Source organism: Aegilops tauschii, chromosome 4 (assembly GCF_002575655.3).
Source record: "Aegilops tauschii subsp. strangulata cultivar AL8/78 chromosome 4, Aet v6.0, whole genome shotgun sequence".
Taxonomy (NCBI): domain Eukaryota; kingdom Viridiplantae; phylum Streptophyta; class Magnoliopsida; order Poales; family Poaceae; genus Aegilops; species Aegilops tauschii.
Window position 1 is genome coordinate 93,653,311 of NC_053038.3, and position 288,358 is coordinate 93,941,668.

Sequence of the window (288,358 nt, forward strand, 5' to 3'; positions counted from 1 at the left end):
CTTGGGCGGAGGTTTCATCAGTTTACCGTACGAAGGATGAACCATGGCTCCTGCCAAGGTCAGCATTGAAGGCTGATCACGGGAGGGCACCAGCCCATTCTTCTGGAGGTCAAATGGGTTGCCTACAACGAGGCCTATCCGACCCAGGGATGTTTTTCGTTCATAAAGTCTATAGTAATGAATTTGACTAGGCCGCCCTTGAGGAAGTTCTTAAATTCCTCACACTCAACGTCGGCATGGCATATATGGTAGACCAAGCATAAGTCATGCACGCAAACCTGGATCACGGCGGGCTTCACCTTCTCTTCCTCCTTTAGATTCTTCTCTTTGTCCATGCTTGTGGTGTACTCAACATCTAGCCCAGCGACCCACTCATCGTTTGATTTTTCGAACATGCGTCTGAAGCGAGCAAGGCATCCTTTCACCGTCGTGGAACAACGGGTGTAGATGACGTCGAACTCATCGCCGGTGATGGTTCTTACCTTGCACTCACCGCTGATCATGGAGATTTGGGACGCCATGCATTTGGGAGGAGGGTTAGGATTAGTGGAACTGCCGTAATGTGGAAGGACGGGACGACTAGGAGCGAACTGATGTAATGTTAAAGGACGTTCGGGGACGAGTAGGAGCGAACTGCCAATGGTTTTTCGATTGTAAAAATGCTGAGTGGGGCATGCGAACGGCAGGGTAGTGGCTTGCCTGGTGGATAAATGGATTCATGCACAGTACTAGGGGACCCAATTAGATGTCATGTCTAATCGACGCCCAATTAAATGGCTTTCGATGTCATGTCAAGTGTCGGGAAAATTACAGGTGATACGAAGCTTTCCATTCTCCCATGATACGGGCTTCCGAGAGCCCTTGGATATGAGATCGAACGGTTTCATGGCGTGATTCCAGACCTCTGGGTGAATATCCTATCCTAGAGGGTTATTCTGCAAATTTTCAGCAACTTAGCATGCGACCGTTCGATCTGAGATCCAAGGGCTGCGAGCAACCCGTATCATGGTCGCACCCTTGGAGATTTAACACGGTGTGTTAGGCTATCTGATGTTGGCATGTCATACATAGTCATCACTTAGTCACTCATACAACAAGGTTAGCTATAAGGTTGGCTATAAGAGTATTTTTTTACTTCTCTCTATCTCTTTCTTCGTAGTATTTATTACATTTGACAAGGAGTGACCTCTTCCAATGAAATGGTGCTTAGATGAGGTGCTAACGGCATTAAATGGCTTAGCAACTCAAGTCCCCAATGCATAGGTGCTTAGTTTTTTGTTGCTAAGTTTGCTTCATTTAATTAGCTATAGACTCAAAATTGTCTTTTCACCTAGGTAAACGCGCTTAGCACCGTTTCTTCCAGGGGTCACCAAACTAGTCTCTCTCTTCTTACTCCCTCTGTCTAGGTGAATAAGTCATCTTAGGTTGTGCACCGTGATCAAGGAGGAGGGGAAAACGAGAGAAACGTTTATTTGCTAATTAATAGCATTGCATGCAATGAACTAACCACTGCATGTTATGTTTGGTAGTCTCAAGTCATTAAAAGCATGCACACCCCACATCTCTTATTGGTTGATATGTCAAGAAATAAGAAATGATGTAGAAGTTAATGCACCCCGCCTAAGTGTTTTGGGATTATTTGGTTTTCGTAAGATGACTTGCACACCTAGACGGAGGGAGTAATTAACTTGCCACACCAGACTTTATGCCTATGTGGCAGGCTTAGCACCTGTACGAGCAAGTACAATAGTGGGCTATAAGCCCGCTTACATGGCATTTTTGCATATGTGGAGGAAAGAGGCAAGGAAAAAGTGGAGGAGTGGGCTCTCATGCAAGAGCCAGCCTCTACATGGTGGAGCATTGGGAGAGGCACCTGTATACCATGGAGGTGGTCAGGAATCGGGAGACTCACGCCGGTTGTTGCGCCGCGGTTAAAATGATAATGGCAAGTCAAATCACGGGGCCCCACCTGTCCAGCAGTAATTCGCTGTTAAATCACACAGCCCTACGTTTGCAGCAGCCTACTCCCTCATCTTCTCGCGTCTCTGTCAAACTGACTCGGCGGAACTGCCCCGCCTACCGCGCGGGAAAAGCCCCGCCCTCGACTTTTAAATAGTATAGTATACTAATTTTGTATCCGTGGATTCCACCATGGATCAAAGCCTCAAGAAAACGGCGATACACATGTACGGAGTATACAGCACGCCCGTCGCGTTCGTGTTGCACCCTAGACGGTCGGTCGGTCTGGCACGCCGCTCTCTGAATGGAACACGCGTCACATTGCATTTGCACACACATGTGGGACCGCAATCGAGAACTAACCATAGGCACACTCCCCGGCCCCACAAGTTGGGTGAGTTAATAGAAGAGAGAGACGAGCGATAGTACTAGAGAAGTGTTGTACAGATGTTGGTGCCTGGACGATCCCTACATGACACGGAAGATCAGTTCGTCCATGCGTGTGACCAGACTCCAGCAGACACGCCTGGATTGGCTATCGTCTACATATCGTGCAGGCTGTGTTGTACAGGGCTGTAGTTTTGATGAGAAATCTAAAAAAGGTTTCTTGTCATCTCGCAATATTAGGTGTCATGTGCTTCGGATCACTGCGAGGGTTAAGCAGCGACAACTGAGTTCCTCCAAGGCGCTGGTCATTGGGGGCACATGCACGAAGACTACTCGACTGCCATCTAGGTCAAGCCGGCTATGTTAATTAGGACATCTATCGATGGACCCCTTTTCTACGAGTTTATCTTTAATTTGAGCTTTGATCCTCGTCTAGTTTGTCTGTCGGGATTCATGTTGTCTCCTTTGGGCAGTGAGGTTATGGTTTCTTGTCATGTGGCATTTTTTCGTGTTATATGTTATAATCCGGTGCTTCAGATCAAAATGACGACAACTGCGCCTCCAGGGCACGTGCATGAAGACTTCTCGACAGTTATTGACGAGGTCAAGCGGGCTCCGGTAGACAAAAGAAAACTATTACTCCACTATATAGGCAGGAGCCTCCGCGCTTGCTTGCTAGTGTTGCTCTCTTCACACTGTCTCGTCCTCTCCAGATCTAAACAAGACAGCAGTGGCCACACACACTCTCTCTCTACTCACCGCTGGTCACAGATCCAGCCGGACCCTCTCCGCGCGGGGAAGGTGAGAAGGTGCAATGTTCACGCGGTCGTCCTCGGCAATGGCTCTTACCCACTGCCGGCGCGTCCTGATCAGCGTGCCTTGCCGTTCTCTCCCAAGCACCACTGGCTAGGGAGGGCCTCCGACCCTTTCTTCCTCGCTGCCGTAGTGTGGGAAGATCCAGCCTCCCGCCGCCCACCTAGCGACATCCCGGCGACCCTCAGGTATAACTTCCTTCGAAACCGGCCTTGCTCTACTTCCCGAGCTCCTGACGTTGCTGCATTTGTATCTTTTACTATTTCTCAGGCCCCCTTGTAGATAGGATCGATCGGCTGTTCGAAAGGCACCTAATTTTTTACTGTTAAGAGGTAAAACTAGTTCATGCACTCGAATCTAGTACTACTTGGTTCAAACAAGGAAGAAAGTGGGGTGGGGGTGGGGGAAGATCTGTTACCTGAATCTAGGACTTGGTCGAAAGAGGAAATAATGGGGGCGAAAAGTATCAGAGACTGGCTATCCAACTGGTCTCTTGGTCTAATAGGGAAATAAAGGGAAACGTAGTACAAACTCAATATAAACCCGATCTATTGGTTGAAAAAGGAAAGAAAGTGGGGACTGGGGGACAAGTCAACAGAGTAAGTCCAGCACTAGATTTGCTAGCCTCACACAATATAAGGTGGCTATACCGATGTAACAGCCTGGTTTTTGGCCCTTTTCTTTTTCTTTTGATTTATTTTGTTTTTGCTCTGTTTTTCTTTTTGGAGTGGTTTTGTGGTCTTGCCATCTGGGAAATCATCCTCATTCCCCCTCCCAAGTGGCTCATCATCCCCAAAACCTTGCTAATATCATGTCACTTCACTCCTTGACCAAACCCTAAAATCTTTTTCTAGGGAATATTCCTTTTTCTATTAAAGGAATAACCCTGTCTGCCCCAGGTTGTGAAGCAACCTATATTTCTGTCCATCCAAAAATTCCCAAATATTTCTCATAATTCCTTTGGGTCATATGTTGCTCAAATATGCCCAAATTTTCCTGTCCTATCCCAAGAATAATTCTCCAAAAATTATTCTTCATTTCTGTCTAGTGTGGCTTTCTGTGAAGGAATTGCCACCTATCCTATCTTGTTTGATCCCAAACCCTTTGGGAATTCTCTTATGTCCAAATCATTGCCTCATGCCAAAATTCAACTTTATTTGCCTAGCCAATCTTCCTCAGCAATTTTTCAAACTTTCTGTCAGACAGAAGGCATTGTGAAGGAAGTACTAGCTAGGGTTATCCAAATGAGTTGAAATTTGGCACACTCCTTCATGTGCTCATATTATGACACTCCTACAAATTGCAGCTCCATCCTTTGATCTATGTGAGCACATGACCAAATCTTTGCTTCTGTCAATATTTTCAGATTGTGAAGCAAGTACATTTTATATTGCTTCATTTTGCCTGAAAATTTACCAGAGCATTCTCATACCCAAATAACTTCTCTCCACCAAATTTGGGATCAATTCATCAAGCAAATATTCCTCTAGAATTTTTGCAAGTTTCTGGATAGAGAGAATAGCTGTGAAGGAAGTACCATTTTGGTGAATCCAATTGGTATGGAACTTCTACAGCGTCTTTATATGATCAAATCATCAAGCCTTGCCAAATTTCAGCCCAAATGGAATCATCATTTGAGTGCATCATATTAATCTATTTTCTGACCAGATTTGGCAGTTGCATAGCAACTATATTAAATCTTGATCCAAATCTTCTCAAAGTTAACAGGATTATAGTCCTTCCTATTTCCTAAGCTAATCACCCTAGACAAATCCATTTGGCCCAATCACTTTCCTGTAGATCACCAGTGCACGTTCAAGTTTACTGCAGTAAACTTCAGACGTTGATTACCATTTAACATAGAGTTGTTCACCGAGCTACCACCTCAGTTGCAACCTCCCCTGGAAGGACTAACCCCTAGACATAATTTTACAGCCTTTGGCACCTTCTCCTCTCCATCTCACGCGGAGACCACCCCTTTTGCATGCCATGGACGCGAGCTGGATGGTTTCTTGCTCGGGCCCCTCCCCCTCTTGTCGTCTTCGCGTGCGTGAGTGTGTCCAGTAGCTAGCCTGCATCGTCGCCATTCCCCTGGACCCCTCTCCCCCTCAGCCCGCTTCCTCACCGATGCAAGCCGCCACGCGCCCACGGACGAGCAGTGGCAGTTTTGGCTCGAAGCTCGCCGTCTTCTTCCTCCCTGCGCTCCCTTGGCCGCCTCTTCCCCATGAGCTCTCCCTCCTGTTCCCTCTCGTCGCCTACCTCCAAGCTCTCGAGCACGCACACGCATCCGTGGCGCCGGACACGTATCCACGACGATGCCAGCTCGGCCTCCTTGCCTTCCACCTATTTTAGCCCTCCCCCGAGACCCACGAGCTCACCAACCCCCTCTTCTCACTCCCAGAAGCCTCCCCGATCTCTCCTCCGAGCTCGACATGGTCCAGAGCCCTCCCATGGCCGCCTCAGTCATCGCCGGTCGCCGGCTAAATTGGCACAAGCCCGAGCCCATCCCTCTCTTCCTCCACCACCTCGGCCTTCCCTAGTACTCTAGAGCCACTCCAGCGCTTCCCTTCCTTCCCCGGTGGCTCTGTTCTTCGAGTTCGCCGGAGCTCGAAGGCCTCGTCCGTCGGCGCCCGTGTTGCCATCGCCCTGGTCCACCCCGTTGTCCTTGGATGGGCCCTGGAGATGCGCCGGAGTCCGCTGAGCTCGTCCATGTGTGGAGCCTCACCGGAGATGCCCTATAGCTCCAGCAGGCCTCGTCAGGGCCGGCTCTACCGCGGCCAGGCACGGGCGAGAGGAAGGAGACGAAGGCCCCGACCCCCTCCCTGCCAGCTAGCATGTGGACCCTGCGGTCCCACCCGTCAGCCACACGCGTTGACCCCCGCCGTCCACGTCAGATAAGTGGAAACGCGTTTCGCTGAAATACGTTTTCGTTTAGTGAAAGCGTACTTTGGTCTTAGTTCGGTTGGAAATACGCTTTCTTTAAGAGAAGGCGTATTCCGATTTAACTATGGCTAGAAATACGTTTTCCCTGCTGAGAAGGCGTATTCAACTAAATGCGCTTTCTGTTTTTCAGCTCAGGGCCCTGTTTGGAGAGTTATTTTTACAGATTGGTCCCTGAACTTCGTCGGTCTTTTACTTTTTGCTCAAAACTTCGATTGAGGTGAATCCAACACCCACATCTTCGTTTCGTCGAGCCCGTTTTGTTGGTATCATTTTCGCCATGTGTTAACATTCTGAAAATGACTATTTTGCCCTTGCACTAAATCAGCCCCCTCCGAGAGAGAACGTTTTCCGGCGATTCTTTCTGCGAGCTTCTCGCACTTCTTCCCGGTGAATCCTTCCACCCCAGGCAAGCCACAACAACCACTTGCACGATAGTCATGCAGTAGCCATGGTTTTCAACTTGAATGTTTAATAAATGTTTGCTTGTCGTGATATGGTTATCGTTGTTTCGGTGATGCTTAGGGATCTGTGTTCACTGTCATGCTATGCTCTTCTGCATCTTGTTATCTTGCACTTATTACTAGTATTATTGTTATATGTCATGCTTGGTAGTAGTAGCAGTGTGTTATTTCGGATGCATGTTTAAGATGTATTATCTGGTGCCGTTGTTATGCATGTTACTTTGTATCCAGTCGGTTATATGCTTACTTAGTAGTATTCCGGATGAGTTCTTGCATGGTATTTATTTATGATGCTAGTGATCATAGCATGCTCATGTGTAATGTTATGCTCGTCAGTTTGCCATGCTCATTGGGTATATGTTTCACTATGGTTATGCTTGATCATTATGTTGCACTTCCCTGCTTATGTTGATCCGTGCTCATGCATTGAAGTTGCATCATGTTATTTTAATATGGCTCAGCTTATTGCATTCAAGTTTAACCAGACTTAATTGAACTTGAACAACTGTTGGCTGAGTCATAGTGCCACCATATCGAGCTGACCAGTGCAACCACACTTGCCTTATGGGAGGGTCCTAACTGGGTCTATTGTCGTGCCTCTCGCCGGTGCCTCCCACGAGGGAAGGTTATGGGCGCGCGCTACCCTGATCAGGTAGGCGGACATAAGCCTTGTGTGACCGTAGTTGTTGTAGCCGGCTTGTCCCCGTTTGGGACCATTTTTGTTTTGCCACGACGGTGGCCATTGGTGCCTTTGGTAGGCACGGGGCCACCCAGGACTTAGCCCAGTGGGGAGTGAGTCAGAGTGGCCGGGAGAGTGTCATGGCAGTAGGACGGTTTTGTCGGAACGCCGTTGGTCCACCCGAATGGGAGTGCGAGGCCATGGGTTCCGTGGTGTGGGTACAGTGTGCTAACCTCTGCAGAGTGTATACTAAATCTATCGATAGCCGTGCCCGCGGATAAGGGCCCAGTTCGTGTCGGTCACACTATGGGTCAACAGTAATAATAATGATGTGCTTAATAACAACCCCGGTTCGATAATTAGATAAGTTGGTTATGTGATCTGTGAATGATCACCGTTTGGTTATGAGGTAACCCATTGAGCCAAGAGTGGTTCCGTTTGTGATCCGTGAATGATCACCGTGGTATCGAGGATACTGAGTTGTTGGATATTCGTGATGTTGTGCGAGAATCGTGGGTAAAGATCAAGCTCCTTGTGGTCATTTAATGATTACTACGGTATTGTTTATACCAAGCTTGATTGGATCCTGAGATGATCGTGTGATGTCCGAGGTTGGTAAGTGATGCATGTGTTGGTTACGAGGTAACCCGAGCAGAATAAGTGGTGCATATAGTGTCATCATGTTGCATGCTAGTATCGTTAGATTTATATGTTCATGACATGTTCATATTGTTCTAGCTGTATCATGTTCATGTTGTTCATGCCATGTTATCCTGATGATCTCATGATAATTCCTGCTTAACCTGTAATTGCCATGTTGTTGTTTGTCTTGAATGCTTCTGGTTATTGTGAGCTTGCAAGTACATTCAATGTACTGACCTGGTGTGTCATGCCAGTTTGCAGGTCATGTCGGATTTGATTGCTTGTTTGCCGTGGATTCCTTGTTTGCGAGCTAGGATAAGCGTTCCAATCAGAGTCCCTGCGGAGTGGAGTTCACCACCGTCATCGTTGTTCCGCTGCTAGAGTTATTCCGCTGCATGTTGTTCTGCTGCTTGCATGGAGCAACCGTGGCAGGCGTAGTGTCGCTGTGCCGATGTAATCGCCTTGTATCATTATAGCTTGTAATAAAGAGCTGAGTTGTTCTATGCTAAGTAGTGTCGTATTCCAGAAGACTTCCCCTCGATCTCTGTGCTGGAATACGGGGCGTTCCAGTTTCTCTGAGCCGGGGTGCCACAACCAAACAAAAATGGGACCAACCCAGATAACCTGTTCTGATGTTTGTTGCCCCGAGCCACTCTTACGTAATGCCACTGGTAAAATGTAGCAGTCGCGCTGTTAAAAGTAAGGACACGTTAAACCAATGTTGTTTTCAATGTAATGCCTCCAGTAATATGAATCAATGGCACTTTTTTCATGTCCTGCTAAATTTACCATTAAGATAAGTTGCTTCTTTTCGTTAGAAATGCAACTGTCCTGGTCCGTCTACTCTCCTTGCCCAAATACCAACTATGTAGCAGCTGTTAATGTAATGTTGCTGGTAAAATGAAGCAATGGCACCACTAAAGTAATGTCATATTTAATGGTTGTCATAGTTAATCCTAATGCCCACACTAATATCTAGCAATGTTGCTGCTTTAGAAATTGCTACTGTCCTTGTAGGATTGCCATTCAGATAAGGAACATTCTTCTTTTCATTTGATGTATGTTTCATCACTTGTTAGTCAGCCTCCTTTCCACCTTTTTTGTGCAAACATAGATATACTTTTCACGCTTGATCTTAGTTGAACTACACAAATGATATCCAAATTATAGTTGAACATTCCAGGAGCTTCACAACCAACCTTGATGTTGCTCAATTTTATTGAAACTAATGAAGAAGAAGCTCCGTGGGTTTCGTTTTCTGATGGAAATGGAAATGGAAATGGGGCTGGAGCCCTTTTCTTAAAAAAATGAAGAAGCTGCTAGTTCATGGGACATTGCTTCATTTTAGGTGAACCGCACCAAAAGGTCCCATGAATTGAATCATCCATGTTGGTGCCTGGTGTCATCCCTTCTATGATGGTGTTGACTGCAGATATGGTTCCCATCACGAGGTATGTTCCTTTTTGGTCTGACCGTTTTCCAAAGATCCTGCATGTTGATTATTCTCTTGTGCTATTGTTTTGGCACTGCCATGATAAAGCACTAATGTTATTATTTTGCAGCTTAATCTAGTGGCACTTTTAATTTGAGGCAATGTTTTGGCACCGCTAGTGCCACTGATTTTTATATATATCGAAAGAGGTGGTTTCCTCCGATTTCATTAAAGAAACCCTACCATAGAGAACCATTATCCGACAACATCTTAGTGTAAATGGGCAGTTATGCAACTACTACTAGAACGGACTGAGTACTAGCAGGAGACAAGTTCGCCACATAAGCTAGGCAGGTAGGGGGACGCAGCACCAGCTCGACCAAGTTTGGATTACAACCCAAATGCTACCACAGAAACATAAGGGGGGAGATAGAGCCAGCTTCAACATCCTAGTCTAAGCACCCCCGGCCTCCATCCTTGCGATGCACGGTACACCTCATTTGCCACCTGCTCGACCCTAGTGCCACTGATAAAATGAAGTAATAATATAGTTAAAATAGAGCGAGTGTCCTCTCTATCATTTCATTTCCAATGTAGATAAAGAAAGTGCTTCTCTTTGTTAGTATATGTTTCGTCAACTAGTCCCATTGTTAATGTTTAAGCGTTTCTGCAAACTGGGGTGCTTAATTTTAGTTGATCTGCACAAAAATAGAGATTGGAATGTCTCAAGGCCCCTCCTTGTACTACCGTTGTACACTGATGTTCATCACTGGCAGAAGGTGTATCGGGGAGACTTGGGTTGATTTCCAGTATGGGGCGTACCCGTATGAGGCGTCGCAGGGCCCATCTCGCCCTCGTAGCATGGCATACTATGATACTATCACAATATTTTCTTCTATTTATTAGTGTATGTTTCATCAACTAGTGCCACTATAATGTAATCACGCTTTTTCATTATCTGTGCAAACAGGGTTATTCAGCTGCATTTTGGTGGAACTGCACAAATGTACGGATGTAACCGGCATATATACAGAGTGCGAGGTGTACCAAGTAAAAATTACCGACACCAACCATTCTCCATGCACGCATTGGCATCCACCACCACCAGTGGGATGTGTGGCACTCTCTGTCGACGGATCTTTCTCGGCAGCAAATCCTCTAACCAAATACTAGTAGCTTATATTGGGAGTTTTCTAGGGAGTACTCTTTTCTGAAAGAAGCACCAATCTATTTTTCTTTATTTGTACACAGTGTCACAACTTTGACCCAAAGGTCTAGAGGTATTTTAGGGTGATTGGCGTAGTACTCCGTGACTGATTGTAAGCATGATTTTCATTAGTTGTCAAATTATTGTAAGCATGAGCAGATGGAAGATTATGTTAGTGCGAAGCTTACCTTAAACTCTGCCGCCCTCGTTGAAACAAGGCGAGCGTCGAGGGAACCGTGGAGAACGGTGGGGAAGCGATGTCGCGCCATCCGGCCTCCTCTTGCGGTGGGAGAACGAATACTCCTGTGGCCCCGGCTGGCTCTGCACCCTCATGAACGGCACACAGTACTCGATTGATTCGCTATCCTCTGGGTGCTCGACCTTCGACCTGTACGCCCACCACCTCCACTTGACTTTCACCTCGGGCGAATCTGTCTGGTCCATCGCCCAGAGGAGATACTCAAGGAACTCGAAGGACTACGGCGTGACTGCCGCCGAGGAGTACATCGCCGCCCTCATCACCGTCGTCTCGCTCTTTCGCATACATTGGCACATGGCCCTCACCATCCTCGAAATCCCCCACTCATTGTCAAACCAAGTAAGGATCTCCCACTCATCTGCCTAATTCGCTGCTACATCTTCTCCATAGATGTCCTTCTGAGTGGTCCGGTGCTAGCTTTGGAAGATGGGAGGAGAGACGGTGGTCTTGCACTAGAGAAGAGGGAGAGGTGATACGGTGGTTTTGGAATGGAGATGATGGAGAGGAGAGGGGGTGGTTTTGCATTTGAGAAGAGGGAGAGGCAAGACGATGGTTTTGGAATGGAGATGAAGGAGAGGAGGTGGTTTTGCAATGGACAAGAGGGAGAGGCGACACGGTGGTTCTGGAATGGAGATGATGGAGAGGAGAGGAGGTGGTTTTGCAATGGAGAAGAGGGAGAGGAGCTTGCGGCAGTGATTTAAGATTGGACGAGAGGGCCGGCGCGCTGTGACTGGATCAAAATCAAAATCAATTTACCCTTCAATTGAGAAAGCGACCCCACATTAACTAGTCTCCCTTTTATTCTGGGTCATAATTGACCATGATTTTCACAAATAAAATATATGTTATACGTTGCAAACATAATATAATTTGAAAGTACATTCAGATACGAACCAAACGATACAATTTTTGGTGACATGCATTCACATTTTGCTTGTCAAATACAGTACGTGGTCAAACTTTGACCCAAAATATGCAAAACAAAAAAATACTTCCAAGACCAGCGCCGCTCCTGTCCTTTTAAACCACCGCCGCTCCTCTCCTGTTCCAATCTAAATCCAGCGCCGCTCCTCTCCTCTTCCATTTCAAAACAAACGCCCCTCCTCTCCTGTTCCAATCCAAAACCAGCGTCGCTCCTCTCCCGTTCTAATCCAAAACCAGCGCTGCTCCTCTCCTCTTCCATTCAAAAACTACTGCCGGCGAGTGAAGGTGCTATGGAGAAGTAGATCGATGGAGGAGTACAACCGATACGTGAGGATCGCAGACGGCAACCCTGTGAAGCTAGCTAGGATGTTGGAGATACAGTCTTGGTTTGACAACAAGGACCAACTAGCGGCGACGGCGACATCCATGGCCAAATATCTGCAACAGAGCGAAAAGGCGGCGATACTCCCGAAGGGAGTCGCACGGGAGTAGATAGAGCTTCCTCTGGGCCATGGAGCAAACAGATTCACCGAATCCGATCGTGAGGGAGCGGTGGTGGGAGTATCGATCCCAGATGGAGCATCCACCAGAGATTGAAGGATCGAGCATCTACAGGGTGCCGTTTGTGAGGGTGTCGTGCCAGAGCGAGCCGGTGGAGTCTTCGTCGATCGAACCCAACTGCAAGAGAAGAAAAGCAGTTGGCCCGACGACGCTTCCCCGCCATCCTCTCCCTCGCCATTCACATTGTCTCACGGAGTGGCTGTCTGCCGCCGAGGAATAGGAGGGGACTGTCCCCCCAGCCCAATAGTCGGGCAGGTTGTGAATTGTCAGGAGGAGCTTAGGGTTGTCAGTATTTGCAGGTTGCGAATTGTGTTTTGTGTTGTGTATTTTGAGAGTACTTTCAGATATGAATGTCTTTTGAATTTCAGATTTGCAGTATTGAGAATATGAAGTATTTTATGAATTCTAGAGATCTACTTTTAGCACTTAAAAAATGTAGTTTCATAGGAGTATAAAAGTGCAGACAATGTGATTCTCAGAGAAGGAACTACAAGTTTCAGTTTCAGATAAGAAACTGCAACTTTTAGAGGCAGAGCGTTTATATTAACACCGCGTTTTCAAACAGGGATAACATCATGTTGGAAGTTTTATTCATGGTCGAAAATGGAACTACCAGCCAGTTAACATCATGCTGATCAACATTCATGCATAGCACATCTTCATATGATGCACATTCAAAAAGATATGCTATTTTCAAAATGCCCACACAATGTCGAGTTTGCAAAAAATAGAGAAAACGAGGGACGCAGTTTTGGCAAGTGTTGGACGTGGTGTGCGTAGATGATAATGGGGACCCACATGTCAATAATGGCAGAGGCAAAAAATTTGGAGATATTTTCCCTGCATCTGGTGAAATCGAACCCGGGCGGAACAGGTGTCGGTAGTGTCACTTGGCCACTGGGCTAGTTCAGTACTTTCGTTACAAATAAGGCACTGCCTCAGGTGGTCCGATCTCCTCCTGCGCCTTTGTGCGCTCGCCGCGGCGCCGCTGTCTGCCTTTGTGAACATGCTGAACAAACGAGAGGAACCTAGAGAGGACTGTACGTGGAGAGGCGGACCGTCGGGACCCACCAGGTCTATGGCCGTACGCAAGCAAGTGCCTCATTGAAAAAATACTTCCTCCTAATGCTATATTGACGTTGGGGCCCACGGGTTTGTCAACATAGTTACATTTTTTAGGTGCTTCAACGTAGTTACTAAAGGAGATAAATTCACAACGAAGCTGGGGAGCTGGCAGGTATCATTTATTATCACTAGGCTAGCAAGTATCAGCTGGGTTGTGGGCTGCCCCGTCTAGGCTTTCTTTTTTAACATCCGTAGCCCACGACATGCCGATTTGTATTTTCTTGAGGGCCGTCATGTATCGACCGGCGTATGGACCTCCCATCCGAGGTTTTATTTTTCCTGAAACATCGGCAGCCCAATTTATGTATTTTTTTGAAGAAAACGTAGAGGTCTGTTCTATTTTTCTATATAAGAATAGGAATGTCTGGTCCAACTTATGTTTCCCTTCTAACTATATTATATATATATTTAAATTATTTTATATGTTATGATATATTATTGTTATTGTCATCATATATTTAACAAATACTTACATATGTAAGAAAACAATATCCCACACATTATTAACTTATAAAAACAATTTCTTAACAATAAAATCCTTGATTTTTTTGGCAACGAAAACCCTGGTGATTGTGTACAAAAGCTTGGTAAGATTTAAGGACCAATGTAATAATAAATCACTTATTATTTAAATATATTTATAACAAAATGCTCAGCCCCTGTTTATTTTTTGATAACATTGTCACGCCCAACCCAACATTATAATTAGAATCAGCCCAGCAAAATCGTGTATTTCAAGAAAGTGCAAATGGCCTGTAATTTTTTAGGAAAAAAATAAATGGAAAGCATGGACGCTACATTATTTGTTCATCCAGCCTAGCAAATGGACTGTAATTCTAAAAAAAGATCAAATTGACTGTAAATTCTGAAAAATGGGTTGAATACGTGCCACATTTTTGGAGGCTGAAATGTGGGCCAATAGGTCGAAGCCAACGTAAGTCGTTGTCAACTTAGTCAACAAATGATTCTGACATCGTTAGCCATTGGATTTACATCCAACGACCGGCATCCATCTTCAATCTCTCGTCTTCCTCCTCTAGCGCCGCCGACCCACCTGCTCCCGCCTCCTGCTGCTAGCAGCTCTGCTTAGAACGCTTCGCTGTGAAGCGCTACCCCACCACCGGCCAGGCCATTCCTCCACCCCTCCACACCTCTTGTTCTTCTCCACCGACTGCCGAACCACACCGCACCAGAACCAGTTAACCCTCGTACACCTCTCCGTCTTCGACTCCACTCCCGCGTCTTCCCATCTCTGGCTCGTTGATGTCCGGGGCGTCGCCATCATCCACCACCTTGGATGCGCTCAGCGCGGAGTGGTCAACGTGGTCAATGAACGACATCCATCGGAAGTGGACTGTACGTGGAGAGGCTGACAGCTAGGTCCACGGCCGCACATAAGGAAATGCCTCCTTATTACGCGCAAAATAATGATTCCTCAACCTGACATCTGGGACCCACCGGAAGGGCCTCTGTATTTCACAAAAAAATGTTCCCGCCACTGAGAGCTCGGACCCACCAACTATATATTCGCACGCAAGGAAGTGCTTCCTTATTACGCACGAAAAAATGAATACTCCCCCTGCTAGCTGGGACCCACCATATGGGAGGCTGACTTGTGGGCCTACTAAGTTGACGCGGACGGAGGGCTTTGTAAACTTAATCAATACGAATGATTCTAGCTCTAGTGACCGTACGATGTCCATCCAACGGTCGTAGTGCTTCTTCAACCTCTGGTCTTCTTGCTCCAGCCGCCCAAAGCAGCGCCGGTCGTGCCGCTTCTCCTGCCTCCCATGGCCGGCTGTGCTGCCACGGAGGCCTCACCGCCCCCTACTACTCCCACCACTGGCCAGACCATCCCTCTACTCACCCACACCCCCTGTTATTCTGCGGCGACGGCAGCCTCACACCGCAGCCGAACTAGTGAACCCTCATACTCCTCTCCACGTGGGCATCCACTGCCGCGTCTTCCCTGGCTCCGCGTCGTCCCCTTCCTAGGCCTCACCGTCGTCCACCGCCCTGGTGCTCTCGGCGCGGCGTGGTCAACGCGGTCAAGGAACAACTTCCATCGGAAGAGTACTGTACGTGGAGAGTGAAGGAAATATGCCCTAGAGGCAATAATAAAGTTATTATTTATTTCCTTATATCACGATAAATGTTTATTATTCATGCTATAATTGTATTAACCGGAAACATGATACATGTGTGAATACATAGACAAACAGAGTGTCACTAGTATGCCTCTACTTGACTAGCTCATTGATCAAAGATGGTTAAGTTTCCTAACCATAGACATGAGTTGTCATTTGATTAATGGGATCACATCATTAGGAGAATGATGTGATTGACTTGACCCATTCCGTTAGCTTAGCACTCGATCGTTTAGTATGTTGCTATTGCTTTCTCCATGACTTATACATGTTCCTATGACTATGAGATTATGCAACTCCCGTTTACCGGAGGAACACTTTGTGTGCTACCAAACGTCACAACGTAACTGGGTGATTATAAAGGTGATGTACAGGTGTCTCCGAAGGTACTTGTTGGGTTGGCGTATTTCGAGATTAGGATTTTTCACTCCGATTGTCGGAGAGGTATCTCTGGGCCCACTCGGTAATGCACATCACTTAAGCCTTGCAAGCATTGCAACTAATGAGTTAGTTGCGGGATGATGTATTACGGAACGAGTAAAGAGACTTGCCGGTAACGAGATTGAACTAGGTATTGAGATACCGACGATCGAATCTCGGGCATGTAACATACCGATGACAAAGGGAACAACGTATGTTGTTATGCGGTCTGACCGATAAAGATCTTCGTAGAATATGTGGGAGCCAATATGAGCATCCAGGTTCCGCTATTGGTTATTGACCGGAGACGTTTCTCGGTCATGTCTACATAGTACTCGAACCTGTAGGGTCCGCACGCTTAAAGTTTCGATGGCAGTTATATTATGAGTTTATGAGTTTTGATGTACCGAAGGTTGTTCAGAGTCCCGGATGTGATCACGGACATAACGAGGAGTCTCGAAATGGTCGAGACATGAAGATTGATATATTGGATGACTATATTCGGACACCGGAATGGTTCCGGGGGTTATCGGATATATACCGGAGTACCGGAGGGTTACCGGAACCCCCCCGGAGGCTATTGGGCCTCATGGGCCCAATTGGTGGAAGAGGACAGGCGGCCAAGGGGCAGCCGCGCGCCCCTCCCCCCCAGTCCGTATTGGATAAGGAGGGGGCGGCGCCCCCCCTTTCCTTTCCCCCTCTCTCCTTCCCTCTCCTCTCCTACTCCAACAAGGAAAAGGGAGGGAGTCCTGGCGTGCCTCCTCCTGGCCGGCCGCACCTCCCCCCTTGCTCCTTTATATACGGGGGCAGGGGACACCCTAGAGACACAACAATTGATTTGATCTTTTAGCCATGTGCGGTGCCCCCCTCCACCATAGTCCACCTCGATAATAATGTAGCGGTGCTTAGGCGAAGCCCTGCGTCAGTAGAACATCATCATCGTCACCATGCCGTCGTGCTGACGAAACTCTCCCTCAACACTCGGCTGGATCGAAGTTCGAGGGACGTCATCGGGCTGAACGTGTGCTGAACTCGGAGGTGTCGTGCATTCGGTACTTGATCGGTCGGATCGTGAAGACGTACGATTACATCAACCGCGTTGTGCTAATGCTTCCGCTTTCGGTCTACGAGGGTACATGGACAACACTCTCCCCTCTCGTTGCTATGCATCACCATGATATTGCGTGTGCGTAGGAATTTTTTTGAAATTACTACGTTCCCCAACAGAGGTATCAGAGCCAGGTTTTATGCGTAGATGTCATATGCACGAGTAGAACACAAGTGAGTTGTGGGCGATATAAGTCATACTGCTTACCAGCATGTCATACTTTGGTTCGGCGGTATTGTTGGATGAAGCGGCCCGGACCGACATTACGCGTACGCTTACGCGAGACTGGTTCTACCGACGTGCTTTGCACACATGTGGCTGGCGGGTGTCAGTTTCTAAAAGTTTAGTTAAACCGAGTGTGGCTACGCCCGGTCCTTGCGAAGGTTAAAATAGCACCAACTTGACAAACTATCGTTGTGGTTTTGATGCGTAGGTAAGAACGGTTCTTGCTAAGCCCGTAGCAGCCACGTAAAATTTGCAACAACAAAGTAGAGGACGTCTAACTTGTTTTTGCAGGGCATGTTGTGATGTGATATGGTCAAGACATGATGCTAAATTTTATTGGATGAGATGATCATGTTTTGTAACCGAGTTATCGGCAACTGGCAGGAGCCATATGGTTGTCGCTTTATTGTATGCAATGCAATCGCCCTGTAATGCTTTACTTTATCACTAAGCGGTAGCGATAGTCATAGAAGCATAAGATTGGCGAGACGACAACGATGCTACGATGGAGATCAAGGTGTCGCACCAGTGACGATGGTGATCATGACGGTGCTTCAGAGATGGAGATCACAAGCACAAGATGATGATGGCCATATCATATCACTTATATTTTGATTGCGTGTGATGTTTCTTTTTTTGCATCTTATTTTGCTTTGAATGACAGTAGCATTATAAGATGATCTCTCACTAAATTTCAGGATAGAAGTGTTCTCCCTAAGTATGCACCGTTGCCAAAGTTCGTCGTGCCCAGACACCACATGATGATCGGGTGTGATAAGCTCTACGTCCATCTACAACGGGTGCAAGCCAGTTTTGCACACGCAGAATACTCGGGTTAAACTTGACGAGCCTAGCATATGCAGATATGGCCTCGGAACACTAAGACCGAAAGGTCGAGCATGAATCATATAGTAGATATGATCAACATAGTGATGTTCACCATTGAAAACTACTCCATTTCACGTGATGATCGATTATGGTTTAGTTGATTTGGATCACGTGATCACTTAAATGATTAGAGAGATGTCTATCTAAGTGGGAGTTCTTAAGTAATATGATTAATTGAACTTTAATTTATCATGAACTTAGTCCTGGTAGTATTAGCATACCTATGTTGTAGATCAATAGCTCGCGTTTAGCTCCTCTGTTTTATTTTGATATGTTCCTAGAGAAAACTAAGTTGAAAGATGTTAGTAGCAATGATGAGGATTGGATTAGTGATCTGAGGATTTTCCTCATTGGTGCACAGAAGAATTATGTCCTTGATGCACCGCTAGGTGACAGAACTATTGCAGGAGCAGATGCAAACGTTATGAACGTTTTGACAAAAGCTCTATATGATGACTACTTGATAGTTTATTGCACCATGCTTTACAGCTTAGAACCGGGACTTCAAAGACGTTTTGAATGTCATGGACCATATGAGATGTTCCAGGAGTTGAAGTTAATATTTCAAGCAAATACCCGAGTTGAGAGATATGAAGTCTCCAACAAGTTCTATAGCTAAAAGATGGAGGAGAATAGCTCAAGCTGTGAGCATGTGCTCAGATTGTCTGGGTACTACAATCGCTTGAATCAAGTGGGAGTTAATCTTACAAATAAAATAGTGATTGACAGAATTCTCTAGTCACCATCACCAAGTTAGTAGAACTTTGTGATGAACTATAGTATGCAAGGGATGACGAAAACGATTCCCAAGTTTTTCATGATGATGAAATCGATGAAGGTAGAATTCAAGAAAGAGCATCAAGTGTTGATGGTTGACAAGACCACTAGTTTCAAGGAAAAGGCCAAAGGGAAGAAGGGGAACTTCAAGAAGAACGGCAAGCAAGTTGTTGCTCAAGTGAAGATGCCCAAGTCTGGACCTAAGCCTGAAACTGTGTGCTTCTACTGCAAAGGACTGGTCACTGGAAGCGGAACCGCCCCAAGTATTTGGTGGATAAGAAGGATGGCAAAGTGAACAAAGCTATATTTGATATACATGTTATTGATGTGTACTTTACTAGTGTTTATAGCAACCCCTCGGTATTTGATACTGGTTCAGTTGCTAAGAGTAGTAACTCGAAACGGGAGTTGCAGAATGAACAGAGACGAGTTAAGGGTGAAGTGACAATGTGTATTGGAAGTGGTTCCAAGATTGATATGATCATCATCACTCCCTATACTTTTGGTATTAGTGTTGAAATAAGTGTTATTTGGTGTTTGCGTTGAGCATGAATATGATTTGATCATGTTTATTGCAATACTGTTATTCATTTAAGTTAAAGAACAATTGTTGTTCTGTTTACATGAATAAGACCTTCTATGGTCATACACACCAACGAAAATGGTTTGTTGGATCTCGATCGTAGTGATACACATATTCATAATATTGAAACCAAAAGATGCAAAGTTAATAATGATAGTGCAACTTATTATTGGCACTGCCGTTTAGGTCATATTGGTGTAAAGCGCATGAAGAAACTCCATGCTGATGGGCTTTTGGAATCACTTGATGCTTGCGAACCATGCCTCTTGGGCAAGATGACTAAAACGCCGTTCTCCGGAACAATGGAGCGAGCAACAGATTTGTTGGAAATCATACATACTGATGTATGTGGTCCGATGAATATTGAGGCTCGCGGCGGGTATCGTTATTTTCTAACCTTCACAGATGATTTGAGCAGATATGGGTATATCTACTTGATGAAACATAAGTCTGAAACATTTGAAAAGTTCATAGAATTTCAGAGTGAAGTGGAGAATCATCGTAACAAGAAAATAAAAGTTTCTACGATATGATCGCAGAGGTAAAATATTTGAGTTACAAGTTTGGCTTTCAGTTAAAACAATGTGAAATAGTTTCACTACTCACGCCACCTGGAACACCACAGTGTAATGGTGTGTCCGAACGTTGTAACCGTACTTTATTAGATATGGTGCGATCTATGATGTCTCTTACCGATCTACCACTATCGTTTTGGGGTTATGCATTAGAGACAGCTACATTCACGTTAAATAGGGCACCATCTAAATCCGTGGAGATGACACCGTATGAACTTTGGTTTGGCAAGAAACCAAAAGTTGTCGTTTCTTAAAATTTGGGGTTGTGATGCTTATGTGAAAAAGTTTCATCCTAATAAGCTCAAAACCCAAATCGGAGAAATGTGTCTTCATAGGATACCCAAAGGAGACGGTTGGGTACACCTTCTATCACAGATCCGAAGGCAAGATATTCGTTGCTTATAATGGATCCTTTCTAGAGAAGGAGTTTCTCGCGAAAGAAGTGAGTGGGAGGAAAGTAGAACTTGATGAGGTAACCGTACCTGCTCCCTTAATGGAAAGTAGTTCATCACAGAAATTTGTTCATGTGACTCCTACACCAATTAGTGAGGAAGCTAATGATGATGATCATATAACTTCAGATCAAGTTACTACCGAACCTCGTAGGTCAACCAGAGTGAGATCCGCACCAGAGTGGTACGGTAATCCTGTTCTGGAGGTCATCTTACTTGACCATGACGAACCTACGAACTATGAGGAAGCGATGATGAGCCCAGATTCAGCGAAATGGTTTGAGGCCATGAAATCTGAGATGGGATCCATGTATGAGAACAAAGTATGGACTTTGATTGACTTGCCCAATGATCGGCGAGCCATTGAGATTAAATGGATCTTCAAGAGGAAGACGGACGCTGATAATAGTGTTACTATCTACAAAGCTAGAATTGTCGCAAAAGGTTTTCGACAAGTTCTAGGTGTTGACTACGATGAGAGTTTCTCACTCGTATCTATGCTTAAGTCTGTCCGAATCATGTTAGCAATTGCCGCATTTTATGAAATTTGGCAAATGGATAAACAAAACTGCATTCCTTAATGGATTTATTAAAGATGAGTTGTATATGATGCAACCAGAAGGTTTTGTCAATCCTAAAGGTGCTAACAAAATATGCAAGCTCCAGGGATCCATCTATGGGCTGGTGCAAGCATCTCGGAGTTGGAATATACGTTTTGATAAGTTGATCAAAGCATATTGTTTTATACAGACTTGCGGTAAAGCCTGTATTGACAAGAAAGTGAGTGGGAGCACTACAACATTTCTGATAAGTATATGTGAATGACATATTGTTGATCGGAAATAATGTAGAATTATTCTGCAAAGCATAAAGGAGTGTTTGAAAGGAGTTTTTCAAAGAAAGACCTCGGTGAAGCTGCTTACATATTGAGCATCAAGATCTATAGACATAGATCAAGACGCTTGATAAGTTTTTTTCAATAAGTACATACCTTGACAAGATTTTGAAGTAGTTCAAAATGGAACAGTCAAAGAAAGAGTTCTTTCCTGTGTTACAAGGTGTGAAATTGAGTAAGACTCAAAGCCCGACCACGGCAGAAGATAGAAAGAGAATGAAAGTCATTCCCTATGCCTCAGCCATAGGTTCTATAAAGTATGCCATGTTGTGTACCAGATCTATTGTATACCCTACACTAAGTTTGGCAAGGGAGTACAATAGTGATCTAGGAGTAGATCGCTGAACATCGGTCAAAATTATCCTTAGTGGAATAAGGATATGTTTCTCGATTATGGAGGTGACAAAAGGTTCGTCGTAAATGGTTACGTTGATGCAAGCTTTGACACCGATCTGGATGACTCCAAGTCTCGATCTAGATACATATTGAAAGAGGGAGCTATTAGCTAGAGTAGCTCCGTGCAGAGCATTGTAAACATAGAAATTTGCAAAATACTTACGGATCTGAATGTGACAGACCCGTTGACTAAAATTATCTCACAAGCAAAACGTGATCACACCTTAGTACTCTTTGGGTGTTAATCACATAGCGATGTGAACTAGATTACTGACTCTAGTAAACCCTTTGGGTGTTGGTCACATGTCGATGAGAACTATGGGTGTTAACCACATAAAGATGTGAACCATTGATGTTAAATCACATGGCGATGTGAACTAGATTATTGACTCTAGTGCAAGTGGGGGACTGAAGGAAATATGCCCTAGAGGAAATAATAAAGTTATTATTTATTTACTTATATCATGATAAATGTTTATTATTCATGCTAGAATTGTATTAACCGGAAACATGATACATGTGTGAATACATAGACAAACATAGTCACTAGTATGCCTCTACTTGACTAGCTCGTTGATCAAAGATGGTTAAGTTTCCTAACCATAGACATGAGTTTTCATTTGATTAATGGGATCACATCATTAGGAGAATGATGTGATTGACTTGACCCATTCCGTTAGCTTAGCACTCGATCGTTTAGTATGTTGCTATTGCTTTCTTCATGACTTATACATGTTCCTATGACTATGAGATTATGCAACTCCCGTTTACCGGAAGAACACTTTGTGTGCTACCAAACGTCACAACGTAACTGGGTGATTATAAAGGTGCTCTACAGGTGTCTCCGAAGGTACTTGTTGGGTTGGCGTATTTCGAGATTAGGATTTGTCACTCTGATTGTCGGAGAGGTATCTCTGGGCCCACTCGGTAATGCACATCACTTAAGCCTTGCAAGCATTGCAACTAATGAGTTAGTTGCGAGATGATGTATTATGGAACGAGTAAAGAGACTTGCCGGTAACGAGATTGAACTAGGTATTGAGATACCGACGATCGAATCTCGGGCAAGTAACATACCGATGACAAAGGGAACAACGTATGTTGTTATGTGGTCTAACCGATAAAGATCTTCGTAGAATATGTGGGAGCCAATATGAGCATCCAGGTTCCGCTATTGGTTATTGACCGGAGACGTGTCTCGGTCATGTCTACATAGTTCTCGAACCCGTAGGGTCCGCACGCTTAAAGTTTCGATGACAGTTATATTATGAGTTTATGAGTATTGATGTACCGAAGGTTGTTCGGAGTCCCGGATGTGATCACGGACATAACGAGGAGTCTCGAAATGGTCAAGACATGAAGATTGATATATTGGATGACTATATTCGGACACCGGAATGGTTCCGGGGGTTATCCGATATATACCGGAGTACCGGAGGGTTACCGGACCCCCCCCCCCGGAGGCTATTGGGCCTCATGGGCCTGATTGGTGGAAGAGGAGAGGCGGCCAAGGGGCAGCCGCGCGCCCCTCCCCCCAAGTCCGTATTGGACAAGGAGGGGGGTCGGCGCCCCCCTTTCCTTTCCCCCTCTCTCCTTCCCTCTCCTCTCCTACTCCAACAAGGAAAAGGGAGGGAGTCCTACTCCCGGTGGGAGTAGGACTCCTCCTGGCGCGCCTCCTCCTGGCCGGTCGCACTTCCCCCCTTGCTCCTTTATATACGGGGGCAGGGGGGCACCCTAGAGACACAACAATTGATTTGATCTTTTAGCCGTGTGCGGTGCCCCCTCCACCATAGTCCACCTCGATAACACTGTAGCAGTGCTTAGGCGAAGCCCTGTGTCGGTAGAACATCATCATCGTCACCACGCCGTCGTGCTGACGAAACTCTCCCTCAACACTCGGCTGGATCGGAGTTCGAGGGACGTCATCGGGCTGAACGTGTGCTGAACTCGGAGGTGCCGTGCGTTCGGTACTTGATCGGTCGGATCGTGAAGACGTACGACTACATTAACCGCGTTGTGCTAACGCTTCCGCTTTAGGTCTACGAGGGTACGTTGACAACACTCTCCCCTCTCGTTGCTATGCATCACCATGATCTTGCGTGTGCATACGAATTTTTTTGAAATTACTACGTTCCCCAACAGAGAGGCTGACAGCTGGGTCCATGGCCGCAGCAAGGAAGTGCCTCCTTATTACGCGGAAAATAATGATTCCTCCACCTGACAGCAGGGACCCACGGGACGGGCCACCGTATTTCGCAAAAAAACATTTCCCCCTGACTGCTGGGACCCACCAGCTACATCTTCGCACGCAAGGAAGTACGTCCATATTACGGGCAAAAAAAATGATTCGCCCCCTGACTGCTAGGACCCACTAGCTACATCTTCGCACGCAAGGAAGTGCCTGACAGTCGGGACCCACCTGGTCGAAGTATACGTAGCATTGTCATTCTGGTCGCGAACGTGTACGTACATAGATCGGTCTGTCTACAGGCTGCAGCGATGAACCCTGGCCGTGTAAGGAAAGGCACGTGTCGTAGTAGAGGCGCGCACGTAGCATGTACACGTACATGCAGCCAGGGTGCAAGAAAGTAAATACGACCACGTACGTACATACGGGTGGGGTCTCGAATGCCTACTTGCGCATACGTACGGCCAGGGCTCGTGTACATGGCTTGGTCGGAACGGTGAAACTGCATCGTCGTCGTGTTCATGGGGAGGCAACGGAATGCGTCGTGTTCATCGGGAGGCAACGGAATACGTCGTGTTCATCGGGAGCCAACCGTCTTGGATGGAACAGCCGATCGAAATGAGGTCTGGCGTACCGCAGAACGAAGGAAACGGCCTTGTTCGACCGGTCGCGATCGAAACGGGATCCTGTTCATTGGGAGGGGTCTGGCGTACCGCAAAACGGAGGAAACGGACTTCTCTTGGACCTCCTACAGTCGAAACGGGGTCCTGTTGATCGGGAGGGGTGTGGCGTACCGCAAAACGGAGGAAACGGACTTGTGTTGGAGCGCTACGGTCGAAACGGGGGTCCTGTTCATCGAGAGATGTGTGGTGTACCGCAAAACGGGACTCCACGGGATACTGTTCATCTCCACCATCGACCTCCTCCAGCCTCCACGGGCTACTATTCATCCACCGTCGACCTCCTCCAGCCTCCACCTGCGACTATTCATCCAGCCTCCACCGCTCCTCCACCAGCTACTGTTCAACCAGCCCTCTCCACGGGGTCCTATTCAACCACCCCTCCATGGGCTACTGTTCATCCAGCCCTCCACCAGCTACTGTTGAACCAGCCCTCCATGGGGTCGTCCTGTTCATCCAGCCCTCCACGGGGTCCTGTTCATCCACCCCCAACCGGCTTGATCGATCGGGGTCCTGTTGATCCAACGGCAACGGCCTCTACTACCACGGGGTCCTGTTCATCCAACCCCCACCGGGAACTATTCATCCAACCCCCCAACAATGCTCACTATTCATCAAGGGAAGGAGGCAGCAGGGTTCGATCGGCTTCAGTTAGCAACAGTAGCGAAGGAATCACTCGGGTTCAGTTAACAACAAGGGATCGATTGCTCGGGTTCAGTAACATAGCTAGTGCAATCGCTCGGGTTCAGTTAGAGCCCAACGCCTCGCTCGGGTTCAGTTAGAGCGCAACGCCTCACACACACGCGCGTACATGTACGAGAGAAACGCGCATCGCTCGGCCCCCGACCACCCACCGTAACCGGGAACTCCCCGATATTTTCCTCGCCCTCGCTTCTACCACGGTTTTTCCGTCATGCACGGCCCAAAGAATGTCATGCAGCTGCGTCTCCGGCACGCCCAGGACGAAAAGCCCATTTTCTGTCATGATTTTTTGTCATAGAGGTAGGAGCCCACCACATCTATGATGATACTGGGTTTTGTCACAATTATCATCATAGAAGTGTCATAAGCATGACATAATTTTTTTCGTTCAGCCCAAAATGTCACGGATGTGTCTTTTTTTTGTAGTGATATGATCCAACTATATTAACAAAGCCTACGATAAATCAAGATCATGACATCAAGAACACGAGAGAGAGAGAGAGGGAGAGAGAGATTAAACACATAGCTACTGGTACAAACCCTCAGCCCCGAGGGTGGACTACTCCCAGCTCATCATGGTGGCTGCCGGGATGATGAAGATGGCCACCGAAGATGATTCCCCCTCCAGCAGGGTGCCGAAACAGGGTCTAGATTGGTTTTCGGTGGCTACAGAGGCCTGCGACGGTGGAACTTCTGATCTAGGGTTATTTCTGATGGTTTCTCTATTTATAGGATTTTTTGGCGTCGGTTTCACGCGAAGATGGGCCTCGAGGTGAGCACAACCCACCGGGATGTGCCTGGGCCCCCGGCGTGCCTCGGCGTCTTGTGCCCTACTCCTTCACCTTCTGGTCCTTCCACGAAGCTTCGGGGGTCTCTTTTGTTCCAAAAAAATCATCAAAAAGTTTCAAATCATTTGGAGAACTTTCATTTTTGGACAAAAAACAACACCACGGTAGTTCTGCTGAAACCAGCATCAGTCCCGGTTAGTTCCATGCAAATCATACCAAAACCATATAAAATTATTGTAAACATGGCATGAATACTTCATAAATTATAGATACGTTGGAGATGTATCAGCATCCCCAAGCTTAATTCCTACTCGTCCTCGAGTAGGTAAATGATATAAGAAATAATTTATGAAGTGTGAATGCTAGCAAAGTGCGTAAGTTTGATCAATGATAATTTCAATCACTTTCCCTAGCATCACAACATCAATTCTTTCTCATAAAACTCATCATGGTAAAGTAGCAACCAATTCACATGTAAGGTTCAAACAACGAATTCTCTTGAAACTCAACAACCTATATTCTTAGTCCCCAAACAATTATGATTCAACTTATTCAACAGAGTCTAAGTAAGAGCTCCACATACTCAATCATCGTATCGTCTTCCATGATTGCTACTACTCAAATCATATTCTTAGAACAAATGGCATCCATTGAACATAGAGAAATATAGGGCTTAATGTTTCGCCTCCCAACTCATTTATCATAGAGATAATTGTCAAGAATAATAAATCATGATCAAATATATTTGACTGGTCATATGTCCCCAGATCTTTCCCCACCACATGATGCTTGCCAACTAGAGAATAATTGAGTTTGAGATGAGAATTCATACTATTGACTCTTTGCATAAAAGTAAATACTGAAAAGTAAAAGATAGGCCCTTCGCAGAGGGAAGCAGAGGTTGCCATGCGCTTTTTATTTGGATGCCCAAGCTCTTAATGCAAAGGAACATCATGTTATATTGCCCCTTATGATAGAAACCTTTATTATGCAATCTGTTGCTTTTATTACTTTGCCATCACAAGTTCGTACAACGCACAATTTTCCCTTACAATAAAAGATCAAACATATTTAGGAGCAATTTTTATTGCTTTATGCACCGATGACAACTTACTTGAAGGATCTTATTCAATCCATAGGTAGGTATGGTGGAAACTATGGCAAGAAACTGGGTTTAAGGGTTTTTGGATGCACAAGTAGTGTCTCTACGTAGTACGAATATTTGGCTAGCAAAAGATCCTAAGCAAATACCACTTGTTGGAGGATCCATGACAATATAACTTCTATGCAAATATACACAACCATAACTCATTACATTGTCTTCCTTGTCCAACTTAAACAAATTTTCTCGAGTTTGAAAATAATTAATGGGTATTCACAATCATAGAAGATGTCCAAGATAATATATTTGTATGTGAAAGTTCTCTTCCTTATACTAATCATTCATGAATTGCTTGTATAACCAATATTGTGATTGTCAAGCTTCAAAAGATTTCACTTTCTAAACCCAATGTGAAGCTACCACTAGGCAAGATATAATTTCAACTTCATGATATTCAATTCATTCAACATTTTACTCATAGGATATAAGTGAAGCACAAGAGTAAATGACAAGCTACTCCAAACAGATATAAGTGAACATCAAGCAAGTAGTTAAGTAAATGGGTAGCTCTTGAGGACTCTCTCTTATTTAAAACTTTCAGATCTAAGTATTTTATTAAAACAGCAAGCAAAACAAAACAAAACAAAATGACCTTCCAAGAATACCACAACTCATGTGAAGAAGCAAAAAACTTAGGCTCAACCAATACTAACCGATAATTGTTGATGAAGAAAGGTGGGATGCCTACCGGGGCATCCCCAAGCTTAGATGCATGAGACCTCTTGAAATATTATCTTGGGATGCCTTGGGCATCCCCAAGCTTGAGCTTTTGTGTCTCCTTAATTCCTTTGATATCACGGTTTCCCTAAATCTTAAAAAACTTCATCCACACAAAACTCAACAAGAGCTCATGAGATAAGTTAGTATAAATCAATGCAATAACCTTATCATTATATACTGTAGAAAATCACTAAAATTATTATTTAACATTGCATACTAAATGCCTCTGCATATTTAATACTCCTATCCTCAAATAGAATCATTAAACAAGCAAACATATGTAAACAATGCAAACATAACAGCAACCTGTCAAAACAGTACAGTCTGTAAAGAATGCAAGAATATCAATACTTATTTAACTCCAAAAATTCTAAAAATTTAGCACAATGTAGAAATTTCTCAGAGCTTATTTTGCAAAAAGTTTCAACATTTTATCATATTCTGACTTTTCTAGAGAATTTTTTCGACAGCAATAAACTTTCTGTTTTGAAACAGCAACATGTAGACTTGGAAAATAAGCATGGCGAAGGCTATCATTGCCACTTTAATTAAAATAAAATATGCAAAACATTATTCTAAATAACATAAAGCAAATCCTAACAAAATAAATTGATGCTCCAAGTAAAACACATATCATGTGACGAATGCAAATATAGCTCCAAGTGAGGTTACCGATAATGTTGGAGACGAAAGAGGGGATGCCTTCCGGGGCATCCCCAAGCTTAGTTGCTTGGATCTTACTTGAATATTACCTTGGGGTGCCTTGGGCATCCCCAAGCTTAGGGTCTTGTCACACCTTATTCTCCTCATATCGACATCTCACCCAAAACTCGAAAACTTCAATCACACAAAACTTAACAGATTTTGTAGGATCGAAAGTATGTCTAGAGGGGGGTGATTAGACTACTTGACCAAATAAAAATGTAGCCTTTTCCCAATTTTAAGTCTTGGCATATTTTAGCAACATATCACAAGTCAAGCAATCAACCTACACATGCAAATCTAAGAGTATAGTAGCGGAAATGTAAATCATTGCATATGAAGGTAAAGGGGAGGAGTTTGGAGGGAGGAAACACAATGTAGACACGGAGATTTTTGGCGTGGTTCCGATAGGTGGTGCTATCGTACATCCACGTTGATGGAGACTTCAACCCACGAAGGGTAAGGGTAGCGCGAGTCCACGGAGGGCTCCACTCACGAAGGGTCCACGAAGAAGCAACCTTGTCTATCCCACCATGGTCGTCGCCCACAAAGGACTTGCCTCACTTGGGTAGATCTTCACGAAGTAGGCGATCTCCTTGCCCTTACAAATTCCTCTGTTCAACTCCACAATCTTGACGGAGGCTCCCAAGTGACACCTAACCAATCTAAGAGACACCAGTCTCCAAAAGGTAATAGATGGTGTGTTGATGATGAACTCCTTGCTCTTGTGCTTCAAATGATAGTCTTCCCAACACTCAACTCTCTCTCACAGATTTGGATTTGGTGGAAAGATGATTTGAGTGTAAAGCAACTTGGGGAAGGCTAGACATCAAGATTCTTGTGGTTGGATTGGAATATCTTGGTCTCAACACATGAGTAGGTGGTTCTCTCTCAGAAAATGAATGCTGGAAGTGTAGGCATGTTCTGATGGCTCTCCCACGAATGGAGGAAGGGTGGAGGGACATATATAGCCTCCACACAAAATCTAACCGTTACACACAATTAACCAAAATCTGTGAGGCCGAATAGTCAAACTCGGTCAGACCGATTTAATGCAAAATGTGAACATTAGGATTTTCGGTGGGACCGACATGTCAACTCGGTGGGACCGATTTCATTAGGGTTAGGGCAGAGCGTTATCTTGGTGAGACCGATCACATGAATCGGTGAGACCGATTTCTGTAATAGGCAAACAAAGAGTTGGTCAGGAAAACTTGGTGGGATCGATCGCTCATTTCGGTGAGACCGAAACGCTACGTAAAGGAAACAGAGAGTTTGCATTGCGAACTCGGTGGGACCGATCGCTCATCTCGGTTTGACCGGAATGTTACGAAGGGAACCAGCGAGTTTGCAATCTCATCTCGGTGAGACCGAGATCCCTATCAGTGAGACCGAACTGATTAGGCTTTCTGGCTATGGCTATGTCAAATGAACTCGGTGGCGCTGGATAGATCAAATCGGTGGGGCCAAGTTTGACTTTTGGTTTGGGACTTATGTGGATATGAGAAAGTGGTTGAGGGATTTTAGAGCATATCACTAAGCATTTTGAGCAAGCAAGCCATTAAGCAACACCTCATCCCCTTTTAATAGTATTGGCTTTTCCTATGGACTCAATGTGATCTTGGATCACTAAAATTAAAAAGTAGAGTCTTGAGCTTGAGCCTATATGTGTCCTTAGTATTTTGAGGGGTCCACATCTCTAGTCCATGCCATGCCAATCATTGAACTTTCTGAAATGATCATCTTGAAAGAGTATTAGTTCGATGAGCTATATGTTGTTAAGAATTACCAAAACCACCCAGGGATTAATTGCATTTTCAATCTCCCCCTTTTTGGTAATTGATGACAACATATAGATAAAAAGCTTTGAAAAATGATAATAAGAATGAAATACATCGTCGCTTTGTGAAGTATGTGATAAGCAAGAGCTCCCCCTAAATTTGTGCATTATTTAAAATTTGCTTTTGAATGCAAATGCACAGTCGATTAGGATCATGGGTTACTCTTCCATGTCACATACATCTTGGTGGAGCGCTCAAAATGATAGAATATGAAATATGCACTCATTACCAAGGCAAAGTGAATGATCATACATGAGAGATAGATAATATCATCATTCAAGCATAAGCATTAAAGTATGGTATGATCAAACACATGACCATACAAGTATCTCTCACACACATAAAGTATCATCCAAGCAAGCAAACAAATAAGTATTAAACAAGTAGCAAAAGAGATAGCAAAAATAAGCAAATCTCTCTCTCTCTCTTCCTCTACCTCTCTCGAAGCCTATGATCTATACACTTTCTCCCCCTTTGGCAACAAGCTACCAAAAAGATCGAAAATGCATAGTGTTATGCGCTCTCTAGGCTTGATCTTCGGGAGGTGGTGTGGAGAGGACTCCTAGAATGAATGCATCTGTTGAGGTTGTTGGAGCTGGTGGAGTTGCAACCAGAGGGGCTATGATGTCTACTACACAACCTTCTTCTTGTAGACGTTGTTGGGCCTCCAAGTGCAGAGGTTTGTAGGACAGTAGCAAATTTCCCTCAAGTGGATGACCTAAGGTTTATCAATCCGTGGGAGGCGTAGGATGAAGATGGTCTATCTCAAGCAACCCTGCAACCAAATAACAAAGAGTCTCTTGTGTCCCCAACACACCCAATACAACGGTAAATTGTATAGGTGCACTAGTTCGGCAAAGAGATGGTGATACAAGTGCAATATGGATGGTAGATATAGGTTTTTGTAATCTGAAAATATAAAAACAGCAAGGTAACTAATGATAAAAGTGAGCGTAAACGGTATTGCAATGCTAGGAAACAAGGCCTAGGGTTCATACTTTCACTAGTGCAAGTTCTCTCAACAATAATAACATACTTGGATCATATAACTATCCCTCAAGATGCAACAAAGATTCACTCCAAAGCCACTAATAGCGGACAACAAACGAAGAGATTATGGTAGGGTACGAAACCACCTCAAAGTTATTCTTTCGGATCGATCTATTCAAGAGTTCGTACTAGAATAACACCTTAAGACACATATCAACCAAAACCCTAATGTCACCTAGATACTCCAATGTCACCTCAAGTATCCGTGGGTATGATTATACGATATGCATCACACAATCTCAGATTCATCTATTCAAACCAACACAAAGTACTTCAAAGAGTGCCCCAAAGTTTCTACCGGAGAGTCAAGACGAAAACGTGTGCCAACCCCTATGCATAGGTTCATGGGCGGAACCCGCAAGTTGATCACCAAAACATACATCAAGTGGATCACGTGATATCCCATTGTCACCACAGATACGCACATGCAAGACATACATCAAGTGTTCTCAAATCCTTAAAGACTCAATCCGATAAGATAACTTCAAAGGGAAAACTCAATCCATTACAAGAGAGTAGAGGGGGAGAAACATCATAAGATCCAACTATAATAGCAAAGCTCGTGATACATCAAGATCGTACCACCTCAAGAACACGAGAGAGTGAGAGATCAAACACATAGCTACTGGTACATACCCTCAGCCCCGAGGGTGAACTACTACCTCCTCATCATGGAGAGCGCCGGGATGATGAAGATGACCACCGGTGAGGAATCCCCGGGCTTAATTCCTGCTCGTCCTCGAGTAGGTAAATGATAAAAGAAATAATTTATGAAGTGTGAATGCTAGCAGGTGCACAAGTTTGATCAATGATAATTTCAATCACCTTTTCTAGCATCATTATATGTCATAACAGTAGCTCAACTCATAGAACTTTGCATGATCAAGTAACAAACTATTCACATGTTAAAGTATAGATCATAAACTTTCTTGAAAACTAACAAACCATGTTATTAGTCATCAAACAATTACAATTCATCTTATTTTCAGGAAGAGTCTATGTCAGAGCTTTGATTCAGCAAACTTCACATACTCAACTATCTTCCATGATTGCTACCACTCAAAGCATATTTTTAAAACAAATAGTATTCATCGAACACAGAGAAAGATAGGGGCTTAATGTTTCGCCTCCCAACCTTTTACCTCAAGGGTAATGTCAACAGTAATAATTCATGCTCAAATATATTTGAATGGCCATATATGCTTAGACCTTTCCATCACATGATGCTTGCCAACTAAAGAGTGGGTTGGAATGAGAAGGAATACTACTGACTCTTGCATAAAAGTAAAAGATAGGCCCTTCGCAGAGGGAAGCAGGGATTTGCAGAGGTGCGAGAGCTCGAAGCTAAAACAGAGATGAAAATAATTTTGAGAGGTATGCTTTCATTGTCAACATAACGACCAAGAGTTCCCAATATCTTCCATACTAAATACATCATAGGCGGTTCCCACGCGGAAAGGTAAAATTTTTACTCCCCCTCCACCAACATTCACACTCCACGGCTTGCCCGAAACAACGGGTGCCATCCAACTATCAACCTTCCTGGGGGAGTTTTGTTTAAATTATTTGCGATTTTTTTTTGATCTTTTGATCATAGGACTGGGCATCCCAGTTACCAGCTATTTTCTCGTGAATGATGAGCGGAGTCCACTCATCGTGAGAATAACCCACCTAGCATGGAAGATACTGACAGCCCCTAGTCGCTACATGAGCGATTCGGGCATACAAAACAGATTATTATTTGAAGGTTTAGAGTTTGGCACATGCATATTTACTTGGAACGGCAGGTAAATACCGCATATAGGTAGATATGGTGGACACTCATGGAATAAACTTGGTTCAAGGAATTTGAATGCACAAGCAGTATTCCCGCTTAGTACAGATATTTTGGCTAGCAAAGGATTCTAAATAGCAAGCACCACATGTTAGAGGATCCATAACAATATAACTTCTATACAAATATACCCAAGCATAACTCATTATGTTGTCTTCCTTGTCCAACTTCAACTAATTTGCTCAGGTTTGAAAATAATTAATGGGGCTCACAATCATAGAAGATGTCAAAGATAGTATATTTATATGTGAAATCTCTCTTCCTTCAATATTCTTTCATGAATTGTTCAAGTGACCAATACAATGTTTCCTAACCTTCAAAAAAATTGCCACCTCTACTTCTTATATGTAAAGTCATTACTCCCCATGGGATAAGCATATGAAACATATATAATTTCAGATTTATGATATTCAATTCATTCAACCATTTACTCATAGGATATAAGTGAAGAACACGAGTAAATGACAAACTACTCCAAAAAGATATAAGTGAAGATTAATGAGTAGCTAAATAATTATGTAGCTATGTGAAGACTCTCTCTCATCTAAGAATTTAAGATCTTGGTATTTTATTCAAACAGCAAGCAAAGCTAAAGAAAATAAAATGACGCTCCAAGCAAAACACATATCATGTGGTGAATAAAAATATAGCTCCAAGTAAAGTTACCGATGAATGAAGACGAAAGAGGGGATGCCTTCCGGGGCATCCCCAAGCTTAGACGCTTGGTTATCCTTGAATATTACCTTGGGGTGCCTTGGGCATCCCCAAGCTTCGGCTCTTTCCACTCCTTATTCCATAGTCCATCGAATCTTTACCCAAAACTTGAAAACTTCACAACACAAAACTTAACAGAAAACTCATAAGCTCCGTTAGTATAAGAAAATAAATCACCACTTAGGTACTGTTGTGAACTCATTCTAAATTAATATTGGTGTTAAACCTACTGTATCCCAACTTCTCTATGGTTTATAAACTATTTTACTAGCCATAGATTCATCAAAATATGCAAACAACACATAGAAAACAGAATCTGTCAAAAACAGAACAGTCAGTAGTAATCTGTATCAAACGCAAACTTCTGGAACTCAAAAAATTCTACCAAAATAGGAAGACCTAGATAATTTGATTATTGATCTGATGCAATTGGAATCAGTATTTTATACTTGTGATTTTAAACAATTTTTTTTGTGAGCAGAAAGTTTCTGTCTTCTTCAGCAAGATCAAATAATTATCATCCAAGAAGATCCTATAGGTCTTACTTGGCACAAACACTAATTAAAACATAAAACCACATCTAACCAGAGGCTATATGATTTATTTATTACTAAACAGGAACAAAAAGCAAGGAACAAAAATAAAATTGGGTTGCCTCCCAACAAGCGCTAATGTTTAACGCCCCTAGCTAGGCATGATGATTTCAACGATGCTCGTATAAAAGATAAGAATTGAAACACAAAGAAAGCATCATGAAGAATATGACTAGCACATTTAAGTCTAACCCACTTCCTATGTATAGGGATTTTGTGAGCAAACAACTTATGGGAACAATAATCAACTAGCATAGGAAGGCAAAACAAGCATAACTTTAAAACTTTAAGCACATAGAGAGGAAACTTGATATTATTGAAATTCCTACAAGCATATATTCCTCCCTCATAATAATTTTCAGTAGCATAATGAATGAATTCAACAATATAACCAGCACCTAAAGCATTCTTTTCAGGATCTACAAGCATAGAATTTTTACTACTCTCCACATAAGCAAATTTCTTCTCATGAATAGTATAGTAGGAGCAAACTTAACAAAATAACTATCATGTGAAGCATAATCCAATTGAAAATTAAAATCATGATGACAATTTTCATGGTTATCTTTATTCTTTATAGCATACGTGTCATCACAATAATCATCATAAATAGGAGGCATGCTTTATAATAAATTTGCTCATCAAAACTTGGGGGACAAAAAATATCATCTTCATCAAACATAGCTTCCCCAAGCTTGTGGCTTTGCATATTATTAGCACAATGGGTATTCAAGGAATTCATACTAACAACATTGCAATCATGCTCATCATTCAAAAATTTAGTGCCAAACATTTTAATGCATTCTTCCTCTAGCAATTGAGCACAATTATCGGAATCCTTATTTTCACGGAAGACATTAAAAAGATGAAGCATATGAGGCACCCTCAATTCCATTTTTTTAGTTTTCTTTTATAAACTAAACTAGTGATAAAACAAGAAACTAAAAGATTCGATTGCAAGATCTAAAGATATACCTTCAAGCACTCACCTCCCCGGCAACGATGCCAAAAGAGCTTAGTTGACGGGGTGTGAGTGCCGCTTACCTAGCCTCCCCGACAACGGCGCCAGAAAAGAGCTTGATGTCTACTACACAACCTTCTTCTTGTATACATTGTTGGGCCTCCAAGTGCGAGGTTTGTAGGACAGTAGCAAATTTCCCTCAAGTGGATGACCTAAGGTTTATCAATTCGTGGGAGGCGTAGGATGAAGATGGTCTCTCTCAAGCAACCCTGCAACCAAATAACAAAGAGTCTCTTGTGTCCCCAACACACCCAATACAACGGTAAATTGTATAGGTGCACTAGTTCGGCAAAGAGATGGTGATACAAGTGCAATATGGATGGTAGATATAGGTTTTTGTAATCTGAAAATATAAAAACAGCAAGGTAATTAATGATAAAAGTGAGCATAAATGGTATTGCAATGCTAGGAACCAAGGCCTAGGGTTCATACTTTCACTAGTGCAAGTTCTCTCAACAATAATAACATACTTGGATCATATAACTATCCCTCAACATGCAACAAAGAGTCACTCAGCCACTAATAGTGGAGAACAAACGAAGAGATTATGGTAGGGTACGAAACCACCTCAAAGTTATTCTTTCGGATCGATCTATTCAAGAGTTCGTTCTAGAATAACACCTTAAGACACATATCAACCAAAACCCTAATGTCACCTAGATACTCCAATGTCACCTCAAGTATCCGTGGGTATGATTATACGATATGCATCACACAATCTCAGATTCATCTATTCAAACCAACACAAAGTACTTCAAAGAGTGCCCCAAAGTTTCTACCGGAGAGTCAAGACGAAAACGTGTGCCAACCCCTATGCATAGGTTCATGGGTGGAACCCGCAAGTTGATCACCAAAACATACATCAAGTGGATCATGTGATATCCCATTGTCACCACAGATACGCACATGCAAGACATACATCAAGTGTTCTCAAATCCTTAAAGACTCAATCCGATAAGATAACTTCAAAGGGAAAACTCAATCCATTACAAGAGAGTAGAGGGGGAGAAACATCATAAGATCCAACTATAATAGCAAAGCTCACGATACATCAAGATCGTACCACCTCAAGAACACGAGAGAGAGAGAGAGAGAGATCAAACACATAGCTACCTGTACATACCCTCAGCCCCGAGGGTGAACTACTCCCTCCTCGTCATGGAGAGCGCCAGGATGATGAAGATGGCCACCGGTGAGGGATCCCCCCTCCGGCAGGGTGCCGGAACAGGGTCCCGATTGGTTTTTGGTGGCTACAGAGGCTTGCGACGGCGGAACTCCCGATCTATTCTGTTTTTCGATGGTTTTAGGGTATATTGATATATATATAGGCGAAAGAAGTCGGTCAGGGGAGCCACGAGGGGCCCACGAGGGTGGAGGGCGCGCCCGGGGGGTAGGCACGCCCCCTACCTCGTGCCTTCCTTGTTGCTTCCCATACATGCACTCCAAGTCCCCTGGATTGCTTCCGTTCCAAAAATAACTCTCCCGAAGGTTTCATTCCGTTTGGACTCCGTTTGATATTCCTTTTCTGCGAAACACTGAAACAAGGGAAAAAACAGAAACTGGCACTGGGCTCTGGGTTAATAAGTTAGTCCCAAAAATAATATAAAAGTGCATAGTAAAGCCCATTAAACATCCAAGATGAATAATATAATAGCATGAATACTTCATAAATTATAGATACGTTGGAGACGTATCAGGCTACTGAAGCTGTGGCTGCAGGTGCTGACGTAGTAGCTCTTGTGTCTGTCACAGGCACTGCTGTAGATCTCTGTGCCCTAGGCACTCTGTGAAAAGCGTCAGTGGTAGCTTTCCGTTTCCTCTCTTCAGCTTCTTCCTGGAGTGCTCAACAGCTGTTTGCATTTCTGTCACCTTCAAGTCTATATCATAGAACTTTGTCTCAATGATCCTTTCAAGACTCTCTTGATTCTGAGTCAGGGTGGCCAATCCTTTCTCAATCCTCAAAGTGGCTTGAATAAGATATCCAAGTTTATCTTTCTTTGACTTGAGAAAACTTGTGAAGCCTCTTCAACACTTGGCATCTTGGCTGCCTTCTCTGCCTTTGCTTTTCTCCCTCTTCTCTTGAGCCTCTACTGATGTAGGATCTTCATCATCCATGACAACTGTGTTTTCCTCAAAGTCAGGCCTCAAGGTAAGGTGTTCTTTATCCAACAAGTATGTGCCTGTGCCCATCTTGGAGTTGATGAGCATCTGGATGTGTGCAGCATGCCCACATGATCTCTTTCGGTCAGCAGCTGTTCTCTTGATGGTCTCAACAATCAAACTCATCACCTTGAATTTCTGGGGCACATCAAACAACTGAAGCAAATTGATTGAGCGGCCTCTGATCATCCTGTGATCTCCTGATTTGGGCAACAAGGTGTGCCTCAAAATGGTGTTAATAGTGGACAGTCTAGACAACAGATAGTATACAGAGCCTAGCTTGTGTGTCTCCAAGGCTTTGTCAGGAATTTCCTTGTACATGTTGGACATGGAGTTGTGATCTTTCTTTCTCTTGGCATAGGCATCTATGTCATCCTCAAGCTCTGCATGGGCATTGATCAGCTTGGCCCACTTAGCAACTGTTGACTGGTACCTTGTACCTTCAGACATCCAAACAATCCTTCCATCTGGATAGAAATGAGCTATAGAATAGAATTGCATAATGAGATCATCATTCCACTTGGTTAATTTCTGACCCACAAAAGTGTCTACTCCATTCAATCTGAAACTTTCATGCACTCCAGGGAAGTGGTCTTCATTGTTGTCGATGTACTTCCAATCAACACACTTCATGTCACACACTATGGGCTTATTATCCAAAAGAATTGTCTCATAGAAGTCCTGCTGCTCCTTGGTGTGAAATCTATAGTCCACATCAGTCCTTCTCCTCACAGCATAAGGATCTGATTGTCTCCACAATCTGAGACTTGCATCCTTTCTGACTTTCATGTTTTCAGCCACTGGGTGATTGTCATCATGATCAGGGATCTTGGGCTTTAATTTTCCGAGCACTTGGGCTTCATCATCTTCTTTTTCTTCTTCAATTTCAGGCACACTTCAATTTCAGGCACTGGGGCCTTGTTCTTCTCAGCAGCTGGTATGTTTCTTGTGCTTCTATTTGGTGCAAACTTGGAGGCTGGAGCAGTAGCTTTGGGGGCAGTCTTGGGATTTGAAGGAGCAGCCCCAGACTTGATGGCATCCCCCATCAGCTTTTGAGCTTTAGGTGCTGGTGCAACATCCTCTTCTTCATCTTCTTCCTCATCTTCGGCTGGGTCTCTCATCATAGAGGATCTGCCAATTACTTTGGCCATGGTCTTCTTGACCCTTTCCTTTCTCTTCTTGCCCTCACCAGCCTCTTTTAGTTCAAGAGTGAACTCAATGGTTTCCTGTGTTGAGGCTTTGGCCTTAGACATGGGCACTCTCTTTGCAGGAGCCTTCCTGTTCAAACCAGGCTTTGTTGAAGCACCTGTGCCAAATTACTTCTTGACAACCTTCTTCTTGGAGCTGACCTCCTCCTCAGTAGCAACATAGTCTTCATCCTCAGAATCAGAATTTCTCTTTCTCCTCTGCCTAGTAGAAGCCTTAGGCAGGTTGCTAGGAGTACTTCTGCTGCCTTCATCATAACTGCCAGAGGTACTAGTGCCCTCACTCAGGTTAACTTGCTCCTCAGACCTGTTCTGGCTATCACTTTGATCAGATATGGTTGTCACTACAAACTGAAAGCTGACCCTGTGAATAGTTATAGATGAGATAGAGTGGATGAGCATCACAAAGTGCAGAGATTTTGCAAAACAATTGAGTCAAAAACTTAGTTTTAGTTTTCCACAGAAAGCATTTCGGAGCTACCAATTTGTTAAACTCGGCGACACTGAAGCAACTTTGGAATCTAAACTAGTGAAATCGGTCAGACCGAGACACAGTTCGGTGACTCCGAGATTGCTAGGGTTTCACTGAGAGTTGAACTCGGTCACACCGATTTGCAGGTTTCGGTCAGACCGAAAGTTACAAGTGCAATGGCCTAAGCCAAATCGGTGAGACCGATTTCCACAACTCGGTCTGTCTGAGATGAGTTCGGCGGAAACCTAACCCTTAATTTTCGAATCAAAACTAATCTAAAGGAAGTTTTTGCTCGATAGGATGATCTCATACGTGGTAAGAATCATGGCATTGACTTTGTGCTAAGAATCGGAGGTAAAGACTGCACAAAGGATCGAACTCATACCCTAACTTGGCGATGAGCTCGCTACGGCGGCAACGGCGGTGAAGATTTCCGTTGATAGCGGCAGAGACTAGCAGCAGGAAGTCGCTGGCAATGAGAGGACGATCCGGAGACCCGAGTTGGCAGAGCAGGACACGCGCGGGTGAAAAGGTTTCGGAGAAATTTCCAAAATTTGACCCATCGGTATATATATCCTGACCCTGTCGGTGTGACCGAGTGGAACAACTCGGTGGCGCCGAGATGCAAAATCGCAAGCGGTTACTGCAGCTCGGTGTGACCGAACGGTTCTAATCGGTTGCACTGAGATTGAAAACCTAGATCAACTCAGTGAACTCGGAATCGGTCAGACCGAAATGCACAGAGAGGTTTTGGAAGTTTAAGTCTATGACGAATTGGTGACTCCGAGTGCTCCTCACCCAGAGGGTTCGAATATGACTTGATCAAAATTTGTGATGTAGCATGAATAGAGTTTGAGACGAGAAAAGCATAGATAGCTAGAGGAAGTTCTTGGGCATTCTTGTCCATCCATTTGGCAAAATAAGAAGAACCAAACAATCAGAGCAACAAATGGATCTCCTCGAATGAGAAAAAATATGCAATCAACATGCTCACACAATAAAATGGCAAATGAAATATGTGGAGAAGCATGCACAAACACTCTAGCATCTATCAAGCAATTGGCGATGACTAGGTCATCTATATATGAGTATATTGACTTAGGAGTCAAATGAGAACATTTGATCATAGGTCATACTCATCGTTTAAGCACAAGTGGGGTTACCACTTTTACATAAAGCATTGTTGTGTTCACACTATTAGAGTTGCTTTAGCTCAATTCTTAGAGTAAAGCCCCCCCTAGATGTGATATCCCCCCTAAGAGGGATGAACTAACTTTTGGTTTTGTCAATGATGACTTCATGTAGATGTTGAAGATGTGGATGCTCAATGTTGATGTAGATCATTTGGAGAAATCCATTGGAGTGATTTGCACTTTCAATACCTACACGGTTTAGTCCCACAAGGAACAAACAAGGATATCCATAGACATAGAGTGAAGTACACACAAGATGATGTCCATGAAAGCATTAGGTTACCTTGTCCCTTGTCTTACCAACAAGAGGGTTTGTGACTCCTTCAACTAGTGCAAGATGTGGGAGTTGTCTGCACTTTTTCTCGCCAAAATGATATGAGTGAAGTACGTTGGCGGAGTCACCCTCAAGAACTCTCTAGTTCTTCTTCTTCGGGATCCACATCAACTTGATGGGAATCCTTGGAGTTGTAGTCGTACTTGATGTAGTCTTGGGAACCAACTTGACCAAGGCCTTGGGAGCTTCTTCAAATGCATCAACATCCTCTTGAAGCTTGTCCTTGCCTTTTTGCTTATGGTCTTGTGGTGAAAGATCATCTTGAGCTTGTGTTCCCTTGAAAGAAGTAGGATCATACTTCTCTTGTTGAGGAACAAACTTCGTCTTGGGGTATTGATCTTCTTCCCACTCAACTCCATTGGCATTGAACTTTCGTTCAAAACCAACACCTTGATTCTTCCGGTGCCTTCCTTGCTTGCGTACAATTTCCTCAAATTGCTTACTTCCGGCAAGGCTCTTGTAAACACCTTTCTCTATAATTCCCTTCAATAAGCTATTTTCTTGCTCAAGTGTAACTTGGCTAAGAGAATCATTAGTGGAATCAAGAGAACTACTAGAAGCAGCAACACTGGATTTAGCATGATTATTGTTACTACTAGAAGAAGAATCTTTCTTACTCTTGTTGCTAGATTCTACTTGTGGCATGTAAGTAGACAAGAGTAAGCGCTTGGCAATGTAAGAAGAACTTTTCTTACGAAGATCATCATTGATTGCCTTTAAGAACCCATGCTCTTGCTCTAGGTTGAGCTTTTCAAAGCGTAGCTTCTCATGGGTATTTAAAAGCTCTCGATGATCTTCTAAGGTAGTTTCATGAGCTAACTTAAGAGTGTTTAGTTCTTTAGTTAGACGCTCAATCTCCTTCTTATCATGGTCATTCGTTTTATCTTGATTAGCATGATTAATAGCAAGTTCATCATAGTTTTCAACACTAGAGTTGTCAACAAGTAAATCATCATCGCCTAGCAAATCATCTTCATCACTATTGAAATCAACATACTCAGGGTTTGATACCTTTGGGCCTTTAGGCATGAAGCATCTTCCAATTCCTTCATTTGGTGAGTCAAATATGTCATAGGAGTTGGTTGACACAAGTGCTAGACCGGCAACACCTTCATCTTGAGTATATTCTGAGTCGGAGTGATGTTTGGATTCAGAGCCGGAAACCCATTCACCAACGTGTGCTTGGTGTCTTCTTTTTGTGTAGTTCCTTGATGACTTGTCCTTCCTTTCCGGATCCTTGCTTCTGCGAGAGGTTCTTCGTTCATAACAATCATCTCTACTCCTTCTCTCGCTTGGAGGTGATTCTTCTCTTCTAATACTTCTCCTTTTACGTGAGTCTTCTCTTCTTTTGTAGGGAGCCGTACACTCATTGGAGTAGTGTCCGGGTCTTCCACAATTGTAGAAATTATGCTCACGACTAGAAGATCTTTATCATTGTAGGACCTTGACTTGGAACTTCTTTTCTTGCTTCTTCTCTTGTAGAACTTGTTGAAGTTCTTCACCATTAGGCTCAATTCCTCATTGAAGGCTTGTTTATCACTTCATGATGTAGGAGCATCACATGAAGCTTTGTAAGCAACACTAGACTTGTTGTGAAGCTCTTCTTTATCCTTGAGTGACATCTCATGAGCAACAATTCTACCAATGACTTCCGTTGGCTTGAGATCTTTGTAGTTGGGCATCATTTGGATCAATGTGCACACGGTATCATATTTTCCATCCAAGGCTCTTAGGATCTTCTTCATGATGAATCTTTCGGTCATCTCTTCACTTCCTAACCGGCAATCTCATTTGTGATGAGAGCAAGCCTAGAGTGCATTTCAGCGACACTTTCACCATCCTTCATTTTGAACTTGTCAAGCTGACTTTGAAACACATCCAATTTGGATTCCTTGACGGAGTCGGTACCTTCGTGCATATCAGTCAAAGTATCCCAAATTTCATTTGCATGCTCAAGACGGCTGATTTTGTTGAATTCTTTGGGGCACAATCCGTTGAAGAGGATATCACAAGCTCGAGCATTGTATTGCAACATCTACAATTCTTCCGCGGTAGCTTCACGATTCGGTTCTCTCCCATCAAAGAATTCACCTTGCAAGCCAATACACACAATAGCCCAAACGGCAGGGTTATATCCAAGAATATGCATTTTCATCTTATGCTTCCAACTAGCAAAATTAATACCATCAAAGTACGGACCTCTACGGTGGTAATTTCCCTCGCTAGACGCCATACTCTCCTAGGTTGTGAAACCAAGGCTATGATCACCAAAGCTATGGAAATCAAGCCAAATGGAGACCAAAGCTCTGATACCACTTGTAGGATCGAAAGTATGTCTAGAGGGGGTGATTAGACTATTTAACCAAATAAAAACGTAGCCTTTTCCCAATTTTAAGTCTTGGCAGATTTTAGCAACATATCACAAGTCAAGCAATCAACCTACACATGCAAATCTAAGAGTATAGTAGCGGAAATGTAAATCATTGCATATGAAGGTAAAGGGGAGGAGTTTGGAGGGAGCAAACACAATGTAGACACGGAGATTTTTGGCGTGGTTCCGATAGGTGGTGCTATCGTACATCCACGTTGATGGAGACTTCAACCCACGAAGGGTAACGGTTACGCGAGTCCACGGAGGGCTCCACCCATGAAGGGTCCACGAAGAAGCAACCTTGTCTATCCCACCATGGCCGTCACCCATGAAGGACTTGCCTCACTTGGGTAGATCTTCACAAAGTAGGTGATCTCCTTTTCCTTAAAAACTCCTTGGTTCAACCCCACAATCTTGACGGAGGCTCCAAAGTAATAGATGGTGTGTTGATGATAAACTCCTTGCTCTTGTGCTTCAAATGATGGTCTTCCCAACACTCAACTCTCTCTCACAGATTTGGATTTGGTGGAAAGATGATTTGAGTGGAAAGCAACTTGGGGAAGGCTAGAGATCAAGATTCTTGTGGTTCGATTGGAATATCTTGGTCTCAACATATGAGTAGGTGGTTCTCTCTCAGAAAATGAATGCTGGAAGTGTAGGCACGTTCTGATGGCCCTCTCCACGAATGGAGGAAGGGTGGAGGGGTATATATAGCCTCCACACAAAATCTAACCATTACACACAATTTATCAAACTCGGTGAGACCGAATGGTCAAACTCGGTCAGACCGATTTAGTTCAAAATGTGAACGTTAGGATTTTTGATGGGACTGACATGTCAACTCGGTGGGACCGATTTTATTAGGGTTAGGGCATAACGTAATCTCGGTGAGACCGATCACATAAACTCGGCGAGACCGATTTCTGTAATAGGCAAACAGAGAGTTGGTCAGGCAAACTCGTGGGACTAATCGCTCATTTCGGTGAGACCGAAACATTACGAAAAGGAAACAGAGAGTTTGCATTGCGAACTCGGTGGGACCGATCGCTCATCTCGGTTTGACCAAAATGTTACAAAGGGAACCAGAGAGTTTGCAATCCCATCTCGGTGAGATCGAGATCCCTATCGGTGAGACCGAACTGATTAGGGTTTCTGGCTATGGCTATGTCAAATGAACTCGGTGGCGCCGGATAGATCAAATCGGTGGGGCCGAGTTTGACTTTTGGTTTGGGACATATGTGGATATGAGAAAGTGGTTGAGGGCTTTTGGAGCATATCACTAAGCATTTTGAGCAAGCAAGCCATTAAGCAACACCTCATCCCCTTTTAATAGTATTGGCTTTTCCTATGGACTCAATGTGATCTTGCGTCACTAAAAAGAAAAAGTAGAGTCTTGAGCTTGAGCCAATATGTGTCCTTAGCATTTTTAGGGGTCCACATATCTAGTCCATGCTATGCCAATCATTGAACTTTCTGAAACGATCATCTTGAAAGAGTATTAGTTCAATGAGCTATATGTTGTTAAGAATTACCAAAACCACCCAGGGATTAGTTGCACTTTCAGAATTTCGTGAGATAGGTTAGTATGATAAAGAGTAAACCATTTCACTTTGGTACTGTCAAAGACAAAATTCATAATTGTTTTCACACAATTCCTACTGTAGCATATCATTTCCACAATTTATATTGAGAAATATAAGTCACAGACACTAGAAAACAAGCAAACTATGCATCGAAAACAGAATCTGTCAAAAACAGAACAGTCTGTAGTAATCTGTACTCCTACCATACTTATGCTACTCCTAAAATTCTGAAAAATTAGGAGAACGTAGGGAATTTGTATATCTATCACCTGTAAAAAAATTCAGATCCAAATCACATTCCAGTGAATTTTAGAAATTCCTGGATTGGGCACAAAACTTTCTATTTTTGCACAGAATCAAGTCAACTATCACCCACACTATCCCAAAGGCTCTACTTGGCACTTTATTGAAACAAAAGCAAAAAAACATGATTACTACAGTAGCATAATCATGTGAACACACAAAAACAGTAGGTAAAAGTGTTGGGTTGTCTCCCAACAAGCACTTTTCTTTAATGCCTTTTAGCTAGGCATGAAGAGTTAAATGATGCTCGCATAAAAGATAAGATTGAAACATAACAAGAGCATCATGAATCACATGGCAAGCAATTTTAAGTATAACCCACTTCCTATGCATAGGGATTATGTGAGCAAACAATTTATGAGAGCAAGAATACACTAGCATAGGAAGGCAAAACAAGCATAACTTCAATATTTTCAACATATAGAGAGGAAACTCGATATTATTGCAATACCTACAAGCAAATGTTCCTCTCTCATAATAATTTTCAGTAGCATCATGAATGAATTCAACAATATAGATATCACATAAATCATTCCTTTTCATGATGCATAAGCATAGAAAACTTATTACTCTCCACATAAGCAAATTTCTTCTCATCAATAGTAGTGGGAGCAAACTCAACAAAATAACTATCATGAGAGTGAAAATTAAAATCATGATGACAAGTTTCATGGTTATCATTATTCTCTATAGCATACATGTCATCACCATAATCATCATAGATAGCAACTTTGTTATCATAGTCAATTGAAGCCTCATCCAAAATGGTGGATTCATCATTAAATAAAGTCATGACCTCTCCAAATCTACTTTCATCATTATAATCATCATAAATAGGAGGCATGCAATCATTATAACAAATTTGCACATCAAATATTGGGGGACTAAAAATATCATCTTCACCAAACATAGCATCCCCAAGCTTATGGCTTTGCACATCATTAGCATCATGGATATTCAAAGAATTCATATCAAAAACATTGCAATCATGCTCATCATTCAAAGATTTTTTGTCAAACATTTTATAGAATTCTTCTTCTATCAATTGAGAACAATTTTCCTTTCCATCATTTTCAAGAAAGACATGATAAAGATGAATAATATGAGACCACCTCAATTCCATTTTTTGTAATTATATATATAAACCAAACTAGTGATAAAACAAGAAACTAAAAGATTCAATTGCAAGATCTAAAGATATACCTTCAAGCACTCACCTCCCCGGCAACGGCGCCAGAAAAGAGCTTCGTTGACGGGATGTGAGTGCCGCTTACCTAACTTCCTCGGAATGGCGCCAGAAAAGAGCTTGATGTCTACTATGCAACTTTATTCTTGTAGACACGTGTTGGGCCTCCAAACGCAGAGTTTTGTAGGACAGTAGAAATTTTCCGTCAAGTGGATGACCTAAGGTTTATCAATCCGTGGGAGGCGTAGGATGAAGATGGTCTCTCTTAAACAACCCTGCAACCAAATAATAAAAAGTCTCTTGTGTCCCCAACATGCCAAATACAATGGTAATTTGTATAGGTGCACTAGTTCGGCGAAGAGAGGGTGATACAAGTGTAGTAATGATAGTAGATATTGATTTTTGTAATAGGAACAATAAAAACAGCAAGGTAGCAATTGATAAAATGGAGCAAAAATGGTATTACAATGCTTGAAAATGAGGCCTAGGGTCCGTACTTTCGCTAGTGCAATCTCTCAGCAATGCTAATATAATTGGATCATATAACCATCCCTCAACTTGCATGAAGAATCACTCCAAAGTTCCTATCTAGCGGAGAACATAAGATGAAATCATTTGTAGGGTACGAGGCCACCTCGAAGCTATTCTTTCCGATTGACCTATCCAAGAGTTCGTACTAAAATAACACCAAATAATTTCAGATTCATAATACTCAATCCAACACAAAGAACCTCAAAGAGTGCCCCAAGATTTCAACCGGAGAAACAAATACAAGAACGTGCATCAACCCCTATGCATATATTACCCCAATGTCACCTCGGGAATCCGCGAGTTGAGTGCCAAAACATACATCAAGTGAATCAATATGATACCCCATTGTCACCACGAGTATTCATTTGCAAGACATATATCAAGTGCTCTCAAATCCATAAAAGTATTGAATCCAATAAAATGTAATCTGAAAGGGAAAAGTCAATTCATCACAACAAGACGGCGAGGGGAAAACACCATATGATCAAGATCGTGACATCAAGAACACGAGAGAGAGAGAGATTAAACACATAGCTACTGGTACAAACCCTCGGCCCCGAGGGTGGACTACTCCCTCCTCATCGTGGTGGCTGCCGGGATGATGAAGATGGCCACCGGAGATGATTCCCCCCTCCGGCAGGGTGCCGGAATAGGGTCTAGATTGGTTTTCGGTGGCTATAGAGGCCTGCGGTGGCAGAACTTCTGATCTAGGGTTATTTCTGATGGTTTCTCTATTTATAGGATTTTTGGCATTGGTTTAACGCGAAGACGGGCCTCGAGGTGAGCACAACCCACCGGGATGCGCCTGACCCCCCTAGTGCGCCCCGGTGTCTTGTGCCCTACTCCTTCACCTTCTGGTCCTTCCACGAATCTTCGGGGGTCTCTTTTGTTCCAAAAAAATCGTCAAAAAGTTTCAGCTCATTTGGAGAACTTTCATTTCTGCACAAAAAACAACACCACGGTAGCTCTGCCGAAAACAGCGTCAGTCCGTGTTAGTTCCATGCAAATCATACCAAAACCATATAAAATTATTGTAAACATGGCATGAATACTTCATAAATTATAGATACGTTGGAGACGTATAAGGTTCTTTATTATTTGTTTGAGTGTCTTCATGAACTCCATCATTATCTTTTTCATTATCAGAAGGTGAGTGTTCACTACCAGATTGAGTTTCAGCATCGGAGATAGAGACTTCATTATCATTATCAGGAGGTTTTTCTACTTCAGGTTCACTAGAGGCATGCAAAGTCATATCATTTTTCTTCTTCTTTTTAGGAGGACTAGGTGCATCAGTGTTAACTCTTTGAGAGTCTTGTTCAATTCTTTTTGGGTGTCCCTTAGGATATAGTGGTTCCTGAGTCATTCTACCTCCTCTAGTCATTACTCTAACAGCATGATCATTGATATTATTGTTCATTTCATCAAGCAATTCTTTTTGAGATTTAGCAACTTGTTCTAGTTGAGTTTGAACCATAGAGGCATGTTTTCCTACACCTCTAACATCATTGGTAATTCTAAACAACAAGTCACTCAAGCGAGCAATCATATCAGAATTGTATTTCAATTGTTTCACAACATTTGCATTGAAGTGATCTTGCTTTCTGATGTAGTTATCAAACTCATAAAGGCATTGACTAGGATGTTTACTATAAGGAATATCACCTTCATCAAACTTTAGTAAAGAATTTACCTCTACTACCTTAGGTGGTGGTGGTGTTTCAAGCCCATGTATTTCTTCGATAGGTGGTAAATTTTTAACATCCTCTGCTTTAATACCTCTTTCCTTCATAAATTTCTTTGCCTCTTGCAATCTTGAGGACAGAGATATAAGATACCCGTCTTCTTCGTAGTAGGTTTGAGCGGTGGTTCGGGAAGAGTCCAATCATCATAAATTTTCAATATGTTATTCAATATTTCTTCAGCTTGTCCAATAGTTTGTTCCCTGAAAACACAACCAACACAACTATCTAGGAAATCCCTAGAAGCATCAGTTAGTCCATTATAGAAGATAGCAAGTATTTCGTTTTTCTTAAGACGATGATCAGGCAAAGCATTAAGCAATTGGAGAATCCTCCCCCAAGCTTCTGGGAGACTCTCTTCTTCAATTTGCACAAAGTTAAATATCTCCTATAAGGAAGCTTGTTTCTTATGAGCAGGAAAATATTTTTCAGAGAAGTAATAAATCATATCCTGGGGGCTACGCACACAACTAGGAGCAAGAGTATTATACCAAGTATTAGCATCACCCTTTAATGAGAACAGAAATAATTGGAGAATATAATGGTAGTGAATCTTCTCATCATGAGCAAAAAGGGTGGATATGTCATTCAACTTAGTAAGGTGTGCCACAACAGTTTTAGTTTCATAACCATGGAAAGGATCAGATTCAACCAGAGTAATCAACTTTGGATCGACAAAGAATTCATAATCCTTATCATCAACAAAGATATGTGAAGTAGCAAACTGTAACGCCCACGATGCGGCTATATCTCCCACGTGTCGAGGCACGACTTAGAGGCATAACTGCATTGTAGATTTTGTCGCAAGAAGGGTCATCTTCACACAATCCCATGTAATGAACAAGAATGGGATAAAGAGTTGGCTTACAATCGCCACTTCACACAATACATAAATAAATCATACATCAATCAGAGTACACACATAGGTCCGACTACGGAACCAAAAGAAAAGAAGAGAACCCCAAATGCTAGATCCCCGATTGTCCCAACTGGGCTCCACTACTGATCATCAGGAAACAAAACATAGTAACGACCAAGGTCCTCGTCGAACTCCCACTTGTGGGTTGCATCACCTGCACTGGTATCGTCGGCACCTGCAACTGTTTTGGAAGTATCTGTGTCATGAGGACTCAACAATCTCACACCCGCGAGATCAAGACTATTCAAGCTTATGGGTAGGAGAAGGTAGTGAGGTGGAGCTGCAGCAAGCACTAAGCATATATGGTGGCTAACATACGCAAATAAGAGCGAGAAGAGGAGCAACGGAACGGTCGTCAACTAGTAATGATCAAGAAGTGATCCTGAACTCCTACTTACGTCAAACATAACTCAAAAACCGTGTTCACTTCCCGGACTCTGCCGAAAAGAGACCATCATGGCTACACACGCGGTTGATGCGTTTTAATTAAGTCGAGTGTCAAGTTCTCTACAACCGGATATTAACAAATTCCCATCTGCCACATAACCGCAGGCACGGCTTTCGAAAGATAATACCCTGCAGGGGTGTCCCAACTAAGCCCATTATAAGCTCTCACGGTCAACGAAGGATATTCCTTCTCCCGGGAAGACCCGATCAGTCTCGGAATCCCGGTTTACAAGACATTTCGACAATGGTAAAACAAGACCAGGAAGACCACCCGCTGTGCCGACAAATCCCGTTAGGAGCTGCACATATCTCGTTCTCAGGGCGCACCGGATATGCTAAGCGTACAGGTACCGACGTAACCCAAGTTGCCAAGGGATGGTCCCGCACGGTGCTCTAGTTTGGACCAACACTCAGAGGAGCACTGGCCCGGGGGGGTTAAAATAAAGATGACCCTTGAGTCTGCAGAACCCAAGGGAAAAAGGCTTAGGTGGCAAATGTTAAAACCAAGGTTGGGCCTTGCTGGAGGAGTTTTATTCAAGGCGAACTGTCAAGGGGGTCCCATAAATCACCCAACCGCGTAAGGAACGCAAAATCAAGGAACATAACACCGGTATGACGGAAACTAGGGCGGCAAGAGTGGAACAAAACACCAGGCATAAGGCTGAGCCTTCCACCCTTTACCAAGTATATAGATGCATTAATTAAATAAGAGATATTGTGATATCCCAAAAAAATTCATGATATCCATGTTCCAACAAGGAACAAACTTAATCTTCACCTGCAACTAGCAACGCTATAAGAGGGGCTGAGCAAAGTGGGAACAAAGCCAAGCAACGGTTTGCTAGGAAGGGTGAAAAGGTTAGAGGCTGACATGGCAATAAGGGAGGCATGATATAACAAGTGGTAGGTAGCGCAACATAGCGATAGAGCGAACAACTAGCAAGCAAAGATAGAAGTGATTTCGAGGGTATGGTCATCTTGCCTGAAATCCCGCAAGGAAGAAGAACGAGTCCATGAAGAAGACAAACAGACGTAGTCGAACGAATCCTTACAATCGCAACGTTACCGGAACTAACCCGAAGAAGCAACACCGGAAAGAAGCAAACAACATGGTAAACAACCATCACATAAACATGGCATGATGCACAATCAAGTATGATGCATGTCCGGTTTAATGAGGCATGGCATGGCAAGGTGCAACAAACAATACTATAAATTAAGGGGAGCTCGATATGCAACGAGTTCCATATTGACGAAACACCACATTCAAGTTATTTAGTTTGCTCTCGTTTATGAACAAGACAAGATTAAATGTTGATTAACATGGCAACAGGTGAAGCATAATTAAACTGACTATTTAGGCAAGTTTAAATGAGGCCGGAAATAACAAACAACAATTCCAGAAAATCCCCATATGCATATTTAGCAATTTAATGGAAACAACAAATATAAACATTTTAAATGTTGTTATCATGATGAGGATGCCACTTACAAGTTTTATGCAATTTTATGAAAATGTTGACATGAGCAAGACACGAGGCATTTTTCACCGTGGCGGAAAGAAAGGGTGTCACAGCGACGAATCCGAAAATGATGCCACGGCAACATATCGGTTCCGGTAGCTCATGGAGATATCGGTTCAAAAGGAAGTGTGCGGATGTGCGGAACATGCTAGAGATGGTGGGGTGCTCCCGACTACCGGGTTCCCACGGGTCAGTGGCATGGAAACGAGTGACAAATCGGACACGGTGCAAACAGTGCATCTCATACAACACAAGCATTCGGTCCACGGCGGTCGTCTCGTCATTATACCTTTGAAGCGTGCGTTTTCGGGGCGGAACGAGTTCGATGCGGTGTAGAAGGAAGTAGACGTTCTTGCGACGGTAGTGGAAGTAGTTGTACACGGCGATGGTAGAGGTACTCGTTGGTAGTCGTACACGTTCGGAGAGGAACTTGGCTCGTCCAAAATGAGCAAGGCAAAAGCCCTCGTTCAGCGGTGCTCGAACTTGACGAAATCCACGAACGGGTCTTGGCGTATCCTGGTCTTGGAGAGGTCTCCGAAAAGAACTTGGCGATCCAGGTCCTCTCAACGTAGTTGTACAGTGCGGTGACCTTGGGTCCACGGCAACAGGAGGTCGACGGCGAGGTGGATGTGCTGCTGGCATGCGGCGGAGGCAGCGAGGCCAGGGAGGCGCAACAACGAAGCAGGGCTCGCGAGCAGAGGAGGAAGTCGTGGCGCTGGTGCAAGGGACCTGGCGAGCTGGTCAACACGGAGCGGGCGAGGAGGTAGGGGCTCGGCGACTCGCGTGATGCAGGGGAGCTTGGCGCGACTCCGACGAGGGGCCGGCGGCGCGGATCTGGCGGCGGAGGCGATGAACGGGCGGTGGCCATGGCAGGGCTTGAGCTCCTGGTTTCCTGCTGCTGGTCGGGACGGCGAGGGGTGGTGAGGGAGCAGCTTGGGGCGGCGACGATGGGTGCAGGCGCGACGCTGAAGGAGGAAGGCCATGGTAGAGGAAGAGCAGCGCGGAGCAGAGGCGAGCTGGAGCAGCGGCGAAGATGGAAGGGCAAGGAGAGGTGGCCGCGGCAGGGTCAGGGCGGAGGCGAGGCGAGGATGACGACGAACTGGAGAAGGAGTTGCAGCGCCGGCGAGCGTCGAGGGCCACGGGCGCGGGGAACAGGGGCGCCATGGGGATCGGGCGCGTGCGCTCCTCTCCTGTGCGATGCGTGTGTGTGGCGGCGGTGTGGGAGGACGAGAGGGAGAGATCGAGAGGAGGGGTCTGGGCTAGGGTTAAGAGTTGGAGCGCGGCTGGGCCTAGGGATCGTTGGGCTAGGGAGGCCAGCCCAGGGAGAGCGAAACGACCAGAGGCCTGGTCGCCTGGTGAAAAGAAAAGAAAAAAAGGTTTTCTCATTGGAAAAGAAAAGAGGGGCCAAAGGATTTATTTGGAGGTCTAAATAAATCCCAATTTAAGTGAATTTGGCAAGCGACCTCACTGGAATATATCAAGGCTCGACAGGAAGAATTGGAGTCAAAAGGGGAATAGAGCAAGGATGTGAATATTCGGAAACAAAAGGAACTTTAAAATGCAAGTGGGTTGTGGTTAATTCCAAATTAATGGAATAATTATTTTATAGCTCCCTAATAATATTGGGAGGATATATGTTATAAAGAGAAATCACCATGTGCATTTCCCTCGATTTAAATAGATCAAAAGATCTATGCAATTTATTTAGTTGAGTTTTAAAAAAAATGACATGCTGGCATGATGACATGATGCAATGCAAAAATAAATAAATAACAGAGCTGACACGCAAAACATGGAAGGCATCTGGAGCGCCGGTCTTGGGGCTTCACAACACTCCTCCACTTACAAGAGATCTCGTCCCGAGATCTAGGATGGCACCGGAAGGAAGCGAAAGAGGAAGATAAGAGGTAAAAGTAAGTTGCTTCTTCGACAAAAGAGTGAAACCAAAGAACCTTGAGAGGTTGAAAACTTGAAAGAAGAATACGACAGAGTTGAACAAAATTGAGAAGACTCCGGTTGAAAAGAGAAACAAGGAACACCATGTGAACCTTGGAGCTTGCAAAACTATGAATGACGAGCAAAATGGACAAGAAGGAATTGAAACCACTCTGGTTGAAATGAGATAAACAAGGAGCAAGGGAGAACAAATTCAAACAACACTTCGGTTGAAAAGATGCAAGACTTGATAAGATGAAAGAACTTGAATGAGAGCACAACACTCCGGTTAAATGGATAAGCACAAAAAGAACACGATCCTCACAATTCGATATGATGAGTGAAGAGAGCAACATCACCATGCCTCCGGAAGAAAAAATAGAAGGTAGATCATTGGAATAAAGGAATGGAGAAGAAAATGCCAACTTCTGCCACCAATGATCTTGGAAAGCACCCTTCCAAGAAGGTTAGAACGGAGTTGTTGGAAAAACCAACAACGAAACGAATAAGCTTGTAGAGGGCTTATGGAAAAACTTCTCAAAATAGAAGCGAAATTCTGCCACTACGGAAACAGTTGATTGGATTGAGATCAACAAGGAGAAGAAAACTTCTTCACCAAGATGAGAAGGAGAAAATTTGATCATTGATAAACACCACAAATAGCTACATTCCTTAGGGAAGGCTATAGGTGAAATCTATACCAAGATAACATCAACAAAGAAATTGTTGGGTTGAAAAGATACCATGAACGAAGAAAAAATGATGGGTTTAAATATCTCATTCTTGACAACTTGTGAATCATGAAACATGAAGAAAATTATCAAGAATGACATAACCCCACCTCAAAAGATAAGGTAGGAAGAATTGCACTTTGGAATGCAAGATGAAGAATGGTTGAACTCCTCAGGACAAAACATGTGTTGAACACCATCTTTATTTTAGAGTATAGCTTGGCGGATCATAACTTCGAGAGAATTCTTGAAGAACAATTGAAGAATGAAAGGAATCCTTGATGAGCCACCATGTTGATCCTCCATGAAGAACTCCGATAATAAAAGAATGATCAAACGAAAGGGAAAGTTGAAAAGAACTCCGGGAGAAGCCTTGCAATGATATAATTGAAATAACTTGGAGCTCCGGAAAGAAAAATGAACAAATGAGATCAAGAATTTTGATGAATCTCCGGAATAAGGAATTAATCACTTGGATGAAACAAGAATAAGAATTACATTATGCTTAGCCTTCACCAATTTAGATTGATGACAAGAAACGGATTTGGCATACTACTTATTCTCGTAGAAAGGATTAAGAGAGATATAGCGCAAACTTGAGAAAATTCTTCAACGATCCGCCGTTAGGATTGGAAAGAACGAATGAATTCATATGATAACCAAGGAAGAGAACTCTTGAACGAACCACCGTAAGAATTGAAAATGAAAGTAGCAAAGGCACAATTCACCGGGAAGAATTGGAAAACGAAAGAAGATGCTTGAGGGGATTTATATACATGAGAACGAAGAGATCGTTAACTGATTAGAGGATATTTGAACGATGCACCGGAAGAATTCGAGAACGAGAGCTGAAAGCTGAGAATGAATAATTCTGAGATGATGGGCTACGGAGAATCAAACTGAAAATACTCCTGCATTGCTCCGGATGGGTGAAAAGAATTCTCACAATCGCAAACAATTATGAGAGGATGGCATGAAGCTAGAACCATGAATCTTGAGAGAACGGATAAGATTTGGAGGAAAAACTCTTCTTCGGTCTTCAAATGTTGAGAATGATGACAAGAAACACCACCATAAATTGTTGAGATACTCCGGGGTGAAAATTAGAAAGGTTGAACCAAAGATGAAAAGAATGTGAAAAATCTTGGAGAAGGCATTTGACTGATGATACTTCATTCTTACGTCAAACTTCGAAAAGAATTTGGGAATAGCTCCGGGAAAATTAGAAGAGTTAGGTAAGATCCTGGGGAAAGACCTGTGGGTTAGGGCCCACTCAAAAGATACACCGTTGAATGATTAAAAGAAAGATTGCGCCGGTCGAATGAAATGGCTCAACAGAGATAACAACCTCGAGATAGCTTGAATGGATTGGGAATGGAAATGCGAATCTTCTGAGATATGTTCAACACTCCGGAACAAATGAATAGCGAGAAGTGGATGATTAAGAGGTACACCGTCATACAAAAGCACTTGAAACGGGGAAGGGGAGAAGATCAACACCCGCAACTTGAATTGAATCCACCGAAAAAGAATACGAGAATGAAGAATGATACACTTGAAGCTTCGTTAGTATCTTCTTGAGAATCACCGGATAAGAACATTGACGGAAAAGAATGGAGAGACTTCCCATCAATAAAATGATACTTGATTAAGAAATATGAGTCCTTGAAGAAAAGGGTGGGAGGGCGGGAAAACAAAGGCAACTTGGGATGAATGAAACAGACATCATTGAGAGAACTTAGAATTGATCTAGCGGATGGGGAGAATGATGGGATCATCTTGAAGAGAAGCGCACCGGTTAGAAATAGAATTGGGATGGCACTCTTGATGACCAAGAAGGATTAACACTCCCATACACTACTGGAATCAGCTACTTTGCCATCTGCCAGCTCTTTGCCGTCAGCTAGCAGACGGCAAAGAAGCTCTTTGCCATCAGCTACCCAAAAGCTGATGGCAAAGAACTGGCTGATGGCAAAGACTTTCTTTGCCATCAGCCAGTTCTTTGCCGTCGGCTAGCCGATGGCAAAGATTCTTTGCCGTCGGCTAGCTGACGGCAAAGAGGGAGGGGGCCCCACTGACGAGCTGCTTAAAAAAAACTTAACGGCCCCCCTCTTTGCCGTCTGCTAGCAGACGGCAAAGAGCAAAAAAGCGGACGGCAAAGATTTAACATATCTAATGGCCGCGCCTCACCCCGCCCTGTTTCTCTCCCTGCTCTTCACACGCGCGCCGCCGCCCCCACCACTCGCCGCCGCCCGGTCGCCCCACCACCCCGCCGCCCCACCGGCCCCCCGCCCCGTCGCCACTGCCGCCCGGCGCCGTCGCCCCACCACCCGGCGCCCCACCGGCCCCCCGCCCCGTCGCCCCCGCCGCCCTACCGTCTGGGCGCCGCCGCGCCCCGCCCCCCCCCCCCCCCCGCGCCCCACCGCCCCGGGCCCGGCGCCGCAGCCCCAGGCCGCCCCGCCCCCCTCCTCCACCGGCCACCTCCCCCACCGCCCCCCCGCCCCGTCGCCCCCGCCACACTACCGTCTCGGCGCCGCCGCGCCCCACCGCCCCGGGCCCGGCGCCGCCGCCCCAGGCCGCCCCGCCCCCCTCCTCCACCGGCCACCTCCTCCCCCGGCCCTGCCCCAGGTGAGCTCTACCTCCTCTTTTTTTCCTTTTTTCTGTTTTTTTAGTTTTAGGTTTATGTTTAGTTTAGATTTAGTTTTAGTTTTATTTTTAGGTTTAGTTTTAGGTTTAGATTTAGTTTTTTCCTTTTTTTCTGTTTTTTTAGTTTTAGGTTTATGTTTAGTTTAGATTTAGTTTTAGTTTTAGATTTAGTTTTAGGTTTAGTTTTAGGTTTAGTTTAGTTTGAGGAAAGAAGAAGAAGAAGAAAAAAGGAGGAGAGGAGGAGAAGAAGAAGAGGAAAAAGGAAAGGAAGAAGAAGAAGAGGAGGAGGAGAAGAAAAAAGAAGAAGAGGAAGAAGAAGAAGAAGAAAAAAGAGGAGAGGAGGAGAAGAAGAAGAGGAAAAAGGAAAGGAGGAAGAAGAAGAAGAAGAAGAAGAAGGAAAAAAGGAAGAAAAGGATGAAGAGGAAGAAGAGGAAGAAGAGGAAGAAGAAGAAAAGGAAAAAAAGAGAAGAAAAAACCCCGACCCGACACGGCACCCCGACCCTGACCCGGCACCCCGACACGACACCCCGACCCCTAGACCCCGACCCCGACACCCCGACCCCGACCCCGACCCCGAGCCTGACCCGACACCCCGACCCCGACACCGACACGGCACCCCGACCCCGACCCGGCACCCCGACCCGACACCCCGACCCCGAGACCCCGACCCCGACCCCGACACGACACCCCGACCCCCGACACCTCCCGAAAAGGTGTTCTTTGGCCTTCCAGAGGTCGACGGGGTCATATATTTGTGAATTATTAGTTAGGTCATATATTTTTCGATTTTGTTATGAAAAACATCATATATAATTGTGTTGATCGGGTAGTTTTAAATATGCAGTTGTTTCATCGCTGCGAGGTTTGGTGTTCGACGACCTCGCCGTGCGTTTGACGAGCTCTGCCCCTTTGTTCGTGGGTGAGCACAAATGACATGTCCTCCTCCCCCATTAATTATTTGATCTATTCCGATGAAACTTGATAGCTAGCTATATATGTGTCTTGAATCATCAGTATGCGTAACCAATATGTGTCTCCCGTTCGAAAGTGTCATAGTTATAAATATGCATGCATTTGCATATTTATAACCTTGATTCTTTCGAATTGTCCAACGCTATCCATGGACAGCCCGAGTATGTTTAGATTGGGTCCGTTTTCCCATATGCTTTGCTCCGGATCCGACGCATAAATTTCGTCAGTGCCTCCCCTGTTGTTCTCCGGGTACACATCCTCTCTGTTTATTGCAGAGACGTGTATCAGGAGAACAGCGGGGAGGTGCTGCCGAAATTTTGCGTAGGATCCGGAGCATAGCATGGGAAAATGAACCCAATCTAAACATACTCGGGTGGGATTAGGACCTATCATTACCTATTAGAGTGTAGGTTGCATGGACGTAATAAAATTGACAAAGTAGATCAACTGATGAATATATACATGGTGAATTATATATATATATATATATATATATATATTTGTTGTGTGTCTAGTAGCTCTGAAAGTCAAGATGAGTGATCGTGCATGGATGTACACCGGTCACACTGGTCAGAACAAATGGAGCACTGAATGGTTCACAAAAACCAAGGGGTTTGTGCGAGCCGCATTTGCAAATGGCCAGAGGAAAACCTGGTGCCCCTGTTTACGGTGCGGCAATTGGGAAAAGAGGACAGAGGCTGAAATGGGCAAACACCTGCAGAAGAGTGGTTTTACGCCCGATTATACGGTGTGGACATTTCATGGTGAGTCTGCCCAACGTGACCGAGCTGAGGTGGATCGTCGTCGCACCGACGAGCATGGTACTGGGATGGAAAACATGGTGCAAGACTTCGATGATGCTTGGGATTCGAACGAGGAGATGGAGGAATCTGCAAAGGCCTTCAATGAAATGTTGGAGTCTTCAAAACGTCCGCTCCATGAGCACACTGAGCTTTGTCAGTTGGATGCCATCTCACAAGTAATGGCTCTGAAGGCTCAGTTCAACTTGGGCAGAGAATGCTATGATGCAATGATGACAGTATTGGGACGCTTTCTACCCAAAGGCCATGTAATGCCTGCAAACCTGTACCAGTCGGACAAAATCCTCCATGCACTGAAGATGCCCTATGATAAGATACATGCCTGTGAGAAAGGATGTGTCTTGTTTAGGCTTGACTATGCGGACTTGAACTATTGTCCCATTTGCAAGTCTTCCAGGTATGTTGTGGTAGACAACGGTATGGGTGAGAAGACACAGACCAAAATCCCCGTTAGTGTTCTTCGGTATATGCCAATCGTACCAAGACTTCAACGTCTTTTCATGGTTGAAGAGACGGCTAGACAGATGACATGGCACAAAACAGGCAAAAGAACCGAACTAGATGCAGATGGGAATCTGATGATTGTACACACATCAGATGGTGTTGCGTGGAAAAAGTTTGATGAATTACATGGTGACAAAGCGCCAGATCCGAGGCATCCTCGAGTCGGCATCAGCACGGATGCGTTCAGTGTGTTTGGTATGACGGCAGCCCAATACAGTTGTTGGCCCGTATTTGTCTTTCCACTCATTCTCCCCCCCGGACAGATTATGCAAAGAAAGAACATTTTCCTGACGTTGATAATTCCAGGGCCCAACTATCCGGGGAAAAATATGAATGTGTACATGCAGCCGCTTAAGGACGAATTGCAAGAAGCCTGGGATAATGGGTTCAAGACATACGACGCCTATAGCAAACGGAACTTCATAATGCGTGTCTGGTACATGTACTCGACGCATGACTTGCCGGCGTATGCGCTATTCGTTGGCTGGTGTGTGCATGGAAGGTTCCCGTGCCCCACATGCAAGGGATCTCTTGAGTTTTGTTGGCTTTAGGCCGGTCGCAAGTTTTCTTGCTTCGACATGCATAGACAGTTCCTGAATCCTCGCCATAAGTTCAGGAAAGACAAGAAGAACTTCATCAGAGGTAGAGTTGTCAAAAACTCTGCACCACCTGCATTGACAGGCCAACAGACCCTGGATCAGTTAAACGCTCTCGAGCCAGATCCAGAGCGTACAGGGTACTTCAAGTGGTATATTTCTAAGCACGCCTGGACTCACAAAACATGCTTATGGGATCTGCCTTACTTCAAAGACCTCCTTTGCCCACACAACATCGACGTGATGCACACTGAGAAGAATATCGCCGAGGCACTTTTTGGTACATTGTTCGGCATAGATGGGAAGTCAAAGGATAATAATAAGGCTAGAGTCGATCTGGAGGCGCTATGTGATAGGCCGTTACAAAACATGAAAGAACCGAAAGGAAAGCAGAATTGGACGAAGCAAAAGGCATGGTTCAATCTTGGAAGGCCAGCTATGAGGGAAATTATCTTGTGGGTGAAAATGCAGTTGATGTTCCCCGATGGGTATGCAGCGAATCTAAAGAGGGGAGCCAGTCTTGATAAATTGAAGATATTTGGTCTCAAGAGTCATGATTGGCACATATGGATTGAGCGGGTAATGCCGGTGATGTTGCGTGGCTTCATCCCTGAGGATGAATGGCTAGTACTGGCAGAACTCAGCTATTTCTTCCGTGTTCTTTGTGCGAAAGAACTATCGCCTGGCGTGCTAGAAGAAATGGAAGAGTTGGCGCCGGAGTTGATCTGCAAGTTAGAGAAGATCTTTCCACCGGGCTTCTTTAATCCAATGCAACATTTGATTTTGCATCTCCCGACCGAGGCAAGATTGGGGGGCCCATGCAAAATCGTTGGTGCTACCCAACTGAGAGGATGCAGAAGACGCTTCGACAAAAATGTAAAAATAAACGTAGAATTGAAGCATCGATGGCTGAGGCATTCATCACTGAGGAGGCGGCAAACTTCGTGACAGCACACTACGAAGCCAAAAATCGTCATTTGCATAATCCGAAGCCTCGGTACAATGCTGACGACCCTAAAAAGGATGGATCCAACCTCAGCCTATTCAAAGGGAATCTCGCACCAGCCAGTGTTTCAAATCCAGTATCTTTGGATAACGAACAATGGCGGACCATTTCGTTGTATATCTTCAACAACCTGATAGAAGTGCGGCCGTACATCGAGTAAGTTCTCGGTACATAGTTTCGCAACTTCTATTTCCTTTGAACTGCTCTTATTCCTGGATATTTCATACAGTCGATACGTCGCCTTATTCTCGTATGGAGCGGTGATCCAAAAGGATTCTGTCGAAGAGTATGAGCTTCTCGCAAAGCAAGGAGGTGGCTATCCCGGTTTCATCTCTTGGTTCAAACAAACAGTAATTTCTATTAGACAATTTCATTTCATTCGCTAATTTGTGTGTAATGCAACTATCCTTTCATATTAAACTTGTAGGCTAATTCAGAGTCTATGGACGCCGAATTGAGACAAGTCGCTAATGGTTTTGACTATAAGGTCCGTTCATTTGACAAATACGACATCAACGGGTATCGCTTTCGTACCTATGGCAAAGAGCTATCTATGGCCGACCGAAAGTCTACAAATTGTTGTGTATCTGCTATCGGCGAAGGAGGTACCGAGTATTATGGGAGAGTTGAAGCAATTTATGCACTTCTATTCTATGGTGAAAACCCATCGAATGTCGTAGTCTTCAAATATTATTGGTTTCAGCCGAAGGAGACTAGAAGGACTCATGAACATATAGGGCTAGTTGAAATCAACCAAAGCACCCATTTAGATGTTCCTGATGTCTATATTACGGCTCAATAGCCACTTAACAGACTGACAGCGCAATTATTGCCGTCCGCTCTCTTTGCCGTCCGCGGCAGACGGCAAAGGGCCTTTGCCGTCAGCCGCCAGGAAGCAGACGGCAAAGTAGCTCTTTACCGTAGCCTACTTTGCCGGAGCCTTTTGCCGTCCGCGGCTGACGGCAAAGGTCTTTGCCGTCCACCGTTCATGCCTTTGCCGTCCGCCGTGGCAGACGGCAAAATAGCTGATTCCTGTAGTGATAGAAATATGAGAACACCGCTTAGAATAAGGTATGGAATCAACACTTGGCATTGAAGCAACTCGAATACCACAAAACAAAACAAAAACAAAGGATTTGGCTTGCAGAATAAGCTGGAAACAAACATATGATAGATCCCATATCGTATCATGTGTGTGTTGGAAAGATATCCTACGAGATACTTGAATTCCCACTTATAAACTCCCGAAACTTTCTGGTTATGCAATCTGGTGTTGGGGATACAGGGGACACAATATATCTCACCCAAACTAACAATACCTAGATCCAGCTGTATCCATCCGTCAACACATAACCAAGAAATCTTCAGAAATCGTTTACCTCAACCTTCGAAAAGCATCCATTCTACGAGTTATGGCAATACTCCCGAACTCCCGCCCCAGTACTGGGTGGCGTCGAGGTGATCTCACCAACAACTGCATAAAAGAGATTTTCGATGTCGGCGAAACTCAGGTATTCCAAAACTGCAATGATAAAATTGTGACAACAACACCTCGGAGCTCAACTCCCCGGGACACTGCCACAACCCCTAAATGTCAGGAGGCACCAAGAACAATGTTCTCGTCACAAAACCATCGGAACGATTCCAAGATACCCGCGTGATCCTAAAATTTTTTTAGTGAAATTTGAGGAGAGAAAAGTCAAAACTTCTACATCAGGAGGCCTCACCAGAGCGACGAAGGGACTGAGGAGTAAAAAGAATCCTACTCTCCGATATATATAATCCTAAGACTCAAAACATTTTTGTTCTAGACTCAACAACGTCAGCGATTCGATCAAGCAGGCGGCTCCTAAGTCGGGGATGGCTCTGATTACCAACTTGTAACGCCCATGATGCGGCTATATCTCCCACGTGTCGAGGCACGACTTATAGGCATAACCGCATTGTAGGTTTTGTCGCAAGAAGGGTCATCTTCACACAATCCCATGTAATGAACAAGAATGGGATAAAGAGTTGGCTTACAATCGCCACTTCACACAATACATAAATAAATCATACATCAATCATAGTACACACATAGGTCCGACTACGGAACCAAAAGAAAAGAAGACAACCCCAAATGCTAGATCCCCGATCGTCCCAACTGGGCTCCACTACTGATCATCAGGAAACGAAACATAGTAACGACCAAGGTCCTCGCCGAACTCCCACTTGAGCTCGGTTGCATCACCTGCACTGGTATCGTCGGCACCTGCAATTGTTTTGGAAGTATCTATGAGTCACGAGGACTCAGCAATCTCACACCCGCGAGATCAAGACTATTCAAGCTTATGGGTAGGAGAAGGTAGTGAGGTGGAGCTGCAGCAAGCACTAAGCATATATGGTGGCTAACATACGCAAATAAGAGCGAGAAGAGGAGCAACGGAACGGTCGTCAACTAGTAATGATCAAGAAGTGATCCTGAACTCCTACTTACGTCAAACATAACTCAAAAACCGTGTTCACTTCCCGGACTCCGCCGAAAAGAGACCATCATGGCTACACACGGGGTTGATGCATTTTAATTAAGTCGAGTGTCAAGTTCTCTACAACCGGATATTAACAAATTCCCATCTGCCACATAACCGCGGGCACGGCTTTCAAAAGATAATACCCTGCAGGGGTGTCCCAACTTAGCCCATTATAAGCTCTCACGGTCAACGAAGGATATTCCTTCTCCCGGGAAGACCCGATCAGTCTCGGAATCCCGGTTTACAAGACATTTCGACAATGGTAAAACAAGACCAGCAAGACCACCCGCTGTGCCGACAAATCCCGTTAGGAGCTGCACATATCTCGTTCTCAGGGCGCACTGGATAAGCTAAGCGTACAGGTACCGACGTAACCCAAGTTGCCAAGGGATGGTCCCGCACGGTGCTCTAGTTTGGACCAACACTCAGAGGAGCACTGTCCTGGGGGGGTTAAAATAAAGATGACCCTTGAGTCTGCAGAACCCAAGGGAAAAAGGCTTAGGTGGCAAATGTTAAAACCAAGGTTGGGCCTTGCTGGAGGAGTTTTATTCAAGGCGAACTGTCAAGGGGGTCCCATAAATCACCCAACCGCGTAAGGAACGCAAAATCAAGGAACATAACACCGGTATGACGGAAACTGGGCGGCAAGAGTGGAAAAAAATACCAGGCATAAGGCCGAGCCTTCCACCCTTTACCAAGTATATAGATGCATTAATTAAATAAGAGATATTGTGATATCCCAACAAAATTCATGATATCCATGTTCCAACAAGGAACAAACTTAATCTTCACCTGCAACTAGCAACGCTATAAGAGGGGCTAAGCAAAGCGGTAACAAAGCCAAGCAACGGTTTGCTAGGAAGGGTGAAAAGGTTAGAGGCTGACATGGCAATAAGGGAGGCATGATATAACAAGTGGTAGGTAGCGCAACATAGAGATAGAGCGAACAACTAGCAAGCAAAGATAGAAGTGATTTCGAGGGTATGGTCATCTTGCCTGAAATCCCGCAAGGAAGAAGAACGAGTCCATGAAGAAGACAAACGGACGTAGTCGAACGAATCCTTACAATCGCAACGTTACCGGAACTAACCCGAAGAAGCAACACCGGAAAGAAGCAAACAACATGGTAAACAACCATCACATAAACATGGCATGATGCACAATCAAGTATGATGCATGTCCGATTTAATGAGGCATGGCATGGCAAGGTGCCACAAACAATACTACACATTAAGTGGAGCTCGATATGCAACGAGTTGCATATTGACGAAACACCACATTCAAGTTATTTAGTTTGCTCTCGTTTATGAACAAGACAAGATTAAATGTTGATTAACATGGCAAGAGGTGAAGCATAATTAAACTGACTAGTTAGGCAAGTTTAAATGAGGCCGGAAATAACAAACAACAATTCCGGAAAATCCCCATATGCATATTTAGCCATTTAATGGAAACAACAAATATAAACATTTTAAATGTTGTTATCATGATGAGGATGACATTTACCAGTTTTATGCAATTTTATGAAAATGTTGACATGTTCAAGACACGAGGCATTTGTCACCGTGGCGGAAAGAAAGGGTGTCACGGCGACAAATCCGAAAATGATGCCACAGCAACATATCGGTTCCGGTAGCTCATGGAGATACCAGTTTAAAAGGAGGTGTGCGGATGTGCGGAACATGCTAGAGATGGTGGGGTGCTCCCGACTACCGGGTTCCCACGGGTCAGTGGCATGGAAACGAGTGACAAATCGGACACGGTGCAAACAATGCATCTCATACAACACATGCATTCGGTCCACGGCGGTCGTCTCGTCATTATACCTTTGAAGCGTGCGTTTTCGGGGCGGAACGAGTTCGATGCGGTGTAGAAGGAAGTAGACGTTCTTGCGACTGTAGTGGAAGTAGTTCTACACGGTGACGGTAGAGGTACTCGTTGGTAGTCGTACACGTTCGGAGAGGAACTTGGCTCTGCCAAAATGAGCAAGGCAAATGCCCTCGTTTAGCGGTGCTCGAACTTGACGAAATCCACGAACGGGTCTTGGCGTATCCTGGTCTTGGAGAGGTCTCCGAAAAGAACTTGGTGATCCGGGTCCTCTCAACGTAGTTGTACAGTGTGGTGACCTTGGGTCCACGGCAACAGGAGGTCGACGGCGAGGTGGATGTGCTGCTGGCATGCGGCGGAGGCAGCGAGGCCAGGGAGGTGCAACAGCGAAGCAGCGCTCGCGAGCAGAGGAGGAAGTCGCGGCGCTGGTGCAAGGGACCTGGCGAGCTGGTCAACACGGAGCGGGCGAGGAGGTAGGGGCTCAGCGACTCGCGCGATGCAGGGGAGCTTGGCGCGACTCCGACGAGGGGCCGGCGGCGCGGATCTGGCGGCGGAGGCGACGAACGGGCGGCGGCCATGGCAGGGCTTGAGCTCCTGGTTTCCTGCTGCTGGTCGGGACGGCGAGGGGTGGTGAGGGAGCGGCTTGGGGCGGCGACGATGGGTGCAGGCGCGACACTGAAGGAGGAAGGCCATGGTAGAGGAGGAGCGGCGCGGAGCAGAGGCGAGATGGAGTAGCGGCGAAGATGGAAGGGCAAGGAGAGGTGGCCGCGGCAGGGTAAGGGCAGAGGCGAGGCGAGGACGATGACGAACTGGAGAAGGAGCTGCAGCGCCGGCGAGCGTCGAGGGCCACGGGCGCGGGGAACAGGGGCGCCATGGGGATCAAGCGCTTGTGCTCCTCTCCTGTGTGATGCGTGTGTGTGGCGGCGGTGTGGGAGACGAGAGGGAGAGATCGAGAGGAGGGGTCTGGGCTAGGGTTAAGAGTTGGAGGGCGGCTGGGCCTAGGGATCATTGGGCCAGGGAGGCCAGCCCAGCGGAGAGGGAAACGAACAGAGGCCTGGTCGCCTGGTGAAAAGAAAAGAAAAAAAAGGTTTTCTCATTGGAAAAGAAAAGAGGGGCCAAAGGATTTATTTGGAGGTCTAAATAAATCCCAATTTAAGTGAAATTTGGCAAGCGACCTCACTGGAATATATCAAGGCTCGACAGGAAGAATTGGAGTCAAAAGGGGAATAGAGCAAGGATGTGAATATTCGGAAACAAAAGGAACTTTAAAATGCAAGTGGGTTGTGGTTAATTCCAAATTAATGGAATAATTATTTTATAGCTCCCTAATAATATTGGGAGGATATATGTTATAAAGAGAAATCACCATGTGCATTTCCCTCGATTTAAATAGATAAAAAGATCTATGCAATTTATTTAGTTGAGTTTAAAAAAAATTAAATTACATGCTGGCATGATGACATGATGCAATGCAAAAATAAATAAATAACAGAGCTGACACGTAAAACATGGAAGGCATCTGGAGCGTCGGTCTTGGGGCGTCACACAAACTTAGGATCACAATTCAATCTAGCATTCAAAGATTTTTCTTTCAGTTTGCATAATAATCTCTTAAGATCATCTCTATCATTGTAAGCAAGAAAGTCTCTAGTTGTCTCCTCATCCATAATATAACCTTCTGGTACCTTTGGCAATTCATATCTAGGAGAACTAGTTCTAATAGGTGTTTCAAGATTTTCAGTTTCAAGCTCTTCATCAGTTTCAGCATTCTCAAAAGCTTTAGTTTTAGCTAGTTGTTCATCAAGAAATTCACCTAGTGGCACATTATCATCAAGAAAGGTACTGGCATCATCATAAATATCATTCATAGTAGAAGTAGCATCATCAATAACTTGCGACATATTAGGATTAATAGCATGTGGTGGCGTTGCAAGTTTACTTCTAACAGAAGGTGTATCAAGTGCAGAGCTAGATGGCAAGTCCTTACCTCCCCTCGTCTTGGAGGGAAAAATCTTAGTCTTAGCGTCCTTCAGATTCTTCATAGTGACACTTTGATAATAATCCCAAGTGACTCAACAAATATAGCTATGCTCCCCGGTAACGGCACCGGAAAAAGGTCTTGATAACCCACAAGTATAGGGGATCGCAACAGTTTTCGAGGGTAGAGTATTCAACCCAAATTTATTGATTCGACACAAGGGGAGCCAAAGAATATTTGCAAGTATTAGCAGCTGAGTTGTCAATTCAACCACACCTGGAGATTAATTATCTGCAGCAAGGTGATCAGTAGCAAAGTAATATGATAGTTTTGATTGTAGTAGCAACAGTAATAAAACGGTAACAATGATAGCAATGATTTTGTAGCAAGTGCAATAGTAACAGTAGTAGTAGTAACTTAGCAGAAGCAATATAAGAGAAATTCATAGGCATTGGATCGGTGAATTCGTTGGATGATATTCATCATATAACAGTCATAACCCAGGGCGATACGGCACTAGCTCTAGTTCATAAATATAATGTAGGCATGTATTCCGTAAATAGTCATACGGGCTTATGGAAATAACTTGCATGACATCTTTTGTCCTACCCCTCCCGTGGCAGCGGGGTCCTATTGGAAACTATGGGATATTAAGGCCTCCTTTTAATAGAGAGCCGGAATAAAGCATTAACACATAGTGAATACATGAACTCCTCAAACTACGGTCATCAACGGGAAGTGTCCAGAATTTTGTCACTCCGGGGTTGCCGGATCATAACACGTAGTAGGTGACTATAACTTGCACGATCAGATCTGGAACATAGATATAATGGTGATAACATAAACGGTTCAGATCTAAAATCATGGCACCTGGGCCCAAAGTGACAAGCATTAAGCATGGCAAAGTCATAGCAACATCAATCTCGAACATAATGGATACTAGGGATCAAGCCCTAACAAAACTAACTCGATTACATGATGAATCTCATCCAACTCCTCACCGACCAGCGAGGCTATGAAGGAATTACTCACTCTCAGTGGGGAGCATCATGGAATTGGAGATGGAGAAGGGTTGGTGATGACGAAGATCGAAGATCCCCCTCTCCGGAGCCCTAAACGGACTCCAGATCTGGCCTCCCGATGAAGAAAAGGAGGTGGCGGCGGCTCCGTCCCGTGAAACATGATAATTCCTCTCTGATTTTTCTCTCCAAATATGTGATTTTATAGTGTCAGAGTTGAGGTCTGCGGGGCCACCAGGTGTGGACAACCCACCTGGGCGCACCTAGAGGGGGGAGGCGCCCTGGTGGGTTGTGCCCACCCAGGTGCCCCCCTCCGGTGGTTATTGGCTCCAGAAATTATTATTTATTGAATAAAAAATCCTTGCAAAGTTTCGTTCCAATCCGAGATCTTTTATTTCTGCACAAAAACAACACCATGGTAGTTCTGCTGAAAACAGTGCCAGTCCGGGTTAGTTTCATTCAAATCATGCAAATTAGAGTCCAAAACAAGAGGAAAAGTGTTAGGAAAAGTAGATATGACGGAGACGTATCAAGAGTATTCAATCCGAATTTATTGATTCAACACAAGGGGAGCCAAAGAATATTCTCAAGTATTAGCAGCTGAGTTGTCAATCAACTACACCTGAAAGACTTAATATCTGCAGGAAAGTTTTTAGTAGCAAAGTAGTATGGAAGTGACGATATCGGTGGCAAAAGTAACAGTAGCAGTTTTGTAGTGATTGTAACAGTGGCAACGGAAAAGTAACTTAGCAAAGATCAATATGTGAAAAGCTCGTAGGCAACGGATCAGTGATGGATAATTATGTCGGATAGCATTCATCATGCAACAGTTATAACTTATAACCTAGGGTGACACAGAACTAGCTCCAATCATCAATATAATGTAGCCATGTATTCCGAATATAGTCATATGTGCTTATGGAAAAGAACTTGCATGACATCTTTTGTCCTACCCTCCCGTGGAAGCGGGGTCCTAATGGAAACTAAGGGATATTAAGGCCTCCTTTTAATAGAGAACCGGACCAAAGCATTAGCACTTAGTGAATACATGAACTCCTCAAACTACGGTAATCACCGGAAAGAATCCCAATTATTGTCACCTTGGGGTATGCGGATCATAACTCATAATAGGTGTCTACAACTTGCAAGATAGGATCAAGAACACAAACATATTCATGAAAACATAATAGTTCAAATCTGAAATCATGGCACTCGGGCCCTAATGACAAGCATTAAGCATAGCAAAGTCATAGCAACATCAATCTCAGAACATAGTGGATACTAGGGATCAAACGCTGACAAAACTAACTCGATTACATGATAAATCTCATCCAACCCATCACCGTCCAGCACGCCTAAGATGGATTACTCACGCACGGTGGTGAGCATCATGAAATTGGTGATGGAGGAAGGTTGGTGATGATGATGGCGACGAATCCCCCTCTCCGGAGCCCCGAGCAGACTCCAGATCTGCCCTCCCTATGAAGAACAGGAGGTAGCGGCGGCTCCATATCGTAACACGTGATGAATCCTTCTCCCTGATTTTTTTCTCCCTGAATAGGGTTATATGGAGTTAGAGTTGAGGTCGTAGGGGCTCCAGGGGGCCCACAAGCCTGCAGGGCGCTCCCAGGGGGTGGACGCGCCCCCAGGGCTTGTGGCCTCTGGGTGGCCCCCTCTGGTTGATTCTTTCGCCAATATTTTTTATATATTCCAAAAATATTCTTCGTAAATTTTCTGGTCAATCCGAGAACTTTTGTTTCTGCACAAAAATAACACCAGGGAAATTCTGCTGAAAACAACGTCAGTCTAGGTTAGTTCCATTCTAATCTTGCAAATTAGAGCCCAAAACAAGGGCAAAAGAGTTTGGAAAAGTAGATACGATGGGGACGTATCAAGGGCCTCTGGCGCGCCCTAGTGGGTTGTGGTCCCCACGGACCTTCCCAGGTGCTTCCTTGGCTCTTAAGTTGTCTTCTGGTCCAAAAAAATCTCCAAAAAGTTTTGTGGCATTTGGACTTCGTTTGGTATTGATATTTTCCGAAGTAAAAAACAAGCAAAAAACAGCAACTTACACTGGGCACTATGTCAATAGATTAGTCCCAAAAAATGGTATAAAGTTGCTATAAAATGATTATAAAACATACAAGAATGATAATATAACAGCATGGAACAATCAAAAATTATAGATACGTTGGAGACGTATCACTGACCAAAGGTTTTTCCTCGAGGCTCTTCCCTGTGGCCCATAGGGTTATTGGGCCACACCAGTCGGCGTTTATCAAGAGGCATTTCATTTTGGATGGAATTCTCTATCTGCACTAGTTTGGCCATGACTTAAGGTCTAGAGGTACTAAGGCTATTGTGTTAAAATTATATTTTGAAAAGGTGTATGATTCTATTAGTTGGGCCTTTCTTTGGGACGTCCTTCTAACTAAAGGTTTTGATGGGGCGTACATGCATCGTATTATGCTGCTGGTGAGTGGGAGCCATATTGTAGTTTCTCTCAATGGAGTAGTGGGTCCCTTCTTTCAGAATAGCAGGGGACTCAAGCAGGGCGACCCTATCTCGCCTATCCTTTTAAATTTTGTGGAAGACGCTTTCTCTTGTATTCCGGAGCATGCACCTACTGCTGGTCATATTACTCATGTTATCTCCCATCTTATCCCTGCTAGGATTTCCCACCTGTAGTATGCTGACGATATGATCATTCTTGTGGAGAATAATGACTTGGGTATTACAAATCATAAGTTCCTGCTGCTCTGTTCTGAACTTCTCTCTGGGCTTAAGATCAAATTTTCCAAAAGTGAAGTTATTCTCACTGGTTGCTCTTGTTGGTAAACGTAGTAAAAAAAAGATCTACAAACACCCAGGAATAATATGAAGGTGCATTAGGGGATTGGATCATGATCGTTACCAACTCCGAGTTTGTAGCGGAAACAGATGAGTCGGTGCAGATCGTGCTTGGAGTCCCTCGAACCACCGATGAACGATTCCGCGAACCGCCCCCGAATGATCCCTCAAACCAAAGACCGAAAGCACGACCTCTCTACAGTTTGCAAGCGTACGGTCTTCACAATCCGGTAGCGCTTCGCCGTACATAACTAATCGCCACTGGACAATTAGAGGAGAAGATTAGAGACACTCAGGGCTACTAATTATGAGGATTAGAGGATCTAGAACTAGCTCCAATTATCTCAATTAGAACTAGTAGTATTGGGCTAGAGGAGGCACCTAAAACTTGTATACCGAAAAGGGCCAACACCTCATGTATATATAGGTTAGAGCGGAGAGGAGGGGCTACCACCAAGGAGGGAAAACCCCTCCTTGGTGCGTCGGCCAAGGGGGAGGAGTAGGACTCACCCCCACTCCAATTCGGCCTCCCCACTTGGAAAAGTGGGGAGCCTTCCCTATTGAGCCCGGATGGCCCAATATTCCTTCCACCACTTGGCCTTTTAAGGCCCGTTGATATTGAATTAAATATAAAATACCTCTAACAATTATTAGAGCTTATTATATATACTATAACATCTTTGAAAATATTTTCCACCTACATATTATTTATCGGTAATACCCGGTATTGCCCGATAAACTCTGAAACCCTTTCGGTGGCCCCGAAATGCTTTCGGTTCCTCTCGAAACTATTTCGAATATTAATGAAACAATTCCACAAATAAATCCTTGATACTCTTTTCCTACTAACACTCAGCATATCATGACTACCTTAAGCTTGTGACCCTGTAGGTTCGGTAAACCATAGACATGAATGAAACTTCTTCGTGCAATGACCGATAGCGGAACCGTGGACATCCATACCGATCCCTATGGTTACACGAATGAAATTCGAGTGAACCTTTGGTTACCATGTGATATTCACTTTGCTTCATGATACTTCAGAAAACCCGAGGTGAGATATATCGGTATCCTTTTGAGTCGTACACATGCTCACTATACTGGTCTCCTCGTTGTCAATTTTGTTCTTGTTTCTCGTTGTCGTGTTCTGGTATCCCCGTGATGAAGTCACCTATGTCTGGCCAGACAATGATGGATGTTGTCACACCGAGACGGCCCTAATAATATCTCTCCATCGTCGGAGGAGCAAATTCCACTCTCGAGCTACCGTGTCCCTTGTCAAACTTTCCGATGAACCTATAAGTTGTCGTTATGATCACCAAGTTACTAATGATGTTTGAGCAACCCAAAAGCTCATCTTAAGGCAATAAGTGACTATGATACTCTAATGGTCGAAGGAACTAAAATCACAAATTAACACTTCGTGTTATAACAATTGACTCATGATGATATTATCTCAAAGTATAACAAACAAGTTTGGATCGGTTCAATATGATTATTCTTCTGAGGACATACTCCTGATGTTGTTTGGACACTATCATTACACATAACGATATCTCAACATCCGAAAAACATGATCATCAACAACACTTGAGCTAGTCTTAGAGGCGGGACTAGGATGTTTACTATAAGGAATATCATCTTCATCGAACTTTAGTAATGAATTTACCTCTACTACCTTAGGTGGTGGTGGTGTTTCAAGGCCATGTATTTCTTTGATATGTGGTAAATTTTTAACATCCTCTGCTTTAATACCTCTTTCCTTCATAGATTTCTTTGCCTCTTGCATATCTTCAGGACAGAGATATAAGATACCCATCTTCTTCGTAGTAGGTTTGAGCGGTGGTTCGGGAAGAGTCCAATCATCATAAATTTTCAATATGTTATTCAATATTTCTTCAGCTTGTCCAATAGTTTGTTCCCTGAAAACACAACCAACACAACTATCTAGGAAATCCCTAGAAGCATCAGTTAGTCCATTATAGAAGATAGCAAGTATTTCGTTTTTCTTAAGAGGATGATCAGGCAAAGCATTAAGCAATTGGAGAATCCTCCCCCAAGCTTGTGGGAGACTCTCTTCTTCAATTTGCACAAAGTTAAATATGTCCTATAAGGCAGCTTGTTTCTTATGAGCAGGAAAATATTTTTCAGAGAAGTAATAAATCATATCCTGGGGGCTACGCACACAACTAGGAGCAAGAGTATTATACCAAGTATTAGCATCACCCTTTAATGAGAATAGAAATAATTGGAGAATATAATAGTAGTGAATCTTCTCATCATGAGCAAAAAGGGTGGCTATGTCATTCAACTTAGTAAGGTGTGCCACAACAGTTTTAGTTTCATAACCATGGAAATGATCAGATTCAACCAGAGTAATCAACTTTGGATCGATAGAGAATTCATAATCCTTATCATCAACAAAGATATGTGAAGTAGCAAACTTAGGATCACAATTCAATCTAGCATTCAAAGATTTTTCTTTCAGTTTGCATAATAATTTCTTAAGATCATCTCTATCATTGCAAGCAAGAAAGTCTCTAGTTGTCTCCTCATCCATAACATAAACTTCCGGTACCTTTGGCAATTCATATCTAGGAGAACTAGTTCTAATAGGTGTTTCAAGATTTTCAGTTTCAAGCTCTTCATCAGTTTCAGCATTCTCAAAAGCTTTAGTTTTAGCAAGTTGTTCATCAAGAAATTCACCTAGTGGCACATTATCATCAAGAAAGGTACTGGCATCATCATAAATATCATTCATAGCAGAAGTAGCATCATCAATAACTTGCGACATATCAGGATTAATAGCATGTGGTGGCGTTGCAAGTTTACTTATAATAGAAGGTGTATCAAGTGCAGAGCTAGATGGCAAGTCCTTACCTCCCCTCGTCTTGGAGGGAAAAATCTTAGTCTTAGCATCCTTTAGATTCTTCATAGTGACACTTTGATAATAATCCCAAGTGACTCAACAAATATAGCTATGCTCCCCGGTAACGGCACCGGAAAAAGGTCTTGATAACCCACAAGTATAGGGGATCGCAACAGTTTTCGAGGGTAGAGTATTCAACCCAAATTTATTGATTCGACACAAGGGGAGCCAAAGAATATTTGCAAGTATTAGCAGCTGAGTTGTCAATTCAACCACACCTGGAGATTAATTATCTGCAGCAAGGTGATCAGTAGCAAAGTAATATGATAGTTTTGATTGTAGTAGCAACAGTAATGAAACGGTAACAATGATAGCAATGATTTTGTAGCAAGTGCAATAGTAACAGTAGTAGTAGTAACTTAGCAGAAGCAATATAAGAGAAATTCATAGGCATTGGACCGGTGAATTCGTTGGATGATATTCATCATATAACAGTCATAACCCAGGGAGATACGGCACTAGCTCTAGTTCATAAATATAATGTAGGCATGTATTCCGTAAATAGTCATACGTGTTTATGGAAATAACTTGCATGACATCTTTTGTCCTACCCCTCCCGTGGCAGCGGGGTCCTATTGGAAACTATGGGATATTAAGGCCTCCTTTTAATACAGAACCGGAATAAAGCATTAACACATAGTGAATACATGAACTCCTCAAACTACGGTCATCAACGGGAAGTGTCCAGAATTTTGTCACTCCGGGGTTGCCGGATCATAACACGTAGTAGGTGACTATAACTTGCAAGATCGGATATAGAACATAGATATAATGGTGATAACGTAAATGGTTCAGATCTGAAATCATGGCACCTGGGCCCAAAGTGACAAGCATTAAGCATGGCAAAGTCATAGCAACATCAATCTCGAACATAATGGATACTAGGGATCAAGCCCTAACAAAACTAACTCGATTACATGATGAATCTCATCCAACTCCTCACCGACCAGCGAGGCTACGAAGGAATTACTCATTCTCGGTGGGGAGCATCATGGAATTGGAGATGGAGAAGGGTTGGTGATGACGAAGATCGAAGATCCCCCTCTCCGGAGCCCCAAACGGACTCCAGATCTGGCCTCCCGATGAAGAACAGGAGGTGGCGGCGGCTCCGTCCCGTGAAACACGATAATTCTTCCTCTGTGATTTTTCTCTCCAAATATGTGATTTTATAGTGTCAGAGTTGAGGTCTGCGGGGCCACCAGGTGGGGACAACCCACCTGGGCGCGCCTAGAGGGGGAGGCGCCCTGGTGGGTTGTGCCCACCCAGGTGCCCCCCTCCGGTGGTTATTGGCTCCAGAAATTATTATTTATTGAATAAAAAATCCTCGCAAAGTTTTGTTCCAATCTGAGAACTTTTATTTCAGCACAAAAACAACACCATGGTAGTTCTGCTGAAAACAGCGCCAGTCCGGGTTAGTTTCATTCAAATCATGCAAATTAGAGTCCAAAACAAGAGGAAAAGCGTTAGGAAAAGTAGATACCACGGAGACGTATCAAGAGTATTCAATCCAAATTTATTGATTTGACACAAGGGGAGCCAAAGAATATTCTCAAGTATTAGCAGCTGAGTTGTCAATTCAACTACACCTGAAAGACTTAATATCTGCAGGAAATTTTTTAGTAGCAAAGTATTATGGAAGTGACGATAACGGTGGCAAAAGTAAGAGTAGCAGTTTTGTAGTGATTGTAACAGTGGCAACGGAAAAGTAACTTAGCAAAGATCAATATGTGAAAAGCTCGTAGGCAACAGATCAGTGATGGATAATTATGTTGGATAGCATTCATCATGCAACACTTATAACTTATAACCTAGGGTGGCACAGAACTAGCTCCAATCATTAATATAATGTAGGCATGTATTCCGAATATAGCCATACGTGCTTATGGAAAAGAACTTGCATGACATCTTTTGTCCTACCCTCCCGTGGAAGCGGGGTCCTAATGGAAACTAAAGGATATTAAGGCCTCCTTTTAATAGAGAACCGGACCAAAGCATTAGCACTTAGTGAATACATGAACTCCTCAAACTACGGTAATCACCGGAAAGAATCCCAATTATTGTCACCTTGGGGTATGCGGATCATAACTCATAATAGGTGTCTACAACTTGCAAGATAGGATCAAGAACACAAATATATTCATGAAAACATAATAGGTTCAGATCTGAAATCATGGCACTCGGGCCCTAATGACAAGCATTAAGCATAGCAAAGTCATAGCAACATCAATCTTAGAACATAGTGGATACTAGGTATCAAACCCTAACAAAACTAACTCGATTACATGATAAATCCCATCCAACCCATCACCGTCCAGCACGCCTAAGATGGAATTACTCACGCACGGAGGTGAGCATCATGAAATTGGTGATGGAGGAAGGTTGGTGATGATGATGGCGATGAATCCCCCTCTCCGGAGCCCCGAGCGGACTCCAGATCTGCCCTCCCTATGAAGAACAGGAAGTGGCGGCGGCTCCGTATCGTAAAACGCGACGAATCCTTCTCCCTGAATTTTTTCTCCCCGAATAGGGTTATATGGAGTTGGAGTTGGAGTTGAGGTCGGAGGGGCTCCAGGGGGGCCACAAGCCTGCAGGGCGCTCCCAGGGGGTGGGCGCGCCCCAAGGGCTTGTGGCCTCTGGGTAGTCCCCTCTGGTTGATTCTTTCGCCAATATTTTTTATATATTCCAAAAATATTCTCCGTAAATTTTCTGGTCAATCCGAGAACTTTTGTTTCTGCACAAAAATAACACCATGGAAATTCTGCTGAAAACAACGTCAGTCTAGGTTAGTTCCATTCTAATCTTGCAATTTAGAGCCCAAAACAAGGGCAAAAGAGTTTGAAAAGTAGATACGATGGGGACGTATCAAGGGCCTCTGGCGCGCCCTATTGGGTTGTGGTCCCCACGGACCTTCCCAGGTGCTTCCTTGGCTCTTAAGTTGTCTTCTGGTCCAAAAAAATCTCCAAAAAGTTTCGTGGCATTTGGACTCCGTTTGGTACTGATATTTCGCGAAGTAAAAAACAAGCAAAGAACAGCAACTGACACTGGGCACTACGTCAATAGATTAGTCCCAAAAAATGATATAAAGTTGCTATAAAATGATTATAAAACATACAAGAATGATAATATAACAGCATGGAACAATAAAAAAATTATAGATACGTTGGAGACGTATAACTGACCAATGGTTTTTCCTCGAGGCTCTTCCCTGTGGACCATAGGGTTATTGGGCCACACCAGTCGGCGTTTATCAAGAGGCATTTCATTTTGGATGGAATTCTCTATCTGCACTAGTTTGTCCATGACTTAAGGTCTAGAGGTACTAAGGCTATTGTGTTAAAATTACATTTTGAAAAGGTGTATGATTCTATTAGTTGGGCCTTTCTTTGGGACGTCCTTCTAACTAAAGGTTTTGATGGGGTGTACATGCATCGTATTATGCTGCTGGTGAGTGGGAGCCATATTGTAGTTTCTCTCAATGGAGTGGTGGGTCCCTTCTTTTAGAATAGTAGGGGACTCAAGCAGGGCGACCCTATCTCGCCTATCCTTTTCAATTTTGTGGAAGACGCTTTCTCTTGTATTCCGGAGCATGCACCTACTGCTAGTCATATTACTCATTTTATCTCCCATCTTATCCCTGCTAGGATTTCCCACCTGTAGTATGCTGACGATACGATCATTCTTGTGGAGAATAATGACTTGGGTATTACAAATCATAAGTTCCTGCTGCTCTGTTCTGAACTTCTCTCTGGGCTTACGATCAAATTTTCCAAAAGTGAAGTTATTCTCACTGGTTGCTCTTGTTGGTAAACGTAGTAGAAAAAAAAAGATCTACAAACACCCAGGAATAATATGAAGGTGCATTAGGGGATTGGGTCATGATCGTTACCAACTCCGAGTTTGTAACGGAAATAGACGAGTCGGTGCAGACCGTGCTTGGAGTCCCTCAAACCATCGATGAACGATTCCTCGAACCGCCCCCGAATGATCCCTCAAACCAAAGACCGAAAGCATCACCTCTCTACAGTTTGCAAGCGTACGGTCTTCACAATCCGGCAGCGCTTCGTCGTACATAACTAATCGCCACTGGACAATTAGAGGAGAATATTAGAGACACTCGGGGCTACTAATTACGAGGATTAGAGGAACTAGAACTAGCTCCAATTATCTCAATTAGAACTAGTAGTATTGGGCTAGAGGAGGCACCTAAAACTTGTATACCTAAAAGGGCCAACACCTCATGTATATATAGGTTAGAGCGGAGAGGAGGGGCTGCCACCAAGGAGGGAAAACCCCTCCTTGGTGCGCCGGCCAAGGGGGAGGAGTAGGACTCACCCCCACTCCAATTCGGCCTCCCCACTTGGAAAAGTGGGGAGCCTTCCCTATTGAGCCCTGATGGCCCAAGATTCCTTCCACCACTTGGCCTTTTAAGGCCCATTGATATTAAATTAAATATAAAATCCCTCTAACAATTATTAGAGCTTATTATATATACTATAACATCTCTGAAAATATTTTCCACCTATATATTATTTATCGGTAATACCCGGTATTGCCCGATAAACTCCGAAACCCTTTCGGTGGCCCCGAAATGCTTTCGGTTCCTCTCGAAACTATTTCAAATATTAATGAAACAATTCCACAAATAAATCCTTGATACTCTTGTCCTACAAACACTCAGCATATCATGACTCCTTAAGCTTGTGACCCTGTAGGTTCGGTAAACCATAGACATGAATGAAACTTCTTCGTGCAATGACCGATAGCGGAACCGTGGACATCCATACCGATCCCTATGATTACATGAATGACATTCGAGTGAACCTTTGGTTACCATGTGATATTCACTTTGCTTCGTGATACTTCAGAAAACCCGAGGTGAGATATATCGGTATCCTTTTGAGTCGTACACATGCTCACTATACTGGTCTCCTCGTTGTCAATTTTGTTCTTGTTTCTCGTTGTCATGTTCTGGTATCCCCGTGACGAAGTCACCTGTGTCTGGCCAGACAATGATGGATGTCGTCACACCGAGACGGCCCTAATAATATCTTTCCATCGTCGGAGGAGCAAATTCCACTCTCGAGCTACCGTGTCCCTTGTCAAACTTTCCGATGAACCTATAAGTTGTCGTTATGATCACCAAGTTACTATTGATGTTTGAGCAACCCAAAAGCTCATCTTACGGCAATAAGTGACTATGATACTCTAATGGTCGAAGGAACTAAAATCACAAATTAACACTTCGTGTTATAACAATTGACTCATGACGATATTATCTCAAAGTATAACAAACAAGTTTGGATCGGTTCAATATGATTATTCTTCTAAGGACATACTCTTGATGTTGTTTGGAGACTATCATTACACTTAACGATATCTCAACATCCGAAAAACATGATCATCAACAACACTTGAGCTAGTCTTAGAGGCGGGACTAGGAATCTTATTTTACCATTATCGTTCTACACTTGCATATGAGTTTTCCACTGCGTCGCATATTTCAGGATCATAACAGTTATAGTATAGAATATAAACTCTAAATTATGAATACGGAAATATAATAATACAATATTATTGCCTCTAGGGTATACTTCAAACAACTCTGCGCTGAAGGAGCGTCGTGTGGTGAATCTTTTTAATCGCAAACTTGCTTCGTTCCCTTTTGTGCACCTTGGGATCCCAAATTCTCCTTAAAAAATTTGTATGAAATACGCTGCTCCTTCGGTCCTTCAAGTTGGCAATCGGGTCACACCTAGGTGTGGGCGTTATAATTCGACGGCTGGCAGGGTCTGGCTCATGAATGCATGTCTATCCTTTCTACCTATGTTCTTGATGGGCTTCTATCGTCTTCCTGTGGGAGCCCACGCTGGGTATGACAAGAATCGTAGTGGTTTCCATTGGAATTCGACGGAGAACAAGAAGAAATACCGATTTGTTAAATGGAAGATTTCGTGCAGGGCTAAGAACCTTGGTGGTTTGGGAGATCATAGATTAAGGAGTGCGACAAGGAGCCTACTGATGCACCGATGCATTTATCTTGCGTGTGCGTACCACAACATCTTCGCTATCTCGTCAAGATCATGCGCCTACGTCTTAGGGAGGATTGTGGCTCTCCTCAGTGGCTGCCTTCGTCTCATTCTGTTTTCCTTTTGCTGGTTGTTTCCTGGGGTGCATGCCAAGTATTGAAACTTATTGCTGCGGTGGCAGTCTTCATTACTTTACTTTGTATCCTCTTTTTCTGGGCGTTTGTGGGATGTTGTAAACTTATGCGTGCTTGTTGGCTTTATTTATGAAGTCGGGACATCAGTAATGGCTGTATTTGTTATTATGCTTTTTATATGTATATTAGATAGATAGAAAGGAACATCTCCATCGTGAGATGCACGTAGCTAGGATTATTTGGCTGAATTGTATATTTGGTGTCCCATGCCGCTTCTCATGCCATGAAAATGAATTATAGAAAAGAGGAAGTCAAACGAATCATGCAGTACAGAACAACGTGAGCTCCATATGCAGCAGTCAGTGTGCTCTGCGCGCCAGCCCTCCATGATGGGATCAAGATCCCGCTATTATTATTCTCAGGAACTGCAGGATTCCTGAGACATGCATGCAACGTCGCGTATAGAAAATGCGATTAGACACAGAAGAATCAAGAATCAAGAGAGTTACTATATATAAACAGGTAATTAATTAACACGCATGAACGCTCGGATCGATCAACGGATACACACGCACACACACATCTATCTGTCCGCCGCGACCGAGGCGAGGATTGATCACTCGACGCGGTGAAAAAAAGCAGAGCAAAATCGTAAGAAGAGCAGTGGAGGTACATTTTGTCGCCGGAATCGAGAACGGAGGGCGGCCGCTGCCCGATGAATGGATTCGGTTCGTCGGTTAATTTCTTCTCCTTGACATGGACCCGGCGCTGCCCTCAAAGAGCTCCTCGATGATGCCCTCGAGGTCGTCCGCGCTCAACTTGATGTACTTCTCCGTCTGCCTCCCCGCGGTGAAGTGCTGCGCGAAGCGGCCGAGGAAGGACCGGTACGCCGGCACCACGACGGCGGTGATGGATACCCGGAGCTCCGACTGCAGCTGCTCGTCGCTCACCACCCATGCGCCCTGCGTCCGCTGGATCTCGTCCATGGCGGCGTTGAACTGCTTGAACCGCTCCTTGAGCACCGGCTTCTGCACGTGCCCCTTCACCGTGATCCCGCCGTCGTCGCGGAGCACGTTCAGCACGCGGCCCCACGTCTCGCGCTGGTAGTTCTTGTGGTACTGCCGGAGGTCCGTCGACCGCTTCCTCGCCCACGCCTCGCCGACCACCGCGTTGATCTCCGGCGAGCCCCGGATCTTCTGCAGCATGTACCGCCCGTTGTTCATCAGGAAGATGCTGCTCAGCGCCAGGTCCTTGTACAGCTTCGACTTGGCCTCCAGGCTCCCGTGGAGGAGCTCCATCACCTCCATCAGCTGCGCCGCGAACGGGTTGCTCTCGCCTTCGTGCCCGGGGGAGTCGTCGGCGTCCGGCCGGTGGAACTCCCGGAACACCTGCTCCAGCGTGTTCTTGTATTCGCACGCATACTTGAGGTAGTTCATCAGGTAGCGTGTCAGCGGGTGCACCGCTCCGCCGGGGACCGGCTGTTTCCCGGCGTCCGCACGGATGGAGCTCTCAAGGTCGCAGAAGATGGCGGCGGCCGACTCGCCTAGGCGGGACCGCACAGACGCGAGCTCGGACTTGAGGTCGGCCAGTGCTTCGGCGCCGCTGCTGTTCTCGCCGCCTTCGGCTTTGTTCGTGGAGATGAAGCCGTCGACGACGGGGGCTCCATCGCGGATAGCCTCGTACATGTCGAGCACCTTGAAGAGCTTCTCGGCGGCGCGCTTGGTCATAGCCACGGCCTCCGTGAAATTGAACATCTGGAGCATGGCGCAGCGGGCCAGGTCCGCGAAGATATCGCGGCCAAGGCCGGCGTTGCGGCCAACGAAGACACGGACGCAGAGGTCGTGCTCGGCGGAGAGGCCGGCGTTGAGGATGTGCCGGTACGCCTTAATCCACGTCCCGATCTCCGACTCGAGCCCCTCCCATGCCATCCTCACCACATCGTCAATGCTCGCCTTCTCGTACCCGAGGCTTTGCATCGTGGCGTCCAGCGCGTTCCTGCGTGCCACGAGGAACACCTGTGTGCACTCCGTCTCGTAGCCCGCGGTGATCATGACCTCGGCCATGGCGCGGAGATGGTCCACGGTCTCCGCGGGGAACGGCTGGGACTGGGAGGCGTCGTCGCCTGCACTGCCGCCCTCAGTGGGAGGAACGACGGACCGATCTGGGTCGCCACCTTGCCCGAACGACGGCGGGCGCTTCATGGACTTGGCGGTAGCGCTGCCGGACTCGCTGGCCTTGTGCGTTTTGGCGAGGCAGGGGTCCTCGAGCAGCGCGTGGAGCTCGTCCTCGAGGAACGTCATGGAGCGGTGGAGCACGCCGGTGACGCGGTGCACGCCGATGGTGTACTTGACGGCCCCCTCCGTGCCATTGCCGCCACCGGTGGCCGTGAGCGCGGATGCGAGCGTGACGATGCGCTTGATCGCGGCGAGGAGAAGCGGCTGCTCGCCGCCCTCCCCCAGCGCCCACTTACCCTCCTCTCCCTCCGACTGCGCTATCTCCACCTCCACGGCGGAGGCGAACCTGTCGAGCGTCACCTCCGAGATGCTCAGCGGGGCGTCCCCGTCCCGGCTTGCGAGGAAGGCGTCGACCTCCGCCGAGAGCTCGGCGAGGTCCGGCTCCTCATGCGGCGGCGGCTCGGGCGTCTCGCCGACCCCGGAGCCGTCCGCGGGGCCACCCTCTCCGCCACCCGCCGCCGCCTTCTTATCGCCGGCGGCTTCGGCGGCATCCTTCTTGGCGCGCTCGATGTGCTCGTTTAGCTTGATGGCGCCGAGGGAGAGGTTGCGGCCGAGCTTCTCCTCGCGGATGGTGGCCTGAGAGAAGCTGCTCGACTTCTGCGGCAGCATCGCGATTGGTATCGGTATCCTCTCCATTTCTCGCGGCTAACAGCAACGGAAGCCGAGGTCCGAGCAATGGCGGATGCCCCTGCGCGCGCAAAACGCCTCGATAGTTTGGGCGTGCAATGGCTCGTGGGGCGAGCAATGGCGGAGAGAGAGGGAGAAGAGAGAGGATAGGGAATGGAGGAGGTGTCAGGGGTGGCCCGAAGTTGAGGGATGCATGTTTTGAAAGAGTCTCCCTCTCCATCTTCTTTTAGCTTTGCACAGTTTGCTAAAGAAAGCAGAGGCGTTGGTTAATTGTTTGTCATTGCATTTTTTTTCGTTTTTAGGGCTTTTTTTGTTTGTTTTTTATTTTGTGGGGAGTTTTTTTTCTTTCCCTAGGAACGGTAGTGTTCAGATGATGGATGAAGTTGCGCGCGTCGTCGACCGCCTCCGTGGCGGTCAGATCTGTTTTTGATCGAACGGTTCGCAACCATCTTCACGGCTTTGCAACTTGGCCTCCATTATAATCCAATTTAACCACAACAAGTGGCCTGCTGCAGACCCCGAGGCGTCGCCTGTTCGCCCAAGACGAGCTGGATCATGAACGCCGCCACGTGCTCGCACCGCCGTTGTGACCCCGGGCACCCGTCTCCTCCTCCTCTTCTCTTAATGGAGAAGCAGTGCGGTCCTACATAAACAAACTAGCCATGCTGCACTGGCACGCACCGCAGCGGCCATGGCCAGCCGAACGCATTGACATAATCAAGGAGTGTGCAGACGTGGCTGGGACGCACACGCATGGTGCGGAGTGAAGCAAGAAGGGGACGACCCGACCTTGAGCTTGTCCATGTCCATGGCCATGGTGTCCGGGCTTGGATGTGCAAGTCCTTATTTGCTGCAAGGGTCTTGATGTGGCTTTTGCAGTAGCAGAGACAACCTAAGGTGGTGCTCGTCGGCGGCAATGTAGATGAGCTTTTGCAACAGCGGCAGCGAATGACAACTATGCTCAATGGCGGTGACTTCGCCTCTATTGTAAAGAATGATTTTTGCAATATCAGCTATATTGCAAAGTGGTGCTGAACGGGCGACGTTTTTGCAACATCACCTTCGTTGCAAATGTTTTTGCAGCATCATCTATGTTGCAAAGTTCTCCGCAACATCACATCCGTTGGAAATGCTTTTGCAACATCACCTATGTTGCAAAGTTCTTCGTAACATCACCTTTGTTGCGATGGTGAAGGGTGTCGTTGGATAACGTCAGGACAGCTCGCGACTCGACGGATCCGCCTAGCACGCCCCATAGACGAATAGATCACTTTGTTACTGGTTCGGTTCATTCCAGTCCAACACATGAGTGAAATTAGAGAAAATATTCCGGGTGGATAAATTAGACATAAGCAGGACATAATTTTTAGGCAACATAGTCATACTAATCAAGTACATAAATGCTACTTCAGGCATAATTTTACTAATTGTAACGTTTTTGGCAAGGCTCAATATAACATTTTACATACAGAGGGCGCACCATATAAATATGAATAACTTAAGAGTGAATTTCAAAATTTACCCACAAGTTGTACGTTTGTGACATATATTACCACATTTTCTATCTTCTATATCTAAATAGCTAGCCCCCACTAACTATTTCTCTCAAACGCAAGCATGCCACATCATCGCACAACATGCATGAGAAAAGGCCCACCCGGCCACCCCCACTACCATAGTCTCTCAACATGCAAGCATGCCACTTCATCATGACATGCATGGAAAAATACCCATGTCAATATGCAAACATACATGAGAATTTTCATTCTATTATGGTATATATGTTTAAAAAATATTTAACAACTATATACTAATCAAATACAATAAATTATATGTATTTTTCGTTTTAGCCTTTTATATTATTACTTCAAATATTCATGTTTCATACAATGAATTGCATTGAAATATGTTGTAAAATATTCCCGCAACAACGTGCGAGGTGTCATCTAGTTTAATGAAAATTCTCAATTTATATTCAATTTAGGCAACTTTGTCACTTTTTACCACATTTTAGTTTTCCCCTGGTTTTGATGCTGGCTACACATTCCACTTCCGCGGTTCTTTTTTTCCTTGGGTTTTGTTTTTATACTGTAGCGAACCGATCCACTCCAGCTGAATCGAACTGACCTAGTCGAACCTACCGTACTCATGTGGACGCGCACGAGCTTGTCCAAACCAACGCAGGCGCTCTCTCTTTGGAAATTACCAGTTCCACGTAAAGTTCAGATTTTCTGTCGGAGAGTGTTACGAGGGATCATCCTGCTAAGAGCCATCCTAACTAATATGCATGTTGGCTCAAATGACGCCTGTCCAATCTGCCACCAAGGCACGACATCTGGCACCTCTTGTTCCAGTGCGTGCATCCGAGGAACTTGTGGACCAGACTGGGTATGATGGACATCATTGACCACTCACTGTCAGTGGATAGATCCGGTTCGGTTATTTTTGAGCATTTACTTTCACTACGGGACAACCATTTGCTTATACACCAAGTATAAATTTTAAAGAAGCTCTTATAGTGGGAGGCTAATATCTTTGGTGGATTGGGAGGCAAGTGACACATAATGAACCGATGCCACCTTCATGGAGATGGCCGATCTCAGTTCTTTCTATAGCAAGAAACTTCCAGGCCGCTACAACAAGACCGCATGATATGCCTCAAACAAAATGGTGCAAGCCAGACCCAAGATTTACAAAATTAAACGTTGAAGTTGCTTTCTTTGGAGATTAAGGAAGTGGTGCGATAGATGTTGTCCTCAAAGATGATAGGGGTCAGTTTATCACCGCACAATGTAAGATCATTCCAGTTCCAGCCGGTGCAGCTACCATGGAAGCGACGGCTACGAGAGATGGCTTGGCATTTGTCAACTCTCTTGGTTTCAATCGGATTGAAGCGGAGTTAGATTCACTTCAAGTAATTAATTTTTGTTCTGGTCATACAAGATTCTGGAATGAAGATGCAGCACAATTTGCAGAATGTGTGGACATAGGTAGTGCAATTGGGAAGGTCATGTTTAAGCATTGTTTTCGTTCATGTAATCAAGCGGCTTATGTGCTAGCTAACTATACTTTTTATAATAAGTCTACTATTACTTGGTTGGACGAGCCTCTTGACTTTTTGTCGGCCAGCTCATAGACGATGTAAACGTTTTTGTGATTCAATAAAGCTAGCCATGATGGCCTTCTCTAAAAAAATACAGGCGCTCCTGCTACTTGTGAGCTGCACTGGGATTTCCTCGAAGAGGAGAGGATGATGCAGTACAATAGAGATAAGTATTCCTCTCAGTTAAGAACCAAGATTATCAATTCAGTAGGAGAACCACGCGAAACGTCGTGAACAACACCTACACACCAAAGAACAAATACTTGCACCCAACGCAAACAAGGGGGTTGTCAATCCCCTCGGCGGTTAATTGCAACGGTCAAATTTGGATGGTAGATAGATAAACAAAAAACACAAAAAGAACGTTAAATAAATTGCAGCAAGGTATTTTTGGATTTTAATATATGGTAAAGGTAGATTCGGGGGCCATAGTTTTCACTAGAGGCTTCTCTCTTGAACAAAAAGCATACGATGGGTAAACAAATTACTGTTGGGGAATTGATAGAAAAGCGCATGGTTATGACGATGTTCAAGGCAATGATCATGTATATAGGCATCATGTCCGAGACAAGTAGACCGACTCCTGCCCGCATCTACTACTATTACTCCACACATCATCTGCTATCCAACATGCATCTAGAGTAAGTTCATAAAGAACGGAATAACTGAAGGAAATATGCCGTAGAGGCAATAATAAAGTTGTTATTTATATTTCCTTATATCATGATAAATGTTTATTATTCATGCAAGGATTGTATTAACCGGAAACTTGATACATGTGTGGATACATAGACAAAACACAGTGTCCCTAGTAAGCCTCTACTAGACTAGCTCGTTAATCAAAGATGGTTAAGTTTCCTAGCCATAGACATGAGTTGTAATTTGATGAACGGGATCACATCATTAGGAGAATGATGTGATGGACAAGACCCATCCGTTAACTTAGCATAATGATCGTTAAGTTTTATTGCTATTGCTTTCTTCATGTCAAATACATATTCCTTCGACTATGAGATTATGCAACTCCCAGATACCGGAGGAATACCTTGTGTGCTATCAAACGTCACAACGTAACTGGGTGATTATAAAGATGCTCTACAGGTATCTCCGAAGGTATTTATTGGGTTGGCATAGATCGAGATTAGGATTTGTCACTCCGAGTATCAGAGAGGTATCTCTGGGCCCTCTCGGTAATGCACATCATGATAAGCCTTGCAATAAATGTGACTAATGAGTTAGTTGCATGATGATGCATTATGGAACGAGTAAAGAGATTTGCCGGTAACGAGATTGAACTAGGTATGAAGATACCGACGATCGAATCTCGGGCAAGTAACATACTGATGACAAAGGGAATAACGTATGTTGTCATTACGGTACGACCAATAAAGATCTTCGTAGAATATGTAGGAACCAATATGAGCATCCAGGTTCCGCTGTTGGTTATTGACCGGAGAGGTGTCTTGGTCATGTCTACATAGTTCTCAAACCTGTAGGGTCCGCACGCTTAACGTTTGATGACGATTTTGTATTATATGAGTTATGTGATTTGGTGACCGAATGTTGTTCGGAGTCCCGGATGAGATCGGACATGGCGAGGAGTCTCGAAATGGTTGAGAGGTAAAGATTCATATATAGGACGATAGTATTCGGACACCGGAAGTGTTCCGGGGGTACCGGGTACGTATCGGGTCACCGGAAGGGGTTCCGGGCAACTCCCGGCAAACCAGCCTAATGGCCCAAGAGAGGGACATACCAGCCCCTAAGGGGCTGGTGCGCCCCCTATAGGCCGAAATGGGAGGAATAGGAAAGGAGGAAAGGGAGAAGGAAAGGGGAGGATTCGGCCTCCCCCCTCTCTTTCCTTCCCCCTTCGATGGATATGGAAGGAGGGACGCCGACTTGGAGGAGGCGCCCAAGTAGGATCCCTCCTACTTGGGGCACTCCTTGCTGCTCCCCTCCCTCTCCCACCTATATATATGTGGGGGGGGGCACCGCTAGAACACACAACCTTGATTCCTAGCTGTGTGCGGCGCCCCCCTCCACAGTTTACGCCTCCGGCCATATTGTCATAGTGCTTAGACGAAGCCCTGCGCGGATCACTTCACCATCACCGTCACCACGCCGTCATGCTGACGAAACTCTCCCTCAACACTTTGCTGGATCAAGAGTTCGAGGGACGTCATCGAGCTGAACGTGTCCTGAACTCGGAGTTGTCGTACGTTCGGTGCTTGATCGGTTGGAACGAGAAGAAGTTCGACTACATCAACTGCGTTGTTAAACGCTTCCGCTTTAGGTCTACGAGGGTACGTGGACACACTCCAGCCCTCTCGTTGCTATGCATCTCATAGATAGATCTTGCGTGAGCGTAGATTTTTTTTTGGAAATTGCATGCTACGTTCCCCAACAGTGGCATCTGAGACAGGTCTATGTGTAGATGATATGCACGAGTAGAATACAAAGAGTTGTGGGCGGTGATCATCATACTGCTTACCACCAATGTCTTATTCTGATTCAGCAGTATTGTTGGATGAAGCGGCCCGGACCAACCTTACCTGACCACGTTCATGAGACCGGTTCCACTGACAGACATGCAACTAGTTTTGCATAAAGGTGACTGGCGGGTGTCTGTTTCTCCAACTTTAGTTGAATCAAATTTGACTGCAGCCGGTCCTTGTTGAAGGTTAAATCAGCAAACTTGATAAAATCACCGTTGTGGTTTTGATGCGTAGGTAATAACTGTTCTTGCTTGAAGCCCGTAGCAGCCACGTAAAACTTGCAACAACAAAGTAGAGGACGTCTAACTTGTTTTTGCAGGGCATGTTGTGATGTGATATGATCAAGACATGATGTGATATACGTAATTGTATGAGATGATCATCTTTTGTAAAAGTTATCGGCGTCTGGCAAGAGCCTTATGGTTGTCGCTTTATTGTATGAAATGCAAACGCCATGTATTGCTTTACTTTATCACTATGCGTTAGCGATAGTTGTAGAAGCAATAGTTGGTGAGATGACCACGACGCTATGATGGAGATCAAGGTGTCAAGCCGGTGACGATGGAAATCATGACGGTGCTTTGGAGATGGAGATCAAAGGCAGAAGATGATGATGGCCATATCATGTCACATATTTTGATTGCGTGTGATGTTTATCTTTAATGCATCTTATTTTTCTTAGTATGGCGGTAGCATTATAAGATGATCCCTTACTAAAATTTCAAGGGATAAGTGTTCTCCCCGAGTATGCACCGTTGCGACAGTTCGTCTTGCTGAGACACCATGTGATGATCGGGTGTGATAAGCTCTACATTCACATACAACAGGTGCAAGACAGTTTTGCACATGCGGAATACTCGGGTTAAACTTGACGAGCCTAGCATGTACAGACATGGCCTCGGAACACTAGAGACTGAAAGGTCGAACATGAATCATATAGTAGATGTGATGAACATAGAGATGTTCACCATTGAAAACTACACCATCTCACGTGATGATCGGACATGGTTTAGTTGATATGGATCACGTGATCATTTAGATGACTCGAGGGATGTCCATCTAAGTGGGAGTTCTTAAGTAATATGATTAATTGAACTTAATTTATCATGAACTTAGTCCTGATAGTTTTTGCATATCTATGTTGTAGATCAATGGCCCGTGCTACCGTTCCCTTGAATTTTAATGCGTTCCTAGAGAAAGCTAAGTTGAACGATGATGGTAGCAACTACACGGACTGGGTCCATAACTTGAGGATTATCCTCATTGCTGCATAGAAGAATTATGTCCTTGATGTACCGCTAGGTGACAAGCCCCCTCCCGCTAATGTAGACGCTTTGAACGTCTGGCAGACGCGGTCCGATGACTACTCTATAGTTCAGTGTGCCATGCTCTACGGCTTAGAATCGGGACTTCAAAGACTTTTTGAACGTCATGGACCATATGAGATTTTCCAGGAATTGAAGTTAATATTTCAAGCAAATCACCGAGTTGAGAGATATGAAGTCTCCAACAAGTTCTATAGCTGCAAGATGGAGGAGAATAGTTCTTTCAGTGAACACATACTCAGAATGTCTGGGTATCATAACCACTTGACTCAGCTGGGAGTTAATCTTCCGGATGATAGTGTTATTAACAGAGTTCTTCAATCACTCCCACCAAGCTACAAAGGCTTCGTGATGAACTATAATATGCAAGGGATGGATAAGACAATTCCCGAGCTCTTCGCTATGCTCAAAGCTGCGGAGGTAGAAACAAGAAAGAGCATCAAGTGTTGATGGTTAACAAGACCTCTAGTATCAAGAAAAAGTGCAAGGGAAAGAAGGGGAACTTCAAGAAGAATGGCAAGCAAGTTGTCACTCCTGGGAAGAAGCCCAAGTCTGGACCCAAGCCTGAAACTAAGTGCTTCTACTGCAAAGGGACCGGTCACTAGAAGCAGAACTGCCCCAAGTATTTGGCGGATAAGAAGGATGTCAAAGTGAACAAAGGTATATTTGATATACATGTTATTGATGTGTACCTTACTGATGCTCGTAGTAGCGCCTGGGTATTTGATATTGGTTCTGTTGTTCATATTTGCAACTCGAAATAGGGGCTACGGATTAAACAAAGATTGGCTAAGGATGAGGTCACGATGCACGTCGGGAATGGTTCCAAGGTCGATGTGATCGCCGTCGGCACGCTACCTCTACATCTACCTTCGGGATTAGTTTTAGACCTGAGTAATTGTTATTTGGTGCCAGCGTTGAGCATGAACATTATATCTGGATCTTGTTTGATGCGAGACGGTTATTAATTTAAATCAGAGAATAATGGTTGTTCTATTTATATGAGTAATATCTTTTATGGTCATGCACCCTTGAAGAGTGGTCTATTTTTGTTGAATCTCGATCGTGGTGATACACATATTCATAATATTGATGCCAAAAGATGCAAAGTTGATACAACATATTTGTGGCACTGCCATTTAGGTCATATTGTTGTAAAGCGCATGAAGAAACTCCATGCGGATGGACTTTTGGAATCACTTGATTATGAATCATTTGATGCTTGCAAACCATGCCTCATGGGCAAGATGACTAAAACTCCGTTCTCCGGAACAATGGAGCGAGCCACTGACTTATTGGAAATAATACATACCGATGTATGCGGTCCGATGAGTGTTGAGGCTCGCGGCGGGTATCATTATTTTCCGACCTTCACAGATGATTTGAGTAGATATGGGTATATCTACTTAATGAAACACAAGTCTGAAACATTTGAAAAGTTCAAAGAATTTTAGAGTGAAGTGGAGAATCATCGTAACAAGAAAATAAAGTTTCTACGATCTGATCGCGGAGGCGAATATTTGAGTTACGAGTTTGGCCTTCATTTAAAACAATGTGGAATAGTTTCACAACTCACGCCACCTGGAACACCACAGTGTAATGGTGTGTCCGAACGTCGTAACCGTACTTTATTAGATATAGTGCGATCTATGATGTCTCTTACCGATTTACCTCTATCGTTTTGGGGTTATGCATTTGAGATAGCTGCATTCACTTTAAATAGGGCACCATCTAAATCCGTTGAGACGACACCGTATGAACTGTGGTTTGGCAAGAAACCTAAGTTGTCGTTTCTTAAAGTTATGGGGTGCCATGCTTATGTGAAAAAGCTTCAACCTGATAAGCTCGAACCCAAATCGGAGAAGTGCGTCTTCATAGGATACCCAAAAGAAACTGTTGGGTACACCTTCTATCATAGATCCGAAGGAAAGATCTTTGTTGCTAAGAATGGATCCTTTCTAGAGAAGGAGTTTCTCTCGAAAGAAGTGAGTGGGAGGAAAGTAGAACTTGGTGAGGTAATTGTACCTTCTCTTGAATTCGAAAGTAGCTCATCACAGAAATCAGTTCCAGTGATGCCTACACCAACGAGAGAGGAAGCTCATGATAATGGTCATGAAACTTTAGATCAAGTTACTACTGAACCTCGTAGGTCAACCAGAGCACGTTCCACACCTGAGTGGTATGGTAATCCTGTTCTGGAAGTCATGTTACTAGACCATGACGAACCTACGAACTATGAGGAAGCGATGATAAGCCCAGATTCCGCAAAATGGCTTGAGGCCATGAAATCTGAGATAGGATCCATGTATGAGAACAAAGTATGGACTTTGGTTGACTTGCCCGATGATCCGCAAGCCATAGAGAATAAATGGATCTTCAAGAGAAAGACTAACGCTGATGGTAATGCTACTGTCTACAAAGCTCGACTTGTTGCAAAAGGTTTTTGACAAGTTCAAGGAGTTGAGTACGATGAGACTTTCTTACCTGTAGTGATGCTTAAGTCTGTCCGAATCATGTTAGCAATTGCTGCATTTTATGATTATGAAATCTGGCAAATGGACGTCAAAACTACATTTAATGGATTTCTCAAAGAAGAGTTGTATATGATGCAACCAGAAGGTTTTGTTGATCCTAAAGGTGCTAACAAATTGTGCAAGCTCCAGCGATCCATTTATGGACCGGTGCAAGCATCTCGGAGTTGGAATATACGCTTTGATAGTGTGATCAAAGCATATGGTTTTATACAGACTTTCGAAGAAGCCTGTATTTACAAGAAAGTGAGTGGGAGCTCTGTAGCATTTGTAATATTATATGTGGATGACATAATGTTGATTGGAAATGATATAGAATTTCTGGATAGCATAAAAGGATACTTGAATAAGAGTTTTTCAATGAAAGACCTCGGTGAAGCTGCTTATATATTGGACATCAAGATCTATAGAGATAGATCAAGACGCTTAATTGGACTTTCGCAAAGCACATACCTTGATAAAGTTTTTAAGAAGTTCAAAATGGATCAGTCAAAGAAAGGGTTCTTGCCTGTGTTATAAGGTGTGAAGTTGAGTCAGACTCAATGCCCAACCACTGCAGAAGATGGAGAGAAAATGGAAGTCATTCCCTATGCCTCAGCCATAGGATCTATCATGTATGCTATGCTATGTACCAGACCTGTGCCTTGCTACAAGTCTAGCAGGGAGGTACCAAAGTAATCCAGGAGTGGATCACTGGACAGCGGTCAAGAACATCCTGAAGTACCTGAAAAGGACTATGGATATGTTTCTCGTTTATGAAGGTGACAAAGAGCTCGTCGTAAATGGTTACGTCGATGCTAGCTTTGACACTGATCCGGATGACTCTAAGTCACAAACCAGATATGTATTTATATTGAATGGTGGAGCTGTCAGTTGGTGCAGTTCCAAGCAAAGCATCATGGCGGGAGCTACGTGTGAAGCGGAGTATTAGCTACTGTAGCGACCCGACCCGAATGGATCAAGTCTCTGTGCTTAAGTGCCATCCCTGGATCGGTATGCTGACACACACAGTACTCGAGGATTTATAACAGAGGTAAATCACATGTATAAAGTAACGTAAATACCATTACCTCAATCCAAATAGCGGAAGTAACAAGGTTGTGGATTCCCATCAACACCAACGGCAAAGTTGAGTGTAGAAATCGTAACCCTAACGTATCACTTACTCGTCGTAAGATATCCTGCAACATGAAACGTTGCAGCCCGAAAACGGGTCAGTACATTGAATGTACTGGCAAATTCACACCATAGAGAAATGATGAACAAAGGCTATCACTACATGCATATATGGCTGGTGGAAAAGCTCTATGGTTATAATGTTTTTGCGAAAAGCCAATTTTTCCCTACTTCAAAGGAATAAATTTTATTTAACTATCATGGTGGTTGTGAAACATTGAGATGGTTGACAGCATCTCAATCCCAATTAAGAACGTGATTAAACCCAAATCAAATTTAAATTAAGTAACATGATGAGATCAACGGGATAATCCAAGAACTAGATACTCAAGATGTCCATAACCGGGGACACGGCTAATCATGATTAGTTTGTACACTCTGCAGAGTTTTGCGCACTTTTCCCCACAAGACTCGATCGCCTCCGTTGGATTTCTCGCACTACAAGGGGTTTGAGAAACGGATGACCGAGACACAGTCTTTCCGAAGAGGTCCCCTTAACCGATAGATAGGCCGGTACACCTACAATCCCCTACATCTGCTAGCCCATCATGGAAAGGTTTCCCACAACTTACTCAACTATGCTAGAGCCCATAATAGCTTGTGGCTCCACACGGAAGTTTCTAGCATGAATAATCTTATGATCCCTTTGAGCCTGGGTGGCGGACCTTATACAAACAGACAACACTGGGTTCTCCAGGTGCCTCAATCCACCCAGATGTGAGTTTTAGTTGCCACCTTAAGTTGAACCATTAATAAACATCTCACATCTGTCATGAATATCTCTCAAACCCAATCCACGTCTACGAGCATAGCATGGCAAACAATAAAAGCAACGTAGAAGTAACTCCCAAGGGTTTGATAAAGTAAAACAGGTAATAGGTACTACCTCAACTACTTCCCAGTTCCCACAATTTAATTAGATCCTAATCATGCAAGTGTTTGACGAATCAGATCTAATGCAATAAAACTGGGTATGAACGGGGTATGATCAAAGTGTTACTTGCCTGCAATGATGATGAAGATGATTCGCACTCAAAACTCTTGATAGATCTACTCGTCACACTCCGGTCAATCTATCGAGAGCAAGCAATAGTAACCACACATAAGCAATCACTCAAAAGATTGAGAAGGACGAAGAAGACACTTCGTAAAAACATCAAAACCAAGCGAATAACTCTTGCAACATAAAACAATTTCTAACAGTACCAAAATTATGTGAATTTGGCCTTATCAGAAAGTTTAGGTCAAGAGCTTCGGTTTGCAAAAAGAATCAACTCAAACGGAGTTACGGAACTCAAGTCAAATCTGTTTGAATTGAAATTTTAAAACTTTCAAAAACATGTTTAAGTTGTTTTACTGGATAGAGGGTATCATAACGAAGACGTGGGCGTTGGTTTCGTTCGATTTGGACAAACGAGTAAAAAGTTGTGCTAGTTTGAAAAACAGGGGCTAAACTGCAATTAAAAAATACTTACAAACGGGTCCCTGGCAATAAAACAAATCTAATATATGAACGTTCGCTGCTGAGGCTTATATAGTGAAAACATCCACTGCCAACGCTAAACGAACGAACGTTCGTTAACTAAACATACTGGTTTGAAAAAAAAATGAAACCTAGATCTAATCTGAACCGTCAATCCTAGATCTAACGGATGAGGGAAAAGGCGAGGCGTACCGCGGCGACGGTGGCTGCCGGCGGCTCGGACGTCGACGGGGCGACGGCTCCGGTGGGTCTCCGGCGGCGGCGAAGGCGTCAGGGGGCTCGGCGCGGCGCGGCAGTGAGGATTGAGGGGGCGGCGTCGGTCGGGAGTGGCGGGGCGGAGCGGGCCATCGGCGACGAATCTCAGTGGCGGCGGCAACTCCGGCGAGTGCGGGGTGCGGCGGCGGCGGACGAGAAGAGAGGGGCGGGGCGGCGGTCTCGCCTTATAAAGGCCAGGGGAAGGGCGCGGCTTGGAGGAGGGGCAAGGGGAGACCGGAGGCGGCACGGCGCGGTGGCGGCGCTCGGGAGGCGTGCGGGCGGCGAACTCCTCCCGGAGTCGGAGGCGGCGGTGCGGGCGCGTGGGCCGGCTGGGCCGTGGCCTGGGTGCCTGGCTGGGCCGGCCCGGTCGGTCTAGAAGTTTTTTTGTTTTTTTGTTTTTTTTTCAGACAAACAATAAAACCAAAATAAATAATAAACTTATATAGGCATGTAATATATCAAAATTTTCAGAAAAAGATTTCCTACCGCGTGAACATTTTTGTAAAGTCAAATAAAATCCTCACAAATTTAAATAAAGCAAAAAGTGCTACTGCCTTAATAAAATCCAATAAAAATCATTTTTAAAATACCAAAATGATTTCAAATTTATTTCTCTCCAATTTTTTGATGTAGGGAATCATGTTACCCTATTTTCTGTATATTTTGTTTTTGGAGAAAAATAATTTGAATAAAACTCAAATAACTCCAATATTGAAAAACAATTTCAATGGGACTCTGAATAAATCCTTTGAAACTCCCAACTCATATTTCATTTGTTTTGAAGAAGTCATATTATCTTCTCTCGTGAAAATCATTGAGTTGCCTAAAGTTTCAGAATTGGAAAAATATTCTCGAATGAAATTCAAATACCTTCAACACCCCTTTTCATTTAAATAAATGGAAGAAGTCATGTCATCTTCTCTCGAGGGTTTTGCGATGAAAAGAATTTGAATTCATGGAGATCATAAAAGCAAAATGAAAGTTTGGGAAAGTCCTTTTATTCCCTCTCATTTAATTTTCAAAAGATTTCGAATTCCACTCACTTTCAGTCAATCAATCAAACAATCAATCCAATCTATCTGTTTATTGTAACATTCCAAAATTTAGAATTTTGGGATGTTACAAACCTACCACCCTTAAAATGAATCTCGTCCTCGAGATTCGGAGAGGCTAGAAAGAAATAGGTTAGGTTTGGGGTGTCCTCAAAATCCATCGATCATCTCAGGGTCTGGGGTGCTACCACCCTTAGAATCATTGTTACGGTTCCATCAAAACTCGTATACTCCATCCTTGTTGTTGACAGTGTCAGTCTTCTCAGATTCTCGGAAAAAAATTCCTTCTCTGGCTCTTTGGGTAGCGGCATAACCTTTTCCTCAATTCTTTTGTCCTTTCATCTTGGTAAGGTTATTCCATGACTGGGTCTTCATAGCTGACGGGTCTGGCGCCAATACTAAACAACTATCGATATCTCATGGTGGTCAGATTTATGGTTTCTCCTGCAGGAAATGGGTCTGGTTGATCCTCACCGTATAACCTACGGTTGGCAACAACTGCCGTGTACAAGGGACAATACCTATACCATTCTAAGGTTTAAACAAGGTTTAAACCGTCGTCACTCTACTATAGGTAAGTCACTCAGATTTACCATCCCATATAGCAAAGCGAATAATAAGAGTAAGTCGCTATGGTGATCAATCCATCCCGCACCCAAATCATTACCTTGTATATGGTTTAGCGAATCTCGCATTCTAACACTCGGTCAACCTCGCAAGCATTGCAGAATTTCTCTTGTCGACGAACCAAGTTCGGATAAATCCATGGATTCTGCAAGCCAAACAAACATCTATCGTTCCTTCACAACTCTCAGGTTTTTGCGTTACTCCTATAAAATCGTCTGTCGATAAAATCGTAACTTCTTCCAGGGTTTTTCCTTCAGCAAGAATGCGCTTGCTTCTTGGCAGGTCCTGGGGCCTGTGGGTTATGGCCCATCTCATCACTTGCAAACCTTGAACTCATCATCGGGCAATTGATCCTTAATCTAACATCCAACTTCCTGGTATTCTTAAATCCATCCAATTGTACTGTCTTCCTTCCTTCTATTGGAACCAAATTAAGACATGATTACTCAGACTCATCATGGAATTTCCATTGATCCATATTTCCAACATCATACCTCCTTTATTTTCAATAGTAATTTATCTCTTCATCCTCGTGGGATATCCCACATACCGGAAAAAACTTATACTTATGAAGTCCATACTCCACTTCGTGGAACATCATTATCCTTTCCAGGGTCAAGCGTCCTTACAGGGGAATATTGGCCATCTCTGCATGGCACTTCTTCAACTGGGAAAGGTGAAACACATCATGAACTCATGACAGTCCTTCGGGTGACTCCAACTTGTTGGCCACTTCTCCCATACGCTCCAAAACTCGGTATGGTCCTACAAATATCGGGGCTAACTTTCCCTTAACTCCAAATAGTTTAACTCCTCGCAGAGGGAACACATGTAGACATGCTCCATCTCCAATTTCATAGACTACCTACTTTACATCCAATAATACTCCATACCCTCATATTCTTGGGGTATCAAACATATCGAGATAAAACTCATACTTATTTTGTTCGAAATCCACTTCGTGGAATACCATTACCTTTTCCAAGGGTCAAGTTTCCTCACATGGTACTACCACCTTTAAGATGCACAATCTTCCATAGACCATATTTCTCATATCCTCGAAAATGGTCAAAATCTTTCTTCATAGAGTAACAACTCATAAAATCCAAATCAATACCAATGATGCTAACTTTATTGATTCTCAAATTATTACAATCTCCTGCATTCCATTACATGCCTCAATCTGGCACCTCACTAATAAAAGAAATGTCCACACTACTACTACTATACTTCTCGTTGCACTCAACTATTTGTCTCAAGTCTCCGTCTCCTTGGGGCATTCTCTGGCAAAGTGCCCTGCTTCATCACAACGGAAACATATTACTTCTGACATGTCTCAAGGTTTCCTTGTGATTATATAGCCTCCTGGGGTCCTCATCTTCCCTTTTGGGCAATCACTGAAGTAGTGTCCTGAATTTTTGCACCTGTAACATGTGATATGACTCAGGTCCTTTTTTGTAGAAATTGGGTTGTTCCTGGGATCCAATCTATTTCTCTTCCTGGACTTTTCCGTTCCAATCAGGGCTTCTATTTCCTGTGGGTCATACTCTACTTCCTCTGTCGGGAATTCTACTAAATCCCCATTCAGACAATTTTGGGAGATGTGTCCTTCTTCTCCACATGAATAGCATGACTTGGTGCAGGGTTTAATTGGTTCTTCTTTGGGTGTGTCCTCCACCTCTTCCTTCATCACAGATTCCTCTAAACTTTCCACGAGGGCTCTTTTCATTGCTTCTTTCTTCTGCTAGACGGTCCTTTGTACCATGGGGTAGATGTGACACTGAGCAGGGTAGTGGGTAGTCCCTTCACACAAGAAACAAGTGATCTGCCTAGTTGGGCATTCTTCAGCTGGGTGTCTTCCTTCACAATTAGGGCATTCATCCTTGTGTTCCTTATGGTTGTGTCCTATTTCTCCACAAGGCTTGTATGCACAAGGTTTCTTCATATCCTTTCCATAAAGCTTCAATTTCTGGGTCACAAGATGAGATCTTTGTAGAGTCCACTTAAATTCTTTCCAAGTGGTTACTTCTTGCCATCCATTGATGGTTTGGTACATTCTCCACCAAGTAGCAGCACCTCTTTCAAAACACTGAAGAGCATGCCAGGTCATATCCTTTCCGACCATAGGGTTATTCTTCATGTGATCCTCCATGTTCTGAATCCATCGGTCCGTCTCCAATTGACTCATCGGTCCAGAAAATACAAGCTCATCTCCATTCATCCTCTATTGGGTCCATGGGTTTGGGGTGAGATAAGAGAGATCGAGAGGGATGCACACAATACAAACAATAGTTTTGAAAAGACAGATTTTTATTGTGGCTGTCGGAAAAACAACAAACAAATGACAGCTCACAAACATCGCATCTAACGTAGGTATAACAGGGGTTTGGTCTTCTAAAGGTCAATAAGTCTTCAATGTCATCAAACTCTCCAAGTCTTGTTCATGCCTCCAATGGCTTCTTCCGATCATGCTTGTCCTTCTCAAGTTCTTTTGCCAAATCATCTCTGTTGACGCGAAGTCTCTCATGACGTCCTTTAATATTTTCTGGAGTTGCGCTCCAACTTCTGGGTCTCAACATCCTTGACATGAACCCTGATCCTACTGTCCTTCAGTTCCTGACGAGTCTCCGTTATCTCGAGGTTTTGCTTTCCCAGCTTGGCTACTTTCAACTTCTGGGTCCTGAGTCCTTCATGAAATGCTTACTTGTCGAATACTGCTTCCTGAAGGTTCATCTTAACTTCCTGATGTAATACTCTAGATCCTGGTGATACACCGGCTAAGGTTAAAACTTCATCTTGCTGATAGGTGATCCATCAGCTTTCTACCATCCAATCCTTCCATGCATCTGCATGCTTAACTCCGCACGGTGACAATAGCATAAATGGGTAATAACACCATGGTCAGCCATGTCTATGCCCATGTTACTGCCATGAGCTTTCATTCCATAACTGATATCTCCTGTCTTTGGGTTTTCTTAACAAAAACTTTGAGTTTCTAACTCTCCATGTTTCGGTCTTTCTCCGATACACCTTGCTCTCGAGCATTGACGGCTTCCATAGTCTGCCAAGTTCCATAAGGGTAACCTTCCTAGGTCATACACATCTGGCAATTCTTCAGAGCCTTCAAATTCTCCCAGTCTTCGGAATCTTCAACCGTTGTAGTTGCCATTATCATAATGCACGGTAAAATCCTCTTCATTCCAAATGGTCTTAGTTGTCCGATATCTTGTACTTCTTGAAGTGGTCTTATCCGTCGAATCTTCGTGTGGTCAAAAGGGAAAAGGGGTAGGGTCTCACTAAAAAGGAATATTTGAATAAGACTCAGAAAAGAAGAGAGGTAAAAGATCTTTTTGAAAAGGAAAGTTTTAGGGAAAGTCCTTCCTATGGGCTTGCCAGTTTCTAGGGTCACGTCCTACAGTCAACATGTGCTCTGATACCATCTTGTAGCGACCCGACCCGAATGGATCAAGTCTCTGTGCTTAAGTGTCATCCCTGGATCGGTATGCTGACACACACAGTACTCGAGGATTTATAACAGAGGTAAATCACATGTATAAAGTAACGTAAATACCATTACCTCAATCCAAATAGCGGAAGTAACAAGGTTGTGGATTCCCATCAACACCAACGGCAAAGTTGAGTGTAGAAATCATAACCCTAACGTATCACTTACTCGTCGTAAGATATCCTGCAACATGAAACGTTGCAGCCCGAAAACGGGTCAGTACATTGAATGTACTGGCAAATTCACACCATAGAGAAATGATGAACAAAGGCTATCACTACATGCATATATGGCTGGTGGAAAAGCTCTATGGTTATAATGTTTTTGCGAAAAGCCAATTTTTCCCTACTTCAAAGGAATAAATTTTATTTAACTATCATGGTGGTTGTGAAACATTGAGATGGTTGACAGCATCTCAATCCCAATTAAGAACGTGATTAAACCCAAATCAAATTTAAATTAAGTAACATGATGAGATCAACGGGATAATCCAAGAACTAGATACTCAAGATGTCCATAACCGGGGACACGGCTAATCATGATTAGTTTGTACACTCTGCAGAGTTTTGCGCACTTTTCCCCACAAGACTCGATCGCCTCCGTTGGATTTCTCGCACTACAAGGGGTTTGAGAAACGGATGACCGAGACACAATCTTTCCGAAGAGGTCCCCTTAACCGATAGATAGGCCGGTACACCTACAATCCCCTACATCTGCTAGCCCATCATGGAAAGGTTTCCCACAACTTACTCAACTATGCTAGAGCCCATAATAGCTTGTGGCTGCACACGGAAGTTTCTAGCATGAATAATCTTATGATCCCTTTGAGCCTGGGTGGCGGACCTTATACAAACAGACAACACTGGGTTCTCCAGGTGCCTCAATCCACCCAGATGTGAGTTTTAGTTGCCACCTTAAGTTGAACCATTAATAAACATCTCACATCTGTCATGAATATCTCTCAAACCCAATCCACGTCTACGAGCATAGCATGGCAAACAATAAAAGCAACGTAGAAGTAACTCCCAAGGGTTTGATAAAGTAAAACAGGTAATAGGTACTACCTCAACTACTTCCCAGTTCCCACAATTTAATTAGATCCTAATCATGCAAGTGTTTGACGAATCAGATCTAATGCAATAAAACTGGGTATGAACGGGGTATGATCAAAGTGTTACTTGCCTGCAATGATGATGATGATGATTCGCACTCAAAACTCTTGATAGATCTACTCGTCACACTCCGGTCAATCTATCGAGAGCAAGCAATAGTAACCACACATAAGCAATCACTCAAAAGATCGAGAAGGACGAAGAAGACACTTCGTAAAAACATCAAAACCAAGCGAATAACTCTTGCAACATAAAAAAATTTCTAACAGTACCAAAATTATGTGAATATGGCCTTATCAGAAAGTTTAGGTCAAGAGCTTCGGTTTGCAAAAAGAATCAACTCAAACGGAGTTACGGAACTCAAGTTATGAACAAAAGAAGTTTGAATACAAATCTGTTTGAATTCAAATTTTAAAACTTTCAAAAACATGTTTAAGTTGTTTTACTGGATAGAGGGTATCATAACGAAGACGTGGGCGTTGATTTCGTTGGATTTGGACAAACGAGTAAAAAGTTGTGCTAGTTTGAAAAACAGGGGCTAAACTGCAATTAAAAAATACTTACAAACGGGTCCCTGGCAATAAAACAAATCTAATATATGAACGTTCGCTGCCGAGGCTTATATAGTGAAAACATCCACTGCCAACGCTAAACGAACGAACGTTCGTTAACTAAACATACTGGTTTGAAAAAAAAATGAAACCTAGATCTAATCTGAACCGTCAATCCTAGATCTAACGGATGAGGGAAAAGGCGAGGCGTACCGCGGCGACGGTGGCTGCCGGCGGCTCGGACGTCGACGGGGCGACGGCTCCGGTGGGTCTCCGGCGGCGGCGAAGGCGTCAGGGGGCTCGGCGCGGCGCGACAGTGAAGATTGAGGGGGCGGCGTCGGTCGGGAGTGGCGGGGCGGAGCGGGGCATCGGCGACGAATCTCGGTGGCGGCGGCAACTTCGGCGAGTGCGGGGTGCGGCGGCGAACTCCTCCCGGAGTCGGAGGCGGCGGTGCGGGCGCGTGGGCCGGCTGGGCCGTGGCCTGGCTGGCTGGCTGGGCCGGCCCGGTCGGTCTAGAAGTTTTTTTGTTTTTTTTGTTTTTTTTTCACACAAACAATAAAACCAAAATAAATAATAAACTATATAGGCATGTAATATATCAAAATTTTCAGAAAAAGATTTCCTACCGCGTGAACATTTTTGTAAAGTCAAATAAAATCCTCACAAATTTAAATAAAGCAAAAAGTGCTACTGCCTTAATAAAATCCAATAAAAATCATTTTTAAAATACCAAAATGATTTCAAATTTATTTCTCTCCAATTTTCTGATGTAGGGAATCATGTTACCCTATTTTCTGTATATTTTGTTTTTGGAGAAAAATAATTTGAATAAAACTCAAATAACTCCAATATTGAAAAACAATTTCAATGGGACTCTGAATAAATCCTTTGAAACTCCCAACTCATATTTCATTTGTTTTGAAGAAGTCATATTATCTTCTCTCGTGAAAATCATTGAGTTGCCTAAAGTTTCAGAATTGGAAAAATATTCTCGAATGAAATTCAAATACCTTCAACACCCCTTTTCATTTAAATAAATGGAAGAAGTCATGTCATCTTCTCTCGAGGGTTTTGTGATGAAAAGAATTTGAATTCATGGAGATCATAAAAGCAAAGTGAAAGTTTGGGAAAGTCCTTTTATTCCCTCTCATTTAATTTTCAAAAGATTTCGAATTCCACTCACTTTCAGTCAATCAATCAAACAATCAATCCAATCTATCTGTTTATTGTAACATTCCAAAATTTAGAATTTTGGGATGTTACAGCTACTTCGGAAGCAGCGAATGAAGGAGTCTGGATGAAGGAGTTCATACCCGATCTGGGTGTAATACCTAGTGCATTGGGTCCAATGAAAATCTTTTGTGACAATACTAGAGCGATTGCCTTGGCAAAGGAATCCAGATTTCACAAGAGAACCAAACACATCAAGAGACGCTTCAACTCCATCCGTGATCAACTCAAGGAGGGAGACATAGAGATTTGCAAAATACATACGGATCTGAATGTGGCTGACCCGTTGACTAAGCCTCTTCCACGAGCAAAACATGATTAGCACCAAGACTCCATGGATGTTAGAATCATTACAATGTAATCTAGATTATTGACTCTAGTGCAAGTGGGAGACTGAAGGAAATATGCCCTAGAGGCAATAATAAAGTTGTTATTTATATTTCCTTATATCATGATAAATGTTTATTATTCATGCTAGAATTGTATTAACTGGAAACTTGATACATGTGTGGATACATAGACAAAACACAGTGTCCCTACTAAGCCTCTACCAGACTAGCTCGTTAATCAAAGATGGTTAAGTTTCCTAGCCATAGATGAGTTGTCATTTGTTGAACGGGATCACATCATTAGGAGAATGATGTGATGGACAAGACCCATCCGTTAGCTTAGCATAATGATCGTTAAGTTTTATTGCTATTGCTTTCTTCATGTCAAATACATATTCCTTCGACTATGAGATTATGCAACTCTCGGATACCGGAGGAATACCTTGTGTGCTATCAAACATCACAACGTAACTAGGTGAGTATAAAGATGCTCTACAGGTATCTCTGAAAGTGTTTATTGGGTTGGCATAGATCAAGATTAGGATTTGTCACTCCGAGTATCAGAGAGGTATCTCTAGGCCCTCTCGGTAATGCACATCATGATAAGCCTTGCAAGCAATGTGACTAATGAGTTAGTTGCGGGATGATGCATTACGGAACGAGTAAAGAGACTTGCCGGTAACGAGATTGAACAAGGGATGAAGATACCGATGATCGAATCTCGGGCAAGTAACATACCGATGACAAAGGGAATAACGTATGTTGTAATTACGGTACGACCGATAAAGATCTTATTAGAATATGTAGGAACCAATATGAGCATCCAGGTTCCGCCATTGGTTATTGACCGGAGAGGTGTCTCTGTCATGTCTACATAGTTCTCGAACCCGTAGGGTCTGCACGCTTATCGTTCGATGATGATTTTGTATCATATGTTGTTCGAAGTCCCGGATGAGATCACGAACATGATGAGGAGTCTTAAAATAGTTGAGAGGTAAAGATTCATATATAGGATGATAGTATTCAGACACAGGAAGTGTTCCACGGGTACCGGGTACGTATCAGGTAATCGGAAGGGGTTCCGGGCAACCCCCGACAAACTATATGGGCCTAATGGGCCAAGAGAGGGACAGACCTGCCCCTAAGGGGCTGGTGCGCCCCCCCTATAGGCCGAAATAGGAGGAATAGGGAAGGAGGGAAGGGAGAAGGAAAGGGGAGGATTCGGCCTCCCGCTTTCCTTCCCCTCCGCCTCTCTTTCCTTCCCCCTCCGATGGATATGGAAGGGGGGAGGCCGACTTGGAGGAGGCGCACAAGTAGGATCCCTCCTACTTGGGGCGCCCCTTGCTGCTTGATACGTCTCCAACGTATCTATAATTTATGAAGTATTCATGTTGTTTTATTATCATTCTTGGATGTTTTACAATCATTTTAAAGCAACTTTATTTCATTTTTTGGGACTAACCTATTGACCTAGTGCCCAGTGCCAGTTGCTGTTTTTTGCTTGTTTTTTACATCGCAGGAAATCAATACCAAACGGAGTCCAAACACAACGAAACTCAACGGAGATTTTTTTATGGACCAGAAGACATCCATTGGGCCAGAGCAGCACCTGGGGGGTGCCCCGAGGGGGGCACAACCCACCAGGGCGCGCCAGGGCCCCCTGATGCGCCCAGGTGGGTTGTGCCCACCTCGGTGGCCTCTCGTACCCCCTCTTTGCACTATAAATTCCCAAATATTCCGAAACCCATAGGGGTTAACCTAGATCAGAAGTTCCGCCGCCGCAAGGCTCTATAGCCACCGAAAACCAATCTAGACCCTTTCCGGCACCCTGCCGGAGGGGGGAATCATCTCCGGTGGCCATCTTCATCATCCCGGTGGCCACCATAATGAGAAGGGAGTAGTCCACCCTCGGGGCTGAGGGTTTGTACCAGTAGCTATGTGTTTTAATCTCTCTTTCTCTCTCTCGTGATCTGTATCATGGGCTTTGTGAATATAGATGGATCATATGATGTTTCTACCCTCTATACTCTTGTTGTGATGAATTAAATCTTTACCCTTTGAAGTTTTGTCTTGTCGGATTGAATATTCAGATATGAGAACACATGATGTATGTCTTGCGGTATGAATACTTGAGGTGACAATGGGGTATCGTATTGATTCACTTGATATATGTTTTGGCACTCAACTCGCGGATTCCCGAGGTGACATTGGGGTAATGTATGCATAGGGGTTGATGCATGTTTTTATTATCTTTTCTCCGATAGAAACTTTGGGGTCTCTCTGTAGTTCTTTGTGTGGATTGAGTATTATGAGTATGAATTTGCTTTGGTGTTATTATAGTACGAACTCTAGGATAGATCGATCGGAAAGAATGGCTTTGAGGTGGTTTCGTACCCTACAAACAATTTCTATCTTTTGTTCTCCGCTAATAGGAACTCGGGAGTGATTCTTTATTGCACTTTGAGGGATAATCATATGAACCAACTATGTGAGCATTGTTGAGAGATTGCACCAGCGAAAGTACGGACCCTAGGCCTCATTTTCAAGCATTGCAATACCGTTTTTGTGCCCGTTTACTATTTTATACCTTGCTGTTTTTATTTATTCAGATTATAAAAATATATTTCTACCATCAATATTACACTTTTATCACCATCTCTTCGCCGAGCTAGTGCACCTATACAATTTGCCATTGTATTGGATGTGTTGGGGACACAAGAGATTTTTTGTATTTGGTTGCAGGATCGTTTGAGAGAGACCATGTTTATCCTACACCCCTCACGGATTGATAAACCTTAGGTCATCCACTTGAGGGAAAATTGTTACTGTCCTACAAAACTCTGCGCTTGGAGGCCCAACACGTGTCTACAAGAATAAAGTTGCGTAGTAGACATCACTGCTCCCCTCCCTCTCCCACCTATATATAAATGTGGGGGGCACCATTAGAACACACAACATTGATTCCTAGCCGTGTGCGGCGCCCCCCTCCACAGTTTACGCCTCCGGTCATATTGTCGTAGTGCTTAGGCAAAGGCCTGCGCGGATCACTTCACCATCATCGTCACCTCGCCGTCGTGCTGACAAAACTCTCCCTCAACACTTTCCTGGATCAAGAGTTTGAGGGATGTCATCGAGTTGAACATGTGCAGAACTCGGAGGTGTCGTACGTTCGGTGCTTGATCGGTCAGAACGATGATACGTCCATTTTGCATCATGCTTTTATATCGATATTTATTGCAGTATGGGCAGTTAGTACACGTTATGTCACAATACTTATGCCTATTATCTCTTATTTTACAAGGTTTACATGAAGAGGGAGAATGCCGGCAGCTGGAGTTCTTGGCTGGAAAAGGAGCAAATATTAGAGACCTATTCTGCACAGCTCCAAAAGTCCTGAAACTTCACGGAGGCAGTTTTTGGAATTAATAAAAAATACTGGAGAAAGAATCAACCAGAGGGGGCCCACACCCTGGCCATGAGGGTGGGGGCGCGCCCTACCCCCTGGGCGCGCCCCTGCCTCGTGGGCCCCCTGGCAGGCCTCCGGTGCCCATCTTCTACTATATGAAGACTTTTACCCTGGAAAAAAATCATAAGCAAGCTTTCGGGATGAAACACCGCCGCCACGAGGCGGAACCTTGGCGGAACCAATCTAGGGCTCCCGTGGAGCTGTTCTGTCGGGGAAACATCCCTCCAGGAGGGGGAAATCATCACCATCGTCATCACCAACGATCCTCTCATCAGGAGGGGGTCAATCTCCATCAATATCTTCACCAGCACCATCTCCTCTAAAACCCTAGTTCATCTCTTGTATCCAATCTTTGTCCCAAAACCTCAGATTGGTACCTGTGGGTTGCTAGTAGTGTTGATTACTCCTTGTAGTTGATTCTAGTTGGTTTATTCGGTGGAAGATCATATGTTCAGATCCTTTATGCATATTAATACCCCTCTAATTATGAACATGAATATGAGTTGTGAGTAGTTACGTTTGTTCCTGAGGACATGGGAGAAGTCTTGCTATAAGTAGTCATGTGAATTTGGTATCCGTTCGATATTTTGATTAGATGTATGTTGTCTTTCCTCTAGTGGTGTTATGTGAACGTCGACTACATGACACATCACCATTGTTTGGGCCTAGAGGAAGGCATTGGGAATTAATAAGTAGATGATGGGTTGCTAGAGTGACAGAAGCTTAAACCCTAGTTTATGCGTTGCTTCGTAAGGGGCTGATTTGGATCCATATGTTTCATGCTATGGTTAGGTTTACCTTAATACTTCTTTTGTAGTTGCAGATGCTTGCAATAAGGGTTAATCATAAGTGGGATGCTTGTCCGAGAAAGGGCAGCACCCAAGCACCAGTCCACCCACATACCAAATTATCAAAGTAACGAACGCGAATCATATGAGCGTGATGAAAACTAGCTTGACGATAATTCCCATGTGTCCTCGGGAGTGTTTCCTTCATATAAGAGTTTGTCCAGGCTTGTCCTTTGCTACAAAAAGGATTGGGCTATCTTGCTGCACCTTATTTACTTTTATTACTTGTTACCCGTTACAAGTACCTTATCACAAAACTATCTGTTACCGATAATTCCAGAGCTTGCAGAGAATACCTTACTGAAAACCACTTGTCATTTCCTTCTGCTCCTCGTTGGGTTCGACACTCTTGCTTATCGAAAGGACTACGATAGATCCCCTATACTTGTGGGTCATCAAGAGTCTTTTCTGGCGCCGTTGCCGGGGAGTGAAGCGCCTTTGGTAGGTGTAATTTGGTAAGGAAAATTTATATAGTGTGCTGAAATTTACTGTCACTTGTTACTATGGAACATAATCCTTTGAGGGGCTTGTTCGGGGTATCTTCACCCCGACCAGTAGAGCAAAGAGTTGCTCCTAAACCTACTGAACCTATTGAAAATGTTTACTTTGAAATTCCGTCGGGTATGATAGAGAAACTGCTAGCTTATCCTTTTACAGGAGATGGAACATTACATCCCGATTTGCACCTAATCTATGTGGATGAAGTTTGTGGATTATTTAAGCTTGCAGGTATGCCCGAGGATGTTATCAAGAATAAGGTCTTCCCTTTATCTTTGAAGGGAAAGGCATTGACATGGTTTAGGCTATGTGATGATATGGGATCATGGAACTACAACTGATTGAAATTGGAATTTCATCAGAAAAGTTTTATCCTATGCATCTTGTTCATCGTGATCGTAATTATATATGTAATTTTTGGCCTCGCGAAGGAGAAAGCATAGCTCAAGCTTGGGGGAGGCTTAATTCAATGTTATATTCATGCCCCAATCATGAGCTCTCAAGAGAAATTATTATTCAAAAATTTTATGCTCGGCTTTCTCTCAATAATCGCTCCATGCTCGATACTTCTTGTACTGGTTCTTTTATGATGAAGACTATTGAATTCAAATTTGATTTATTGGAAAGAATTAAATGCAACTCTGAAGATTGGGATCTCGACGAAGGTAAGGAGTCAGGTATAACACCTAACTTTGACTGTGTTAAATCTTTTATGGATACCGATGTTTTCCGTGAATTTAGCACTAAATATGGACTTGACTCTGAGATAGTAGCTTCTTTTTGTGAATCCTTTGCTACTCATGTTGATCTCCCTAAGGAGAAGTGGTTTAAATATAATCCTCCCATTGAAGTAAAAGTAGTTGCACCTATTAAAGTTGAAGAAAAGACTATCACTTATAATGTCGATCCTATTATTCCTACCGCTTATATTGAGAAACCACCTTTCCCTGTTAGAATAAAGGATCATGCTAAAGCTTCAACTGTGGTTCGTAAGAGTAATACTAGAACACCTACACCCCCTGAGCAAATTAAAGTTCAACCTAGTATTGCTATGGTTAAAGATCTCTTGGCTGATAATATTGATGGGCATGTTATTTACTTCTGTGATGAAGCTGCTAGAATTGCTAGACCTGATACTAAAAATAAACATAGACCTGTTGTAGGCATGCCTATTATTTCTATTAAAATAGGAGATCATTGTTATCATGGCTTATGTGATATGGGTGCTAGTTCAAGTGCAATACCTCATTCCTTATACAAAGAAATTATGCATGATATTGCACCTGCTGAGATAGAGGAAATTGATGTTACAGTTAAGCTTGCCAATAGAGATACTATTTCACCAGTTGGGATTGTTAGAGATGTTGAAGTCTTGTGTGGGAAGGTTAAATATCCTACTGATTTTCTTGTTCTTGGTTCCCCACAAGATGACTTTTGTCCCAGTATATTTGGTAGGCCCTTCTTGGATACTGTTAATGCTAGGATAGACTGCAAAAAGGATGTTGTTACTATTGGTTTGGGGGATATGTCTCATGAGTTCAATTTTGCTAAATTTAGTAGACAACCCCATGACAAAGAATTGCCTAGTAAAGATGAAATTATTGGTCTTGCTTCTATTGCCGTGCCTCCTAATTATCCTTTAGAACAATATTTGCTCGACCATGAAAATGATATGTTTATGAATGTAAGAAGGGAAATAGATGAAGTATTCTTTAAACAGGGACCTATTTTGAAACACAACTTGCCTGTTGAAATCCTAGGGGTTCCTCCTGCACCCAAGGGTGATCCCGTGTTCGAGCTTAAACCATTACCTAATACTCTTAAATATGCTTATCTTCATGAGAAAAAGATATGTCCTGTTATTATTAATGCTAAACTTTCAGAGCATGAAGAAAATAAATTATTGAAAACTCTGAAGAAGCACCGTGCTGCTATTGGATATACTCTTGATGATCTTAAGGGCATTAGTCCCACTCTATGCGAGCACAAAATAAAATTGGAGAAAGACACTAAACCGGTTGTTGATCACCAACGACGGTTAAATCCTAGATGAAAGAAGTGGTAAGGAAAGAAATACTAAAGCTTCTGGAGGCAGGTATAATTTATCCCGTTGCTGATAGTCAGTGGGTAAGTCATGTCCATTGTGTCCCTAAGAAGGGAGGTATTACTGTTGTTCCTAATGCTAAAGATGAATTGATCCCACAAAGAATTGTTACAGGTTATAGAATGGTAATTGATTTCCGCAAACTAAATAAAGCTACTAAAAAAGATCATTACCCTTTAGCTTTTATTGATCAAATGCTAGAAAGATTATCCAAACATACACATTTTTGCTTTCTAGATGGTTATTCTGGTTTCTCTCAAATACCTGTGTCAAAAGAGGACCAAGAAAAGACCACTTTTACTTGTCCTTTCGGTACCTTTGCTTATAGACGTAAGCCTTTTGGTTTATGCAATGCACCTGCTACCTTTCAAAGATGCATGATGGCTATATTCTCTGATTTTTGTGAAAAGATTGTTGAGGTTTTCATGGATGATTTCTCCGTATATGGAACTTCTTTTGATGATTGCTTGAGCAACCTTGATCGAGTTTTGCAGAGATGTGAAGAAACTAATCTTGTTTTGAATTGGGAGAAGTGCCACTTTATGGTTAATGAAGGCATTGTCTTGGGGCATAAAATTTCTGAAAGAGGTATTGAAGTTGATAAAGCTAAAGTTGATGCTATTGAAAAGATGCCGTGTCCTAAGGACATTAAAGGTATAAGAAGTTTCCTTGGTCATGCCGGTTTTTATAGGAGGTTCATTAAAGACTTCTCAAAAATCTCTAGGCCTCTGACTAATCTCTTACAAAAAGATGTTCCTTTTGTCTTTGATGATGATTGTGTAGAAGCATTTGAAATACTTAAGAAAGCTTTGATTTCTGCACCTATTGTTCAGCCACCTGATTGGAATTTACCCTTTGAAATTATGTGTGATGCTAGTGATTATGTTGTAGGTGCTATTCTAGGACAAACAGTTGATAAGGAATTAAATGTTATTCAATATGCTAGTAAAACTCTAGACAGTGCCCAGAGAAATTATGCTACTACTGAAAAATAATTTTTAGCAGTTGTATTTGCTTGTGATAAGTTCAGACCTTATATTGTTGATTCTAAAGTAACTGTTCACACTGATCATGCTGCTATTAAATACCTTATGGAAAAGAAAGAAGCTAAACCTAGACTTATTAGATGGGTTCTCTTGCTACAAGAATTTGATTTGCATATTATTTATAGAAAGGGAGCTGAGAACCCCGTTGCAGACAACTTGTCTAGGTTAGAAGATGTTCTTGATGACCCACTGCCTATTGATGATAGCTTTCCTGATGAACAATTAAATGTCATAAATGCTTCTCGTACTGCTCCATGGTATGCTGATTATGCTAATTATATTGTTGCTAAATTTATACCACCTAGTTTCACATACCAGCAAAAGAAAAAGTTTTTCTATGATTTAATACATTACTTCTGGGATGACCCACACCTTTAGAAAGAAGGAGGAGGTGGTGTTATTAGGCGTTGTGTACCTGAGCATGAATAGGAACAGATCCTACGCAAGTGTCACTCCGAGGCTTATGGAGGACACCACGCTGTAGATAGAACTGCACATAAGGTATTGCAATCCGGTTTTTATTGGCCTACTCTCTTCAAATATGCCCGTAAGTTTGTCTTGTCTTGTGATGAATGTCAAAGAATTGGTAATATTAGTAGACGTCAAGAAATTCCTATGAATTATTCACTTGTTATTGAACCATTTGATGTTTGGGGCTTTGATTATATGGGACCGTTTCCTTCCTCTAACGGGTATACACATATTTTAGTTTCTGTTGATTACGTTACTAAAGTGGGTAGAAGCTATTCCAACTAGTAGTGCTGATCATAACACCTTTATTATGATGCTTAAAGAAGTTATTTTTCCGAGGTTTGGAGTCCCTAGATATTTAATGACTGATTTATTCATGGTGCCTTTCGTAAAATGCTTGCTAAGTACGATGTCAATCATAGAATTGCATCTCCATATCATCCACAGTCCAGTGGTCAAGTAGAATTGAGTAATAGAGAGATCAAGTTAATTTTGCAAAAGACTGTTAATAGATCTAGAAAGAATTGGTCTAAGAAACTTGATGATGCATTGTGGGCCTATAGAACTGCATATAAGAATCCTATGGGTATGTCTCCATATAAAATGGTTTATGGGAAAGCATGTCACTTACCTCTCGAACTAGAACATAAGGCGTAATGGGCCATTAAAGAGCTCAATTATGATTTCAAACTTGCCGGTGAGAAGAGGTTATTTGACATAAGCTCACTTGATGAATGGAGAACCCAGGCCTATGAGAATGCCAAACTGTTTAAAGAAAAGGTTAAAAGATGGCATGACAAAAGGATACAAAAGCGTGAGTTTAATGTAGGTGATTATGTGTTGCTATTCAACTCTCTTTTAAGATTTTTTGCAAGAAAACTTCTCTCAAAATGGGAAAGTCTTTACGTTATCGAGGAGGTCTATCATTCTGGTGCCATAAAAATCAACAACTTCGAAGGCACAAATCCAAAGGTGGTAAACGGTCAAAGAATCAAACATTATATCTCAGGTAATCCCATAAATGTTGAAACCAATGTTATTGAAACCGTAACCCCGGAGGAATACATAAGGGACACTTTCCAGAATGTTTCAGACTCCGAAAATGAATAGGTATGTGGTACGGTAAGTAAAAACCGACTCCAAAACAGTTCTAATGGCAATTTTTCTCCGTTTTGGAAGATTTAAGAAAATAGGAAAATAAGAAGTAGTCCGAAGAGGACACGAGGCATCCACGAGGGTGGAGGGCGCGCCCTACCCCCTGGGCGCGCCCCCCTGCCTCGTGGGCACCTCGTGTGCCCTCCAGGCTCCGTTTTCTTGCACGATATTTCTTTTGGTCGGTAAAAATTCATTATATAATCTCCCGAAGGTTTTGACCACCGTACCACGCAATCATCTTCTGTTTTTTGTTTCGAGCTGTTTCTGTAGCAGGTTTGGAGCAAGATGTCATCGCAGGATTCCGACGGAGAGAGCTATGTCTCACATCTCGTTGCTGACCCAGAGACCTATGGGGATCTATCTCCTTGTGGGCGAACTACGGATGATGAGGAGGATGCTCATTTGATGAGGATCAATGATTCAAGTTCGGAGGAGGAGGATGTCCCTCTACCTCAACCTGGGGATATGCACGTGAAGTTCAAGAAGTCTAGTCTTCCTAAGAGGGCTAAACTGTCTAACAACCGATCTATTCATTCTCGTTTCGGCAGAAAAGCAAAGGAGATTTATGTGACAAGATCTTAAAGCTGGAATCGGAGGTCGATGATTTAAAGGAGGAAATTGCTCTTCTCAAATACAATATGAAAAAGCTGAAGGCACAATTATCTTCATCATCACCATCCTCTTCACCTCCGAAGAAGGAGAACTGAGTATCGGGTATGGGCACTCCCCTTGGCAACTGCCAAGCTTGGGGGAGGTGCCCCGGTATCGTATCACCATCACACTCCTATCTTTACCGTTTTTCTTAGTTCGATCCCTTTAGTAATATCTTGATCTAGTAGAATAAAGTTTTAGTATGATCTAGTTTTGAGTTTTGCTTTATGATCCTTCTATGTAATCGAGTCCATGAGCTATATATAATAAAGATTAGTGTTGAGTCAAGGGCTTGATTATCTTGCTATGATCTTGAGGGAATAAAAGAAAGAATAAAAAGAAGTAAAGAGATCATATTGATCTTATGGAGAGTAATGACTTCACATATAAAGAGTATGATGAATAAAAGTTGTTGAGAGTTGACAAACATAGTTTTGGTCATCGTTGCAATTAGTAGGAAGTAAAAAAGAAAGAGAGGTTTTCACATATAAATACACTATCTTGGACATCTTTTATGATTGTGAGCACTCATTAAAATATGACATGCTAAAGAGTTGATGTTGGACAAGGAAGATAACGTAATGGGTTATGTTTTCTTATATCCGAAATAAAGTATATTGTCATGGATCATCCAACATGTTGGGCTTGCCTTTCCCCCTCGTGCTAGCCAAATTCTTTGCACCAAGTAGAGATACTACTTGTGCTTCCTAATATCCTTAAACCCAGTTTTGCCATGAGAGTCCACCATATCTACCTATGGATTGAGTAAGATCCTTCAAGTAAGTTGTCATTGTTGCTTGCAATAAAAATTGCTCTCTAAATATGTATGATTTATTAGTGTGGAGAAAATAATCTTTATACGATCTTGTGATGTGTAAGAAATAAAAGCGACGGACTGCATAATAAAGGTCCATATCACAAGTGGCAATATAAAGTGACGTTCTTTTGCATTAAGATTTCGTGCATCCAACCATAAAAGCACATGACAACCTCTGCTTCCCTCTGCGAAGGGCCTATCTTTTATTCTTGTCTTATACCTTATACAAAGAGTCATGGTGATCTTCACCTTTCCTTTTTACATTTTATCCTTTGGCAAGCACATTGTGTTGGAAAGATCCTAATATATATATATCCAATTGGATGTAAGTTAGCATGAACTATTATTGTTGACATTACCCTTGAGGTAAAAGGTTGGGAGGCAACACTATAAGCGCCTATCTTTCTCTGTGTCCGATTAAAACTCCATAACCATATGTATTGCGTGAGTGTTAGCAATTGTGAAAGACTAAATGATGGTTGAGTATGTGGACTTGCTGAAAAGCTCTTATATTGACTCTTTCCAATGTTATGATAAATTGCAATTGCTTCAATGACCGAGATCATAGTTTGTTAGTTCTCAATGAAGTTTCTGGTTCATACTTGACATTGTGAATAGATTATTACTTGGGCATAAGAAATCATACGACAATATATATATATATATATATATATATATATATATGTGTGTGTGTGTGTGTGTGTGTGTGTGTGTGTGTGTGTGTGTTGCTGTTATAAGAATGATCATGATGCCCTCATGTCCATATTTTATTTTATTGACACCTCTATCTCTAAACATGTGGACATATTTTTCGAAATCGGCTTCCGCTTGAGGACAAGCGAGGTCTAAGCTTGGGGGAGTTGATACGTCCATTTTGCATCATGCTTTTATATCAATATTTATTGCATTATGGTCTGTTAGTACATGTTATGTCACAATACTTATGCCTATTGTCTCTTATTTCACAAGGTTTACATGAAGAGGGAGAATGCCGGCAACTGGAGTTCTGGGCTGGAAAAGGAGCAAATATTAGAGACCTATTCTGCACAGCTCCAAAAGTCCTAAAACTTCACGGAGGCAGTTTTTGGAATTAATAAAAAATACTGGAGAAAGAATCAACCAGAGGGGGCCCACACCCTGGCCACGAGGGTGGGGGGCGCGCCCTACCCCCTGGGTGCGCCCCTACCTCGTGGGTCCCCTGGCAGGCCTCCGGTGCCCATCTTCTGCTATATGATGACTTTTACCCTGGAAAAAATCATAAGCAAGCTTTCGGGAAGAAACACCGCCGCCACGAGGCGGAACCTTGGCGGAACCAATCTAGGGCTCCGGCGGAGCTGTTCTGCCGGGGAAATATCCCTCCGGGAGGGGGAAATCATTGCCATCGTCATCACCAACGATCCTCTCATCAGGAGGGGGTCAATCTCCATCAACATCTTCACCAGCACCATCTCCTCTAAAACCCTAGTTTATCTCTTGTATCCAATCTTTGTCCCAAGACCTCAGATTGGTACCTGTGGGTTGCTAGTAGTGTTGATTACTCCTTGTAGTTGATGCTAGTTGGTTTATTCGGTGGAAGATCATAGGTTCAGATCCTTTATGCATATTAATACCCCTCTGATTATGAACATGAATATGATTTGTGAGTAGTTACGTTTGTTCTTGAGGACATGGGAGAAGTCTTGCTATAAGTAGTCATGTGAATTTGGTATGCATTCGATATTTTGATGAGATATATGTTGTCTTTCCTCTAGTGGTGTTATGTGAACGTCGACTACATGACACTTCACCATTGTTTTGGCCTAGAGGAAGGCATTGTGAAGTAATAAGTATGGGTTGCTAGAGTGACAGATGCTTAAACCCTAGTTTATGCGTTGCTTCGTAAGGGGCTGATTTGGATCCATATGTTTCATGCTATGGTTAGGTTTACCTTAATACTTCTTTTGTAGTTGTGGATGCTTGCAATAGGGGTTAATCATAAGTGGGATGCTTGTCCAAGAAAGGGCAGCACCCAAGCACCGGTCCACCCACATACCAAATTATCAAAGTGACGAACGCGAATCATATGAGCGTGATGAAAACTAGCTTGACGATAATTCCCATGTGTCCTCGGGAGCGTTTTCCTTCATATAAGAGTTTGTCCAGGCTTGTCCTTTGCTACAAAAAGGATTGGAACATCTTGCTGCACCTTAGTTACTTTTATTACTTGTTACCCGTTACAAATTACCTTATCACAAAACTATCTGTTACCGATAATTTCAGTGCTTGCAGAGAATACCTTACTGAAAACCGCTTGTCATTTCCTTCTGCTCCTCGTTGGGTTCGACACTCTTACTTATTGAAAGGACGGTCATCAAACGAGAAGAAGTTCGACTACATCAACCGCGTTGTAAAATGCTTCCGCTTTCGGTCTACGAGGGTACATGGACACACTCCCCCCTATCGTTGCTATGCATCTCATAGATAGATCTTGCGTGAGAGTAGGATTTTTTTGAAATTGCATGTTACGTTCTCCAACAATAACGCCTTAAGCAAGATGACATGATGTAGACAAAGTAAATCCAACTCATATGAATAAACCCCATCGTTTTCCCCTTAATGACAACAATAAAAAATACTTGTCTTGTCCCCTACTTTGTTGCTGGGATATAGAGCACCGCAAGATTGAACCCATTACAAAGCACTTCCCCCGTTGCAAGATAAATCAATCTAGTTGGCCAAACCAATCGGATAGATCATACAACTCAAAATTACAACTCGATACTAGAACACAATATGACTCTATATGAATGCCTCTGCCAGTGTGCCAGGATGTGCAATGATCTAGTGTAACATGTATAAAAAATGAAGAACGCTAGCTGAGCCACAAATACTATGTCAGCTATAAGATCATGCCACGCAATATGACAATGATGATGTGTGTCATAATAATGGAACGGTGGAAGTTGCTATGGAAATGCCATGATAGGTAGGTATGGTGGCTGTTTTGAGGAAGATATACAAAGGTTTATGTGTGATAGAGCATATCATATCACGGGGTTTGGATATGATACGTCTCCATCATATCTATAATTTTTGATTGCTCCATGCCAATATTATACAACTTTCATATACTTTTGGCAACATTTTATACTATTTTTGGGACTAACATATTGATCCAGTGCCCAGTGCCAGTTCCTGTTTGTTGCATGTTTTTTGTTTAGCAGAAAATCCATATCAAACGGAGTCCAAACGGGATAAACACTGCAAAGATTTCTTTTGGAATATTTAAGATTTTTGGGAAGAAGAATCAATGCGAGACGATGCCCGAGGGGGCCACGAGGCAGGGGGGCGCACCCCAGGGGCTCAGGCGCGCCCTGGACCCTCGTGGCCACTTCGTAAGGCGGTTGGAGCCCTTTTTCCGCCGTAAGAAAGCTAATATCTGGATAGAGATCGTGTCCAAAATTCAGCCCAATCAGAGTTACGGATCTCCGGTTATAAAAGAAACGGTGAAAGGCCAGATCTGACAACGCAGAAACAGAGAGACAGATCCAATCTCGGAGGGGCTATCGCCCCTCCCACGCCATGGAGACCATGGACCAGAGGGGAAACCCTTCTCCCATCTAGGGAGAAGGTCAAGGAAGAAGAAGAAGGAGGGGGCTCTTTCCCCCTCTCTCCCGGTGGCGCCGGAACGCCGCCGGGGCCATCATCATCACCGCGATCTACACCAACACCTCCGTCATCTTCACCAACATCTCCATCACCTTCCCCCATTTATCTATGCAGCAGTCCACTCTCCCGCAACCCGCTGTACCCTCTACTTGAACATGGTGCTTTATGCTTTATATTATTATCCAATGATGTGTTGCCATCCTATGATGTCTGAGTAAATTTTTGTTGTGCTATCGGTAATTGGTGAATTGCTATGATTGGTTTAATTTGCTTGTGGTTATGTTGTTGTCCTTTGGTGCCCATCATATGAGCGCGCGCGTGGATCACACCATAGGGTTAGTTGTATGTTGATAAGACTATGTATTGGAGGGCAAGAGTGACAGAAGCTTCAACCTAGCATAGAAATTGATGCATACGGGATTGAAGGGGGACCAATATATCTTAATGCTATGGTTGGGTTTTACCTTAATGAACGTTAGTAGTTGCGGATGCTTGCTAATAGTTCCAATCATAAGTGCATAGAATTCCATGTCAGGGATGACATGCTAGCAGTGGCCTCTCCCACATAAAACTTGCTATCGGTCTAGTAAAGTAGTCAATTGCTTAGGGACAATTTCGCAACTCCTACCACCACTTTTCCACACTCGCTATACTAACTTTATTGCTTCTTTACCTAAACAGCGCCTAGTTTTTATTTACGTGCTCTTTATATTCTTGCAAACCTATCCCGTTACACCTACAAAGTACTTCTAGTTTTATACTTGTTATAGGTAAAGCGAACGTCAAGCGTGCGTAGAGTTGTATCGGTGGCCGATAGAACTTGAGGGAATATTTGTTCTACCTTTAGCTCCTCGTTGGGTTCGACACTCTTACTTATCGAAAGAGGCTACAATTGATCCCCTATACTTGTGGGTTATCAAGACCTTTTTCTAGCTACAACCGGTACTAAAGGTTTTTTTTGATTTTTTTGAAAATTTTGGAAAAAATATTTGATTTTTTTTTCGATTTTCAATTTTCTGAATTATTTGATGATTTAGTCTCTAATCACCCCTCTTAACTGCTCAAGTGTGGATCACTCATTCCAAATCGTCTAACTTCCCGGCCGGTCACCCATCCTCTCACTCCCCCAGCCTGAGCACGCTTAGCTTCGGAGTTCTATGCCCCCTACTTTCCAAGTCTGCACTTGTTGTTTTCCTGACAAATGTAAGATGTCAATCCTATTAACCCTCAGCAGTTTAGCTTGAGCATTAGGTCACACATTTCACCGTTTGAGTTTGGAACTATTATTCTAAAAAACAGTAATTATTTAGTAACACTAATATTTCTTGAATAAGTTTGACCATAGTTTGACCATAGTTGACCAAAATTCAAAAAATTGAAATAATTATTTAGTAACACTAATATTCTTGAATAAGTAGTTTGACCATAGTTTGACCAGATTTAACCAAAATTAAAAAACTGAAATTTGAGCATATCTTTTTTTCCTTTTGGAATTTGAGGATTCTAAAAAATTGCAAACATGCCGTAGGCAATCAAAATTGGATGCGGATTTTCGTGCTGAACATTTTGATATATTATACGTTTTTTTTCCGACATCGTATGCAAAAGTTATAGCCGTTTTACTTTTTGATAACACTTTTTTGCAAAACATGTCCAAATTTAAGTTTTTTAATTTTCCTAACTAGTAGATGTAGTAATATAACTACATCCTCGAAGAATTTTATTTTTTGAATTTTTTATCATTTTCTTTTGTTTTTTTCAAAACTGAAATGGCGATACATAGGGGGGCTAGAGTTTGAAAATTGCCCTATAGTCCCGGTTTGTGTCTCCAACCGGGACTATAGGTCAGACCCTTTTAGTCCCGGTTCGTGCCACGAACCGGTACTAAAGGTTAGCCCTTTAGTACCGGTTTGTGCCACGAACCGGGACTAAAGGGGATCGTGGGGCCCCGACCTGACGCCAGCCTGCCACCACCCCTTTAGTACCGGTTCGTGGCACGAACCGGTACTAACGGTTCAACACGAACCGGCATTAATGCATAGCCGTTCGAACCGGGACTAATGGTACCATTAGTACCGGGCCAAAATCGAACCGGGACTAATGTGTCTCACATTAGGTCCTTTTTCTACTAGTGAGAGTCATATCTTTGTTCTAGTATCGAGCTGTAATATTGAGTTGTAAGTAAATAAAAGTGTGATGATCATCATTATTAGAGCATTGCCCCAGTGAGGAAAGGATGATGGAGACTATGATCCCCACAAGTCGGGATGAGACTCCGGACTTTAAAAATAAATAAAAGAGGCCAAAGAAGCCCACCAAAACAAAAAAAAGAAAAAAAAACTGAGAGAAAAAGAGAGAAGGGGTAATGTTACTATCCTTTTACCACACTTGTGCTTCAGAGTAGCACCATGTTCTTCATATAGAGAGTCTCTTGAGTTATCACTTTCATATACTAGTGGGAATTTTCATTATAGAACTTGGCTTGTATATTCCGATGATGGGCTTCCTCAAATGCCCGAGGTCTTCATGAGCAAGCAAGTTGGATGCACACCCACTTAGTTTCCAGTTTGAGCTTTCATACACTTATAGCTCTTAGTGCATCCGTTGCATTGCAATCCCAACTCCTCACATTGACATCAATTGATGGGCATCTCCATAGCCCGTTGATTAGCCGCGTCGATGTGAGACTTTCTCCTTTTTTGTCTTCTCACACAACCTCCATCATCATATTCTATTTCACCCATAGTGCTATATCCATGGCTTGCGCTCATCTATTGTGTGAGGGTTGAAAAGGCTGAAGCGCGTTAAAAAGTATGAACCAATTGCTCGGCTTGTCATCGGGGTTGTGCATGATGGGAGCATTTTGTGTGACGAAAATGAAGCATGGCCAAACTATATGATTTTTTAGGGATGAGCTTTATTTGGCTATGTTATTTTGATAAGACATAATTGCTTGGTTAGTATGCTTAAAGTATTATTGTCTTAATGTCAAATGATAGACTATTGCTTTGAATCACTCGTGTCTTAATATTCATGCCATGATTAGATTACATGATCAAGATTATGCTAGGTAGCATTCCACATCATTTTTTTATCATTTACCTACTCGAGGACGAGCAGGAATTAAGCTTGGGGATGCTGATAGGTCTCCGTCGTATCTATAATTTTTTATTGTTCCATGCTAATATTACACAACTTTCATATACTTTTGGCAACTTTTTATACTATTTTTGGGACTAACATATTGATCCAGTGCCCAGTGTCAGTTCTGGTTTGTTGCATGTTTTTTGTTTCATAGAAAATCCATACCAAACGGAGTCCAAACAGGATAAAAACTGACGGAGATTTCTTTTGGAATATTTATGATTTTTGGGAAGAGGAATCAACGCGAGACGATGCCCGAGGGGGCCATGAGGCAGGGGGCGCGCCCTAGGGGGTCAGGCGCGCCCTGGACCCTCGTGGCCACCCTGTAAGGAGGTTGGAGACCTACTTTCGCCGCAAGAAAGCTAATATCCGGATAGAGATCGTGTCCAAAATTCAGCCCAATCGGAGTTACGGATCTCTAAGAAACGGTGAAAGGCCAGATCTGAGAACCTAGAAACAGAGAGAGACAGAGAGACAGATCCAATCTCGGAGGGGCTCTCACCCCTCCCACGCCATGGAGACCATGGACCAGAGGGGAAACCCTTCTCCCATCTAGGGAGAAGGTCAAGGAAGAATAAGAAGGAGGGGGCTCTCTCCCGGTGGCGCCGGAACGCCGCCGGGGCCATCATCATCACCCCGATCTACACCAACACCTCCGTCATCTTCACCAACATCTCCATCACCTTCCCCCATTTATCTACGCAGCGTTCCACTCTCCCGAAACCCGCTGTACCCTCTACTTAAACATGGTGCTTTATGCTTCATATTATTATCCAATGATGTGTTGCCATCCTATGATGTCTGAGTAAATTTTCGTTGTCCTATCGGTAATTGGTGAATTGCTATGATTGGTTTAATTTGCTTGTGGTTATGTTGCTGTCCTTTGGTGCCCATCATATGAGCGAGCGCGTGGATCACACCATAGGGTTAGTTGTATGTTGATAAGACTATGTATTGGAGGGCAAGAGTGACAGAAGCTTCAACCTAGCATAGAAATTGATGCATACGGGATTGAAGGGGGACCAATATATCTTAATGCTATGGTTGGGTTTTACCTTAATGAACGTTAGTAGTTGCGGATGCTTGCTAATAGTTTCAATCGTAAGTGCTTAGAATTCCAAGTCAGGGATGCCATGCTAGCAGTGGCCTCTCCCACATAAAACTTGTTATCGGTCTAGTAAAGTAGTCAATTGCTTAGGGACAATTTCGCAACTCCTACGACCACTTTTACACACTCGGTATACTAAATTTATTGCTTCTTTAACTAAACAGCCCCTAGTTTTTATTTACGTGCTCTTTATATTCTTGCAAACCTATCCCGTTACACCTATAAAGTACTTCTAGTTTTATACTTGTTATAGGTAAAGCGAACGTCAAGCATGCGTAGAGTTGTATCGGTGGTCGATAGAACTTGAGGGAATATGTGTTCTACCTTTAGCTCCTTGTTGGGTTCGACACTCTTACTTATCGAAAGAGGCTACAATTGATCCCGTATACTTGTGGGTTATCAGGATACACTGGCGAAGTTTGCACCACATTTCCAGTCGGTGTTGGAGGGGTTAGCAAATGGAGGAAAGGTGAGAGTGTGTATAATCCATGGACTCACATTAGTCATAAAGAACTCACATACTTATTGTGGAAGTCTATTAGCCCTCGAAGCAAAGTACTACTATGCATGCCCCTAGGGGGAGGTCAGTAGGATTTAACCATCGCGTGCCCCCGACCTTCACGCAAAGGAAGACACTCAATAATAAATCGTGCTCCAACTTCTTAGCATAACGAGAGACTATACGTGCATGCTTTGGGAATCACAAATATTAACACCAATATTCTTAGTAAACCACAATCATTCACTAGTACCTCCCACATATTACCATCTTTATATCGCAAAACTATGGCAAGGAATTATTATATTCAGTGATCTGCATGAAAGTTTTTATTATATCCCTCTTGAAAACCTATCATATTAGGACCAATTTTATAACTCGTGCATATTGCCACTACTATTTATCAAACTCTCAAAATGATATAAGTGAATCATGAGAGTGCAACTATTTCTTTAAAATATAACCACTGCCTTGCTCTAAAAGATATAAGTGAAGCACTAGAGCAACTGCCCTAGCTCAAAAGATATAAGTGAAGCATAAAGAGTATTCTAACAAATCACGAAAAATGTGTCTCCCTCTCAAAATGGTGTGTCCAGCAAATATGATTATGGCAAACAAAAAAGATAACAAAGCAACTATAATACACTAGCTCCAAGCAAAACTCATATCATGTGATGAATAAAAATATAGCTCCAAGTAATTTACCGATGGTTGGTAGAAGAAAGTGGGGATGCCATCCAGAGCATCCCCAAGCTTAGATTCTTTGTTGTCCTTCAATATTACCTTGGGGTACCTTGGGCATCCCCAAGCTTAGGGTCTTGCCAACCCTTATTCCTTCATCCATCGCGATCTCACTTAAAACTTGAAAACTTCAGCACACAAAACTCAACAGAAAACTCGTGAGATCCGTTAGTATAACAAGCTAATCATAAACTTCAGGTACTGCTATAAACCCGTTCATATTTTATTATTGCATAATAACCACTATATTCTAACTTCACCATGACTTATACCCCCGATACAATCCATAGAGTCATTAAAACAAGCATTCAATGCAACGAAAATAGAATCTATCAAAAACAAAGCAGCCTGTAATGATTCGGACAAACACAATACTTCTATAAGTCCAAAAATTCTAAAAAGTCAGAAAAACATGGGCAATTTTTATATTAATCATGTGTAAAAATTACAGAATTTTATCACATTCGAGTGAATTTAAACAATTCTGCTACTGGGCGCAATAGTTTTTGTATTTTCACAGAATCAAACAAAATATCAACCAAATCATCCCAAAGGCTCTACTTGGCACAAACACTAATTTAAACACAAAAACACAACCATAACAGTAACATAATTGTGTGCACACACAAAAACAGAAAAGAAACAAGAAAAATAAAGATAACTATTCGGTTGCCTCCCAACAAGCGATATTGTTTTACGCCCCTAGCTAGGCATAACGCATAGTTTAAACTATTGTCATCCTTCAAATTAATTCCATAGGTGGCCCTCATAATAAATCCATATGGTGGCTTAATTCTCTTTCTAGGGAAGTGTTCCATTCCTTTATTTAATGGAAATTGAAATCTTATGTTACCTTCTTTCATATCAATAATAACACCTATGGTACGTAGGAAAGGCCTACCAAGTATTATGGGACAAGAAGAATTGCGATCAATATCAAGCAAAATGAAATCAACGAGCACATAATTTCTATTTGCAAGAGTAAGAACATCATTTATTCTACCCAAAGGTTTCTTAATAGTGGAATCTGCTAAGTGCAAATTAAGAGAACATTCATCCAAATCATGAAGGCCTAGCACATCACATAAAGATTTTGGTATAGTGGAAACTGATGTCTACTACGCAACTTTATTCTTGTAGACACGTGTTGGACCTCCAAGCGCAGAGTTTTGTAGGACAGTAGCAATTTTCCCTCAAGTGGATGACCTAAGGTTTATCAATCTGTGAGAGGTGTAGGATGAAGATGGTCTCTCTCGAACGGCCGTGCAACCAAATACAAGAACTATTTTGTGTCCCCAACACACCCAATACAATGGCAAATTGTATAGGTGCACTAGTTTGGCGAAGAGATGGTGATAAAAGTGTAATATTGATGGTAGAAATATATTTTTATAATCTGAATAAATAAAAACAGCAAGGTAGCAAATAGTAAACGGGCACAAAAACGGTATTGCAATGCTTGAAAACAAGGCCTAGGGTCCGTACTTTTGCTAGTGCAATATCTCAACAATGCTAACATAGTTGGCTCATATGATTATCCCTCAAAGTGCAATAAAGAATCACTCCCGAGTTCCTATTAGCGAAGAACAAAAGATAGAAATTGTTTGTAGGGTACGAAACCACCTCAAAGCTATTCTTTTCGATTGATCTACCCTAGAGTTCGTACTAAAATAACGCAAGCTATTCTTTTCGATTGATCTAGTCAAGAGTTTGTACTAAAATAACGCCAAAGAAAATTCATATTCCTAATACTCAATCCACACAAAGAACTACAGACAGACCCCAAAGTTTCTATCGGAGAAAAGATAATAAAAACGTGCATCAACCCCTATGCATACATTAGTCAATGTCACCTTGGGAATCCGCGAGTTGAGTGCCAAAACATATATCAAGTGAATCAATACGATACCCCATTGTCACCTCAAGTATTCGTACCGCAAGACATCCATCATGTGTTCTCATATCTGAATATTCAATCCGACAAGACAAAACTTGAAAGGGTAAAGATTCAATTCATCACAACAAGAGTATAGAGGGGAGAAACATCATATGATCCATCTATATTAACAAAGCCCAAGATATAGATCACGAGAGACAGAGATTAAACACATAGCTACTGGTACAAACCCTTAGTCCCGAGGGTGGACTTCTCCCTCCTCATCGTGGTGGCCGCCGGGATGATGAAGATGGCCACCGGTGATGATTTCCCCCTCTGGCAGGGTGCCGGAAAGGGTCTAGATTGGTTTTCGGTGGCTACAGAGCCTTGCGGCGGCGGAACTTCTGATCTAGGTTAACCCCGATGGGTTTTGGAGTATTTGTGAATTTATAGGGTAAAGAGGGGGTGTGGGAGGCCACCGAGGTGGGCACAACCCACCTGGGCGCGCCTAGCCCCCAGCTGCGCCATGGTGGGCTGTGCCCCCCTTGGGGCACCCTCCAGGTGCTTCTTTGGCCCACTGTTGGTCTTCTAGTCCATAAAAAATCTCCGTGAAGTTTCGTTGCATTTGGACTCCGTTTGGTATTGATTTCCTACGATGTAAAAAACAAGCAAAAAACAGCAACTGGCACTGGGCACTAAGTCAATAGGTTAGTCCCAAAAAATGATATAAAGTTGCTATAAAATGATTGTAAAACATCCAAGAATGATAAAATAACAGCATGAATACTTCATGAATTATATATACGTTGGAGATGTATCAGCATCCCCAAGCTTAATTCCTACTCGTCCTCGAGTAGCTAAATGATAAAAGAAATAATTTATGAAGTGTGAATGCTAGCAAAGTGCAGAAGTTTGATCAATGACAATTTCAATCACTTTTCCTAGCATCATAACAACAATTCTTCCTTATAAAACTTCTCATATTATAGTAGCAACCAATTCACATGTTAAGGTTCAAACAATGAACTCTCTTGAAACTCAACAACCTATGTTCTTAGTCACCAAGCAATTGCAATTCAACTTATTCAACAGATTTTAAGTAAGAGCTCCAAATACTCAACCATCATATAGTCTTCTATGATTGCTAACACTCACTGCATACACATGAACAAAACGTTTCAACCGGACACATAGAAAGATAGGGGCTTATTGTTTTGCCTCCCAACGTATTCACCTCAAGGGTGATGTCAACAATAATAACTCATGCTACCCATATTCAACTGGACATATGTGCCTAGATCTTTCCTCACCACATGATGCTTGCCAGAAGAGAAAAATAAAAAGGAATAGAGAGAAAAACATTGACTCTTTGCATAAAAGTAAATGCTGAAAAGTAAAAGATAGGCCCTTCACAGAGGGAAGCAGAGGTTGCCATGCGCTTATTTGTTTGTATGCTCAATCCCTTAGTGCAAAAGAACGTCACGTTATATTGCCCCTTATGATAGCAACCTTTATTATGCAGTCCGTCGCTTTTATTGCTTTGCCATCACAAGTTCGTACAACGCTCAATTTTCTCTTACACTAAACGATCTAACACTTTTAGAAGCAATTTTTATTGCCTTATTGCACCGATGACAACTTACTTGAAGGATCTTTCTCAATCCTTAGGTAGGTATGGTGGACTCTTGAAAATAAGATTTGGGTTTAAGGGTTTTTGGATGCACAAGTAGTATCTCTACTTGGTGCGGAATTTTTGGCTAGCAAAGATGGGGGGAAAACACCACATGTTGAAGGATCTATGAAAATATGACTTCTATGTGAATATGAGCAAACATAAATCATGACGTTGTCTTCCTTGTCGAACGTCAACAATTTTGGCATATAATATTTTGATGGGGGCTCACAATCACAAAAGATTTCCATGATAGTGTATTTGCATGTGAAAGTTCTCTTCCTTATACTAATTATTCTTGTATTGCTTGTATGACCAATATTGTGATTGTCAAGCCTCAAAAGGTTTCACCTTCTAAACCCAATGTGAAGCTACAACTAGGCATGATAAAATTTCAACTTCATGATATTCAATTCATTCAACAATTTACTCATAGGATATAAGTGAAGCACAAGAGCAATTCCAAAGAAAAGAGCTTCGTTGACGGGATGTGAATGCCGCTTACTTAGCCTCCTTGGCAATTATTTAAGGACTTTATTTTATTTAAAAACTTTCAGATCTAAGTATTTTATTAAAACAGCAAGTAAAACAAAAATAAAATGACATTCTAAGAATAGCACAACTCATGTGGAGAAGAAAAAACTTAGGCTCAACCGATACTAACCGATAATTGTTGAAGGAAAAAGGTGGGATGCCTACCAGGGCATCCACAAGCTTAGATATTTGAGACTTCTTGAAATATTATCTTGGGATACCTTGGGCATCCCCAAGCTTGAGCTTTTGTGTCTCCTTAATTCCTTCTATATCACGGTTTCCCTAAATCTTAAAAGCTTCATCCACACAAAACTCAACAGGAACTCGTGAGATAAGTTAGTATAAACCAATGCAAAAATCTTATCATACTCTACTATAGAAAATCACAAAAATTATTATTCAACATTGCATACTAAATGCCTCTGCATATTTAATACTCCTATCCTCAAATAGAATCATTAAACAAGCAAACAATGCAAACATAACAACAATCTGCCAAAACAGTACAGTGTGTAAAGAATGTAAGAGTATCAATACTTCCCTAACTCCAAACATTATGAAATTCTACCACACTGTAGAAAATTTATCAGAGCTTATTATGCAAAAATTTTCTACATTTTATCACATTCTGACTTTTCTTGGAATTTTTGCAATAGCGGTAAACTTTCCGTTTTCAAACAGCAACATGTAGACTTGTAAAATAAGCATAGTAAAGGCTATCAATGCCACTTTTATTGAAATAAAATATGCAAAACATTATTCTAAATAACAGCAAGCAAATCCTAACAAAATAAATTGATGCTCCAAGCAAAACACATATCATGTGACGAATGAAAACATAGCTCCAAGTGAGGTTACCGATAATGTTGGAGACGAAAGAGGGGATGCCTTCCGGGGCATCCCCAAGCTTAGTTGCTTGGATCTTCCTTGAATATCACCTTGGGGTGCCTCGGGCATCCCCAAGCTTAGGGTATTGTCACTCCTTATTCTCCTCATATCGACATCTCACCAAAAACTTGAAAACTTCAATCACACAAAACTTAACGGAACTTCGTGAGATAGGTTAGTATGATAAAGAGCAAACCATTTCACTTTGGTGCTGTCAAAGACAAGATTCATAATTGTCTCCACACAATGCCTACTGTAGCATATCATTTCCACAATTTATATTGAGCAATATAAGCCATGGAAACTAGAAAACAAGGAAACTATGCATTGAAAACAGAATCTGTCACAAACAGAATAGTCTGTAGTAATCTGTACTCAAACTGCCCAAAAAATTATGAAAAAATTAGGACCACGTGACACTACAAAAAAAGACACATCCGTGACATTTTGGGCTGAACGAATTTTTTTCTGTCATACATATGACACTTCTATGACGATAATTGTGACAAAACCCGGTATCATCATAGATGTGGTGGGCTCCTACTTCTATGACAAAAAAACATGACAGAAAATGGGTTTTTCGTCCTGGGTGGGCCGGAGATGCAGCTGCATGACATTCTTTGGGCCGTCCATGACGGAAAAAACCATGGTAGAAGCGAGGGCGAGGAAAATTTCGGGGAGTTCCCGATTACGGTGGGAGGTCGGGGGCCGATCAATGCGCGTTTCTCTCGTACACGTACGCGCGTGTGTGCGAGGCGTTGGCTCTAACTGAACCCGAGCGAGGCGTTGGGCTCTAACTGAACCCGAGTGATTGCACTACAGGCTACGCGTTACTGAACCCGAGCGATCGATCGATGGCTGTTAACTGAACCCGATCGAGCGATTCCTTCGCTACTGCTGCTAACTAAAGCCGATCGATGCTGCCTCTGGATGAACAGTGAGCGTTGCTGGGGGGGTTTGGATGAACAGTTCCTGGTGGGGGTGGATGAACAAGAGCCCGTGGTGTTGCCTCCGGATGAACAGGACCCCGATCGATCGAGCCGGTTGGGGCTGGATGAACAGGACCCCGTGGAGGGCAGGATGAACAGGACCACCCCATGGAGGGCACAATGAACAGTAGACGGTGGAGGGCTGGATGAACAGTAGCCCGTGGAGGGGTGGTTGAACAGGAGCCCGTGGAGAGGGCTGGTTGAACAGTAGCCGGTGGAGTAGCGCGTGGTGGAGGCTGGATGAACAGGAGCCCGTGGATGAACAGTCGCAGGTGGAGGCTGGAGGAGGTCGACGGTGGATGAACAGTAGCCCGTGGAGGCTGGAGGGGGTCGACGGTGGAGATGAACAGTGTCCTGTGGAGTCCCGTTTTGCGGTACGCCACACCCCTCCCGATGAACAGGACCCCCGTTTCGACCGTAGCGCTCCAACACAAGTCCGTTTCCTCTGTTTTGCGGTACGCCACACCCCTCCCGATCAACAGGATCCCCGTTTCGACCGTAGAAGGTCATTTTCCTCCGTTTTGCGGTACGCCAGACCCCTCCCGATGAACAGGATCCCGTTTCAAACGTGGCCGGTCAAACACAAGACCGTTTCCTCCATTCTGCGGTACGCCAGGCCTCGTTGCCATCTGCTTTTCCGTCCAAGCCCTCCCGATGAACACGACGACGCATTCCGTTCCGACCCAGCCAGTTGGCTCCCCATGAACACGATGACGACGCTGTTTCTCCGTTCCGACCCAGCCATGTACACGAGCCCTGGCCGTACGTATGCGCGAGTAGGCGTTCGAGACCCTGCCCATATGTACGTACGTGACCGTATTTTCTTTCTTGCACACTGGCCGCTGTACGTACGTGTACATGCTACGTGCGCGCCTCTACTACGACACGTGTGCGCTTCTACATCGACCAGTATGTACGTACACGTTCGCGACCAGAATGAAAATGCTACGTACGCTTTGACCTGTTGGGTCCCGACAGTCAGGCACTTCCTTGCCTGCGAATATGTAGCTGGTGGGTCCCAGCAGTCAGGGGGGCGAATCGTTTTTTTTTTGCCCGGACGCACTTCCTTGCGTGCGAAGATGTAGCTGGTGGGTCCCTGCAGTCAGGGGGAAACATTTTTTTCGCGAAATACGGTCGCCCGTCCGGTGGGTCCCCGCTGTCAGGTGGAGGAATAATTATTTTCCGCGTAATAAGGAGGAACTTCCTTGCTGCGGCTGTGGACCCAGCTGTCAGCCTCTCCATGTACAGTCCACGTCCGATGGAAGCCGTTCCTTGACCACGTTGACCACGCCGCGCCGAGAGCACCAGGGCGGTGGACGACGGCAAGGCCTAGGAAGGGGATGACGCGGAGCCGGGGAAGACGCGGCAGTGGAAGCCCGCGCGGAGAGGAGTACGAGGGTTCACTGGTTCGGCTGCGATGTGAGGCTGCCGTCACCACAGGGCCTGGCCAGCGGTGGGAATAGTAGGGGCGGTGAGTTCTCCGCGGCAGCACAGCCGGCCACGGGAGGCAGGAGCATGCGGCACGGCCGACACTGCTTTGGGCGGCTGGAGCAACAAGACCAGAGGTTGAAGAAGCACTATGGCCGTTGGATGGACATCATACGGTCACTGGAGCTAGAATTGTGCATATTGACTAAGTTGACAAAGCCCTCCGTCCCCGTCAACTTAGTAGGCCCACAAGTCAGCCTGCCACTATACGTCCCAGCTAGCAGGGGGAGTATTCATTCTTTTGTGCGTAATAAGGACGCACTTCCTTGCGTGCGAAGATATAGCTGGTGGGTCCGAGCTGTCAGCGGCGGTAACGTTTTTTTCGTGAAATACAGAGGCCCTTTCGGTGGGTCCCACATGTCAGGTGGAGGAATCATTATTTTGCGCGTAATAAGGAGGCATTTCCTTGTGTGCGGCCGTGGACCCAGCTGTCAGCCTCTCCACGTACAGTCCACTTCAGATGCATGTCGGTCGTTGACCACGTTGACCAGGCCGCGCCGGGAGCACCAGGGCGGTGGACGACGGCGAGGCCTTGGAAGGGAACGACACGGAGGCAGGGAAGACTCGGCAGTTGTTTCCCACGCGGAGGGGAGTACGACTATACGAGGGTTTACTGGTTCGTCTGCCGTCGCCGGAGAATAACAACAGGTGTGAGTGAGTAGAGGGATGGTTAGGCCAGCGATGGGAGTACGGTGGGGCAGTGAAGCCTGCGCGGCAGCACAGCCGGCCGCGGGGAGGAGGGAGCAGGCAGCCCCGCCGGCGCTTGTTTGAGCGGCTGGAGCAGGAAGAGCAGGGATTGAAGAAGCACGACGACCGTTGGATGGACATCCAACAGTCACTGCTTGTGCGTCAACCTTTTTTTAGGAAAGCCTCAAATCTGTGGAAAACAGCATACAACCCATCTGCCATTATTTCTAATAATTTACAGCCCATTTGCTAATTTTGAAGGTTTTTTTTGGAGCCCATATTCTTTTTGTTAGCATTACAGCCCATATTGTGGCCACGATTAAAAAATTATACGAAATGTTGCATATTTCGGTGTGGTCTGAACTGTTTTTAATCCCGAAATTTCGAGTCATATTCAAACTGATTTTAAAAATAAATGTATATCAATATAAAATCCAACAAATTGTCCACGCATAAAAATTAATGCAATTTAAAATCTTGAAATGAAAAAAAGAAATTTGAAAGTAATTACGAGTTTGATGTGTTTTAAAAATGTACAGCCCATTTCTCATTACTGATAGGCCATTTTCTCGTCCAGCCGAATGAAGCTCTCCTCGTCTTGAAAGATTTGCAGACCAATAGGCCTGACAAAGCGACTTACTTGGCAAATCATAAAAAAACGGGGCTAGCCATTTTCAGAAAGAAAAAAAAAACTACTGGGCTGGTCTATGGTAAACATAAAAGAGAAGGCTGTCTAGACATGCCAGAGTGCCCCGCACAGCCCAGTTGACACCCTGCTTCCATCTCAAAAACAAATTAGATAAATGCCACAACAAATATGGCGATTCATAAAAATGCCACTGCAATTTCTAAACTTTGAAAAATGCCACTGCAATTTTTGCAAACTTTGGAAAACGCCACTGCAATTTCCAAACTTTGAAAAACGCCACTCCAGACTTCGAAAAATGCCACTGGGGATGGCATGAAATGGCATTTTTCAAAGTTTGGAAATTGCAATGGCATTTCTTAGAAACACCAGATTTGGAGTGGCATTTATCAAATTAACCCAAAACAAAAATAACTGGGCGAGCTGCTGGGTCCCTGATGTCAGCCGCTCATTGTGCAACTCTCTCATTTATTGACTGCGTTGACAATGGCATGGGACCCACATGTTAGAAATCCATTACGGGGAGCCATTTTTTTATTGGATTGAAATAAGGAGGCACTTTGCTTGCATACTGCCATGACCTTGGCGGGTCCCTGCTGTCATCCTCTCCACGTACAATCATCTCCTGGTTGTGTACGCGTCAACTTGGTAGGCCCACAAGTCAGCCTCTAAACCCGTGGAGGACAAATACAACCCATTTTAAAAAATAACAGCCCATTCCATATGTTCAAACGGAAAGTTCAACATTCAGAGCAAAGTAACAGGTCGGATCCACATATAGAGTACTGAACTTCCACATTGACAACCATCATAGCCAAGTTAACTATCTACTTCCACTAATACTCTAGCAGCGTACAAGTACTAACTTACTCTTAGCTAACTAGACGATGCCGGCTGCCATCTGCGGTACACACTAAACGCCGGCACCGGCGTCCTCTGCCTCGCCTCGGACTTGCTAGAGGTGCGATATGGCGCGTTGCTCGCGCGCGTTGGCCCTTTCCATGCCGGCGTGGTCCACCGAAGCTTCGGCTTCTAAGCGGGAAACCCACTTGACGAGCTGGTAGTAAAAATCGGTGTCGCGAACGCATGCCTGCCCGACAACCTCCAGGGCTAATTGCCGGGCGCCGGCCTCCACGTAGTCGGCCCACGTGCGGGCGCTCTGCTCGCGACTCAGAGCGTCGGTCCGCGATATCTGTTCGCTCTGTCCCGTTGGCGGCGCAAATCGGCGATACGCTGCTCATCCGCCAAGCGGTCGCGCTCCAACAACTCCTGCTCCTCCACCAGGCGGTCGCGCTCCAACAAGTCCTCGATCTCTGCATTGCCATCTAAAGACCGATAGAATGTCTCCTCCCTCCGTCTGCCTTCCGGTGAAAAACCGAACACTAGTTCCGGCGGTGACCGCCTCCGGTCACGCCTATCGCGGACGAGCGGGGGCATGGCGGACGTGGCGAGAGCGAGGATAAGTGGCGAGCAACGTCGGGCCGGTGGGGGCTTATGAGGATAGGGCGAGTTGGGTCACGGTGCCACCATAGAAGGCCGAGAAACAGTACTTATAAGCGGAAGGTAGCGCGACGGTCATCGGAATTCAATGCATAATGAAGCAGGCATGGCTTAGCACGCTAGCTTGCCGTGGAAAACTAGAGAAACTAAAATTCTGACTATGCCGTCCTGTCCCGTCCGTGCTGGGTCGCACGCCGGCCTTACGGTCAAACGAGTGCACTCGAATCATCTCCCTCCTTGTCAATTATGATTCCATAGATTTAAAAGGCCCGGAACAATTAAAGAGCATCTTTTTTTGCATCAGTTAGCTGCCTTAATTACGGCCGGCTGCATGCGGGCACTCAAAATCGCTCGCAGCCAGTACGCGGAGCAGCATGCAAAGAGTCGCAGCCGAGGGCATTAATTGATGAACTTTAGCTAGGAGATAAGGCATTTGCGAACGTTTTTGCTAGCAGTTTCTTCAGATTCGCATGGCATTTTCTTCAGAGCAGCTTGTCAGTTTCTTCAGTGGTAGGCATTTCTATTCAAAAAACTGCCACTTCGGATCTTGCGTCGCAATTAAAACAGCCAGGAGCGCATTAGTAGGCTAGCTAGTGATCGATCGGTAACTTGTAAACACTGAGCGAACAGATATAAGGAACTGTTAATGCATCTCAATGATTCACAGATCATATACAAATATGTAGCTCCAAAAGCAAAGATCAGCCACAACTAAAACCAACTAGTACAATTCCCATACATAAGATCAACATGTTAATGCATCTGAATGATTCACAGATCATATACAAATATGTAGCTCCAAAAGCAAAGATCTAGAAAAAACATATGTTCTTCCTACTAACATGGATGCTTCTCTTGGCCAACATTCAGTACAGACTGAATGATAAATTTGTTTGTGAAGTCTACAATTCCTCTTGCAAACGTAAGTGGTTTCACCAACAGCTAGAACCATGGGAATGAACCACACATGATGGAGGAACATCAACTGCAATATGATTTGGTCTTCTCTTGATCGCACGGCGAGACTATTTTCGGAATACAAACTTTAACTTAGGCAAAATGATGCCCATTGTATAATCAGACCAAAGCAATGAAGCACCTAGTGTTGGCCAATAAGTAGTACAGTACTACTTTTCTGCAGTCCATGAAGTGACTATCTAATCTTTCTGTGTCTATTTTCAAATGGCACTGCATGCAGTGACTATACTATTCTCTTGTGCAGTTCAACCAAAATTGCGGTCACTTTGTGTGTTTGCTAAATAGCAACGGGCAAACATCTCTGTCTGCACAAATATCAAGCAGCTAGTAAACATATACCCCACCTTGTATTTTCGGTTTAAACATGTCTCTTCCGCTTAGATCTGTCATGTTTTGCACTGGACAATTTGATACAGTCATGTTTTGCCCTGGACAATTTCATACTGAATTGATTTGCATGTTCAGAGCAGAAATATAGCGCCTATTCTTCATCAGACCAAGGATATCCATGTTCGCAGTGATGGAAGAGGTGAAATCGATACAACCGAAATTGAGCATCCAGTCATTGAATCATGTCCTGCACCTCCAATGTAGGTCCACCCTGCCAATAAATTCACATGCAAACCACTAGTATTAATATCTAATGACAGTACAAAAAGAGTAGCAAGATAGTAGCAAACCATGTACCTTTTTAATGAACAGCTCATAGTGCCACCAATTGGATATAAAGGTTTGGGAGAAAACATGCTCTTAATGTTGAACCAGTTGGACTTTTTGTGCAGTTCCACTAAACTCGAGCATCCCTGTTTGCATAGATATTGAAAGTGTGATTACTATAAAAGTGGCACTAGTTGAAGCATAGACTCAAAAATATAAGCATTCCAATTTCTTAATGGGAAAAGGTAGCAAGACTGTTTCTAACCACCTTTTTTAAGGAATAAATAAGGCAACAGAGGCTGATGTCAGAAAGGCATATATAGTTCTTTCTGAAAGAATGATCGATTCCTGACCTTTCCTCTTCTTTTAAGCATATTTTGTGCAGTTCAACTAAAGTAAAATGCCATCACCGCCTTGACAATTCAGTGACACTGTACAAAAGGAAATGACTTAACATTACATCATGATGTCAGGTATGTAGTTGACAAGCATTAGAGACAAACTTACAGACCTCCTCCGATAACATAATGAACATTAATTTTGACAAAGGTGTGACTAGCTTTACCGGGATAATTTGAGTGAACTCTACACCCTCTGTTCCTTAATATAAGAGGTTTTTGCGGTTCAGTTTAAAGTACCCAAACGTCTACTAGTATTTAGAAAAACAGGTAGTAGTTTTCTTGAGCACATATCTAGGAAAGCTTGCCACCCTTTATTTATGTCCATACGCTAATGCAACAACATTCAAAATTTTGAATACTACAAATATACACTAATCCAGTGGCTAGTGCAACAGTAGAGTAGTTATTTTATTACAGGGTACAGTACAATGGTTTTACTGAACAGATTTCAATAAACTCTGGCACTGGAAGATTTCTATAAGAATTAACAATACAAAATGTAAAGGTAACACGTTTCAGCATTGGTATACTAGTTGTGCATGAGCATTAAACCAAATACAAAAGTCTGAAGGTAACTAGCATTATTAACTAATGACAGTATAAAAGAATTGCCAACCATGTACCTCCAAGGTAAATATCATTTCGAACTCGGGGGGACCTTAAAAATTGCTATCCCAATCTTGATAATCGATCAAACATCAAACCTTGATCGAACGAATCAAGAGAACAGCCGGACTAGGAGGTGCCCACTCTTAACCTTTCCTCTTGTCTTCATAACTTTTTGTGCAGTTTAACCAAAATAAAATGACATCAGCGCCTTGGCATTTTGGTGACACTGTACAAAAAAATTAACTTATCTCATGAAAGTGAGGTATGTAATCTATAAGCATTAACAGTGCAAAAATCTGAAGGTAGTAACAAGTTTCATCGTTGGTATACTGGTTGTGCAACATCATTAGAATGCCTTAGTTGAAAAATCTTTAATACATCCACAATCAACAGCTAACCCTGAAATGATCCAGTGACATTAAATGGCATTGCTAAAATTTATCGGTGGCATTAGACTGAGTGCGACATTAGTTAAATGTGGCATCACTTTAGCAGTAGCATTGCTTGACTTGACTGCTGGCGTTATACTAACAGCAAAAAAGTTAGACTAAGAGCATGCGAGGCCCATTCGGACAGTGGGCGCACCAGTACGATGTACCTCCACGGACGCATAGAGTGGTGAGGGAGGTATGGTTGCCCAGAGCAACAAATATCCGAGCAACATATGTGGATTACGTCCTATTTTTGTTATGTTTAGCCACCTTTTTCCTATGTGAGGACAACAAACCGATCGACCTGGTCATTCTCTATTGCGTTGTCATGCCTTTCTACCCTTCTTCAACCAAGAGACACGAGACTCGTTCCTTAGCTACTGATTTTCCCCTTCTCAACCTAGATGCGGGTTCGATCCCTACTCTCTTGGACAGTACAGTCTCCCTTCCTTTCCTTATTCAACCCAGACATGGATTAGTGTGCATGAAGTAGGGTTTCCTTTAATAGTGCAAATTAAGGTTTTCGTCTGCGTGACCAGCAGAGCAGAGGATAGCAAATTGGGAAGATGGTGGAGTGGAAAAAGATCCACATGCAGCGACATGGCAGATGGGGCAATAGAACAAGGGTATGGTTCGAAAAGAGGTAGCATACCCAAGGGTCGGCGGGAAGTGGCTTCGCTCGTGGTCATCGTCCTCTACACGCACTACGACAGCGAGCTTGGGGATGGAGGCCATCCCGCGCGGGCGCTAGGTCTGAGAGGACGGCCTTGTCGTCAGTGCGTGACCTCGCTCGCCGACGACGAGTGCGTCAACACTGCATGTCCTTTTCTTCCCCGGTGGATCTGTGACCACCAGTGAGGAGGGAGAGAGAGGCCGTCTTTTTTAGATCTGGAGAGAGGGTGATAGTGTGAGAAGCAAGTGGGCAGCCCTTAGCAAGAAAGCTCTGAAGCTCCAGCCTATATATCTTTTTTATACTACTAGTACTAGAGGTGGAGTAGTGGTAGAGTAGTTTATATTTTCTTTGCAAACAGTACCAGTTAGTCGTGCTTCAAAACTGAACGGCACGCCATTAAAAAAATAAAGTCGAGAAATAATGCGGCACCTCGGGCCAACGCCGCCAGATCGCATTTTGCACGAGAAATTACACACGATGTTTCGTTGGCATGTGGTCCCGTTCCAACATGTCAGTGAGACGACGGTGAGTCCTTTTGTACAATTTCCGAAAGGACGTGTAGGCCGGGGCGTCTCTTCGTGTACCGTGGCAAACTGGCAACCGTCCACCGACTCTTCGCCTTTCCCTCTCGATTTGGAACTGCTGTCGCACGCTCTTCCTCCCTCCTCCATTTGCCTTCACCCTTCCTTTTGCCATTGTTCGATCGTCTTCTCCATGGAGGGAACAAGCCGGAAACAACCTTGTTACTCTTGCCCCGATCTGAAAGATGACGTGGTGGGGGAACTCATTGATCGGTGCGACGTCATCACCTCGGCTAGCATGGCAGGTTCGTTCAAGCCCATTCTCGACTCAACTAATAACATCATTACAAGGAACCCAAGGGTCCAGGAGCGGTTTGATCTCCCTTATCTTCTTCGCTATAAGCCTATTCGCATGGGCGCGGACGACGGAGGCCTCGCCTTGTGCAAGTTGATGCCGCTTGATAATGATACGTGTGATGTCAAGATGCCATCGCTTAAGGGTAAGTTCTGGGCTGGCACAAATGGAGATTGGGTTGTTTATATTGGGTACAATTGCGAGTGGGAACTTGTGAATGTGTACACTCGTCAGCGGATTCCACTTCCAAAAATCTCCGAGTGCCCTGAGGTTGAGCACACAGATGATCTACGTACGTTCAAATACGATCATGGTGACTGTCGTCTCCTGAAGATAGCAATTTGTCGAGTTCCCAACCGCTCTTGGAATTACAAGAACTATCAAGTTGTTGCTATCTTCGACAAGCTTGTTGCCGTCCTTCGTGGTTCGACTGGATGGATATTGCTCAAAAATCAGTTTCTATACACGGATGTGTACTGTGATGCAATTGAATACGAGGATCTTGTGTTTGCTGCCACCACTCGTGGCACTGTTTTTGCATGGGATCCTCGTAGTTTCTGTACGTTTGTCTTCCACCGTAATTATAATTGTTTCATCCACATGCATGCGGGTTAGCAAGTTTCCCTTTACTAATTAACCTTCTTCTTGTGTTTCCAAGGTCCTGTGAACATTCCACTACCTATACTTGAAAAATTTTATAAGCAAGGGGGAAATGACGATGGTGATGATCACGAGCATGAGGAGGAGCAGAACTTATATACTCAGTGGCGCCTGGCAACTAATTCCGATGGATCACCTCTTCTTGTCTATATACTGTAGCGATCAAACCTCAAACAGTCTGATCTACTGTGCACCAGTGTCATCCCTGGATCAGTAATGCTGACACGCACAGTACTCAAAGGATTTATAACAGAGTAGCAATCACACACTTATTACATCGAGTGTCTCAAAAGAGAACTAAGTATGATAAATATGGCTTAAGGCCATCTAAAAACGATAACAGCGGAAGACTTGGAAGATAAATGAGTCCATCAACTCCAACGGCATCACTGAGTATAAGACCACGACCTAAGGCACCTTACTCGTCGTCTGAAAAGTCTACAACATGAAACGTTGCAGCCCGAAAACGGGTCAGCACATGGAATATGCTGGCAATGTAACACATAGAGAGTAATGAACAGAATAAGGCTATACTACATGCATATTTGGCTGGTGGAAAGCTCTATGGTTACAGTTTTTGCGAAAAGCCAATTTTTCCCTACTGCAAAGGAATAAAATTTTATTTAACTATCATGGTGGTTGTTGAACATTGAGATGCTTGACAGCATCTCAATCCCAATTAAGAACGTGATTAACCCAATCAAATTAACTTAAGTAACATGGTGATGAGATTCACATGATAATCCAAGTACTAGATACTCAAGATGTCCATAACCGGGGACACGGCTAACCATGATTAGTTTGTACACTCTGCAGAGGTTTGTGCACTTTTCCCCACAAGACTCGATTTCGTCCGTTGGGATTCTCGCACTACATGGTGTTTGAGAAACGGATGACCAAGACACAGTCTTTCAAAAGCATTAACTTTAACCCTGGGTAGACAGTACAACCTACATCCCCTACATCTGCTAGCCTACCACTGGAAGAGGTCATGCAACCTACTCAACTATGCTAGAGCCCATAATAGCTTGCGGCTGCACACGGAAGTTTCTAGCATGAATAATCTTATGATCCCTTTGAGCCTGGGTGGCGGTCCATAGGATAATCACACGGAACCCCGGGATTTCCAAAAATACAGGCAACACTGGATTCTCCAGGTGCCTCAATCCACCCAGATGTGAGTTTAAGTTGCCACCTTAAGTTTAACCATTAATTAACAATCTCCCAACTGTCATGGAAAGATCTCTCAAACCCAATCCACGTCTACTAGCATAGCATAGCAATATGAGCAAACGTAGAAGTAACTCCCAAAGGTTTGATAACAAAACAGGTAATAGGTACTACCTCATCTACTTAATCAGATCCTAATCATGCAATGTTTGAGGATTGGTCTAATGCAATAAAACTGGGTAGTAAAGAGGTATGATCAAAGTGTTACTTGCCTTGCTGATGATCCGTGAAACCTAGAGATTCGAAGTAGCAAGCGGCGCACTCTGGATACTCTATCGCAAACAAACAAGCATACAATAAGCACTCATCTAATGCACAGGTAAAACTCAAATAAAAGATCTAACCAAAAAGTTCAACTTAATAACTCTGGTTTGCAAAAAGAATCAAATCAAACGAAACAACGAAAGTCAAACGGCGAAAGAAACAAGCTTCGTTTACTAATCTGGATCTAAGTCAAATTTTACAGTAGCAAAACTTGTTTGAGTTGGTTAAACGGAAAGAGAATTTTGAGACGAAACTCTAGGCGCTTGAATCGCCTGATTCCGATAAACGAGCGAAAAGTTATACTAGAACGAAAATCGGATCAGAAATCACGATCTGGAATAATCATGGAAAAAATCCGAGAAAAAGAAAAACTGACGAACAGTTTATCGAACGAACGTTCGTTAACTGTAACTAAACGATGAACGCGTTCGTTAAAACGAACGAACGAGCGAACGCTCACTAAAAAGACTAAACCGAAAAAAACCAAACCGATCTATAAAAAAAATAAAAATAAACCGGGGTTTCAAAAAAAACTGCACGGTTTTTCCGGCGAAAACCGGCGCGACGGCCACCTCGTGTCCGGCGGGATTCGGCGGGTTTCGGGAGGCGGCGTGGGGCGGCGGGGTCGACGGGAGGCGTCGGGCGGCGGCGTTCGGCGACAGCGGCGGCGGTTGGTGGCGCGGGCGGCGGGGTTCGGGGTGGGCAACGAGGTGGCGGGGTGGGGTACTTATAGGTTCGGGGGGGGGGCGTCCGACTTGGAAAAGGGGTCGACCCCGGGCGGCGGCAGCGTCGTCCCGGACTCCTGCGGGAGTCCGGCTCGGCCACGATTCTGGCGAGGCGGCGCGGCAGGTGGGCCGGCTGGGCCTTCGGCCCAGTTCGGTCCGCGGGCGATTTTTTTTTTAAATTACGCCGAACTAAAATAAATCCTAGAAAAATAAATGAAAATCTAAAAATGCCAAAACAAATTTTCACCGTCTAATTAAAATAATTAGAACGCGATGAACATTTTCTTGGCCCTAAAATGCAATTTTGAAAACATGCAAATTTTTCTAATGCAAATAAAATGCAATAAAACCCAAAAAAATCGAATATTTGATTTTAATAGTTTTCCTCCAATATCTCAATTATTTTGGAGAAGTCATATTTTCTCCTCTCATATACTTTTATATGAAATATTTTCCGGAGTGAAAAATAATTAAAACCAAAATCCTCGTTTCATAACTTGATGAAAATCAATTATGAAAACCGGGAAATCCCCAACTCTCTCCGAGGGTCCTTGAGCTGCTTAGGATTTCGAGGATTAGCCAAAATGCAATAAAATATGCTATGCAATGATGATCTAATGTATAACATTCCATATTGAAAATTTGGGATGTTACATATACAGTGCACTCAGACTGTTACTACTGAGGAAGCAGGTGTTGTCTCCCATGGTCGCCCTCTCCTGACCTATTCCAACACCCGTTGCATGGTATTCAGGATGGATACTAGTATGCTAGCGCAAACACCTTCTCCCTGGTTCAGTATTGATAGTCTTGGAACAAACTCGCTCTTCCTTGGACCAAACTATCCAATGATGGTGAAAGGCGATCCAGCTGCTGCTGACACAACGTTACTACCATTTATGAGAAGCAACTGTACTATACCTCAGACATTTCGGTGGTTCCCTACCCTGGTCCTGATATATGCCGCTTCAGCCTGGATGATCAGTCCTGTGTTGCTCTCGATATTGACAATAGCTGGCCCTTCCCAGAGCACCTATGGTTCAAAGCAAGCGTTTCGAACGCCTAGGATTGGTTGAGTTGAAGTTCATTTCATTGCTTGTTATTTGTTGTGTGATGAAAACTTTAGTATTTGCTAGAATGTTTTGTTGGAAATAATCTATAATCCAACATGTATCCTCGTTGTCGTTGTGTGTTGATGACTTGTTGTATTTAATGAATGGTACATTTCAGTTGAGAATGCATGTCATAGACTCAATTTATGAATGGTTTTCGAGTCACTTCTTGGAGTGTGAGTACCGTAGTAGTATAGCCAGCATCCGGTTAGTATATGAAGTTGCCACATCACATAGAGCCAACCAAATATTGGAGTATGCTAGCCCTCCACCGGCGCGCCGCTTCAAATGGCGGAGGAAGTGAGAGGTCGCGTCACCTTGTGTCCAGATCTGAGATGCCACGTGTACCAGATGAATGACTCCAAGTTTGACCACCGTGATGTTAGGTGCGAGCCTAGGAACACTGTTGGAGAGACCCCCCTCATAATTTTCCTACATTGGTCGTTTGATTCATAGGATAGAATGCTATAGGATTTTTTTCCTATGTAATCATCTTTTAATTGGCAATCTAGCATCCACTCCAAATTTTGTTTCACTTCCTTTGTTCCTACGAAGAGAGTACCTGCTCTAAATGATGTGCCGCTGCAAGAACCGCCTATATTTATTAACCATCCTCTAAAAAGGTGGACCAGCTTTGGCTATAGTAGTACTGTACTAGGTTAGTAGGTGACCTTGCGCTTGGCTCTTCTCCTCTTCCGGAAGTAGAACAATAATGATGGTACTACAGTAGTACTTCTGGCAATCTGACACCAAATGAACTGCTGCACGTCCACCGCTTGTAAGCAAAAGTTTCTCCTCGTGCTGCGAGCCACCGCGCACGCATTGGCGAGGGAGAAGGCGTAGTAAGCAAGCTTCTCGTCGTTCTGCGAGTTGACGGGACACATCAAAGTTATTTATTAGTACTCTTGGAGTAAACTCGCTCTTCCTTGGACAAAACTATCCAATGATGTTGAAAGCCGATCCAGCTGCTGTTGACACAATGTTACTACCATTTACGAGAAGCAACTGTATCTGTACGTCGTACATTTCGGTGGTTACCTACCCTGGTCGTGATATAGTAGGCCGCTTCAGCCTAGATGATCAGTCCTGCGTTGGCCTCGAGATTTACAATAGTTGGCCCTTCCCAGAGAATCACTTGTGGTTCAAAGCAAGCGTTTCCAACGCCGAGGATTGGTTGAGTTGAAGTTCATTTCATTGCTTGTTATTTGTTGTGTGATGAAAACTTTAGTATTTATAATCTATCCTCGTTGTTGTTGTGAGTTGATGACCTGTTCTATGTAATAAAATGATATGCCTGTGATAAACTTACTAAATTTATGAATGGCTATCGAGTCGCTTCTCTGAGTAGGTGCTGCGATGAGGCAAAAAAATATTTTCCGAATACATAATTGTACGTGCATTGCAACAGGTTATCAGATGAGGCCAATCAACAATGGTACACTATTTGTACTAGCTTCACATGTTGCACTATCTCTACGTCTACGTACGTAATACAACAATTTTTGAACTTGAGACCAGCCACCCATCCTCATAAAGAACACTTTTTAACCTAGCACAGACTCCAGGAAATTTGGCCACAGTGTGAGGTGGGCCATATGTTAATGTGTTTGATGTACGTAACCAGCACCTCGAATCCTCTATACTACTACTATAAGTAGTACTAGGAGTAGTAGGGTGGCATGGGCCAGAACAAGCATTCACGTCCAGGAGTACGGCACACACCACCAGCACGACTTCCATCTGACACCATATTTCTTGGAGTCCGTGCTACAGCAATCTCTTCAACCTAGTTGTTTCTCTAACTCAGCCATCGCGCGGCGGGCGAGGTGGGGGTTTGCCGATAGTCGGTTTCCTCAACTGCGGTCCCACTTGTAAGGCCAACTCCAACGCACGACCCCAAATGGACCTCTGTTTTGCCCGGATTCTATCCGTTTGGGTAGGGCAATGGGGTCATGTCCGGGCCATTTCTCGGATGTGGTGGTCGTGCGCCGAACGCGCGACCGCATCCCGACCGCGTACATTTTTCTTTGCAAACACATATATTTTGTTCATCATTGATTTTTTGGTACATGGAAATACATCACCAAAATTTTGACTAGAAAAGCAAGACCAAAGAAAACAAGAACCACAAGAATACATTTTGGAAGATATCCAACTTCCATAACTGCTCCTGTAAGTTGGATTAGTGCCTTCTCGATGCATTCATTGTTGATCTGCGGAGGCTCGATCTTGCGTGCTTCTTTCTTCTTCGAGTGTAAAGAAGTAGACGTGTCTAGCCTCTATTCTATCAACAAGTGCACTAGTCTCATCTCTAGCCTCTATGCTAGCTAAAAGTGCTAGAACATCTACTAAATTGTGCTCTATCAATATATCATTGTACTCTTCTTCCCAATACCAAAACTTGCATCCATTCTACACAATAAATTTTTAAGTTAGCACAACTAGTCTAATCCGAGAGCACAACCGAAGATTTGGTCGAGTTCTTCCTCCTTTTGCCGACACGTGGGACATCCAACATCCAGGTCGTGTCATGCAAGAAAATAGAGTGGTAGGTGAAGCCACGTGATGTGCATCTTGGGTTAAACTGTAAATAGAATCTTACTACTCTTGAGTAACTCCAAAAGCAGCCACCGAAGATCTTTATTGGATTTGTTTTTCATCACCAGCACGTCGAGGTGAAAGATGTGCAGGTTCAGTGGGTCCTCTTGCGTTTTCACTGACATGTGGGACCGCATATGAGCAAACAGACGATGGGCTCCGTGCGTCTGCTGGCTGGCTGAGAAGAGAGATAGAGGAGGGCCGAGCACGGACTCCGGGAAATTTGTTCTACGTACTCGATATAGTGGGGTGGCATGGGCCATAACTAGCATTCATGTCTAGCAGTACGGCACACGCCACCCGCACGAGTCCCATCCAACACCAATTTTCTTGGAGTCCGTGCTAGCTACATCCATCTCTTCTCCCTCCTGTTTTCCCAGCCATCGCGTGGTGGGCGGGGTGGGGGTTTGCCGATAGTCGGTTTGCTCAACTGCGGTCCCACTTGTAAGTGAAAATGCAACACAGCATGCATTCCCCCTTGAGCGGCGTGCCGGAAAAACCGTGTGGGGGTGCGACGCGAACACGGCAGGCTTTTCCTTTTGAACTTGTAACTTGTAAAATTTGGTTCTGCTCCATGGGGCGACCGATAGATAGAAATAACGATTTTCCCTAGAGTAATGAGAAGTTTGGTTCTGGCACGGTTCATGCATGGAGTACGTAGGAAAATTATGAAGTTGATGCGAAAGGTAAGATAATTACTTGTAGTACCATATACTACTACATGGATTTGACGGAAAGATAAAGATACATAAGGATCCATCAACGACATCCTCACGCCCTAGTGCACCGGGTCACCAACCGACGTGTGAGGAGCAGCGGCGTTGGCGGCAAGCTCAACGTGCTTCTAAACAATGTCGTCCAAGGTTGCCTTGCGGTCCAAGAAGGCCAGCGTCCTATCGTCCTCCTCTTGCATGTAGTAGTCCTTGTGGACGATTTGCGTGTAGACGTGGGTGATTATGTTGATGGTGTCTTGGTGCGCCAGGCGCTACGCGGCGAGCGCGACCTCGAGGTGGACATTCTCCAGCGCGACGGCGGGCAGTCGCAGGGCCACCAGTGCGTCGAAGAGGTTGTCACCATAGAGGCTGTTGAGGGTGGCAGGCATCACAGAGCCTGGGCGCGTGGGCTAGAGGCGTACGCCAAGGTCGTCCGCGAGCTTCTTGACGACGATGAACTTGTCGAGGAAGCCGACGAGGACCTCGTCGAACAAGGAGACGAAGTTGTCGTCCAAGCGGCCCCTCGCCCTGGCGGCCTCAAGCACTACCTGGAGACATTCCTCGGTGCCAGGATGCAGGCCGGCGTCGTGGACCATCTGGCACAGCCGGCTGATGCTCGCGCTCATTGCCTCCATGGGTCTAGCTTCTAGTCAACTGATCTTGCGATTGGAGTGATCACTCTTGCCCTTAGGTGCGTAGGATTTCGTAGATTGGACTGGCAGGAGCCTTTATATGAGAAGTGCAATCTGCGTTGAATTCACGTGCGTGTTGGCCATCTACTCCTCGCCCCTCTACTGCACCTGCCTTTGGCTGTATGACAGGTTGGCCAGCCACCCATTGGACCCACGTGTAATACACCCAAAGGCAGGTGTAGTAAGTCAATGAAGCTGCGTCCCCCTCCATGCCCGTGCATGCTTTCAATGACTTGAGACTACCAAACATCACATGCGGTGGTTAGTTCATTGCATGTAATCCTAAGTACCAAAAAGACATTAAGTTACCTCGCCGATAGGAATAAAACAATACACCATGTATTTATTTACAGAGGGAGTATAGCCAGCATCCGGTTAGTATATGAAGTTGCCACATCACATAGAGCCAACCTAATATTGGAGTATGCTAGCCCTCCACCGGTGCGCCGCTTCAAATGGCGGAGGAAGTGAGAGGTCGCGTCACCTTGTGTCCAGATCTGAGATGCCACGTGTACCAGATGAATGACTCCAAGTTCGACCACCGTGATGCTAGGTGCGAGCCAAGGAACACTGTTGGAGAGACCCCCCTCATAATTTTCCTACATTGTCGACGACGAGGTGCCTATGGTGACTTCGTAAATTTCAAGATGATAGTGCCGTGCGTGTGTGCGTTCATAGGGGTGAGTGTATGCGCGTGTATATGAGCGCTTGCTTCTGTACTGTGTAAAAAAAAGTAAATGCGTGTCAAAAAGAGATTAGTCAGTATACTCAATATTGTGCACCTCGGAGAGGAAAACGGTAGAACTAGTATGTATTTATTTACGGTGCAGATTCACTCATTTTGCTCCATATGTACTCCATCTCGGTGTAGTCTAGTCACTTGTTGAAATCTCTAGAAGGGCAAATACTCCTTTCTGGTTTACAGGGCTATACTAGCAAGTAGTTGTACGTACTAGTACAATAGTGGGCTCACATAGCAATTTTGTCTCATGCAAGAGCCTGGTTATATGCGTGCTCCAATGTTCACAACTTCAACGTTCGGTTTGCGCTTGGCTCTTTGCCTCTTCGAGAAGACAAACAATGATGTTACTACTACTGCTTCTACAGTGTCGAATCCACTGCTGCATGTCCATCCACCGCGAGCGGGAGGATAGCTTGTTGTAGAAGTACTACTAAGCAAAAGCCTGTCCTCGTTTGCGAGCAACCACGTGCATGGGTGAGGGAGAAGGCGTGTAGTAAAATCAAGCTTCTCCTCGTTGTACGAGTTGACGCGACACATCATAGCACTGGCCCCACATGCTTGCCTCTAAACTTGGCTGAAAGACCCGCAGTGTACAATATATTTGCTGCAATCTCTAACATTTTCCCACCACAAATTAAAATATATGTGGCCATATGCATCGTTCTGATGTAGAGGCCGGGCAGTCCCCCCTTTTCAAAAAAAACAAATTACAATATATATTCCTGTCTTGACCAGATGAGCGTGCAAACTACAATCACCAGGGTGTCAGGTAGGGCCAGAACACTATTTTTTTTTAAAACTTCGAGACGGCCACATAGCATGGAGCCGACCCCAACGATTTTAAGCTTACAGGCACGGTACACGCTATCCTAGACTACTCTACACATGAAACTGCCACACGAGCATCCGGGCTGCGCTTGGCTCGTCGCCTCTTCGGGAAGTCGAACAATGATGGAGTACTACTGCACTGGAGGAGTACTACAGTACGCTTCTGGCCATCTGACACCGATTGAACTGCTGCATGTCCACCTCGTGCGGGAGGGAGAGCGTGTAGCGAAAGCTTCTCCTAGTCTTGCCAACCACCACGCTCATGGGCGAGGGAGGAACGCTCCTGCCTTTGCGTGTATGACAGGTGGGCCCGACAGGTGTGTGGCCAACCTGTCATACAGCCAAAGGCAGGTGCAGTTAAGTCCGGGAGGGAGAGGATAATCAAACTTCTCATTGATGTACGAGTTGACGCGACACATCAAAGCACTGCACTCGATATATTTCAATAATTTGTGTTTACCGATGCATTAATTACAACGCATGCATGCATGCCGTGACTCTCCTTTTGATACTTGCATGTGTTGATTTAATGCACCTTGAAGTAGTATAAAATATGTGACGGTAAAGCTTTGTAATACCCCAGCCCAAGTCGAGAGATGGTTGTGCACGAGGAGGGCGAGATCATGCAGACCGAACAGGACCCGACGATGGAGCTCTCTAAGGTCTCGATGGACCTCAACGTGCTCCACTGCCCCTTGTGCATCCGCCCCTTGAATTGTGGTTTCTCAACGAGTTGTGCTGAACTTCTTGTGAATTGTGGTGGTTTTCAGTAATGAAAATCGGAAGGGGCAAGCCCTTCTTTGATCAAAAAAAAAATTAATCGTCCTTATATATTCATCAGTCTTGCTATAAGTCGCAGTAGATGCTATATAGGTCTGTCGGATCTTACATCAAGATCCGTGCTTTCAGATTTTCTTTTTTCTCTCTTAAATCTCAGTCGAGTGAGACATAGCCACGCCATTAAATAGAGGCTCGGGCGCCATTAATGGAGACCTTGGGAGAGAGGTGGACGGCAGATGGAGGTCAAAGGGCTTTCCTCCCGATAAGCACGCGCAGGGGTCTGATCGCACGCCTCTCGTACTCAAATAGCTACCCTGCACGGCGCCTCCTAGCTAGTAAAAAATGGGGACGCGTGGCAGCACGTAAATGGTACTAGTAAGTAGAACGCCCACGGTTTCAATAATGCTTGTGTTTCCGATTGTAACGTGACATCACTTGTTCCAAAATGACTTTGTTGATCGTTAATGTGTGCGCCTTCGCAGATCGGACAGCAAATTTACCACAGCATGTTGGTGCCATGTCATGGCACCAAGCCAAGTTTCATTATTTTCATGCGTGTTTTGGATTTACAGGAATTAAAAAACTAAGTTTCTCAATGTTTCCAACCCAGCCACGACGCCCAGAATTTTGAATTTCATTCCCATTTCTTGCATGGAACCTAGAAATTTACCCGAGGACACACATGTGATTTTTCAACCAACTTTGGTGCACTGGAACATGTGCTTGTATTTCAAATTTGAATTATGCACACAAAGGTGACACGTTCCCTCCCAGAACCACGAGCCTTCTTGAGAGAAGCTCCGATTTGCAAGAAGCTTATACCAAAATTTGTTCCTATTCGGCCAATTTTTTTACCACGGCATGGTACTACCATGACATGACACCATGCCAAGTTTCATGATTTTAAAACCAAGTTTCTCAATGTTCTCGACCGAGCCACGATGCCCAGATGTTTGAATTTTATTCTCATTTTTTGCATGGGACCTACTCCCTCCTTCCATCTATATAGGGCCTAATGTGTTTTTCAAGACAGCCTTTGACTATTGACAAGATTAATAGCACATGAGATGTATACTATGAAAATTATATTATTGGAAGCTCCTTTGACATACAAATTTGAAGGTATGATTTGTGTAAGTTGCATGTCATATATTATTGCTCTAACGTTTGGTCAAAGTTAGCCTCGAAAAACGCATTAGGACCTATATAGATGGAAGGAGGGAGTAGAAATTCACCCGAGGACACAAATGTGATTTTTCAACCAACTTTGGTGCACGGGAGCATGTGCTTGTAGTTCAAATTTGAATTATGCACATTAAATGACCAAAAACTCAATTAATGTGTAAATAAGGCCAAACGAAGCCGGAATAATTCCAAAATTTAATAGGGCACTCATGTAGTTCTATGTTGCCTTTGTAAATAAACTCAAGGGGGACAACGTATATCGTTTCGCACTCAAAGGTGGCACGTTCCCTCTCAGAACCACGAGCCTTCTTGAGAGAACCTTCGGTTTGCAAGAAGCTTATACCAAAATCTATTCCTATTCGGCCAATTTTTTACCACAACATGGTAGTACCATGACATGACATCCATGCCAAGTTTCATGATTTTCAGACGTGTTTTGGATTTACAAGAATTTTAAAACCAAGTTTCTCAATGTTCTCGGCCGAGCCACGATGCCCAGATGTTTTAATTTTATTCTCATTTCTTGCATGGGACCTAGAAATTCACCCGAGGACACAAATGTGATTTTTCAACCAACTTTGGTGCACGAGAGCATGTGCTTGTAGTTCAAATTTGACTTATGCACATTAAATGACCAGAAACTCAATTAATGTATAAAAAACGACAAACGAACCTGGAATAATTTCAAAATTTAACAGGGCACTAATGTAGTTCTATGTTGCCTTTGTTAAGAAACTCAAGGGGGGGGGCAGCGTATATCGTTTCACACTCAAAGGTGGCACGTTCCCTCTTAGAACCATGAGCTTCCAAATCGGCCCAATTTTTTTACCACAACATGTTAGTGCCATGACATGACACCATGCCAAGTTTCATGATTTCCAGGCGAGTTTTGGATTTACATGAATTTAAAATCAAAGTTTCTCGATGTTCTCGGCCGAGTCATGACGCCCAGATGTTTGAATTTCATTCTCATTTCTTCCATGGGACCTAGAAATTCAACCAAGGACACACATGTGATTTTTCAACCCACTTTGGTGCACCGGAGCATGTGCATGCAATTCATATTTAGATTATGCACATTAAAAGTCCAGAAACTCAATTAATATTTTAGTCATTTTTTGTGTTCTAAAATGCCCGCCGGCTCGCGGAAGGACGTGTTGCCGGCACACGCGCGGATTCAATGAAGGCTGGCGGGACAGTCTTAAGTTGGTTGCACGCGGCGAGGAGGCGTGCTCAGCCGGGCCTGCAGCGAGTGCGACCCTCTTGGCCAGCGCGCCGGTTCAATGCCTGTGCTATGAGAGGTCGCGTCCGTGTCAGAGCAATCACTCCCTCCAGTCCTTTTTTGTTTGGGTATAACAAAATCTCGTTTTCCATTCACATTTTACAAGTAAAATTCGTGGACAAACTTTGACCCAAAGTACGATGGGGACTAGTAAACCAGAATGGAGGTAGTAGTTTTTTTTAATCAAAGAAGGGTTTCCCCTTCCGATTTTCATTACTGAAAACCAGCATCTAAATCTAAACCATAGTATTTGTCCTAGAACTACCAGGTTCAACATCTCGCAACATAAACCCATACAACCTCCATCGCAAAGAAAACCATACAACCATACGCCAAGGAGGTACGTAGTACTATGAATTCCATTTTCGCTCCATACCAATCGTTCTAAAAACTACTTACTACTTATAACGCGCCATTGAAAATCGGAACTCTTAACCCCGCTAAAAACGATATTTTAAATGTGGCTACTCGATCTGTGGCAACTAGCGAGCCACCGCGCTCCAAGTCGTTCACCTGTGGTCCCGAGTCCCGACCATCAACTCCTACGGATCAAATTATCACGCGAGCTGACTATTCCTACAAAGGTGCTCCACCACGTACCTGGTACCCGCGAATGCAGCAATCGTGCACCTAGGGTTTTAGGGTTTATTTGTTAACGTCGCCTTTACGTAACACTCATGTGTGCAAGACAGCGAGAGGCCGACTGCGTGCGTGCGCCTCTTCTCTTCGTATATGTACTCCACCGTTTGTCTGGTGTCCAAAAAATTATAATAACTACTAGCAATGTGCCAATGCGTTGCCACACGATCAAAGTAGATTAATACATATTCACCGATTTGATAGAAAAAAAGTCTAGTTTTGAAATACGTATATCACTAAAAATATGTTATGTTTCACTCAAAATATATTCCTTTGGCGGTTTTGATGAGATAAGGGAGGAATGTTGTTGGTTTCAAGATTCGAGAAGTGGTATATTTCTATTTTCTAATCTTACTAGCAAGATGCCCGTGCGTTGCACCGAACATCAAGATCTTGTGGGAGAAAAGGATGAACGAGGGAAGGCCTTATCTGCAAATGTGGTGAAGAGTGCGGGTAAATTGCCATATTTTCCTTCCTATCCGTCAGATATAAATCGGACGACCTACATTGCAGGATGGCAGGCCCACCATCATCACAAACTCTATTTTTTATCCCTACTCTTATAAAAAGCATTGTCGGTGATGATCGTGTGCCTGCCATCCTGCAATATAGGCCGTCCGGTCTATATCTGACGGATAGGAAGGAAACTATGGCAATTTTGCAAAAAGATACCCACACCCCTCTCCACATTTGCAAATAAGGCCTTCCCTTGTTCATCCTTTTCCCCCACAAGATAAACTACTCATACAAATGCATCTTGATGTTCTGTGCAACGCATGGGCATCTTGCTTGTTGTTGCAAAAAGCTCATGTGTGTGTGAGAGAGAGGGAGAGTGGAGGAGGACGGAGTGCATGTGTGACAAAGACACAAGGAGTGTGTGTGCGATAGGTATCAGCTTAAAATGAGGCGATAGTGTGTGTGTGCACGATCGAGAGGGCGTGCCTCAAGAAGGGAAGAAAAATCTACATAGATACAAGGAGCGGGAGAGAGACATGTATGCGATGGTGGAAGCACGAGTGTGCGGGTGTATAAACCTATCTAGAGGCTAGCTAGTCGATAAATGTTTGTGAGAGAAATACGAGTCGGGGTGCGAAAGCGAGAGTTTTGTGTGTGTGAGAGAGAGACGGTAGTCGGGAAGGGGAGTGGAAGCAGGAGTTGTGTGTGTGTGTGTGTTTGTGAGAGAGAGAGAGGAGACGGTAGTCGGGGTTGTCTGATCGGTAAACAAATGAATAATGTCAGTTTGGGATGGAGACGAAAAGGAGACCGCAACAAATGTTGTGTCTACAGGAGAGAGAGAGAGTAATTTTAGTGGTATGAGTCATATGTAGAGACATATAGGGTGTGTGAGAGAATCCCATAGCGAGAAAGACAAAGTGAAAGACGAGTGGAGACTGTGTGTGTGGCGGTGAAAAAGAAAGCTTGGGTACCGAGTGATACCAGAGAACAGTAGAGACGTGAGAGATAATGAAAACCGTGTAATGTATAATGATAGGGAGAGTGTGACACTTCTCAAGGGAGACGTCGAGAGACCATGTTTGCGAGGATAGGAGAAACATGAAGTGAGCGTGAGGGTGAGCTGGAGAAAAGAGAGTGATAGCTACCTAAAGGAGCATGCATGCGAGAGAGATGGGCATGAAAGGAGTGAACAAAAAAGGGATTCAAATATTTGAATTCGAGATGATGATACTTGTAATCCATACTCGAACCAAAATTGATCTATCAAACATGCATACTCATATGAATTCACGCACATCTATGTTATTTAATATGTAGATATTACTGATCCATACATTTTAGTAGAACATAATTTGGATAAATTTTTTCGAATTCAACCTTAAGATTTCGAGATCGTTGTATTTGTAAATCATATTATACATATAAAGGGTGTATATAGAATGTAATTCCAATTGAAAATGGATCCCGCCCGAAAAAAATTAGAATACAAACGGGATTCGAATTGAGTTGGCACGGTAAACATGCACTCTCCAAAATTTGAACGAAGCGGGGAAAGTCGCAGTAACCGCCCGAAACCAAAATCTGCGAGAAGGAAATCACTACTGCCTATCCCTGCCACACAAAGCCTATCTGCTGGATTTCTATAGGTTTTGATAGGGGTAGGTTTGTAATTTCACCCAAACGTGACGTAACCGCCTCTCACCCGGATTCATACACGGTGGGCGCCCAAACACAGTGTGTCCTCGGCCGAAATCGACTCCCTCCCCGATTCATATTCATACACGGTGGGCGCCAAAAACAAACTCTCGTCGGCAAATATTCGGTGTATGCGAGATTACCGTCCTATCCCCAACCGACTAATGTTGTTGTGATGTAGTAGAAATTTGAAACAGGGGCTAAGTTTGTAAATTTCCTCGCATTTGCGACAAGCGTGCCCTGAATACATGGTTCCCCCTTCCTCTCTACCTCCCATTTCCCCATTCGTACTCCGTGGGCGCCAAAACACCCTCTCCACCCCACCCTCCTCCGTCCGCCGCCGTCCGCCACCCTATCCATCGCCGTCCTCCTCCACCATGCCGGAGCTGATACCCCGACACCGCCGTCCATTACAAGAGATCAACCTCTCTCATCCAAGGCTTCGGACCAGGATCCTTGCATCCCGTCCTCTCGCTTCATCCCCCGCCGTCGTCCACCTTGCCGGCGCCGCTCCTATGACCGTCTCGTCCACCACGCCCTGCTGCCACCGTCTACCCTCCTAGATCTGCTTCCACGCCGCTGACAGCCATCGCTACCGCAGCACCGTCAAATTCTCAGCAGATGCGTACACGGCGCCGCACCAGAGGCGGCACTCTTTCGTATCTGCTCAACTTATTTATCGCAGCAAGAAAATAGAACGCCACTGCTTTACTCTGATTTCTTGTCTTAGTTGCGAAGTTGCCTTTGTCCGGTTTGCACCTTCAGATCCGCCATGGCACGCTCAACACTATACTCCCAATGCTTATGGTTTTCCCCTTTTATATTCCACACTAGTTAAATCACAGTAGACTAAATTTCAAAATTGGGTCAGTCGATTTTTCAGAGCTCGCCGGAGTTCGCCAGTGCGATCGAAGGGGCTCGGGTGGTTGTGGGGCCTCGCCGAACGAAGAAAACTCGACGCGGGTGGGGGTTGGGGCGGGGGCGGGGGGTGGGGGTGGCGGAGGAACACAGGCGGTGGGGGCCGGTGGTCCGGCCGGCGGCCCGTGCGGTGTTCTGTATGGAAAGAATCAGAGACGAGGAAGAAGAAGGGTTAGGAGACGTAGGATCTTCATCCAACCGCCTGAAATGGTTGAGAGACAGCTGGGAGTTGCATTCTTAATGCGCTCTGGTTCATCATGTGTGGGCACTGCGCAACCAACATTTTATTATCCAAAATCTGCTTGCTCTTCTTTACCATGTTCCTCTTCCGTTCTTCTTTAATATGTACTCTCTCCGTTCCTAAATACAAGTCTTTGTATAGATTCCACCATGGACTACATATGGAGCAAAATGAGTGAATCTACACTCTAAAATGTATCTGGATACATCTGTATGTGATCCATAGTGGAAATCTCTACCAAGACTTATATTTTGGAACGGAGGGAGTATGATAGTAGTATAGTATGTTCCTTGTACTAAAGATGAGCAGGGACATTTGCAGTGTAGAGGTCTATACGGCCGGTTGTGATGGACACCTTGAGCCTCTTTGATTCGTAGGATCTTGTAAACATAGGAATAGGATTTGTAGTGGCCCGCCCACTTGAATCCTATAAGAATAGCAAGGAAATGCGGGGAGCTGTGTCGCCTTTGAGAGTTACACTGATATTAATAGTACCGCACCTTCACTTGAAGAGAGCTGGTATCCGAAGCCTTTCTAGCCGTACCGGCAATACTAGCACATATATTCCAGCAAGTTCCACTTTGCTGATTTTACTCTGATGCTTAAGGTTTTCCCGTTATATCTACACTATGATCTGTGTAGCTGCTTTGTGTCGCACTAGCAGCAGTCCACTCTTGAAGCTAAACACTGCAATGACTTACAAAATTGGCACCAAGGCATTGAGTGCCATTCTGGATGCAATGAAACTCATATGCTCCCCACCTGTTGATTCTTGTTCAGAATATGATCCTAATGACTATTCTAACCTCGAGGAGTCAAAGGCAGATGGCCTGTCCTGTTCACCCATCAAGGTGCCTGTTCTAATTTGGCAATGTTTTATTGATTGCGGGTATCTTGCATATGTTGTCTTGCATTTCTTCTACTTTGTTGCACCGCCATCTGCTTAGTTTAGTCATAATATATGTCGAGATGCCATGCCCATCCATTATCAATACATATTCCATCTGTCATCATACCATGTTTTTCCACTCAAATGTTGTTCTTGTGCATTAGACATCAAAAAGGAAGAGGGTGATTGCCGAACCTGAAGGAGCACCAGCAATGTCCTTGAAAAACGTGGTGGTGCCGGAGAAATCAGACAGCACCCCACTTATATTGGTTGTACAACCAGTGACACAAAACGTAGGACCGACTCCAGCAGACTATACCCATACTTCACTGGCCACACCACTAGCCCCACCACACAGGACCTGCACTCCAGCAAAAGGTATACCGATTTCATTTGCCATAGCACCAGCTGTACCACAGAAAAATCCCACTCCAGCAAAAAGTACAGCAAGTCCACCGGCCGAAGACCTATCCCAACTGCAGAGACGGCCAATTCCTGCAGATTGGAACCCCATTCCATTTATTCCCAGTTTAAAAGACAATGCTTTCAATGTTGTTAGGGACTACGTGCATATATTCCCATCATGGGAAGAGTATTGTGAAGACAAACACCATATTCACATCTTCCTGTCCAACTTACGTGTAAGTGCTATTATTCATGGTTATTATTTTCCTGTTTTCTGCTGATTGAACACATCAATGATTTACATTACATTGTTGTAACTAGGCGAGGGTCAATCTGGATAGTCATGACGAGCAAAGCTTGCTTGTGCTTTTCAAGGAAGCATTGCAGCAGTATCGGTGTTACCTGAGGAAATCACACTTTGATGGCAAGTCTATAAACGAATTTCTGGTGAAGTCTCCTGTGCTAAATTTAGAAGACATTGAATGGAAAAACCTTGTTATGCACTGGTCTCGTTCCCAGGATGAGGTACTGTCTATGAAATCACATGACAATTTGAACTTCTACTTTTCCGCATGTGCCTTACGGATCTTTTTTGCAGGAAATCTGCTCGAAGAAGAATTCCGGTTTGACAAGAACGACAGGATATCGCAAATATGCTGCCCGCTACTTTGCTCTTGTTAGTACCTGTTGTCCTGTATCACTGTACTTGCATACATACCTGGTTCATTATGTGACAGCAGTATGCATGATAGCTTGCTTATCAATTGTTCGCTCCAAATTATCTGATCTGTATGAATGGTTACATTAGTGTAGAATATATCCAATGCCAATGTTTTTTTAGCTCTGCATTGTTCTTGTAAGTACATGCTGTCCTTTATCAGTGTACTTATAATGACAGGTAGTTGTTCATGTACCATCACTCTGCAGCTTATTTTCCTTTGCCCTCCATTTTCTACACATCAGATCTATATTTACTCTTACCATAAGGTTGGTACTGAAGAAGTTTAGTTGTGCATTGCTCTTGGCTGTACCATCTGCCTGTATCGCTGCACTTACATTTATAGCTACTTGGTTATGTAGCATCACTATTCATCTTATCTTAAATATTCTCCATTTTTTCGTATATTATCACATCTATATTTACTCTTAACAAAATGTAGAATAAGGGCAATGTTTTTGAAGAAGATTCTGTGGTAAACTTCTTGAATTGCCCCCCCATCAGCATGGACAAGGCCTTTATAGAGCCTGTCTTCACCAATAATGTAAGTTTGTCCATCTCAAGCCTTCAAACTTTGTTGTGTATATTTGGTTAGGCATGACTGCAACAGCTGTTTATTTTTGTTGTTTGCATCAAATTGCTTGTTTAAAGTTTATTATGTAGTTCATAAACAAAAGTTTGTCCTTTCTCAATTTAAGTTTTCAGTTGTACAACCAAGTTCCTTCTTCATACCATGTAAATTAAACTATACAGAGCAAGTGATCTTCTTTTGCACTGCATGTATGCTTCTGTTCTTCATCCGTAATCCAGTGGTGTGGTAAACCTACCCACTACAGCACAATGTCATATTCTGCAATGTCTTAACTATGAACAATGTCATATCATTCTACTATTATTTAAACTGTCTCTTTATTTGCCAATCTGAAATGGTATAAATTGACAGCACACTAACCGTTGATACTTATGAATTCTTGATCTGTAATCTAGTGGTGTCGTGAAGCTGCCAACTCCTTCACAATGTCATTTCCTGCCATGTCTTGACCTGAACAATACCATATTGTGTTAATGCAATTTTAAATTGTGTCACTTTATTCGTCAGTAAGAAATGTGATGAATTGTCAGCACTGATACTTTTATGTGCAAAACCTGTCATTTGTCTGCTTGTTTATGTTTCAGAGTGAGGAAGATATAAGTGTTGAACAAGCGCAGTCTCATCATCTTGCTCAGCTGCTTGCGCTAAAGCTCCCCACCAGGGCTAACCTTTCTTGAACTCTATTGGAATGCTATCGGTTTTGTATATTATTTTGTCGGCGTGTTTATTTGCACTGGTGGCGATCTTTGATGCCCAGTGTATGTAATCTGCTGTCTGCTTGTGCTTTATTATCATATTGGCGAACTTTGATGCCCAGTGGATGTAATATGCCGTAATTTCTTTATTGTGTAGTCTAGGTTTTTTCTTATTCACGATGCTGCAGTTATTTTACTGTATATATATCCTGTCTTCGCAGTAAACCGGCCAAACCGTAAAATTACGGTACATAATCGGGCCGTCATGCAATCACGATGTAGGTTGGGCCTGAAACGTGCCGAACAGCTCACGGGCCGACAGCAGCCCGAAATGAACCCCAGCCCATGATTGTGCGAATCAAATCACGGGCTTTTAACAGGCCAAAATTGTCTCGGTCCTTGTTCGGCCCAATCAGATATCGGCTGCGAGCAGGCCGGATGCAAACCGGACCGTAGTTAGGCCCAACTATATGACGTGCTTTTAACAGGCCGAAATTAATATAGGGCCGAAATGTTAAACGGCCCCTTAACAGGCCAAAACTAATATCAGGCCGAATTACTAAGTGGGCCTTTAGCAAGTGGGCCCAAAAGCATAGTGTCCAGTTGACGGGCCGAATCTGATATGGGCCATAACTGAGCCCAAAGCCTCTTAAAGGGCCGGACCTGATCTGGGCCGTAATTTGGCCCAGAACATGGTAGGCTTTTAACGGGCCGGATCTCATATGGGCCACTATTAGGCCCGGAGCGTGGCAGGCCATTAATGGACCAGATCAAATATGGGCCGGCATTTGGCCCAAAACATGGCAGCCAGTTAATGGGCCGGCCTACTAGGGTCCTCAAAATCTTGTGGGCCTAAAGCTGGGCTAGCCCATTAATGTCGGCGAAATCTCGTGGGCCTTTAGCTGGGCCGGCCCATTATGATCCGCAGGAATCTTGTGGGCCTTTACCTGGGCCGGCCCATTATGGCACACAAAAATCTTGTGGGCCTTTACCTGGGCCGGCCCATTATGGCCCGCAAAATCTTGTGGGCCTTTAGCTGGGCCAGCCCATTATGGTCCGCAAAATCTCGTGGGCCTTTAGCTGGGCCGGCCCATTATGGTCCGCAAAATCTTGTGGGCCTTCAGTTGGGCCGGCCCATTTAAACTTGATGGGCCGGTCCACGTGTCAACATATCATAGGCGCGTCTCGCCCATTGGATGAGTGACACCTGTGCCAACGCGGACCTGACACGTGTCTCCTCCAACCAATGATGATTTTACACGTGGAAAATCCCCATTGGTCAGGGCTGTTAACGGGTTATCGGATCCAAAACCCGACCCGATAGCTTAACGGCGTTCCGTTACGGTGGATGCCACGTGTCGGTCACCCTTGACGAAAGCACTTCTGTGACGCGCGATTTATCGTCATGGAAGTGGACACTTCCGTGATGATAATTTTGGTAATGTCATGGAACACTTCTACGACAGCACAGGTATGACTATCTTGATTCTGTCATAAATTTGTCATGGATGTACATGCATGACAAAAAACGCAACCTACTGTGACAAACACGTATCATCACGGAAGTGTATTTTTTTGTAGTGTGAGCAATTTGTATATTAAGCTTCTACCAAAAGAATCAACTCAAAAGCACTCTTCTGTTAAAAATGAGACTTATTTTCGTGAGCACAAAAGTTTCTGTTTTCAGCAAGATTAAATCAACTATCACCCAACATGATCCCAAAGGCTTTACTTGGCACTTTATTGAAACAAAAGCTATAAAACATGATTATTACAGTAGCATAATCATGTGAACACACAAAAACAGTAGGTAAAAGTGTTGGGTTGTCTCCCAACGAGCGCTTTTCTTTAATGCCTTTTAGCTAGGCATGATGATTTCAATGATGCTCGCATAAAAGATAAGAATTGAAATATGAAGAGAGCATCATGAAGCATATGTCTAGCACATTTAAGTATAACCCTCTTCCTACGCATAGGGATTTTGTGAGCAAACAATTTATGGGAGCAAGAATCAACTAGCATAGGAAGGCAAAACAAGCACAACTTTAAAACTTTCAACACATAGAGAGGAAACTTGATATTATTGCAATTCCTACAAGCACAAGTTCCTCCCTCATAATAATTTTCAGTAGCATCATGAAGAAATTCAACAATATAACCATCACATAAAGCATTCTTTTCATGACACGAAAGCATAGAAAACTTATTACTCTCCACATAAGAAAATTTCTTGTCATCAATAGTAGTGGGAGCAAACTCAACAAAATAACTATCATGAGCTTGAAAATCATGATTACAAGTTTCATGGTTATCATAATTCTTTGTAGCATACATGTCATCACCATAATCATCATAGATAGGAACTTTGTTTTCATAGTCAATTGCAACCTGCCCCAAAATAGTGGATTCATCATTAAATAAAGTAACAACCTCTCCAAATCCACTTTCATCAATACAATCATCATAAATAGGAGGCATGCAATCATCATAATAAATTTTCTCATCAAAACTTGGGGGACTAAAAATATCGTATTCATCAAATATAGCATCCCCAAGCTTATGGCTTTGCACATCATTAGCATCATGGATATTCAAAGAATTCATACTAACATCATTACAATCATGCTCATCATTCAAATATTTTGTGCCAAACATTTTATTGACTTCTTCTTCTAACAATTGAGCACAATTTTCCGAACCAGCATTTTCAAGGAACATATTATAAAGATGGTCAATAATATGATGCACCCTCAATTCCATTTTTGTGCAGTTCTCTTTTATAAACTAAACTAGAGATAAAACAAGAAACTAAAAGATTCAATTGCAATATCTAAAGATATACCTTCATGCACTCACCTCCCTGGCAACGGCGCCAGAAAAGAGCTTGATGTCTACTACACAACTTTATTCTTGTAGACACGTGTTGGGCCTCCAAGCGCAGAGTTTTGTAGGACAGTAGCAATTTTCCCTCAAGTGGATGACCTAAGGTTTATCAATCCGTGAGAGGTGTAGGATAAACATGGTCTCTCTCAAACGACCCTGCAACCAAATACAAGAAATCTCTTGTGTCCCCAACACACCCAATACAAAGGCAAATTGTATAGGTGCACTAGTTCGGTGAAGAGATGGTGATAAAAGTGTAATATTGATGGTAGAATTTTTTTTTATAATCTGAATAAATAAAAACAGCAAGGTAGCAAATAGTAAATAGACACAAAAGCGGTATTGCAATCCTTGAAAACAAGGCCTAGGGTCCATAGTTTAGCTAGTGCAATCTCTCAATAATGCTAACATAGTTCGATCATATGATTATCCCTCAAAGTGCAATCAAGAATCACTCCCGAGTTCCTATTAGCAGAGAACAAAACTGTTAAGGAAACGACACCTATGGGATCCCAGGGAATCCCTTCGATGGTTGGTGGGGGCATGGAGCTGTGCAAAGAGCAGGTCTAGCGATCAGCGTGATGGGATTTTTACCCAGGTTTGGGCCGCAAACGATGCGTAAAACTCTAGTTCTGCTTGTCTGTGTTTATTTGGTGTTCTTGAGCTCTTGAACTAGCTGCGGTGCATGACCAGTCCAAAAAGTCCAAATCCTTCCACAGTACGCCTCGGGCCTCCTTTCATATGTCAAAGGGGTCGCCACAGTGGCACACAGGAGGTGGAAAGTATCTACAGTGTACAAGTCTATCCCCTGACACCGTAGGACAAACGCATTTAATGCGCTGCCTACGTGCCCTCTTGCTTTATCGGGGACGGCAACAAGGCTCGTCTCGTCCGTCGCTGCCTCGTCTTGCTCCGACGCGCGTCCAAGCCGACGAGGCATGCAACGCCACGCTGGCTGGCTGGTTGTTGTGCTGGTGCGGTGGCAGGGTCTTCACGAAGATCTGCATGCCACCACGCATGTGCTTGACTAGTTGGCCTAGAAGTTGCATGCTGCCACGCAGACACTTGACTAGTTAGTAGACTGGTTGCGGCGTCAGAACGGTCGCGGGGCATCACAACGTTGGTGGGTGCGGGCCTAGCCGTGGCCCCGCAGATGTCCCCGGCAAGGGTCTTGTCGGGGTCTCGCGGGCGTCCCCGGCAAGGATTCTGCCGGGGGTCTTCGGCCGTCCCCGGCAAAGATCTTGCTGGGGGTCTTCATCTTCTGGTTCTTATCTAGACTTGCAGGCCTTCGGTCTTCACAAAGATCTGCATGCCACCACGCAGGCGCCCCTGAGTCTTGGTCTTGATGTTGTCGATGGTGTGAGAACTCTCAGGCTCAAGGGTGGTGGCCTTGCTGGTGTTGGGCAAGTCTCCCCGGCAAGTCTCTTGACGGGGCTGCGTAGGCCGCCCCAGCAAGGGTGTTGCTAGGGGAAATCCATCTGGCCCCTTTGCTCTTCATGCCGCTGGCTCGAGTGCTGCCTTGGCAGTCTTGTATCTTTCCTTCCTCCGCCCCGCCAAGCATGGCCGCAGGTGCGGCTACGACTGCCCGTGCACAAGTAAAGGGGTACAGGAAGGCCCCTACTTTTGTACACCGACAGGAGCCCCCGGGCCTGGGCCACACATGAGCGCGAAGCATTGTTAGGCCAGGCCCAGAACAGTGCGCGGGAACGCGTGGCGGAGTTTTAACCACGGTAACTTCTTCGCTAGTTGCGCTTCCCCACCATTCGCATTGAGTGCGTGACGTGGGGGTCATGCGTGGAACGGTCGCAGCACGCTTGCATCACCTCATGGTGAATAGTAAAGAGGCGGCCCGCGTCTTCCCCATAAGAAAGGGGAAGCCGCAGGGGCGCTGCTCATTTACAAAGTGGACTCGGGTCGTGGCCATCATGGCGCCCGCGCCCCACGATCACGGGGCAGGAAACGGTCGTTCCACTTGTCTTCTTAATTCCGGCTTGCCCGCCATATGTCCCCCATGCCGAAGGGAGGGTAGGTGGCAGATACGGAGGGCACGGGCATTAACGCCGAGGCGGGAAGCCGGGCGTCGCTGATTGGAGCAGCGGGTCGGTCCTGATTCCCTGCGCCTCTGGCGGCCGGATTGGTCGAGTGGGGCGGCTTCCATTAGGTTGGGGGGCCGAGCCCCGGCCCGTGCCCCTCTATAAGAAGGGGAGAGGGAGAGTGTCCTTCTGCATTCATCTCCTTCCTGCTTGGTCCCTTTCTTCCACCCGCAATGGTGAGAGGGCGCGCCCGCACTCCAATGGCAGCGACGAGAGGGCTTCTGCTCAACAGTGTGTCCCCCTCCTCCAGAGCTCATGGAGGCAGAGCCTGCTGTGAGAGGAAGAGGGAGAGGACGAGGCTGAGGCCGTCGTGGCACTCGGGGAAGAGGAGGACGGGGTGGCGCACCGGCCGCGCTTCCGCCAGCGGCTCTCCCCCCAATGGAGGGCCATGTTAGAGACAAGCCCCGCGAGTTCTTCATCAGGCTGTACAAGCCAGTGTGCGGTCACCTCTGCCTCCCCACCCCGTTCGCTCGGGTACTAGAGCTTGACCCACCGCAGGCCTTGAGGCTGCATATGAGGGGCTGCGGGAATGGCGGCATGCGGGTTGACATCGACTTCCCCGCCCCCCACGTCATGTACCTCCGCCGTGGGTGGAAGACCTTTGCCCACGCCCATAGCCTGTCGGAGGGGCACGTTCTCCAGTTCAAATTAATGGAGAATAGCCTGCTCTCCGTGAAGGTCTTCAGGCGCTCGGGGACCTGCTTAGGGTGCTGCGTGGAGAGCTCCACCGACAACGAAACCTCCTCCTCGAGCAACAGTGACGAGGAGGACAGCGATAGCGACGATGATGGTAGCGGGCGGGAGGACGCCGATTCCGACTCCGGCTGACCATCGGCGGCAGCACCATCATCTGCATCGCCCTCCTCCCCCGGCCATGCGCCTTGCCGAGGGCCATCCCCGCCATGCTCTCCATTGGCGCGTTCCCCGTCGCCTCTTCTTTGACTTCACCTGCCGCACCTGGGAGGAAAGGGGCAAGAACGGAGATCACTGGGCACTTATCTTTCTCCTAACTTGTAGGCACTTGCCAAATCTTAATTTCTAAATAATGTAATCTCTCGGGCCCATGCCCGTGTCCCGTAACATTCGTACTTGTATCAGCATGTCAATGAAAAAGACCAGCCTTGCCGGAAACCCGTGCATGTATACGTCCATGTAGAGGTGAATGCCTCCTTAATGCAAATAAACGAGTTTTCCCGGCAAGCTGTCCTGCCAGTGCCCTCTGTGCCTGCCGGAGAATCACATCTGCCGGGTTCCAGACAAAGGGTCCAACCCCTCGTCAATCTCATTTTAGCAAGGGCTACTATGACCATTCCGACCGAAGCAGCGTTCGGGCTAGGGATGGGAGCACCCGAGTTTAAAATAGAGTGGCGAGGTTTTCTAATGCACAAGTCACATGTTACGAACATGAATGGGCAAGAGGTAAACTTTATCTGTTTGGTTTGCTTTGGATCACCGTGCCGGGTAGTCTTCTCAACTTCTTGCCGGAGCCGGGTCCTTGGCGGGATCGAGCGTCCTTGCCGCGGCTGGAAAGAAGAGGGGGCAGGAGCATGGAACCTTGGCGGTCCATTAACATTTTTTGGAATAAAAAAGCAGTACAATATCTTGGACAAGCATGTATATACGTATACACATAAACATGGAAATCAATAGGAAACTATACATACTAAGGGTTTCCTTTCCCTAACTGCGCACAGGGTCTGCGCCTGGCTTTGTACATAGGGTTACATGCCTTGCCGGCAAGGCTAGTAAAAAAGGGGGGTTTCCAGGGCTCCCGGCAACCGCGCCTTAGGGGTAAAACTTGTGAAGATGTTCGATATTCCAGGAATTGCTCACCGGAATGCCATCTTTGGTCTCCAGGCGGACTGCGCCGGGCCTGGTGACTCCTATTACCCGATAAGGGCCTTCCCACTTTGGCCTTAACTTGTTTGAACTCTTGGTGGATTGGATTCACTGAAGAACAAGGTCGCCTTCCTCAAGGCTTCCGGCGTGAACCTTGCGGCTATGGTAGCGGCGCGAGGCTTGCTGGTAGCGAGCGGCTCGCACAGCAGCCTGAAGGCGATCTTCCTCAAGGAGCGTCACATCATCTTGGCGCAACTGCTCTTGCTCAAGCTCATCATAAGCGAGCACTCGAGGTGACCCGTATATGAGTTCCATGGGGAGAATTGCTTCTGCCCCGTATACCAGGGCAAAGGGTGTCTGGCCAGTGGCTCGATTTGGTGTCGTTCTGATCGACCAAAGAACCGTTGGCAACTCATCAATCCAGCGCCTTCCGCACTTGTGTAGCCTATCAAAAGTTCTGGTCTTGAGGCCTTGCAACACTTCTGCATTCGCCCTCTCAGCCTGGCCATTACTTCTAGGATGAGCAACAGAAGCAAAACAAACCTTGTCGCCGAGGTCTTGGATATACTGCATGAAGGTGTGGCTCATGAACTGAGTGCTGTTGTCGGTGATGACTCTATTCGGCACACCAAAACTGCAGACTAGTCCCTTGAAGAACTTGACGGCTGATTGTGTTGTCACCTTTCTCACTGTTTCCACTTCCGGCCACTTTGTGAACTTGTCGATCGCGACGTACAAGTACTCAAAGCCCCCGACAGCACGGGGAAAGGGGCCCAGTATGTCGAGCCCCCAGACCAAAAATGGCTAGGAAAGAGGGATTGTTTGAAGGGCTTGGGCTGGCCGATGAAGCTTCTTTGAATGGAACTGGCATGCTTCACACTTGGTTACTAGTGTCGTTGCATCCAGGAGAGCGGTGGGCCAGAAGAAACCTTGCCGGAACGCTTTGCCGGCAAGGGCTCTTGACCCTATGTGGGAACCACACATGCCTCCATGTAGTCCGTCCTCCTGAGGAATGCACTTCAATTTCACGCCGTTCGGTCTCCTTCTGTATTGGGCATCATCCACAAACTGGTACATGCTGGACCGACGGGCTACTTTCTCTGCTTCTTCCTGTTCCTTAGGGAGTTCCCCTGTTTGGAGGAAACGGACGGTGCACTGCACCCATGCCGGAGCCGGGGCTCGACGGCAAGGACTAAAGGCTCATCTTAGGCCGTAGGGGCAGCTGCCTCTACGGTCAGGGCTTGGGGCCCTGCCGGAGGTTGCTGCTCCCCGGCAAGCTTGGGGCACCCGGCAACGTCCTTCCCGGTGGCTCCTAGGAGCTCAGCGGGAAAGTACTTGCTGGGGCCCGCCTTCCTTCGTTTGTTCTGTGCCGCTGATGGCTCAACGGATGGCTGGGTTAATTGAAGCACAAAGGTACCTGGTTCCACAGGCAACTTGAGGGCAGCACGTTTCGACAAGTCGTCGGCAATGCTTTTCTCTGCTCGGGGAACATGCTCTGCTTGTTGCTACCTCTTGAGCATGCGTTGGTTTTCCCTTGAAGAGGAAAGGCTGATGAAGTAAAGTAGCGTAAGTATTTCCCTCAGTTTTTGAGAACCAAGGTATCAATCCAGTAGGAGGCCGCATGCAAGTCCCTCGTACCTACACAAACAATAAGAACCTTGCAACCAACGCGATAAAGGGGTTGTCAATCCTTCATGGCCACTTGCAAAAGTGAGATCTGATAAGATAATATTTTTGGTATTTTTATGATAAAGATTAAAAGTAAAGATTGCAAAATAAACGGCGACAGAAACAACTAGTTGACGGGAGATTAATATGATGGAAAATAGACCCGGGGGCCAGAGGTTTCACTAGTGGCTTCTCTCAAGATAGCATAAGTATTACGGTGGGTGAACAAATTACTGTCGAGCAATTGATAGAAAAGTGCATAGTTATGAGAATATATAGGCATGATCATGTATATAGGCATCACGTCCGCAACATGTAGACCGACTCTTGCCTCCATCACCTACTATTACTCCACACATTGACCGCTATCCAGCATGCATCTAGAGTATTAAGTTCATAAGAACAGAGTAACACATTAGGCAAGATGACATGATGTAGAGGGATAAACTCAAGCAATATGATATAAACCCCATCTTTTTATCCTCGATGGCAACAATACAATACGTGTCGTTTCCCTTTCTGTCACTGGGATCGAGCAACGCAAGATGAACCCAAAGCTAATCACTTCTCCCATTGCAAGAAGGATCAATCTAGTAGGCGAAACCAAACTGATAATTAGAAGAGACTTGCAAAGATAACCAATCATACATAAAAGAATTCAGAGAAAATTCAAATATTGTTCATAGATAATCTTGATCATAAACCCACAATTCATCGGATCTCGACAAACACACCGCAAAAAAGAGTTACATCGAATAGATCTCCAAGAATATCGAGGAGAACTTTGTATTGAGATCCAAAGAGAGAGAAGAAGCCATCTAGCTAATAACTATGGACCCGAAGGTCTGTGGTAAACTACTCACGCATCATCGGAGAGGCCATGGTGTTGATGTAGAAGCCCTCCGTGATCGATTCCCCCTCCGGCGGAGCGCCGGAGAAGGCCCCAAGATGGGCTCTCACGGGTACAGAAGGTTGCGGCGGTGGAATTATGTTTTCGTGGTGCTCCTCGATGGTTTCAGGGTACGTAGGTATATATAGGAGGAAGAAGTAGGTCGGTGGAGCCACGAGGGGCCCACGAGTGTGGGGGGTGTGCCCATGGGGGCAGGCGCGCCTTCCTGCCTCGTGGCCTCCTCGTTGATTTCTTGACGTCCACTCCAAGTCCTCTGGGATCACGTTTGTTCCAAAAATCATGCTCCCGAATGTTTCATTCCGTTTGGACTCCGTTTGATATTCCTTTTCTGCGAAACACTGAAATAGGCAAAAAAAACAGCAATTTGCACTGGGCCTTTGGTTAATAGGTTAGTCCCAAAAATAATATAAAAGTGTATACTAAAGCCCATTAAACATCCAAAATAGAATATATAATAGCATGGAACAATAAAAAATTATAGATACGTTGGAGACGTATCAAGCATCCCCAAGCTTAATTCCTGCTCGTCCTCGAGTAGGTAAATGATAAAAACAAATTTTTTGATGTGGAATGCTATCTAGCATATTTCTCAATGTAATTTTCTTTATTGTGGCATGAATGTTCAGATCCAAAAGATTCAAGAAAAAAGTTTAATATTGACATAAAAATAATAATACTTCAAGCATACTAACCAAGCAATTATGTCTTCTCAAAATAACATAGCCAAAGAAAGCTCATCCCTACAAAATCATATAGTTTGGCCATGCTTCATTTTCGTCACACAAGATGCTCTCATCTTGCACAACCCCGATGACAAGCCAAGCAATTGTTTCCTACTTTAGTAATCTCAAACTTTTTTCAACTTTCACGCAATACATGAGCGTGAGCCATGGTATAGCACTATGGGTGGAATAGAAGATGATGATGGGGGTTGTGTGGAGATGCCCATCAATTGATGTCAATGCAAGGAGTAGGGATTGCCATGCAATGGATGCACTAGAGCTATAAATGTATGAAAGCTCAACAGAATAAACTAAGTGGGTGTGTATCCAACTTTCTTGCTCACGAAGACCTAGGGCATTTGAGGAAGCCCATCGTTGGAATATACAAGCCAAGTTCTATAATGAAAAATTCCCACTAGTATATGAAAGTGACAAAACAAGAGACTCTCTATCATAAAGATCATGGTGCTACTTTGAAGCACAAGTGTGGAAAAAGGATAGTAGCATTGTCCCTTTTTATTTCTCTTTTTTTCTTTCTTTTTTGGGCCTTTTTTGGCCTTTCTCTCTTTTTTATTTGAGACAATGCTCTATTAATGATGATCATCACACTTCCATTTATTTACAACTCAATGATTACAACTCGATACTTAGAACAAAATATGACTCTATATGAATGCCTCCGGCGGTGTACCAGGATGAGCAATGAATCAAGAGTGACATGTATGAAATAATATGCATGGTGGCTTTGCCACAAATACGATGTCAACTACATGATCATGCAAGGCAATATGACAATGATGAAGCGTGTCATAATAAACGGAACGGTGGAAAGTTACATGGCAATATATCTCGGAATGGCTATGGAAATGCCATAATAGGTAGGTACGGTGGCTGTTTTGTAGCGACCAGACCTCAAACAGTCTGATCTCTGTGGATAAGTGTCATCCCTGGATCGTTAATGCTGCGATGCACAGTACTTGAAGGAATTATAACAGAGTAGCAATCACACACTTATTACATCGAAGGTCTCAAAAGAGAACTTATTACAATAAATATGGCTTAAGGCCATCTAATACGATAACAGCGGAAGGCTTGGAAGATAAAGTGAGTCCATCAACTCCAACGGCATCACTGAGTGAAAGACCACGACCTAAGGCTCCTTACTCGTCGTCTGAAAAGTCTGCAACAGGATACGTTGCAGCCCGAAAATTGGTCAGCACATGGAATATGCTGGCAATGTAACACAAGAGAGTAATGAACACAATAAAGCTATCACTACATGCATATATGGCTGGTGGAGACTGTATGGTTAATATGTTTCGCGAAAAGCCAATTTTTCCCTACAACAAAGGAATAAATTTTATTTAACTATCATGGTGGTTGTTAAACATTGAGAATGGTAAACCCCATCTCAATCCCAATTAAAAATCGTCAATAACCCAATCAATTTTATAATTAAGAGTGATGAGATCCACATGATAATCCAAGAAACTAGATACTCAAGATGTCCATAACCGGGGACACGGCTAACCATGATTAGTTTGTACACTCTGCAGAGGTTTGTGCACTTTTCCCCACAAGACTCGATCTCCTCCGTTGGATTTCTCGCACTACATAATGTTTGAGAAACGGATGACCGAGACATAGTCTTTCCGAAGAGGTCCCCTTAACCGATAGATAGGCCTGTACACCTACAATACCCTACATATGCTAGCCCATCATGGAAAGGTTTCCCACAACTTACTCAACTATGCCAGAGCCCATAATGGCATGTGGCTGCACACGGAAGTTTCTAGCATGAATAATCTTATGATCACTTTGAGCCTGGGTGGCAGTCCATAGGAGAATCACACGGTACCCCGGGATTTCCAAAAATACAGGCAATCACTGGAATTCCCCAGGTGCCTCAATCCACCCAGATGTGTATTAAAGTTGCCACCTTAAGTTAACCATTATATAACAATACTCACATCTGTCATGAAAACACTCAAACCCAATCCACGTCTACGAGCATAGCATAGCAGTATAAGCAACGTAGAAGTAACTCCCAAGGTTTGATAATAAACAGGTGAATAGGTACTACCTCATCTACTTCCCAACCAACAATTTAATTCAAATCCTAACCATGCAATTGTCTGAGGATTGATCTAATGCAATAAAACTGGGTATGAAAGAGGTATGATCAAAGTGTTACTTGCCTTGCTGATGATCCGCGAAACCTAGAGACTCGTAGTAGCACGCTTCACACTCCAGGTACTCTATCGTAAACAAACAAGCATACAATAAGCAATCAAGCAAGGGCACGGGTAAAACTCAAATAAGAGATCTAACCAGAAAGTTCAACTTAAGAACTCCGGTTTGCAAAAAGAATCAAATCAAACGAAGCAACAAAACTCAAACGGCGAAAGAAACAAGCTTCGTTTACTAATCTGGACTAATGTCAAATTTTATAGTATCAAAATCTTGTTTAAGTTGGTTAAAAAGAAAGAGGGTTTCGAGACGAAACTCTAGGCGCTTGAATTGCCTGATTCCGATAAACGAGTGAAAAGTTATACTAGAACGAAAAATCGGATCAGAAATCGCGATCGAAAATAATCGCGGAAAATCCGAGAAAAAGAAAAACTGACGAACAGGCTAACGAACGAACGTTCGCTATCTGCGGCTGAACGGTGAATACCGTTTGTTAAAACGAACGTACAAACGGGCATTCGCTAGATAACTAAACCAAAAAAAATAAACCGAACCGGATCTAAAAAAGGATCTCGGTTTAGAAAAAAACCGCTCGGTTTTCTTACGTAAACCGAGGCGGCGGCGGCGGCTACCTCCGGCGACGACGAGGCGGCGGGGCGGCGGCTGCGGCGGCGGGCTAGGGTTGGGTTTGGGTTAGGGTGCGGGTGGGCTTCGGCGGCTGGTGGGCTTCGGCAGGCAGGGGGGTGGCGGCCCAGAGTCGGTTTGACTTTTTTTTAAATAATTCCGACGTGCAGAAAAAGAAAGAAAAAAAACTAAACGAACTCCTAAAATCCCGAAATAAATTTTCCCCGTCCTCTAAAAATAGGTCGGACAAGGTGAACATTTATTTGGTCCTAAAATGCAATTTTGAAAAACGCATATTTTTCCTAATTCAAATAAAATAGCGATAAAACTCCGAATAAAAATCTTATTTGATTTTAATATTAAATCTCCGATATTTCTTTATTTTTAGGAAGTCATTTTATCCTCTCTCTTTTATTTTTATAAAAGAAATATTCAAGAGAAAAATAATTAAAATCAAACGATCATCTTTTCAAAATTCGAGAAAAACTCGAATATGAAAATAATGAAATCCCCAACTCTCTCCGCGGGTCCTTGAGTTGCGTAGAATTTCTAGGATCAAACAAAAATGCAATAAAATATGATATGCAATGATGATCTAATGTATAACATTCCAAATCGAAAATTTGGGATGTTACAAACCTACCCCCCTTAAGATGAATCTCGCCCTCGAGATTCGGGTTGGCTAGAAAATAGGTGAGAGTGATCTTTCCGTAGGTCTTCCTCTCATTCCCAGGTGGCTTCATCTTCGGTATGGTGACTCCACTGAACTTTGTAGAACTTGATTACTTTGTTGCGTGTAACCCGGCTGGCAAACTCGAGTATCTTGACTGGCTTCTCCTCGTAGGTCAAATCGCTATCCAACTGTATCGCTTCCAGCGGCACTCTATCTCTCAGAGGAATATCAGCCATCTCTGCGTGGCACTTCTTCAACTGAGAAACGTGGAACACATCATGAACTCCTGACAATCCTTCGGGTAATTCCAACTTGTAAGCAACTTCTCCCATACGTTCCAAAACTTTGTGTGGTCCCACAAAACGTGGCGCTAATTTTCCCTTAACTCCAAAGCGCTTCACTCCTCGAAGTGGGGATACACGAAGATACACTCTGTCTCCAACTTCGTAAACTGTCTCCTTGCGTTTTGAATCTGCATAACTGTTCTGCCTGGACTGGGCTACCTTGAGTCTATCGCGAATCAGCTTAACCTTCTCTTCAGACTCTTTAATCAAATCTGGTCCAAACAACTGTCGGTCTCCAACTTCGTCCCACAACAACAGCGTTCTGCACCTCCTTCCGTACAGTGCTTCGAAAGGGGCCATCTTCAAACTGGCTTGATAACTGTTGTTATAAGAGAACTCCGCATACGGCAAATTATCGTCCGAACTAGATCCATAATCTAGTGCACAAGCTCTCAACATGTCCTCCAGAATCTGATTGACTCTCTCAGTCTGTCCATCTGTCTGCTGGTGAAAAGCTGTACTGAACTCTAGCCTGGTTCCCAAAGTTTCATGCAACTGATTCCAAAACTTTGAAGTAAACTGGGTTCCTCTATCTGATACAATGGTCCTCGGAACTCCATGCAGACATACGATCCTGGTCATGTATATCTTTGCCAACTTAGCACTGGTGTAAGTGGTCTTCACTGGGATGAAATGAGCTACTTTCGTCAAACGGTCGACTATAACCCATATCGAGTCATAGCCTGAACGAGTCCTGGGTAATCCCGTGATAAAATCCATGCCTAGTTTATCCCACTTCCATTCGGGTATCGGCAATGGTTGTAGCAATCCTGCTGGCTTCTGATGCTCTGCCTTCACTCTCTGACATACATCACAAATTGCTACATACTCTGCAATATCCTTCTTCATTCCGGTCCACCAGAAACTATCCTTCAAATCCTGATACATCTTGGTATTTACTAGGTGAATTCGAATATGGCGAATCATGGGCCTCTTGCAGAATCAACTTCCTAATCTCCTGATCATTTGGCACATATACGCGGTCCTCGAACCATAAGGTATCGTGCTCATCCTCACGGAATCCTTTAGCCTTTCCTTTACTCATTCTTTCCTTTATTTCGGCAATCTCCTTGTCAGTCTTCTGAGCTTCTCTGATCTTATCCATCAAAGTAGACTGAATCTCCAATGCTGCTACATAACCTCTCGGAACTATCTCCAAACGTAGCTCGCGAAGGTCTTCTGCCAACTCCCTGGGTAATTCTCCGGTCATGAGTGTATTGATTTGACTCTGGCGACTCAACGCATCGGCTACTACGTTAGCCTTTCCGGGATGATAATGCAATCTCATATCATAATCCTTAATGAGTTCTAACCATCTCCTCTTTCTGAGATTTAACTCCTTCTGCATGAAGATATACTTCAAACTCTTGTGATCCGTGTATACCTCACAATGGTTTCCGATGAGAAAATGTCTCCATGTCTTCAACGCATGTACTACGGCTGCTAACTCCAAATCATGCGTAGCATAATTTAACTCATGGGGTTTAAGCTGTCGTGAGGCATATGAAACAACTCTTCCCTCCTGCATGAGTACGGCTCCAAGTCCTCGACGAGAAGCGTCGCAATACACTTCGTAATCCTTGCGTTGATCTGGCAGAATCAACACTGGTGATGTAACCAAGCGTCTCTTCAACTCTTGAAAATTGGCCTCACATTCCTCAGTCCATTTGAACTTGGTGTCCTTCTTCAACAACTCCGTCATAGGCTTCGCAATCTTTGAGAAATTTTCATTGAACCTCTGATAGTATCCTGCGAGTCCAAGAAAACTCCGGATCTCTCCAACTATCGTGGGTGACTCCCAATTTGTCACAGTGACAACCTTGGTGGGGTCTACCGCTATTCCTTCTCCGGATATAACATGTCCAAGGAATCCAACTTCCTTCAGCCAAAACTCACACTTGCTAAACTTGGCGTATAGCTGATGTTCCCTAAGCTTCCCAAGTACTAAACGCAAGTGCTCTTTATGCTCTTCTTCATTCTTCGAGTAGACTAGAATATCATCAATGAACACCACGATGAACTTATCCAAAAACTCCATAAACACTTTGTTCATCATGTTCATAAAGTAGGCTGGTGCGTTAGTCAGGCCAAATGACATAACGGTATACTCATATAGCCCATACCTCGTGGTAAAAGCTGTCTTAGGTATATCCTGCTCTCGAATCTTCAGCTGGTGGTACCCTGATCGCAGATCGATCTTGGAAAACACTTTAGCTCCTTGCAGCTGATCAAACAAATCATTGATCATCGGCAGTGGGTACTTGTTCTTGATCGTCACCTCATTCAATCCTCAATAATCAACAACCATCCTTAACGGTCCATCCTTCTTCTCCACTAGAAGTACTGGTGATCCCCAAGGTGACGAACTTGGGCGGATATAACCTTTATCCAGTAACTCCTTAATCTGCTTCTTAATTTCCTCCAAATCCTTTGCGGGCATTCTGTACGGTCTCTTAGATATTGGTCTTGTGCCTGGCAAAAGCTCAATCAAAAACTCAATGTCTCTATCCGGTGGCATGCCTGGCAACTCTTCTAGAAATACATCCGGAAAATCCTTTACCACTGGTACTTCCTCTTGTACAACTCCTGATAAGGAATTTACTTGCGTCCTATTCGGCACATGCCGGGATACATACTTGATCCTTCTTCCTTCTGGGGTGGTGATTAAAATCGTCTTACTGGCGCAATCGATGTTTCCTCCATACATCGATAGCCAATCCATACCCAGAATCACATCCAAACCTTGCGACTCCAAAACTATCAGATATGAGGGGAAAACGTGCCTACCTATGGTCAATGGCATCTGAAAACATCCTTGGCTTGCCATATACTCTGCTCCTGGCGAGCTTACTAACATAGGTGTACTAAGAACTCTGGTGGGCAGTTTATACTTATCCACAAATCCCCTTGATATGTATGAATGCGATGCACCCGTATCAAAAAGAACGACTGTAGTAAATGACTTAACCAAAAACTTACCTATTACTGCATCTGGTTGGGCTTCAACCTCCTCCATGTTAACGTGGTTCACTTTTCCCCTGTTGAAAGGGTTGGGCTTCTTCCCAGAGCTTCCATTGCCATTCCCATTCTTAGCTTCGGGACATTCATTGGCGTAATGCTCGGTCTTCTGGCACTTGTAGCAAGTAACGTGGCTTAGATCTTTCTTGGCGGGTGTTGCCGGGTTGGAACGGTTCTATCCGCTACTTCCTCCATTACCATTCCCATTCTTGGGGCCACTATGATTGTGCGAACTTCCTCCATTATGAGTGTGGCCTCCATGGTTATGAACAAGTCCTCCCGAGTTCGGGGTGAAACGGGGTCTCTGCCGAGCTCCAGAATTATACTTCCCTTGTCCATACTTCCTCTTGCGGCTGTCAATCTGTTGCTGCTTCCCTTCAAGCATGAGTGCTCTATCCACCAACTCCTGGTAATTATTGAAATTTGCCACCATCAACTGCATGCTCAGCTCATCATTCAGTCCTTCAAGAAACTTCTCCTTCTTAGCTGCATCTGTAGCGACGTCATCTAGGGCATAACGTGCTAGCTTACTAAAGTCATCCACATACTGGCCAACAGTGCGCCCTCCTTGTCGTAAGTTGCGAAACTCACGCTTCTTTATGGCCATAGCTCCTGCTGATACATGGGTCGTGCGAAAAGCCTGCTGGAACTGGTCCCATGTCACAGTGTCAATGGGGTAAGTGACTATGAAATTCTCCCACCAGGATGCTGCGGGTCCATCAAGCTGATGTGCGGCAAAATGCACTCTCTCCACATCTGTGCATCCTGCAGTAGTCAACTCCCTTTCAATCATGCGGAGCCAATCATCTACAACAATCGGCTCGGTGCTACTGGAGAACACCGGCGGATTCAGCCTAAGAAAATGGGCTAAGTGATCAACTGGTGGTGGTGGTGGGTTGTTGTTGTTCCCCTGGTTCTGATTCTAGACTAGTATCTGCATCAATGCATTCTGCTGCTGGATCAACTGAGTGAGCTCTGGTGGGAAAGCAAATCCTTTGTCGCATCTCGGAGGCATCTGCTGGGTTTAGAAAAGATGAGAAAACAGAGTAGAATGAGGTCTAGGGGGAAAACACTACCCATATGCACATGAGACAAACACAAAAATATCACTCAATCAATCAAACAAAGGCATACAATCGATCTACGACTATCGTTACAAAAGTGCTTGGACTATACTATATACATGGTGGAATTACTACTACTGATATGGTGGTCGACTAGAAAAATTGATCGGTCAAAGACTCCATGATATCTGCTCCAGCTTCATCAACATGGTCATCATCGCTATCGTCAGGGTCCGAGTCAGTGTCGTCGATGATGATGTAGTTCTCCGGGCAAGTGGAATCGTCATCTTCTCCTCCTGGCGCGGGATCTCCCATGAAAACTCCTAGCTTCCTTGTCAGGTCGTCATTCTTGTCCACTAGTACGACGATTTCCTCCATATAATCTTCGCGTGTAGCCTTAAGTTCTTCCTCCAGCTCCGTGATCTTTGTCATCACCTTCTTCAAATCTGTCATGCCTGCGCACATCTGGTGCTCCTGGCGTCGAATGTGCTGGTTTAACTCCTGGATGAAAGCGGCAATCGATCTATCCTTCCTGGTGCTGATCATCTCCCATTGCTCATCTCGGCGCCCACAAATCTGGTAGATAGTGTCCTTGAGATCATTGTGGTAAACTTCTCCAATGCGTCCCATGGTAATGTGAGCTGCCATACTCTTTCCTAGACTCCAAGTTGGTGCACCAAAGGAAAACTCTATGGGCTCAGTGACTGGCGTGAATGTCCTTCCTGGAACTTGAACTTGAATCATCCAGCGGTCCTCTTCTAGTAAAGTGGCGTTGTAAGTCGCGGTGAAGCCTGGTATTCCAATGTTCAGGTACCTAGTGACTTCCTTCAAGTGGCGTCCAAAAGAGTAGAAAATGGAGAGGAGTTAGAAATGAGAAGAGAGTAGTGGTCTAGGGCTTTAGCTTAGTGGTCGTGTCCTACAGTCAACCTGGCTCTGATACCATCTTGTAGCGACCAGACCTCAAACAATCTGATCTCTGTGCATAAGTGTCATCCCTGGATCGGTAATGCTGACACGCACAGTACTTGAAGGAATTATAACAGAGTAGAAATCACACACTTATTACATCGAAGGTCTCAAAAGAGAACTTATTACAATAAATATGGCTTAAGGCCATCTAATACAATAACAGCGGAAGGCTTGGAAGATAAAGTGAGTCCATCAACTCCAACGGCATCACTGAGTGAAAGACCACGACCTAAGGCTCCTTACTCGTCGTCTGAAAAGTCTGCAACATGATGCGTTGCAGCCCGAAAATGGGCCAGCACATGGAATATGCTGGCAATGTAACACAAGAGAGTAATGAACACAATAAATCTATCACTACATGCATATATGGCTGGTGGAGGCTGTATGGTTAATATGTTTTGCGAAAAGCCAATTTTTTCCTACAACAAAGGAATAAATTTTATTTAACTATCATGGTGGTTGTTAAACATTGAGAATGGTAAGCCCACATCTCAATCCCAAGTAAAAACAATCAATAACCCAATCAATTTTATAATTAAGAGTGACGATATCCACATGATAATCCAAGAAACTAGATACTCAAGATGTCCACAACCGGGGACACGGCTAACCATGATTAGTTTGTACACTCTGCAAAGGTTTGTGCACTTTTCCCCACAAGACTCGATCTCCTCCGTTGGATTTCTCGCACTACATAATGTTTGAGAAACGGATGACCGAGACACAGTCTTTCCGAAGAGGTCCCCTTAACCGATAGATAGGCATGTACACCTACAATCCCCTACATCTGCTAGCCCATCATGGAAAGTTTTCCCACAACTTACTCAACTATGCCAGAGCCCATAATGGCATGTGGCTGCACACAGAAGTTTCTAGCATGAATAATCTTATGATCCCTTTGAGCCTGGGTGGCAGTCCATAGGAGAATCACACGGTACCCCAGGATTTCCAAAAATACAGGCAATCACTGGAATTCCCCAGGTGCGTCAATCCAGCCAGATGTGTATTAAAGTTGCCACCTTAAGTTAACCATTATATAACAATACTCACATCTGTCATGAAAACACTCAAACCCAATCCACGTCTATGAGCATAGCATAGCAGTATAAGCAACATAGAAGTAACTCCCAAGGTTTGATAATAAACAGGTGAATAGGTATTACCTCATCTACTTCCCAACCCACAATTTAATTCAGATCCTAACCATGCAATTGTTTGAGGATTGATCTAATGCGATAAAACTGGGTATGAAAGAGGTATGATCAAAGTGTTACTTGCCTTGCTGATGATCCGCGAAGCCTAGAGACTCATAGTAGCATGCTTCACACTCCGGGTACTCTATCGCAAACAAACAAGCATACAATAAGCAATCAAGCAAGGGCACGGGTAAAACTCAAATAAGAGATCTAACCAGAATGTTCAACTTAAGAACTCCGGTTTGCAAAAAGAATCAAATCAAACGAAGCAACAAAACTCAAACGGCGAAAGAAACAAGCTTCATTTACTAATCTGGACTAAAGTCAAATTTTACAATAGAAAAATCTTGTTTAAGTTGGTTAAACAGAAAGAGGGTTTCGAGACGAAACTCTAGGCGCTTGAATCGCCTGATTCCGATAAACGAGTGAAAAATTATACTAGAACGAAAAATCGGATCAGAAATCGCGATCGAAAATAATCGCGGAAAATCCGAGAAAAAGAAAAACTGACGGACAGGCTAACGAATGAATGTTCGCTGTCTGCGGCTAAACGGTGAAAACCGTCGTTAATACGAACTGACGAACGGGCGTTCGCTATATAACTAAACCGGAAAAAAACCGAACCGGATCAAAAAAATGGATCTCGGTTTAGAAAAAACCGCTCGGTTTTCTTACGTAAACCGAGGCGGCTGCGGCGGCTACCTCCGGCGACACGAGGCGGCGGCGCGGCGGCGCGGGGCGGCGGCTACGGCGGCGACGACGGCGGGCTAGGGTTAGGGTTTGGGTTAGGGCGCGGGTGGGCTTCGATGGCTGGTGGGCTTCGGCGGGCAGGGGTGGCGGCTTATAAAGCCCCCCGGGCGGAGTCCCGCTCGGGTACGGCCCAGAGTCGGTTTGACTTTTTTTTAAATAATTCCGACGTGCAGAAAAAGAAAGAAAAGAAATACTAAATGGACACCAAAAACCCCGAAATAAATTTTCCCCGTCCTCGAAAAATATGTCGGACAAGGTGAACATTTATCTGGGCCTAAAATGCAATTTTGAAAAACGCATATTTTTCCTAATTCAAATAAAATAGCGATAAAACTCCGAATAAAAATCTTATTTGATTTTAATATTAAATCTCCGATATTTCTTTATTTTTAGGAAGTCATTTTATCCTCTCTCTTTTATTTTTATAAAAGAAATATTCAAGAGAAAAATAATTAAAATCAAACGATCCTCTTTTCAAAATTCGAGAAAAACTCGAATATGAAAATAATGAAATCCCCAACTCTCTCCGCGGGTCCTTGAGTTGCGTAGAATTTCTAGGATCAAACAAAAATGCAATAAAATATGATATGCAATGATGATCTAATGTATAACATTCCAAATTGAAAATTTGGGATGTTACATGTTTTGAGGAAGATATAAGGAGGTTTATGTGTGATACAGCGTATCGTATCACGGGGTTTGGATGCACCAGCGAAGTTTGCACCAACTCTCAAGGTGAGAAAGGGCAATGCACGGTACCGAAGAGGCTAGCAATGATGGAAGGTTGAGAGTGCGTATAATCCTTGGACTCAACATTAGTCATAAAGAACTGACATACTTATTGCAAAAATCTACAAGTCATAAAAAACCAAGCACTACGCGCATGCTCCTAGGGGGGTAGATTGGTAGGAAAATATCATCGCTCGTCCCCGACCGCCACTCATAAGGATGACAATCAAAGAACACCTCATGTTTCAAATTTGTTACACAATGTTTACCATACGTGCATGCTACGGGACTTGCAAACTTCAACACAAGTATTTCTCAAATTCACAACTACTCAACTAGCACAGCTTTCATATTACCACCTTTATATCTCAAAACAACTATCAAGTATCAAACTTCTCTTAGTATTCAATGCACTTAGAAGTTTTTATCTTGGATGCCTATCATATTAGGACTAATTTTATAACCAATGCAAATTACCATGCTGTTCTAAAGGACTCTCAAAATGATATAAGTGAAGCATGAGAGATCAATAATTTCTATAAAATATAACCACCACCGTGCTCTAAAAGATATAAGTGAAGCACTAGAGCAAAATTGTCTAACTCAAAAGATATAAGTGAAGCACATAGAGTATTCTAATAAATTCTGAATAATGTGTGTCTCTCTCAAAAGGTGTGTACAGAAAGGATGATTGTGGTGAACTAAAAAGCAAAGACTCAAATCATACAAGACGCTCCAAACAAAACACATATGATGTGGTAAATAAAAATATAGCTCCAAGTAAAGTTACCGATGGACGAAGACAAAAGAGGGGATGCCTTCTGGGGCATCCCCAAGCTTAGGCTTTTTGGTGTCCTTGGATTTTACCTTGGGGTGCCTTGGGCATCCCCAAGCTTAGGCTCTTGCCACTCCTTGTTCCATAATCCATCAAATCTTTTACCCAAAACTAGAAAACTTCACAACACAAAACTTAACAGAAAATCTCGTGAGCTCCGTTAGCGAAAGAAAACAAAACACCACTTCAAGGTACTGTAATGAACTCATTCTTTATTTATATTGGTGTTAAACCTACTTTATTCCAACTTCTCTATGGTTCATAAACTCCATTACTAGCCATAGATTCATCAAAATAAGCAAACACCACACGAAAAACAGAATCTGTCAAAAACAGAACAGTCTGTAGTAATCTGCATCAAACGCATACTTATGGAACTCCAAAAATTCTAAAATAAATTGATGGACGTGAGGAATTTATCTATTAATCATCTTCAAAAAGAATCAACTAAATAGAACTCTCCAGCAAAAAGTTGTAGCTATTCTTGTGAGCGCTAAAGTTTCTGTTTTTAACAGCAAGATCAAAAAGACTTCACCAAGTCTTCCCAAAGGTTCTACTTGGCACAAACACTAATTAAAACATAAAAACACATATAAACAGAAGCTCGATGGATTATTTATTCCTAAACAGACCAAAAATTAAGAAACAAAAAATAAAATTGGGTTGCCTCCCAACAAGCGCTATCGTTTAACGCCCCTAGCTAGGCATAAAGGCAAGGATAGATCTAGGTATTGTCATCTTTGGTATGCAATCCATAAGTGGCTCTCATAATAGATTCCTAAGGTAATTTAATTTTCTTTCTAGGAAAGTGTTCCATGCCTTTCCTTAACAGAAATTGGAATCTAATGTTCCTTTCTTTCATATCAATAATTGCACCAATCGTTCTAAGGAAAGGTCTACCAAGAATAATAGGACATGAAGGATTGCAATCTATATCAAGAACAATGAAATCTACGGGCACATAATTCCTATTTGCGACAATAAGAACATCATTAATTATTCCCATAGGTTTCTTAATGGTGGAATCCGCAAAGTGCAAGTTTAAAGAACAATCATCAAATTCACGGAAACCCAACATATCACACAAAGTTTTTGGAATCGTGGAAACACTAGCACCCAAATCACACAAAGCATAACATTCATGATCTTTAATTTTAATTTTAATAGTAGGTTCCCACTCATCATAAAGTTTTCTAGGGATAGAAACTTCCAATTCAAGCTTTTCTTCATAAGATTGCATTAAAGCATCAACGATATGTTTAGTAACAACCTTATTTTGACTATAAGCATGCGGAGAATTTAGCACGGATTGCAACAAGGAAATACAATCTATTAAAGAACAATTATCATAATTAAATTCCTTGAAATCCAAAATAGTGGGTTCATTTCTATCTAAAGTTTTGACCTCTTCAATCCCACTTTTACCAAATCTAGCATCAAGATCTAAAAACTCCGAATCATTGGGATGCCTTTTAACTAAAGTTGACTCATCTCCAGTCCCATCATTATCAAGATTCATATTGCAAAACAAAGATTTAATAGGGGACACATCAATTACTTTTAGATCTTCATCCTTATTATCATGAAAGCTAGAAGAACACACTTTCACAAAGCAATCTTTTTTTGCACGCATCCTAACGGTTCTTTCTTTGCACTCATCAATGGAAATTCTCATAGCTTTGAGAGACTCATTGATATCATGCTTAGGTGGAATAGATCTAAGTTTCAAAGAATCAACATCAAGAGAAATTCTATCCACGTTCCTAGCCAACTCATCAATCTTGGGCAATTTTTCTTCAAGCAAAGCATTGAAATTCTTTTGAGAAATCATAAATTCTTTAACACTAGTCTCAAAATCAGAGGGCATCTTATTAAAATTTCCATAAGAGTTGTTGTAGGAATTACCATAATTTTTAGAGGAATTACTAGGATACGGCCTAGGATTTAAATTCCCTCTATAAGCGTTGTTACCAAAATTGTTCCTACCAACAAAATTCACATCCATAGATTCATTATTATTATCAATCAAAGTAGACAAAGGCATATCATTGGGATCAGAAGAAACACTCTTATTAGCAAACAATTTCATAAGTTCATCCATCTTTCCACTCAAAACATTAATCTCTTCAATTGCATGCACCTTTTTACTAGTAGATCTTTCAGTGTGCCATTGAGAATAATTAACCATAATATTATCTAGGAGTTTAGTAGCTTCTCCTAAATTGATTTCCATAAAAGTGCCTCCCTGTGACGCCCCCGATTCAATCGTACACTAATCATGCACGCAAACGTGTACGATCAAGATCAGGGACTCACGGGAAGATATCACAACACAACTCTAAAAACATAAATAAGTCATACAAGCATCATAATACAAGCCAAGGGCCTCGAGGGCTCGAATACAAGTGCTCGATCATAGATGAGTCAGTGGAAGCAACAATATCTGAGTACAGTCATAAAGTTAAACAAGGTTGCCTTAAGAAGGCTGGCACAAACTGGGATACAGATCGAAAGAGGCGCAGACCTCCTGCCTGGGATCCTCCTAAACTACTCCTAGTCGTCGTCAGCGGCCTGCACGTAGTAGTAGGCACCCTCGATGTAGAAGGAGTCATCGAAGGTGGCGTCTGACTCCTGGGCTCCAGCATCTGGTTGCAATAACCGAGAAGAATGGAAAGGGGGGAAAAGAGGGAGAAAAGCAACCGTGAGTACTCATCCAAAGTACTCGCAAGCAAGGATCTACACTACATATGCATGGGTATCTATGTAAAGGGGCAATATCGGTGGACTGAACTGCAGAATGCCAAAATAAGAGGGGGATAGCTAGTCCTGTCGAAGACTACGCTTCTGGCAGCATGTAGAAGAGAGTACATGGTGAGTTCACCAAGTATCATCGCATATCATAATCCTACCCAGCGATCCTCCCCTCGTCTCCCTGTGTGAGAGCGATCACCGGGTTATATCTGGCACTTGGAAGGGTGTGTTTTATTAAGTATCCGGTTCTAGTTGTCATAAGGTCAAGGTACAACTCCAAGTCGTCCTGTTACCGAAGATCACGGCTATTCGAATAGATAAACTTCCCTGCAGGGGTGCACGACATTACCCGACACGCTCGATCCCTCTGGACGGGCACACTTTCCTGGGTCATGTCCGGCCTCGGGAGATCAACACGTCGCAGCCCTACCTAGGCTCAACAGAGAGGTCAGCACGCCGGTCTAAATCCTATGCACGCAGGGGTCTGGGCCCATCGCCCATTGCACACCTGCACGTTGCGTACGCGGCCGGGAGCAGACCTAGCCCCCTTAATACAAGCACGGGCTTACGGTCCAATGCGGCACGCGCCGCTCAGTCGCTGACGTCAAAAAGAGCTTCGGCTGATACCACGACGCCGGTTGCCCATATCTTGTCCCACGTGGCGGTTAGTGCGTATAAGGTCAACGACCCAACTCAGATCAAATACCAAGATCTCGTTAAGCATGTTATTATGAAGTAACCGCGGACGCCGACCAAGGCCAGGCCCACCTGTCACCTAGGCGGTCTCAACCTGCCCTGCCGCTCCGCCACAAAGATTCACCTAGAGGGCCGTCAGGACAAAGGTCCTTTCAGCCCCCAATCCGTGAATCACTCGCGGGTGCTCCACGAGCCGACCCGACTTTAGTCACCACAAGTATCATGTATAAAGTAATAGTATATACCCATGATCACCCCCGAGTGATCACAGCCAGATAGTATAGCACAGCAGACGGACAAGAATGTAGGGCCACAGATGGAATACTAGCATCCTATACTAAGCATGCAGGATTGCAGGTAAAGGTAACAACAGTAGTAGCAAGGACATGCTATGCATCAGGATAGGATTAACGGAAAGCAGTAACATGCTACACTACTCTAATGCAAGCAGTATAGAGAAGAATAGGCGATATCTGGTGATGAAGGGGGGGCTTGCATGGAAGCTCAGCCGAGAAGGAGGGGTCATCAACACCGTAGTCGAACGGGGCAGCAGCAGCGACGTCAATCTCGGTGTGTACCGGGAGAAGAGGGGGAAGAAACAATAAATACAGTGCAAACAAATGCATGATGATGCATGACAAGACAAGGCGTGATGCTAGGTGTGCCCTAACGTGGTAGGAGCTGATACCGGCGAAGGAGGAAACATCCGGGAAAGTATTCCTGGTGTTTCGCGTTTTCGGACAGATGAACCGGAGGGGGAAAGTTGCGAGTTTGCTATGCTAGGGATGTGTGGCGGACGAACAGGTTGCGTATCCGGATTCGTCTCGTTGTTCTGAGCAACTTTCATGTACAAAGTTTTTCCATCCGAGCTACGGTGTATTTTATATTAATTTTAAAAGATTTAATCATTTTTAGAATTTATTTAATTATTTTAATTCAACATTATCAAGAATAGTGTATGCTGAAATCATCATGACGTTGGCATGACGTCAGTAGTCAACAGGACGTTGACTGGGTCAAACTGACATGTGGGTCCCAGCTGTCATACACTGTTTAGTTAATTAACAACAGTTAATTAGGTTAATTAGTTAACTAGGTTAATCTAATCAGGATTAATTAAGTTAATTAATTAATTAATTAATTAATATTTTAATTATTTATTTCATTAATTCTTTTTTCATTTTTCGTTCTGGGCGTGGGCCTCGTTTGTCATAGGCCCATAGGGGCCTATCGGATTCGGGCGTGCGGGCGACGGTTTACAGGCGCGTTTGAGCGCCCGATTGGGCACAGCGGGGCGAGGCCAGAGGCGAACGCCGGTGCCAATGGCAGCGACGCACGCGCCAGCGAGGAGGCCGGAGTGGAGCTGGGCAGGGGAGGGCGACGAGCGTGGCGCAGGCGGCGAGGGGAGCGGCACTGCGCGCGGGCAGCACAGGCAGAGGTGGGACGCAACGGCGGCGACGAGCGGCTGCCCTAGGCAAGGCCGTGGCCGGAGCGGCGCGTGGTCGGCAGCGAAGCAGCGAGCAGGGGCCGCGGCAGGAGAGCCCGGGGGCGCGGTGGCGTGGAGCATGCGACGGACGAGGCCACCGCGGGCGGCGGTGCGAGCCACGGTGCGGGCGCACGAGCGCGCGGGCTTCGGCGCGTGCAGGCGCGGCCAGGAGCATGGGGGAAGCGCGCGGGCAACGCGAGGGAGCAGCAGTAGCGGCAGTGTTGTCGCGGCGACGGGCGTGCACGGGACGCACACGTGCGGTGGCCACAGCGACGAGGGCGGGGTGCGCGACCGCGCGCGCGCAGTGCGGGCAGGCGGCAAGCCGCAACTGCAGAGGAAGGGAAGCTACGGTGGCTAGGCAGCGGTGCTGCGGAAGCAGAGATGGAGGAGGGAGGCGGCGGCTCACATCGAGCATGCAGGGTACGGGGCAGCGGGGCGTGAGGGGGAAGACGGGGACGGCCTTGTAGACGGAGACGACGTCGACGATGGAGTCCCGTGGGGCAGCTCCAGCGAGGGTTCGAGGAGGAGAACGGTGAGGCGGTGTTCCGGGCAGCAGCGGCGGCGTGTGTGTGAGCCCCGATCCGATCTGGATCGGGGGGGAGGGGAACGACGTGGGGGGAGGAGTGCGGGTGGTTGGGTTAGGGTTTGACCAGGGGTGGGGGTCATGGGGGATTGGGGTGGCCGCCTGGGCCTTTGCCCAGTTGGGCTGGTTGGCCCAATGGCCTGCTGGGTCGAGGCCCAGTTGGGGGGTCTTTTTTTCTTCTGTTAATTTTCTTTTTATTTATTTCTTTTCTGTGTTCACTTCTCTCTTAAGTTTATTTAGTTTTAATAACTACTGCAATATATCCTAAATTGGTTGTTCTAGTTATACCACAACCGCATTAAATTGGGAACTTTAAATAACGTAGTTTTCATTTGTTTTAATATTTTCAAAGCGTTTAAATAATTGTTTTTGCTACTGTTTAAATCATTTTAGAGTAGTCTAACATTTCATAAAAGTGTGATTTATCCACCATAAATACCTATGCATTATTTGGCACACCCCAAACATTTTAGTTTTAATGTTTGAAAACTTTTGCCGTTTGACTTGATTTTGAATTTGAATTTGAATCGGTTTCGAACTAACGCGAGATTAGGAACAGTAATTGTGGTGACGTGGCATCATTAACAGAGGTTTACTGTAGATTAATTATCCGGGCGTCACAATTCTCCTCCACTACAAGAAATCTCGTCCCGAGATTTAGGAGCGGGAGTAAGGGGGAAGGGATTTGGTTACGAAATTCTAACTGGTTTTCTCGGTGTTGGTTGCTCTTCGCGAAGAAGTCGATCCATTATGTTGATGTCTTCATTTCTCTGCTTCAGGTCATCATGATGAAATCGGCATTCTTCCTTCGGGAATTTCATCATACTTACAAAAGAATAAAGGGTGGATATTCCGGGAGAACGGACCTCATGCAAGGTTGACTATCTGGTCAATAACATCGGGGAAGGTGGCGGAAAGTAACTCTCGAATTGAAACTTAAGAAAATATCAAGAGCAAAGTAAGGAGGTATCCTGGGAAGTTTCGAACGGGCAGGCAATCGTTCGATACCTGTTACAGGGCGTGAAAGGGGTTGAAAGCAACGGAATAATTATTGTGCCTGATGCCAGAATTGATGATCTCATCGGTAGGTGGCTCATGAATTTCATACGAGTCCACGCGGGAGGAATAACTTTGGGAACAGGGGGTGTACAGGAGAGTCAAGTTTCGATCCTGTGGAACTGTGGGTTATGGGCCCACCATGTGGGTTAAAGTAGGAAGGTGATAACGTCTTACACGATCATGTAAGCGAGGCATGTCAGAGGATAGCCTGTCAGTTATGTCGGCAACAACATCGATACCAAGGGCGAGGGACGAAGAGAACCATTTTCCTGCTCGTTGAACGAGGCAGACCAATAGGCAAAGTTCTCGTCCATCGGCGGCTACCGAAATGTCATCAACAATAGTAACAGGGTCTTGCTGACGGAATTGTACACCGAGGTGTTTACATAAGCAGTGAATCTTTACTGCTTAGATTATATAGATCACAAGAAAGGTCAAACAAACCAATGAAAAGGAAAATGTGATCATCAGGTTAAACAGAACAATGGAAAGGAAAAATGTGTTTAAACACATATTCCAAGGGTATATCTTTCCCAAGGACAAGCAGAGCATGATATCCATGACATGATAGAAAGCAGAAAACCTTTTAGGTAAGGGGAGAGAAATTTCATGACATTACCCATACATCGGTGTTTGGATAATTGAGCAGGAAACATTTAGCATTGGGCTTCAAATGTTCTTGTTGAAAATCGGAGTATCATAGACATGCTTCGAGATAGCATTGACATGGTCATCAGGTGAGGATTTGACTTTGGAAACACAATGGATCCATCGGGAACAACTTATAGAATAAGTCTTACAATTTCCTCACGGAAGAATGGCTAACCTTGCCAAAAAGGAAAGTATAACAATAGGTCCTCCGGCCAGGTGTGCTAGGCATGACATCATCTTACCGAGTCATACAAAGACCAATGTTATAACTCTTGGAAATATGTTCCAACCATCATATCTGACCGAGATTCAGATCTGATTGTTGTCGGGATACCACAGACTCGGGATGCCTGAGAAGAGAGGTGTAACACAAATTGTCGAGATGACATTGCAAGATCCTCGAGAATTGAACTGTGTGAGCGAGTTCCGAAACAAGAGTTCATCATTAAACCAAGGAGAGGAAGAGGATGTGGCTGATGGACTCAGCGACAATTCCTCGAAATTTCCAAGAAGATGGAGTTCCACAATTATGTGAACAAGGAGATAACATTTGTCATATCAAATGATATAATGATGTATGCTCGAGGAGAACATCCACGAGCAAACACTGGTTGGAAGGTGGACCCAAAATATGGGCTTTAGGTAGCATGATCAATGTTAGTATGGTGATTTGATAACCAATACACCAAGAATGAAACTATCGAGGATTCACTATAAAGCAAATGGGGCTGCTAGAAGTTTCGAATTCACACATCATAGTTCAATTGTCGGTATTCCAGGTAGAAACAACATGGGGACCAAGAAATGAACAGAGATGGCGAGAAGTATTACTATTTCAAGAAATGACGGGCGGAGCAATTCTCACAACATCCTTGAGATCAAAGATGGTAATATTCCAAGGTAAAATAGAACACGAGTTAGATAGCGAGGAGCTCAAGGTATAACACAAAACACGGACAAGTTTGTGATGAACGGAAGGCAATAAAGTGGTCGATGATAATACAAATCATCGAGGGAAGTATAGTATTTCTCATCATGAATTCAATTGATAACCTGGAAGAGCTCAGAATTCTGATGATGATCATGACACATTTGTCAAGAGAATCCAGGAAGATGTGATCGATCGGCGATGAAATCAAGTCAAAGGAATGATGAAGCAAACTGTTATTGGAACCATGGTTACGACACAAACTCGAAATCAAGTTTGTTGTTCAAGGCAAAATGAAATGACGAGGAAGATCGACGTAAGCTTAGCTCATCGTCAAAAATTTGTGCTCGGGAAGAAGGACCGGGCAGCAGAGTTAAAATTTTGCACGATAATGATATAGCCGATTAGGTTAGGAATGACTTGAAGGATTAATAAAATCATAAGCAATGAAGATTACTTAGAGTTATTGAATCAGAGTGTGGAGTTGATTCACTTATCGGTGTTCTCAGCTGATGACAACCCAAAACCCAGGAAAAAATTGGATCCGGTGAGAATTAATAGTAGATGGAGAACCCATAAGTTATGTAGTTCCATGATATTCTCGAGATACCAGGGTGTAATACTCGACGATAGAGCAGAGTAGACGGTGGACACGTGAAATGATCTGCAGAAGTCAAATACTTCATCTAGTCTGAGAAATGGAATCAAAGGAGAACAATCATGGTCGGAACCATGGTTGCAAAGGACCAAACATGGATACTAGATGAACCTATATCAAGGAAATAGTTATTATTACAAGAAGTTTCCATGATAGGATCTACATCGTGTCCATGGGCATGAACACAAGTTCAAGGTCGACTCCCACTTCTTCAATGTATAACCTTCCATTCACCTCTCGCTTTTTGAAAATGTCATTAGTTGTTGAAAGTTTTACCTGGTGCAATACCAGATAAGTATGACCCGTGAAATCTTTCGGGTTCACACAGATTAAGGAAGGCATAGGTTCAACCCATCAGGGCATCATAGAAACATATCTTCAGGAGTAAATAATACAAGCTCGAAAGTAGAGCATGGTTGTCAAAGCAAATGATACAATTTACCAAAGGCATTATGTATCAGGGGAAGAACTCAAGGTTTTGAGAATAAGCAGGAACGGTCGGATAATAATCCACCAAACGATCTGGCGGACCGCCAAGAATCTGATGTGAGCATATATGTTCAACCAGAAGAAGAAATAATGCAAAAGGAATCGGATTATAGAAATATCTTGATAATTCGAGATCTTAAATACAAGGAATTATGATTTCCAAATTGGGGGATCAAAAGCAGATGCTCTGATCAAAAGATAAGTAAGTTGAATAGACTTAGAGGCACAAACGGTGGCAATTCGATTGGTCGACAACCAGCTCATGTTCAAAATGACATCCGAGCCAGAAGGATATTTTTCAAGGAATACTGATGATTTGTGCATTCACAAGCATGCTGAATCAACAGGATCAGAATGTGGATCACAAAGTATTTTAATGAATATTGCTTGACATATGGAAGTAACCATTATGCAAGTAGGTAAAGAAGATCAAGAGCAATAGGCTACTGAGGATTTCGGAAGATCGAATGTCATTTCAAAGAATTTTGCGAAACACCTAAACAACTGGGGATGAACGAATCCCTAATAAGGCTGAGGAATTATTCATACATGTATTCATGAGGAAAAGGAGCTGCAGGTAGTAAGCACAAAGGATTCTCGGAACAGCGGGAAGTAGTTCACGATATCTTGTACTAACAAGAGTAATCGAAAATGAAGGTATGGATGGCAAGTATAAGTAGCTATCCATAGGGATGTCTCGGTGGCAGTGAATTTACAAAGGCGGTGGGCACAAGTGTCACGGTAAAACATCGAATAGCATCTTCGGAAACTTCTGGTGCAGCAGGCGATCATCTGTAATAAGGGGCTCTCCGGGTGGATGTAGTTACGAGAACCTAGAGTCAGAGTAAGTAAAATCGTTTAACCCGAATAGAAGAGATGTCAGAGTCCCAGAGTATAGGTCGAGAAATAAAAGATCCAAATGCCACCCAATGGCGACGTGGGCCCGTAAGCCGCATAGCCATGTTAGTAAAAACTTTTTCAATGACTAGACTCAACTTCGGCCAAGGAGTTGGAAAGGGGGATTCCTACAGGCAGTCGGCTCTGATACCAACTTGTGACGCACCCGATTCAATCGTACACTAATCATGCACGCAAATGTGTACAATCAAGATTAGGGACTCACAGGAAGATATCACAACACAACTCTAAAAACATAAATAAGTCATACAAGATTCATAATACAAGCCAAGGGCCTCGAGGGCTCGAATACAAGTGCTTGATCATAGACGAGTCAGCGGAGCAACAATATCTGAGTACATACATAAAGTTAAACAAGGTTGCCTTAAGAAGGCTAGCACAAACTGGGATACAGATCAAAAGAGGCGTGGGCCTCCTGCCTGGGATCCTCCTAAACTACTCCTGGTCGTCGTCAGCGGCCTGCACGTAGTAGTAGGCACCCTTGATGTAGAAGGAGTCGTCGAAGGTGGCATCTGACTCCTGGGCTCCAGCATCTGGTTGCGATAACCGAGAAGAATGGAAAGGGGGGAAAAGAGGGAGAAAAGCAACCGTGAGTACTCATCCAAAGTACTCGCAAGCAAGGATCTACACTACATATGCATGGGTATCTGTGTAAAGGGGCAATATCGGTGGACTGAACTGCAGAATGCAAGAATAAGAGGGGGATAGCTAGTCCTGTCGAAGACTACGCTTCTGGCAGCCCCCATCTTGCAGCATGTAGAAGAGAGTAGATGGTAAGTTCACCAAGTATCGTCGCATATCATAATCCTACCCGGCGATCCTCCCCTCGTCGCCCTGTGTGAGAGCGATCACCGGGTCATATCTGGCACTTGGAAGGGTGTGTTTTATTAAGTATCCGGTTCTAGTTGTCATAAGGTCAAGGTACAACTCCAAGTCGTCCTGTTACCGAAGATCACGGATATTCGAATAGATAAACTTCCCTGTAGGGGTTCACCACATTACTCGACACGCTCGATCCCTCTAGCCGGGGACACTTTCCTGGGTCATGTCCGGCCTCCGGAGATCAACACGTCGCAGCCCTACCTAGGCTCAACAGAGAGGTCAGCACGCCGGTCTAAATCCTATGCGCGCAGGGGTCTGGGCCCATTGCACACCTGCATGTTGCGTACGCGGCCAGAAGCAGACCTAGCCCCCTTAATACAAGCGCGGGCTTACGGTCCAATGCGGCACGCGCCGCTCAGTCGCTGACGTCAAAAAGAGCTTCAGCTGATACCACGACGCCGGTTGCCCATATCTTGTTCCACGTGGCGGTTAGTGCGTATAAGGTCAACGACCCAACTCAGATCGAATACCAAGATATCGTTAAGCATGTTATTATGAAGTAACCGTGGACGTCGACCAGGGCCATGCCCACCTGTCACCTAGGCGGTCTCAACCTGCCCTGCCGCTCCGCCACAAAGATTCACCCAGAGGGCCGTCAGGACAAAGGTCCTTTCAGCCCCCAATCTGTGAATCACCCGCGGGTGCTCCACGAGCCGACCCCACTTTAGTCACCACAAGTATCATGTGTAAAGTAATAGTATATACCCGTGATCACCTCCCGAGTGATCACAGCCCGATAGTATAGCACAGCAGATGGACAAGAATGTAGGGCCACAGATGGAATACTAGCATCCTATACTAAGCATGCGGGATTGCAGGTAAAGGTAACAACAGTAGTAGCAAGGACATGCTATGCATCAGGATAGGATTAACGGAAAGCAGTAACATGCTACACTACTCTAATGCAAGCAGTATAGAGAAGAATAGGCGATATCTGGTGATGAGGGGGGGGGGCTTGCATGGAAGCTCAGCCGAGAAGGAGGGGTCATCAACACCGTAGTCGAACGGGGCAGCAGCAGCGGCGTCAGTCTCGGTGTCTAACGGGAGAAGAGGGGGAAGAAACAATAAATAATATGCAAACAAATGCATGACGATGCATGACAAGACAAGGCGTGATGCTAGGTGTGCCCTAACGTGGTAGGAGGTGATACCGGCGAAGGGGGAAACATCCGGGAAAGTATTCCTGGTGTTTCGCGTTTTCGGACAGATGAACCGGAGGGGGAAAGTTGCGAGTTTGCTATGCTAGGGATGTGTGGCGGACGAACAGGTTGCGTATCCGGATTCGTCTCGTTGTTCTGAGCAACTTTCATGTACAAAGTTTTTCCATCCGAGCGGTGTATTTTATATTAATTTTAAAAGATTTAATCATTTTTATAATTTATTTAATTATTTTAATTCAACATTATCCAGAATAGTGTATGCTGACATCATCATGACGTCGGCATGACGTCAGTAGTCAACAGGACGTTGACTGGGTTAAACTGACATGTGGGTCCCATGTGTCATACACTGTTTAGTTAATTAACAACAGTTAATTAGGTTAATCTATTCAGGATTAATTAATTAATTAATTAATATTTTAATTATTTATTTCATTAATTCTTTTTTCATTTTTCGTTCTGGGCGCGGGCCCCGTTTGTTATAGGCCCATAGGGGCCTATCGGATTCGGGCGTGCGGGCGACGGTTTACACGCGCGTTTGAGCGCCCGATTGGGCGCAGCGGGGCGAGGCCAGAGGCGAACGCCGGCGCCAATGGCAGCGACGCAGGCGGCCAGCGAGGAGGCCGGAGTGGAGCCGGGTAGGGGAGGGCGACGAGCGTGGCGCAGGCGGCGAGGGGAGCGGCGCTTCACGCGGGCAGCACAGGCGGAGGCGGGACGCAACGGCGGAGGCGAGCGGCTGCGCTAGGCGAGGCCGTGGCCGGAGCGGCGCATGGTCGGCAGCAAAGCGGCGAGCTGCGGCCGCGGTAGGAGAGCCCAGGGGCGCGGAGCATGCGACGGACGAGGCCACCGCGGGCGGCGGTGCGAGATCTGATAGAGATGATAAGATAATATTTTTGGTATTTTTATGATAAAGATTAAAAGTAAAGATAGCAAAATAAACGACGACAGAAACAACTAGTTGACGGGAGATTAATATGATGCAAAATAGACTCGGGGGCCATAGGTTTCACTAGTGGCTTCTCTCAAGATAGCATAAGTATTACGGTGGGTGAACAAATTACTGTCGAGCAATTGATATAAAAGTGCATAGTTATGAGAATATCTAGGCATGATCATGTATATAGGCATCACGTCCGCAACAAGTTGACCGACTCCTGCCTGCATCTACTACTATTACTCCACACATCGACCGCTATCCAGCATGCATCTAGAGTATTAAGTTCATAAGAACAGAGTAACGCATTAGGCAAGATGACATGATGTAGAGGGATAAACTCAAGCAATATGATATAAACCCCATCTTTTTATCCTCGATGGCAGCAATACAATACATGTCGTTTCCCTTTCTGTCACTGGGATCGAGCAACGCAATATTGAACCCAAAGCTAAGCACTTCTCCCATTGCAAGAAAGAACAATCTAGTAGGCGAAACCAAACTGATAATTCGAAGAGACTTGCAAAGATAACCAATCATACATAAAAGAATTCAGAGAAGATTCAAATATTGTTCATAGATAATCTTGATCATAAACCCACAATTCATCGGATCTCGACAAACACACCGCAAAAAAGAGTTACATCGAATAGATCTCCAAGAAGATCAAGGAGAACTTTGTATTGAGATCCAAAGAGAGAGAAGAAGCCATCTAGCTAATAACTATGGACCCGAAGGTCTGTGGTAAACTACTCACACATCATCGGAGAGGCCATGGTGTTGATGTAGAAGCCCTCCGTGATCGATTCCCCCTCCGGCGGAGCGCCGGAGAAGGCCCCAAGATGGGATCTCACGGGTACAGAAGGTTGCGGTGGTGGAATTAGGTTTTCGTGGTGCTCCTCGATGGTTTCAGGGTACGTAGGTATATATAGGAGGAAGAAGTAGGTCAGTGGAGCCACGAGGGGCCCACGAGGGTGGGGGGCAGGCGCGCCTCCCTGCCTCGTGGCCTCCTCGTTGATTTCTTGACGTCCACTCCAAGTCCTCTGGATCACGTTTGTTCCAAAAATCACGCTCCCAAAGGTTTCATTCCGTTTGGACTCCGTTTGATTTTTTTTTTCTGCGAAACACTTGAAATAGGCAAAAAAACAGCAATTTGCACTAGGCCTTGGGTTAATAGGTTAGTCCCAAAAATAATATAAAAGTGTATGGTAAAGCCCATTAAACATCCAAAACAGAATATATAATAGCATGGAACAATCAAAAATAATAGATACGTTGGAGACGTATCACTTGTAGACCGTCAAAACGCTCCTCCAACTTCCTCACTTCATCCACATAGGCCTCCATCAACGGGCTCTGGTAATCCTTGTTAACTTGCTTGACGACAAGCTGCGAATCACCCCTGATGATGAGCTTCCTGATTCCGAGGTCTGCCGCGATCCTGAGACCGGCAAGCAATCCCTCGTACGCTGCCGTGTTGTTCGTTGATTTTTTCGGGGAAAGTGCATCTAGACTATGTACTTGAGGCGCTCTCCAGTTGGTGCGATGAGTAGCACGCCAACACCAGCACCTTGCAACGATAAAGCTCCATCGAAGTACATAATCCAATCACGGCTCGTCTCCTTGCCGGGAAGAGTGGTCTCTTGAATCTCTTCGTCGGGCGTTGAGGTCCATTCTGCTATGAACTCTGCCAAGGCTCGGCTCTTGATCGTTGAATTACTTTCAAACTTGAGGGCAAAGCTTGATAGTTCCAACGCCCACTCCACAATCCTCCCGGTTGCATCCTGGTTGTGCAAGATTTGTTGCAAAGGGAGGCAGGTGACGATGGTGATCTCATGCGCTTGGAAATAGTGACACAGCTTTCTCGAGGCCATAAGGAGGCCGAAAAGTAGCTTCTGTATACCAGAATATCTTGATCTAGCCCCCTGCAAGAGGGAACTGACAAAATAAACCGGGTGCTGCATCACCTTCTTCTTCTGTTCGACTTCGCCCACTCGCGCAGACTCTTTCTCCGGGACTAGGGTTTGCCGGGGGTTCCGTCCTGCCGGCATCAGGCCCTGCCGGGGAGAGCTCCGGCCCATCACGCAACGGCTCCACTGCTACCGCTGCTTCTTCCTCAAATTCTCTCTGTGCCACTAGCACAGCACTGACCACTTGATTTGTTGCTGCTAGATATAGCAGCAACGACTCTTGCGGTTTAGGCGCAACTAGTATTGGCGTGGAGGAGAGGTACCTCTTCAAATCTTGCAGCGCTGCCTCTGCCTCCAGAGTCCATTTCATTGGACCCGCCTTTTTCAAAACTTTGAAAAAGGGGAGGGCGCGCTCAGCGGATTTGGAGATGAACCTACTTAGAGAAGCAACGTAGCCGGCGAGCCTACGGACGTCCTTGACCCGTCTTGGCGCCTCAATCTGCTCAATCGCTTTAATCTTGTCGGGATTTGCTTCGATTCCGCGTTGAGACACAAAGAACCCAAGAAGCTTGCCGGATGGGACGCCGAACACGCACTTCGCTGGGTTGAGCTTGAGGTTGATCTTCCGCAGGTTTGCAAATGTTTCCTCCAGATCCTGCACGAGTGTGGCCTGGTCCTTGGTTTTGACCACTATATCATCCATATTAGCTTCCATATTTCTATGCAGCTGGGGCTCAAAACCAATTTGGATTGCTCGGGAAAATGTCGAACCAACGCTTTTCAACCCAAAAGGCATCCGTACAAAACAGTACGTACCACATGGGGTGATGAACGCAGTCTTTTCTTTGTCTTCCTTCATCATGAAGATCTGGTGGTATCCTGAGTAGGCGTCGAGGAACGATAGCAGGTCACACCCGGCAGTGGAGTCCACTATCTGGTCAATGCGTGGCAGAGGGAAAGGATCCTTTGGACAGGCTTTATTGATATCTGTATAGTCTATACAAAGCCTCCATTTCCCATTTGCCTTATGCACCACCACTGGATTGGCCAACCACGTGGGGTGGAGTACTCCTCTGACCAAGCCTGCCGCCTCCAACTTCCCGATCTTCTCGATGATGAACTCTTGTTTTTCCAAAGCTTGCTTCCTGACCTTCTGCTTGACGGGCCGCGCATGGGGACAAACAGCAAGGTGGTGCTCAATCACCTCCCTGGAATGTCGGGGATGTCGGATGCTTGCCATGCAAACACGTCGACATTCGCCTGCAGGAAGGCGACGAGCGCGCTTTCCTATTTGCTGTCAAGGGTGGAGGTTATGGTAAAAGCTCCACCCATGCCATCCTCCCTGACGGGGACCTTCTTGGTTTCTAGTGGGGCCGCCTTAGACCTCTTGCTCCCGCTGGTGGAGCTCTCTGGCACGTCCTCAATGGGAACGCGGCGCTCCGAAGAGGCGCGTTTGCCGGAGGAGGTGCAGGAGTCCTTGCCGGGGTCAGAAGTCTTGCCCGCAGGGGCAGAGGCCTTGCCGGGTTTCTACCCTCCTGGGGTCTCAGCGGCAGGAACAAGTGCCTTGGCGGCAGCCACTGCAACTGCCTCCCGGTAAAGCTGGTCAGCACAGATGAGCACGTCTTTCCTATCGGAGGGGACAGTGATGATGCTCATTGGCCCGGGCATCTTCAACGTGTTGTAGGCGTAATGTCATTCCGCCATAAACTTGGCCAGCGCTGGGCGGCCGAGGATCCCATTATAGGGCAAGGGGATCTTGGCGACATCAAAAAAATCTTCTCCGTCCTATGGTTCAGCTCGCCCCCAAATGTGACGGGCAACGTGACCTTACCCTTCGGCTGACTCCTCCCCGGGTTGACCCCTTGAAACGTGCCCGTCTCCTCGAGATCTCCATCGGGGATTTGCAGCCTCTCGATCACAGCAGGCGAGATCAAGTTCAGGCCGGCCCCACCATCAACTAGCACTTTCGTCACCTTGAGGTTTCTTATTGTTGGTGAAACCAACAACGGCAAACACCCGACCGCAGTTGTGCGATCAGGGTGATCCTCGGTGTCAAAAATGATAGGCGTGCTGGACCACTTCAGTGGCCTTTGGGCATCGAATGATGGCTCCACTGCAGTCACTTCATGCGCCCACTGCTTCAGTTGGCAGTGAGAGGTGTGCAAAAGGCGCCACCATCGATGCACATGGCCTCCGTAGCTTTCTGGAACTCGTGCCCGCCGGACTCGTCGTCCTCATCATGATCATCGTCTCCCTTCTTCTTGTCGCTGCCCCGAGTGGGCCTCTCTTGTTGATTATCTTTGTCGCGGTGACCTCCTCGACCGCCACGCTTCTTGCCGGATGCCTCAGCACCATCCTGGCCCTTCTCCTTATCGCGCCTCTCATACTCAGCTTTCTGCTTCTCTACAAGCAGCTCAACCTGCCGGCAATTCTGGAGGTCATGGCCCTTGGTGCGATGGATCTTGCAGTACTGCTTGTAGGAGCCCCCCGGCTTGTCGGCAGCCGCCAAGGCCCGACAGGCGGCACACCCGGCAACTTCCTTGCTGGGGTCGTCAGCCTTGGCCTTCTTGGCGGCACTAGGGTCGCCGGATCCCTCAACGGCAAGCACAGTCTTGCCCTTACGCTTCCTATTGCGACATCGACCCTTCTTTGCCGGGGTGACGGTGTCTTCGTCTGTGGAGTCGGTTTCCGCGCCGGCATCTTCGCCGGGGTACTTCCTCCCTTCTTCAGCCCGGGCACATCTATCGGCTAGAACATAAAGCTCGGCTACATCCTTAACCTTGTTCATCACTAGCTCCTCACGCATCTTGCGGTTGCGCACATTCTGATGGAATGCACTGATGACGGCGGTGGGGTGGACATCTGGGATGTTGTACTGCACATGGCTGAACCTTTGTATGTACTTGCGTAGGGTTTCACCGTCCTTCTGGGGGATGACATGCAAATCACTTGGCTGGCCAGGAGCTTGGTGGCCTCCGGTAAAGGCGCCAACAAACTCGTGGCACAGATCCGACCAAGAAGAAATGGAATCCACTGGCAGGTGCATCAACCATGATATGACGTTGGGCTTAAGTGCCAACGGGAAGTAGTTGGCAAGCACCTTGTCGTTGCGAGCCCGGACGGCTTGCATCGCGATAGTGTAGATGCTGAGGAACTCCGATGGGTGAGTCTTGTCGTTGTACTTGTCTCCGACCTCAGGATTGAATGTGTGGTGGGTGGGCCACTGGAACTGCTACAGCTCACGGGTAAAGGCTGGACAACCCACCACGTAATGTAGGTCACCGGAACCCCCGGGCGCTGGGCGGTCCATAGTAGGCCCCGCACGCCGGTCTGACTGATGGTGCGCTTCCCGCCGCCGCTCGATGTTGGTCCGAGCGTCTTCCTGGGCTTACTCCCGAAGAACTTGACGTTGGTCGCAGTGGGCTCGCGGGTCGGAGGACGCTGTGGAAACGTTGTCACAAGCATCGGCCCGACGAGCCGGCAGCTGCTGTCACTGGCGTGGGGGAGGAGAGTGCACCGTGGTCACAGCAGCTCCGGTCCTTCCACCACTGGCATGCACCGGCTCGACAGAGCGCCGGCACGAGGGTCCCACTGGTCGCGGTTCATCCTTGTTGGCGAAGCTGATGAGGCTCCAAATGGTGGCTCTCCACTCGTCGAGCTTCTCCGCGGCAGGAGGAAAGTCGAGGAGCAGTTGCATGTGCACCAACGCTTTTGCTGGTGTGGGTGGCGGCGAAAGCTGCGTGGACCTTCACACGCTCCGACTTCTAACCACGTTAGAAGGAGCTCTATCACGGTATTGCGGTCGCGCGTCGTTTCCGCCAGCGCCGGGTGCGCATGCCGGCCCGGTGCGTCCTGAGAGTGACGCAAATGGCTCTTCTTGCGGCGGCACCCGGGGGTACCGACGCCATGGCATTGCTCGTCACGCGCAGCCTGGGAAGACCGCGGCGCGGGCGCCGGCTGGGGCGTTCTGGAGGTTGCCGCGCCGCCCGTGGGCAGCACGGCCCCGCCCCCGGACCCAGCGGCGTGTTGCTCGTCGTCTTGGACACGAACGACGCCGCTCGCCTGGCTCCGATTGCCACAGTGTCGTGGATGCTCGCGGGCCACGCCTCCGCCACCATCCGCGGCCGCCCCGTCGCCCGCCCGCACTGGTACGGGTGCCCCGCTCCAGACGATCCGATCGCTGTGATCCCCTTCTTCTTGGGGGCCATGGCGATGATGAAGTCGATGCGCTAACTTTTAGACCAGATTTTCATAGCCTCAGCGCCCCTACCTGGTGCGCCAAAGATGTCGGGGAAACGACACATATGGGATCCCAGGGAATCCCTTCTACGGTTGGCGGGGGCGTGGAGTTGTGCAAAGAGCAGGTCTAGCGATCAGCGCGAGGGGATTTTTACCCAGGTTTGGGCCGCAAACGATGCGTAAAACCCTAGTCCTACTTGTCAATGTTTATTTGGTGTTCTTGAGCTCTTGAACTAGCTGCGGTGCATGCCTAGTCCAAAAAGTCTGAATCCTTCCACAGTACGCCTCGGGCCTCCTTTTATATGTCAAAGGGGTCGCCACAGTGGCACACAGGAGAGGTGGAAAGTATCTATAGTGTACAAGTCTATCCCCTGACACCGTAGGACAAACGCATTTAATGCGCTGCCTACGTGCCCTCTTGCTTTATTAGGGACGGCAACAAGGCTCGTCTCATCTGTCGCCGCCTCACCTTGCTCCGACGCGCGTCCAAGCTGACGAGGCATGCAGCGCCACGCTGGCTGGCTGGTTGCTGTGCTGGTGCGGTGGCAGGGTCTTCACGAAGATCTCCATGCCACCACGCAGGTGCTTGACTAGTTGACCTAGAAGCTGCATGCTGCCACGCAGGCGCTTGACTAGTTAGCGAACTGGTTGCCGCGTCGGAACGGCCGCGGGGCAGCGCCACGTTGGTGGGTGCGGGCCTAGCCGTGGCCCCACAGATGTCCCCGGCAAGGGTCTTGCCGGGGTCTCGCGGGCGTCCCCGGCAAGGATCCTGCCGGGGGTCTTCGGCGGTCCCCGACAAGGATCTTGCCAGGGGTCTTCGTCTTCTGGTTCTTATCTAGACTTGCAGGCCTTCGGTCTTGACAAAGATCTGCATGCCACCACGCAGGCGCCCCTGAGTCTTGGTCTTGATGTTGTCGATGGTGTCAGAACTCTCAGGATCAACGGTTGCTGATATGTCTCGAACGTATCTATAATTATGAAGTATTAATACTGTTATTTTATCATTCTTGGAAGTTTTACAATCATTTTATAGCAACTTTATATCATTTTTTGGGACTAACCTATTGACCTAGTGCCCAGTGCCAGTTGCTGCTTTTTGCTTGTTTTTTACATCGCAGGAAATCAATACCAAACAGAGTCCAAACGCAACAAAACTCCATGGGGATTTTTTATGCACGAGAAGGAACCCAATGGGCTAGAGCTGCACCTGGGGGGTGCCCCGAGGGGGGTACAACCCACCAGGGTGTGCCAGGCCCACCTAGTGCGCCCAGGTGGGTTGTGCCCACCTCGGTGGCCACCCGCACCCCTTCTTTGCACTATAAATTCCCAAATATCCCGAAACCCTTTGGGGTTACCCTAGATCAGAAGTTCTTCCACCGTAAGGCTCTGTAGCCACCGAAAACCAATCTAGACCCCGTTCTGGCACCCTTTCGGAGGGGGAGATCATCACCGCTGGCCATCTTCATCATCCCGGCGGCCACCACGATGAGGAATTGAGGAGGGAGTAGTCCACCCTCGGGGCTGAGGGTTTGTACCAGTAGCTATGTGTTTAATATCTCTCTCTCTCTCTCTCATGTTCTTGATATGTCACGATCTTCATGTATCACGGGCTTTGTTAATATAGTCGGATCATATGGTGTTTCCCCCTCTCTATCTAGTTGTGGTGAATTGAGTTTTCCCTTTGAGATTTCGTTGTTATCGGATTGAATACTTTTATGGATTTGAGAACACTTGATATACGTCTTGCAATTTAATACTCGTGGTGACAATGGGGTATCGTATTGATTCACTTGATATATGTTTTGGCACTCAACTCGCAGATTCCCGAGGTGACATTGGGGTAATCTATGCATAGGGGTTGATGCACGTTCATGTCTTTGTTTCTCCGGTAGAAATCTTGGGAAATCTTTGAAGTTCTTTGTGTTGGATTCAGTATTATGAATATGAATTTTCTTTGGTGTTATTTTAGTACGAACTCTAGGATAAATCGAACGGAAAGAATAGCTTTGTGTTATTTTTGTACGAACTCTTGAATAGATCGAACAGAAAGAATAGCTTTGAGGTGGTTTCGTACCCTACAAACAATTTATTCTTTTGTTCTCCGCAAGATTGGAACTTTGGAGTGATTCTTCATCGCACTTTGAGGGATGGTTATATGATCCAATTATATTAGCATTGTTGAGAGATTGCACTAGCGAAAGTACGGACCCTAAGCCTCATTTTCAAGCATTGCAATACCGTTTTTGTGCCGGTTTACTATTTGCTACCTTGCTGTTTTTATTTATTCAGATTATAAAAATATATTTCTACCATTCATATTACACTTTTATCACCATCTCTTTGCCGAACTAGTGCACCTATACAATTTGTCATTGTATTGGGTGTGTTGAGGACACAAGAGATTTCTTGTATTTGCTTGTAGGGTTGTTTGGAAGATACCATCTTCATCGTCTTGAGGGAAAATTGCTATTGTCCTACAAAACTCTGTGCTTGGAGGCCCAACACGAGTCTACAAGAATAAAGTTGCGTAGTACACATCAAGCTATTTTCTGGCGCCGTTGCCGGGGAGGTTAGGTAAGAGGCACTCACATCCCGTCAACGAAGCTATTTTCTGGCGCCGTTGACGGGGAGGTGAGTGCATGAAGGTATATCTTTAGATCTTGCAATTGAATCTTTTAGTTTCTTATTTTATCACTAGTTTGGTTTATAAAAGAAAACGACATAAAAAATGGAATTGAGGTTGCATCATATTATTGATCATCTTTATAATGTCTTTCGTGAAAATGATGGAAAGGAAAATTGTGCTCAATTGATAGAGGAAGAATTCAATAGAATATTTGGTATAAATGATGAGCATGATTGCAATATTGCTAGTATGAATTCTTTGAATAGCCATGATGCTAGTGATATGCAAAGCCATAAGCTTGGGGATGCTATGTTTTATGAATATGATATTTTTAGTCCCCCAAGTTTTAATGAGAAAATTTATTATGATGATTGCATGCCTCCTATATATGATGATTATGGTGATGACATGTGTGCTATATTGAATAATTATAAACATGAAACTTGTCATCATGATTTTAATTTCCAATCACATGAGAGTTATTTTGTTGAGTTTACTCGCACAACTATTGATGAGAATAAATTTGCTTATGTGGAGAGTGACAAAATTTCTATGCTTATCCATCATGAAAAGAATACTTTATGTGATGGTTATATTGTTGAATTCATTCATGATGCTACTGAAAATTATTATGAGGGAGGAACTTATGCTTGTAGGAATTGCAATAATATCAAGTTTCCTCTCTATGTGTTGAAAATCTTGAAGTTATGTTTGTTTTGCCTTCCTATGCTAGTTGATTCTTGCTCCCAAAGGTTATTTGCTCACAAAATCCCCATGCATAGGAAGTGGGTTAGACTTAAATGTGCTAGTAATATGCTTCATGATGCTCTTGTTATGTTTCACTTCTTATCTTTTATGCGAGCATCAATGAACTCATCATGCCTAGCTAAAAGGCATTAAAGAAAAGTGCTTGTTGGGAGACAACCCAACACTTTTACCTACTGTTATTGTGTGTTCACATGATTAATCTACTGTAGTAATCATGTTTTATTGCTTTTATTTCAATAAAGTGCCAAGTAAAGCCTTTGGGATCATGTTGGGTGATAGTTGATTTGACCCTACTGAAAAACAGAAACTTTTGCGCTCACGAAAATAAGTCCCATTTTTAACAGAAGAGTGCTTTTTAGTTGATTCTGTTTGCAGAAGTTTAATTTACAAATTGCTCACGTGGAGTAGCAGAAGTATGGTATTTATCCAGATCATTACAGACTGTTCTGTTTTTGACAGATTCTGTTTTCAATGCATAGTTTGCTTGCTTACTAGTTTCTATGACCTATATTGCTCAATATAAATTGTGGAAATGATATGCTACAGTAGGAATTGTGTGAGAACAATTATGAATCTTGTATTGGATAGTACCAAAGTGAAATGGTTTGATCTTTATCATACTAACCTCTCTCACAAAGTTTCGTTAAGTTTTGTGTGATTGAAGTTTTCAAGTTTTGGGTGAGATGGCGATATGAGGAGAATAAGGAGTGACAAGACCCTAAGCTTGGGGATGCCCAAGGCACCCCAAGTTAATATCCAAGGAATATCCAAGCAACTAAGCTTGGGGATGCCCCGGAAGGCATCCCCTCTTTTGTCTCCAACATTATCGGTAACCTTACTTGGAGCTATGTTTTCATTCGTCACATGATATGAGTTTTACTTGGAGTGTCAATTTATTTTGTTAAGAATTTGCTTGTTTTTATTTAGAATAATGTTTTGCATCTTTTATTTCAATAAAAGTGGCATTGATAGCCTTTGCCATGCTTATCTTGCAAGTATACATGTTGCTGTTTGAAAACAGAAAGTTTATCGATGTTGCAAAAATTCCCGAGGAAAGTCAGAATATGATAAAATGTTGAAACTTTTTGCAAAATAAGCTCTGATAAATTTTCTACAGTGTGGTATAATTTCATAATGTTTGGATAGCATGAGTATAGTTTGAGGACAGATTACTACAGACTGTTCTGTTTGTGACAGATTCTGTTTTCAATGCATAGTTTGCTTGTTTTCTAGTTTCCATGGCTTATATTGCTCAATATAAATTGTGGAAATGATATGCTACAGTAGGCATTGTGTGGAAACAATTATGAATCTTGTCTTTGACAGTACCAAAGTGAAATGGTTTGCTCTTTCATACTAACCTATCTCACGAAGTTTCGTTAAGTTTTGTGTGATTGAAGTTTTCAAGTTTTGGCTGAGATGTCGATATGAGGAGAATAAGGAGTGACAATACCCTAAGCTTGGGGATGCCCAAGGCACCCCAAGGTGATATTCAAGGAAGATCCAAGCAACTAAGCTTGGGGATGCCCTGGAAGGTATCCCCTCTTTCGTCTCCAACATTATCGGTAACCTCACTTGGAGCTATGCTTTCATTCGTCACATGATATGTGTTTTGCTTGGAGCGTCAATTTATTTTGTTAGGATTTCCTTTCTGTTATTTATAATAATGTTTTGCATCTTTTATTTCAATAAAAGTGGCATTGATATCCTTTACTATGCTTATTTTACAAGTCTACATGTTGCTGTTTGAAAACAGAAAGTTTACCGCTATTGCAAAAATTCCTAGAAAAGTCAGAATGTGATAAAATGTAAAACTTTTTGCATAATAAGCTCTGATAAATTTTCTACAGTGTGGTAGAATTTCATAATGTTTGGAGTTAGGGAAGTATTGATACTCTTGCATTCTTTACAGACTATACTGTTTTGGCAGATTGCTGTTATGTTTGCATTGTTTGCATATGTTTGCTTGTTTAATGAACCTATTTGAGGATAGGAGTATTAAATATGCAGAGGCATTTAGTATGCAATTTTGAATAATAATTTTAGTGATTTGCTACTGTAGAGTATGATAAGGTTTTTGCATTGGTTTATACTAACTTATCCCACGAGTTCTTGTTGAGTTTTGTGTGGATGAAGCTTTTAAGATTTAGGAAAACCGTGATATGAGAGGAATTAAGGAGACACAAAAGCTCAAGCTTGAGGATGCCCAAGGCATCCCAAGATAATATTTCAAGAAGTCTCAAGCATCTAAGCTTGGGGATGCCCCGGTAGGCATCCCACCTTTCTTCTTCAACAATTATCGGTTAGTATCGGTTGAGCCTAAGTTTTTGCTTCTTCACATGATGTGTGCTATCCTTGAAATGTCATTTTATTTTCATTTTTCTTGCTGTATTAATAAAATACTTAGATCTGAAACTTTTAAATAGGAGAGAGTCCTCAATTAGCTACCTATTTACTTAACTACTCGCATGATCTTCACTTATATCTTTTTGGAGTAGTTTGCCATTTACTCTTGTGCTTCACTTTTATCCTATGAGTAAAATGTTGAATAAATTGAATGTCATGAAGTTGAAATCATATCATGCCTAGTGGTAGCTTCACATTGGGTTTAGAAAGTGAAACCTTTTGAGGCTTGACAATCACAATATTGGTCATACAAGAATTCACGAATAATTAGTATAAGGAAGATAACTTTCACATGCAAATACACTATCCTAGAAATCTTTTGTGATTGTGATCCCCCATCAAAATATTATATGCCCAAATTGTTGACGTTGGACAAGGAAGACAATGTAATGATTTATGTTTGTTCATATTCACATAGAAGTCATATTGTCATAGATCCTTCAACATGTAGTGCTTGCCCCCCATCTTTGCTAGCCAAAAATTCCGCACCAAGTAGAGATACTACATGTGCATCCAAAAACCCTTAAACCCAAATCTTATTTTCAAGAGTCCACAATACCTACCTAAGGATTGAGCAAGATCCTTCAATTAAGTTTTCATCGGTGCAATAAGGCAAACAAAATTGCTTCCATAAGTGTTAGATCATTTAGTGTAAGAGAAAATTAAGCGTTGTACGAACTTGTGATGGCAAAGCAATACAAGCGACAGACTGTTTAATAAAGGTTTCTATCATAAGGGGCAATATAACGTGACATTCTTTTGCACTAAGGGATTGATCATACAAACAAATAAGCGCATGGGAACCTCTGCTTCCCTCTGCAAAGGGCCTCTCTTTTACTTTTCACTATCTATTTTTATGCAGAGAGTCAAAGTTATTCTCTTTATTCCTTTTTATTTTTCTCTTTTGGCAAGCATCATGTGGTGAGGAAAGATCTAGGCACATATGTCTAGTTGGATATGGGTAGCATGAGTTATTATTGTTGACACCACCCTTGAGGTGAATATGTTGGGAGGCAAAACAATAAGCCCCTATCTTTCTATGTGTCTGGTTGAAACGTTTTGCTCATGTGTATGCGGTGAGTGTTAGCACTCATAGAAGACTATATGATGGTTGAGTATGTGGAGCTCTTACTTAAACTCTGTTGAATAAGTTGAATTGCAATTTCTTGATGACTAAGAACATAGGTTGTTGAGTTTCAAGGGAGTTCATTATTTGAACCTTAACATGTGAAATGGTTGCCACTATAACATGAGAAGTTTCATAAGAAAGAATTGTTGTTATGATGCTAAGAAAAGTGATTGAAATTGTCATTGATCAAACTTATGCACTTTGCTAGCATTCACACTTCATAAATTATTTCTTTTATCATTTACCTACTCGAGGACGAGCAGGAATTAAGCTTGCGGATGCTCATACGTCTCCAACGTATCTATAATTTATGAAGTATTCATGCTGTTATTTTATCATTCTTGGATGTTTTACAGTCATTTTATAGCAACTTTATATCATTTTTTGGGACTAACCTATTGACCCAGTGCCCAGTGGGAGTTGTTGTTTTTTGCTTGTTTTTTACATCGCAGGAAATCATTACCAAACGGAGTTCAAACGCAACGAAACTCCATGGGGATTTTTATGCACCAGAAGGAACCCAATGGGCTAGAGCTGCACCTGGGGGTGCCCCGAGGGGGCACAACCCACCAGGGCGCGCCAGGCCCACCTGGCGCGCCCAGGTGGGTTGTGGGGTCTAGCGCGCCCTCATGGGTTGTGCCCCCCTCGGTGGCCTCCCGCACCCCTACTTTGCACTATAAATTCCCAAATATCCCGAAACACTTCGGGGTTACCCTAGATCAGAAGTTCCACCACCGCAAAGCTCTGTAGCCACCGAAAACCAATCTAGACTCCGTTTCGGCACCCTTCCAGAGGGGGAGATCATCACCGGTGGCCATCTTCATCATCCCGGCGGCCACCGCGATGAGGAGGGAGTAGTCCACCCTCAGGGCTGAGGGTTTGTACCAGTAGCTATGTGTTTAATCTATCTCTCTCGTGTTCTTGATATGTCACAATCTTGATGCATCGCGGTCTTTGTTAATATAGTCGGATCATATGGTGTTTTCCCCTCTCTATCTTGTTGTGATGAATTGAGTTTTCCCTTTGAGATTTCGTTGTTATCGAATTGAATACTTTTATGGATTTGAGAACACTTGATATATGTCTTGCAAGTGAATACTCATAGTGACAATGGGGTATCGTATTGATTCACTTGATATATGTTTTGGCACTCAACTCGCGGATTCCCGAGGTGACATTGGGGTAATCTATGCATAGGGGTGGATGCACGTTCTTGTCTTTGTTTCTCCGGTAGAAATCTTGGGGCACTCTTTGAAGTTCTTTGTGTTGGATTGAGTATTATGAATATGAATTTGCTTTGGTGTTATTTTAGTATGAACTCTAGGATAGATCAAACGGAAAGAATAGCTTTGAGGTGGTTTCGTACCCTACAAACAATTTATTCTTATGTTCTCCGCTAGATAGGAACTTTGGAGTGATTCTTCATCGCACTTTGAGGGATGGTTATCTGATCCAATTATATTAGCATTGTTGAGAGATTGCACTAGCGAAAGTACGGTCCCTAGGCCTCATTTTCAAGCATTGCAATACTGTTTTTGTGCCCATTTACTATTTGCTACATTGCTGTTTTTAATTATTCAGATTATAAAAATATATTTCTACCATCCATATTACACTTTTATCATCATCTCTTTGCCGAACTAGTGCACCTATACAATTTGTCATTGTATTGGGTGTGTTGGGGACACAAGAGATTTCTTGTATTTGGTTGCAGGGTTGTTTGAGAGAGACCATCTTCATCCTCCGCCTCCCACGGATTGATTTAACTTAGGTCATCCACTTGAGGGAAAATTGCGACTGTCCTACAAAACTCTGCGGTTGGAGGCCCAATACGAGTCTACAAGAATAAAGTTGCATAGTAGACATCAGTGGCGGCCTTGCTGGAGTTGGGCAAGTCGCCCTGGCAAGGCTCTTGCCGGGGCTGCGTAGGCCGCCCGGCAAGGGTGTTGTCGGGGGAAATCCATCTTGCCCCTTCGCTCTTCTTGCCGCTGGCTCGAGTGCTGCCTTGGCAGTCTCGTATCTTTCCTTCCTCCGCCCCGCCAAGCATGGCTGCAGGTGCGGCTACGATTGCCCGTGCACAAGTAAAGTGGTACAGAAAGGCCCCTACTTTTGTACACCGACAAAAAGATAGAAATTGTTTGTAGGGTACGAAACCACCTCAAAGATATTCTTTTCGCTCGATCTATCCTAGAGTTCGTACTAAAATAACGCAAGCTATTCTTTCCGATCAATCTAATCAAGAGTTCGTACTAAAATAACACCAAAGAAAATTCATATTCATAATACTCAATCCACACAAAGAACTACAGAGAGACCCCAAAGTTTCTATTGGAGAAACGATAATAAAAACATGCATCAACTCCTATGCATAGATTACCCCAATGTCACCTCGGGAATCAGCGAGTTGAGTGCCAAAACATATATCAAGTGAATCAATACGACACCCCATTGTCACCTCAAGTATTCATACCGCAAGACATCCATCATGTGTTCTCATATCTGAATATTCAATCCGACAAGACAAAACTTCAAAGGGTAAAGATTCAATTCATCACAACAAGAGTATAGAGGGGAGAAACATCATATGATCCATCTATATTAACAAAGCCCATGATATAGATCACGAGAGAGAGAGAGAGAGATTAAACACATAGCTACTGGTAGAAACCCTCAGCCCCGAGGGCGGACTACTCCCTCCTCATCGTGGTGGCCGCCGGGATGATGAAGATGGCCACCGGTGATGATTTCCCCCTCCGGCAGGGTGTCGAAAATGCTCTAGATTGGTTTGTAGTGGCTACAGAGCCTTGCGGTGGCGGAACTTCTGATCTAGGTTAACCCCGATGGGTTTTGGAATATTTGTGAATTTATAGGGTAAAGAGGGGGTGCGGGAGGCCACCGAGGTGGGCACAACCCACCTGGGCGCGCCTGGGCCCCCAGGCGCGCCCTGGTGGGTTGTGCCCCCCTCGGGGCACCCCCCAGGTGCTTCTTTGGCCCACTGTTGGTCTTCTGGTCCATAAAAAATCTCCGTGAAGTTTCATTGCATTTGGACTCCGTTTGGTATTGATTTCCTGCGATGTAAAAACAAGCAAAAAATAGCAATTGACACTCGGCACTGGGTCAATAGGTTAGTCCCAAAAAATGATATAAAGTTGCTATAAAATGATTGTAAAACATCCAAGAATGATAAAATAACAGCATGAATACTTCATAAATTATAGATACGTTGGAGACGTATCGGAAACGCTAGCACCCAAATCACATAAAGCATTGAACTCATAATTTTTTATCTTTATTTTAATAGTAGGTTCCCATTCACCATATAATTTCCTAGGTATTGAAACCTCCAATTCTAGCTTTTCTTCTAAAGCCTTCATCATAGCTTCTACGATATGTTTAGTAAAAGCTTTATTATGTTCATAAGCATTGGGTGAATTTATCATGGATTGCAACAGGGAAATACATTCAATTAAAGAACAACTATTTGAAATCCTTAAAATCCAAAGTAGTGGGCACAGCACTATTTAAAGTTTTGACCTCTCCAAACCCACTTTTATCAATTTTTTCATTAAGATCATCACCCTCCAAACAATTGGGACGCCTTCTAGCTAAAGTGGACTCATCTTCAGTCCCTTTTTCATCAAGTTTTATATTGCGAAAGAAATATTCAATGGGTGAGACACCAATCATTTTAATATCTTCATCATGATTACGATAAAATCTAGGCGGAATCACTTTTTCTATAAGCCGAACCTGTATTTTTCTTGCGTTACCCATGTTCGTCTTGATAGATCAAGCATCGTTCTCCCACCTATCTTCCTGTTAGAGTTATCCCCACAACATGTCCATCAGCTCGTAGGCATAGCGCGTTGTTAGGATCCATGGATCAACATTGGAATGCGGTGGCGTGGCACAAGTAGTACGCTGCCGGTGGACCTCGATTGTGTTAGCACCCAATCCTTTATTTGGCTCCTTTGGTAGGGTCCTCGTGCCCCAACCCTTTATTTGGCTCCTTCGGCAGGGTCCTCGCGTCGTTGAGGACACCGACGCCGATGCGACCAGATGCAGGACAATGACGCCGAGGATGGGGTAGCTGCCTAGTGTAGTGGTGGTCATGCATACCCTCATGTTGCAGCTGCTCGTCACCACGTCGCTCCGCGCGTAACTATGGGTTGTGAGTGATCTTTGAGCACTGGTAGAAAAAGAGGCTTCCATACGCCCCCATTAGTCCCCAAAACAATTGAACCGCGACCAAAGGGGTCTTTAGTCGCGGTTCGGGAGGAGACCCGCGACCAACTATCTGGGCCCAGCGCGCTCGGTCGACAGCTGGCGGACGGGAGGGGCTTTAGTCCCGGTTGGCCTGGCCAACCGGGACTAAAGGTCCCCAAAGGCCTTTAGTCGCGGTTGGCCAGGCCAACCGGGACTAAAGGCCCATCCAGATGGCGGACGGGAGGGGCTTTAGTCCCGGTTGGCCTGGCCAACCGCGACTAAAGGTCCCCGAAGGCCTTTAGTTGCGGTTGGCCAGGCCAACCGGGACTAAAGGCCCATCCCTATATATAGGACTCAGCTCACTTCACTTCACTCAGCTCACTTCACAATTTTCAGAAGGGGGTGGTGGGTTTGATTTTGGTTCCTCCTATGCACACAAGGTGTTTGATGAAATGCCCGAGAGCCTGAAACAAACATGATATGAAGTGTCCGAGCCACACTTGAGCTTTCTCATTTATTTTTCCTCCGCGATCGCGGTTAGCAACTTGAACCTTTCATGTGTCATTGATAAAATATGCATGTGTGTAGTTCATTGTTTAATTTGTATTATTTCTAGCTAGTTAGTTTAACAAATGCATGATGGTTAATTATATACTTTATATAATAATAATGCAGATGAATCGGCAATGGATGTACGGTCCCCGAGTCTCCGGCGAGTTCACTACTGGTTTGAAAGATTTCCTCGTAGTGGCAAATGCGAACAAGCAGCAAGGTTTTATTATTTGTCCATGTGCTGTCTGTAAGAATCAGAAGGGTTACTCCTCCTCAAGAGACATTCACATGCACCTGCTTCGGCACGGTTTCATGCCAAGCTATAATTGTTGGACCAAGCATGGAGAAAGAGGGGTTAGAATGGAAGAAGATGAAGAAGGGGATGATATCGATGACAACTATCATGATCATTTCGGTGATACTTTCATGGAGGATGATGCTGAAGGTGGGGAAGGGTTAGGTGAAGGTGAAGAAGAGGCACATGATGAGCCCGCTGATGATCTTGGTCGGACCATTGCTGATGCACGGAGACGCTGCGAAACTGACAAGGAGAGGGAGAATTTGGATCGCATGTTAGAGGATCACAAAAAGTCGTTGTATCCAGGATGCGATAATAGTCTGAAAAAGCTGGGCTGCACACTGGATTTGCTAAAATGGAAGGCACAGGAAGGTGTAGGTGACTCATCATTTGAAAATTTGCTGAAAATGTTGAAGAATATGTTTCCGAAGAATAACGAGTTGCCCGCCAGTACGTATGAAGCAAAGAAGGTTGTCTGCCCTCTAGGTTTAGAGGTTCTAAAGATACATGCATGCATTAACGACTGCATCCTCTACCGCGGTGAATACGAGAATTTGAATGAATGCCCTGTATGCACTGCATTGCGTTATAAGATCAGAGGCGATGACCCTGGTGACGATGTTGAGGGCGAGAAACCCAGGAAGAGGGTTCCCGCCAAGGTGATGTGGTATGCTCCTATAATACCACGGTTGAAACGTCTGTTCATGAACAAAAAGCATGCCAAGTCGTTGCGATGGCACAAAGAGGACCGTAAGTCCGACGGGGAGTTGAGACACCCCGCTGATGGAACACAATGGAGAAAGATCGACAGAGTGTTCAAAGATTTTGCAGCTGATGCAAGGAACATAAGATTTGGTCTAAGTACTGATGGCATGAATCCTTTTGGCGAGCAGAGCTCCAGCCATAGCACCTGGCCCGTGACTCTATGCATCTACAACCTTCCTCCTTGGTTGTGCATGAAGCGGAAGTTCATTATGATGCCAATTCTCATCCAAGGCCCTAAGCAACCCGGCAACGACATCGATGTGTACCTAAGGCCATTAGTTGAAGAACTTTTACAGTTGTGGGCCAGACCTGGTGTACGTGTCTGGGATGAGCACAAAGGAGAGGAATTTGACCTACGAGCGTTGCTTTTTGTAACCATCAACGATTGGCCTGCTCTCAGTAACCTTTCGGGACAGACAAATAAGGGATACAATGCATGCACGCACTGCTTACATCAGACTGAAAGCGTACGTTTGGTTAATTGTAAGAAGAACGTGTACCTGGGTCATCATCGATTTCTTCCCCGAAATCATAACGTAAGAAAGAAAGGCAAGCATTTCAACGGCAAGGCAGATCACCGGCCGAAGCCTGCGGAATGTACTGGTGCTGAGATATTTGATATGGTCAAGGATTTGAAAGTCATCTTTGGAAAGGGTCCTGGCGGACAATCAGTTCCGCGGGGAGTTGACGGGCACGCACCCATGTGGAAGAAGAAATCTATATTTTGGGAGCTAGAATATTGGAAAGTCCTAGATGTCCGCTCTGCAATCGACGTGATGCATGTTATGAAGAATATTTGCGTGAACCTGCTAAGCTTCTTGGGCGTGTATGGGAAGACAAATGATACAAAGGAAGCACGGCAGGACCAGCAACTTTTGAAAGACCCAGATGACCGGCATCCGGAATGGTTTCAAGGTCGTGCCAGCTACGCTCTTACCAAAGAAGAGAAGGTCATTTTTTTTGAATGCCTGAGCAGTATGAAGGTCCCGTCTGGCTTCTCGTCGAATATAAAGGGAATAATAAACATGGCGGAGAAAAAGTTCCAAAACCTAAAGTCTCACGACTGCCACGTGATTATGACGCAATTGCTTCCGATTGCTTTGAGGGGGCTCCTACCGGAAAATGTTCGAGTAGCCATTGTGAAGCTATGTGCATTCCTCAATGCAATCTCTCAGAAGGTAATCAATCCAGAAGATCTACCACGGTTACAGAACGATGTGGTCCAATGCCTTGTCAGTTTCGAGTTGGTGTTCCCACCATCCTTCTTTGATATTATGACGCACCTCCTGGTCCACCTAGTCGAAGAGATTTCCATTCTCGGTCCTGTATTTCTACACAATATGTTCCCCTTTGAGAGGTTCATGGGAGTATTAAAGAAATATGTTCGTAACCGTGCTAGGCCAGAAGGAAGCATCATCAAGGGCTATGGAAATGAGGAGGTAATTGAGTTCTGTATTGACTATGTTCCTGACCTTAAGCGATTGGTATTCCTCAATCGCGGCACGAGGGGAGACTAAGTGGAAAAGGCAAGATCGGAAGGGAATCCACGATATGTATGGACGGTCATTCTATGACTGAAGCACACCACACAGTTCTACAAAATTCTAGCTTGGTGGCTCCGTACTTCGAGCAACACAAGAATATTTTACGCTCGGACAACCCGGGGAAGCCTGAATCCTGGATTAGAAAGGCCCACATGGAGACTTTCGGCAGTTGGTTGCGAAAACATTTAATGAATGACAATGATGTTGGAGATCAGCTGTACATGTTGGCCAAGAAACCATCTTCGACTATAACGACTTTCCAAGGGTACGAGATAAATGGGAATACATTTTACACCATCGCCCAAGATAAAAAGAGCACCAACCAAAACAGTGGTGTCCGCTTTGATGCAGCAACCGAGAATGGGCAAAAGGTCACATATTATGGTTACATAGAGGAGATATGGGAACTTGACTATGGACCCTCCTTTAAGGTCCCTTTGTTCCGGTGCAAATGGTTCAAGCTAACAGGAGGTGGGGTAAAGGTGGACGAGCAATACGGAATGACAATGGTGGATTTCAACAATCTTGGTTACCTTGACGAACCATTCGTCCTTGCCAAAGATGTCGCTCAGGTTTTTTATTTGAAGGACATGAGTAGCAAACCGAGGAAACGGAAAGATAAGAAAACGATCAGTACATCATGCGATGATCCAAAGCGCCACATTGTTCTTTCAGGGAAAAGAAACATCGTGGGAGTGGAGGACAAGACAGACATGTCAGAAGATTATAATATGTTTGGTGAAATTCCGCCCTTCAAAGTGAACACTGACCCAAGCATTAAGTTAAATGATGAGGATGCTCCATGGATACGGCACAATCGTAAGCAAGCAGGGACACAAGGGAAGAATTGATGTGTAATAATTTATTGTACCAAACTTTGTATTTGGTCGATGAACTGAATGATGTATCAAACCTTTTGTCAAACCTTCAAGCGAATTTAAAATGAATTAGTTTTATTTTTCTGATTTTTTTGATATATAATTGTATTTTTAAGATTTTAAAATGAATTAGTTTCATTTTTCTGATTTTAAAAGGAAAAAGGAAGAAGAAGAAAGAAGGAAAAAGGAAGAAAAAAACAGAAGAAAAAACGAAAAACAGAAGAAAAAAACAAACAGAAGAAAAACATAAGAAAAAAACAGAAGAAAAAAACAGAAGAAAAAACAGAAGAAAAAAGGAAAAAGGAAAAAAGGAAGAAAAAAAGAAGAAAAACAAGAAAAAGGAAGAAACAAACAGAAGAAAAAAGGAAGAAAAAAACAGAAGAAAAACAAGAATAAAATAAACAAAAGAAAAACAAAATAATATAAACTTTAATAAAATATATAAGTACAAACAAAATAAAATAAATTTTAATAACATAAATAAATAAGTAATTAGAAACTTTAATAGCAAAAATAATTATCATAAAGTAAAATAAATAAGTAATTAGAAACAAAATAAATAAAGCAAAAAAGAAAACAAAAAACAGGCAAAAAATAAAAAATATGCCACCTACTGGGCCACCACGGCCTGAATACGACTAGAAATCCATTAATGGGCCAGGATTCAGGCCCGCAGAAGGCCCAGTAGGCCCACAGGCACATAGTGACAGAATAGGCCCGTAAGCCTGCATTTGAGAGGAGCTCGAAGTGGTGAGCGCAGCCGCGCTTATAAACCACTATCGAAGCCTCTCGGCTAGCGAGGTGGGACTAAACATCCCACCGCACCGCGCCAGTTCCAGCACAGACCTTTAGTCCCGGTTGGGGAGGCGGACCGCGACTAAAGGGTACCCTTTAGTCGCGGTTGTTGTCCCCAACCGCGACTAAAGGGTCTTTCTGCGCGGGAAGAAATGAAAACCAATTGAAAACCAAATGAAAACCAAAAGAAAGAAGAAAGAAAAAGGAAGAAGAAAAAAAGAAGAAGAAAGGAAGAAGAAAGGAAGAAGAAGAAAGAAAGAAAAAAGAAAAAGGAAGAAGAAGAAAGTAAGAAGAAAGGAAGAAGAAGAAAGGAAGAAGAAGAAAGGAAGAAGAAGAAAGAAAGAAGAAGAAAAAAATGAAAACCAAATGAAAACCAAAAGAAAGAAGAAAGAAAAAGGAAGAAGAAAAAAAGAAGAAGAAAGGAAGAAGAAAGGAAGAAGAAGAAAGAAAGAAGAAAGGAAGAAGAAGAAAGGAAGAAGAAGAAAGAAAGAAGAAGAAAGGAAGAAGAAGAAAGAAAGAAGAAGAAAGGAAAAAGGAAGAAGAAGAAAGGAAGAAGAAGAAAGAGGAAGAAGAAAGGAAGAAGAAGAAAGAAAGAAGAAAGAGGGAGAAGAAAGGAAGAAGAAGAAAAAAAGAATTTTTACTTAAAGAATCTTATTTTTTAATTCCTCCTCCTCTATGTCCCCTTAATCTTATTTTTTAATTCCTTTATACTTAAAGAATTTTTACTACATGCAGGAGTGACATATGGCGGACGATAGAACCGAGCCGCTTAGGGATCCGGAGGCTGAACGTTATTTAATGGACATCATCAACAACGAGATTCCTTATGTGCCGGGCTCAGAATATGAGCAACAAGAGGATGTAGTCTCTTCTTTTCTGAACCTTGAAGGTGGAACAGAGATTGTCGATGATCAAGAAGGTGAAGGAACGGACATTGTCGACGGAGGTCAACCGTCAACAACCGACGATCTCGAATTGCAAGTAGCAACCACCTCCGGCGAGGTATATATATACATTGAGCCTCTCGTGATACAAACTTACTGAAATGTGAATACATATGTATTAACGCGCGCGACTCTCTTTCTTTTTTTAGCCCTCCGGATCGAGTACGACAAAGCGTGGCAAATCCAAGGCGATGAAAACAGGAGAAACATATGCCATTGAGTTTGTCAGTGAAACCGGCAAGCCCCTACAGCACACCTCAAAGTTTATCAACCAATGCGGAGTCGTTGTTAGAGACAACGTCCCGATCACCGTCCAGGAATGGAAGGAGCCAAAGAAGGCACGTCTTGGTTTCAGTTTTGTCGACAAGAGAACGAAAAAGGATTGCTGGAGAAAGCTTATGGAACATTTCATTCTACCTCCGGAATACAACAAACTCGATGAATTCGGTAACGAGGTTCCGGGTGGACGTCAGAGGAGGAGGCTAGTTAAAGAGTTCGCTCTTCAGAAGATGGGCGAAGCATTCCGGAACTTCAAGAAAAATTTAACCCGTGACTATGTCAACAAGGGCAAGACTCCGGATTTCAATGGACAACATGAGAAACTGAAAGATGATTGGCCAGAATTTGTGAGGCAAAAGCAATCGGAGCATTTCAAGGAAATATCGGAAAAAAATAAGGATAATGCGAGTAAGAAAAAGTTCCATCATATTATGGGGCCAGGAGGATACCGCCTTTCGGAGCCTAGGTGGCAGAAGATGGAGGAGGACCTGAGGGTGCGAGGAATCCCTCTAGGTACAGAGGGATGGGACCCAAGGGCCAAAAGCTGGTGGTACGGGCATGGGGGATCGCTAGACCCGGAGACAGGGGTGTGTGTTCACCGGCAGAGACAGTTTGCTCCCACCCAAGCCCTTATTGACGCAATGACCCAAGCTCAAGAGGGCTTGATCAAGTTCAACAGAGAGAAAGACGCACTGACAACAGCCCTCGGGAATGATGAACACGGAGGACGTGTACGAGGCAAAGGCAAAGTTCCGTGGAAAGTAGGGTTTTCCCAGGACAATGACCCGTACTGTTACAGAAGCCGTAAGAGAAAGACGGACCGGGATGCAGATCTTATGACGAAGTTTGCATCGGAACTCCATGAGTTGAAGCAGACCGTGCATGAACTAGTGAAAGAAAAATCGGCTGTAGGGCCGCATGAAGATCATGAAGCGGATCGCGGAAGCCAGCAGCGGAGAAGCAGCGTGGCTTCCACGGATGCCCCGCCTGCTGCTAGTGCACCGATGATCGAGATTCGTGCACCGGAGCCTCACTACCCCGTGGATGATGTAAAGGAGATGAAAGAATGTGATCTGCATTATCCCGTGGGGAACGTTTCCACGAAGGTAGCTAGCGGCAGTGCTTTACCTTGTACACCTGGAGCACTCCACCACAACAACCCCATTGCATATGGCTATGCTCGTGTCACGGTGGAAGACATAGTCCAAGGGTTTGAGGACCTGGAGATTGACAAACCTACACCCGAAGGGGAGAGAAGACTTCCAGATGTCAAGCGCCAGTTCATTCTATGGAAAAAGAAGTACATAGTGTTTCCAGGCGAGGCGCCAAGGCTAGCAAGTCCACCCCCCTCCGATGGTGGTGGTGGTGGTGGCGGTGGTGGCGGTGGTGGTGGTCGTGGTGGTTCACCTACACCTCCTTCACGCCATTCGACGCCGTCCCCCGATCCACAACCTCCGGCGGGTACGACGCCCCCCAATCCTCCTCCGGTGGGTACGACGCCCCCCAATCCACCTCCGGCGAAGAAGCAGAAGCAGGCGGACAGCAAGGAAACCCGCTCCTGGACTATTAACCCGGACCCTTATGTACCTAAGACCACAAGGGTACCGGAGCCATCACTGAAGCCTCTCCTCCCAAGGCCTGGGGAACTTAGTGAAGCTGAAACCAAATTGGCCGCGTCTGCTGATTATGAGAAATGGAAGGCGGATATGAAGGCGAAAAAAGAGCCTGAGCCCAAGCAAGTATTCACTGAGAAGCAAAAGAAGTGGGCTAAGGATTTTTTGACGACACCGTCCCAAGCCGAGCTGAATATGCCTGACGACTATGGACATGAACTTCGTAGGCAAGCAAAAATATTGAAGGAGGAGAAAGAAGAAAGTAAAAAAAGCGGGAAACAAGTTGACCAGCTCGGGATGCAGAAGAAACAATCGATCCCCCCGCTCATAGTGAAAGCCGGTCCGGAAGAGGACCCCGAGATCATAGCAGCTGCGGCAGCACTTGGATTGACTGTAGCGAGTGCCATGAAACAAGCGTCCGAGATGGGTTTGACTCTTCGTGCCTTCTTAGGCCTTGAGGATGCGCTAGTATGTGAGATAGCATTACAATATGTGCGGAATGGGCCTCTCGTCGAGCCTGCGCGGGAAAAGAGTCTACCACCACAAATGCGAAATCTGCTACATTGGTACAAGCAATTCATAACATGGGCCGACAAAGAATATATTTATGCGGATGTTACAGATGAGCATCACACCAAACGGTACTCTATAGAAGTTCATATGAGTGAATTGTTCCAGCTGTTCAATCTGCGCGACCTCGACAAATCTATGCTGAGTTGCTACGTTCTGTAAGTGATTTATTTCTACCTCATCTCGTTCTTCATTGCCTGCACTATATATATATATATATTGTCCTAACTATATTGTTGCGTACGCTATTATGCAGATTGAAGATTTGGGAATGCAAAATAAGAAACATCCATGATGTTGGGTTCATTGACCCACATATCGTTAATGGACATGTGTTACAACATCACCCCGAAGACGTGGAGAAAGACTTGTACAAGTTTCTTAGAAAGCATCAACTCAAAAGTCATATTCTATTTCCTTACCATTTTGGGTGAGTGTTTCTCTCTTGTGCCCATTCTCTTTTGTTTACTCCATGCATGGTATGTCTAATCGATGAGTTATGCATGACTGTGCATGTAACGTGTCCGCAGGTTCCACTGAATTCTGCTAAATATTGAACTTCACACCTCCAGAGTTCTAATCATGGACTCTATGGATTCGGATCCAAAGCGTTGGGCCGACATGAGAAAAATGCTGCAAAATTAATTATTTTCAATCATTTGAGCTCTATATCGATCGGTCTCTTTCGTTCATTTCCTAATATCAAGTAACTAATAACTCCCTTGTTCATTTAATTTTCTTTGCCCTGTAGGGTTTGGAGACGGTTCTCAGAAGAAATTGTCGGTGAATTCAAACATGAGCTAGATTTCAGAGGTTAGTTAATGTGGATAAGCAGCCACCGGGGACCAATCTATGTGGATACTATGTTTGTGAGAACATCCGGAGACACACCTCTGAGCGGAAGGCATCGGATAGCGTGCGGAATGCGACGGATAACTTGCGAAGGAGGCTTAGTCCAGAAGCTCGCTTCCGACCAATTCAAGAAGAATTAGCAGGATTTTTCATGAGGGAAGTCATCAATCCTAAAGGAGAACACTATACCGAGGACGAAGAAGTTTATATGCATACCCGAGATTGAAACTTGTTCGAAGTTGTATATGGTCATCCATCCTAATTGTGTATGGAAACTTGTTCGAAGTTGTATATGGTCACCCGAGATTGAATATATATTATATATTCCTCTTGAATTCTTCTTGTTTGAAATTTCATATGCATGTATATAGTAGCGTAGAATATGTGTACTGAAACTTTATCAAAATTAAAATAAAACACAAAATAAAATATAAAAGAAATAAAACACTCCAAACTAAAAAGAAACCAGGTTTAGGGGGGCTAAAACCCTAAACCTGCGGAGGAGGCCTTTAGTCCCGGTTGGCCACGAGAACCGGGACTAAAGGTCCTCCGCCCCGACAGACCACGGGCGCCCACGTGGACGGGCCTTTAGTCCCGGTCAGCCACAAGAACCGGGACTAAAGCCTTTAGTCGCGGTCCGTAAGAGGCGCGACTAAAGGGGGGGGGGTCTTTAGTCGCGCATATTTAGTCCCGGTTGCACAGCTGGGACTAAAGGCTGTTGCGAACCGGGCCTAAAGGGCTTTTTTCTACCAGTGGAGAGCTTAGTTTTTCATTTGGCCAGGTTCGATGCCATACTTACTACTCGTGGTAGTTCATTTCGACATTACTTGAAGGACTAGGATTGTTTGATATTTCGTTTAAACTAATTATTGAGATTAAATTCCTCGGTGCATGTATTGTGGTTGCTCCTTGCTTCGTGCTACACTACTACAAAATTATGTTTTAATTCATGTTGCTTGCACATTGAAAAATTATGTTGTATGCCATACTAGATCGACAGTCATCTTTATGTAGTGCAGCTTGTATAGAAAATCAAACTTTTAGTTTCATAGTACAAGAATAAGATAGCCAGAAATTATATGTACCAGTTATGAAATTATGTGGTACGCTAGCTCAAATATTTAATAGCATAGCTTTTACATATGTTGTAATTTGTGCCTGCAATATTTCGTGAACCTTCTAGTTTTGGTGTGCTGAAATATCTATTTATCTGATTTGAAAGAACTATCCATTTGGCTTATTTATATGAAAAAAAATCCACTCAGCTTAGTAACAACAGATTGCTTTGTGACCTCAAGTTTGCTTCTATTTTTGTTTCTCTTACAGCAGTGATGCATCTCCTGTAGAGTTATTTAATGGCGTATTTAAAAACTGCAACAAAAAAACAGCTTTGATTTATTCCCTGTAGATGAACATGTTACCCATGTGATGCAATATTCAAAAACCAAGCAAAGTATAGTATTTTCAATGCTCAACTATGCTAACAAAGAACTAGTGCATTGATTTCTAGAGTGCAAGTATCTTTAAGTGTTGGCTTCTGCTCATGTAACTTGAAATCGTAGATATGTTCCATTAAGGCTTATTGGGTTATGCAACCCTCTTGCACTTGAAAATCTAGTTACCATTGATTTTGTCGGATGTGGGGTTCCGGCAAACCCTTAAGTTTCGAACACTGGGGTGCGCGCGAAGTCTTTCCCTCCTACCGATCTACGCTCTAGCTCGCTAAGATCTCGCGGACTAACTCGACGAACTCGCAACACAGAAAGACATGAGGTTTATACTGGTTCGGGCCACTGTTGTGGTGTAATACCCTACTCCAGTGTGGTGGTGGTGGATTGCGTCTTGGGCTGATGATGAACAGTACAAGGGAAGAACAGCCTCCTGAGGTTGAGGTGTTCTTGTGGCTAGGCTCTTGATCGGGTTGGATCAAGCTAAGATGAGATCCTCTCCTTACTATGATGGCTAGCTGTACTTATATAGGCCCTGGTCCTCCTCCCAAATATCGAGCGGGAAGGGAGCCAACAACGGCGGGCAAATTTGAAGGGGGGCAGCTAGTACAAGTTATCCTGACAAAAGCGGTCTTCGCCTGCGAAAAGCTCTGGTGGTGGCGCTGCCTTGGGCTCCACGATGACCTCCGTCTTGCCGTCCTCCTGGTCTTTGTCTCGTTGCACCAATATAGCAACCTTTGCCTGATGCCTCGGTACTCTTCGCCTGCGCTGGCCTCCTTAGCACCAAAGAGGAAATAAGGACGCTGCGCGCGCTGGCGCCCGCCTGGTGCCGTTCGTCATGGCTCACGTCACGAGGGCCTCATGAGGTTTGCCCTGCCTTGATATCTCCGCTCCTCGTGAGCCTGCCTGGCTAGGCCACTCCAGAGGAGGTCTTGCGTCGTCCGCCTCGCGAGGCTCGGACCCTCGCGAGGGTCTTGGATGCCTTGTTGATGAAGATGGGCCATATGGCCTGCTGGCTTAGCCACGCTGTGGGCCGCAGGCAGGCAAGTCTGGGGATCCCCGTTCCCAGAACGTCGACAGATTTGTTACACTAAATGAAAATAACCAGACCGACTTAAGTTAGTGAGCTTGATGGCTTCTGATGATGTCGAAGGACCACAACAAAATTGAGCATGCTTGTGTGATTTGAGTTGTGAAAATTTTATACTAACATTAGCAAGGAATTGTGTAGGATGGACATCTGCCAACACATAGTAACTTATTTTGTTCCTTCTCTGTTTGTCTTCATGGAGATCAAGCCACCATAGGAATGGCTTAACATTGGTGATGTGGTTTGCTGAAGATTAATGGTCCATCGCTGAATAATATGCTTACTGTTATGATTAGTTTATATCTCTCTATCGATGTCACTAGGATTGTCCTTGTATTGTTACACACATCTTCTATTATCCATGTTGTAGTGCTACATGTATCATTGAGATTGCATGGCTTGTTCCATGCACATTGAGTTCTTGCAATTAATCAAATTTGCCACTTTAAAACAGAGCTTTCATGTTAGCCTGAAGCATTTCTCTCCCCTTTTCTTTTGGCAGCAGTTTTAACTCAAGCACATGTCCAAGGCACACAATGCTCTTTGCTGGTACTGGCCAAGAATTTCCTTCTACTTCATGTAATGAGTTTATTTTCTCATCTTCGTAGCACTGGTCAAGAAACTTAGGTCGACGTCTCATGCATTGACATCCTTTGCGTAACATTTATCCCCCCCCCCAGGAAATTAAAGAACAAAGCTATTATCAGTTCACTATTTTTATATATGTTGTTTACAGAATTTAACTAGAGCTTTGGTCTGGACGTGTTCATGTAGCCGTGTAATTGTGTGAAATCTATGTGTGTAGGGCTACTGTAGTATTAATTGAGCTTGGTTGTGTAACTAGTGTGTAATCCTTAATGATGTGTGTAATATGTGCTGACATATACGTCATGAGTAAAGTATAATCTGCATTTTTTAAATCCATGTAAAGTCACAAGTGCGGGCGGGACTTGTGTGCAAGCCACTACTATACTTTTTTTTAAATTAGTAGATAGCTACGAGTGACGACTAGTGGAGAAATGGCTAGGCACAACTTTAATTGATGGCGCGTCATTTCCAATGAATGCCACCACTATTTTTTTCAAATAGTGGTGGCGTTGGCATATTTGGCACGACACCTTTATATAGTTTGTGCCAGCGTTGCTTTTTTCTAACACGACACAAATTGGTACGCCCATCTGTACTGACTAGGCACAAGCTAATGTTGGCGTCGCATTTCTGTCGACACCATAGGTGATTAGTTTACTGTTGGCGTGCTAATTCCTGGCACACTAGAAATAATTTTGAGTCTTTTTATTATTTTGAATCTTCTATTATTTTGAATCTTTTTATTATTTTGAGTCTATTATTATTTTTAATCTTTTATAATTTTGAGTCTTTCATTATTTTATTCTTTTATAATTTTGAATATTTTCCTTATTTTGATTATTTTTTTCATGATTTAATTATTTTTCAAATGTGGGCCTATTGGCCTAGCCCAATGATAACCCACAAGTACAGGGGGTCGTTTGTAACCTTCTTCGATAAATAAGAGTGTCAAATCCAACGAGGAGCTAAAGGTACACTAGTGCAGAACCGGGCTTTAGCGCCGGTTCGTAAGGGCCTTTAGTGCCGGTTCTGCAACCGGCACTAAAGAGTGGAGACTAAAGCCCCCCCCCTTTTACTACCGGTTTGGCACGAACCGGCGCTAAAGTGCCACCACGTGGCACTACCGGTTTGATACTACATATTGTACACGTTATGCATATATATAAATAGATTTTCTCGTAGAACCGATCATATATATATATATATATATATATATATATATATATATATATATATATATATATATATATATATATATATATAATCGAATGTCTCACAACCACCATTAATTATTCACACATACACATGTATATATATATACAATTTCTCCTACATGTTGCCTTGGTGCCTTCGAAGCACGACGACAAGTGGTTCATGGGGGCGGTAGCGGGTAATAGTATTCTCCTTTGGGATCTATGACCTGGTCGAGCAAAAATCCCGCTAATCCCTCTTGAAGTGCTCGTATGCGCTCTGTTGGTAGGAGCTGGTCTCGCACCTCTTTGAACTGTTAAGAAGGAGATCAATATGCATGTGTATTAGTTGTGTGAAAAGATATCGACAATCATGTAAGATTTGTGAATAGTGTTCTGGCAAACGTACCTAGTCCTGTCTATCAGATCTGCTCCTTTCGGACGCCATCATGCGAATGTTCTCGCAAATGTAGTATGCACACACTTCAGTCCCCGGCGCCTGCTTCAGGGCCTTTACAAGAATAGAATTTAATCAGATAATAATTAATCAAGCATGTTAATTAATTAATGGTATTGAAACAAGAATTAAAGAGATGGTAGCTAGCTAGCTAGTACTACTTAATTACTTACCTTGGGTCGATACCAACATAGCTTTTGTCGTCATTTTCCTGGAGTCACCTTGATGTACTTTGCCCAAGCCCTGCCCGCCGGCAAAGAAAATTAATAAAAGGGTTATGGAAAATAGTTCATATCAGGAAATGATGAACTAAATAGGCCGAGATATAGTTAATAATGATTGAACTAACCTGTCGACTATCCCCTTCACGATGCTGTAGTCACTATCTTTTTTAAGTAGTGAGTCCAGTACTTCAACTTTTCCTTCGTCAACTTTAATGTCTAACAAGATCCAGTGAAACTGCATGCGCATACGTTTGCATGTATAAATTAAGCGGGCATGTGCATAACACTAATCAACTATAACCCTAAACCCTATACACTTATTAACATCTAGCTAGTAAGCAAAAACAGAATTTGTAGTACAAGACAGTGTGACTCACTCGAAGTTGTAAGGAAGTAGTATATCTTCATTGCTATTGAGGCGCTTCAAGAACTCTACCATGTTTTTCTCTACATCTTGTCTACACCATTCCAATTTCTATGTGTATTCATTAACGGTATTTGGGTCAATGAACCCAATGCCATAGCGTCCAGCTTTTTTCATTTCATACATCTTCATCCTGCATAATACCGCAGAAAAGAATATATAGTGAGGATATATAATTACAGGTAATTAATGATCAATCAATGAGCACTAGAGCTAGCTTGAGACTTAAATTACAGAAAGAAATCACTTACAGACAATAGCAACTGACGATAGATTTGTCGAGTGCATCTTAATTGAATAACTGAAATAGTTCTGAATACTCAACGGATAGAGCTTTCTTATTGAAGTAATGATCTTCCTCGACTTGCACCATGAGGGACTCTCGATTGGAAATCTTGGTAATTTTCATGTACCAATCATGCAATTCATACATTCTCGTTGGGAGGTTCTTGGCCTCCTCGGGCTCGACCAAAGGTTGGCCCCGGACATATTTCCGTTTTATTTCCTCCTCTCTAAGCGGAGACATGGGCTCGATATCGAGGAGTTGTCCAACAGTGATCTTGAGCATTTCAGCCTGCATTATATGCTCCTCGGTTATTACCACATCGCCCAGCTCGGGAATGTAAATGGTTTGCCCACAATAATATTGGGCGCGCGTACTCTCATGTGTTGTTGGCACAACAAGCGGGGGGATCGATTGCGCCGCCTATGCTCCCAGCTAGGGAACGGTTTTCCCGCATTTTTTGACAGCTGCTCGTTGGCTCGAGCTCGAGCTCGCTTCTTTCTATAGTCGTGCTCGATGTGCCTTCCTGATTTGGTGCTCATAGTCTGAGTCAACAGGCTTGGGAGCTGGTGGTCTAGCCATACGAATGAAGTGGTCAATCTTTTCCTCAGGCACTTTCTCCCTCGGCGGCGGTGCCGGTTTCGGTCCAAAATGGGCGTCCACTTCGGCCCGCACTATTGCATCGTTTTGCTCCTCGGTCATGTCGTAAGGCCTCTGAGGAAGAGGAGCGAGGCTGCTTGGACCATATTTATATCGCTTGTCTCCGCCTGTACTTCCTGTACTACCTCGACTCGTACCGCTACGCACCATAGCTGCGGCGTGTCTCTTCTGCGATTGCTTAGGCGGCGGAGACGGCTGACGTGGCTTAGTCGGAGCAGGAGGAGTGGCCTGACGCTGTGCCGGACTTGAAGCAGGAGGTGTGGCCTGACACGGTGTCGGACTTGAAATAGGAGTGGCCTGACGCTGTGTCGGACTTGCAGCAGGAGTCTGCTCACGCATTCGTGGACTTCGAGGAGGAGTCGGCAGACGCGGTGTTGGTGGACTTCGAAAGATGATGCAATCCTTTCTCCATAGGATGATACGATGTATGGCCTCTCCCAGTGTGTGCTCGTCGTCACCTCCAGGAATGTCAAGCTGTAGCCCCGAATATGGGTCCACCACCTCATCAACCAAGACACGAGCATAGCCCGCTGGAATCGGGGCGCAATGGAAGGTTGCTTCTGGGGTAATTGTAAAAGCAACGGCGTCCGCCACCTTCATGGATATGTTCTTCATTTTGAAGTGTAGCTCACAGTTAGTGTTCTCTATGATGTCATCCACAGGGTATTTATCCAGCAGTGCGTCGCCCGGGGCGGAACCAACGCTGCTTCTCGGCATGGATGGGACGATGCTATCCAATGCCTGGATGATCATCCGCTTGCTGCTGCCGCTGCTGAGACCCCCTTTCCTGGCTAAGTGAGTCAATCTGCTGCTGCTGCTGCTGGAATTTGAGTGCCAAGTCTGCGTGCCTTGCTTCTAGGCCTTGAAGGCGTTTCACGTCCTGCTTCCTCTGCTCCTCCTCCAGCTTCCTCTTCTTCTCCTCCTCCATGTTCTTTCTTGCACGGGTCCTGTAGTTGTCATTCCATTCCGAAAAGCCCTCATACCAGGGAATAACGCCCTTGCCTCGTGTTCTTCCCGGGTGTTCAGGATTTCCCAGGGCGCGCGTAAGCTCGTCGTTCTCTCTGTTGGGCGTGAACACCCCCTTTCGAGCATCTTCTATTGCGTCAAGTAACTTTTGTTCTGCTCCTTTTAGACTTTCCATCTTCGAAACCAGGCCTGTCTTCGGGTCCAACGCCCCCCATGCGCATAGAACCAAGTTCTGCACCTGGGGGGCCAGCTCCTAGTAACCGGAGTGACCCCTGCATCCTCCATCTCTTGCTCATACTTATCCCACTTAGGCATTGCCACCGCGTAGCCACCTGGACCCAGCCTATGGAACTGCGTCTTTTTTGCGGCATTGGCCTTGTTTTTTCTCGACCATTCCTTAGATAATTCTGATTCCTTGAATTTCACGGAAGCTGGCCAGTGTTCTCTTTGCTTCTCCAGTGTTCCCTTGAATTCTGGAGTCTTCCTTTCTGCAGCGAGGTAGTTGGCCCATACAGTTTTCTTGTGGGTGTTGAATGCAATTGCCATCTTCTTAAGAGCAGCGTCCTTGACTTTTTTCACATCTGCATCAGTGAAATAATCTGGTAGGGTGAAATGTTCCATCAGAGATTCCCAAAGCTTTTGTTTTGCTATGTCGTCGACCCAAGTAACATCTGGGCGTTTAGTTTTTGGCTCTTTCCATTCTTGAATGGAGATCGGGAGTTGGTCCTTCACAAGAACTCCTCACTGACGAACGAACTTGTTCGCAATGTTCTTAGGCGTGAGGGGTTCGCCACTAGCTTTGATGGAATCGATGTTGTACTTTACACCCTCTTCAACTTTTTGCCCGGGCCGCGCTTTGTCCTCCTGTCTGTAGAAGCAGATTTGCTCGATCCGGAGGGCTGAAAGAAGAAAGATCAATTCGTTAATATATCTTCAAATAAAAAAAACATGTGATGATCACTAGATGCCTGCTTATATAAATATACCTCGCTGGTAGTCTTTGTTATTTCAAGATCAACATTGTATTCGTCATCATAATCATTGTCTGCATCATCAGAATCATAATCATAGTTCATGACTTCATCAGCTCGGTCGTCGAGATCGAATATCTTATCATCACCCTCCCCGGTATTTTTCAGATATTGGGAGCCGTCATTTGCTTCATTCAGATCATCTGGCCTGTTAGGGCTGCATATGATCTTGAACAGGGCCTCTTCTCCCTCTCTGCCGGTATTGTCCGCCATAGCTTTTATTTAACTAATACAGAAGAAATATAAAACAATTTAGTATTCAAATTACAATGCATGGATGCAATCAATAAGGAAAAACTGAATCATATAGTACATAATATGCATCGTCTCGAATAATATATAATCTCGAATACATCATCTCGAATAATATATAATCTCGAATACATCACTGGCTAGGTAGCTAATAAAGATCGAATACTATAGAAGAATCTAGGCCACTCGCGGTTCCTGGGGCGCGGCGGTGGACACCCAAAGACAAGGAACCATCACAGGATCATATCTCCGGTCATCTGCCCAAAGAACCTGCCAGCTATTGGAGAACCTGACGTCCATAGCAGCCATGTAGTGATGGACGTGCTCGTCCTCCTCCCTGACACGACGACGCACCACCTCCGGCGGGGCCGGCTCCCTCTGCACCGAATGTGGCCCGCGCGAACGCCACCAAAGGAGATCAGGGTCGACGACAGGACCCGAGGCCGGGTTCCTCACCAAGCGGTGCACCCCTCCAGGTAGCACCTCCTAGTGCCAGCCCGGCGGAGCCCAATCCCGGACATGGGTCAACCGGACGTCGTCGCGAACGGGTCGACGGCGAGGATGCGGGCCGGGCATCGTCGAGAACAAATACTATATGCCCGCAAAAAGTAACATTTTTAAATGATTGGATTGTGATAACTAAAATTCTATATGCAAATTCTAACAATTTGACATTAATCTAATTCATCTAACTAAAACTAATTCTAAAATTTCTAACATTTCTATATATAACTAACATTTCTATAACTAAAAAACAGAAAAATTGCTAACATTTCTATAAATATTTCTATAACTAAAACACAGAAAAAAATTATAACATTTCTATATAACTAACATTTCTAATGTTTCTATAACTAAAAAACAGAAAAATTTCTATAACTAAAATTTATAACTAAAAAACTAATGTGTGTGTGTGTGTGGACATGGCGGCCGGGGCAGGAGCTCACCGGCGAGGTGCGGCGACGGGGGGCCGCGACGGGGACGGAGACGGGCGGTGACGACGGGGATGGGGACATGGCGGCGACGACGGGGACGGGGATGGGCCGGGCGGGGACGACGGGGCAGGGCGCGGCGACGGGGACGACAGGGACGGGGACGGCCCGGGCGACGGACGGCGACGGGGACGGCGACGGAAGGCGACGGGGACGGCGACGGGGGCGGCGACGAGGGGCGGCGGCGACGGGGCAGAGGAGAAAGAAGCAGAGGGAGAGATGAGAAACTGAATTTTTTTTGAAGTGCTTTCTTATATAGAACACCCCTTTAGTACCGGTTGGAGCCACCAACCGGTACTAAAGGTCTGTTTTGGCCAGGCCAAGCGGCGCGAAGCGCACACCCTTTAGTACCGGGTGGTGGCTCCAACCGGTACTAAAGACCCCCCTTTAGTACCGGTTTGAGCCACCACCCGGTACTAAAGGGGGTGCGCTGGCGCAGGTGCGGTGCGTCATGTTTAGTCCCACCTCGCTAGCCGAGGGGCGTCCACACTGGTTTATAAGCCCCAGTGTGGTAGCTCTCTCGAGCTCCTCTCCAAAGCAGGCCTACTAGGCCTAAATGTTCTGTGCTGCCCTGTGGGCCTACTGGGCCTTTGCGGGCCTGCATCCTGGCCCAACAACAGGTTGGGTTTCTAGTCGTATGCAGGCCGTTGTGGCGCAGTAGGCGGGCTTTTTTATTTTCTTATTTTTTTTGCTTTATTTATTTTTGTTGTATTTATTCTTGAGTTTTTTTGCTGTATTTAGAGTTTCTTTGTGAATATTTTTGCTTTAGGTACAAAAAATTACAAACTTTCTATTAGTGCCGGTAGTTTACAAATTTGAATAGTTTACATTTTGAATTATTTGAAATTTGTGTGAATCACTAGTTTGTGAATAACTTATTTTGAAAATAGATTTTTCAGTGATTCTTTTTTCTTATGTTTAACATTAGTGTGTTTTATCATTATATTCAATTTGGTAATGCTTAGGTTATTTAAAAAATGAAATGGCTTTGTAACGGATGAGTTTTCGTCCGAAACCCTGATACTTCGAAAGAGATTGTCCATTTTGTACACGAAGTGCATCCAGTTTTTGCGGTAACCCTCTCTACTTTTTTGCACATGCTATGTGGGTGAAATTATGATACCATGCCAACTTTCAACCTTTTCTAAGTTCATTTGAAATGCTTTTCAATTTCAGGGTCATTTAGCTGAAAAAATCAGTAAATGCATGAAAGAATTTGTTTGCACATAAAATTTCTTCGTGTTTCAAATGCCAAAACACATAACTACCCTAACTATTACAAACATTCCCTCCTGGTGTGAAACACAGAAGAAAGTGATGATAGTGAAGCCGATCACATCCCAGATCTTTGGGTGTGAAACTTTTTCTTCGCGTGTGTCCCTTTGCGCCGTAGCCATAGAAAATCTTCATCATTTAACTAGATGCTCGGGTCAATATTCACTGTGAATGGAGCAATTTCATCAAACTTTTCATAATCTTCTGACATGTCTGTCTTGTCATCCACCCCCACGATGTTTCTCGTCCCAGAAAGAACTATGTGGCGCTTTGGCTCATCGTATGATGCATTCGCTTCCTGATCTTTTCTTTTTCTCGGCTTGGTAGACATATCCTTCACCTAGAAAACCTGTGCCACATCATTAGCTAGGACGAATGGTTCGTCTGCATATGCAAGATTGTTGAGATCCACTGTTGTCATTCCATACTACGGGTCTTTCGTTACCCCGCCTCGTGTCATATTCGCCCATTTGCACCAAAACAAAGGGACCTTCAAACCACGTCCATAGTCAAGTTCCCATATCTCCTCTATGTAACCATAATATGTTTCCTTTCCCGTCTTGGTTGTTGCATCAAAGCGGACACCACTGTTTTGGTTGGTGCTCTTCTTATCTTGGGCGATCGTGTAGAATGTATTACCATTTATCTCGTACCCTTTGAAAGTCATTATATTCGAAGATGGTAACTGGGACAATGAGTACATGTCATCTTCAATAGAGGAGTCATGCATGGTACGTGTCTGCAACCAGCCGGCGAAACTCCTGGTTTGTTCACGTGTAATCCAGTCATCAGACCGCTCCGGGTGTTTGGAGCGTAGAAAATTCTTTTGTTCGTCCATATACGGAGCCACCAAGGCGGAATTCTGTAGAACTGTGTAGTTTGCTTCAGTGAGAGAATGTCCGTCCATACATATTTTTTGATTCCCTCCTAGCGTGCCTTTTCCATCCAGTATGCCCTTATGCCGCGATTCAGGAACACCAATCGGCTTAAGGTCAGTAATAAAGTCAATACAAAACTCAATGACCTCCTCATTTTCATGGCCCTTGGAGATGCTTCCTTCTGGCCTAGCACGGTTATGAACATATTTCTTTAAGACTCCCATGAACCTCTCAAAGGGGAACATATTGTGTAGAAATAGAGGACCCAAAACATTAATTTCTTCGCATAGGTGAACTAGGACGTGCGTCATGATGTTGAAGAAGGATGGTGGGAACACCAACTCGAAACTGATAAGACATTGCACCAAATCATTCTCTAACCTTGGTATGATTTCTGGATCGATTACCTTCTGAGAGATTGCATTGAGGAATGCACATAGCTTCACAATGGCTAATCGAACGTTATCCGGTAGAAGCCCCCTCAATGCAACCGGAAGCAGTTGCGTCATATTCACGTGGCAGTCATGAGACTTTAGGTTCTGGAACTTTTTCTCTGCCATGTTTATTATTCCCTTTATATTCGACGAGAAGCCAGACGATACCTTAATACTGAGCAGGCATTCAAAGAAGATTTCCTTCTCTTCTTTGGTAAGAGCGTAGCTGGCATGACCCTGATGTATGCCGTCTTTTCCATGCATACGTTGCTGGTCCTCCCGTGCCTCAGGTGTATCTTTTTTCTTCCCATACACGCCCAAGAAGCCAAGCAGGTTCATGCAAAGATTCTTCGTCACGTGCATCACGTCGATTGCAGAGCAGACCTCTAGGTCTTTCCAATAGGGCAGGTCCCAAAATATAGATTTCTTCTTCCACATGGGTGCGCGTCCGTCAGCGTCATTCGGAACAGGTTGTCCACCAGGACCCTTTCCAAAGACTACCTTCAAATCCTTGACCATATCATGTACATCAGCACCAGTACGGTGGCGAGGCTTCGTCCGGTGATCCGCCTCACCTTTGAAATGCTTGCCTTTCTTTCTTATGGGATGCCTGCTCGGAAGAAATCGACGATGTCCCAGGTACACATTCTTCTTACAATTGTCCAAATATATAATGTCGGTATCATCCAAACAGTGCGTGCATGCGCGGTATCTCTTGTTTGTCTGTCCTGAAAGGTTACTGAGAGCAGGCCAATCATTGATGGTCACGAATAGCAAGGCCTTTAGGTTAAATTCTTCCCCCATGTGCTCATCCCACGCACGTACACCTGTTCCATTCCACAGCTGTAAGAGTTCTTCAACTAATGGCCTTAGGTACACATCAATGTCGTTGCCGGGTTGCTTAGGTCCTTGGATGAGCACTGGCATCATAATGAACTTCAGCTTCATGCACAACCAAGGAGGAAGGTTATACAAACATAGAGTCACAGGCTAGGTGCTATGGTTGCTGCTCTGCTCCCCAAAAGGATTAATGCCATCTGCGCTTAGACCAAACCATATGTTCCTTGCGTCATCTGCAAACTCCTTCCCGTACTTTCTCTTGATTTTTTCCACTGCGACCCCTCAGCGGGTACTCTCAACTTTCTGTCTTTCTTACGGTCTTCTCTGTGCCATCGCATCGCCTTGGCATGCTCTTTGTTTTGGAACAAACGTTTCAACTGTGGTATTATAGGAGCATACCACATCACCTTGGCAGGAATCTTCTTCCTGGGGCGCTCGCCATCGACATCACTAGGGTCATCGCGCATGATCTTATAGCGCAATGCACCGCATACCGGGCAAGCGTTCAAATCCTCGTACTCACCGCGCTAGAGGATGCAGTCATTAGGGCATGCATGTATCTTCTGCACCTCTAACCCTAGAGGGCAGACAACCTTCTTTGCTTCGTACGTACTCTCGCGCAATTCGTTGTCCTTTGGAAGCATATTCTTTATCATTACCAGCAACTTTCCAAATCCCTTGTCAGATACACCATTCTCTGCCTTCCATCGCAGCAATTCCAGTGTGGTGCCCAACTTTTTCTTGTCAGCTTCGCAATTTGGGTACAACAATTTCTTGTGATCCTCTAACATGCGCTGCAACTTCTTCTTCTCCAAATCACTTGCGCAGTTTCTCTTTGCATCGGCAATGGCCCGACCTAGATCATCAGTGGGCTCATCTGATGCCTCTTCTTCAGCTTCTTCCCGCATTGCCGGCTCATCTTCTTCCCCCATTGTTGTATCATCGTATTCAGGGAACCCATGGACAGGATAGCTGTCGTCGTCCTCTTCTTCTTCATTGTCTTCCATCATAACCCCTCTTTCTCCATGCTTGGTCCAAACATTATAGTGGGGCATGAAACCGGACTTAAACAGGTGGGCGTGAATGGTTCTTGACGTAGAGTAATTGTGATCATTCTTACAGACTAAACATGGACAAGGCATAAAACCATCCGCCCGCTTGTTTGCCTCAGCCACAAGCAGAAAAGTTGCACGCCATTAATGAACTCGGGAGAGCATCGGTCATCGTACATCCATTGTCGGCTCATCTTCATTACACAACACCGAAAAGACCAAATTAATACAAGTTCATACATAAAGTTCATACAAGACTTAAATGCAACAAACAAATAAGTCTCTAACTAAAGCATTTAAATGCAACAACAAATGCGATCAAGATCGCAACTAAGGTAAAAATTGATCCAACAGTGTAACGATTCCAAGCCTCACTATCAATGGCATATTTTCTAATCTTTCTAATCTTCAAGCGCATTTTCTCCATCTTGATCTTGTGATCATCGACGACATCGGCAACAAGCAACTCCAGTTCCATCTTCTCCCCCTCAATTCTTTTCAATTTTCTTTCAAATACTCGTTTTCTCTTTCAACTAAATTTAACCTCTCGACAATAGGGTCGGTTGGAATTTCCGGTTCACAAACCTCCTAGACAAAAATATCTATGTCAACTTGATGGGCATAATTTGTCATAAACACGAAATGCAACAACTAGTTTTAAAAGAGAATATACCACATCCGAATCATAACAAGGACGAGGGCCGATGGGGACGGATATCAAAACCATGGCGCTACGTATAACAAACAACGTACGGGTAAGATAATTATACGTGTAACTATATATCCAAATCACACAAACATCAATTTGGTAATGTAAAACATTCATGAACAAGAGGCTCACCACAAGGTGGTGCCGGCGACGGAACGGTGCGGGCGATCGACTGTAGTTACGATGGAGATTTAGAAGGCACTAAGTAAACCACACCTACATATGCAAACTAAGTGTTATTTTTTAGCTCAAATTGCATATAAATCAAATACTAGCACATATATTTCCTCCCAAATTACTAAACTCATAAATTAATCACTATACAAAGCATTGCAAGAGCTAATCTAGCAATGAGAGATGAAAGGACAAATTTGCTAACCTTTGTGATCATTTGAATGGATGGGGGCCTTCAAATCTTGACAAATTTTGGCCAAATGTGTGATGAGCTCGAGAGGAAGAGGGGAAGAACAGAGAGGCGAGGGGAAAGGGGAAGAACAGAGCGAGCTCGGGTGGACGAAGGGTTTATGTAGGACGACCTTTAGCACCGGTTCATGCGACGAACCGGTACTAAAGGTGCTGGAGGGGCCCCGGACTGACAACATCCTGCCACCACTCACTTTAGTACCGGTCCGTGGCATGAACCGGTGCTAAAGGTCGGCCACGAACCGGTACTAATGAAAGCGGCCGGCTAGCCGTTGGAACCGACACTAATGCACACATTAGTGCCGGCTCAAAAGCAAACCGGCACTAATGTGCTTGACATTTGACCCTTTTTCTACTAGTGGTAGAACAAATATTCCCTCAAGTTCTATCGACCACCGATACAACTCTACGCACACTTGACGTTTGCTTTACCTAAAACAAGTATGAAACTATTTTGCAAGAATAAAACTACGAGTACTTTGCAAGAATAAAACTACGAATAAATTGCAAGTTAAGAAAAGTGGATAGCTTTTGTCAATAAGAAAGTCATTTGTCCCTAGGCAATCGATAACATGTACCGGTAATCATACTTGCAATTTTATATGAGGGAGAGGCATGAGCTAACATACTTTCCCTACTTAGATGATATGCACTTATGATTGGAACTCTAGCAAGCATCCGCAACTACTAAAGATCATTAAGGTTATGAAACCCGACCATAGCATTAAGTATCAAGTCCTCTTTACTCCCATACACCATAGCCCACCTACTCGGGTTTAAGCTTCTGTCACTCTCGCAACCCACCATAAGCGGACCATGAACATATTGCAACACCCTACAGTGGGGGGCCCTCACGTTTGCGCGAGACGGAGGGCACCATAGGACAGCACCATAAATAAAATATACAATCATACCAACCAAGATCACGATTAGCCCATAGGACAAAATGGATCTAATCAAACATCATAGGATAACCATAGATCATTGGGAAATAATATGTGGAGTTGAGCACCATGTTTAAGTAGAGATTACAGCAGGGAAGAGAGGTGTTACACCGCTGCATAGAGGGGGAGAAAGTTGGTGTTGACAGTAGCAAGATTGTTGATGTAGATCGTCGTCACCATCCTTGCACCGGAGGCACTCCGGCGCCACCGGGAGAGAGGGGGAGAGAGCCCCCATGCTTATTCTTCTTCCTTGGCCTCCCCCCAAGATGGGAGGAGAGTTCCCCCTCTGGTCCATCGCCTCCATGGTGGCGGAGGGGCGGGAGCCCCTCCGAGATTGGATATCCCTCTCTGTTCTCTTCTGTTTCGCGTTTCTTTCATCTGGCCGAAAACCGTTTCTTATATTCTGGGAGATCCTAACTCTGATTGCGCTGATATTTTAACACGATTTTTTTCCGGATATAAGCTTCCTTGCGCCCGAAGTAGAGCTCCAACCGACGTTCGAGGAGGGCACAACCCACCACCACGCGCCAGGGGCCTCTGGTGTGCCCTGGTGTCTTGTGGGCTGTGTGGGCCTTCGTTTGCGGTGATTCCAACACCCAAAGATCATATATATTCCAAAATAATTCTCCGTAAATTTTTATCGCGTTTGGACTTCGTTTGATATGGATTTTCTGCGAAACAAAAACATGCAACAAACAGGAACTGGCACTGGGCATTGGATGAGTAAGTTAGTCCAAATAAATCATATAAAAAGTTTTTTTTTGACCTTGAAGACTGCAGGGCTTACACCCCACATCATTTTATTAATGAAAAAAGCAGGAACAATACAGTGCTTCCTCAAGTTGAGGAAAAGTAAATGAGGCTATACAAGGGAGGGATGTACTATACCTAACAATTACAATGTTACACTTAACCAACTCTCCTCAAGGAGGTAGGAAATCAATCCACTTAAGTAAGGCCTCTCTATACTTCCGTTTGATTCTATGAGAGAGCAGAGTGAGGTCATGAATGAAGCCATTTCTCCACGCCCTGAAAGAAGGTTTGATGTTCCTGAAAGCTCTGTCATTCCCGACCTTCCAAATATTCCACCAGGCAGTGAAAACCACCTCCCCAAAGAAAGGTTTGTTGAAATCCTTTCTAGCATGGCATGCAATCTCCACCATGTCATCACTGTCTTTCCATATAATTTGCAGATAAATCCACACCCGAACACTGAAATTGCACTGGAAAAAGAGGTGGTTTCTGTCCTCCAGTATCCCAGTTGGACAAAGTACACATTCAGGCCCATCATTAATCTTGCAGTGCCTCCTCTGGATCATGTCCTTAGTGTTAACCCTGTCCATTATAACAAGCCAAGCAAACATCTTGATCGATATTGTACAACAACTCTTCCAGATCCACCCTAGGATGGGGTTTGTTACCATTGGCTGATAGACAAAGTCATAAAACTTTTTTGCGTATATTCAGACTTCTTGCCATGCCTCCACGCCCAAGAGTCATGACAGCCACTGTCTATATGAAAAGACCCCATTAAGGACGAGAGCTGATGTAGATCCTGAAAGGCTTGTTCAGAAAGAGGCAAGTAAAAAAGGTCTTGGAAACTACTAGCCTGGAAGACTTCCCTAACTGAGAGGTTTTTGTGGAGACAAAAGGAATAGAGCCTAGGAAATCGATCTTGAAGAGGGACAGAACTGTTTCCAATTTGCCAATGGTCAGGCCAGAACAACACAGTATCTCCACTATGAACATCAACAGAAGTAACTGCTCCGAAATTATCCATCAACTTGCAGACATCTCTCCACCAAAAAGAGCCACACAGAATTGTATCATGTGGGATCCTTTGGAAATAGTAAGAGTCCCAGACTAACTGAACCCAAGGCACATCCATCTTATTATAAAATTTATTCAGATGTTTCAGAAGGAGAGCTTCATTTTGCAAACCAAGGTTTAAGATTCCAAGCCCCCCCTTCGATTTAGGCCTGCAAACAAGAGGCCAGGCAGCCAGAGAATTGCCCCTCTCCTGACCATATTTCCTCCATAAACACTGCCTCTGAATCCTTTCCAACTGCTTCAAAATACCCTGAGGAATTGGCAGGCTGCAAAGGAAGAAGATAGGCAAAGAAGAAATGACAGAGTTTACTAACTGTAATCTGCTCCCTTGATGTAAAAACCAAGAACTTGCTGTCAATCTTCTCTCCATACAATCCACTAGGGGAAGAAGATCCACAATCTTGGGCCTGGTAGTCCCCACTGGCAGACCAAGATATGTGAAAGGCATTTTGCCTAACTTACATCCAAAAAAGGCAGCAAGATCAGTAGCAATCTTGTCAGTCACATTAATAGGATACATGGAGGATTTATGGAAGTTAATCTGAAGACCAGTTGCCTCTGAGAAAGAATATAACACTGATTTCAGTGCCTCCAATTGACCCATCTCAGCATTTAAGAAGAGCAGTGTGTCATCAGCATATTGAACAACAGGGAAATCAGGATCATGGGTTGGCAGTGGCCTGCTTATTAAACCCTGCTGAAGAAGATTATTGATCATTGTCTGCAAGAGGTCAGCGGCAATAACAAAGAGCAAGGGAGAGATTGGGTCTCCTTGCTTAACTCCACATTTGCATTTAAAATGGTTACCAGGAACTCCATTAAGTAGGACAGAAGAAGTGCCTGATGACAACAACTGCTTAATCCATGTAATCATTCTTTTGTCAAAACCTTTTGCAACAAGAATCCTTATGATAGCCTCATGCTGGATAGAATCAAAAGCCTTTTCAAAGTCTAACTTCAGCAAAAGGATGGGTCGTTCAGACTGATTACACTGATGGATATATTCAAAGGTCCAAGCAAGGCAATCCTGGATTGTTCTTGATTTTATGAAACCATACTGATTTTTATGCACACATTTGATGATCTCATGTTGAAATCTGTTAGCAGCAAGCTTTGTAAGAAATTTCAGACCAACACTAGTGAGTGAAATAGGCCTAAAGTCTCCCACACTCTCAGGTGTGTGTTTCTTTGGGATCAGAGTAATGTATGCATCATTGAGATTTTCTAACTGAACTGTTCCAGCATGAAACTCATGAACCAGCTGAATAAAACCAGCAGATATGATGTGCCAACATTTTTTATAGAAAAAGTCCATTGAAGCCATCAGGTCCAGGTGCCTTATCAGTGGGCATTTCTTTAATAACCTGTTCAATTTCCTTTTGATCAAAAGGTTTTGTGAGCACCTCCAAGCCCTGAACCCTAGGTATTAAAGACAATATGTTCTCATCTAAAGTTATTGGCCGAACTGTCCCCATTCTGCTTTTGAAGGAAGACAAGAACTCTTTGGCCATTTCCTTATGATCTGACATGACAGAGCCATCAGACAACAACAAGCTAGCAATAGAATTCTTTCTATATCTCTCAGTTTCCATGGCCTGAAAGAACTTGGATTTTCCTCTCCCACTTTGATATACCTGATGGTACATCTCTTCCTCCAGTATAGATATTGCATGTGCAGCAGATGCTCATGGTGTAGTTTAGTGACTTTCCTGAAATTGCTCTCAGGTCTGGAAAGAGACCTCATATCCTCAAGATTGTCCAACCAAAGAATTACCCAGTTGCATTTCTCAATTAACCTTTTAATATGTGATAAACCCTTCTGCCATTTCTTCAATGCAAACCGCAAAGCCTTTAATTTATGAACAATAATTGCTGAAATATGGGTCTTATGAGAAGGACGAGTCCAAACCTCCTGCACACAATCCATAAAACCAGCCTGATGGACCCAATAATTTCCAAACCTGAAAATATGCACCTTTGGAATTGATGTACTGATGGTAACCAGACAAGGCACATGATCAAACGCAGTCTTAGCCAAAGGAGTTACTTGCGTCATGGGGTATAGGTTAATCCAACTGGCAGAGGTAAAAACCCAGTCTAGCTGTTCCAAAAGAGGCGTGTCCTGCATGTTAGACCAAGTAAACTTTCTTCCTTTTAAAGGAAGTTCCAGCAGTCCCAAATGGCCAATAATTTCATTAAAAATAAACATATCATTGATATCGCCACCAGGGAGGTTCCTATTTTCAATGGAACGAATAAAGTTGAAATCCCCCATCAACATCCACTTCTGGTCCGGATCGATGTCCAAATTGTAGATCCAGGAAACAAACTCATCACGCAACTCACCCTGACAGGAGCCATAAACATTAACCAGAAACCACTGTTCATTATTATGAACTGAGGTAAACTGCATAACAATAGCGTAGGGTTTAACTTCTAGCAGAGTGCCATGAAACACATCAGATTGCCACGCAGTTAAAAGACCCCCAGATGCACCCCTAGAGGGGGACTCAACAAATTGATCAAAACCATAGGGACAGATGCTTTTCATAGTTGTACGCGAGGATGAGGAGAGCTTAGTTTCTTGAAGACAAACCACAGAACACTGACTTTCAGTCACTTTCTCCCTGACAGAACGCTGCCTAGTATCAGAATTCAGACCGCGAACATTCCAACATAAAATTTTCCAACTACGCGTTGACACACGATTCATTAATCACCGAGGAATAGAAGAACAAATATAGCATGACACACAATGCCATACCACCCAAAAGATAACAGAGTTCAGTACCACAATGTGCCACTTCCCGAACCGGACGCAGTTCAACAATAAAGAAAGCAAACATAACAGGCTCTCTAGGCCTTGACATAGTAGCTAACATAATCATTAAGCTAAAGATGCAGAAGAATCCTCCTGTGGATTAGCCATAAGGTTGTACACCGATAGAAGGGAAGGATCAATCTCCAGCTCCGCGCGCACAGCCTGAAGAACATGAATTGGGGTATGCGGTGGTGCAGCAGGTTGTGCATCTTCAGGGCCATCCGCAGAAGTGGGCTGGGCCTTGTCCTCCATGGGCTTGGCACGGGGGCGCTTCTTTGATGGCTGAAGCGAGAGCTGCTCGAAAACCACGTTTTTGAAGCCATCCAACTTTGTCGCGCTCCGAGTGCAACGTCTCAGTGACGTATCAACAACAGGAGCCTTCTTCTTCTCTCTCCGCTTTCTCGCAGTAGTTTGTTCCACAGAGAAAACCACAGGTGATGACTCAGCATTGGCAGAGACAGCGGGATTACCAGATGCAACTTCTTCAGAAACAGAAACTGAATCAGCCGGCAGCTCCTCAAATAAAGCTCTGGCCACTGGGCGCTTCACCATGACAGGTCTTCTGACAGCAGTAACCATGGACAAGGAAGCAGTCAAACAAGACATCTTTCTGGATTCATCAAAAGCAATGGACCAAGACCTCTTGGAATAAATGATTGTGCACATCGGTTTGAAGAAGATAGACCTTGGCACCTCCTTAACTGAAAAATCAAACATGAGGTTCTGGAAAGACCTCTTCCAAATCATCTCCGGAGGGAGAGGAGGTCCAGCCACAATGCGTGCCATGCCAATAAAGATCTCATGTTGCTGGATCACAGGTGGTTGGTAAGGCACAATTGAATAATATTGGCATGCAACAATCAAAAATTATAGATACGACAGAGACGTATCACCCAACATTGCATTTGATGCGGCCAGGTCAAAACCTAGGGTGCACGGCCCCCTCGCCCCACTCGACGCCGCCCTCTCTTGACCCTCTTTCATTCTTGCTGCCTACTCCGTCGACCTCCTTCTGCCAACGGCGATTTCGGCCATTTTCGGCGTTCTCAGGTGCTCTATATTCTTTCATCCCTCGCCTCTCGCTTCCATACATCTATGATAACCCACAAGTATAGGGGATCGTTTGTAGCCTTCTTCGATAAATAAGAGTGTCGAACCCAGCAAGGAGCTAAAGGCAGAACAAATATTCCCTCAAGTTCTATCGAACACCGATACAACTCTACGCACACTTAACGTTTGCTTTACCTAGAACAAGAATAAGACTAGAAAGTACTTTGCGAGAAGAAACTACAGATAAATTGCAAGGTAATAAAAGTAGATAGCTTTTTGTAGCACAAGAGAAGGATTTGTCCCTGGGCAATTGACTACGTTACTAGACCGATAGCAAGTTTTTATGTGGGAGAGGCCACTGCTAGCAAGTCGTCCCTTACTTGGAATTATATGCACTTATGATTGGAACTATTAGCAAGCATCCGCAACTACAAACATTCATTAAGGTGAAACACCCAACCATAGAATTAAGATATATATTGGTCCCCCTACAATCCCGTGCGTATCAATTTCTATGATTAGGCTAAAGCTGCTGTCACCCTTGCCCTCCAGTGCATAGTCCTATCAACAAACAACTAACCCTATGGTCTGATCCACACGCGCGCTCATATGATGGGCACAAAAGGACAGCAACATAACCACAAGCAATTTAAACCAATCATAGCAATTTCACCGAACAACCCATAGGAAAAAACAGATCTACTCAAACATCATAGGATAAACATAGATCATTGGGAAATAATATATGGAGTTGAGCACCATATTTAAGTGAGATTACAACGAGGAGAAGAGGTGTTACACCGCTGCATAGAGGGGGAGAGAGTTGGTGTTGACGGTGGCAAGATTGTTGATGTAGATCGCCATCACGATCCTTGCCCCGGCGGCGTTCCGGTGCCACCGGGAGAGAGGGGAGAGAGCCCCCTCGTTCTTCTTCTTCCTTGGCCTCCTCCTAGATGGGAGGAGAATTCCCCCCTTTGGTCCATGGCCTCCATGGCAGCGGAGGGGCGAGAGCCCCTCCGAGATTGGATATGTCTCTCTGTCCTCTTCTGTTTCGCATTCCCCAGATCTGGCCCTTCACCGTTTCTTAAATTCCCGGAGATCTGTAACTCCGATTTTGCGCTGAAATTTTTACACAATTTTTTTTCCATAAATTATCTTTCTTGCGCCAGAAGAAGGGCCCCAGCCGACTTTCGAGGAGGGCATAAGACACCTGGGTGCGCCAGGGGGTGACCGGCGCGCCCTGGTGGGTTGTGGTCACTATGGGCCCCCGTTTGCGTTGACTCCAAGTCCCAAAAATCACATATATTCCAAAATAATTCTCTGTAAATTTTTATCGCATTTGGACTCCATGTATTTTATGCAAAACAAAAAACATGCAACAAATAGGAACTGGCACTGGGCACTGGATCAATAGGTTAGTCCAATAAATCATATAAAAAGTTGCCAAAATTATGTGAAAGTTGTATAATATTGGCATGAAATAATAAAATATTATAGATACGACGGAGACGTATCAATCTACACCTCCCCTATCGTGGCCATTACGGACATTTTCTGAATCTTTTTACTTGAACCCAAATGTTAGTGTTTCGACGACGACTGTAGGCGACGGAGACGCAGGTGGGTGATGACACATAGCGGCTCCAATCCTCGGTGAGCATCTCCCTCTCGATTTGTTTGCTTGAATCGTGATACCGTAGAAGATTAGCTAGGGTTCATTCTAGTTTCAATTAATGGACTTTGACAGTGCCAAAAAATGGTTAGAGAAAAAATCATTGATAGTGCCAAAATGTAAACTTTGACAGTGTTAACATGTAAGCTTTGAATGTGCCAAACTGAAAACAAGCTAGTCTCAAAATGTAAGCTTTGACAGTGCCAAAGCTTTCATAACTTAATTTGACAGCTCCAAAACTAGTGTGTAAACGTTCATAATTTTGCTTGCCAGTTCTGGTTTGTTTGCCAAAGCTTTGACAATGCCAAAAAAGTGCCAAAACTAGTGTTGATAGGTCATGTATTATTTTAATTGCATTCATATACTCTAGTTCATCCTAGGCATAAGTAGTGTTTATAGGTCATGTTAGACATTCATACTCTAGTTCTAATAACTAGTGTCAACTATGATATTGTCTTTGTAACATCTCAAAATTCTAAATTTTGGAATGTTATATTAAATAAATAGTTTTGATTGATTGGTTGATTGCTTGTGTGAAATTGAGTGAAATTTGAAACTTTTGAAAGTTGAATGAGAGGGAATAAAAGGACTTTCCCAAACTTTCATTTTTGCATTTATGATCTCCATGAATTCAAATCTATTTCATCACAAAACCCTAGAGAGAGGATGACATGACTTCTTCCATTTAAATAAATGAAAAGGGTTGTTGAAAATATTTGAATTCCATTTGGAAATATTTCAAATTCAGAAACTTTATGCAACTCAATGATTTTCATGAGAGAAGATAAAATGACTTCTTCAAATTATATGAAATATGAGTTGGAAGTTTAAAAGAATCAAATTTAAAGTCCCTCTGAAATTATTTTCAATTTGGAGTTATTTGGTTTTTATTCAAATTATTTTTCTCCAACAATAAATATATGGAAAATAGCGTAAAATGATTCCCTACAGTAGAAAATTGGAGAAAAATTAATTTGAAATCATTTTGGTATTTTTAAAATGATTTTTATTGGGTTTTATTGCAAAATTAGCACTCTTTTTTTATTAAAATTTTAGTGGATTTTAGTTGACGTTAGAAAAATGTTCATCTTATAGAAAATCTTTTTCTAATATTTTTGATATATTATATGCCTATAGTATATATTTTTATTTTATTTGGTTTTTATTTTATTTTCTGTAAAAATTATTTAAAAAAATCTATCCTCTGCCAACAGGGCCGGCCCAGCTCCAGCCAGGCCGCGGCCCAGCGCCCGCGCCGCCTTCGTCCCCGACTCCAGCCGCTGCACGACCGCGCCGCCGCCGCCCTGCCATGTCCGCGCCGGCCTCCTCGCCGCCCTTGCCCCTTCCCCACGCCTCCCCTCCTCCCCTGGCCTTTAAAAAGGCAGGCCCCGACTCCCCTCCTCCTCGTTTCGTCGCCCCGCGCTTCACCCGCACTCGCCGCCGCCGCTCGTTGCCACGCCACCGCCGCTGCCAACCGCCGCCGCCGTTGCCGCTGCTCGCCGACGCCCTCGTCACCTCGCGCTTCGCCCACACTCGCCGCCGCCGCTCGTTGCCGCTGCTCGCCGACGCCCTCGCCGCCCCGCGCCTCGCCCGCAGCCGCAGCCACACCTTCGCCCCGCGCCACCGCCGGAGCCGCTTCGCCGTCTCGCCTCACTGTCGCCGGAAACCACCGCTGCCGCCGGCGTCAAACCGTCCCGAACCGGCAATAAACCGAACCCGGTTCGCCTAGTTTTCCATTTGGTTGTTTTAGTTTTGGTTTTCGTTTTAAAACCGGTTTCGTATTTTTAGTTAACGAACGTTTTCTGTTTAGTTATTTTCGGTGAACGTCTTCATTCGTTAGCGTTCGGGAAAGAATGTTCGTTATTTAGTCTTTTTCTTTTTTTTCTGTTAGTATTAGTTAGGGACATATCCGCGATTATTTATTTTTCAGTTTAAAACTTAGACTTCAATCTAGCGTTACTTTTTGCTTGTTAGTCGGAATTAGACGAAACCAACACCCACTTCTTCATTATGATCCCCTCTATCCAGATAATCAACTTAAACATGTTTTTGAAAGTTTAAAAATATTGGTTTCAAACATATTTGAATTTGAATTTCGTTTGATCATAACTCGAGTTTTATAACTCCGATTTAGTTGATTCTTTTTGCAAATTGAAGCTCTTGACCTAAAATTTATGATAAGACCAAATTCGCCCAATTTTGGTACTGTTAGAAAATTTTTTCTATTGCAAGAGTTAATTGCTTGTTTTTGAAGTTTTCCGAGATCTTTTGTTTTACTCTTTTGCATGATTGCTTATGTGTGGTTACTATTGCTTGCTTGCGATAGATTGATCGGAGTGTGACGAGTAGATCTATCATAAGTTATGAGTGAGAAGTATCTTCATCATCAGTACAGGCAAGTTCACACTTAACCTATTGTCTCATTTTCAAACCTGGGAGTACTACGTTATGCTTATACTGCTATGCTATGCTCGTAGACGTGGTTTGGTTTGAGAGAATTCATGAAAGATGTGAGAGATTATTTTTAACTAAGGTTTAACTTAAGGTGGCTACTTTAATACACATCTGGGTGGATTGGTTCGTGGGCACCTAGGGAATCCAGTGTTGTCCAAGGAGATCTCGGGGAATCTGTGTGATCATCCTATGGTTTTCCACCCAGGCTCAAAGGGATCATAAGATTATTCATGCTAGAAACTTCTGTGTGCAGCCACAAGCCATTATGGGCTCTGGCATAGTTGTGTATGTTCTATGACCTCTTACAGTGGTAGACTAGCAGACGTAGGGGATGTAGGTGGTACTGTCTACCCGCCGTAACGAGCTAATGCTTCTGAAAGACTGTGTCTCAGTCATCCGTTTCTCAAACACCTTGTAGTGCGAGAAATTCAACGGAGGAGATCGAGTCTTGTTGAGAAAAGTGTGCAAACCTCTGCAGAGTGTACAAACTAATCATGATTAGCCGTGTCCCCGATTATGGACATCTTGAGTATCTGGTGCTCGAATTATTATGTTGATCTCATCACTCTAGTTAATTAATAATTTGTTGGGTTAAATGTTAATTTGGGATTGAGTTGGGGTTACCTTCTCAATAATTTCAACAAACTTTGTAGTTAAATAAAATATATTCTTTTGTTCGAGGGAAAAATTAGCTTTATGCAAAAATTAAACCTAGAGCCTACACCAGCCAAATATGCATGTAGTGATAGCTATTATTCATCATTGCTCTATGGTGTGAATTTGCCAGTACATTCAATGTACTGACCTGCATGGCTGCAACGTCTCGTGTTGCAGGATTTCTTACGATGAGTAAGTGATACGTTAGGGTTACAATGTCCACACCCAACTTTGTCGTTGGCGTTGTTGGGAACTCCACAACTTTGTTGTTACTTCCGCTATATGGATTTGAGGTAATAGTATTTACTTTACTTTATACATGTGATTTACCTCTGTTATAAATCCTCGAGTACTGTGTGTGTCAGCATACCGATCCAGGGATGGCACTTAAGCACAGAGACTTGACCGTATGAGGTCGGGTCGCTACAAGATGGTATCAGAGCACATGTTGACTATAGGACGTGACCCCTAGAAACTGGCAAACCCATAGGAAAGATTTTCTCTAGAACTTCATTTTCAAAAAGGACCTCTCTTCTTTTCTGAGCTTTATCAAATATTCCCTTTTAGTTAGACCATACCCCTTTCCCCTTTTGACCACGCGAGGATTCGACTGATGAGACCACTCCAAGAAGTACAAGATATTAGACAACTAAGACCACTTCGGAATGACGAGGATTTTACCGTGGATTATAATAATGGAAACTACAACGATGGAAGACTACGAAGACTCGGAGGATTTGAAGGCTCTAAAGAATTTCCTGATTGGTATGACCTAGGAAGGCTACCCTTATGGAACTTATCTGACTATGGAAGTTGTCAATACCCGAGATCAAGGTGTGTTGGAGAAAGACCGGAACATGGAGCGTTAAAACTCAAAGTTTTTGCCAAGAAAGCCCTAAGGCAGGAGATATTCACTATGGAATGATAGCTCATGGCAATGACATGGGCATAAACACGGCTAGCCATGATGTTATCGCCCGCTTATGCTATTGTCATCGTGCTGAGTTAAGCATGCATTTCTTCGGAAGGATTGGATGACAAAAGGGCTAATGGAGCACCTATCAGAGAAAGATGAAGTTTTAACCTTAGCTGGTGTATCGCCAGGATCTGGAGTATTACATCAAGAATTTCAAGATGGACCTTCAGGAAGCCGTATTTGACAAGAAAGTAGTTCGTGAAGAACTCAGAACCCATAAGCTGAAAGTAGCCAAGCTGGAGGAGCAAAACCTCGAAATACCAGAGATTCGTCAGGAACTGGAGGACAATAGGACCATGGTTCATGCCAAGGATGTTGAAACCCAGAAGTTTGGAACACAACTACAGAATATTAAAGGATGTCACGAGAGACTTCGCGTCAACAGAGAAGATCTGACAAAAGAACTTGAGAAGGACAAGCACGATCGGAAGAAGCTATCGGAGACATGAACAAGACTTGAAGAGTTTGGTGACTTTGAAGATTTATTGACCTTTAGAAGACCAAACCCCTGTTATATACTTACGTTAGATGCAATGATTGTGAGCTGTCACTTGTTTGATGTTTTCTGACAGCCACAAATAAAATCTATCTTTTCAAAACTATTGTTTGTATTGTGTGTATCCCTCCCTATCTCTCTTATCTCACCCCAAAACCCTTGGAACCAATAGAGGATGAATGGAGATGCCCTCACATTTCCGGGACCGATAAGTCAATTGGAGACGGACCGATGGACTCAGAACATGGAAGATCATATGAAGAATAACTCTATGGCCGAAAAGGATATGGCCCAGCATGCTCTTAAGTGCTTGGAAAGAGGTGCTGCTACTTGGTGGATGGTGTACCAAACCATTAATGGATGGCAAGGAGTAACCACTTGGGAAGGAATTTAAGTTGACTTTGCTAAAGTCTCGTCTTGTGTCCCCGAATTTGAAGCCTTATGGAAATGATATGAAGAAACCCTGTGCATGCAAGCTTTGTGGAGAAATAGGACACAACCATAAAGAACACAAGGATGAATGCCCTAAGTGTGAAGGAAGTCACCCAGCTGAAGAATGCCAAACTAGGCAAATTACTTGTTTCTTGTGTGAAGGAACTACCCACTACCCTGCTCAGTGTCACATTTACCCCATGGTACAAAGAACCATCCAGCAAAAGAAAGAAGCAATGAAAGGAGCCATCATGGAAATTTTAGAAGAACCTGTGATGAAGGAAGAGGTGGATGACACACCCAAAGAAGAACCAATTAAACCTTACATCTCCCAGAATTGTATGAATGGGGATCTAGTAGAATTCCTGACAGAGAAAGTAGAGTATGACCCACAGGAAATAGAAGCCCTGATTGGCATGGAAAAGTCCAGGAAGAGAAATAGATTGGACCCTAGGAACAACCCAATTTCTACAAAGAAGGACCTGAGTCATACCACATGTTTCAGGTGCAAAGATTCAGGGCACTACTTTAATGATTGCCCAAAAGGGAAGATGAGGACCCCAGGAGACTAAATTATCACAAGAAAACCTCGAGACTTGTCAGAAGTAATATGTTTCCGCTGTGATGAAGCAGGGCACTTTGCCAGAGATTATCCCAAGGAGAAAGAGACTTGTGATAAATAGTTGAGTCTGTGAGAAATATAGTAGTAGTAGTGGGAACAATTCTTTTATATTGAGGTGTTGAGTTGATGCATGTAATGGAAATGCAGGAGATTGTGATAATTTTAGAATAAATAAAGTTAGCATCATTGGTACTGATTTGGATTTTATGAGTTGTTACTCTATGAAGAAAGATTTTGACCATTTTCGAGGATATGAGAAAAATATGGTCTATGGATGAATTTGTGCATTTCAAGGGTGGTAGTACCCTGTGAGGACACTTGACCCTTGGAAAAGATAATGATATTCCATGGAGCGGACTTCCGACAAAATAAGTACGAGTTTTGTCTCGATATGTGGGGTATCCCAAGAGTATGAAGGGATGAAAGTACTATTGGATATAAAGGAGGTATAATGTTGGGAATATGGAGCGATTGTAACTCCATGATGAGTCTGAGTAATCACGTCTTAGTTTGGTACCAATAGAAGGAAGGAACACAGTACAATTGGAGGGATTTTAGGTATTCTCGGAAGCTGGATGTTGGGATAATGATCAGTTTCCCCAGATGATGAGTTCAAGGTTTACAAGTGATGAAATGGGCCATAACCCACAGGCCCCAGGACCTGTCAAGAAGCAAGCACACTCTTGCTGAAGGAAAAACCCTGGAAGAAGATACGACTTTATTAACAGACGATCTTATAGGAGTTTACGCAAAACCTGAGAGTTGTGAAGGAACGATAGATGTTTGTTTGGCTTGCAGAATTTATGGATTTATCCGAACTTGGTTCGTCGACAAGAGAAATTCTGCAATGCTTGTGAGGATGACCGAATGTTAGAATGCGAGGTTCGCTAAACCATATACAAGGTAATGATTTGGGTGCGGGATGGATTGATCACCATACCGACTTACTCTTATTATTCGCCTTGCTATATGGGATGATAAATCTGAGTGACTTGCCTATAGTAGAGAGACGGCGATATTAAGCCTGATTGAACCTTAAAATGGTATGACAATTTTCCCTTGTACAAGGTAGTTGTTGCCAATCATAGGTCATACGGTGAGAATGAAACCCAGACCCATTTCCTGCAGGAGAAACCATAAATTGATGACCACCATGAGATATTGATAGTTGTTTAGTATTGGCGCCAGACTCGTCAGCTAAGAAGACCCAGTCACAGAAGAACCGTACCAAGATGAATGGACACAGAAATTGAGGAGAAAGTTTATGCCACTACCGGAAGGGCCCAGAAAAGGAATTATCCTGAAGATCTAAGAAGATCGACACTGTCAACGATAAGGATGGATTATAAGAGTTTTGATGGAACCGTAAACATGCTTCTAAGGGTGGTAGCACCCCAGACCTTCGTGACGATCAATGGATTTTGAGAAGACCCCGACCCTAACCTATTTCTTGCTAGCCTTTCCGAATCTCGAGGACGAGATTCATTTTAAGGGTGGTAGGTTTTTAACATCCCAAAATTCTAAATTTTGGAATGTTATATTAAATAAATAGTTTTGATTGATTGGTTGATTGCTTGTGTGAAATTGAGTGAAATTTCAAACTTTTGAAAGTTGAATGAGAGGGAATAAAAGGACTTTCCCAAACTTTCATTTTTGCCTTTATGATCTCCATGAATTCAAATCTATTTCATCACAAAACCCTAGAGAGAAGATGACATGACTTCTTCCATATAAATAAATGAAAAGGGTTGTTGAAAATATTTGAATACCATTTGGAAATATTTCAAATTCAGAAACTTTATGCAACTCAATGATTTTCATGAGAAAAGATAAAATGACTTCTTCAAATTATATGAAATATGAGTTGGAAGTTTAAAAGAATCAAATTTAAAGTCCCTCTGAAATTATTTTCAATTTGGGGTTATTTGGTTTTTATTCAAATTATTTTTCTCCAAAAATAGATATATGGAAAATAGGGTAAAATGATTCCCTACAGTAGAAAATTGGAGAAAAATAAATTTGAAATCATTTTGGTATTTTTAAAATGATTTTTTTATTGGGTTTTATTGCAAAAGTAGCACTCTTTGCTTTATTAAAATTTTTGTAGATTTTATTTGACGTTAGAAAATGTTCATCTTATAGAAAATCTATTTTTTGAAAATTTTGATATATTATATGCCTATAGTATATATATTTTTTATTTTATTTGGTTTTTATTTTATTTTCTGTAAAATTGTTTAAAAAAAATCTCTCCTCCGCCAACTGGGCCGGCCTAGCTCCAGCCAGGCCGCGGCCCAGCGCCCGCGCCGCCTTCGTCCCCGACTCCAGCCACTGCACGACCGCGCTGCCGCCGCCCTGCCGTGTCCACCCCGGCCTCCTTGCCACCCTTGCCCCTTCCCCACGCCTCCCCTCCTATCCTGGCCTTTAAAAGGCAGGCCCCGACTCCCCTCCTTCTCGTTTCGTCGCCCCGCGCTTCGCCCGCACTCGCCGCTGCCGCTGCAAACGGCCGCCGCTGATGCCGCTGCTCGCCGACGCCCTCGTCACCCCACGCTTCACCCGCAGTCGCCGCCGCCGCTCATTGCCGCGCCACCGCCGCTGCCAACCGCCGCCGCTGTTGCCGCTGCTCGCCGACGCCCTCGCCGCCCCGCGCCTCGCCCGCAGTCGCCACTGCAGCCACGCCTCGCCTGCCACCGCCCGCGCCGCCGCCGGAGCCGCTTCGCCGTCTCGCTTCGGTGTCGCCGGAAACCGCCGCCGGCGTCAAACCGTCCCGAACCCGGTTCGCCCGGTTTTCCTTTTGGTTGTTTTAGTTTTGGTTTTCGTTTTAAAACCGGTTTCGTTTTTTTAGTTAGCGAACGTTTTCTGTTTAGTTATTTTCGGCGAACGTCTTCGTTCGTTAGCGTTCGGGAACGAATGTTCGTTATTTAGTCTTTTTCTTTTTTTCTGTTAGTATTAGTTAGGGACCTATCCGCGATTATTTATTTTTCAATTTAGCCCTTAGACTTCAATCTAGCGTTATGTTTTGCTTGTTAGTCGGAATTAGATGAAACCAATGCCCACTTCTTCGTTATGATCCCCTCTATCCAGATAATCAACTTAAACAAGTTTTTGAAAGTTTAAAAAATTGGTTTCAAACAGATTTGAATTTGAATTTCATTTGATCATAACTCGAGTTTTGTAACTCTGATTTAGTTGATTCTTTTTGCAAATTGAAGCTCTTGACCTAAACTTTCTAATAAGACCAAATTCGCCCAATTTTGGTACTGTTAGAAATGGTTTTCTGTTGCAAGAGTTAATTTCTTGTTTTTGAAGTTTTCCGAGATCTTTTCTTTGATTCTTTTGCATGATTTCTTATGTGTGGTTACTATTGCTTGCTTGCAATAGATTGATCGGAGTGTGACGAGTAGATCTATCATGAGTTATGAGTGCGAAGCATCTTCATCATCAGTACAGGCAAGTTCACACTTTGATCATATCCCTTTATTACCCAGTTTTATGCATTAGTTTCAATCCTCAAACACTGCATGGTTAGGAATTGATAACATGAGGGTATTTGGGAAGTAGTTGATGAGGTAGAACCTATTGTCTCATTTTCAAACCCTGGGAGTTACTACATTATGCTTATACTGCTATGATATGTTCATAGACGTGATTTGGTTTGAGAGAATTCATGAAAGATGTGAGAGATTATTGTTAACTAAGGTTTAACTTAAGGTGGCTACTTTAATACACATCTGGGTGGATTGGTTCGTGGGCACCTGGGGAATCCAGTGTTGTCCAAGGAGATCCCGGGGAATCCGTGTGATCATCCTATGGTTTGCCACCCAGGCTCAAAGGGATCATAAGATTATTCATGCTAGAAACTTCCGTGTGCAGCCACAAGCCATTATGGGATCTGGCATAGTTGAGTATGTTGTGCGACCTCTTACAGTGGTAGACAAGCAGATGTAGGGGATGTAGGTGGTACTTCTACCCGTTGTAACGACCTAACGATTCTGAAAGACTGTGTCTGGGTCATCCATTTCTCAAACACCTTGTAGTGCGAGAAATTCAACGGAGGAGATCGAGTCTTGTGGGAAAAAATGCGCAAACCTAGTGTACAAACTAATCATGATTAGTCGTGTCTCCGGTTATGGACATATTGAGTATCTGGTGCTTGAATTATTATGTTGATCTCATCACTCTATTTAATTAATAATTTGTTGGGTTAAATATTAATTTGGGTTTGAGTTGGGGTTACCTTCTCAATAATTTCAACAAACTTTGTAGTTAATTAAAATATATTCTTTTGTTGTAGGGAAAAATTAGCTTTATGCAAAAATTAAACCTAGAGCCTACACCAGCCAAATATGCATGTAGTGATAGCTATTATTCATCATTGCTCTATGGTGTGAATTTGCCAGTACATTCAATGTACTGGCCTACATGGCTGCAACATCTCATGTTGCAGGATTTCTTACGACGAGTAAGTGATACGTTAGGGTTACGATGTCTACACTCAACTTTGCTGTTGGCGTTGTTGGGAACTCCACAACTTTGTTGTTACTTCCGCTATATGGATTTGAGGTAATAGTATTTACGTTACTTTATACATGTGATTTACCTCTGTTATAAATCCTGGAGTAATGTGTGTGTCAGCATACAGATCTAGGGATGACACTTAAGCACAGAGACTTGACCGTCTGAGGTCGAGTCGCTACAGTCTTCGGTTTCAAGAATTGATATAATATGCGGAAAATTGACTAGTTTTTTGGGTTTGATTCACATGACTAGTGAATAGGTACTACACTTGATCTTTGTCAAGGAAAGACAGAGGCAAAATGCCATGGTATATTGAATTTTCCATGAAATGTACAATAAAAATGTCGTTATGTCATATGCACTTGTAAAGCTGCCATGTATAGAAAACAACCTTTCTTAGTAAAAAGAAAGAATAGCATGCTATTATAGAATTGGGTGTGGTTATTGTTACTTATCTAATGACATGAATATGTACTGCACTTCATGCATCTAATTTGTGTGTGGATAATTCCCTGTCATAGTTCAGTTGATCCTAGCTATAGTTGTCATGGATGACTTGCTATTATTTCGTAGTTGGCGTCAACCACTACCGTTAATAGCCACTACATGTCTTCTTGTAACCTCATGACGTATGCTGACGGAGGCGACACGAGCAGCAACCGAGTAAGATTCCAAACACATACATATCTAAGCATTCATGACGATTGCAAACACATGGATATCTAATGATTTCAAACATTGGACTTGGTAGGGACAGGTATCTATTTTGACACCCGTCAAGGAAAAGATCTATGATGTGGACATGCTCAACCGTAAGCTTGTAGAATCTCATGAAAGTACCATCAAGGCCTTGAAGGAGGTGAATGTTGCACTAAATAGGAGAGGGATCAGCTGGTCGACGAGAAGGCTGATTTCTTTGATAAGACTCTTAGGCTGTCGGAGCAGAGGGATCAGAGAGGGATTAGCTAAAGAAGGAGAGAAAACTCCTTAGAGCCGAGAGAAATGAGCTCAAAACGGAGAAACTCATTTTAGAAAAGAGGGAGAAACCAATACGTACAAGATTCGACAGATGAAGGCAATCCTTGATAAGGAAGTGTGATCCACCACCTAGGCTATCTAGTTTGTTAAGTGGATGATGTAGTTTGTTAAGTTGAACTACTTTAGTTCTTGAACTGCTAACTATTATGTAGTTTGTTAAGTTGATGATGTAATACCTATCTGGTTTGTTAAGTTTAACTAGTTGATGTAGCAGTATATCTTAAATTAATAGATAGATTACATAGCTGCATTTTTTATATGCAAATTTTTTAATTGTGGCATGGTGCCAACAAGGTATTCAGTGGTAACATTTACTTACTGCTGGTGTTTGGCCATGTGGCATGCCTTAGCACACAAATACTATTGATGTGTGCTCCAACGGCACCAGTAAATTTTATCACTGGCTCCATAACCAGCAAGACCAATTTTGCCATGCCACAGCTAGGCATTTCTGCACTAGTGGGCATGCTACATATAGGGCCTGCCACTATTGTACTGTACTAGTGGTCAGCTTAAATTCCTGCCTGCCACTCCTAAATGAATTACAAAGGGACATCCATTAATGGCAGGCCCAAGTAGACCCAAAGCCCACCATTCATAGCCATTTTGTAGTAGTGGTGGAGCCTCTCTGGATTATAAAATGGCCACACAAAAACAATCATATTGTTTGGAGACATTTTTATATTTTCTAAGAAAATAATCCTAATTAATTGTGCTTAATGTTCTAAACAAAAATTGAGTGTGATCCATTTAATCCCTAAAAATTTGGGAGGGCCCACATAATAGTTATAAGACTGTGACCAAAATATTTTTGGTTTAGGAAGGGCATTTTGGATAATTGGCACAACTGAGGGTTTTACGCCTTTAAGAAAAAAAAATAGGGTTGAATAATTTCTCATTTCAAATTAAAATTGGATGCAATATGATGCTCATGTGATGCAGATGAGATGAACATGATGCACAATCAATATCTAAGAAAAGTGTCCGTCACGAATTGTTACAATCCACGTCGAAATATGGCAGAGGCCACCAAAAGAAAGCACGTTGACGCCCAAAAATGAGTGGGAGGTTGGCAACTTTGTTTTCTGAAAAATTTCACACTGGAATTCACCTTCCCCTAGGGTGTACTATTCATGGTAATTCTTTCCCTTGATAAGGCCAATGAACTCTAAGGTAACTTGGCTCTATGTAAATCGTTATTCTATCAGTGTCCTTTGACTTGTTGACCAATAGGGTTTTCTTGGTTTTTCGTTGAACAGAGTGGCTTGCTTGGACTATTGTTGACCTCTCTTCATTGTGTTGACTATTCTTGACCACCTATATGGCATGCCCGTTCGATGGAGGTCGAATGCGAGGTTTAGTGTAGCCGTCAGAGACTGTGGTCATTATGATGGACCTTTACGCCCTGCTCGCGGAGCTCAGCAGCACTTACTCCAGCAATGACGAGTTGATGGCGTGGATGCCAAGTGGCGCCCACGACCACGTGTCTAGCAAGGCACCAGTCATCGAGTTACCTCATATTACCTTCTTTTACCTCTATGACCATGAGGTCAGAAACGAATAGAGGAGATAAATGCAATGTGTGCGAAGTATTGTAGCGCCACTGTATTAGCGATGTGACAATGAACTCTAGATATGTTCTCCCTCCGTCCCATAATATAAGAACTTTTTTTACACTAGTGTAGTGTTAAAAACGTTTTTATATTTTGAGACAGAGGCAGTATTGTATAATGTAGGCCCGATCCCTTCCATCGGATCGTGGCACGTATGCAGGCCACTGTCCGCCGCCTCCAGAGCTGGAGCGCGCGCAAGGTGGGCCACATCGCGCTGCAGCTTCAGGTGGGCCACATCGCGCTGCAGCTTCAGGTGGCATGTGAGCTAATCGCTTGTTTCGACGCCGCCCAAGACTTGCGCTGTCTGTCCACGCGCGAGTCCTGGCTCCGTCGTAAGATGAAAACGGCGTACCTCGGACTCGCCAGTCTCGACCACTCGATTGCTCACGAGCGACGCGGCTCGTGTGGCTCAAGGATGGCAAAGCTAGCTCTGCCTACCTCTACATTCGCGCGTCCCACGGAAAGCAGAGAAATCACATCTTCTCACTGCAAGTGGAGGGAGGCACCATCTCCAATCCTGACGTTATGGCTTCGGCTGCCATCAAGCACTTCACCCGCGTCCTTGGCACTGTGGACGCATGCACCACCATGATTAACCTGCCGGAAGTTCATCCGGGTGTGTTCGATCTCTCCACCCTGGACAACCCCTTCTCCAAGGAGGAGATTTGTGCGGCGATCAAGTGCTTGCCCTCCAGCAAGGCACCAAGGCCTGATGGTGGGTTCACTGCTGAATTCCTGTGGTGCTGTTGGCTGACCATCAAGGAGGATTTTTGCACCGCCTTCGACAAGCTCTACCCGTTCTACTCTCTAAATGGTCATGGCTTCTTGGAGCTAAACGAGGCCTTCATCACTCTTCTCCCGAAACGGCCTGACGTGTCCATGATCAATGATTTCCGGCCGATTAGCTTGATCCACCTCTTTGTCAAGCTGTTCGCCAAGGTGCTCTCTCTCCGGCTTGCACCGAAGCTCCGCAGATGGTGTCCACCAACCAAAGTGACTTCATTGCCAAACGATGAATCCACGACAACTTCCTGCTCGTTCAACGGACTGCTCACCTCCTGCACGGTCTGAAGATGTCACGCCTTCTGCTCAAGCTCGACATCGCTCGTGCTTTCGAGTCGGTCTCCTGGGCATTCTTACTGGACACCCTTTCTCACCTCAGCTTTGGAAGGTGATAGCGTGAGTGGATCACGGTCCTTCTCTCCACGGCGTCGACCCGTGTGTTCATCAATGGAAGGCCAGGCAACCCTATTGGCCACGCGTGCGGGCTCCTCCAAGGCGACCCGGTCTCCCCGATGCTCTTCACCCTCGCCATCGACATGCTCAACTCGCTAATCACCCAGGCCATGGCGCATGGCATTCTCCAGAGGCTCACCACCCGGCATGCCAACTCCAGCATATCACTTTACGCGGACAATGTGGTGGTCTTTTGCCACCCGGACAACAACGACCTCAATGCTATCCACGAGATTATTTGTGTCTTTGGCGAGGCAAGGAAGAATGCCGCAACTCAAACATTAGCTGCCCGGTCCTGCAATTCCAGACCACCTACCTGGGTATTCCCCTCTCGGTGTGGAAGTTCCCCACCTCCTCGCTCCTACCCCTGCAATACTGCAGGATGCTGCTAATGCGACACTATGATCAGATTTTAGTTGCGTGTGCGATGCAGGGCATACGGTTCAGTTTAATGAATTGTTTGCGATGAGGAGGAACAAAAGAAACGGGCAGCCAGATGAAGACGTGTGCGATATACATCATATGGTTCACTCGGATGAACTGTTTTTTATGAGGAGGAACAATAGAAACGGGCAGCTAGATAAACGTGTGTGCGATTGAGGGCATACGCTTCAGAAGGATTAACTGTTTACGATTAGGCAACAGAAGAGAAACGGGTCCGCCAGATCAAAGTGTCTGCGATTATTAGCAAAAAAAGTGTCTGCGATTGATGGCATACACTTCACACGTATGAACTGTTTGCGATTAGCCACAACAAACTGAAACCGTTAGATAGATCAACGTGTGTGCGCTAGACGGGCACACACATTCTAATTAAAAGAAGCGTGCGAGATGGTAATAACGAGCGCGCACGGTTGTTGGAACAAGACGTGTGCGGACGTTGCCTATTGCGGTGCACCCTATGGTGCAAACGCCACGTACGCAGCCGAGAAGGCGTACGTGCCCACGTTACGCCTTTCGGGAATAGTGCCGCACTTATAACCGTCAGTAAATTTTGAGCCTGCGTCCCGTCACATTCCAAATTGCAAACCTATTCACACATATCAAAACCTAAACGGTTTCCCACTTCGGAGCGTATTAGTACTCGGTTATAAATACTACCACTCCAAGATGACTACACATTCCGCCTCAACTCCTCATCCACAAAAACAAACAAGTCATTCATCATCGTTCCCTTGCGTCTGCCATGGCCAGCATGAGTTCTGGGTCGAGAGATTGCCACCAGGGAGATGCGAACGTGGAAGCAGAAGCACGTGAGATGTCCCGTCTCGCCGCGAATGCAGCCAACATGTCCCACCGGGCGGCCGTAGCAGCACAGAGGTCCCGCCTCGCCGCCGACGCAGCACGGAGGTCCCACCGCGCCGTCGATGCAGCAGACTGGTCCGGCCACGCCGCGGAAGCAGAAGAGATGTCCCGCCACGCCGCGAATGCAGCAGAGATGTCCTCCAGCACCGCGGCGGCCTGGGAAAATGTCTCGCGGGCAGGCGAGGACTCTTACAGGCGCATGCATGCGATCGTCCATAGCCAGATGGATCAGATCTCCGGCTGGGCGCGATCGCAGGATGACATGAAAGCCACTTTTGAACAGGCTACCGGCGTCATCCGGAAACTAAATGAGAGCAATGCGAAGCTCCCAGCCGAGCGTGACCTGCTGAGGGCGAAGATCGTCGGAAGTGCGGAGCAGCAGGAGACCACTGCCTTGTTGAAGAGGACCGGCGTCATCGTCGAGAAACTTATGGACGAGAATGCGATGCTGCGCATCGAGCGCAGAAGGCTGGTGGAGGAATCCGTGGATGCTCTCATGCAGCATATTGAGGACAAGAAAGAGCTCATCGCCGCTCGCCCCGGAGACTAGTTCTCGTGGCCTGCAGCAACGCATCAAGAAAGTAGAGATCGGCGAGCCAGATCGTTGTCTTGCTTCTTCTTTTGCCATTGTGTATTTCGGGCCTTGCCGCATGTGCCTTTTTTAATTATGTTCCTAAATATGTAAGACAATTATTATCCACTGTCATCGTCCTTATATTCATCATGCTTGCTATAAGTCGCAGTCGATGCTATATAGGTCCGTCGGATCTTACATCAAGATCTGTGCAAAACTTACTTTACAGATTTTCATTTTCCTCTCTTAAATCTCAGTCTAGTGAGACATATAGCCACGCCGTAGAACAGGGGCTCGGGCGCCATTAATGGAGACGTTGGGAGGGAGGTGCGTGGCGGGTAGTGGTCAAAGGGCTCTCCTCCCGATGAGCACGCGCAGGGGTCTGATCGCATGCCTCCCATACTCAAATACCTACCCCGCATGGCACCTCCTAGCCAATAAAAAAGGGGACGCGTGGTAGCACGTAATTGGTATGTAGAACGCCCACAGTTTCAATAATACTTGTGTTTCCGATTTGTAACATGACAGCACTTGTTCCAAAATGACTTTGTTGATTGTTAATGTGTACGCATTCGCAAATCGGACAGAAAAATTACCACAGCATGTTGGTGCCATGTCATGACACCATGCCAAGTTTCATGATTTTCAGGCGTGTTTTGGACTTACAGGAATTAAAAAACCAAGTTTCTCAATCTTTCCGGCCGAGCCACGACGCCCAGATGTTTGAATTTCATTCCCATCTCTTGCATGGGACCTAGAAATTCACCCAAGGACACACATGTGATTTTTCAACCAACTTTGGTGCACTGTAGCACATTAAATGCCCAGAAAACTCAATTAATGTATAAAAGGAAAAATGAACCCCGAAAAATTCTAAAATTAAAAACAACACTCTTGTTGTTCTATGTTGACACCAAATTTTTTTTGAAAGCAACGGATATCGTTCCGTCCCCAAAGGTGGCACGTTCCCTACCGAAACCATCATGCTTGTTGTGAGAAGCTCTGGCTTGTGAGAAGCTTATACCCAAACCTGCCCCAAATGGGACAAAAATTTTACCACGGCATGTTGATGCCGCTCCATGATAGCATGCCAAGTTTCATGATTTTCAGACGAGTTTTGGATTTACTAGAATTTAAAAACCAGGTATCTCAACATTTTGCTGGCAATCAACAGTGCCCTAGTGTTTGAATTTCATTCCCATCTCTTGCATGGGACCTAGAAATTCACCCAAGGACACACATGTGATTTTTCAACCAACTTTGTTGCACTGGAGCATGTGCTTGTAGTTCAAATTTGAATTATGCACATTAAATGCCCAGAAACTCAATTAATGTATGAAAAAGGCCAAACGAACCCCGAAAAATTCCAAAATTAAACACGACACTCCTGTTGTTCTATGTTGACACTAGAAATTTTTTTAAAGCAATAAGAGGCAACGGATATTGTTCCGTCCCCAAAGGTGGCACGTTCTCTACCGAAACCATCACGCTTGTTGTGAGAAGCTCTTGTTTGTGGGAAGCTTATACCCAAACCTGCCCCAAATGGGACAAATTTTTTACCACGGCATGTTGATGCCGCTCCATGATATCATGCCTAGTTTCATGAATTTCAGACGAGTTTTGGATTTACTAGAATTTAAAAACCAGGCATCTCAACGTTTTGCCGGCAATCAACAGTGCCCTGGTGTTTGAATTTCATTCCCATTTCTTGCATGGGACCAAGAAATTCACCCAAGGACACACATGTGATTTTTCAACCAACTTTGGTGCACTAGAGCATGTGCTTGTAGTTCAAATTTGAATTATGCACATTAAATGTCCAGAAACCCAATTAATGTATAAAAACGCGAAACAAACCCCGAAAAATTCCAAAATTAAACACAACACTCCTGTTGTTCTATGTTGACACTAGAAATTTTTTGAAAGCAATAAGAGGCAACGGATATCGTTCCGTCCCCAAAGGTGGCACGTTCCCTACCGAAACCATCACGCTTGTTATGAGAAGCTCTGGTTTTTGAGAAGCTTATACCCAAACCTGCCCCAAATGGGACAAAAATTTTACCACATCATGTTGATGCCGCTCCATGATAGCATGCCAAGTTTCATGAATTTCAGATGAGTTTTGGATTTACTAGAATTTGAAAACCAGGCATCTCAATGTTTTGCCGGCAATCAACAGTGCCCTGGTGTTTGAAATTCATTCCCATTTCTTGCATGGGACCTAGAAATTCACCCAAGGACACGCATGTGATTTTTCAACCAACGTTGGTGCACTAGAGCATGTGCTTGTAGTTCAAATTTGAATTAGGCACACTAAATGCACAGAAACCCAATTAATGTATAAAAAAGGCCAAACGAACCCCGAAAAATTCCAAAATTAAACACAACACTCCTGTTGTTCTATGTTGACACTAGAAATTTTTTGAAAGCAATAAGAGGCATCGGACATCGTTTCGTCCCCAAAGGTGGCACGTTCCCTACCGAAACCATCACACTTGTTGTGAGAAGCTCTGGTTTGTGAGAAGCTTATACCCAAACCTGCCCCCAGTGGGACAAAAATTTTACCACGACATGTTGATGCCGCTCCATGATAGCATGTCAAGTTTCATGAATTTCAGACGAGTTTTTGATTTACTAGAATTTAAACACCAGGTATCTCAACATTTTGCCGGCAATCAACAGTGCCGTGGTGTTTGAAATTCATTCCCTTCTCTTGCATGGGACCTAAGCATGCACCCAAGGACACAGATTTGTTTTTTCAACCAATTTTTATGCACTGGAGCATGTGCATGTATTTCAAATTTCAATTATGCACATAAAATGCCTAGAAAACCCAGTTAATGTATAAAAATGTCCAAACGAACCCCGAATAATTCCAAAACTTAACAGAACACTCCTATTGTTCTATGTTGGCACTAGAAATTTTTTGAAAGCAATAAGAGGCGACTGATATTGTTTCGTCCCCAAAGGTGGCACATTCCGTACCAAAACCATCACTCTTGTTGTGAGAAGCTCTGGTTTGTGAGAAGCTTATACCCAAACCTGTCCCCAAATGGGTCAAACAATTTACCACGGCATGTTGATGCCGCTCCACGATACCATGCCAAGTTTCATGAATTTCAGACGAGTTTTGTATTTACTAGAATTTAAAAACCAGGTATCTGAATGTTTTGCCGGCAATCAACAGTGCCCTGGTGTTAAAAATTCATTCCCATTTCCTGCATGGGACCTAAGCATGCACACAAGGATACAGATTTGATTTTTCAACCAATTTATATGCACCGGAGCATGTGCATGTAGTTTAATTTTGAATTGTGCACCTGAAATGGCTAGAAAACCAGTTTAATGTATAAAATGTCCAAAGGAACCATGAATAATTCCAATTCTTTTACGACACACATATAGTTGCATGTTCACTGCAGATAAAAGGTCAAGCAATTCAAACACCATCCATTGCCACCGTGACCCCATTATGTAATTCAAATCAAGATGAAAAATCAAGTAGATCCCACACAGCTTATTATCACCAACCGTGTGAGATGTAGTACAAAATATCCTGGAGCACCGTCGGTGTATAGTACGCCTATGGCTTAAGCGAGAAGGTGCGTCGGCTACAGTCCACAGCCGGCGTGCTATCTCGCTCCCCAAATACTCCCGTCTCTGCATCCCTCACAATCTCGAAAATATTACTGCCTCATAATCTCGAAAATATCTACCGTCTAGAAGGTTTTAATGTTTGATAGCACAAGATTAGTATGTGCGGACCGTGTGCGATGTCTGTTACTCCCGCTCTGCTTCAGTCCCTTGATTCAAATTTTCAGTAGCCCCGGCATTTTACTCCCGCCTCTGCATCCCTCGCAATCTCAAAAATATCTGCTCGCCCTTGATCCAAATTTTCAGTACCCCCGCCTTGTTACTCCCGCCTAGTAAAATTTTCAGTTGCCGCAGTATTTCCTGAAACACCACCTTGCCCCCCCCCGCACCCTCCACACACACCACACACACCCCAAAACCTCCGCTCACACAGACACACACAACCCTCGAAACCATTGGTAGGTCGCCACCATCGCCGGGGCCTCCATCCTCAACCTCTTCCTGTGTGCCGGGGAGCTAGAGGAGCCAATGGCCAAAAAGAGGTTTATTGTGGCCTTTTCGCCCGACTCCGGAAAGGTGGTCGCCGAGGTGTCCCCGTCGTCCTTCGCGGGCTCGATCCACCGTCGCCGGTCCCCCGATCCGCCGCCCGCCGCACCCCTACGCCGGTTCGAGGACTTCCCCGTCCTCCCTCGGACCCGGCAGCTGACGAGGTCCTACCTCGGGGTCCGGCAGCGGCGGTGGGGGACATGGGTCGACGAGATTACAGATCGGGAGACCCACACCCGCCGGTGGCTCGGTAGCTTCCACACGGCCGAGCTCGCGACCATGGAGTTCGACCGCTGGCAGATCCGCTACCACGGCGCGGCGGCTATGCTCAATTTCCCCTTTGGCACACGTCCGGTCGACCTCGTTCCGCCGTAGCCAGGGTGGTGAGCTCGACTATGGCGCGGGAGGACCGCGAGGCATGAGAGCGCCTCGAGGCCGAGGCCGCCGACGAGGCCTACATGCAAGAGCTCCGCCGGCAGCATCCGGAGCTCGTGGAGGCAGAGTGAGCGATCTTTGCTGGCGCGGAGGGCGGCGAGGTTATCGTGCTCTCCTCCGATAACGAGTTTGAAGGAGGAAAGGACGGAGGCGCGGAGGGCGGCGAGGTTATCGCGCTCTCCTCCGATGAAGAGGTCGAAGGCGGCGGCGGCGGTGCGGAGGGCGTTGAGGTGGGCCTCGAGGACGAGGAGATCAACGTTGACGAGTGGAGGAGTGCCTTCCCCAACGACCCCGACGATGGCACCGGCCCGGACTCAGCTTGCGGCACACCGTACATGACGAGGAAGGATTGGCTCGACCTCTACTTTGACCGAAAGTAGTTTAGTTTTGCTTAAATTTATGTTTTATGTTTAGTTATGCAAAAATATCTATGTTTATGTTTGAATGCATGCTACTTTTGGTTGAACCAGCTTTGAACTTGATCAAATTGAAGCTTACAACTTTAAGTTTAGGGGGTCGACTAGAAAGGGCCAAAAATTGCTGGAGTATATATATATATATACATATATCCACTAAGGGTTTTAGTCCTTTAACTTTTAAAGGATTGGCTAGAGATGGCCTTATGACTTGTTTATTTCAGTTCTTCACAATGTGATACTCTATATGTGCAACTATTTGCTGTGTAGTTCAATTTCATCAATAACAGTTTCAAAAATACCACTATGAATTACGATTTTGGTTGCTGTTAAGGATATTGCAGTTAACATGCCTTTTCGTTTTTTTACAATAACTAGTGTACTTTAGACCTGCACAATACCAGTTTGAATGACTATTTGCTTGTTTTTAAATGTTATGCCTGATGCAGTTAACACACCTTTCCACTTCTTGTTTTGCTTAACTAGCATGCTTAAGCCTGCACACTGAAGCTATCATTTGTAGATTATGTTGTCTACCATCGATATATTTGGTTGATGTTTAGCCTGTTGTGCTTAACATGCCTTTATATGTACTCATGCAGGACAATATTGAGAACATTTATTTCCATCGCATTGCTTATATGTACTCACTGTTCAGGATATCGGTAGCTGGTACCATATAGCCTGCGGCTGATAAGTGATTAATCGTCGAATCGGACATTTTACTGAATATATTTGTAACTCATTTATCAGTAGGTTAACTAGGGCCATATTTAATATATCTGAGGCTACATAGCAACATACATTGTACTGAATGACTAAATATGCAATTCCAGGCTACATAGCAACAAGGAAGAGTGTTACCTTAATGTTCTGATGATGTCTAGATATACATGTAATAAAATCTTATATAATGGGATGGAGGGAGTGTTGTACTACATCATTTTTCAATAGTGAATTGCAGGATGGTAAGTAAGGACCCTGTATCCTTCTTTTTACTGCCCGTAATGAGTTGTGTTAGATGACAATGTCTGAATCTTTTTTCCTTCGCAGTGGATCCTGAAGAACTTTACTCAAGATTACCGCTCAAACTACATGATTGGCGGCCGACCATCACAAGGGGTTGGACTAGAGTCCTGCATGCCTTCTGCATCCAGGAGAGCACAATAGGGCCATTCCGCTTCACCTTGTTCAGCAACCAGAATGTTTGTCACCTCTATCTTTACCACGTGTAATACTACAAGTATAGAACCCTGGTTCATCATTCTTTATTTGGTGCTTATGTAATTCTTACACATATATACCTGTGAATCGAATAATGCATTGGTTGTTTGAACCGGATGGATATGAATAAAGCTAAATCCTACTTTCAAGTTTAAATTAGGTACAATTTTAAATAGCAGCAATTAAATTAGGGCGGAATTAGGGTGTGTAGGTCATTACGGCGCACACGGTTAATAAAGCATATCGTGGGCGATATACATCATAATCCGACACGGTTCACGGAGAGGAAACGTGCGTAACAATGCACACAGTTGCCGTTTGCAAAGCGTGTGTGATGTCAGACACTACCGCATACGGTGCGGGAAAACTAAATATGTGTGATTGTCTACCTATCGTACACGGTTTATAATCATGAACTGTTTGTGATGTGCCAGGCATCATAAAACACCCGTGCCTAGAATCTGCCTGGAAAACTCCCGTGCGTGGAATCTGCCTGGATTTAGGTAAAACCACAAAACTCCGACTGCGATGGCAATGCGAGCACAAACGAGTCGCATGGATGAAGCGTTTGGGATATTCGAGATATCGAAAACGGTTATATAGGGACAACTGTATGCATCAAGGCTCCCTATCCCCGACAGTTTCTGGGTCGTGTGGGAAGGACCCCCTATCACCGTCCTCACTCGGCGACGGTTCCAAATGCCGTCGCGAAAAGGGGTTAAAAACCGTTTGTATAGCACCGACGCGTAATAGTGCTGGTTGATGCTACTTCTTGATCTTGCATTGGTTTTTCCCTTGAAAAGGAAAGGGTAATGCAACAAAGTAGAGATAAGTATTTCCCTGAGTTTTAAGAACCAAGGTATCAATCCAGTAGAAGATACACGCAAGTCTCCAATCTTTGCACCTGCACAAATAATCAAACACTTGCACCCAACGCGATAAAGGGGTTGTCAATCCCTTCACGGTCACTTGCAAAGGTGAGATCTGATAGAGATAGATATAAAATATTACTAACACGTAAAACAAAGTAAAAACAAATAAATTGCAGCAAGATATTTTTGGGTTTTTTGGTTTATAGATCTAAAAATATATGATGAAAAATAGACCTGGGGGCCATAGGTTTCACTAGAGGCTTCTCTCTTGAAGGGAAATAATACGGCGGGTGAACAAATTATTGTCGAGCAATAGATAGAAAAGCGCAAAGTTATGGCGATATCCAAGGCAATGATTATGAATATAGGCATCACGGCCGTGTAAAGTAGACCGACTCCTGCCTGCATCTACTACTATTACTCCACACATCGATCGCTATCCAGCATGCATCTGGAGTATTAAGTTCATAAGAACAGAGAAACGCCTTAAGTAAGATGACATGATGTAGAGGGATAAACTCAAGCAATATGATGAAAACCCCATCTTTTACTCTTGATGGCGACAATACAATACGTGTCTTGCTACCCTTACTTTGTCACTGGGTGAGATCACCGCAAGACTGAACCCAAAACTAAGAAGTTCTCCCTTTGCAAGAAGAACCAATCTAGTTGGCCAAACCAAACCGATAATTCGAAGAGAAATATAAAGATATCCAATCATGCATATAAGAATTCAGAGAAGATTCAGATAATATTCATAGATAAATTGATCATGAATCCACAATTCATCGGATCTCGACAAACACACCGCAAAAGAATATTACATCGGATAGATCTCCAAGAACATCGAGGAGAACATGGTATTGAGGATCAAAGAGAGAGAAGAAGCCATCTAGCTACTAGCTACTAGCTATGGACCCGTAGGTCTGTGGTAAAATACTCACGCTTCATCGGTAGGGCAATAGAGTTTATGTAGAAGCCCGCCATGATCGAATCCCCCTCCGGTAGGGTGCCGAAAAAGGCCCCAAGATGGGATCTCATGGGTACAAAAGGTTACGGTGGCGGAAAAGTAATTTGGTGGACGCTTCTGGTCGTTTGGGAATATTTGGGAATTTATAGGCCAAGTTTTAGGGTTGGAGGATCTCCGAGGGGCCCAGAAGCCCTCAGGGCGCCCCCCTGGGGTGCGCCTCTGAGGTTTGTGGTCTCCTCGGGACTCATCTGACTTCATCTCCAAGTCCTACGTGTGTCTTCTGGTCCAAGAAAAATAATCGCAGAAGTTTTATTCCATTTGGACTCCGTTTGATATTCCTTTTCTGCAAAACTCAAAAACAAGGAAAAAAGAAACTGGCACTGGGCTCTGGGTTAATAAGTTAGTCCCCGAAATAATATAAAATTGCATATTAATGCATATAAAACATCCAAAACAGATAATATAATAGCATGGAACAACCAAAAATTATAGATACGTTGGAGACGTATCAAGGATCCCCAAGCTTAATTTCTGCTCATCCTCGAGTAGGTAAATGATAAAAACAGAATTTTTGATGTGGAATGCTACCTAACATATTTATCCATGTATTTTCTTCATTGTGGCATGAATATTCAGATCAATAAGATTCAAAACAAAAGTTTAATATTGACATAAAAACAATAATACTTCAAGCATACTAATAAAACAACTGTGTCTTCTCAAAATAACATGGCCAAAGAAAGTTATCCCTAGAAATCATATAGTCTGGCTATGCTCCATCTTCATCACACAAAGTATTAAATCATGCACAACCCCGATGACAAGCCAAGCAATTGTTTCATACTTTTGATGTTCTCAAACTTTGTCAACTTTCACGCGATACATGAGCGTGAGCCATGGATATAGCACTATAGGTGGAATAGAATATGGTGGTTGTGGAGAAGACAAAAAGAAGGAGATAGTCTCACATCAACTAGGCTTATTAATGGGCTATGAGATGCCCATCAATAGATTTCAATGTGAGTGAGTAGGGATTTCCATGCAATGGATGCACTAGAGCTATAAGTTTATGAAAGCTCAAAAAGAAACTAACTGGGTGTGCATCCAACTTGCTTGCTCACGAAGACCTAGGGCAATTTGAGGAAGCCCATCATTGGAATATACAAGCCAAGTTCTATAATGAAAAATTACCACTAGTATATGAAAGTGGCAACATATGAGACTCTCTATCATGAAGATCATGGTGCTACTTTGAATCACAAGTGTGGAAAAAGGATAGTAGCATTGCCCCTTCCCTCTTTTCTCTCATTTTTTTGGTGGGCTTCTTTTGGCCTATTTTATTTTTTGTAAAGTCCGGAGACTCATCCCAACTTGTGAGGGAATCATAGCTTCCATCATCCTTTCCTCATATGGGACAATGCTCTAATAATGATGATCATCACTCTTTTATTTACTTACAACTAAAGAATTACAACTCGATACTAGAACAAAATATGACTCTATATGAATGCCTCCGGCGGTGTACCAGGATGTGCAATGATCTAGCGTAGCAAATGACATCAAAAAATGGACAAGCCATGAAAACATCATGCTAGCTATCTTACGATCATGCAAAGCAATATGACAATGATGGTATGTGTCATAATAAAACGGAACGGTGGAAGTTGCATGGCAATATATCTCATAATGGCTATGGAAATGCCATAATAGGTAGGTATGGTGGCTGTTTTGAGGAAGGGTATATGGTGGGTTTAATGCGCCGGCAAAAGTTGCGCGGTACTAGAGAGGCTAGCAATGGTGGAAGGGTGAGAGTGCGTATAATCCATGGACTCAACATTAGTCATAAAGAACTCGCATACTTATTGCAAAAATTCATTAGCTATGGAAACAAAGTACTACACGCATGCTCCTAGGGGGATAGATTGGTAGGAAAAGACCATCGCTCGTCCCCGACCACCACTCATAAGGAAGACAATAATTAAATAAATCATGCTCCGACTTCATAATAACGGTTCACCATACGTGCATGCTACGGGAATCGCAAACTTCAACACAAGTATTTCTACCAATCCACAAGTACTCACTAGCATGACTCTAATAACACCATCTTTATATGCTAAAACAATCATAGGGAATCAAACTTCTCATAGTATTCAATGCTCTTTATTTGAATTTTTTTACTATATCCCTCTTGGATGCCCATCATATTGGGACTAAATTCATAACCTAAGAAAATTACCATGTTGTTTAGATAGACTCTCAAAATAATATAAGTGAAGCATGAGAGTTCAAGAATTGCTATAAAATAAAGCCACCGTCGTGCTCTAAAAAGATATAAGTGAAGCACTAGAGCAAATTGCCTAGCTCAAAAGATATAAGTGAAGCACATAGAGTATCCTAATAAATTCATGATCTCAAAAGGAGTGTACATCAAGGATGATTGTGGCAAACTAAAAAGCAAAGACTCATATCATACAAGACGCTCCAAGCAAAACACATACCATGTGGTGAATAAAAATATAGCCTCAAGTAAATTTACCGATAGACGAAGATGAAAGAGGGGATGCCATCCGGGGCATCCCCAAGCTTAGATGCTTGGTTGTCCTTGAATATTACCTTGAGGTGCCTTGGACATCCCCAATCTTAGGCTCTTGCCACTCCTTATTCCATACTCCATCAAATCTTTACCCAAAACTTGAAAACTTCACAACACAAAACTCAGCAGAAAGCTCATGAGATCCGTTAGTATAAGAAAATAGATCACCACTTTTTGGTACTGTTGTGAACTCATTCTTTATTTATATTGGTGTAATATCTACTGTATTCCAACTTCTCCATGGTTCATACCCACCGATACTACCCATAGGTTCATTAAAATAAGCAAACAACACATAGAAAGCAGAATCTCCCAAAAACAGAACAGTCTGTAGCAATCTGAAAACTTCGAATACTTCTGTAACTCCAAAAATTCTGAAACATTAGGACAACCAGAGAAATTTTTATATCGATCTTGTGTAAAATATTCAGATCAAAAGCACGCTTCTGTGATTTTTTAAAATTGTTTTACTGGGCGCAAAAGTTTTTGTTTTTCAGCAAGATCAAATCAACTATCATTGTTGGGGATATAGCTACTAAGTTAACCTGCCCAGGAGGGGCCGGGTTAACTCCTGGCAACTCACAAGACAAAGCCCATGAAGGAATCAAAGATGGCGGTTCATGAGGATGACTTATGAAGAGCCCAAGGCCCAAAGGCGGCTTAAGGCCCGTAGGTGTAAACCACCATATGTATGTGACTTGTACTATAAGGCAGTTGTAATTAAGTCACCGGGCCAGATACGTTTATAAGCCAGCCGGGACTCTGTAAGCCACCGGGCGTCAACCTGAGTATATAAAGGGACGACCCGGCGGCGAGTTAGGGGACAGACAACAAACCGAGAACTAGGTCAAGCGTATTCGCTCCCTGGTAATCGAGACATAAGCAATACCACCTCAAACTAGATTAGGCCTTTACCTTCACCGCAAGGGGCCGAACTAGTATAAACTCCATGTGTCCTTTGTCCCGTTCAACCCATTTAAGCTAACCTAGTTGCGATGGCTCCACGACTAAGTCCTCACACTAGGACATCTGCCGTGACAATCCCACGACAGTTGGCGCCCGCCGTGGGGCTGGCGCACGGTGGTTTCGAGTTCTTAAAGGGCAACTTCGAAGGGATCAAGGGATACACTGTGGGCCGGATGATGAAGAGTCGTCGTGGCAAGCTCTACATCGATGATGCAGGCTGGGGCCCCGAGGCCAGCTCAATCGAGTAAGGGTACCGGGTCCCCTTCGGCGGAATCCACGTCTTCATCGGCAAGATCGGCGAGTCGGGCCCTGAGCCGGACATCTGCACCGACATCATCGAGATGGCTCAGCATGCGAGACCCGCCCGAGTTCGGCCAGCCGTGAGGCGTGCCTTCGTGGGATTCATTCACGGAGCGGAACCTGAGGATAGATCTGTGTCTGGCGGTGACACGGTCGTTTACTCGGATGATGAGTCATCTGGTGAAACAGAATCGCTGTACCAACTGCAAGATGGCTGGCTTGGGGGCTGTTCCGATGGCGACGGTATTCCGGACCCCTATGAGCCGCCGAACAAAGCTGCGATCTTTATGGCCGGTACGCAATCAGTGTAGAACTCTTCGACTGCGGCAGCAATAATCCTCGGGTCAGTAGCGGCAACGGCTGCCGGGGCAGGAGGCCCTGTGCGCCTGCCGGCTCAAATCGTAACCGACCTGCTGGATAAACTAATAACATTGTTAACAGCGGTGGTTAACCCGGCAGATCAGGATCAGCATAATGCAGAAGTTGCGAAACTGCATGATGAGATAGCGCAGGCCAAGGAGGAGCTGGACGCAGAGAATACTAGGATGGCTGCAGAGCGGGCCGCTTTGGATGTTCAGGCGCAGCAGATTCAGTCGGAGTCTTTCCGGCTCATGATGGACGAGAACGCTTCAAACAAAGTCATGAGAAGGAGGCATCAGACCCGTCTGCCGCCAGTTTACGAGGTGAGAAATCTCTTTAACACACCTGGAGCAGGGCCCAGTAACCCGCCAGAGGTAAACCGGGGTGAAGCGCCTGGGACGGGGGCACCGGTTCAGCCGCGTACCACAGAGCCACCACATCTGAATACGACTCCGCCTCAACATGTGCCGACGCTGTCGGGTCATTATTCTAACCCTTTGGATAATATGATTGCTGCGGTGACACGACTGGCCGCTCTACCAGTTGAGGGTGAATCGCCAGCGGAAATGGAGATACGACGGGCCGGTGAATTACTTCAGACGGCTTTGGCCCAACAGGCAGCTTATTCTCACAGTCGTGAGAGGATCCATTCAACCCCTCGCCCAAGTCGGAGTTACATCAGGCATATCGATGAGCCGTCTGTGTCAAGAAGTGGGTGGAACCGTAACCCGCCTCATGGACATAACCCGGCAGGTGGTGGGGTTAATGCCCAAAACATAGTCGATCAAGGAAGAATGTGTCGGGAGGCTGAGCAGGCGGCTCAATATGCGCCTCGTCGGCATTCCACGGTTCGTCCGACAACTTCGGGGGAGACAGGTGTGACTTTCAGGACTTTGGGTGTGCCGTGTTTGGTACCGGCTCTGGGTAACGTACGTTTGCCCAAGGATTTCAAGGGTCCCCGTAAGGTGCCCAACTACACAGCCAACTTGCCCCCTGAAACATGGGTTGAGAGTTATGAGATGGCGATGGAACTACTGGATGTTGACGATGCTGCATGTGCTAAGTATTTCACCATGATGTTGGAAGGAACAACTCGTACTTGGTTGAAAGGGTTGCCAGCCAACTCCATTGGGTCATGGGCCGAGTTAAAAGCCCGGTTTATCCAGAATTTTAAAGATACGTGCAAGCAGCCTATGTCAATTGTGGATTTAGCCTCCTGTGTCCAAGACGAAGGTGAGTCGACAACCCATTGGGTCGCCGGGTCTCAACAATCCTGCACTCGTCGGATTGCATCAATGCCGATTTAGCAGTCTTAATGTTTTTTTGAACAGTAACGACAGTGGGAGAGGCTCCCACTGACTTTGTATTACTCACACCACAACAATTACATCATTACAAGTGAGGGGTATTCGAGGGCCCCCCTCAGACCAAGCAAGAGAAAACGGTGTATCTAAGTTACAGGTTTTGTATATAAGAGTCTAGGAAGGGGCGAAGCTCTTCTTTACAGTTGTGCACAAGCAGGCTTAGTAGGTTTTTGAATCTATCTAGCCATGCCGCGAAGGAGTGAGGCACCCCTCTGAAATACTCATTGTTCCTCTCCTTCCAAATGCTCCATGCAGCCAGCAAGAAAATATCCATGAACAGCGGCTGACTCCATTGATTTCTACCAGCATGCAACAAAGATACCCTATTACCCACATTCGGCCAAAACAATCCCAGTCTGGCCCAACATCGCTGGCTAAATGGGCATGAGAAAAAGAGGTGTTCAACCGTTTCCTCCGGCGGGTTTTGGCACATGATGCATGTATAAATGTTGTCCACAACAGTGTAGTGTCTCCGTTTCAACATGTTCCTTGTGTTTAGACGGTCAACCAGCAACAGCCAGCCAAACAGCTTGAATTTGATGGGGCTCTTAGCTTTCCAAAGCCACAGAAAGGCCTCATCGGCTATCGTTTCCCTGAAGCAGTGGTTGTAGTATTTGTTGGCCGAGAACTTTCCTCCAAGGGTACAAACCCAAGAATCAGCGGAATCCCTCTCCGGCACAACATGCCTGGATCGTTGCTGAATTTCTCTGACCTCCTGTCTCGCTTGGGTAGACAAAGGTAGATGGAAAAGCATAGCCGGGTCAGTAGCCGTCAGAACAGTTCCCACCGACTCATCCTCGTTTGTGCAAAAGGAAAAGGCACGGGGGAAGACCTCGGAGAGTGGTGCATCATGATCATGTTTAATCCAGACATCCTTCCAAAACAAAGCTGAAGATCCGTCCCCAATCGCAAACTGAGTGATGCCACGAAACACATTACTGAGCTGCATGATATCACGCCACCAGAAAGAGCCGATCGGGTCTGCTGCATGTGGCACTCGACCCACATAGTAAGTGTCCCATATTAGAGTCACCCACGGGACATCGTGATGATTGTAGAACTTGAAAAGGTGTTTGAGGAGGAGTGCGACATTCTACGTTTTGATGTCAATCACCCCAAGACCACCGTTGCGCTTCGGTCTATAGACCAACTCCCAAGCAGCCAAAGAATTATTTTTAACTCCTGTCTTTGTGTTTTTGGCCCACAAACAGTATCTACGCAGCTTATCAATGTGTTCAATCACCTTGGGGTGCAGCTTAAGTGTACACATGGCATAGATCAACATCGAAGTAATGGTAGAGTTTACCAGAGTGAGTTTGGCACCAGCTGAAAGCAAGGTGAGGGTCGTGGACAGCTTTCTCTCAACTGCACAAACCATTGGCATGAGCTCAAGCAGGGTTGCTTTCGTCGTTCCCAAGGGAAGACCCATGTATGTGAAGGGTAGGGATTCGACCGTACAGCCAAAAATTTGCGCTAGGGCAGAAGCTTGTTGCAAGCCAAGATTTATGGGAATCAACGTGGACTTTTGGAAGTTAATCTTCAGACCAACAGAGTCAGCATAATCAACTAAGATGGATTTCATGCGGGCGACTTGATCGGGACAGGCTGGCATGACCAGTATCGTATCATCCGCATATTGGATGACCGGATAATCACCTCTTCGGCTGCACAGGAATGGTAACTCGATCAAGCCCTGAGCGAAAGCGTCATTGATTGCTGCTTGGAGGAGGTAAGCTGCCAGTACAAATATGAGGGGTGACAGGGAGTCCCCTTGCCTCACACCACACTTACATGGGAATTTCCTACCTGGGACCCCATTCAACAGCACCGAGGAAACACTAGAGGAGAAAATGGATTTCATCCAACCCAGCCATCTTTCATCAAACCCCATATGTTTCATGATCTGTAACATCGGCTCATGTTCAATCGTATCAAACGCTTTGGCAAAGTCCAACTTAAGCAAAATAATCTCACTCGAAGATGTTTGGCACTGATGAATGTATTCAAAAGACCATGCAAGGCAATCCTGTATGGTTCTACCTTTGAGGAACCCATACTGGTTTCTGTGAATGATTTTAAGGATTACTTTCTGTAGGCGATTGGCCAGGATCTTCGTGATGATTTTTAAGCAGCAGTTGAGCAGAGTGATCGGTCTGTAATCGTTGGCAGTCTCCGGGGAGGAGGTTTTTGGGATTAGGGTGATGTATCCCTCACTAATGCTAGAAATATCAAGGTTGCCGTCATGGAAATTATGGCACATCTTATAGATGTCCCTCTTGATAATGTGCTAGCAAGATTTGAGGAAACAGCCATTAAAACCATCGGGTCCAGGGGCTCTGTCGGCTGGCATTTCCTTTACAACAGCATCAATCTCGTCAGTGGAAAAGGGCAGCGATAACACCTCCAGGCCCTCAACCTTTTTGATGATCCGTTGTAGGTCAAATCGCATGTGTGTTGGTTTAGAAAAACCCAGACGATCTTTATACGTGTTGAACAACACACCTTCTTTCCCAACATGATCAGTGATCTCCACATCTCCTTCTCGCAGACTAGCAATGGAGTTATGCCTAAACCTCTCCATTGCCAAAGATTGAAAGAGTTTGGTGTTTTCATCAGCAAACCTAAAGTATCTGATTGTGCATCTCTTTCTCCAGTATTCATTTTTATTTTTCAGGAGACGGTTTAGATGATCTTTCAGGATTCGCCTGAAATTCACTTCCTGCACGAACAAATTTCTCTTGTCCTCCAGGGCATCCAGGTTGGTTGGGGCGTCATTGCTGTTCTGGATCATAACTTTCAGATTAGAGACGCCTCTGCTCCAATGCTTGAGGTCATACCTAAGTGACTTAAGTTTTTTGCACACCATCGCCGCTGAGTTTGGGGCATAACAAGGTTTTTCCCATGATCGTGCAACAACTTCAGAGAATCCAGTGCAGTTAACCCAGAAGTTTTCAAAACGGAACAACTTTCACTTTGGGATTTTGGATTCAATTGAGAGTACACACGGGATATGATCAGACACCGGTTTCCCCAATGGTAGAACCATTGTGTTTGGGAAAGAGGTGGTCCAATTCGAAGAAGAAAAGAACCAATCAAGTTGTTCCAAAAGTGGATCATCTTGCATATTACTCCAAGTGAAAGGCCTTCCTTTGACCAGAATTTCCATCAATGATTGCGTTCGAATTATCTCATTGAAAAGCAACATATCATCAGCGTCCCCCCTGGTTTGTTTCTATTATCCGTGGAACGTATGAAATTAAAATCTCCCAATATTAGCCAATTTTTAGTATCTGGAATATGAAGATCAAACAGCCAGGAAGTAAAATCTAATCGTCTCTGACCAGTACATGGTCCATAGACATTCACCAAATTCCAGCAATCATTCGACTGTGTGGACACAAAAGAAACCCCCACCACAAACGATTCCACATGCCATGGTGTGCCCACAAAAACTGAACTATTCCAGACAGTGAGAATACCACCCGAGGCCCCAATCGAAGGTGCAAACACAAATTTATCAAATCGCTTGGGGCAGAAAGATTTAATAAACGCTAAATCAAAAGATTCCCGTTTAGTTTCTTGGATACATAGCACCGAACAGCCACTAATTTCCTAATGGCCAAAAGTTTACTATCAGAGTTAATCCCTCTGATATTCCATGACAGAACATTCCAAGATTTATTCATGAGCATAAAGAAGATCAGACAGGCTCATCAGAGGCAGTCTGCTGGGCAGCTAGCAGCTTATCTTCAGAAAGATCTTCGGGTGCAATTCCACATCGAATGCCCACCTGCTGTAGATCCTGAATGGAAGTAGGGTGCGGGCACTCTTCGGTTGAAGCCTGGACAGGGGCCGCGGCCATGGAGATTGCTTGGACAGATGGAGCAACTCTGGCCTTCACCCTAGATCGGGTCTGCTTGACATCAGTGATCTGGTGGACCTTGAAGCCGTCATACTTGTTCGAACGAGTGCTCCTCCGGACTGTAGTGGTATCAAGTGGAACTTTGCCATGACGGGGTGCAGCTTCATTGAACAGCAAAGAAGACACAATTAGATGAAGTGCATTATCAGGAGGTGGGGAAGTGGAATCCGCCTGCTGGGTATAGGCGTCAGTTTCCAGCACCGAAACCCCATCCTGGGACTCCCGCACCTGAAACTGAATAGAATCTTTCAGAAAGACACCATCTGAAACCACAGTGTTACCATCGGCCATGTACGAAGAAGCAATGCAAATTCCCAACTGAAACGGAGAACTGAAAATCCTGAAGAAGTAGTCAGGTTCCGGCTGTAGGTTGAGCATCCAAGCCACACTGATTGCCTCCAGTTGTCTCTGAATAAACTTGAAGGGGTTTACAGGAAAGCATGTGTTCTGGGCCAGCGCCTCGGTGAGGGCACGAGTATAGATGCGTTTCAGCATAGAACCCAACTACAGTAGTAGTTGACAGTCCATGACAATAGCAACGTTGATGGACTCTCCCCCAGCTCTGACAAAAGCAGTCCTGGCAGCAAGATTTCCAACAATGAAACTGTCGGCCAAGTTTTCAACAGCAGCAATTTCATCTTCAGAGGACCAAACATCAGACAAGTTATCAATGACATTGTGTTCAGGGTCCACTCCTTCCATGAGTGAGGGGCCATCATACTGAAAAAAGGACCTGAAACTAAAACCTGTGTACGGTGGAGGAATCACAGGCCAAGCTCTCCAACCATTCTCCTGAAGCTGTTCTTGGGCAGGAGGTGCATTCCAAGCAGCATCATTCTGAGCTTGCTGAGCTTCCATCTCATCCAGGTGAGCCTGTTGCATGACAGTATAATACGGAAGCTCATACGGGTGTGGCGAGGCATTGAGCAAGGGTGGTGGTTCCTCCGTGCCCATCAGTCCTGGAATAGTATTGCGACCATTGAGCACATACACAGGAACAGACCAAGAGCGACCCAAACCCGGCAATAAACCAACTCTGGTAACTAAAAGACTGTGTGGGACTTCGGCCACATCCTTGATATGGCATTTGACAAGAACCCGCGCCTTGTTTTGCCCGGGGTGAGGCCAAACCAGAAGTTTACCAAAGTTAGATACTGCTTTGTGCACATAATGCTCAGTCTGATAATCCATAGGAAAAGCAAGTAACATAAACCAGACCTCATACTCGAATGCAGGCATACGCATATTCAGACCCTCATCATGGGGAACCAGATTGAAAGTAGAGTCCTCAGACAAAGCATGAGGAGCCTCTCTAATCGCTGCATCTCTGCTCTCCATATCAGAAAAAACCACACAACCAATTCCTAGCGGATACACGAAATCATCAAGCAACTCATAATCTAGGTCGACTGTGATAATGCGGCAGACCTCAGCAAGCCAAAACTCCTTCTGATGATCAGGAACAGGCGGGTCGATGGTGATGATGGCGTACCTATCATGGTTGAGCGGTGGCTCATCCACCACCATGACATGTCGCTGGACGCGATGAGCAGGCCCGCGGTCAAACGTCGATCCATCCGGAGCAAAGGCGAAGGGACGCACCGAAAAGTTCGCCATAGCCGCCGATGAGGGAGGGCGGCAAATTGGAATATGGGCGGCCGGCGAAGAGGAGCAAGCTGTGGTTCTTGGCAGAGGCAGGGGTGACAGAGGTGGCAAACTCGAGGAGGACGGCTCCGCACCCGATTGGGGTGTTTGGCAGGTCGACTTGACTGCCCCTGGCGGAGGGAGTCGTAACGTCAAGCAATGAGACGATGCCACGTCCGACGGGTGCGGAATTTTTTGCTTCTGAATCCAAACCATATGTGCTCCTGAATCCCTATAAGCACGGGTCGTACGAGTTACCATAGGATTACAAACCGTAGAAGATCTCTTTCCACTATTGGGTAGGATTTCACTAGATACGGTAGCGTGGGGTGGGGTCGGGGCCCAACAAAGCTTGGGTAACTTATGACAAACATTGGGCTTTCGGGCCCAATGGCCAATAACTTGACACCGCGGGCATCTCAAGAGCCCAGGGCAGCTAGCAGACCGGTGCCCCGAGACTGAACAGACCAAACATGTATGGGGTGGCAATGGCCGGCCCGATATGAATGGCTCATACGTGCAGCATCTGATGATACGATAACAGCCCTCGATCGATTGAAAGATGCCAAACATGAACACGTATCAGTCATATCACCACATCGCTGACAGAAAGTACCTGTGCAAACTGATTCCGGATGGCCAAATCGATCACAAATGGAACAATGTTGAAGCCGAGCATAGATATAATCCTTAGATGGCACTGATCCAATATCCAACATGTGCATAACACAATCATTATCATAACCCGCTTGTCAACCATCAAGAATATGATGCAATTTATCATCTGGAATGGAATCCCATAAAAGTTGCTTAAACCGATGACCCTGATAAGATGGCAGCTTATCTGATGACCCAGATCTAATTGGCAATTTAATGGCCCCAATCCAAAAAAGATTATGATTATCCCGAGAAAACAGAACCGAAAACCTGCCAAAAGAAATCTCCGATGGGGTATCCTCGCCGGAATGTCTCACCGTCGGCCTGGATGTCAACCCAAATTTTTCAAGGACGGAGATAGAAGCCGAATCAAGATCCACATTTGATTTGGAAGATAGCCATTTGGATTTGATAGCCGGGCCTGGTGATGAGGCCAAATCATTGATCTCAGTGTCAGCATGCCAATCATGAGGTCTATGATGAGATTTGGCTCCACGATGAAGATGAAAGTGACATACGAAGTCCGGCCAAATGCAATCTCTTAAGCCATAGATGAAATGACCAACACGACTAGATGCCACCGAAAATCGAAAACGACGATCACCCAAACAGAGCACCTTAAAACCATCACTGATTCCACCAATACAAGATTGGAGGGCCAAACCAACAGATTCCACCGAGAGAGGAAAAGAGGCCGAAGAGAAGGAAACTTCAAGGAAGAACTCCTTGGAGTTGGGGTTGGGGACGAAGTGGACCATAGATCCAAAACGTGAACGCACCTGGCCCTCGACCTTAAGGCCGGGGGACAAGTCCCATTGGAGGAGGCCGTCCATTGGGGTCGCCGGGGATGGAGATTAGGGCAGAGGGCCAAAATCGCCATGGGAGTCACCTTGGGAGGGTGGGAGGGTGGGAGGTGCCATCTCGAGTACCATACAAAGTTTATTTAGCAGTCTTAATGTTGGAGAACAATTGTCGTTTCACGCCCCTGAAGAAGAAATTAGGGCGGCTCAAATGCCACTGCAATGACATGGGGACACTCATGGCGGCTCTGGTTAAGTATGCTGACTCAGATGGTACCAAGGACCCCGAGTCTGATGATGAAAATCCGGGAAAGGAAAAAAAGAGTAGCAACACCAGAGGGCAACAACATAACCGGCGAGTCAGGGAGGCAACGGTAAGCGCAAAGCTGATAACAATTTGGACTTTGTGGCTAATACCAATGCGCAGAATAATGGTCAGCGTCGAAAGGGTAAGCCGCCCCCATGGCTTGGGGGATCAGGCTTCAATCTTGAGCATATGCTGAATCAGCCCTGCCCGAGGTATGGTACACGTGAAAGGCCGTCCACTCCCTTTGGAAGGATTGCTTCATCATGAAGGAGTACAAAAATTCCAATCTTTTTCAAAACAATCATGGGCCAGGTGGCGGCTCAGGATCCGGCTCTAAGGGCCCGGGTTATGGTGGTGGTGGTTCTAACTCTGGATTCCAAGGTAATCAAGGCAATCATGGCAATTAGGGCGGTTTCCATCAACAGTCTGGTCAGGGCAACCACCAGCAGCATCAGTCTAGTTATCAGAATAACCCGAAGCAGATGAATAGTGGACAGTACCACGTCTTCACGACGAGTTTATGCAAGCGGGACCAGAAGCTCCATAAAAGGGCTGTCAATGCCGTTGAGCCGGCAACTCCTCGTTGCTTGTGATGGTCTGAGCAACCCATTGTATGGAGTCGGGAGGATCACCCTCCCCGGGTTGACAATCCAGGTCATCTGGCTTTGGTTGTGGAACCTCAGGTTGGAGGGTACAAGTTCACTAAAGTACTCATGGATGGAGGTAGCAGCATCAATATCCTTTATTATGATACTTTCCGTCGTATGGGGTTGACTGATATAAATCTTAAGCCGTCCAATACTTTTTTCCATGGAGTGGTACCTGGTAAGTCGGCATATCCGGTAGGCAAGATTGCTTTGGAGGTCGCCTTCGGGGATGAATATGATTCCCGGGCTGAGACATTAACCTTTGAGGTGGTCAAGATTCAAAGCCCATATCATGCTCTGTTTGGACGGCCGGCTTATGCCAAGTTCATGGCACGTCCTTGTTATGTTTATCTACAACTCAAGATGCTGGGTTACAAGGGTACTATCACAGTGCATGGAAGCCGGAAAATAGCTTTGGAATGCGAAGAAGGGGACGCGGCTTATGCTGAGTCCGTGTGTGCCACAGAGGAATTGAAGTTCTATAAGGACAATGTTGACCCGGCTTACATGACGTCTCTGAAAAAGCCAACTACGGAGCATGACCCGGCCTTGAAGTTTAAATCGGTAGATGACACCAAGCTAGTTGACTTCGTTCCTGGTGATTCGTCTAAGTAGTTCAGCATCAGTGCTAATCTGGATCCGAAATAGGAAAGCGCGCTCATCGAGTTCATCCGTGAGAACCGGGACATTTTTGCATGGAAGCCTTCTGACATGCCAGGTGTACTGAGGGAACTCGTTGAGCACAGTCTTAATATTGATCCGAAGTTTAAGCTGGTGAAGCAGTTTCTCCGACGTTTTAATGAAGAGAGGGGAAAGGCCATTGGTGAAGAAGTGGCCCGGCTCCTAGAGGCTGGGTTCATTGTTGAAGTTTTTCATCCTGAGTGGTTGGCTAACCCGGTGCTGGTACTTAAGAAGAATGGCACTTGGCGTATGTGTGTGGATTACATAGATTTAAACAAAGCTTGTCCGGCTGATCCTTTTGCTCTCCCTCGTATTGACCAAATTATTGATGCTACAACGGGTTGTGAGCGTTTTAGTTTTTTGCATGCTTATTCTGGTTATCATCAGATCAAGATGGCAGTTAAGGACTAGGAGAAGAAAGCGCTTAGCACTCCCTTTGGAGCCTTCTATTATGTGTCTATGCCTTTTGGGCTCAAGAGTGCCCAAGCGACTTACTAGCGATGTATGCAGAATTGCCTTCATAATCAGATTGGGCGCAATGTTCATGCTTATGTCGATGATATTTTGGTGAAATCGAGAAAGAAGGAAACATTGATAGACGATTTAAAGGAGGCCTTTGATAATCTCCGGGTTTATAAGATGATGCTTAACCCGGCCAAATGTGTTTTTTGTGTGCCGGCAGGCAAGCTCTTGGGTTTTCTGGTTTCTAACAGAGGCATTGAAGCTAATCCGGAGAAGATCAAAGCCATTACTTCTTTGGCTAAGCCGACATGTATCAATGATGTTCAGCGTCTGGCGGGTCGTATTGCGGCCCTAAGCCGGTTCATAAGCCGGTTGGGAGAGAAGGCTATCCCTCTATATCAGATGATGAAAAAGACAGATAATTTTGTCTGCAGTGACGCCGCTAATGCAGCATTTGAGGACTTGAAGAAGCAGCTGGCTGAGCCGCCCGTTCTTACTGCTCCTATTGATAAGGAGCCGTTGTTGTTGTATGTGGCTGCTAATGCCCAGGCTATCAGCGTAGCTATTGTGGTGGAACGGAAGGAGGCAGGCAAGGAATATCCGGTTCAAAGGCCGGTTTACTACATCAGTGAGGTACTTATTGAATCCAAGCAGAGGTATCCGCACTGGCAGAAGCTTGTATATGGAGTGTTCATGGCCATCCGGAAGCTTAAGCAATATTTTTTGGGTCATCGCATCACCGTGGTTACTTCTGCTCCTTTAGGGGATATTATTCAAAATAGGGAAGCCACAGGTCGGATAGCCAAGTGGGCTATTGAGCTTGGACCTCACGGTCTGAAGTATATGCCTCGCACAGCCATCAAATCTCAAGCATTGGTGGATTTCATCAATGACTAGACAGAGCTGCAGATGCCTGAAGAAAAGCCAGATAACATGTATTGGACTATTCACTTTGACGGGTCCAGGCAATTGGAGGGCTCGGGGGCTGGAGTCATGCTAGCTTCCCCTCGAGGTAATAAATTTTGTTATGTTCTCTGATTGATGTTCCCTTGCACTAACAATGCAGCTGAATATGAGGCCTTGCTCCATGGTCTTCGGATGGCTAAGGAGATGAACTTAAGCTGGGTGAGGTGCTTTGGCGACTCAGACTTGGTAGCTCAACAAGTTTCTGGTACTTGGGATTCTAAGGATCCACTCATGGCGGCTTATCATCGAGAGGTTGATGCTATTGCGGGTCACTTCAAGGGTTATCAAGTCAAGCATATTGATCGAAGGAAGAACGAGGAGGCTGATGCTTTAAGCCGGCTAGGCTCTCAGCGTAAGCCGGTGCCACCTAATACTTTCTTAGATATTTTGTATAACCCCTCACTCAAGTTGCCTACAGAGGAAGATCTTGCTATTCCTAACCCAGAAGCACAGTTGGTGGTAGCTCTTCATGTAATTCTTGATTGGATAGTTCCATATTTGGCATATATGACCTGATGCGAGTTACCTGAGGATGAAACCTTGGCCAGGCAGATAACTCGGCGGTCCAAATCAATGACCATTGTCAATGGAGAGCTACATCATTGTAGTGTCACATGGGCATTTCAACGTTGTGTTTCACCTGAAGAAGGCCATGAAATTCTGCGAGAGATTCATGAAGGAGATTGTGGTCATCATGCCGGCTCTAAATCTCTTGTTGCTAAGGCTTTTCGTCATGGCTTTATTGGCTGACAGCTCATGCTGATGCTGAAGACCTGGTCCGTAAGTGTGATGGATGTCAGAAATTTTCACGACGAGCCCATGTTCCGGCTCAAGAATTGAGGATGATTCCAATTACTTGGGCGTTTGCAGTCTGGGGGCTTGATATGGTTGGACCTTTCAAAAGATCCAAGGATAAAAAACAAACCTCCTGGTGGCAGTTGACAAGTTTACAAAGTGGGTTGAGGCAGAGCCGGTCAGTAAATGTGATGTAGCAACGGCGGTTCAATTCATTAAAAAGGTGATTTTCCGTTTTGGCTTTCCCCACAGTATCATAACTGATCATGGCACTAATCTCTCCAAGGGAGCCATGTAAGAGTTTTGTCAACGTGAGCATATTCGACTTGATGTGTCATTGGTGGCTCACCCCCAGTCCAATGGTCAAGCTGAGAGAGCCAATCAAGAAATTTTGAAAGGCATCAAGCCCCGGCTTATGGTTCCTTTGCAGAGGACACCGGGTTGTTGGGTGGAAGAGTTACCCTCAGTCATATGGAGTATATATACTACCCCCAACAGGTCTACAGGTTACACGCCCTTCTTCATGGTTTATGGAGCAGAAGCAGTTCTTCCCAGTGACATCCGTCACGACTCGCCTCGCGTGGCGGCTTATGTTGAAGCTGATAATGAAAAAGCACGTCAGGATGCACTTGACCTGTTGGATGAGGAGGGTGACCTTGTGATGGCTTGTTCGGCGATTTACCAGCAAGATCTGCGCCGCTATCACAGCCGCCGGGTTAAGACCAGAACTTTTCAGGAAGGTGATTTGGTGCTCCGGGAGTATTTATTCCTAAACAGAGAAGCTAATATCTATGGATCCTCATCCGCTTGCCAATCTTTTTAAGAGATCCAATTATGATGAACCAATTCCTAGTGATTTGGATGCACTAGATTATCTTTATAAGGTTTTGCTTGAAATCCTTGAATCTGAAAATTGTGATGAAGTGCTTTATGAAGTGATTCACAATAGATCTTTGAATAAAAAGCATGATTGCAATGATTTTATTATAAATTCTATTGATGTAAATTATGCTAATAATATGCAAAACCCTAAGCTTGGGGATGCTAGTTTTGCTATGTCCACTACCTGTTACAATAATCATGATTGGGGAGATTCTTCTTATGATCTTGAAAATTTATTTAAGCCCCATGATGAATATAAGATTGATAATAGTGTTGTGATAATATTGAAAGCGGGTTTGGAAGAGTGTCAACTTTAGATCCCACATATTTGGATAATATTCAATCTTATGAATTTTTTGATAAAAGTGGGCTTGGAGAAATCATGACTTTAGTTAATGATAATCCCACTATTTTGGAAGAGTGTCAACTTCGCATGCATGTGGATCGTGTTGAGAATATGTTATGTGATAGCTATATTGTTGAATTTTCTTATGATCCTACATGTAATTATTATGAGAGAGGAAAATACGGTTATAGAAATTTTCATGTTACTCAATTACCTCTCGTTATGTTGAGATTGCTATTGTTCCTTTCCGCTTCCTTGCATATGCTAGTTTTTGCTTGCTAAGATAATTTGTTTTTCTATAAGATGCCTATGCATAGGAAGTATGTTAGACTTAGATGTGTTTGTCACGTGTTTTATGATGCTCTCTTTGTGCTTCAATTCTTGTCTTTCATGTGAGCATCATTAAAATTATCAATGCCTAGCTAAAAGGCTTTAAAGAAAAGCGCTTGTTGGGAGACAACCCAATATTTTTCCTTGCTGTTATTCAATAAATATTTGATCTAGCCTCTGGTTAGATGTGTTTTTTATGTTTTAATTAGTGTTTGTGCCAAGTTAAACCTATAGGATCTTCTTGGATGATAGTTATTTGATCTTGCAGAAAATTCCAGAAACTTTCTGTTCACGAAAACAATTGTTAAAAAACACCAGAACGTGATAAAATATTGATTCCAATTTCTGCTGATCAATTAACAAATTGTCTAGGTCTTCCTATTTTTGCTTTTTTTGGAGTTCCAGAAGTTTGCGTTAGTTACAGATTACTACAGACTGTTTTGTTTTTTGACAGATTCTGTTTTTCGTGTGTTGTTTGCTTATTTTGATGATTCTATGGCTAGTAAAAGAGTTTATAAACCATAGAGAAGTTGGAATACAGTAGTTTTAACACCAACATAAATAAAGAATGAGTTCATTACAGTACCTTGAAGTGGTCTTTTGTTTTCTTTCTCTAACGGAGCTCACGAGATTTTCTGTTAAGTTTTGTGTTGTGAAGTTTTCAAGTTTTGGGTGAAAGATTTGATGGATTATGGAACAAGGAGTGGCAAGAGCCTAAGCTTGGGGATGCCCATGGCACTCCCAAGATAATCTAAGGACACCAAAAATCCAAAGCTTGGGGATGCCCCGGAAGGCATCCCCTCTTTCGTCTACTTCCATCGGTAACTTTACTTGGAGCTATATTTTTATTCACCACATGATATGTGTTTTGCTTGGAGCGTCTTGTATGATTTGAGTCTTTGCTTTTTAGTTTACCACAATCATCCTTGCTGTACACACCTTTTGAGAGAGACACACATGATTCAGAAATTATTAGAATACTCTATGTGCTTCACTTATATCTTTTGAGTTATATAGTTTTTTCTCTAGTACTTCACTTATATCTTTTAGAGCACGGTGGTGGATTTGTTTTATAGAAAATATTGATATCTCATGCTTCACTTATATTATTTTGAGAGTCTTAAATAGCATGGTAATTTGCTTAAATAATCCTAATATGCTAGGTATTCAAGAATAGTAAAAACTTTCTTATGAGTGTGTTGAATACGAAGAGAAGTTTGATGCTTGATGATTGTTTTGAGACATGGAGGTAGTGATGTTAAAGTTGTGCTAGTTGAGTAGTTGTCAATTTGAGAAATACTTGTGTTGAAGTTTGCATGTCCCGTAGCATGCACGTATGGTAAACGTTATGTAACAAATTTGAAACATGAGGTGTTCTTTGATTGTCCTCCTTATGAGTGGCGGTCGGGGACGAGCGATGGTCTTTTCCTACCAATCTATCCCCCTAGGAGCATGCGCGTAGTGCTTGGTTTTTGATGACTTGTAGATTTTTGCAATAATTATGTGAGTTATTTATGACTAATGTCGAGTCCATGGATTATACGCACTCTCAACTTTCCATCATTGCTAGCCTCTTCGGTACCATGCATTGCCCTTTCTCACATTGAGAGTTGGTACAAACTTCGCCGGTGCATCCAAACCTCGTGAT

General features: G+C 44.3%; 1 protein-coding gene across 1 annotated transcript; it reads right to left on the reverse strand.

Moving 5' to 3' along the window:
• Window positions 1–80,790: 80,790 nt before the first annotated feature.
• On the reverse strand, window positions 80,791–83,815 carry LOC109781904 (exocyst complex component EXO70C2-like). Its single transcript, XM_020340493.4, has one exon. It carries the CDS (start codon window positions 83,171–83,173, stop codon window positions 81,041–81,043), a length of 2,133 nt encoding a protein of 710 aa, XP_020196082.1. The 5' UTR covers window positions 83,174–83,815; the 3' UTR covers window positions 80,791–81,040.
• Between the last annotated feature and the right edge of the window lie 204,543 nt (window positions 83,816–288,358).

Coding starts and splice junctions, on each gene's coding strand:
- LOC109781904 (XM_020340493.4), bottom strand. CDS start 83,173: ATGGAGAGGATACCGATACCAATCGCGATGCTGCCGCAGAAGTCGAGC.